Source organism: Bubalus bubalis, chromosome 16, assembly GCF_019923935.1.
Source record: "Bubalus bubalis isolate 160015118507 breed Murrah chromosome 16, NDDB_SH_1, whole genome shotgun sequence".
Lineage (NCBI taxonomy): Eukaryota > Metazoa > Chordata > Mammalia > Artiodactyla > Bovidae > Bubalus > Bubalus bubalis.
In genome coordinates, this window is record NC_059172.1 from 21813426 (window position 1) to 22101783 (window position 288358).

Below are 288358 nucleotides of genomic sequence, written 5' to 3' on the forward strand. Positions count from 1 at the left end.
TACCTATCTGTGCACAGGGAAGGTGGGCTGAAGAAAGGGGAAGGAGGAGAGAGGAAGTGGTGAGGGGACAGGGGTCTTCCTGATCTGTGAAATGAGAGAGACACATGTAGCCACTTAGAGGTCAAAACTCATGGAAGGGTTGTGAGGATTAATTAATTAAGACAGTGTCTGAACATGTCATGCCACAGCGCCCAGCGCACAGTAGGTGCTCAAACGTGGTGGCTCGTCTCATTGTCATGGGACTGGTGAAGAAACGAGCCAGCTTGTAGACACAGTGGAGGATGCTGAGAGGCGACCGGCTTCACCCAGGATCCTCGAGTGGTGGAGTCACCCCTTACCTGGACCCGATGGAGAATGGGCCCGTCCCTTTCCCCCAGGTCTGACCAGGGACAGAAGGCACAGTCAGAAAATTAACACCAGGAAGACAGTGAGGGGTTTGGGGGCCCCTGTGTGGAGGAAAAAAAAATGACTAGAAGCCAGTCAAAGGTCAGGAAATCCATTTTTTTTTTCTCCTTACAGATCTATAAGTTGAGAGGTTTGTAAAGGTCAGTGTTGTTTTTTTAAAGTACCTTCAGGATTTACATCCTGAGTAACACTTGGTTTCCTCCGTGGTAAACATGAAGATCCAATTAGTTTTCCCTATAATTCAAAGAGATCCAAGAAACAGGGACCTTTCCGGTTGGAGTCAGTTTGGCTATAAAGTTTCTTGCTACATTATTCTGAGGATGAACTTTAATCCATATCTTATCTCCTGTTTGAAAATGAACATCCCTTCTCTTCTTATCATAATGTTTCTGCTTTCTTTTTCACTTTTTTTCCCCTTTCCTTAGGAGCCTTGGCCGTATTCCTTTTTGGCAATTAGAGTGAATTCTTCATACTTAGTTATGTGTTGCACTCAGTTACCTTAAGAATTTTTCTCCCTGTCTTGACTCCAGAAGGCATTTTAAGGTCCTGTCAAAGCAGAATGTTGCTGGAAGCCGAGCTTTCTGGGCCCCAATTCTCATTCTTTTACAGCCATGTGAAATGGTGATCACTGAATATTTCTCTTTTTTATGGCATCTTTGGCCAGGGATGAAATCACTGTGCAGCCGTTCCATGAACCCTGATTACAAAGGCTGCTTCTCAGTCTCTGGGTTTCTCCCTTTCCCTCTGGGCTTACTAAAACCATCCTGGTTTTTCCCTGGGGGTCTGTGGGGTGAGGTGGGCAATCACCAAATACAGACACCTTCCAGGGTGAGACTTTCCCCCACAATGGGCTGTTGTGCTGCCCTGACCAGGGCTAGTTCTGGATTCCTGGGGTGAGACGATTGGGGTATCCTTCACCTCCTTTCATGGAGGGTGAGAGTCAGTGTTCCAGGCCCTTCTGCAAGGCAGGACTGACCTTTGAGTAAGAGATCTGTCTGTGAGCTAAGGAGTTGAAGGGCTTTGAGCTCTGCAGCCATCTTATCTTATTCTCTTTTGACCAAGAGAAGAGGCATGAGCTCTTCAACTACCAGATCGTGTCTTGTACAGACTTCATTTGGAAGATTTGATAGGAGATACGGGTCCTCTCTAGCACAATCCCTAACTGACCTAAGATCCTGATAATCATAATAATTAGCGTCTACCGAGTGTTTACTATGAACAGGCCCCGGAGAGGCACTTTATACATATTATCTCATTTAATCTTAGACCAGATACTATTATGGTTTCCATTTTGGACATATAGAAACTAAGGCACAGGCAGGTTAAGTAATTCATCCAAAGCCCAAAAGAGTAAGCGCTGGAGCATGGCACACGTGGCAGTTCAAAACATCTTTTATATATATCTATATATATGTATATATAGATATATATAGCTATATATCTTTGATGAGGGAAGAAAAGGATGGATGACCATGTGAACATCTAGCTAATATGGTTCATTTACAGAGAAGTTTTTACTTTGCCTCTAAAAAGATTGCCATTTGGTTTTCCTCTTTGCCTGTCGCCTAACAGTCGAGAGAGATAGTATATCAAATCAGAATGCATTCTGAAGTTGCAAAGAACAGAGAATCCAACTCAAACTGACTTTAATAAAGGAGATTTATGAACTCACGTAATGGCGAGTCCAAAACTACAGTGATCCAGCATCTCGATGATGGGTTAGTTTTTTTTTTTTTTTCTGTTTTTCTGTTCTGCCTTCTGAAGCGTGTACTTCCAAAGGCTGATTTTCGTCATGGTGGCAAAGTGGCTATAGCATTCTAGGCTTCATATGTGAGTAGTTGAGAAGGGAAGAGAGCATTTTTTTTTTCAGTATTCTGAGCAAGATCTGAAGGTTCACTTTTGTTGGACAACTTAAATTGCAGCTAACCCTTGAATCAATCTCCATTCAATGCCAGGGGAGTGGGATTTATTGACTGAACTTAAGCCAAACACTGATCACCCCTGTAAACAGGGGCAGAATCTATTTCTACTTCCACCATGTGGGATACACAGCGAGGCTGGATACCCACATAAAAATCTGGGTGTGGTCAAAAAGGGGAGAACATTGAATGAGCACTGGGTAAATAATTCATATCTTTGAATCATTTAAAGATAAAGCATGCCTTTGGTTGAAAGTGACAGAATGCCAAATGACTGAAATGTAGGAGATGATTAATCTCACTTTGTATGAAATGTAGAAGCAGGCCATTCCAGTGGGTGTAGTGGCTTAATGATATCTCCTGTGACTTGAGGTTTTTCTTGCTTTCATACTCAGCAATGGTCATCAATGGCTGCTGGAACTCTTGGCATTACCTTCTCAAGTGTGACTTGAACAAGAAGGAAGCAGGAAGGATGGAAATAAAAAGTCTCTCTACCTATGCATCTTGTCTGTCACCGAGCTAAGAAAACCTTTCTCCCAAATCCCCCACTCATCTCTCTCTTCATTGCTACTGATCCGATCTGGATCACATGGCCATCACTAGCTATACAGGAGGCTGGGAAAGTGAATACTTGCAATTTTCAGTCTCTATCACGGGAAGCTGGCAAGAAAAAAAGTTGGCTGAGAATGGCCTTGGGTAATCATCTAGTAATGTCTTGTTTTGGTAATTTTGAGCAAATGAAGTGAAAGTGAATGAAAGAAAGTGAAGTCGCTTAGTCGTGTCCAACTCTGTGGCCCCATGGACTGTAGCCCACCAAGCTCCTCCATCCATGGAATTTTCCAGGCAAGAGTACTGGAGTGGGTTGCCATTTCCTCTACTGTCCTAAGATTTTACTAGTATCCATTAGAGAGAATAATACTGAGATCTGGCTTAATCCATTAGAGAAAATACCAAGATCTGGCTCAGTCTCAAAGTACTTTTTAGCAAAACTCAGACTCACAGTAGTTAGCATTCATCCATACTATCTTCAAATACAAAGTTCAATGCAGCATTAGGTATTCAAGTGTTGAAATCAATGAGAGCTTTATCAGAAGCACATTTAGGCATCAGCCTACTTCACATTGTCAGCAGTCAAGGAACACCTCACACCTAATTAAAAATCAGACGTCTAAAGTAGGCCTATAAAAATTGGAAATTCCAATACAGACCGTTAATTAATCTGGTTTGCTTTTTCAAGATGGCAAAAATACTTCTCTACTAATTAATTGCCTCATCTTCAGGGCTATAAGCTCAGTCTCAAAGTACATTACAAATATCCTATCACTCAATAAATTGAAGCTAGTATCAGCAAAATATTTTTGGCTTATTTGAGGACTGGCGCAACAAGGCCAAGAAAGTGACTCAATAGATTAGAGAAACGGTAGAGTGAAAGATGCTGAGAACAATCTGATTACACGAACATACATCCATTATGTTTTCAGTTTCGAACTATTCCAACTGTGGACATTTTTTTTTTTTTTTCCTCCTGACTTCCTTTGAAAAACGACATGAACAAATTTTTCACTGCAGTTGGAAGCAGACTCTGTTAGAAGAAAGAGGCCAATACCCGGCGAAACTGTGACAAATGAATCTGCTCGGAGGAAAGAAAAACTTAAAACATTCAGAGAGCTGAGCATCCAGGAGTAATTGCAGTTTGGCTGGGCAGGGCCAATGTAGACTTACATTTTGTACTGACTCACAACCAACATTTCATGGTGCTTCAGCATTTATGAGACATTTTTACTTACTCTGCCAACTGGCCCAGGTTCTAATAAATCTCCACTAGAACATATTTGGTGTGTACAATTATACTGGATGTAATAGGTATTATTTTTGGCAGCCCAGCAGTTTATTCCCCATCTTCCCTTTTCTGGCAGCCAGCTCAGGTCTGGCCAATCACAGTGTCCATTCACCTGGACCCATTGAGGGCCAATCGGTGTCTTCCCCTGAAATTCTGATATATAGCCAATAGAGTTACTCACCCACCTCATCAGCACCCCGTGCTGCAAAGCTAGAAAGTGAGACTGGAGCTGTAGAAGAGAACAATGGGAGATGGAGAGAGCTTAGCAACTCTTTTGGAACTAGGATCAATCTTTGCCTGATCCTAGACCCCTTGGGATATCTTAGCTAGGTGAGCCAAAAAATTCCATTTCAGGCTTAGCTAGTTTGGTCTGAGTGTCTGTCATTTACATACAAAATCCTGATTGATGCCACCGTTTAAACTGTGTACAATCCATCTTTGCAGGTTCAGCTTGAATTGAGACTCTTTGATGAAGTCTCCCCTGATGACTCTCCCTGACCCTTCTTCTTTCCAGTAGCCACATCACTCACTGATTGTACCAGCTGGCACAGTGTCAGATGTAATCGCAATATTCTATGATTTTTCAAATGTCTTTTCAGCTGTGTTGTATGTAAAGTCTTATGGGAATGGATAATACAGTCCCCAGTCAACAAACAGGAGAAGTTCTGAAAGGATTTTTGGAAGTTGTTTGGTTTGAACTTGAAATACATGTCTCCAGAGAAGTAATATAAGCAATGGTTAAGTTCCCAGGCTAGCTCACTAAAGCCTATTTTATGAAAATGTGTATACAATGGCAGAGAATCACAGAGGAGTCGTACAGAAAACTACTGCTTGGAAAAAAGTAGGTTTGATTGGAGAAAACCAGGAGGTAGAAACAGACTTTTCAGGACTATCTGGAAAAGCTTTAGAGTGGTGTTGGTCTTCTTTCTTAAAAATTAGTTTTTATTTTTACCAAATTATATATCCACATTGTTATCCAAGGCTTACCACAAACAAATAGCAGTTCCCAAGCTACTCCATCTCCTCAATTTTCTGATTTATTTTTGGAGGGAACTACTTTTAATCTTATAGTTGTTTACTTTGGTATTTAACACATATGTCTAAGCCACTTCTTGAGTTTTCTTTTTTAGGCATTTTCTGTTGATTTCCATGAAGGCATGTAAGCATTTAGCGTCCATCTTCACCTGCCCACTCTGGTACACAACACTCACACCCTCATCTTCTTGATGCAGGTCTAGCATAAAACTTTGGTTAGATCAATATTTGTTCACATTGTCATGGCTAGATAACACGCAATTCACTGCTGAGCCATGTAGTATAAAATGTGTGAAGATTACTTTTCCTTTGAATCACAACTCTAAGTTGTCTTAGGAATAATGATTACGTTATTTTCTGTTTGTTTGCTGAAGTTTTTATGTAATTATTAAGGTAGCCTCACATTTTCCCCCGGTTGGCTCTGTATCTTGCCAACAAGTTTGGTAAACATGATGTCCTTTGTTGTCACCTATATCTTTTATCCCTTAGTCCTTTTTTTTCATACAGCTAATGTCCAAGAGCTCTGCTTTGTTCTCATTTCTGCTTTGTATTTTTTAAATAGGTTGTACTATTTTAAATACCTTTAACGATTTCCTCAAATTCAGTTCAGTGCTATTTTTGATAGTACTATTTTTGATAGCTCATGGATGCATATATTCTTTTATTTCTCTGAGAATTTTAATGAAGAAAAAATACTGGTTTTCTTCTCGCTCAACAGCCTTTGTCTTTTCTGTTTGTTCTTACCACCTCTTTAACATTAGAATCTTTCTTCTAACAGCAAGTGATTCTTGGTATTCAAGTGGGGCAAAAAAAAAAAAAAAAAAAAAAAAAAGAACTAATTGGGAGTTGTGAGGATGGGGCTTATCAACTATGGGCTTCACCACAGGGTGATCTTATTGGATCTGATCATAAGCCTGTCACGTCAGCATCTTTTCTCTTTGTTCTTTTATTGTGGACCATTAAAAAAAAAAAAAACTTCATTGAATTTGTTATTGTATCCCTCTGTTTTAAGTTTTGGCCACGAGGCATGTGGGATCTTAGCTCCCCGACCAGGGATCAAACCTACATGCCAAACCCACATGTCCTGCATTGGAAAGCAGATTAATCACTGGACTGCCAGGGATGTCCCTCTTTTCTTTTTGGCTGGCCAGATTCATCAGAGAGGAATTCTGCAACCTTCTCTTTAGAAGATGTACGTCAGGGTTTCAACCTACTAGAGATCAGGGCTTGGGCTGTATCTAAATTTTCATTTAATACTCTTGTTTTTAATGCACTTAGTTTCTCCGAGGAAGAAACCTCCAGTATTTTGCTGGTAAGACACAGTCGCCCAGGTGTAATGACTTGGAGAGGTCATCAATGTACTTCTTCAATAGACTTCAAACTGCAGCTCTATGTTCTGTTCCCCAGCGCTGCAGTGCAAATTAGGATTCTTTTCAGAGCTCCCTATCATCAGCTTGGGAGTCTGATTTCTTGGGTCTTCTGTTGGTTACCACTAGACTTTTTGCTTTTTTTAAACAAGAATGGAGTAATTGTTCATGTTGCACTTTTCACTTTACTCATCAAGAATATCATTCCAAACCAATAAATAGTTCCTAAACTACACTCATAGTTCTCTTGTATTCCTTCGTATAAATGTACCATCATTTATTTAACCCACTTTCTACTGCTGGATAAATTTGGGTTATTTCCAATTTCTTTATATTATAAGCAACTGAGTTTTGAGTATTTTTGTTGCAAATATTCTGTTTATGCCTTTAACTATTTCCTCAAATTCAGTTCAGTGCTACTTTTGACAGTATTATTTTTGATAGCTCATTAATCCCACAGGATGTTTCGTGAAATAGGTTCTGCAAACAAATATATTTGGAACTGCTGAGATTCTGTGTGCATCAGAATTTTAAAAGCTCCATAGATGTTTTTGTTGTGCAGTTCAGTTTGGAAACCATCTTGATCACAGATTCTGCTTCCATTTTACCCAAGAAAAGCTGTGCTAATTGAGGCTGAGTGAAGCAGTAGAAGAAAAACTAGCAGGTATCTTAGTCCCTTTGGGCTGGTAATAATACAACACCATAGACTGGGTGGCTTATAAATAACAGAAATTTCTCACAGTTCTGGGGGCTGCAAAGTCCCAGATCAAGACACAGGCAGGTTTTGTGTCTTGGGAGAGCCCAGTTCCTGGTTCATAGGCAGCCATCTAGTAGCTGTGTTCTCACACAGTGGGATGGATAAAGAAGCTTTCTGGGGCCTCTTTTACAAAGGCACCAATCCTACTGGGCTCTGCTTTGATGACCTAACCATCTCTAAAGGTCCCACCTCCAAACACCACTGCACTGGGGGTTGTTGTTATTGCTGTTAAGTCACTAAGTCATGTCCAACTCTTTTGTGAACCTATGGACTGTAGCCTGCCAGGCTCTTCTGTTCATGGGATTATCCCAGCAAGAATATTGGAGTGGCTTGCCATTTCCTCCTCCAGGGTATTGTCCGGATCAAGGGATCAAACCTGCATCTCCTGCATTGCAGGCCGATTCTTCACAGCTGAGCCACTGGGGAACCCTACACTGGGGATTCAGTTCAGTTCAGTCACTCAGTCGTGTCTGACTCTTTGCTACCCCATGGACTGCAGCACGCCAGGCTTCCCTATCCATCACCAACTCCTGGAACTTGGTCAAACCCATGTTGATTGGATCAGTGATATCATCTAACCATCTCATCCTCTGTCCTCCCCTTCTCCTGCCTTCAATCTTTTCCAGCATCAGAGTCTTTTCCAATGAGTCAGTTCTTCAAATTTGGTGGCCAAAGTATTGGAGTTTCAGCTTCAGCATCAGTCCTTCCAATGAATATTCAGGACTGATTTCCTTTAGGATGGACTGTTTGGATCTCCTTGCAGTCCAATCCGGACTCTCAAGAGTCTTCTCCAACACCATAGTTCTTTGGTGCTCAGCTTTCTTTATGGTCCAACTCTCACATCCATACATGACTACTGGAAACACCATAGCTTTGACTAAACGGACCTTTGTCAGAATGTTTCTGCTTTTTAATATGCAGTTTAGGTTTGTCATAACAAGGAGCAAGCATCTTTTAATTTCATGTCTGCAGTCACCATCTACAGTGATTTTGGAGCCCAAGAAAATAAAGTCTGTCACTGTTTCTTCCCCATCTATTTGCCATGAAGGGATGGGACCAGATGCCATGATACACTGGGGATTAGTGAATTTGGGGAGGGCAGGGGGGCAGGGGTGGTGGTGGTTAGGAGACAAATCACAAAACATTCAGTCTCCAGCAGCAGAGTAAGAATATGTGTGGTTCAGAATGATGAACAGCCCAACATTAGCTGTTGTTCACTCACTAAGTCGTGTCCAACTCTTTGCAACCCCATGGACTGCAGCATGCCAGGCCTCCCTGTCCTTCACTATCTCCCAGGGTTTGCTCAAACTCATGTCATTGAGTTGGTAATGCCATCCAACCATCTCACATAGTATCACCCATCTACTTTATTATCAGTATGTGCTCAGAGCTCTATACAGTGGGAAGTAATGCTTTTGGCATAATTTCGTTTAAAAAATTCATGAAATGAGGAAATAAAGCAGTTTGTTTGGAACACAAACTTCATAGTCTACACTTGGGGAAAAAAAGAATGCTTAATACTGTTGAGAGGGAGGGTTCCAGATGGGAAAACAAGCACCATTTTGCTGCTGCTGCTGCTAAGTCGATTCAGTCGTGTCCGACTCTGTGTGACCCCATAGACGGCAGCCCACCAGGCTCCCCCGTCCCTGGGATTCTCCAGGCAAGAACACTGGAGTGGGTTGCCATTGCCTTCTCCATTGTGTGAAAGTGAAAAGTGAAAGTGAAGTCGCTTTGGACTGGTAGCGACCTCATGGACTGCAGCCTACCAGTCTCCTCCATCCATGGGATTTTCTAGGCAAGAGTACTGGAGTGGCTTGCCATTGCCTTCTCCACAAGCCAAGTCTAGTAGTTCTCAAATTATAGTGAGCAGACATTTCACAAGGCAAGCTTGTTAAAAATGCAAATTTCTGGGCTCATCGCTCTTAATCTAACTTGTCAGCTACAGTGTAAGCTCTAAGCTCTAAATCCTGAACATACAACAAAGACTCCCCCAGGAATCTAATGGAGGTGGTCTGTGGACCAAAATTTGAGAAACTGGTGTAGGCAGTATTTTGCCAGAAATCATTAGAGTAGCTTTAATCTGGAAACTTCTCTTAAATTTACTTGTTAATTGTCACAGGATCTTGGGGCTAAGGCTGAGAACACTTTTTCCCATCCAACAGGGCACCAAGGCCAGAAGATGTGCTGGAGTGATCCACTTCGGAGTGATTTTTACAGAGCCCAGTGTGTTAGGCAAACATTTGGGATGGGTTGGGTTTTCTAACCTTGTCTGTTTGGTTGTTTGTTTCCTGAGGTCACTTAAAATGCATGCAGTCCCTCAGAAAGCAAGGCTGTCAGGCTGAAAGGCTATCAAGACCCTGGTAACTGGGCTTTAAAAAACAGCAGTTAGAGAAAATGAGAAAACAGGCCGGTTTGATGTTTGGTCCAAGGAATAGGAAATAACCACTCAGAAATCGGAAGTACATTTTTGGGGGTCTCTGTTCCTCTCTGCACCTTAACTTTTCGCGACCTGACAATGCTCCTCTTTCTCCTGAGGCCTGCCTCCTGCTCTGAACACTCTAGAGTCGGATCAAAGCGCCAGCACGCCGCTCTTTGACCCAACTAAGTAGCGAACGCCCTCTCAGAGGCTGGGCCGGATTCGAGCTTTAGGTTGCGGGGCCAAGCTCTCAGGCTAAGCCCCTTGCTGGGCTCCGTAGTCTCTCGGGTCAAGAGTCGCGGGCAGAGAACCGAACAGCGACCCCGCGCCGGGCAGCCCCGCGCCCCCGGAAGCTCGGGCTCTCCGGCGCCGGGCTGCGGCGGCCTGGGCGGACGCGCTGTGTGCTCCGCGGCCTGGGGCACCGCGTCACTCACAACCGGTCCCCACAAGGGCCGTCCCGGTCTCAGGAGACTCGAGCGACACCGGCCACCGAGGGTAAGCGCTGCGCATCCGGCGGACGCTCTGGAAGCAGGCGCGGGGCTGCGGGCGAGCCCCGGGAGGGAGAGTCGGGGTCTCCGGCGGCTCCTGCGGCGGTCTGGCCAGAGTCCGCCGCCAGCCCGGGTTTCAAGTTCAAATGCACGCGGTCGGTGCGGCTTCTCTCCGCTCTTCTTCCGCCAGGCCTGGGGGCCCGCGGTCCCCGCTCCTGCGTTGCACGGAGCGGGAATGACCCGGGCCACCGGCTGTGTACCCCCCTCCCCGCCCCCAGCCTCACTCTCTGCCCTTGTGCACCTTGCCGTTGCACAGCCAGAGCCGCGTGCCCGTCTCGACAAGGTCACCCCCGCTTGCCCGGCCAGGACCAGCTGCCTGCTTTCTCTTTGCTCAGCTCGGAGTTCCCGCTAGAAAACACACCGGAAGGGGGAGCTTTGGGCCCAGAGAAGGCTTTTCTGTCCAAAAAGGCCCGCCTCCCGCGCACCTGGTTTTAATAAGAGCCTAGGGAGAAATATGGCCGGGGGCGGGGGGGCCCTGAGGGCTCCCCAAGAAATTCTGTCTAGAGTGAGAAAGAAGGGTGCACATGGATCGTTCGTGAGCAGGCGCACTCGGTGCACAAGGGTTGGTAAAGACCTCGTGCACTTTTCAACTTTGCGGCTTGGAGCAGATGTAAGATGGTAGTGATGTTAGAAATGGAATATAAACAACAGTGAAAAACACATTTATTAACATCGAGGACAAGAAGATCGCACAGTGGTGCACAATGTATTCTTTTCTCCCCAGTTTTAACAACAACATTGAAATGTTTTAACAACAATATTGAAAACAACCCTACCCCTGTCCTATATCTCCCACTGCCTAGGTCCATGTGCACACAAACTTTTTACATAGTTGCATTTAGAAGTACAGGGCATTCTTATTTCAAATTCTAGAACAGGGAGGTTAATTACATCCTAAGAAAACAGAAGTCTTCATTAGTTCTGAGAAAAAGATCTCTCAATATATGAGAAGTTAAAGATTGTATCACACTTTCAACCTATGTTATAAAAGTTTAAAGGATAAAGGACATGAAAGGCTTTCTTTAAAGACCCTGTGAGACATGTAAATATATATTCACACACATTCTTTTTGCATCTAAAGCCAAGAACAAATTTTCCAATATAGCACTTTGATCTTTGCATTCTAAAGAACTCAATTCTACCTTGTACTAGACTTTAAAGAACATTAATTTTTCAGGAAACATTTCTTAAACCCCCAATCAGCATTAAATCAGAGACCTCACAGTTATACTGATGTTCCCTCTGCTTGGAGTGATTATTGCTTGCCTTTGCTTTGCTTGCTCGTCCTTATTCAGATCTCTGCTTTCAAAATCCATTTCTCTGCCCACCCTCACACAAGGATATTTTATTTCTTCAAAGCACATATCATGATCTGAAATTATTAATTTGATTATTGCCTGCCCCCACTGTGATAATTTAAGGAACTCTTTTACTCGCTGTTATTAATAACATCCTAGAACCATACCAGCCACCTCCCAGGGTGTACCAGGACTCATATTTAGTAAATATTAAAAAAAAAAAAGTTCAGAGTATAGGGCATTTGCCTTGGGACCGTTTGCTAAGTGAATGTGACCCGGGAAACATTTCCTGGCCCCCCTACCCACCTCCCACCTCCTTTTCCCCTGGGTAGCTTGGGTGCAGATGCTGTGTGACCCACTGGCTCTTCTAAGGGCCCCACCCATGGTGACCCTCCCAGTCTCAGGAAGTAGGCCCTGGAGGAGCTGGGGCTCAGGCAGTTTTTTGGGGGCCCAGATTTTGGACTAGAGAGCGAGTGGGATTCTCCCCCAGAGGCCTGGGACTGCTGGCCGCTCACAGCCCCTGACCCTTTTAGCACTTCCTAGCGCTTGGCTGCATGCGAGGTTCCCAAGTTCATGGTGGGAGGTGCCCGTGAGAGATGCGCTGTTATTGTTGGACTCCCAGCACAGGGAGTAATTAGGGGAGTGACATGCGCTCAAGTCGAGGCCTTTCCTTGTGGGCTGGGTCACTTACGAAGCCGCGCCTGGCCTCTTGCTGGCAAAGGCTGTGGATTCCTGAGGATTCCTACGTGGTTCACTTCTCAGAGGAAGCCTTGATGAGGAAGAGGCTGGGAGTGGGGGCAGAAAAGTTTGGAATTTCCCGTGATTCCTTGGGGATTGATTGTTGTTGAGAACCACCCTGGGCAACACCACGGTAGAGTGTCTGGGTCTGCTGGCCTTTCTTCAAGGCCACTCTGGGCTCCCAGGGTCTGTCAGGCGGCCCTGCACGTTGAGGGGTGGGGTTAGGACCGCAGCGCAGGGAGGAACTGGGGAAACTGCAGTTGAACTCAGAGAAGCAGCTTTTACTTCAGCTCTGTGGTACCCAGCGTGATGTTCGGCAGGTGGTGTATGTTTCTAATAAATGTTCATTCAAGTATGCAGCATGAGAGTGAGCTTCAAATTGTGTTTCAAGCCTGGCTGTGTCGGTGGACAGGGACTCTGGCGGCCCACTAGAAAGCAGGGATTGTGTTAGTTGCTTAGTCATGTCCAGATCTTTGTGACCCCATGGACTGTAGCCCACCGGGCTCCTCTGTCGATAGGATTCTCCAGGCAAGAATATTGGAGTGGGTTGCCATTTCCTGCTCCAGGGTATCTTCCCTACCCAGGAATCGAAAACAGGTCTCCTGCATTTCAGGCAGAGTCTTTACCACCTAACCCACCAGGAAAGCCCTTAAAACCAAGGAAACAGTGGCCCACTCTTCCTGGGTTCAAATCCTGGTTCCTCCACTTGCAGACTGCCCCTTGGCATCTCTGTGGCCCACAGTCCTCATGTTTAAGGAGGAAAATGTTATCTACTTCATGGAGTGCTTATGATGATTAAATTGGAGTAAATTTTGGAAAGTACCTAAAGCCTGGCGTATACTGCTGAGTCGCTTCAGTCGTGTCTGACTCTGTGTGACCCCATAGTTGGCAGCCCACCAGGCTCCCCTGTCCCTGGGATTCTCCAGGCAAGAACACTGGAGTGAGCTGCCATTTCCTTCTCTAATGCATGAAAGTGAAAAGTGAAAGTGAATTCGCTCAGTGGTGTCCTGATTCTTCGCGACCCCATGGACTGTAGCCTACCAGGCTCCTCCGTCCATGGGATTTTTCCAGGCAAGAGTACCGGAATGGGGTGCCATTGCCTTCTCTGCTGGCATATACTAGTGCCAGGGTAAGTGCTAAAAATGAAAAAACAAAAACCGAACAATGTGGGAAAGGTAACAGTTACCTCGTAGGGGAGAAAAGGTGTGGGAAGGGCATGCTGGACATTTCAAAAGTAACTGTCATCTTTCTCTTTCTTAACCTGGGTGGGTCTGTGGGTTTTGTGATGTTGCTATTTTTTGTACATCTTATAAATATCTTAGTAACTGCTCTATATATGATAAAACATTAAGATTGCATACTCTGATTCTCTTATATACTACGTTTTAACAGTCAGGACCATTGAAGCATTGATTTGTGTGACCCATCATCTTTTTGCACAACCTTATGAGGGAAGAATAATTTTTATTTCTGGTTTACAGATGTGGCAACTGAGGCCAGATAAGTTGCTTAAGGTCTGCGTGGATAAATAGGATATCTTGGTTTTACATCAGAGTCTGTGTTCTTAACTGCTGTGAATGGCTTTTTTAATGTGTTGCTGATATAACAAGTTGTATTTGCACTTTACAAAATGAAATTCTTTACCCTATCAATGATCCACTAGCATAGAATTGCACACTATGACTTGTCTATGTGACTTGGGATAGTCTCAATTGTGTGAAACCAAGTCAAAATACAGAAATAAGCTGGATCCAGAAATGACTGATTGCAAACTCTCTACTTCAAATTTTATGTTCATCAAAACTGCCTCAATACACTTAATAATGAGAAATGCTAAAATGCTGTCCATTTTAATTTAAAATAAATGCATATAAAATGAGATGCCACTTATATGTGTTTTATTTACTCTTTATCTAAAAACACATATGAAATCTTTCCATAAAACATATAGTGGGATTCCATCTAAGAGTTCAGCAGAAGAAAGGTCCAGGATGCAGGAAAAAGAATATTGACTATTGCTGGCTTAAGACTATAATAGAGATTTAAGAATTTGATAGTGTGAAACAGGGCATTTGACATTTATTAAATGTTTTTATGTATAAAGCCTTGTGTTAGGCACTTAGGGAAAATACAGAGATGAATAAGACAGTTTGATATTCAAAGTCATTTGTAGTCCTTCAGTGTGTAATATGTGGATATACTATTGATTGTTTTGAAACGTGACACTAATCAAAGCCGATTGTATTATGAGATTCCAACAAGTGAAGTGTTTGGGAGAATGCAAAGAAAAGATCAGTGATTTCACAGTGATTTTAGTAACTGAGCTGGACTTCAGAGTTCATTGAAGAGCGCAAATGGGGGGCTGATAAGAAATCCTGAGGCCTGTAAATAGTTGAGTTGACTAGAATGTTGGGTGGGAGATGAGACCAGGAGGACAGCTTGGAGTGAAAAGCACAGAGGACCTCACTGAGGGGTCTGGCCTTCCTTAGCCAGTTGGCACTGGGGAGCCATTGAGGATTCCTAAGTGTAGTTGTGACATGCCCAGCACTTTGACCTGACCTAGAACCATTCTTCTGATGGTGGTTGTTAAGAGGGAAGAAAATAAGATGTGGAGACCAGCGAGGAGGCTTTTGGGTTAGTCAAGTGGGATGATCATAAGGATTTCAACTAGCATGATGGCAGGAAGTATAGGAAAAAAAGGTTTTGATGGAAGAAGTGTGACTGGAGCCAAATTTCTAGTTTGAGGACTGATGGTATATGTTGGCCAAAGGAGAAACTGGAAAAAAAAAAAAAAACTCTGAATATTTGATATTGGATACCAGTGACAAATAGAGAAGAGGAAGAGCTAGGGACATTTTTAAATGATCAGTTGGGGAGAATGTGAGAAAGCTGGAGTTGAAATTTCTATTCTGCAGGACTTCTCTGAGCCTTTACAGAATGTATCATGTAGCATTTCCCCAGCTGACCCCAGAAAGCCCCTTTCCTCCAAACAGAGTTTGGAAATGCATCAGGAGGCCAGGCCTGCAAGGAAAGAGCAAACAGAGCTCTGTGGACCTTTAACACTAGTCCCACAGCACAGCCAGGTTACAGCGCCCAGACTACCTCACGCCCAGGACACGGGGTTTTGGGGCCCAGGTCACGGGGTTTTGGGGCCCAGGTTACGGGATTTTGGGGCCCAGGTGAGTGAGCACTTGCCCCTCTCTTCAGGCTGCTATTCTAGACACTACTTCATCACGCCTTGGATTTATAGCAAATGGAAAGTGCAGTATCAAACTTTGAATGGAAGATGAGTGAGAATTTCACACTTGTTCCTGACGGGCTGGGAAATTTGGGGGAGATTTTGAATTTCCTTAGGAATACTTTACTCTTCCTTCTGATGGGCTAGAAATGGTGCAAGCCCTGTTTCTATTATTCGTCCACTTATTTAGACACTGTTTTCTTTAGAACAGGGTTTTGAAACTTCATGTATGTGTTTGTTTAACACCAAGTCATCCAAATGGATGCCTCTCGGTTTGCTGCAAGCTCTCCTTGTGACAGGGATATCAGTGTGCCTGCGTGCACAGTCGTTCAGTCGTGTCCGACTCTGCCATGGACTGTAACCAGCCAGATCCCTCTGTCCTAGGGATTTTTCTGGCAAGTATACTAGACTGGGTTGCCATTTCCTCCTCTAGGGGATCTTGCTAACCTAGGGATTGAACCCTCATCTCCTGTGACTTCTGCATTGCCAGGAAGTTTCTTTACCACTGAGCCCCCTGGGAAGCCTGTGCTTAGTCACTCAGTTGTGTCTGACTCTTTGCGACCCCATGAATTGTAGCCCGCCAGACTCCCCTGTCCATGAGATTTCCCAGGCAAGAATACTGGAGTGGGTTGCCATTTCCTTCTCCAGTGGATCTTCCCAACCCAGGGACATGGTTCCAGTTAAATCAAAGGCTCCCCTTACCATAAAAATCATCGCCATGATTTTTAAAAAGCTAATTTTAAACATAAACTTATTTTAAAATGTACAATTCAGTGGCATTAAGGGCATTTACATTGTTCAACAACATCACTATTATCCAACTCCAGAACTTTTTCATCTTCCCAAACTGAAACTCCATACCCACTAAACAATAACTCCCCATTCTCACTCCCCACCCGAGCCCTTGGCAACCACCATTCCATTTTCAATGAATGTAATCTCAAGGGACATCATGTAAGTAGAACCATACAATAATTGTCCTTTTGTGTCTAGCTTATTTCACTTAGCATAATGTTTTCAAGGTCCATTCGTGTTGTAGCCTGGTCTGTACTTCCTTCCTTTTTAGACTGAATAGTACTCCATTGTATATATATGCCACATTTGTTGTTATATATGGATATTTGGGTGGTTTCCACCTACCTGTAATATTAAGTTCTTTAAGCAGTCCCTGCACAGAGCTTCCTTCCGCACAAGTGGATGAAGACTTTGGGGTTTGTTTTAATTATATTTGAGTTGATAATAGAAAATCACCAATCATCTCATTAAATCAAGATGTGAAACTGGATTCATTCAACTTTAGAGAAGAAATTCTTCTTAGTCCCCATTTCAAGTGGATTTGGATAGCAGCAGTTCTGAACTTGGTTGGAGGGCTTGGTCCCAGGAGCTAACTGGTGATTCCTGGCAGGGGAAAGTCCTTTTTGATTTGGAAGGGACCAGGGCTGGCTCATTAGAAGTTCTCCTTAGATCTTTGCAAAGCCTCAAAACAGTTGGGTAGAGAGATGGAAAAGTCAGTAGGATGTTTGGAGATCCAGGCTCAGAAAAACATGGAGAAGAATTTGGGTGTTTCCCAGGGACATGCTGCTTTGGAGGCTGTGCTTGGTACTCAGTTTTGAGTTGGAGAGAAGAGATTAGAAGAGGCTTCGGTGGAATGAAGCTTTTAAATTGTGATGTTGGAGAAGTCTCTTGAGAGTTCCTTGGACTGCAAGGAGATCAAACCAGTCAATCATAAAGGAAATCAGTCCTGCATATTCATTGGAAGGACTGATGCTGAAGCAGGAGCTCTAATACTTTGACCTGCTGATGCGAAGAACGGAATCATTGGAAGTGCTGGGCAAGAGGAGGGGGAACAACAGAGGATAAGATGGTTGGATGGGATCACCAACTCGATGGACATGAGTTTGAACAAGCTTCAGGAGTTGGTGATGGACAGGGAAGCCTGGGGTGCTGCAGTCCATGGTGTCGCAGAAAGTTGGACACAACTGAGTGACTGAACTGAACTTGGTGGAGTGGGGACAGGTGGAAACTCTGAGCCTGGAAGTCAGCTCAGCTTCCCACACCATCCTTTTCTCTTTCCCAGAAGACTTTGGTTCAGAGAAAACAAAGTAATTTTGACTGAGCTATTAGATTGGAATAGTTTCAAGGAAAATTTAATGAGGTTTCTTCCCCTTTTACCAGCCTCACAGAAAACAACCAGCTTTAACTTGTGAATCTACTGATTGCCAAATTGTGCCCTTCAGTGTTTTGAGGTGCTGCAGTGCACTTGCAGGGTGCTGTGAGATATTTTAAATTTTTAAGGAAAACAGAGCTGTGTGAGGAAAATATACTGTGTGATGCTCAAGAACCACTAGCTCGAGATGTTCATAGTTTCAGCGTTAGATCGTGCTGCATTCCTTTAATGATGTATCTGCGGAGCTGGGTTTCTGGTGGTAAAGTCGGTCATTGGGTGGAACCAGTGTGGAGTGGGAAATGAGGGGAGCAGTGTCCAATCCAATTCCAATGTTTAAGACGTTGTACAGTGTGCAGTAGGTGTACACAGTCCATGAATAAGTGATTGTGATCATTTAAGAAGGAAATTAAGTTTTTTCAGTCTATCCGTATTATTCTTTTAAATGGCTATTAAATTACTAGGACATAACTACGTGAGTCTGAGTGAACTCGGGGAGTTGGTGATGGACAGGGAGGCCTGGCGTGCTGTGATTCATGGGGTCGCAAAGAGTCGGACACGACTGAGCGACTGAACTGAACTGAACTAGTAAGTTGTTTGAACTCAACGACTTAACAAGTGTTAACTGTTAGGTATTTCTTTCATTTCAGGGGTGCCATGAAAAATTACTGAGATACCCCTGGCGAAACATATCAAGAGATTTTGAAAATCTTTGCTTTAGTACATAAGAAAATTCTCAAAGTTGTGTATTTACTTTCAAATACATCAAACATGGAGATGAGATGAAAAGAGAGAGAAACACTTTGGATATTTTTCTAAAGTAAATAGGTTTATTTTTCAGTTATAAAATTAATATGTATTGATTATTTTAAAAATCCAAAAAAGTACTAAGTAAAAATAAAATCCTCCATATTACTACCCTCTTTTCCCCCATCCCCTGCTAGAGATAACAGGTCATAACATCATGGTGCATATTCTTCCAGACTTTTACTTTTCCCATGAATGTTTAAGAATGAGCTGCATGCATGCGAAGTCGCTTCTGTCATGTCTGATTTCTTTGTGACCCCATGAATGGTAGCCTGCCAGGCTCCTCTGTCCATGGGATTCTCCAGGCAAGAATACTGGAGTGGGTTGCCATACCCTCCTCCAGGGGATCTTCCCAACCTGGGGATCGAACCCGTGTCTCTTCCATCTCCTGCACTGGCAGGCAAGTTTTTTATCATTAGCTCCACCTGGGAAGCCCAAATAGATTTTTATAAAAACCAGACCATATAAATTCTATTTTACTTATTCCTTTTTAAAATTCACTATATTGCACCTGTCTTTCCATGTCAACATGAATAGATTTGTAATCACACATAATGCATATATATTTATTTTAAACAGATTTACAAATAAACTTTCAAGGGAGAAAAACCTTTCAATTCTAAAGACAGTATTACTGATTGTAGGCTGATTCCACCGTTAAGAGTAGCTCAACCACGCCCCCTTGTGGCTTAGAGCAATACTTAACATTTTCTTCAAATCTGTGTTTAAGGCCTTGTATTCTGACACGGAGGATACAAAAATGAATGAAATCAGATCTTTTTAAGGAGCTTACAGTCTGTTAAGAGAAGATGAAATATATAGTTAAATAACTATGAAAGGGAATAACATGTTATTATGTGTATCTTAAGAGAGCCAAAATTAAAAATCCCATAAGAGGAAGGGGTTGGTTCCATCTTTGAAGATTAACGACTTCATGGCAGTAACAACAATGATAACAGATAATATTTATTGAGTGCTTAAGAACCAGGAACTGCTCTTTGCACTTTTTATAGAAAAGATGGAATTTCTCTTCTAAGCCTTTAAGCATGGATCGAATCTTGTCTTAGAGGGTTGAAGAGGAGATGTAATGAGGGCAGGGGACAGTACTCCAGGTGGGGGAACTGCAGGGAGTCTGTACTGAGAGGGGTGGGCCTTGCAGATTGCTTGGAGTGATGTAGGAAGCGACACTGGAAAGGGGCAAGCGCCTTGAATCCCAGACTAAGGAATGTGATCTTAATTCTGTTGACAGGCAATGGGAAGCAATGATTCAAGTTTTTTGATCAGGGGAGTAATTTTATCAGAGCTGGACTTTGGGAAGATTAACTTTTCAGCGGTGTGAAAAATGAGCGACTCGGGGCAGAGGGGCCAGTTTAGAGGCTACTGCAACGGTCCAGGCAAGATACAATACCACTCTGAAGAGGTGCAGCCAAAAATGCAGAGGAGGGAATGAATCTGAGCTTGGTTAGAAAGCCAGCAATGATAGAATGTCTTTCTAGAGTTTGACATTTTTACTTTTAATATAAAGCAGCACAGTAACATTTGGTGAACTTTGAATGGAGGTCTTCATACCCAGTGGGTTTATTTCTATATGAACTAAACAGATTGATTCATCAGCGTTCACATGCCGATTTCCTCCCTCTCCCCCAAGAAACTGCTTCTCTTCAGGACACCAGGTAGACCACTTGATTCAGCCTCTCCTCTGGTAATTTTGGCAGGGCTCAGGTCCTCTGGTAGGGCACACTATTCCTAGTCATTCTCTAAGTTTGCGATGTGGCATAGTATTTGGAGAATGGTGTCACAAGATATTTTTTTCCCCAAAGAATATAAAACCAGAGGGAATCTGCTGGGCCTAAGCAAACGGGATTTGGATTCGACCTGAGGAGTGGAGTCTGAGGATGGGAGCTACCTGGAATTACATGATCTAGGGGGCGGCAGCACACTATTCTGTGGCCACTTAAAAAGATGAGACAGTTAATCATGATGATGAGAATTTAGTGTGTCTTCCAGTATAATTCATTTTAATTACATTTATAAACGCTTATAAAAGAAACCCTACCTTTAATATTATTCATACCTAGAGCAGTGATTCTCAGAGTGAGGTCACTAATTCATTGGTGAGCCATCTGATTCTTCTTGATGGGTTCAAGCCCATCCCATAAATGTTGTTATCATTGTGCTAAACTGCTCAGTTGAGTCTGACTCTTTGCAACCCCATGGACTGTAGCCTGCCAGGTTCGCCTGTCCATGGAATTTTCCAGGCAAGAATACTGGAATGGGTTACCATTTCCTCCTCCAGGGGATCTTCCCAACCCAGGGATTGAACCCTCGTGACTTGTGTCTCCTGCATTGGCAGGCGGATTCTTTATCACTGCGCCACCTGGGAAGCCCCATCCCATAAATGTTTAGGGTGTTATTTTACAATAATGAGTAAGATGCATAAGCTCACATTTACCTCTTATAAAAATAATGATAAATGGATGAGACATCTTCCTTCCAGGTCTTTCTTATCACTGACTTTCCTGTGACCATGTGGGCATATCCCTATGGAGTCTGATATAGAGAGAAGTGATTCTTTTTTTGTTGTTGTTGTTTATTTATTTATTTACTTTGTTTTTGGCTGTGCTGGGTCTTTGTTGCTGTGAGGGCTTTTCTCTAGTTGCGGTACATGGGCTTCTCATTGTGGCGGCTTCTCTTGTTCCGAGAATGGGCTTAGGGCACCTGGCCTTCAATAGTTGTGGTTCCAGGGCTCTAGAGCACAGGCTCAATAGTTGTAGCAAAGGAGTTTAGTTGCTCCATGGTATGTGGGATCTTGCTGGATCAGGGATCAAACCTATGTCTCTTGCATTGGCAGGTGGATTCTTTATCACTGAGCCACCAGGGAAGCCCTGGAGAGAAGTGATTATTTTGATGCTCCTTGTGCATTTTTCCAGTAACCAGTGAACATCTCTGTACTTCATCACTTTAGTTCAGGCACTCGGTTGTGTCCGACTCTTTGTGACCCCATGGATTGCAGCAGGCCAGGCTTCTTTGTCCATCATCAACTCCCAGAGCTTGCTCAAACTCATGTTCATTGAATCAGTGATGACACCCAACCATCTCATCCTCTGTCTTCCCTTTCTCCTCCTGCCTTCAATCTTTCCCAGCATCAGGGTCTTTTCCAGTGAGTCAGTTCTTTGCATCGGGTGGCCAAAGTATTGGAGTTTCAGCTTCAGCATGAGTCCTTCCAATGAATATTCAGGACTGATTTCCTTTAGGATGGACTGGTTGGATCTCCTTGCAGTCCAAGGGACTCTCAAGAGTCTTCTCCAACACCACAGTTCAAAAGCATCATTTCTTTGGCGCTCAGCTTTCTTCACAGTCCAACTCTCACATCCATACATGACTGCTGGAAAAACCAAAGCTTTGACTAGATGGACCTTTGTTGGCAAAGTAATGTCTCTGCTTTTTAATATGCTGTCTAGATTGGACATAGCTTTTCTTCCAAGGAGCCAGTATCTTTTAATTTCATGGCTGCAGTCACAAACTGCAATGATTTTGGAGCCCAAGAAAATAAAGTTTGTAACTGTTTCCATTGTTTTCCCATCTATTTACCATGAAGTGATGGGACCAAATGCCATGATCTTAGTTTTCTGAATGTTGAGCTTTAAGCCAACTTTTTCACTCTCCTCTTTCACTTTCATCAAGAAGCTCTTTAGTTCTTCTTCGCTTTCTGCCATAAGGGTGGTGTCATCTCTGTATCTGAGGTTATTGATATTTCTCCCAGCAATCTTGATCCCAGCTTGTGCTTCATCCAGTCCAGCATTTCTCATGATGTCCTCTGCATATAAGTTAAATAAGCAGGGTGACAATATACAGCCTTGACGTACTCCTTTTCCTATTTGGAATCAGTCTGTTGTTCCATGTCCAGTTCTAACTGTTGCTTCTTGACCTGCATATAAATTTCTCAGGAGGCAGGTAAGGTGGTCTGGTATTCTCATCGCTTTAAGAATTTTCCACAGTTTGTTGTGATCCACACAGCTTTGGCATAGTCAATAAAGCAGAAGTAGATGTTTTTCTGGAACTCCCTTGCTTTTTCAGTGATCCACCGGATGTTGGCAATTTGAATTTTGAGCATTACTTTGCTAGCGTGTGAGATAAGTGCAATTGTGTGGTAGTTTGAGCATTCTTTGGCATTGCCTTTCTTTGGGATTGGAATGAAAACTGACCTTTTCCAGTCCTGTGACCACTGCTGAGTTTTCCAAATTTGCTGGCATGTTGAGTGCAGCACTTTTACTGTACTACATGGGTGCTCTTAAATATTTTCTTGAGCAACTGTCTTGAGTTATACCATGTTTTAAAGATAAGTTGAATAGAAAAAACTAAGTCAGGTTTCTAGGGCATTCAGGTCCTAGAATTTTAAAAGATTGACATGGCCCTTTTTTTGAATGTTTGAGAATGTGCTTCTGCTCATGGGCAAGTGCTCATGAGGTGTGAGTGGGTATAATATATAACATAATATAAGGCAGTTCTTGAATTTGTGGATCACTAATTATCAGGCTTGAGCTATTTCAAACTTTGCTGGAGTCATAATGCAAAACTGATTTGTCATCGGTATACAGCAGTATCATATTCCAAACCCTATCAGATTATAGTTATGTACTTTATCACTTTTTAACCATTTATATTACATTCCTGTTAATAGAATATATGTTTTAAAGTCAAGGGCGAATCGGTGGATTGCATGGTTCATGTCTAGTTGAGTTTTTATGGCTAATTGGGCACATATGTACTAAGCTAACCCCTCTATTTAGAAGTGAAGGATTTTACTAAAAATGAGCGTATTTTTATTACAGGCAGCTTAGTTTCATCTGCTTAAGTAGTTTTTAAAACATGAACCATTTTTCAGTACAACTGTATCTTAATGTGTTAACTGTATTTTTTAAATGCAGATTTTTTTTCTCACTAGCTTAATGGGAATTCAAAGAAATCATAGCCTTTTAATTAAAGCCAATATGTTTTGGTGCCAGACATTCTGAAGGATTCCAATGAACCAAAAAAGAACACATTTCTGCACTGCAAGTGTGCATATGGGACCCTTCAGAAGCTTGACAGAAATGCCTGATGGAAGGATTCGAAACAGGAAAAAGATTAATAAAAAGAACGTCAGAGTAGGTTTCAGCATAGCTTAAATAATATGTGTATTGGAATAATTTTCTACACCAAAGGATGGTTTGATTGAAAAATTGTGACTCTTGCCTAGTCTTAACATTATAAAGTCTAAATCTAACTTCAATCCATTTCAACTAAAAAAAGAGTTATATTTTTCAAACCTAAACACTGGTACAAGTGACTGTATTTTCAGAACTAGTTCAAGCGGTCTGACAAGCAAAATTTGGTAGACAAAGGAATGGAATATTTGAAACTGAAAAGATCCTTGAAAGTCTGGGCTATACATTGTAATGGCAGCTGGAAGGAAATCACAGAATACATTCGACTGCAGTTTGATCAAACAGAAAGAGCCTGGAACCAGAAGTCAGATGATTTAAATTTTAATTCCTCCGCTTCTGGTGGCAGGGTCTGGGGAAGGGGCGGCAGGCGCCATGTCGGGCCGCGAAGGTGGCAAGAAGAAGCCGCTGAAGCATCCCAAGAAGCAAGCCAAGGAGACGGACGAGGAAGATAAGGCATTCAAGCAGAAGCGGAAGGAGGAGCAGAAGAAGCTCGAGGAGCTACAAGCAAAGGCCGGGGAAAGGCCCCCTGGCCACCGGTGGAATTAAGAAATCTGGCAAAAAGCAAGATGTTCCTTGTGCCTGAGGCAAGGATGACCCTTAGTTCCATTCCTGTTTAAACACCTGGATTCCCTGCCATAATATACGTTGCCACCTATAGCTAGAATGAAGTGTTGTCTTGGAACCTATTGTACATTTAAGAATAAACTTCTGTAAAAAAAAAAAAAAAAAATTAATTTCTGCCCTGTATTCAGCTATCTGTGGGACCAGACAAGTCATTTAAGCTTGCCGTGCTTCTGATTTTTCAGGTGTCAAATAGTGATTATATCTGCCATAACCATCCTATGACTGTGAGGATCCTAATGAACTATTGTGTATAAAAGGCTTCTTGAAAAGTAATGCTAAAGTTTTACACAAATGGAATTATTTCTGTGGTTTTTGAATACCCACGGCCAGACAGAGAGCATGCTTTATTTGTCATTGCCTTGCTCAAGTGCCTGGTGTTAAGGAAAGGTTCTATAGACAGTGCTGAATGCACGCATGAGTGAATGAATGGTTTTTTTTGCTCATTTTATTTTCTCCGTCAGAGACTTGGGTCAAAAAAATAAAACTAAATGTGTGGCTTGGGATTCTTTAGAGTTCTACACATGTGCACCTTCTGGTACCCATCCAAGTTCAAGCCACATGTATAAACACAAACATAATCTGGTAGACATCCTAGTATTACATGTGTGCAGGGTGTTTGCTGGAAGTTTTTCTTCCCCCCCTATGGTATTGGACTTGGCAACTAGAGCCCTAGTTGAAAATGCAGATTTTAAATTAAGTCAGTGAGAGCTGTGGCCCCTCCCTTTCCCATCTCCATTCCTTGCCTCCCCTTTATCCCCCACTTTGGTGCAGCCTATTTGGTCCTCTACCTTCACTGGCTGACCCAGTCTCCTGTCTCATTCTCAAGGCCTTTTATGGAGGTTGTAGGGGAAGAGAGAGAGGGCGAGAGTCTTTCGGATTGCAGCCTTTTGGAAGAATAAAGTTGATTTTCTCTTTAATCATAAAATCAGAAAATCATAAAAATGATTTTCTCTTCTTTCCGAGAGGGAGAGACAGACTTCCTTCAACAAATTTAGTGAAGGGGGAAATTCCTTCTTGTTTGCAAGAAGGGAAAACTGGCTTTAGGTTTTCCTCCTGGACATCTGCTTGATCTTGCTCTGGAGCAAAGCAGAGGGCTGGAGAGGCAAGGCAGGCAGGATGCTGATGGGGGACTGAGGGGGTGAGGATGCCCCAGTTTGTCTTGGTCAAGTGCGCACTGTGTTGAGGGCTGTGGCGTTTGGCTCTCTTGCTGGTTTTCCTACCTGTGAGGATGCCCACTGGGTGAGGAAGCATTCTGAAGAGTCACGCTTCCAGCCTCAGCCTGCCCTGTAGGGGAGGGAGGTGATGAGATTCCAACTGAGTCAGTTTGACATTTCAAACTGAACTAACTAGTACTCGGTGACAGGAACGCAGAGGTGGTGGAACTTGCTTGAGATCCACTACTCCGGTTGAGAAGGGAGATTTGGCAGCAGTGATTAGAAGACAGAAAACAAAGCAAAGCCTAAACTGTTTCATGTTTGTCTGGCACTGAGCAGAGCATCTTCTATAAAGTTATTACACTAATTAGAAACGGTCCTCATGTGGTTTGATTTCAATTACTTAATCACAGAATCCAGAGTCAGAGCAGAAAAGATCTTAAAGATAAGACTCCTTGGCCAGTAGTTTCAAATGATGTTCCAGGAAGTCCTGAGTGGGAGTGGGAGCCCACGGAGGTTACCAGGACCCTCTGGGGAGGGGTGAGGATGGCTTTAGGTGGGAGGGGGTATGGAGGAGGGTAAAGATGCTGAGAAGGTACGTCCTCTGGTCTCTCTCCTAACCTCAAGGTAGAAAATGTATTGCTTTTATCTGCTTTCAAGGTCAGTTTTCGTTATAAGATTACTTTTGTCCAAAGAATTCCCCAGTTAGAGAAAGAAGGGCTTCCTTGAAATCCATTTCTGAGATAAGTAAACTGAAGCTCAGACTGTGGAAGTGACAAGCCACAGCCCACAGAGCCCTGAATGGCAGAGCCAGGACAAAGGTCGTCTAGTTTTGACACCCTGTCCCGAACTGAGGGGTAGAGTTAGCCTTGCAAATTCGAGGTGCATTTACTAAGCAGCTACTAGACAAGAGTCATGCTGCACGGTTTTCTTCTTCTTCTTCCTAAAAGATTAATGCAGTTATTGCATCCATTTGGTGCCTTTACTGCCGGAAAAATAACAGCCAGCAGGGGCTTTCTTGGGTTACCTCGGTAAGAGATCTCTGTAAGTCAAACACTATTAACTTTAATGAAGCGGCTTTGATGGTGGGGAAGAGACAGCTGACACCACATTTCCCTAACAATAAACCACTCTGACAGATAAAAACAAACAGGCTCAAGATAACATATAGCATTTCCAGAACAGGGCCAATAATGAATGCAGACGGATGTGAGTTGGGGTTTCCTCTAGGCCGTGTCCCTCCATCTGTTGTGCAAACTTCTAAAAGGCAGGGCAGGACGATCTAATCTGGCTTTTACAGAAACCACTGCCCGGGTTATTATAAGGATGGCCCTGGGAGGAAATTTTAAATAAACTGAATCTTACCCTGGGCTCTTACTGAAACCCTCTTTGCTCTGATTTAGCCATCAGGTCTGAGGGCCAGTGGTGTGTTTATCCAGTTCTAGTAACCTGGGTCATATATATACTCCTCCACCGTCCCTGCCCTGGGGTGACCCAGCCTGTTGCCATCCGCTCCCTGGGACTGAACCTGTGACTGGTGAGCACTACCCACGGGGCTGCCACGGCTCACTCCCTCTTGGGCAATCCCCATGGAGAACTCCGCCTAAAACAAAAACAGGAACAACAACAGCACCCAAAGCAATCAGGGTTAGGCAAGGTTTGGTGCTAAAGCCTGTTACAAGCAGCACAGAGGAAAATGGTATAAAATTTTGAGCTCTGACATGCTTTGGTCATTAGTCATTAAATCTAGGTTTCAGTTAGATGATGGTGAGTGACACACCAGTTTTTAAAGAATGTTTATTTCATATTTCATATTTCATAAATGAATATTTATTATATTCACCAGACTCTGTCACTTTGCAAAACACCCTAAATGGTCCTTTCACTGGGGACTGCTTTAATGTGTGCAGTGGAGGAGTGCTGTGTGCTTACTAAGCTTAGTCATGTCTGACTCTTTGCAACCTCATGGACTGTAGCCCGCCAGGCTCCTCTGTCCATGGAATTCTCCAGGCAAGACTACTGGAGTGGGTTGTCATTTCCTCCTCCACGGGATCTTCCTGACCCAGGGATTGAACTCGCGTCTCCTGGGTCTCCTGAATTGCAGGCAGATTCTTTACCGCTGAGGCATCAGGGCAATAGAGGAAGGATTGTTATAATTATACTTTTGAATTTGTAAATCATTTGCTACATGTATTTTCTCATTGGATCTTTACAACTTCTCTACTGATGGAGATTTTTGATAGTCTCACTGATTAGCTCAGGTTCATCCAGGTGCCCTTAGAGTCAGCACTGGATGGATTTCAAGTTTTGTTCCAGTCTGATGGGAAACTCTTAAGAGTTTTCTTCAGGTGTGTGTGTGTCTTGGGGGTGGGTGTGGGTATAGTGGCTAGAAAGCAGAAGAGCCTGCCTAAATTACTTATTGCAATCTGCTGGTAATTCCAGAACCCTAGTGTAGCCTTACACACGATGCCATTTTCTCTGAAGTGTCTTTCCTCTTCTAAGACAATTAACAAGTTACCCAAGTACCTGTTTTCATCACAGTGATAACTGTTACTCAGCCAGTGTCCATTTTGTTAGGTACTTATGCAAATACATAATCATATCTTTACTATTCACACCAGTTCTAGAGATGCTCTTAGTACTTGCCTGTTTTCCATGAGGAAACTTGAGAGACATTAAGTTGCCCAAGGTCGTGGGCTTCTGAACCTGTGTTTGTCCCGCTGTACCACACCATGCCTGGGCTTGGGTGTGAACATACAGTCAAAGCTGAACAACAGGAGAAAACGAGGCCCTAAATTGATGAAACTGTACATTAATAATAATAAAAGCAATAACACCAGTAGTTACCATATGCCAGCTCCTGTGTTAATGTCTCACCCACATGATCTCTTTCACCTTGACACTGCGCCTTGCAGGTGGAGATTCCTGTCATCCTTCAGTGCCCTCCACCCCTTGGTATTTAGCTTTAGATAAGTACCCCTCTTCCTTTGTGATCTGACCTTGAAAAGATATTGTTTGTTAACTGCATGTAGTTCACCCTGGACATCCCCCTCTCCCTGCAATCTAGAGATTTGACTTAAACCTGGGAGAGACTCAGACTCAACTGGAGATTCAGAGTGAGCCAAACAGGCTCAAACATGCTCTGAAACCTGCAAGAAGAATAATATACAGTTCTAAATGCAGGGCACATTTTCATTTTGAGGCAGTGGAGGCCTGCTTTAGGATTAGCCCCTGTGAAAAATGTAGGGCTCTTAAGTGTCCACAAGCTTAAGATGGGCCAGCTGTGTATAAGACATGGCTGATGAAGCAGCAGATGCAGTCCTAGGAAGAGTTTTGAACCATGGATTGTCCTGGGATCCCTAAGGAAACTAAGGTAAAATTTTGTATTATTTTACGGATGAAACCAGGCATCTATTTATGAGGTCACAAGATTAATTTGGAGTCCTTCCCAGGTGATGGGCAGAAATAGACTTGTTTAGGTTAAGGTCACCCTCCTTGACCTCACAGTTTCTGGTGGAAAAGCAGACCATCCCATGAGATGATGGGCAGACAGAGCCCTGCAATTAGAGGCTGACCAAAAAGTAAAGCGGCACTTTCGGCTTTGCAAGGATTACTGCATGACCACATTCTGGCCTCTTGGAGATCCCATGACATAGTTAATCTTATTCTTACCTTTTAATAAATTGGGAAACTGAGGCTTACAGCAGTTGGACAGAGGCTGCGGGTATGAAAATTTTAATTATACCTGGTATGGGACTCTAATGCAGAGTTTGAAAGACAAAGAAAATTCCCATTGCCCCTCCCACACCCTTAGCTGAGATCAGATTTCTCTCTGATAGATATGCTAGGAGGGCATGGGTTAATGAGGACCCTGACTGCGGGGGTGGCCAATGATCACTGGGAATTAGCTCTCACCCTGTGTTCAGGTCCCCAGGCGGCAAAGGGACTTGGAGCCCCGGGAACATATTGCCTTGTCTTGCAGCGTGAGAATGCCTTGTAGGGGCCAGAGTGACCTCTGGGTTTTATGGGACTCTGTGGGAGCCATCCGTGGCAGCCGAGGACTGATTGAGAGCTGCCCACTCAGATTTCTCCAAAAGGCACCGTTTTTCCTTCTGTATCACAGCCGCCCTCAGGATGCGGCCTCCAGCCTTGACTCTGGCGGCTCCAGGCTTACAGCCCAACAGAGGCCAGTGAGAGTTTGTGGTGAGGGCTGAAAATATGGGCGGCATTAGGCGGGGAGTGGATTTCCCTGATACCCTGGCTTTTCTCACCCAGTGTTTTTATATGCAGATGAAATGACAGTAAAATGAACAGCAAGGCCTTGCTCAAGGCGGGGAAGGGCTGCTGTGAAAAGCAGTCCCAGGCGCGTGAGTGGAGTGCTCGGTGGGGCAGCCCCTGCCCACCTGTGTTGTTCCCCAGCAGCGGAGGAAGCCGGGGAGTCTTCAGTGTCTGAGCCTCCGTGATGTATTGATCCCCTTCGGCCTGCAGCGCCCCCTTCTGGCCTGCCCTGTGTCAGGCAGTCATTGAGCTCCCGCCCACCGCCTTGGTTTCCTTCCATCAGGCTTCCCTGGTGGCTAGGAGGGTAAAGCGTCTGCCTGCAATGCGGGAGACAGGGGTTCGAACCCTGGGTCGGGAAGATCCCCTGGAGAAGGAAATGGCACCCCACTCCAGTACTCTTGCCTGGAAAATCCCATAGACTGAGAAGCCTGGTAGGCTACAGTCCATGGGGTCGCAAAGAGACGGACACGACTGAGCGACTTCACTTCCATCTCCCTGGTTTCCTTCCGCCAGGAGGGATACAGGGCCCTTCAAGGGTCTCTTGCCTGTCTTGTTTTATGTGGACTTTGGCCCAGGGGAAACAGTCACAAGCTTTCCAAAAGTGCGGTCACAGCCATTCTTGTGATTACCCCCTTCTAGTCGCCCAGAAACTGGGCTCGTTGCGCAATTAACTAATTTCAGAACCTCACAAAGCTCTGCCCTCTAGTGGGTCTTTGGGATACATTTCAATTCTCCGGAGAAACAGGAAGAAAGGCAACATTTAATGCTAACATGCTAAGGGTATTTTAGATAGAATGGCCAGAGATCGGAGCGCCTGGAACTTGACAATTGAAACCTCTTTCTGCTTCAGTCACTCTTTCCTGGCATTTAACAAGTTAGGGAACTGTCCATACCAATTTAGGCTATTTTAATAAAAAATGAAATGACACATCCCTGAAAACAAAACTTGGTTTGGATTCCTTGTTCTTGCTCAGGACAGTGCCTCTGCAGCCCGTTAACTTGTAACTGTGGTTCGTTTACATTACTGACTGATAACGCAGTTGATTTTTGGATTGCATCAACTTCCTCTCTGTTTTCTTTATGAAACATCCCATTGACATTTTTCATCCTATAACAATTTATCTATTTTCCTGTATGTAGAGCAGAAAATGCCTTTTGTAACATATGTATGTTAATATTTAATTTTTTCCCATTTTTTCAAAGTGAGGGCAGATCTTAATTTATATGGCAAGCTGAACCATGTGCTCCCTTCCTAAAGTTTTTAACTTTACCCTTAAGTTGACTCTTGCCTACTCAGTGACCTCACACCCTAATTTTTCCGTTTACTTCCTGTACTGCATTTGAAGTGCCTATAAATCACATCTTAGGTCAACCCTTTCCTTAACATGAATAATATTTGTATTCTCGCTGTGTAACACAATTTTACAGCAATGCCCGTTTATTTTTTGGCAGTCTAGACTTTTATTCTTTTTTCTTTTTCAAAACCCTATTAAATTTCAAGCCTCTCTTTTAGCACTTACAGTGATTACTGCTTTAATGCACCAACTTCTTGCCGCTCAAGGCATATCTGGAAAATGCCACATGTGAGATACTTGATGGGTTGACCTAGTTTCATAAGGGCTCAAAGCAGCGTTGGGCCCAGTCAGGCTGTGATGTGGAGGCAGAAACATAAGGGATTGGTGAGCCAGACCATGGAGAGTGGATTCTTACCTGGTACTTGGGTTGGCTGCTAACTGGGTTACTGCCCTTCCCTGCTCCATGTAGCACCCTCCTTTAATTAAAATGACATACTTTAATGATCTGTAATCATTGGTTTGTTTCCAGAAGCTATCAGGTTGCATGTGGAAAAGTCAGTGGAGCAGAAACAAGATCCACTGACCTCATCGCCCCAGCATGGAGGAGGGAAAGTTAGCATTTGGCATAGGGAGGATGCATGCAGTTAGAAATTTTATTTCAATCGTATCTTCTGAGCTTGGCTTTTTGTGATAAGCTCTGGCCAGTTCCTTTCTTACTATTCCTCCCCCTTATGAAGAATCATTCAATTGTACCCATTTTCACTTGTGTTCTTATGAGCAGTGTGTGTGTTGGATGTTCTCTGCTGAAGGTCTTTGAGTTCTAGTTATTTGTGCCCTTAGATGGTGTGAAGTCAGTTTGCACCTACCCAGCAGTTGGTCAGCAGTATTTACAGATCAGTGGGAACTCAGGACTTCAGAGTATTGTGCCTTCTATAAAGTCATGAATGTGGCCCAGTTTTTAAAAAATTGAAATATAGGGACTTCCCTGGTGGTCCAGTGGTTAAAACTCCACGTTTCCATTGCAGGGGGCACAGGTTTAATCCCTGGTTAGAGACCTAAGGTCCTGTGGCACAGCCCAAAGGAAAAGAATAGTGGATTTGCAATATTATGTTATGATTGTGGCCCAGTTTGCCATTCAGGGAGATGTAGCAGAGTGCTAAGGACTCTTCAGTCAGATGAATTTTCTCTGACCATGAGTATGTCACTTATCCTTTCTAAGCATTATTTTTTTAATCTGTAAGATGGGAAAGAACAATGTGACACTGGATGAGGATTAAATGAGGTGCATATAAAGTTCCTGGAGAAGGGAAGGGCAATCCAGTCCAGTGTTCTTGCCTGGAGAATCCCGTGGACAGAGGAGCCTGGAGGGCTATAGTCCATGGGGTCGTACAGAGTGGGACATGACTGAAGCGACCTAGCACATATAAAGCTCTTAGTACATAGTGCTCAATAAATATTAATTATTATATTTGAGGATCGAAGATCCTTTATAGGATCAGCTTGTGCGGGATGAACCTGGACTGAGGGATCTGAAAGGCCTGAATCTGGACTCCTAACTCATGCCTGTTACCTCAGTGACTCTGGACACCCCTATGGCCACCTGAGCCTTTATGTTCTCATTCTCTAGTGAGTGACCATATCCCACCACCCCAGGGGTATTGTGAGGCTTCCGTGAGCTGGAGGATGTACTAGGCTTGGCACTCAGTTCAGTTCAGCTCAGTCGTGTCCGACTCTTTGCGACCCCATGAATCGCAGCACGCCAGGCCTCCCTGTCCATCACCAACTCCCAGAGTTTACCCAAACTCACGTCCATTGAGTTGGTGATGCCATCCAGCCATCTCATCCTCTGTCCCCTCCTGCCCCCAATCCCTCCCAGCATCAGGGTCTTTTCCAATGAGTCAACTCTTCGCATGAGGTGGCCAAAGTACTGGAGTTTCAGCTTCAACATCAGTCCTTCCAGTGAACACCCAGGACTGGTCTCCTTTAGGATGGACTGGTTGGATCTCCTTGCAGTCCAAGGGACTCTCAAGAGTCTTCTCCAACACCACAGTTCAAAAGCATCAATTCTTTGGCGCTCAGCTTTCTTCACAGTCCAACTCTCACATCCATACATGACCACTGGAAAAACCGTAGCCTTGACTAAACAGACCTTTATTGGCAAAGTAATGTCTCTGCTTTTTAATATGCTGTCTAGGTTGGTCATAACTTTCCTTCCAAGCACTGCTGCTGCTAAGTCACTTCAGTTGTGTCCGACTCTGTGTAACCCCATAGATGGCAGCCCACCAGGCTCCCCCGTCCCTGGGATTCTCCAGGCAAGAACACTGGAGTGGGTTGCCATTTCCTTCTCCAATGCATGAAAGTGAAAAGTGAAAGTGAAGTTGCTCAGTCGTGTCCGACTCTTAGTGACCCCAGGGACTGCAGCCTTCCAGGCTCCTCCGTCCATGGGATTTTCCAGGCAAGAGCACTGGAGTGGGTGCCATTGCCTTCTCCGTTCCAAGCACTAGAACTTAAGAAATGTTAGCTGATCTCCACATCCCTGTCTCCTGAGGTCACGTGTATTGTCTCCAACAGACACTTCAACTTTGTTTTACTTGATATGAGTCGGAGGTAAAGAAAAGACGACCCCTTAGAATGACACCCGCTCTCCAAGTTAAAAATAATCATTTAGCACTTCGTTTAAGACACCTTCAAAAGCCCAGGAGTCTTTGGCTCCACAATTTAAAATATTAACTTAACTGAAACAAATATTGCTGTTCTGTTAAAATTCAGCGCTTGCATATCTTGTTACAAAACAGTGGATTGAAAGTTTTCCTAATCATTCTGCTGTGGAATGAAACTCCTTGATTGGGAAATGGTACACAAGTTTTTGGGGCACTGAGTGCTTTGGACATTAGCAGTCTGGCTGGAAAGATGCCATCTGCCACGTACCTGGCTCGAATGTACTAGCACAGCTCTGGGCAGAAATTTTGCTTGAGAGCAGCCCAAAAGGACTTTTTTTCTTTTGTAAATGAAGAATTCAGCTGATAATCAGTGCTTTCTGGGGATTGTAGCGGTGAGAGAAGGGGTCAATGACATGGGATCTACACGAAAGCTGTTTTCTGTCTGCTCCACGAGCAGGTCTGTGAGAAACGGACCTGCCAGAACACCCGCCCTTGGTGTGAGCGGTCTGTTTTCTGCTTACATACACAGACTTGATTTATAATCCCAGTCCGGACAGCATCTGAGTCTAATTACCTGGGTATATGAAAGTTCAGGAGATCGCAACTAAGTTAGCAATTCAGGGATGCGCTTTACCAGAAGCAGATGGAAAAAATAAAACACTTTAGTTTATGACTATTTTTCTATTTGGGGGAAGGAGAAAGAACAAAAAGAGTTGCCAAATTGATCCTTGTCAAGCACTAATTAAATATTATTCATGATTAATTTTGATGTTGATGTATTCAGCGTTTTAGCGGTGTCATAAATATCTGAAAGAATGAAATAACTCACTTGGTGTAGCTGTAATAAATCATGCATACCACAGTCCCCACGTGGCCTCCTGAGCCAGCCCCTTATTATTATTTTTTTAGATACGTACACTTATAGTGACTTTTATGGTTATTAGAGATGTGAGGAAATAATTTCCTAATTATGCCTTGCTGCCTTTACATTTAATTAAAAACAGATATTTGTTAAATTACAAAGGATGAATAGTTTCTATTGTATAGAAATAGTTACTGAAATATTTACAGATGAAATGATATAAAACTGGGGATCTTCTTTAAAAGAAAATCCAGGGTGTCTGGAAGATGAGTGAGTGGTTAGGGATATAAATGAAACAAGAGTAGCCATGAACTGATAATTTCTGATGCTCAGTCATGGGTCCATGGAAGTTCATTTTAATATCCTCTATTTTTTGTAATTTTCTATAATAAAACTCTAAATTGTATTTCTTTGGGAAGAGGCTCACATATATTCCTCAAGAGTGACCTAGTGGGTTTTCACTGTAAGCATGCATTCTTTCAGTTACAAACCATGGCTCAGAAAATGGGGTTGGTAGACTAATAATGATGCGAGTGATGAACATGCCAATGCCAGCTTCTGTTTAATTGAACATCAGCACGATGCCAGGCACCCTGCTATTTGCTTTACACATTTATTTATTATGCAGGTTAAGTATTTTTATCCTTATTTTGTAGATGAATAAACTGAGACTTAGAGACTCAACTACTTGTCAAAGACTACATACTCTGTAACAGAAATGAGGTATCCAAGTTTTCAAAGCTAATCTTACTCTCTTTCTCTTTTTTAATTTATGAAGGGACTGCTTAGTGAGGCAGTTTGGCTAGAACCATGAATTCAAGTAATCTGAACAGGAAGGGACTTTTGCTCACGAGCTCAGTCATTCAATCGTATCTAACTCTTTGCAACCCCATGGACTGTAGCCAACCAGGATCATCTGTCCATGGGATCCTCCTGGCAAGAATACTGGAGTGGGTTGCCACGCCCTCCTCCAGGCGTCTTCTCAGCCCAGGGATTGAACCTGTGTCTCTTCTGTCTCTTGCATTGGCAGGCGGGTTCTTTGCCACTAGTACCACTCTAGGGCTCCTGCATCGACAGGCGGATTCTTTATCACTGAGCCACCTGGGAAGCCCACAGAAGGGACTTTAGAGATGGCAAATAGGTACATGCCTACTCCCTGCTCCTGAGCCTGTGGTGGCAGACATTGCTAACAGATCGGGGCGTGGAATCCCTCTCTGCATTGTGTCCCAGACAGCTCAGAGCTGGCATTCGGATAGAGCTCCATTCATCCTCTTATTCTTTCACCACCAGATGAGAAAACTGGGACCCAGGGAGAGGCAGGAGTCACTCAAGATCTCATAGCTGACAGGGGGCAAGGTACTCGTCTCCTGATGTACGTCCAGGGTTCCTCCCACCATAATAGCTGAGTGCCCTTCCAGATCAAACTTTCAATGATGCTCTATCTGTTCACACCTGGAACTGTTTAGAACAGTGCTAAGTGCATGAGTGCTCAATCGTGTCTGACTCTGCGACTCCATGGACTGCAGGCTGTCAGGCTCCTCTGTCCATGGGATTTTTCAAGCAAGACTACTGGAGTTGCCATTACCGCCTCCAGGGGGATCTTCCAAACTCTGGGATTGAACCCACATCTCCTGTGCCTTCTGCCTTGGCAGGCAGATTCTTTACCACCAAGTCATCTGGGAAACATGCTAAGTACTGAATCAGTGTTAGCTGCTATTACTATAAGGAGGGAAAATGTAAAATATACTAACTCTAAGATATAAGGGCTGTAAATAAAGGCACATCCATGTTCAAAAGCATCTACTGGTGTCCTAAAAGCATAACAAAGCCCTGGACTGAAGCTGGCCTTGCAGCTGCAGGCTCAGGCCCCAGGGCTCCCAGCAACATGGGAGCTCCCTGCAACTTCAGTTCCCAGATGGTGCTCCTCAGGAATGGGCATGGAAGGCACCCTTCTCAGGGCTCTGTCCAGTCTAGATTGATGATGTAAAGCAGCCGACCTTTTAGCCTCACCTTTGTGTGGTGCCCCACCAGCCTCACCAGCACAGCCTTGGCAGACCCATCCACCACTGAGCTCCTGCTCTGATGTGGCATCCTGATTTGGGCTTCTTTCATAATCTCAGGTCTCCCTCTTCTGCTCTGAAGACTTCTGAATCCTTGGACAACTCAGACTAACAGAGAGTTTCCTGTTACCTACACCTGCGTACAGCAAAATTTTATGCAAACAGAAAATGTTCTTCCCGCAGCTTTTGTTCTTCAGTGGCTTTGTGGGTTGATTCTGGCTTCCTGAGGAGATCCAGGGATGATGCAGGTATTGTGAATGGAATTTGTTGTTGTTGTTTTTTAATCTGTGAATTAAACAGCTAATAGAAACCCATGTAATTTGTGTGACAAGTGACAGCTTGTGTGAAAATAACTTACCCAGATCCTGTTACGCATTTGCATCCATTATGCTGGGGAAAGCCGTATGTCACTGGTAGACCATTAAGTCTTAGTCACCAGTGTTTTCCTAGGTGAAAGGGTAATTATTTTTGCTGTTTGTTCGTAATTTATTAATAGTGAAGAACATTAGGGTAAAGGATTATTTCAAACAAAGTGACAGATCAGATGTGTGGAAGGCATAGTGATCCAGAGGTTGATAAGAGAAGCTATTAGTGCAAAGATAAGCTTTAGTTTGGGATCTGCTTGTGCTACCACTGATTGGCATTTCAGATAAATTAGGTGAATGCAGAAGACTGAACAGAAACTATGGAGAATATTTCCGCTTTGGATGGAATCAGCTGTGCTCTAGAGTAAAAGCACAATTTCCTATATTGTTACATGCATACTACTCGTGGTATACAGGGTGATTTTTAATGAGGCACAAAAATGTATTTTGTTTCAATAGTAATGTGTTCATCTTAAATATGCTAGGAAGACATGAAAGCCTACCAAGTCTGTGATTTCTTTGATTATTTATTATTTATTTTGCTTAAGCTTAGGTTAAGCTAGATATTTATGTTTTAAAAGTGAGTTAAATAAAAGAGAGTAAAGTAAATACATAAATAATAAAGATGGTGTTCAAATATGACAAAAATTGAGGTAATAATATGTAAAGCAATGATGTTTAAGGAACATTGAATATATGATTCAAAGCAGGTATTGGGAGAAATTTACTGGCTTTTTATTCTGAGTGTGAGATGCAAAGACTAAAGTCTTGAAGGTGTAATTGCCTTAAATGTGAGCTGACATTTTGTCTGAACGCTTCCAACTGCTTCCTAGTTGAGCTCTGGAATGACTTCGGCCTGGACCTCAGTTTCCACATCTGTAAGCTGGGGGGTTGAGATGATCTCCAAGTTAACTTCCAGCCCTGTGTTTTTGGTTCTGTCTTGTAGACTGAACCAAAGATTCTGGGAGACAAGAAGAATGTTGTCACCCTTAGTGGTATGATGTTCTGGGAAGTTTAATGTATTTCTTAGCCTTCTAAAGCTCAGCGTTCAGAAAACGAAAATCATGGCATCTGGTCCCATCACTTCATGGGAAATAGATGGGGAAACAGTGGAAACGGTGTCAGACTTTATTTTGGGGGGCTCCAAGATAACTACAGATGGTGACTGCAGCCATGAAATTAAAAGATGCTTACTCCTTGGAAGAAAAGTTATGACCAACCTAGATAGCATATTGAAAAGCAGAGACATTACTTGGCCAACAAAGGTCCGTCTAGTCAAGGCTATGGTTTTTCCAGTGGTCATGTATGGATGTGAGAGTTGGACTGTGAAGAAGGCTGAGTGCCAAAGAATTGATGCTTTTGAACTGTGGTGTTGGAGAAGACTCTTGAGAGTCCCTTGGACTGCAAGGAGATCCAACCAGTCCATTCTAAAGGAGATCAGCCTTTAGGTGTTCTTTGGAAGGAATGATGCTAAAACTGAAACTCCAGAACTTTGGCCACCTCATGTGAAGAGCTGACTCATTGGAAAAGACCCTGATTCTGGGAGGAGTTGGGGGCAGGAGGAGAAGGGGACAACAGAGGATAAGATGGCAGGATGGCATCACCGACTCAATGGACATGAGTTTGAGTGAACTCCGGGAGTTGGTGATGGACAGGGAGGCCTGGCGTGCTGCGATTCATGGGGCCTCAAAGAGTCGGACGCGACTGAGTGACTGAACTGAACTGAATACCATAAACCCAACTGAGCTCTTGAGATGGACTAATGACTTCTTTAAAGGGGACATCACTCATTTGGAATGTAAATTTATATGTGCTTATTAAAACGAAACCTGGTGCCCCTTCTTCTCCATCATACCCAGAATCTTCTTGGTAACTGGCGTAACCCACTCCAGCTCAGAGAGAGGGTCAAAAATGATTTCCCAAGTGAGAACTCTAAAGCTGATTTTTTTTTTTTTTTTTAAAGAGAAGGAGTTAGTTAGAAGAATGGGAAAGACACTTTGATCAGAGAGGATAAAAGAAGACATGCCTCATTTAGGGAGATTCAAGTGTTCACTGATACAGCAGATGATGGTTGCATTACCTCCCTGGGTAAGCACTGTGACTTAAAGTGGGGAGGTCAGGGTGGACAGTGGTTTTGTCAGGCTGCACTCCTGGTGGTGGGGAGGGAGAAGATGGGTGAACTGGGTTGGTTCATGCCATCATGAGGCCTGTCTTCATGAAGGAGCCTCACAAAGGGGCTCAGAGGCCTTGCTGAGGGTTGGGACTTGCAGCCAGCCCCTGTGCCCGTGAGGAGGCAATGGTTAGGAAAGCTCTGTGATCAGAAGAACTGTGGGGAAGATGGAGGCTTTGCGATGCACTGGCCTTTGTTTAAAGGGTGGGTGTCTAGACCTTCTCCACCAGCTCGGTGCCTGAGGGGGCCTTTCCTGTGAGGGGATCTTTTTAAGTCTGGTGACTGGCAGGCCCACTTCAGCCCCTAATGATAACATTCTTGTCCCCTTGGCGGGAAGAGCAGGGAGCAGTAATCCCGCTGCCTCCATTGTGGCCTCAGCTGCTGATTCACAAATCACTTAAAAAACAATTTTTTTTTTTTTTTTTAAAGAAAGCTGACATTTTCCTTTGAGCTTCTCTGCGTGGAGATATTTCTCTGGATTAAAAAACAAACAAACAAACAAACAGGGGTGTGTCTCCTCTTGCAAAAATACTTCAACTTCTGGTTGGTTTGCACAGACCATGTAAGGTATTGTTCTAGTGACAAGTAGCTTGTTCCTTCTGATGGTTTTAGACATAAGCAGCCTGTTCCTTCCCATCAGGCAGATCTGGATAAGCCATTGCCAGTTTGATGAAAATGCAACATGAGGGTGTAGGAGACAATTGCTGAGCAGGCTGCCAGAAGTTGGCTGGGCTTTCCAGAAAGAGTAGCTGCGTTACGGAGAGGGCATAAGAGAACCTGGGAACACAGCCTTGTCCTTGATTCACACAGCGGTTTAAAACTGCAGTACAGAGGAATGCCCCACCGCCAAGACCAAAATAAAAAGAGTTCTCCCACTATTCACTTTAAGCTTTGCATTAGATATCCGTTATTTGAAGGATTAAAACAGAAGGATGACTGCTTGTTTGATGCACTTGATGGACGCCTAAGTTCAAAATCGAGCTCTGCTGCTTACTAGCTGTGGGGTGCTGTGCAAACGCTTGAATGTTTTTTATTTCCTTTCCCCTCTGAAGATGCAATGATAATACACCTTCCTTATAGGATTTTGGGGAGGAACAAATTTTAAAGAACTTGGCAAAACCCTTGGTAGTGTTCAAGAAATGCTCTTGTTATTATCTGATGGGCTTTTTTTTTTTTTAAGTAACTATCACTCTTCTCATAACCCTACACAGTGTAGTAACAGGAACAATTTACAAGCATAGGCGACAGAGTTTAGCAATGTTCTTTTTTTTTTTTTTTTTTACAAATGTGAGCTCAGCTGAAGCTGGGAGGTAAGACATCTTAATTGTCGCTTTTGTTTTACAGAGGAGTCAGTGGGAATCAGAGCACTTAACTGATGTGATCGAGTTCCCGGGGGGGAAATAGAGGAGAATTAGCACACGGTTATCTGATGGTAACCTTGTCCCTCTATTGCACCAGCGTCACTCTTACACCATGATGTCTTCAAGTGACATTTTCGTATAGACTCCACCCAGTTCCTGTAGGTAAACTGTCCTTACTCCTGTGAATCAAAACGCTGCAACCACCTGTGTCCTGTCACAAGCACTTGCTGAGACACACGTGGCTTCCTAGTTTCAGGGTCAGTTAGGCAGGCAGAGGAGTTTCCGGGGGCACAGCCATGGGGGAACTGGCAGGAGTTGTTACTGATCATGCCTGTGACAAAAGTCAGAACTCGCAAGCCTGATATTCCACTCCATTCGAGTTCGGGGAAAAGCTCCTTGCTGTTTGCCTGATTGCCTTGGAAAGGGTGACCAGTGAGTGCAAGCTCGGAGAGGGAGAGTGATTACATCTTTGTAGGGGCAGAGACAGCTTAGCGATGCCCGATCAGTGCCTCCTGCATAATTCACAGGAGATGAGAGGCTGGGGCCTGGGGGGGTTAGTAAGTCATCTCGCTCAGAGACTCCATTCAAGCCCTGTCTTCCAGTATTGTTCTTTGTTGCTTCCTCATGGTTTATGGAATGGGTTACCTGTTCTTTGTAGATTTTTAGTCTTGCAGACTTCTTGTAGCTTCCTTCTTGTTAGAATGGGCCTCACATTCTTTAGTTTGGGGTATAGCTTAAATGCTATCCCTTTGTATCTGCAGAGATTAATGTTACTGCAACTGCAGACACAGTGTAAGCTCTTCTTGCAGAAATGTCCTAGATGTAGCAGACAGAGGCCTGGACTGTGAACACACCCTCCTGGTTCTGGTCCGGGTGGGCCCACTGGGTGAGCAAGACACTTCATCTCTGTGGCTACTTGTCTACAATGCTTCTTGTCTACAGTGAGATTGCTGAAGGAGTATCCAAGACGCTTCAGCTTTTAAATTCGATGATATTTAAACAGGGGTTTAGGAATAATTTAGAAGAATTGATTGGGATACCTGACTAAAACTGAAAATTGGTAAGTTGTAGAGACATGAATATTTTTATTCTTCTAAAAGTTAATTTTGCAGCTATACCAGGGATTACAGATACATATGTTAAGCAGTTTATGTATATTCTCTTTGCATGAAAGCTAAAGATTTTTTAAATTAAAAAAATGTTTATTCTTATTTCTTTTAAAAACTATTTTAAGAGGGCCTGTCGTTCATTTCAGAAGTTCTTGTGCCTGAGTTATAGTCAGAAACATGGAGGAAACCTCTAAAGGGTACAGGGTTCCTAACTGTCTCCCAGACCTGTGGCATCAGACTGTCTGGGTTGTGGGGCCCAATAGTCTATGTTTCAAAACCAGAAGAGAGTCCAGCGAACTCCCTGAGCAATTCTGATGATCAGAAATCACTAGGCGATTACTGCTGAGTTAGCCTGAATTGTGTGATTATGGTGGAGTCAGTTCCTGATTCCTGACTCTGCCTTTCTCACTCCAGTATTTTCCCAGTGCCTAAGCTGAGCCATGGGGAATAATTGGGTTTTGATTCGTTCATTGTAAAAATGCTTGGGTGTGTGTAGGAGAGGAAGCCAGGCCTGTGCTGAGGACCAGGGCTGACTTTTCCAGTCTGTGCAGGTTGATCCTTGAGCTGCACATCACACCCTGCCTTTGGTACCCTGAAGTCTCTTTGCCCGTGTCTTCCTCTCCAGGGACTTCTGACCCCTCACAACCCAGAGTTGCTCCCTCCTCGTACAAGTCAGCAGTGCCACCCTTCTCAGATTGCTTTATTCCCTTTGTGTGAGGGGAACAGCTTTGTTGTTTTTCAGTCACTAAGTTGTGTCCGACTCTTTGCGACCCTGTGATCTGTAGCACGCTAGGCTCCTCTGTCCTCCACTATCTCCTGGAGTTTGCTCAGATTCATGTCCATTGAGCCAGTAGTATCCAACCATCTCATCCTCTGCTGCCTCCTTCTCCTGCCCTCAATCTTTCCCAGCATCAAAGGCTTTTCCAGTGAGTATGTTGGTTCTTCGAATCAGGTGTCCAAAGTATTAGTGCTTCAGCTTCAGCAGCAGTCCTTCCAATGAATAGTCAGGGTTGATTTCCTTTAGGATTGACTGGTTTGATCTCCTTGCTGTCCACGGGACTCTCCACAGTCTTCTCCAGCACCACAATTCAAAAGCATCAGTTCTTTGGTGCTCAGCCTTCTTTATGGTCCATTTCTTATATCCATACATGACTACTGGAAAGGAACAGTTTTATTGAGGTACAATTGATATACCATATGATTCACCCATTTAAAGTGAATAATTAAGAGGTTTTTTATATGGAAGATGGTATGGAGATTCCTTAAAAAACTAGGAATAAAGCCACCATATGACCCAGCAATCCTACTCCTAGGCATATACTCTGAGGAAGCCAACGTGTAAAAAGACTCACGTACCCCAGCGTTCACTGCAGCACTATTTGCGATACCTAGAACATGGAGGCAACTGAGACGTCCAACGACAGATGAATGGATAAAGAGGTTGTGGTGCATATACTCAATGGAATAGTACTTGGCTGTAAAAAGGAATGCCTTTGAGTCAGTTCTAATGAGGTGGATGAACCTAGGGCCTATTATACAGAGTAAATAAGTCAGAAAGAGGAAGATAAATATTGTATACTAACACATATATACAGAATCTAGCAAGATGGTACTGAAGAATTTATTTGCAGGGCAGCAGTGGAGAAACAGACTTAGAGAACAGACTTATGGACACAGGGAGAGGGGAGGAGAGGGTGAGATGCATGGAAAGAGTAATGTGGAAACTTACATTACCATATGTAAAATAGAGAGCCAATGGGAATTTGCTGTATGGCCCAGGGAACTCAAACAGGGGCTCTGTATCAACCTAGAGGGGTGTGATGTGGAGGGAGATGGGCGGGAGGTTCAAGAGGGAGGGGACATATGTATACCTATGGCTGATTCATGTTGAGGTTTGACAAAAAACAACAAAATTCTGTAAAGCAATTATCCTTCAATTAAAAAATAAATAAATTTATTAAAAATATATTTTTTGGTATATTCACATACAAGCACAGTCATCTCCACAATTTGAGAACATTTTCATCACTCCACAGAGAAACCCGTACCCTTAAGCTGCCATCTCCCCATCTCCGCATCCTCCAGAATTAGGCAACCACTTGTCTATCTCTTGTGTGTCCTTATATATCTGTCTATTCTAGACATCTCATATAAATGGAATCAAATGACATTGGTTTTTGTGACTGCTTCTTTCACTTAGCATAACGTTGCCATGGTTTATACATGTAGTATGGTGTAACAGTATTTCATTGCTTTTTATGATCAAATAATATTCCACTATATAGATAGCCTACGTCTTATTGATCTGTTTGTCCATTGATGGACATGTGGCTTGTTTCTACTCTTTGGCTATTATGCTGTGTGAACGGTTGTGTACAAATTTTGTGTGGCCGTATGTTTTCATTTCTCTTAAATACGTGCCTAGATGGGGAGCTATGGGCCACATGATAGCAGTATGTCAAAGATTTTGAGAAATTGCCACTGTTTTCCTCTGGTTTACATTCCCACCAGTGGTGTAGGGGGGTTCCAGTTTCTCTGTGTCCTTGTTAACACTAGTTATGTTTCCTTAAATAAAGACAGCCATCCTAATAAATATGGAGTGATACCTCATTGTGATTTGCCTTCTTCCATTTTTTAGCTGATTCCTACCAAATATAATTTATTTAATCCTGCCAAGAAAGGTCTTTTCAAAATCAAAGTTAACTTTTAATTTTTCACTGTAAAAACGTTAGAAAATACAGATAGATAAAAGTAGAAACCCCAAATCAACCACAATCCCACCACCTATAGGAAACCAGTGTCAAACTGTGGAGCATCTCTTTAGAATCCTTTTCTATGGAATATCCACTTGTGAAAGGAGAACTTTGTAGACTCAGTGAAACCAATTGGTGGGATTATGGGGGAGCTATTTTTTGAGTAAGAATCCTGACCTTTTTCCTTCCCACTTGAGATAAGACCAGAGCTTAAACTCCTGCTCCACCCCTGCAAATGTTCTGACCCTGAGTAGTAGGTGGAAGGAATGCACTTCTCTTTGACCCCAACAGTCCAATGAAAAATATGTTTAACTTTCAGCCATGTAGCTGTTAGCTGTCACTGAATGAAGATCCCTGATGCCACTTAGACTTTGAGGATGGCCTTTGGTGGGGGAAGGATGGCTGGGTTCTGTCATACCCTGAACTGAAGAAACTTTTGACATGATGCTGTGAGAGGCATACATTAAAAAAAAAACACACAAAAAACATTGATCACACTAGACTCGTTGGATGAAGAAAAGGATGTTGCTTGTTGAAACAGCATCTTTGGTGATCAATACCACATTTTTGCATTGATTTTGAAAAGGCAATCTTTTTCTAACATAGCTAACTGATTAAAATTTGAATGGGGGCTTCCCTGATGATTCAGTGGTGAAGAATCTGACTGCCAGTGCAGGAGACATGGGTTCTGTCCCTGATTTGGGAAGATCTCACATGCCATGGGGCACCGAGGCTTGTGTACCACAACTGCTGAGCCTGTGCTTTAGAACCTGGGAGCCGCAACTACTGAGCCCATGGCCCTAGAGCCCACGCTCCACAGCAAGAGAAACCACCACAATGGGAAGCCTGCACTGCAAGCTAGACAGTAGCTACTGCTCTAGCAACTAGAGGAAACCCACATAGCCACTCAGACCCAGCACAGCCCCTACCCCCCAAAAAAGTTGAAGGTTGAATGTTAACTTCCTTTTTTTATTCCACAACAGCTCAAATTGTCAAAAGTTGGTTGTAAACCTGTGTTTTGCATCTTATTAATAGAATGTATTTTTTCTTAGCAACAGGGGCATTCTAACTGGCAGCCAGGTTCTGAGGCTAGCACAGGTCTGTTTTAGCCCTAATAATAAAAACTAGTTAATATTATGGAGGACTTACTATATGCCAAGCTTTCACATGGATGATTTCACTCAAGCTCACCACCACCTTATGAGTTACAGTTGATCACTTTCCCCTTTTAATGGATGAGAAACCTTAGGTTACACAGTGTAGTCTGGTTGGAGTCTGGAGTGCCAGCGTTCTCCAAAATGGTGCTGGTCTGAAACTTGTAACTAAACACAACAGGAAAACAACATGATTGAAGAAGAAACAAGGTTTACTTACCTGGTCTGCCTGTGCCAGTTGGCCACCCCGTGTAGATGTCACGCTCTGGCTACCTCAAGTGTGGCCTCCCTCTGATCTGTGTGTGGCTGTGCTAAGTTGCTTCAGTCGCTGACTCTGTGACCCTATGGGCCGTAGCCCACTAGACTCCTCTGTCCATGGGATTCTCCAGGCAAGAATACTGCAGGGGGTGGCCGTGCCCTCCTCCAGGGGATCATCCCAATTCAGGGATCGAACCTGCGTCACTTAACATTTCCTGCTTTGGCAGGTGGGTTTCTTAGCACTAACACCACCTGGAAAGCCCTCTGTCTTCCTGGCCTTACTATTAATATGTGGAAAGGAGGTTTAGAATTAAGTGAGGTCAGCCTCTCCTGCAGGGGACATCGCTACAGCAACAGCCTTTTGGCCAGTTAAGCACTTGTGAATGCACTTGAGGAGCAAGAGGAGAGCCAGGATGGTTTCAACTCTTTTTTCTTGATTGCCACCCCTAAGTCATGAAAGAAACGAAGAACTGGGGAGAGACAGGCATAGCAATGCGGTGGGAGGTAACTCTGGTGGTTCCCCCACCACTTGGAAGGCATTGTAGGGGGGCTGGGGGATCATGAGTGATCCAGGGCCAGGGGCAGGGACAGTTTACTGCCAGCCCATCGTGAGCCAGGCTGCATGCTGGGCTCTTGGACAGTCTCTCAAAACAAGTGCTGTTGGCATAAATAGGTAGTAAAGTCACGTTTTATTCTGACCACCTCTCAGTGACATAGGTGTTAACTTGCTTCCTTAAATCCTTTTGGAACAAAGCTGGGTGTGAGCAGTTAAGGCTGTCATTCCTGTGTGATGGACGAGTTTGCAGGCTCAGAGAGCAGAGATAACTGGTTTAGTGTCATACAATCCCCAAATGACAGAGCCAGACTGCAGTTCTGCCTGGATTCCAAAAGCGTGAGAGTATATATTTAGTTTATTTTCTGGAGCTTAGGATTCTGCATTCTGTGCTCTCTTGTGAAACCTTGGGGTGGGGTCGGAGTGAGCAGCCTGCTGGCCTAGCAGGAACGAGGCCTGGACTCCAGCCTGGTTCTTGGTCCCAGGGCCAAGTGAAGGCCGATTGCTCACTTCATGTCCCACCTTTTGCCAAAACATAATTGGAGTGAATGAAGAGTTTTACGAAATGCTTCTAATGCTTTTTTTCAAACCTTTAGTGCTTTGGGTTGAGGGTCAGACCTGGGTTGGAATTCAGATCTTAGGCTGCTTATATAAATTCCATTGCTGCTGCTGCCGTGTCCAACTCTTTGTGACCCCATGGACTATAGCCCACCAGGCTCCTCGTCCATGGGGATTCTCCAGGAAAGAATACTGGAGTGGTTGCCATGCCCTCCTCTGGGGGATCTTCCTGACCTAGGGATCGAACCCACATCTCCTTCGGCTCCTGCATTTCAGGCGGATTCTTTACCTCTGAGCCACCGGGAGAAGCCCATAAATTCCATTAGCCTTCATTTCTGAGGAGCGGATAATACTGACCATTTAGTAGGTTTGCTGGGAAGAGAATGCTTGGTACGTGGTTAATGCTCAAGAAATGTTAGCTGTTACTCTTGTTACCACCTGTCCTCCTCCCCACTTGCTTATACAGCCCTGAAAGGACCCTCTGTCACCCTTATACCATTCACTCCCATTGAGACCCCTTAGGTTCAACTATTCTATGGAAAGTTATTCACGGATGCTGCCCTTGTGTGGAGTTTACTGGTGGTTGGGGGCCTTCCCCATCTAACTGGGAGACTCATTTGCTACGTTGGGTCTCCCAGGGCTGTGTGTAGCCTCCCCATTGACACCTATCTGGGACCAGAGCTGCTTTATCAATTCTTTATTAAGACCAGTTATTTTTTATTTATGATGCTTGCAGATTCATTAAAAATGGCATTCCCTATAGGGGATACTGCAAGGCTTTTAGCCAGTTTTTATCAGGTTGTTAGAGTAGATATGAATATTTTAATAGAGAGAAAGAGCAAAGCCTTCAGCAAACTTAATTTGTTCTGGAATCTAAGTGACAGGCTTAACAGGGGTGCCAAGTAATTCGGTATAATCAGCCCCACCAGTGGCATAAGGAACACGACTGAGTGGATGGGGAGCCTTTCCAGAGGGGCCTGGGGGCACTCTCCACCTCTGAGCAGCTGTAAATCACTGTATCCCGGGATCCTTTGCATCCAGGTAAGCTCTAGCGTAACCACCAGCAGCTTCCAGGCCCAGTTAAGTTCCCCGGAAGCCAGAAGGAGTGTTTTCGCACAATGTCTTTTAAAATTTATAGAATTCTTTCCCCAAGACGCAGATCTTATTAAATTATGTACAAAATAATGGATAAGCCAGGTCACTGCTGCTTATCATTTGGGGCCTCAATGTTGATCACCATCCCAGCTACAGTGGCTGGTTTCTTGATGTAGTTTTATAAACATCCACTTGGGGGAGCTTTATGATTGGCTTTTATCATCTCTATCAGCTTTTATATGCGATGTGAGATCCAGATGACTGCCTCCCCTCACCCTCAACACACGTACGTGACAAGCTAGTGAAGCAAGCGATGGTTGCAGAAATACAATGATAAATCAACGTGAATGGTTTTACTTTATTGGCAATTCCTCCCTCTGGATTTTGAAGTTATTCCTGACTTTGTTTTAAAAGCTTCCCCTTGAAACTAAAACAGTTAAAAGATAAAATAAAGAATAAAGGTACTTTCTGCTGTTTCTTGGATGAGTGTTCTGCATATGCCCGCAGACAGCAATACGTACTTAAATAAATGCATGTCCCAGTTAATTTTAAAGAGCCAAAGCACCAGATTTAAATCAAAATCTCCTTTGAAGTTTTATGAACATGGTCACTTGCAAGGAAGATAAAATCACAAAACCGAATATCTGAGCAAGAAATGCTGTTTCCCAGTGTGTTCACCACGAAACTCTCCATCACTCTCTCTCTCTCTCAGTTAGCTGGGGCGTGGAGAGGTCTAATGAAGGACAATCCCTTGCTGCCTGGGCAGAAGTCCAGGTTCCAGATGGTCTTCGGGGTCTACCCAGATTTGGACAGTTTTGAAATAATGGAAAGCTAGTTAGGGTTCCTAATTAGGACATTTGCTAGAGAATGTTGTCACAATATGGATGTACCATTAACCCATTTTACTGTGGAATAAAATGAAACCAATTATAAACCCACGCATACAAGCATGACTGTACGTGTCCACCTGTCCCCACAGAGGGAGCTGGGTTGTTTCTTAGAGGGGATGGCTTGGTTATTGTCTGAATCTTGGCTTTATCCTGCCCCCTTCTCATCTGTCTCTTTGAGTTTTCAGAGCATTGTGAAGTCTCTTCTCATTTACTTGGCATCCAGTTATTGTACTGATAAGACTTTGCTATTTTGACAAAGCCTCATTCTTATTTTTCCTGCTCTCTCTCCAGAAGAGGAAAGAAGAGTTCCGGAGGCTCGCTTTTCAGCCTTGTGTTCCTTTGGTGAGGGGCAGTCCCTGTACCCGAGCAGCTCTGCCTCCTTCTGCATTTGCTCCCCTCAGCGCCCTTTCCTCCCCCTGCACACGGTTCCTCTCCGCTCACTCCACCTCTCTCTTACCTGACAGCCTGGCCTGTCTGCACGCAAGCATCACGCTCGGTCGATGTCACTGTCCTGTGAAGACAAGGCTCAGGTACCGGGTCCAGTGAGGCCCAGTCTTCCCCTCCCCCAGTCACTTGTTCACCATCTTCATTGGTCACATCGATATGACTGTCACTCTCTGCTCAGTGGAGGAGAAATCTCGCTTCCTCAGGAACCCTGTTGCTCCTGCCAGGAAGACTTTTCTTCAGGAGAAAAAGAAATGCTTCGCACTCCTGTGTTCAGAGTGTTTTCTGAACTATTGGCTATCATGGAGTGGTTTTCAAATGCTTCTTTTAAGCCCTGGACTTTTTTTTTTCTTAAGAAACAAACCATGTTCAGAAGCCCAGGCCCATCCACGCCTGACTTCCAAGGTCGTATGGCAGGTGGTCTCAGATCGTCCCTGTACACCCCTCGGTGAGATGACTTTGCTGCTTCTCTGGGTGGAATTGATTTCTCCTCCCCTTGTTGTCTGTGGCCTTTTGACTTGCTCTGACCAGCAGAATGTGTGGAAGTGACACTGTGCCGGCCAAGCCCAGCCCTGTCTAAACTCCTGGCAGCTCTCACTTCTTTTCCTCTTGGTTCCTTGCCCCGAGACCACCAAGACCACCAAGAGAAGAAGCTGCTGTAGTCGCCAGCGGATGGGAGGAGACACGGAGGAGATGTGGAGACCTGAGGCCACCTGGCCAGCATCCCGCCCAGAGTGCCGCGAGGCCCGTCAGAGCTTCCAGCTCAGGAGCCCTCCAGCTGACTTCAGTAGAGTGTGCAAGCCCACCAGGAACTCTCCAGCAAAGTGCAGAGTCAGGAGAGATGGGCAATTCTCGGTATTTTCAGCTACTAGTTTTGGAGTTAAAAAAGGTGCCCTTCAGGGAAATCTTATGTTAAGTCTGTTTTGTGTGTGGAAAAGCCAGCTTATTTCAAATTGTGAAGCTGGGTTCTTGGTGATGACAGTGTAAGCAGGGAAGAGACAGCTTCCAGGTGCCCCTTGTTGCTGCCTCCTCCTGCCTGCTCCCCGCCCGCCTTCTCCCTGTGCGTGGTACACATCATGGCTGAGTTTGTTTTGTATGTTTGTGCTGCGTGAACATTTTGTAGATGCTTTGTGGAAAGCGTTGCATAAAATGGGATTTATGTTTGTTAAGTCTTAACATCGCTTACATTAGCCAAGAGACGCCTGCATCTGAGGGCACAGAACGGCCCATCTGCTCCGATGACAGCAGAGGCAGAGTCTGGGCCCTCAGCAGCCCAGCTTAACCCCACTCCCTTGAACCTGAGGCACCGCAGTGAATTCCAGAACTATGGATTGGAAGTGTCTGCTGGAAAACTTACAGTCACTAAGATCCCAAATTGACTAGGTATGCCACTAGGTACATATGTTACTTTCCTACTCTTTAGATCCTAAGGAGACAGCGCATAGGGCTAATGTTGCATATTAACCTAGTCTTGAACCATAGTGTCCATTTTCCTAGTATTACATGGATGATAATAGCACATTCTCACTTCTCATCATGTGCTGGCTTCTGCGCTAAGCACTTCACATACAGGGTCTCATTAATCTTCTTATAGACCTCACGAGGCAGATATGATTGGACTCTTTTTTACAGATGGAGAAATAAGGACTCAGAGAGGTAATGGCGTTTATCCATCAGGGCTGGGGCACTGCACAACTCCAGGGGGCGCCATTCATTGTCCTTTGTGCAGATAGTGCCCTTTGGTGTCATGCAGTTCACCTGGTGGCCCTGCCAAGGTAGCTGTCTAAGGGTTGGCAGAGCTGGGATTTCAGTCTCCCAAGTCTTCATTGTATACAGCTTCAATAAAACTTTTCACTTCACTGAGTAACTGTATTTCTTCTGTCTCTGTTTATGTACTTGAATGTCAGTCTACCCAGCCTCCTGTTCATCTGTCTGTCCATCTACCCATCTGTCCATCCATTCATTCATCCCTGCCTCTGTTTGCCCGTCCTCTCACCCAGTCATCCATTTAGTGAAATCAGTGAAAATATCGAACATCTATAAAAGGTCTGAATATTCAGTTTCTTGAAATATACCTGGAAACACAAATTCTGTAATACCTATTCTTATTTATAAGTTCCCTTGGCATAACATTTTAAATTATTGAATATCTGAAACAATTAGAAAATAAAATAATTTTCTAGAAACCATGTACCCACAGTTCAGATTTCATATTTATTGTGTCATATTTACTTCAAATTTCCTTTTCCTCTCTCTCTCTCTCTCTTTTTTTTAAATAGAACACTGAAAGCCAAAACCCTGTCCCCTGTCTTTCAGCTCTTCTCTAGCCTAAAGATTCCTGCATCCGCAGCTACATGTGGCATTATCTGCTGCTGCTGCTAAGTCGCTCAGTCGTGTCTGACTCTGTGCGACCCCATAGACGGCAGCCCACCAGGCTCCCCTGTCCCTGGGATTCTCTAGCGGCGATCAAATGGTATCTCTATTTCCCTGAGAATCGTTTCCTACTTATATAGGTCATTCAGATTTCTTTTTCTGTGAAATGCTTATTCATAATTAATATCCTTTGCCTATTTTCTACTGGGTAGTCTCTGATTTTCTTATTGATTCATAATAGGGTTTTTTTTCTTTCTTCTTTTTGAAAAATCTTTTATGGAAACAGATCCTTTGTTAGTTAATTGCATTGCAAGTACCTTTTCCTGAAAGTACAAGTGTTAGTCACTCAGCTGTGTCCACCTCTTTGGGACCCCATGGACAGTAGCCCACTGGGCTCCTCTGTCTGTGGAATTCTCCAGGCAAGAATACTGGAATGGGTTGCCATTTCCTACTCCAGGGGATCTTCCCGACCCAGAGATCGAACCTGGGTCTCCTGCATTGCAGGCAGGTTCTTTACTATCTGAGCCACCAGAGAAGCCCATCTTTTATAGTACTTGTTTTACTTTTAATTTGGTTTTGCCTGTTTCTGTAGGTCTTGCCACTTAATTTTATTCTTGGACATTTTAAAAGAGATAAATCATTTAAGTGTAGTGCCCTTTCACAGTATAATGGAGGTATATATAGGAGAGACCTTTCTATGGGAGAGACTTTTAGAAGACCATTTATTGAATTCTTACTATGAGCAGTGCCTCTCATAAGACTTGCATGTATCCTGCAATCCTTTTAATAATGCAAAGAGATAGGCACAGTTGTTATGCCCATTTTAAAGATGAGCAAATTGAGGCCCAGAGAGATTAAGTTATTGCCCTAAATTATGCAGGATTAAGAGAGATAAACCTGGGGTTAGAATCCAGGGAGTCAGTTTCAGGGCTTGTATAACCACTAAAAGGAACTGCTTCTTAATGCCAAGTTTCAGCTCTCCAGAGCTCGCTGGAAGAGAGACGCACATAAACAGGTTCCATTTTGCAGTGAGACAAACTTGCTGTTCAGTCACTCAGTTGTGTCTTTGTGACCCCATGGACTGCAGCGTGCCAGGCTTCCCTGTCCTTTAACATCTCCTGGAGTTTGCTCAAACTCTTGTCCTTTGAGTCGGTGATACTATTTCATCTTCTGTCGTCCCCTTCTCCTGCCTTCAATCTTCCCAGCATCAGAGTCTTTTCTAAGGGCAGCACATATTATTATAGGAGGTGGAGGAGGGCTTCCTGGAAGGAAAGGCCTTTGAGCTCAGTGAATGAGAATGAGATGTTTGTGCCAGAAGGTGATGAAGGCAGTGGTGTGTGTCTGTGTGTATATTCCCTGTAGAGCGTGAGGAAGGGTATTCCAGCCAGAGAGGGAACAGCATGTGTTGAGGCTTGGAGAGAGCAGGGCATATTCTGAGCCTTGTGAGCAACTTGGTATATTTGGAAGGTGGAATTTCAGTTCAGCTCAGTTCATTTCAGTCGCTCAGTCATGTCCGACTCTTTGTGACCCCATGGACTGTAGCACGCCAGGCTTCCCTGTCCACCACCAACCCCCATAGCTTGCTCAAACTCATGTCCATCAAGTCGGTGATGCCATCTAACCATCTCATCCTCTGTCGTCCCCTTGTCCTCCTGCCTTTAATCTTCCCCAGCATCAGGGTCTTTTCCAATGAGTCAATTCTTTGCATCAGGTGGCCAAAGTATTGGAGTTTCAGCTTCAGCATCAGTCCTTCCAATGAATATTCAGGACTGATTTTGTTTAGGATTGACTGGTTTGATCTTGCAGTCCAAGGGATTCTCAACAGTCTTCTCCAACTCCACAGTTCAAAAGCATTAATTCTTCAGTGCTCAGCTTTCTTTATAGTCTCAACTCTCACATCCATACATGACTACTGGAAAAACCGTAGCTTTTTTTAACCATAGGTAGGCCTTTGTTGGCAAAGTAATGTCTCTGCTTTTTAATATGCTGTTTAGGTTTGTCAGAGCTTTTCTTCCAAGGAGTAAGCGTCTTTTAATTTCATGGCTGCAGTCACCATCTGCAGTGATTTTGGAGCCCCCCCAAATAAAGTCTGTCACTATTTCCATTGTTTCCCCATCTATTTGCCATGAAGTGATGGGACTGGATGCCATGATCTTCATTTTCTGAATGTTGAGTTTTAAGCCAGCTTTTTCACTCTCCTCTTTCACTTTCATCAAAAGGCTCTTTAGTTCCTCTTCGCTTTCTGCCATAAGGGTGGTGTCATCTGCATATCTGAGGTTATTGATATTTCTTCCAGCAATCTTGATTCCAGCCTGTGGTTCATCCAGCCCGGCATTTTGCATGATGTGCTCCGCATATAAGCTAAATAAGCAGGGTGACAATATGTAGCCTTGACGTACTCCTTTCCCAATTTGGAACCAGTCCATTATGGGTAATTAGAAAAGAGGCCAGGCATATTGCCTGATATTTGACTGCCATTATTATTTAATATGGGGGCTTACCTGGTTACTCAGTGGTAAAGAATCTGCCTGCAATGCAGGAGATATGGGTTTGATCCTTGGATTGGGACGATTCCCTGGAGAAGGAAATGGCAACCCTCTCCATTATTCTTGCCTGGGAAATTCCATAGACAGGGGAACTTGGCAAGCTATAATCTATGGAATCATGACGAGTCAGGCATGACTTAGCGACTAAACAACAACAAAATTATTTAATATATGAATGAGTAAAAAGTTTAGTGTTTTTGCATTAGTGTTACAAATGCAATCATGAGGCAATCTCTTAATTAACTGGAATGCTCAAGACATTGTCCTTTATAATTAGGAGGACCATTCCCTAAACCTCTTTGGTTTCAAACTTTGTTCCTGAGTATATGAGGAAATGTGTGAGTCTTTACTTCCCTCTATCAATAAATACAGTTTAGTGAGCCCAAGTCAGTCTTTTGTAACTGAGGCTTCTTCAGGTCTCCTAGTTAAACCTTCACATGTTTTGGTCATTACCAATTACTGGTCATTAACTATTATAAGGTCATTATCTATAGGTCATTATTGGAGCTGTTGATGTGACTGGTTGAGAAATTTGAGGTAAATAAATGTATTCCCTCCACAAGACACATGTGGCATATTGTGGGTTATTTATGCTTAGGATTGGTTTGTTTTCAGGTGTGAATTAATTTTTTTTCATTGATTCAACTCTTTAGTTAACACCAGGAATAGACAGGACTTTTGGCTCCTAGTGCTGACTTAGCAGTCTCTAGAGTGTAATTTTGTTAGACAGAGTTTAAAGAGAAGAGCAGTACAAGTCTGATAAATGAGGTAGTTAGCAATGCCTTAGTTCTTACCGTGGTGTGTTTTTGGCCACATCTGGTTGGGACACTGTAGTCAGGAGGTCAAGAACAAGGTTGCCACATGGATCTGCTTTAATCTGTGTCCAGGGATAACTCCACAAATGCTGCTCTTCCCCAGGGAGCATGTGATGATCATAGCTAACTCCTCAAAGCAATTCAGAGCACATTCTCTAACAGCTCTCATGGCAGTGGGGCGGTAGCTTCCTCTTTGTGTCTGAAATATTTATTGGGGCCCTTCCTGGTAGAGCCAAGGGTCTGGTTGTGGGAGATTCCTGAGCTCAGAGCACCGATGTGTCTGGTATGCTGCTGCTGTACCTTTCCACTGGACCATCTCCAGCCCTTGTGGCCACTGCAGGTCACGGATAAGGGGAGAAGGGAGGGACTAGAGATTCCCTCCTGGCTTCAGGGAAAGTTTCCTTTATTCCGAGCTAGGCATCCCTTTAGTCTTGGGTGTGGGATTGGAGGTATTCTGGGAAGCAAAAACAGATCCCATCTTGCTGCTCAGTCCATGGGAAGTGAGAAGGTGGGGAGGGAGATGTGTTTTTGCCATCTTTAATTCAGACTTTCCCACAAGATCCATGTTATAAATGATATTTAGATTTTCAGGGTAGCCCACAAAACTCTGTTTGTCTAGAATGTAACTGAAGAAGAAATGTGTTTTGGTTATGTTTTGGTTCTAGAAAAAGCATTATTTTTCAAACTTTTTCCTCCTGCATTGGAACCTTTCATTCAGATGAATACAAGGTGTATATAACAGGTAAATGCAGAACTACTCTGGTTTAAGCAGGATTCAGCCTCACAGTAGTTGAGTCTTGGTCACTTCCCTTTTGGGTTGACTTCACTAATTACTGCTGCAATCACCCGTTATTTCCTTAGGGGGCGCTGTCCACCTCTACTGCCGCATTGCAGAGGCGGAGTGGATGCACAACTCTGTGGTCAAGTCTCTAAAGCCAGAAAGGATAGCAAAAGCAAATAAACTGAGCAGCAGGAATAAATAAAAAAAAGGAAAACTAGTGGTTCTAAAAACTAGTCTGTGAATCAGTATGAGCTGGTTGCATAAGAATAACTTGAGAAATATAAAACAGATGAATTTAAAAAAAAATCTGGGACCATTCCTCAAAATTCCAATTCAGTTGCTCTTGAGTAGGTCATGGAATATGTATGTTAAAAAGCTGCTCCAGAGAAGTAGGATAGTTGGAAACCAGGCCTCCACTATGCCTTTAGCTCCTGACTTCCTCCTGGAGCAGAGAATGTCCCTCTCAAACACAGCAAAGGAGGCAGGTCCAGATATGAGAAATGGATCCCAAGGAGGGACAGGGGTTTCTTCCCTGCCTAAGGCTTGGCCCCTACAGACTGGCTTCCTACTGAAAAATCAGTCTCATTCCCATTGAGTGCCATTCGGAGTCTTTACAACCCTCTCCACACATAGGGCTGTGGCCTCACCCTCTGGCTTTAACAGGCACAGTAGAATATAATTCATTTAACCTCCCCCAAAGTGAAGCTACAGATGGGAGCCTTTGGATTGTCTTCTTATTATTAGTACTAATCTGGGCACTGTTTCCCTGATGTCTAAAAATTTTCCCCCCTGTGAAATGTGCTCTAACTCTAGCGATCCATTTAAAGGAACGATCATAGCCACAAAACCTCTCGGCAAGGACCCTTAAGACTTTGTGTGACTCTGTGTTTTGTTAACGTTGTCAAGGTGACCCTCCCAATCCTAGGTTGTTCTAGAACCAGGTGACAGGAAGCCCATGAGTGGGTCTGAAGGAGAACATGAGTGCTCTTGATGTCTAACTTCTGGAGTGATTGTGAGAACAGTGGGTAGATTGACAATTTTCTGTGCTGCCTAAGCTAAGAAAGCATTGTGTTGAAATATGTTTTTTAAAGTTTCATTTTAACAAAGTGACAGGATCATCTTAATCCTTGACTGCTGTTGTTTTTCAAGGAACACAAGAGCCTGCAAAAAGGTGGCCAGTTTTTAAGAAAAAGCACTTTAGGCCTTTCCTTCCTGTAGATCCTATTTCCAGAAGGGCTAATGGATGCCTGCACCCTTTCCGTGTTCCACTCTGACAGTCTTGTGATATGGAGCCTGTCATGGGCTGTAGAACAGACTCCTTCCTGGGGTGGCCTTAACTCTCAGCCTAAACCCATGAGTTTTGACTGCTTAATCAGTGAAGAACTGGCCCCCAGATGGATGATAATATTCTTGTTCCCTGACTTACTTGGCTTTCTTTTTGTTCTTTACCCCATTCTCTGTCTTTCACTTTGAATTCTTTCTGTAGTCATCACACTTGATGGCTGTGTGACTTTAGCTTTGTCCTTTAACCCTCAACTTTCTCATCTTTAAATTGGAATTATAATAGTGTCCATCTCATAAGGTGGAGTCAGGGCTTGTTACATAATTTGTGGGGCCCAGTGCAAAATGAAAATGTGGGGCCCCGTGTTTAAAAATTAAAATTTCAAAATAGTGATAGCAGGACAGTAAGCCAAGTACAGGACCCTTCTGAGGGCTTCCCCAGGTGGCCCAGTGGTAAATAATCTGCCTGCCGAGCAGGAGACTTGGGTTCGATCCCTTGGTTGGGAAGATTCCCTGGAGAAAGAAATGGTAACCCACTCCAGTATTCTTGCCTGGGAAATCCCATAAACAGAGGAGCCTGGTGGACTTCAGTCCATGGGGTTACAAAAAGTCAGACATGACTGAGCACACGCACACACAGGGCCCTCCTAAATACAAGATCCTGCACAGGTCACACACCCAAGATACCAAGGAATCAATGAAATAAGAAGTACTGTCATAGCTCTTATTATTCTGTGTCTTCCTATTTATACTCTAGATTTGTCAGTAACAGCCAAACATGCCGTCCTCTATGGAAAGACACACACATGTATTATTCAGTCATTCTTAGGGTCTCTTAGGTCTGTGGAATTTGCTTTTTAAAAAAAAATGTCTTGCTTGAACCTAATGAAAGAATCACTAGGTGTTAGGAAAATCATTCAGAATGCCTCCATTTATATATTCTACTTTTCCTTTGATCCTTTTCCATGTTTATACTTGGGTGTAATTATACCAGTTTATTTTGTATTCTCCTGTTTTCTACCTTGTTCCACAGTTTTCCTAATTTAGTTTTTAAAAAGAAAATCACTTTAAAAATTAATGAAATGTTAGTGCATTATTAACCATCAAAGTGTAAGTTCTAGGTCCTGAAGAAGGAAATAGGCTAGGGAGGAAGGAAACAAGAAGGAACCTGGAGAGAAAGACAGAGGAGAGATTTCAAGGGATTAAGTGTTTTTGGGAGTGACATTTGGGGTCTTAGATGAGTGAAGAGCATACTGGTTTATAATGATGGTAATAATAGCTAACATGTTGTGCTGAGTTCTTTACGGAGCTCATCTCATGATCTTCACAATAACCTAAGACAAGAGATGTGATTGGTGTCACTAGTAAACAGAAGAGGAACTCAAGGCATTGGGAAGTTAAGTAACTTGTCACATACCTAGTGAGTGTTGGATCAAAATTGGAGCTCCTCAGTCAGGCTACTGTAGAACTTGTACACTTCTGTGCTTTGTGTCTTGACATTATAGCTGTTATTGTTACTGAAGTATTTTAAAGCAAGTTCTAGTCCTTAGGTCATTTCACCCCTACATACGTTATTATTCATTTCTAGAAAATATGGATGTTTTCTAATTCAACTATAGTACCATTAGGATACCTAACAAAATTAGCAGTAATTCTTTGATATTACATAGAATTAATCATATTCAAATTTCCTTCATTATTTTAAAAATGTCTTTCTTTAACCTTGATTCGTATAGCTGAAGATGGAAATAATGATCTGTACATTGCAGTGGGTTGTTATATCTCTTAACATTATTTTAATCTATAGCAGGCTCACTGTTTTAAAAATGCCATTAACTTGTTGAAAAAACCTGGTCAACTGTCTTATAGAAGTACCCAATTTGGATGTGTCTGTCTACTTTTCTGTAATGTCATTTCAGAATGTGTAATTCTACACTGTATGTTGCCTCCTTTGGATATGTTGTTCTGGATCATCCAAAACAAATCTTTTGTTATCACTTTGAAAGATTAACTGGAAAATTTTCATTTATTTCTCAGTGCCTTTGCTTTGGATTTTTGAATTTGTTTTTAAATATCAGCCTCGTATTTCCCCTCAGGATGAACCATCATTTTACTTAACGATTTTTCTCTACTGTTTCACATTTTGTTTACAGTTTTCCCCCCTTCTTTAGATATGCTTCAGTGAACATCTTTGCAAATATAATACTTTTTATCATTTCATTAAAATAAGCATCCAGATGTGGTTTGGTGTTAAGAGTGTCAAAAGTTAGGATCATTTTAGTGGATCTTTAACTCTATGAAAACTACTTTCCACAAGAATTTTTTTTTTTTACATTAAAAAATTAAAACTTAAGGTTTCTTCAGTTCAGTTCAGTTCAGTCGTTCAGTCATGTCCGACTCTTTGCAATGTCATGAATTGCAGCACGCCAGGCCTCCCTGTCCATCACCAACTCCCGAAGTTCACCCAAACTCATGTCCATCGAGTTGGTGATGCCATCCAGCCATCTCATCCTCTGTCGTCCCCTTCTCCTCCTGCCCCCAATCCCTCCCAGCATCAGAGTCTTTTCCAGTGAGTCTACTCTTCGCATGAGGTGGCCAAAATACTGGAGTTTCAGCTTTAGCATCATTCCTTCCAAAGAACACCCAGGACTGATCTCCTTTAGAATGGACTGGTTGGATCTCCTTGCAGTCCAAGGGACTCTCAAGAGTCTTCTCCAACACCACAGTTCAAAAGCATCAATTCTTCTGCACTCAGCTTTCTTCACAGTCCAACTCTCACATCCATACATGACTACTGGAAAAACCATAGCCTTGATTAGATGGATTCAGTTTAAAGATCCCAATTGGATTCTTTAGATAACCTGAGATAGATGTATAATTGAAGATTGGCCCCTATAATATTTCCTGATATCTTTCAAAGAGATGGCAAAGGAGATTGTACTGTATGACCCAGAACAGCATTCTAAGAGAGGCAATAGGTAGTGTAGAGATGAAATTAAGATAATTGAAGTGATGTCAATATGGTGACTTAGTACGTCACCATATTGTGACTTGGGCTCATTTCAGTACACCTGTTGTAATAGGAATTTTGTTTTTTTGTATTCTGATGGATTCTAACTTGATTGTTCTAATGAATTCTGGCCCCTCCTATTCTGAGGTCCAATTCATGAGAAAGAAAAAGAGGAGGTCTGGGATCATGGGGTTCCTTTTGACTTAGAAGTTGCACATGTCGCTTCCACTCATATTCCTTTGGTAAGAACTTAGTCAAATGGCCATACCTAACTGTAAAGAAAGTATAGAAGTGTAGTTTTTGGCTAAGCAGACTCATTCCCAGGAAGAAGAGAATAGATTTCAGTAGGCAAGTAGCAGCCTGTAACATACTACCTATGAAAGAGGGCTCTAGAGTCAGAGAGAAATAAGTTCCAATCTTGGCTCTGCCACTGGCCAGCCATGTGACCTAGAACAATGGTTCTATCTTCTTTATTTTCTCATTAGAAAACTGGAAATAATAATTTCACTTTATCGGGATTGTTATGAGACTCGAATGAGTGAGTTCATGCAAAATGCTTAAGAAAAAAAGCACTTGTGTGTGGTTAAAAGCACAAAATTGGGAATCAGACTGGCAGGGTTAATATCTTGGCTCTGTGTTTGCTAGCTGTGTGATTTTAAAGAAATTACACAAAAATTCTCAGAAATCTAGTTTCTTCTTCTATAAAATGGAGAAGTTGATTCATTGGAAAAGACCCTGATGCTGGGAGGGATTGGGGGCAGGAGGAGAAGGGGATGACAGAGGATGAGATGGCTGGATGGCATCACTGACTCGATGGACATGAGTCTGAGTGAACTCCAGGAGTTGGTGATGGACAGGGAAGCCTGGTGTGCTGCGATTCATGGGGTCGCAAAGAGTCGGACACGACTGAGCGACTGATCTGATCTGATTAATGCCTACCTCTAGAAAGAATTCTATGAACTCCTCCAGTGCTTTTATTAAAGGATTTATTCATGCTCAATAAATCACGATGGTCTTTTTGTAGTTACTATGTTTGTTCATTTTATAAACTCCTGAGTTTATCTCCAAAAGAGAAGTAGTAAGTTTATAATTGTGTAGGCATGCCCCTGTCATGAGTTGCTGCATTTTCTTATACCTCTTGTTACTGCTTTGCTCTTTTGTCCTGTTAACATGTTCATGTATTCAGCTTGTATACTAGCTACTGTTTGATTTTTTGGGTAATCATCTACTGATGACTTATATTCTAAGTCACATAGACTATGCTATTTAGTGTAACATCTACAGCTTGTCCCAGAAGTTGAGTACATTTTTTTTCAAAATGTTCTCAATCTCAGGAAACCATTTTGAAAAGATTAAGCTGGCTAGAAGAAATCTCTGTGGATAGCTAAGCAGTGTAATAAAAATGGAAAACTCAGGTTTTTATGATACATGGCTGCTTTAACTTCAGAATCTCTCTCTTGTATCATTCCCATGACCCTGAATTACATTTTTCAGGTCTAATTTTGGGATTTATTTCTACATCTCTGATTTTATGCAGATCACCTGGAGCCCCATGATTGCTCCTCTTCCCTTCTAGGGACTCTTCCACGATTTCCATGTGACTACAGGGACTCTTTCCTCTTCCCTACCTTCCCACCCACTACTTACAGAGCTGACATGCTATGTTGTACCATTGTGCTGTCCTGAATACTGTGGCATTCAGCCTGGCTCCAGTGATATAAAATGAGGGGGTATGGATGCCTTTTTCAAACTTGAAACTAGCAAAAGACAAGAGCCCCTTTTGTTTGAAACCATTGGGAGCGTAGTCCTGAGTTCTTGTTCTTTAAGGGAAGCTGTGGGGTGGGATTTTCTTCTCCATACCTGCCCTTTCTGGCTGCTGTAGTTTCGCATGGAGTAATTGAGCAAATGAAATACCAAACCTATAAAAAGTAGTGTTATCAAAGTGAATGAATGAACGCTTACCTAGCAGAATGGTAAGACATGGAAAAATAGGAGGACAAGTAAATGATCTAGAAATTGTGTAGCTTTGCTGTCTTAGAATCATGGCAAATGGAACATATGGTATTCGGTCATTTTTTTGCATTCATATGAAAAGAAAATGAGTTTATTTTACAAATAAATGGAGTTTGTGTTTCTGTTTGTTATTCATGACTATAATGTTTACTTCTCTTGAAGTAGAAATATGTCACCTAAATATTAAATATAAAGATTTTTTTAACTATTAATGAATAATTTTTCTTACATGCCATGCCTTCATCCACTTCGATAAACATTTTAGGCTTTTCTCTTCATTTGCTATTACTTTGTCTGATAAAGCCATGAACAGAGGCATCTTAAGAAAAAAAAAGAGGGAATTGATGAAAAGACAGACATGTTAAAATTATTATTTGCCCGAGTATTAGAATTTTAGATTAAGGCCTAGAATCAAATTCACTTCATATTCTCATGTACTCTGGGACTTCCCTGGTGGTTCCGTGGCTGAGACTCTGCACTTCCACTGCAGGTTTGTGGGTTCAAGGCCCGGTTGGGAAACCAGGATTCCGCATGTTGCACGGTGTGAGCAGCAATAACAACAACAACAGCAAAACAAGCAAAATGGTACAATGGTGTTTCTATTTCCTATTTTGAGATTCATAAAGGGCCCACAAGTTTCCATTTAAAAAATCCACTGCATTCGTTGTGTCATTGTAGTGGGCATTTATTATTTTTATCTTCACAGCATCTGTACATCAGAAGCTTCTTTTCCTTGTGGAAACCATCTGTGCCCTGTCCTCAGTTCATGTGACCCAAGCTGGTCAATCCAAGTCCACAGTAAGTGGATAAACAACGAGCTGTGTTTGAAGTCAGGTTAGTCCAACTCAGCTATAAGACTTTTGAGTAAAAAAGAGTTCTCTGTCCATTGAAATTTCTAGGCTAGGGAATGATGTATGAAGCTGACAGAGGTGGTTTAGGCTTCTCCATGGTAAGAGTCTGCCTGAAGCCAGCTTGGAGAGAATTGATCCAAGAGGTAAAGAGTCTGATCACATTGTTTGAGTTTGAAATGAGATTTACCCCTGCCATTGAATTTCTTATTTTTACCCCTAGACTAGTCTTAGCTGGTTTCATCCACTTACAGGTGGACGAGTTCTGGCCACTACAATCATCATAATTTTCCTCAGGAAGCATTTGTCCAACGCCTGGATCATTGCATATTAACTACTTTACATGTAACAGGAAAATACAGGATTAATAGCACAATGAGAATGGAAGAGCCACCTGGGTCATTTTCCCATCCAATGCAACCTCCTTATTCTTCGCTGACAGTCGTCTTAGAATCAAAATCACTTCATTTTTTCAAGGATCTGAAGATACAACAGAGTTTTCATTTTCTATCCTGAGTTTCAGAAAAAGTCCTGAATTCCATTATGGTCCCTACTTTTAAAAAGATTCACTACCAAGTCAGATAACTCACTACCTTACAAAGAAGTGCATTACAGTTTTGGAAAATTCTAATTTTCAGAAGGTTTTTTCCTTTTATTGAGTTGAAATATGTTTTATTTCACTCATTAGTTCCAGTGCTTGAAACCATGCAGATTAAAGCAAAGTCCTCTTCCACAAGGCATCACTTCACCTATTCGAAACACCAGTCACACGTCTTTGTCTTCTTTGCTCCCAGGTACATAACCCCGGTTTCTTCTCCCATCCCTCACAAAATGGGAAGTCCAGATCACGTTGGTTGTTGTATAACCTCAGTTTACTTCTGTTTGTTAAATGTCCCTTTTAACGGGAGACCAGCACTGAGCTAGGACCTCCTTTGTTTTCCTCTAGACCCTTACATGAGGGCAGCCTTATACTGAATTATATTTTGGGGCTTCTGTCTCCCACTCATACTCTCTGATTCATAACAAGCTAGCTGTGAGCTAGTACTTCTTTCCTTCCCTCTCATCCTTTTTTTTTTTTTTTTTTTTTCTGTACAAACAGTTTCTAACTCAGGTCTGTGTTTGAGTCTTGATTATCAGAATCTGTTTCAGGATTTTACAAACAACCATAAGTTTTTGTTCCCCTAAATATGCAACACCATATGGAGGGTATCGTTTTGCCCATGGGTTTGTGCCTCATTTGGGACCTTCGTTGTGTAGAGTGATGCAAGAGTCAGTCATTGTTATTTGGGTCACTGATACAGCCCATTGGCTAGAGAAGAGTATTTGTTTTATCAGTTAGGAACTGTGTTCAGATGTGGGTAAGAAAGAATGGGTTAAATACACATAAAGTAGTGTGGAGAGAGGAGCCCAGAGCTGGTATGGTGTTTGCATAAAGCCACAAAGGATTCAGGCTCTGGTCTTTTTTTATGTTCCACCATCCCAATGCCTGACTTCCATTCTCAACATTGCCTCCTAGTCCCAGATGACTTTCTAATGTCTTGCCCACATTCTATTCAGTAGGAAGGACAAAAGGTTGCTTCTCCTAATAGAATAAGGAGTTGCCCCCAACCCCTCAATCCTTTCATTCATGTTTCATTGGACAGTAGTGAGTCATGTGGACACAACTAGCTGCGAGGGAAATATTCTGGGCAGCAGCAAAACCAGCCAAAAATTGGCATTCTGCTACTAAGAAAGAAAGGCAGGTGAATATTGGGAGATTACCAGCCCCATTCCTGGAAAGTTATTGAAATATTTTCCTTCTGGCCATGGAAGTAAAGAGCAGTAGAAACAGCTACTTAACTTGGACAATATCTTCCCTCACTTTTCTTTGACCTTTGAGTTTGGTGTGTTCTGTTTTCCTCTAGGCCTTTGTGGAAAGGTTAAAATGCAGGGTGTTTTTTTTTTCAGTCCTTCCTCCTCCCTTCTTGTTTGCTTGCACTTAGTACTAATCTTCGGACCTTGCAGTGGCAAAGATGAAAATTGTTGGAGCCAAATAGTGATTGAATTAAATTGAACTCCTTCTTTAATACAGTAAAAATGAGGTCTGCCCTTTCTCTCTTTAATAACAACTGTGGCAATAATTAAATTCAACGTCATCTTTAAAATGGTTTACTTTGCATAGTTCTATATGCACACTTTCAGTTACCACTATTTAAATAACATCAGTCTCCCAGCAACATGGTTCAAATTTCAGTTACCAAATATATTCACTGAGAAGTTGTGTAAACTACAAACATTGCCACTAATTCTTGGTCCACAAGTCACTACATAAGTGGCAGATGCACATTTACGATCAGTGACCAATCTTGTCACTTCTTGCAGTGATTGATGCTGCGCGCGTGTTACAGCTCACAAATGGACAGCAAAGTGTGTATTTGTGTTGCCTCTTTGTTTCCCAGCGATAAACTCATGTGACATTTTACAAATATGAATAGTTAAAGAATAGTCCAGCAAAAATGAAAGTTCAACAAAAGAAACAAAAGTAATAATGCTGAAAATGAAGTTTGAGTCAAACGTAAATGGAATGTAGAAGAAAGAGTTGATTGTGGAAATGTTGATACTACTGCCTTTCGAAAGACATGCATCCAGAGGAACTTAGTGAAGGCAAATTTACTGACATAAATAAGGAAAGTGGTTGTATGAAAGGATAAAAATGTCCTGGAGGCAGTGACACCAGCAAAAAAATTCACATAAAAGAAACTCTTGGAGACATTTCATGACCCTGAAAATATAAGGGATAAAATGTTGGAAGCAGATGCTAACTTAAAAAGCAGTGTGACAATTTGCCAAGGCATAGAAAAGATCCTCATTCCACATGTCAGTTATATGATGACAAGAAGGCAAACACTACCCAGGCTAATCTTGATCATTTTTTTTTTTTTGGCAAATAAATAAGATACTTTATTTTTAGTGTTTTTACTAGTTTAAATGATAGCATACTAAGCAAAAAGTTTTTTTTTTTTTTTCATTTCCTGATACATTTATAACCAACAGTGAAAGAGGTTGTAATGTTTTGACAAAAATGTTTAGAGGTCATGGAACAATTATAACGTTTTCCATTAAGCCAGTTTTGCACAGTATCAACTTGTGTGATCATTTTATGGTCCTGTCCTACAGTACAAAGTGAAGATTTCCTGTATTTCACACAGTTACTCTACTTCATATCTACCACAATATTTGCAATTCAGGCAAATCCTATCACTCCATTTCATCCATCCACCCATCCATTCATTCATATATGTAAATGAAGTCACAGAGATTATGTAGGTTTAAAATTATGTAACTAAATAGCTGGCAAGACTTGAAACATGATAATTTCACTTTAAATTCATTCTTCTTACAGTCCCACTACCATGATACCACATTATTTCCAAATAGTCTCATTACTATGTGGGATAGAAACAGGGAAAATGTCTTCAATGTTGAGGCTTCCAAATCTAATGTGTTCCATGTCCCATTACACAGATTGATGGATTAGTTATACTTCTTAGGCTACAAGCAACAGAAATGAACTCTACCATGGTAAATTCATACAGTAATTGTCCCCAATGAATCATGTCTCCCTGTATCCCCTTTACCTGGGAAGGTTTCTTTGTTACTCCTTCCATTAACAGATGAAGTCTCTTTTCCCACCCCTTAAATCTGGGCTGGTTTTAGACTATCTGATCAATAGAATGTGATGTAAGGGAAGTTGCAGCTCTGCTTTTGTTCTCTCTGAGCATTTCTCTAGTATGGCCTACTGGAGGGTGAGGTGCCACGTGGAGAACTGATGTGTTCCAGCTGATGGCTTCAGCCAGCTTCCAAATAAGTGAGTCAGTGAGGCAATCCAGGGTCAGCCCCCAGCAGATTTTTCCACTGACTGCAGATGTTGAAATGAACCCAGTTGGTACCACGTGGAGCTGAGACACACCATCCCAGCTGAGCCCTACCCAAACTGCCAGTCTGTAGAACTGTGAGCAAATAAATTATTATTATTTTAAGCCATTAAGTTTTGAAGTAGATCAGTATGCAGCAAACCACTATCTTAAATAGAAAAGAGAATTTATTGGGAGAATACTGGGTTGTTTGTAGGATTTAAGGGAAAACTTCAGAATGAAAGGATAGAAAGCCTTGTAGCAGGAGTTACTCCACAGTCTTGCCGAGGTCTCACTTCTGGAGTGAATGAACTCCAGCTGTTTCTCTTGTTCTTGTGTTGTTCTGCTAAAGATTTAGAGTCCTGCAGGAGAAAATTTGATGGTCACACATCCATCCTATGGAAGTACTGATTTATGAGAGGAGACTCTGGCAGAAGGAAATTTCCAGTTTCTTCTTAAGCTTTTATAGTGGGGAGACAAACACTTGGGCTTATCTCCCCTCAGGTGTACACAGATACTTCCCCCTAAAGCAATCCAGGTGCTGCCAAGGAGGGGGAATGTATGATGGACATCTTCAAAATGACAGCTGTCCACTATGGTCACTTCTTTTCCTTGATGAGGATTTTAAAATATTTATACTAAGTGTGTTATTTCACAGTAAATAAATTTGTTGGAAATAAAAAAAAATTATGCCCTTATAACTGGCATATAAGTCAATATATGGAGAGAAACTGAATCTTAGATTGAGAGGATTAAAAGTAAAAAGGGCTTTAGAACTCATCACGGCGAAGGTCCTCATTTTATAAATGAGGAGAGTGAATCGAAGGTGATTAAGCCAAGGGTACACAAAACGAGACCAGAGCTAGAACCTAGGTTTTTTTTTTTTTTTTTTCCTCCCTAACTATCCATAGCTTCAGATGAATTTGGGGAGGGAAAAAAAATTGACCCGAAGTATTTGAAATGTGCGTGTCAACTTCCACTCGAGTATTCTCTTAGCAAGCACTCTTTGGAAGGCCTCTCTGCCTGTTGGGGGCACCCTGCTTATCTTCCCTCCCAGCACCCATCATCTCTTCCCCACTCCCAAACACCCAGGCCAATACAGGTTTCCCATGCTATCAGAAAGAGAGTGTTCCTAGGAAACCTTTCGCGAGCCTAAGCGGCTTAAGTGAAAGTGAAGAAGCAATTAACTTAGGATACATGTTGCTATTGGATGCACGAAAAACACAGAGATAAAGCACAGACACAGTTCAAAGCTATTGCAGCTTGGTGCTGAGACACCCAGCCTATTTCCTGTGAAGGAGCTTGGCGGTGCCACTCTCCCTGCTCGGGGTTCGAGCTGCCTCGGTAACAGCTACCTACACCACAAACACTGAATGCTAGTTTCTCTTTTTGTCTTTTTCATAAAAGTGAAAATCCTCTTCGAACTTCTTTTGGTTAGCCCAAACAGATACTAATGTAGGTCTTCTATAAAAGCAAACTGGTGTAAGGCAAACTTTGTAAAAGCAGAACTGTATTGCTCTGGACCAATCTAAACCTGAAAAATCAGATGAGGTCGATGTTTCAAAATCCAAGCCAGCTGGCACTTGAATCAGGATATAAGACTGTCCTGTCGAGACTCAAACCCACTTAGAACTTTGGTTTGGTGGCTGTTCCATGTTGTATTCCCATTTGTTTTAAATCTCTTGGGTATTTTTTGAAGGGTACCTGCATAAAAATAGCATCTTTGCATTCTTGTCAGATCCTGATGCATACTGGTTTTCCAAAGTCCTAATCCTGTTAGTGAGACATGTCAATTAGACTGTATCATGGGGGATTATGACAACTGAGAAGAAACAGCCAACTGGAGAATCTCAAACTATATGAACATAGACCTACCAAGAAGAAAAGACCTTGATTATTATTAATGAAAAACTGTTGCAAGAAATAAAAACAAGGTAATAAATAGGCAAGAACATATCAAAGGAAAACTATTATAAAATAAAATATAAAAATATTTAGATTTCTGGTCTGGAAGGAAACAAGAAACAGTGATTGTCTCTGAGAAAAGGGATGGATGGCTGGAGATTAGGGTAGGAGGGAGACTTCTCAATTTTGAACCATGTTTTTGGAGCCTTATCTGTTGAAAAGTAACTTAATGAAAACCAAAAAACAAGTGTGATGTGTTGCAAGCAATTTCTCTACCAGAAGCAAGTGTTTTGAGAACTTCTGTTGTGCTTTTTAATGCTTGAAGCAAGTTTCAGGGAAAGAATTAAAAAGACATCTGTCTTGGTCTTATTCTCTTGACTTATTAAGTAATATAGGGTTTTCTTTGACTAAAAATTTGGTTGTTGCTGTCCTTAGATTTTTTTTTTTCACTCAACATAACTTATTTCACTGTTTTCTAACCTGGTATTAATTGATTTTTATCGTCCTAGAGACTTTGACTGGTACACAATATTCTATTTTCCATCTTTCTAGCCTTCTTGCACAATATTTGGTATTTTAAAAACAGCTCCCAACACTGCCTCTTGTTTTCATCACATTTCTCTTATCCCCTCAAAATGTGGTTATTATATTTAATGGATCAATTTTGCTCACCCTAAAGGTAGATTCAGGTTGCCATTTGTTGGCTGCTTCAGTGTGTAATCCACTAAATCCTGGTTTGTGACTAAAGGTTTCACACTGGCATATTCGGAGATAGCAGTTCTCAGCAGCAGCTTAATGGAGATTTTTCCATTTTGAAAGACATGATTTTTGATGTTTCTGCCGTGGTTTTGCCTCCTCTGGCAATAATACCATGGTTGCCGTTATTTGTGATAGGAGAGAGACTGTATTAGAAAGAAAGGATGTTGGCTTCAAGGTAAAGGTTTTGGCAGATCCAGCGCTATCTCATTGGTTACAAAGCCTTTCTGGAAAGCACACAATTATTCAGCTTGCACAGCACAATTAAGTAAACAATTCGTTTAGCCTCTGTATTGATACTCCATTGCAGAGGGACTGGGTGGCTCCGGAGATTGGAAATGGGAGCTGTAGCCATTTCCCTAGACGTAGGTGCTTTGGCTCTGTTTGTTAGGGTAGTGACCACACAGTGTCTCCATCTGATGGCTGTGCAGCAACCCAGGTGAGACAGATTGGTGGTTTCAGGTCCATGGAGAGATGGTCACATCTCAACATCCAGGATCCCAGCTGGCAGAAATATGTGCGGATTATACCGACATGATTCAATTTGTGCTTTAGTGAAATTCATATCCTGAAAATCCTATTTGCACTAATGTGAACTTCAGAATATCTTCCTAAAGCTCTGAGTGGAGGACGGCTAAGTCTCCATTTGCCCGATGATTAGCACATTTGGCCTGTTTACTTTGGCTTAGAGGTTTTAAGAGTCTTTAGGGTTATAAGATTTCTCCCAGCTCTCTCCTACATCTGTGAATATTGGGGATAAAAATCTACTCACAGTTAGTATAAACTGCCTGAAGAAGCACAGAACTTGGGTTCAGAATTCTGTTTTCAATTTGTACTAAATTATCACTCATCTGAGTAGTTTTAGGTGCAATGAGGCTTTTAATAAAGAAACACATGGCCTTATAAACTATAAAGATGTGCTTATAAAGTACCATTTAGGTCTAAGATATTTCTTAAAGTAGGTCTAGGGGGCTGTGTTAATTGGCCCACTAGTCTTCCGCAGCATTTTTCTTGTCCATTCCTAACATCTAACAACTTTCTCCTACACATATGTGTGCATGCACATATACACAAATTTACTAGTTCTATTACTTTTTCTATTCAGAGGGAGGAATCCAGATCTGGACCTCAAATAGATAAGTTTTTCAAAATTGAATGTAATACTTAAAAAAGGAATCTATATGTGCAAAATCCTAGGATGCCAGAGTTGTCAAAGACATCTGCATAGTCTTGTGATATTATGGAAAGTTAACCATTTGCCTAAGGATTTGTTTTGAAGACAACATGTGTTGCAGAGTTGGACATGGAAATAAACATTAATAAAAATAGATAATAAAATCCTGTTTAGCACTTGGAAGGATGGAGTGGGCCCAAGCAAGGTAAAGTTTAGCCCCTTCTTTTTCATCAGCTCATTCATTTGTAATGCTTTGCTGTGATTTGAGCATTTTCCTAAAAAATCGGGTGCCTCTTGATGTGGACGCCAACTGGGTCTCCATTTCCTGGAATTTGATTTGTCAACGTCTGGCATCATCTTTCAGGTGAGTTCCTTTATCCACGTGTGTAACAGGTGGAACTGATGGGAGAGCCCACAGGTTAATTAGTGCTGTGGCAGCTGGCAAATGCCTGAGCTACATGCCTCTGCTACATACTGTGAGTTGTGTTCTTCCGAGGAACCACTATGGAGGCGTCACTAGAGGGCGGTCCGTGATTGGCGGTGGACTACTGGTGGACTACTTTCGAAGAGCCATGTTACGAGTCGGATCAGTGCGCACCGCCTTGGGTCCCAGCAGCGGACTGGGAGATTGGGGTAGGGGGAAATGGGGCTGTAGGTAAGCGTTGGGGTAGGATTAAGGTGGGGGTGCTAGCCCTTGAGTGGAAAACCAGCCAAGTAAATAATAAATGCGTATGTGGAAGAGGCACTCACCTAGCACTAACTAGCGGTACTATTTATGTCTTTATATGAAGAAGAATCACGGACTCTTTATTTTGGGTCCCTGTAAGTAGATTACTATCATGAAAATATTTTTAAAACCCTTTTGCTTTTTTGGTATAAAACTGGAACACACAGGAGAAAGGCAAGTAGGCTTGGCCCTTTCATCCTGTCCCTTTCTCTTTTCTCCCCAGTCAGACATGATTGGAGAGCCGTGAATCCCTTGGCTGTGGATTGGTCCTGAAATAGTCTGGGTATGTGGTGGGATTGAATTGTTTATGACATAATAAAATGACAGGGGTTGCCTTGTTTCATTACTTGATTAAGGTTTATTATTTAAACTGCACGATATCACTTACATACAAAACTGAATTGGAAAAAAGCGAAGTGGGTCTTTCTGTTGACAAGAAAATTATCAATGCTCATAAATTCATCAGTGAATTACAGAAACACAGTGGGATGTTTTTTCAACTTCTTTGGCAAAGGCTGTGCTAATTCTTTTGCAAATTACTTGAGAAGAATCTTGTGGGAGGTTATAGAACTGATTCACTGACTTGCAGAAAGACTGATTTGACTTTTATCTCCTGTGGTTGGCAGTAAATGATTTTATTTAGTTTAGAGGAGAAAGGTTTTATAACCTCCTCTTTTCCATGACTCATAACTTTCTGAACAGTCACATTGTGCTTTACAATGAGGGGTGTTTGGAGGAAAGTGTTATCTAAATTGAGCCAGCCATTTTGAGTGTGAGAGCATGAAATATAAAAGAGAAGCAATTGATCTTTTCAAACTTCAAATTTGCTGTATGCCCAGACCCAGAGAATTAACTTTCCTTTTAAGAGAAAAGACGTTTGGTGCCTATCTTAAAAAAAAAAAAATAATAATTCTGGCTTTTTAAAGCTTTCAAACAGACATTTTCAACTTGCATAGGGTATCCATAATTTTAGGAAAAGTGGGTAGCTTTAGGCTAGATTGTTTTCTCTGTTGGTGGGTGTAAATGTGTATGAAAGCTATTTGTTTCTCGTGTAAAATTGGATCTGTTGACATAAGCATTTTTTTTTTTTAAAGCTTGGAGATGGTAAGTCTGCATGAAAGACTTCAAAGTTGTCTTTTCCTGAGAACTTGAATTTAGTCAAACATGTGCTTGTGAGATGAGTAACAATTTGAATTATTTTACATAGATTTTTCTCTGAATTTGTATCAGAATGGGTTTGTAAAGGAGAGTTAAAAGTAAATGTCAGTGAATTGGGGAGTGAGATGAGAAGCCTGTAGCACTGAAATATCATTTGGGAAGGGAATACTAGAGCTAAAATCATAATATCTTGCATTTATCATCTTTCTTTCCATTTGTTGCCTATTTCTGAACTGATAATCTATTCTTCTCTTCATATTGGGAAAGAACTAGAATTGGAAGACTAGAAAAATGTAAAAAAGATTATAAAATTAGATTCTTAGACTTAGGAAATTGAAATATTAAAAGTTTTCACACAAATTTCATATCATTTATAACCTAGTACAGCAAAGGAGGCATTACATTAACTTTCATATAGGGTCCAAATTTGTTCATTTTCAACAATATAATTTGAGGTTAAAATTTTTTACTTTCTCTTTCCTCCCTCTCTCCCTCTGTCCTTCCCTCCCTCCCTTCCATGCTTTCCTCATTTTCTTCAGTAACATTTAGACTGTTAGGGAAGCACACTGACTGAAACCGCCCACCCTGGCCAGGCACCATAGTAACCATTTGCATGAGTTGTTTTATGACAGGAGATCCTGATAAGAAATACGGAACTAATAAGCCACCACCAACCAGAAGAGTTCAGGAAAGGTCGAAAGGAGACACCGCCTGTCTGTCCACTTCCCGGAATCCCTCTCACTAGCATCTATCTTGGCTGAGTGATGCGTGCGCCACCAGGAAAGACTCTGAATTAGAATGATTGGCCAAAGACCACCCGGAAACTAATCCCATCACCATAAAACCCAAGACTGCGAGCCACGCGGCAGAGCAGTTCTCCTGGGTTCCCTTACCCTACTGCTCTCCACCCGGGTGCCCTTTCCCAATAAAATCTCTTGCTTTGTCAAGAGATTTATGTGTCTCCTCGGACAATTCATTTCCGAGTGTTAGACAAGAGCCCAGTTTCGGGCCCTGGAAGGGGTCCCCCTTCCTGCAACAAGACCACTACAGTTCAGTGTCCCATAGCTTATGCATATGTTTAGCAGGCTCTCTTAAAAAAAAATGCAAAATTTTACCTGCCCCCATGCCCTTGTAATTTGCATTCAAATGCCATACCTCTTCCTCCAAGGATTGGAGGATGAAAGATAGGAAATTATGAATACGTGGCTATTAAGTACATGTAATCATTGTGCCCATTTGTCATATTGCTTCATTTGTATTTGGACCAATCAGAATAACTGGATTCTAGCCTTGGTTCTTCTCTTACCTGATAGTTAACCTGGTCCTGCTCCTTAACTTCTCAGAGTCACGCTTTTCTCATCTGATAAAATGGTTGGAATATGTGGTCAATAAACACACTTTCTGGATTTTGTGTGTGCTCTTAATTTCTCAGCCCTCTTTCTGGAGGCATTTGAGTTTGTTTCCTGTCTGACTTCCCAGTGAATGGAAGATTTCACCTGTGGCTGACACGATAAACACAAGTGAGAACTGGGTTTTTCAGAATTTTTCATGAGGCAAATGGGAAGATGTTTTCTCAAAGTCGAAGAGGTAGGTCCCTTTGGAGTACACTGCTCACCCCGTTGTTAACCCAGACACATGGAAATTGTCCTCATAGAAGTCATCTTTCTTCTTTGGTCTGTCTCTCACTTTTTCATTTTCTCTCTCCACCTCTTTCTCACCCTCCTATCCAATCTCACTGGTTGTTTTTACGTCCTAAGTATTTCTGGCCTCTAACTTCTGTTTCCATTAACAATACTCCAGACTGAGCCACCATCATCTCTTACCCAAATTCCTCCAGCAGCCTCAGAACGGATCTGCCCGTTCTGCCCTGGCCATTTCCCTCACAGTAGCTGGTGTGGGCTCATTTTATTCCATTCTCTGCTTCATCCAGAGTTGGCCTTCTTTTGATTCCTGTGGCATGCCAGGCTCCTTCTCTTATCAGGAAACACGCAGTCCTCTCACTGCTGAAACCTTGGCCTCTCTGCAGTGGTGTCGAATCAAATCTTGGAGATAAGAGTTTGGGGTGAGTCAAAAAGAATAGCTTTATTGCTTTGCCAGGAAAAGGGGGACACAGCAGGCTCCTGCTCTGAAAAACTATGCTTTCCAACCTGGGAGGAGTTAATGAGGAATTTGATAGCAACGGTTCAAGAGTGGGGTTGCTGACAAGATTAGGTTGTATGCAGGGTCTCAGGTGGTTGGTCTCCCGATCTTGATGCGCTTCTCTGGTCCCTTTAATCTTGCCTCAAGTGGTTTCTTGGCTGCTTCTCCCTTGACTAGCAACTGTTCAAATCTGTCCTTTGGAACTCAGGGAAGGTCATGGAAGCTGGAGTCTTGCCTACAAGAAACAAGGGACAGAAAGGCTTCCATGCCCAGGAGCCCCACAGGGCCCTGCTTGGTTTCACTCTCTACCTGGAGAACTCCTTGTCCTACTTTTTGCATGCCTGGAATCTTCTCCTGTATTATGTCTCAGCTAAAATAACACCTCTCTAGAGAGCTCCTTCTCAACTAAGCAATTTTCTTCATCACTTACCCTCTATCATTCCCCCTCTTTTCTTCTCGGCACTTATTGCAGATTTTATTTATTTGCTTGTTTAAGAGGTCTTTTTCAAAAACGTAGGTGTGCAAAATGGAATGTTATTTCTCTATAGTTGAACCTAAGCCAGCTCATGAGTTCCTATTTTGATTGGTGATGGGGCGAGGGGAGGTGTCTTGCCAACTCAGGGTAAATTCAGGTAATTCTGTATTTTCTCACTTTATTTTAAAAACATTATTATTTTATATTGGAGTATAGTTGATTTACAATGTGTTAGTTTAAAGTGTACAGCAAAGTGACTCAGTTATACATATACATAGATCCATTCTTTTTCGTATTATTTCCTGTATAGATTATTTCTCAGTTTCTTTTTGGTAAATTTTCTTTCAATTAAGAATATGTTCCTGGCCCAGTGGTTAAGACTCCATGCTTCCACTGCAGCAGGTACAGGTTTGATCCCTGGTTGGGGAACTAAGAACCTACATGCTGTGCAGCACCGCCAAAAATAAACATATACACCTTTCTTTACCAAAAAAAAAAAAAAAAAAAAAAAAGGAATGTGTTTCATTCACCTTTCTCATTTTCTTCTCCTTGAGACACTTAAAATTCTGGAGAAGCTCAAGTGTTTTCTTAGCTTCAAGGATAAGGTGTCTGGTTTGTACCATTTACTGTTGATGGCCCCTACTTAATGTATATTGAATTATGAATGGAATCAATAAATAATACCCCTCTTCCTCTCCCAAATTCTGATCAGTTGAACTATAAGATAGAAGAGGAAGGCATATGGGGGTGGAAATAGCACTGTTCTTGTTATTAAAGCTGATGTTAGAGAATGTATTTTATATCTGTGGGCAAGTAGATTTGCTTGTCACTGCTCTAGCTTCAGAAGACATTCTTAAAATAGTCTATAACAGCAAATTCTGAGGTGGTTTTAATTAGAAAAGAACAATGCTTGTCTTAATCTTTATTCTCCTGTGTTTCTGCCTGGGGTGGGTGGTGGCAGCGGGGAGGGAGTGGTCTTGGTGAGTTTTTACAACACAGTTTTAGTTATTTCTTTTGTTCTATAACAGTGTCTGGTCATATTCAGTTCAGTTGAGTCACTCAGTCATGTCTGACTCTGTGACCCCATGGACTGTAGCACACCAGGCTTCCCTGTCCATCACCAACTCCTGGAGCTTGCTCAAACTCATGTCCATTGAGTCGGTGATGCCATCCAACCACCTCATTCTCTGTCGTCCCCTTCTCCTTTTGCCTTCAGTCTTTCCCAGCATCTTTCATATCTGGTCGTACTAGGCACATTAGCCATTCCATAAATACTTGTCAAATGACTTTTCCTAAATGTGTTCATTTAGCTTTAAAACAGAAATGCTGGGAAATAAGAGTTATTTTATAGATTTCATTTAGATGATATAGATTTCATTTCATATGGATTTTATTTATTTTATAGATTTCATGTGTGTGCCCTTTAGGGGCACAAAAATTCAACAGTGGAAGTAGGTAGGCAGCCTTTAAGATTCCCCCCAATGGTCCCTGATTCCTGGTTTTTAAACCCTATATAATCCCTTGTCCTTGAATGTAGGCTGGCCCTGCACTCATTTATAGCACATAGAATATGGCAAAGCTGGTGTGATGTCTGACTCTTTGTGACCCCGTAGACTATGCAGTCCATGGAATTCTCCAGGCCAGAACACTGGAATAGGTAGCCGTTCCCTTTTCCAGGGGATCTTCCCAACCCAGGGATCAAACCCAGGTCTCCCACATTGCAGGCTCATTCTTTACCATCTGAGCCTCAAGGAAAGCCCACTTTGGAGATTAAGTGACATAAAGAGCGTGGTTTCTATCTTGGTCTCCCTCTCTCACTCTCTCTGAGGGCAGTCAGATGCTACAATGGGAGCTGCCCTGTAAAGAGGAACCATGTAGCAAGGAACTGAGGGTGGCCTTTGGCTAACAGCCAGCAAGGAATTGATGCCTTCAATCTAACTGCTCTTGAGGAAATAGATATTGCTGACAACCATGTGAATGAGCTTCAAGGTAGATCCTTCTCCACTTGGCTTGAGCCTTCAGATGAGGTTGCATCCTACCTGACAGTTGGGCTGCAGTTTCATGAAGAGAACTTAAGCCAGAGACATCCAACTAAGCTGTGTCCAAATTCCTTACCCACAGAAACAGTGAGAGAGTAAATGTTTATTGTTTTAAGTTTTGAAGTTTGGGGGTCATTTGTTATAGTACAAATAAATAATACAGTATTTATGTGAAGTAGGGATAACACAGTGTATCCTATCGAGCACCTAGTAGTGGGGAGGGGGGCACTCAGAAGGTGCTCAAGGCATGCTTATTAATATTTATAAATGATGTGTGTGTGTGTGTGTGGTCAGTCAGTCGTGTCCAACTCTTTGCAATCCCATAGACTGCAGCCCATCAGGCTCCTCTTGTTCATGGAATTTTTCAGGCAAGGATACTGGAGTGGGGTGCCATTTCCTACTCTAGGGGATTGTCCCGATCCTGGGATCAAGCCTGCATCTCTTGCATCTCCTGTATTAGCAGGGAGATTCTTTACCACTAATGCCTCCTGGGAAGCCATTATAAGTAGTAGATAGCCAAAATATTTGTGAAATTTTTCTGAAATTGACATGTATACACTGCTATATCTAAAATAGATAACTAATAATGACCTAAAGTGTTGCACAGGGAACTCTATTCAATACTTTGTAATGGCCTATCATGAGAAACGCTGGGCTGGAGGAAGCACAAGCTGGAATCAAGATTGCTGGGAGAAATATCAATAACCTCAGATATGCAGATGACACCACCCTTATGGCAGAAAGTGAAGAACTAAAGAGCCTCTTGATGAAAGTGAAAGAGGAGGGTGAAAAAGTTGGCTTAAAGCTCAACATTCAGAAAACAAAGATCATGGCATCTGGTCCCATCTCTTCATGGGAAATAGATGGGGAAACAGTGGAAACAGTGTCAGACTTTATTTTTCTGGGCTCCAAAATCACTGCAGATGGTGGCTGCAGCCATGAAATTAAAAGATGCTTACTCCTTGGAAGGAAAGTTATGACCAACCTAGACAGCATATTAAAAAGCAGAGACATTACTTTGCCAACAAAGGTCCGTCTAGTCAAGGCTATGGTTTTTCCTGTGGTCATGTATGGATGTGAGAGTTGGACTGTGAAGAAGGCTGAGCACCAAAGAATTGATGCTTTTGAGCTGTGGTGTTGGAGAAGACTCTTGAGAGTCCCTTGGACTGCAAGGAGATCCAACCAGTCCATTCTAAAGAAGATCAGTCCTGGGTGTTCTTTGGAAGGACTGAGGTTGAAGCTGAAACTCCAATATTTTGGCCACCTGATGCGAAGAGCTGACTCATTTGAAAAGACCCTGATGCTGGGAAAGATTGAGGGCAGGAGAAGGGACGACAAAGGATGAGATGGTTGGATGGCATCACCGACTCAATGGACGTGGGTTTGTGTGAACTCCGGGAGTTGGTGATCGACAGGGAGGCCTGGCGTGCTGCAGTTCATGGGGTTGCAAAGAGTCAGACACAACTGAGTGACTGAACTGACTGACTGAATGGCTTATATGGGCAAAGAATCTAAAAGAGTGGATGTATGTGTACGTATAACTGACTCACTTTGCCTGTGTACCTGAAACTAACACACCATTGTAAGTCAACTCTACTCCAATAAACATAAAATAAATAACATGTACACACAAAGCAAAAAGTTTCATGTTGCCTTGAAGGAAAATGCGGTCTTTGAGGGAGAAGGCAAACAACTGTAGAGAGGTACTTATTTGTCTTTGTCTGTGTTTATTGTTGAATAGAGCTGTCTGTAGTAATTGCTGCTCCCAAAGTGACGAGAAGGTTGAGGAGGGAATATAAACAATTACAGTGTATCACATTAGGTAGACTATTGAAAATGACACCTGCAAGAGAAAATCACATTGAAATATAGGCTAGACAATGTGGTCGAGGAAAAGAGGGCTAAGGCAGTGCAGAGGGACCTTGGCTTTTGATGAAGTTTACAGATTTTCGTTCGGGGCTTGTCTTTATCAACATCAGTTACGACACAGTTCTGCCATTACTATATTTGGAGTATTAAGGTGAAATATTTTCATCATGTCTTTTTCCACTCTGGAGGGGCCAAGAGGATCTGATATTGTTGTATATAGTCTCTGAGAGAAGGCAAACATGCAAGAAGTAGGAACAGATAGTGGTTGGGAGCATGAGCCCTGTAATCAGATTGTCAGAGTTCAAAACTGAGCTCCTTGGCTTTACTTACTAGTCATATGATGTGCAATGTTGCTTAGGATCTTTGAGCCCCAGTTTCCTCAAGTTGAAATCATAAAACAGTACCTGTTGGCAGGAATAGATATCCATATAAAGATTTATCATAATATCTGTTACGTAACTATTAGCTCTCGTTGATTATTATTATTAAAGGTATGAACCCTCTGGCTGGCATGTAAGTAGGCATGCAATTAATATCAAGTTTCCTGCCCCTTCTTTTTTCCCCTTACTTCCTAAAATCTAGCCCAAAATATTTTCTGAATTCTCTGTGTGTGTGTGTTCAGTTGTGTCCAACTCTTTGCAGCCCCATGGATTGTAGCCTGTCAGGCTCCTAGGGCCATGGAATTTTCCAGGCAAGAATACTGGAGTAGACTGCCATTTCCTACTTCAGGGTATCTTCCTGACCCAGGGATTGAACCCTCGTCTCTTACATCTCCTGAATTGGCAGACAGATTGTTTACCACTAGCGCCACCTAATTCTACTTGTAGATTATCTATTCTTCCAATTCAAGAAACATTTTGATGCAGGAAATTTAAAAAATGCTCTGCTTATTTAAGGTTCATTTCTCCTTTTCCTCTTAAAGGTTTTAATGTTCGCAAAGCCTTCTAAGATTTCTCAACATAAAACTGCGATCATCAGCTTGAAATCACTAGGTAACAGCAGAGTTTTTTTCTGTAAGTTTAGAGATTAGTAGCCAGCTGAGTTAGAGGAGAGATTTCTGTCATCTAATTATTCTGGATATTTAAGAGCCGTGCTAGTTCTTTGTATTCTCCATGAGTATCTAATTAGCAAGAAGAGTTGTTAAGTGTCTGGAATTGTAGGAGGAAGACGGTGAACTCAGTGTTGTATCAACATGATGGAGTGTTGCAGGAAAATTACAGAAGAAAAATGAGCAATAGGGGATTGTTTTCGACAAAGTGCACGAGTGGTAACCTACATTAAAATAACTGTTTTTTTCCTACTAAATAAAACTTAAATTTCAATTTGACAAGTTTCACATTGAAATTATTAATAAACTCTCAAAATCTGCCTTTGCAAGCTTTTGCACATAAAATAATCCTCTTGAAAGGAGTAATTTTTTTATTCTTATCACCAGCTCAGTGCCTACGATTTAACTGAATTCATTACTCAGTTCCTAGGAAGAGATTAAGCATATCAAGCACAAATAAATTAGGATATTGCCAAGGAGCTGAGAAGTTTACAAAATTCAACAAGATCAGGTTTTCATGATCTAAAGGAAGAGGGGATTGTTTAGAATATTGAACAGTAGAAAGTGAAAAAGTGAAGTCGTTCAGTCGTGTCCGACTCTTTGTGACCCCATGGGCTGTAGCCTACCAGGCTCCTCTATCCATGGGATTTTCCAGGCAATAGTCTTGAAGTGGATTGCTATTTCCTTCTCCAGGGGATCTTCCCAACCCAGGGATCAAACCTGGGTCTCCCGCATTGCAGACGCTTTACCATCTGAGCCACCAGGGAAGTCAACATTGAACAGTAGAGAAGAGTTTAAATGCAGAATAAACTTAATATAAGAAAATAGCATCTTGAAATGGAATCCCTCCAAATTCAATGTTTGGTTCAAGTTCAATTCTCCCTGAGTGTTGAGGTGATTTTGTTCATTTGTTCTTTAACTCTTGTCAGTGTCAGGTTCAGGTAGCCAAGTGTTATCTCTAAGCAAAACCACTATGGATTTACTTTGCTCATTCATTCACTCATCCCTTTGATTCATTCATTCAACAAGTACTAATGAGTACCTACTATCTGCCAAGCCCTACATTAAGCCCTGGGATATAATGATGAACCAAACAGGCCTGGGTTTTGGGAAATGCTGCCTTTTATATTGAACCCCATCCTCCTCTATGGGAATATTCACAGTGCCTGTTAGCACATGAAAGGCTCTGAGAAGTCCTGCAGCAAGGAAGCCTGTTTAACCTTCTTTGACATAATGTTTCCTAGACAATTTTATCCTCAAGGGGCACACAGTCTGGGAAATCTAGGTTAAGATGAAATATGCTGCCAAGAAAGATAGGATGACATTAAATAACAAGGCAAGGGAATCACTGTTTTAATTCATACTTGTTGATGGCAGGAGCTCTGTCAACAAGAGCTTGGCACTGCCCTTAATGAAGAGAGAGTACGTTACTGCCTTGATTTGGTTCAAGACCCTTCCTATTCTCCATTCTGCAGTGACCATATTTTCCAGCTTAGGAAATCATACAAGTTCAATATGATCAAAGAAAATTTACAATTTGTTAACAATGGCTGTGTAGCTAGTTTCTTGCCAAATAGAACCTCCTTAACATTCATGACTCACCATTTTGGGGTTGAGTGATGTGGTTGAATTGGATTCTGTAAAAAACATTCCAACAAATATAACTGATCTGAAAGAAGAGGTAATCTGCCTTCTTTAAGAACTGCATACTTTGATAAAGTTAAAATATCCACCAAAGCTATTAGTGCATTGCAAAACATAGGAATACATGCAAAGAAATGTAAGCACATGGTACTTTTAATTTTTCAGTGGCCCTGGGGCACCGTTATCTGCTCTTTTCTGGGAAATCACTCATCATGTAGCTATCGGCAAAGAGAGCACTTCAGCCTCCTTTCTGGGAGAAATCCAATGCAGTATGGATATTAATTAAATTTATTAAACAAATAACACAGCGACTCAGGGAAGCAGGGGTCCATCTGCCAGTTCTGCAGACAGATCTCTGCAGAGACGCGAGCTGAATGGTAGTTAAAGCGAAGTTGCCGAGCTCAGCAGATGGGCTCTCGTCTCCAGTGGGGGAGATTTGGTGGCGGTCCAACAACTCTTTTCCCCCTCCAGGTTTTTGTTCCTTGCAACTGTGATTGAAGAAGCCCTTCTCTGTCTTTTCCCAGCCTTGTGCCTCTCTCCCCCCACCCCACCCCCTTTGTTTATGTGAGCAATGTTTAAATCTGAGTGATTTGTTAGAGAGGCAAGTCCCGGCTGATCTCATTTCGTGTGTGTGCTGTAAAGCTCAAGCAGAAAATAATTAGGAAAATGTAATCCCATTGACTTTACACCCCACTTGTGTACATTACAGCAGCTCAGCCTCATGCCCTGGAATAAAGTCTCTGAACAGATTTGAATTTAGTAAGCATCCCCATTCTCTGCATTTGGAGGTTCTCATTATTCTGAGGTTTAGATGCTTATTATTTTTGAACTTGTTCCTTAGATTACTTTTAGATCTATATGCCTTTTAAACAATGCATTTTAAGGATTCTTGTTTAGTTTTCTTCCCCCCTAATGTCTTCATATTCTGTTAGCAAGTATCTAGGTGCCTTAAATCCCAGTGTCTCCTTCACTTGCCATCTGGGATGAGCTGTCATTGACAGTGTTGGATCAGCACATTTGTGATCTGCTGTGTCTTTTAGAAACTCACTTTCCTACCTCCCAACCCATCTCTTTCATCAAAAAGATGTTGGATTTGAAACTCTTCTGTAAGGAAGGACCACTTTGCTTTCAATTGATGATCATTTCCCAGCATTTGGCATGCCTTTTTTTTTTTGACAAAAGCCCACTTGGACAGAATTTAATGCTGCAGTGTTAGATTCATGCAAATCATCTCTTATCCCCCATTCCTTATCACTACCTGAACCTTTGCAAAAATTATTTTCTAGAAGACTCTCTTTCTTGTCTCTGGCTATGTCCCCTCACCTGGTATCAGTACCTTTCACTGGGGAAGGAGTTGGGGGTGAGGGGACCACACAAGCCCTGCTCAGCAGATTGTGAGCTCTATTGTTGGCAAACTTCTGGTCTAAATAGGTGCCACCTTGGGCTGAGTCCTGAAATGCCTTTGCCTTGGAGAGATAGGTCTGGTTCCAGCCAACCTGCCAGTGGGAGATATTTGCAGAGATAAAGGCACCTCTGTGGAGTAGAAATTCCTCCCATCAGAATGTGTTCCATCCCTCCCTACTAAACCCTCAATTTTCTGCCAGTACAGATCTCGGCTGGTTATAGAAGCCAAAGAGAAGAGTAGGTGAATCTGCGATCATGATTAATCCCCAGGTGTACTGACTTTTATGGGAATGTGGAGGTGAAACTCTTTATCCAGTTTATAAGAAGAACCATTGAATGGATCCATTACCAATAGCAGAAAGAAGTCTTAGCTGGCCAAGCCCCTGTCCAACCAGGATGATCAGGTCCTTTCTGCTACACATGAAGCTGTTTGGCCAAGTCCTTCCTTGAGGTTGATATCGGTCCAAATTTGTGCTTTTGAACCCAACTTGAAAGTGGAATCTCAAGAGTTGCAATATTTTAGCTTCTGTTGTCAGCCTCTGCCCCTCACTGAGGTTCTAACTCTTCCTCAGGCCAGGGTAGTATCAATAATATGAAGGCTTCCGTTACTATGGCAAATTGTTGGAATTAGGTGGAGATTTTTGTTTTTCATTAGAGCTCTGCCAAGGGTTATTGTGAACTCCAAGAGTTACCGTTACAGCCCAGTCCTTTATGGAGTTTAAAAAGGCTCAGCTCAAAAGATGGTCATGAAATAGCTGGTGAAATATGTTTGTTTACCAGGGAATTGTAGGTGAACTGCCAATTTATTTCTCTAATTTGTTGGAAGTCAAACCTGGCTTGGGGCAGGAAGAAGGCTCTACATTTTGAATTCATAGGCTATTTACCAGTGTCTGTTCTGCCTCTTCTTCCACCCTAGTGTACCTGGGCTAATTTTGTCCTCTGATTTAAATCGCAATCTAGTTGCTCTGGCATCTCAATTTAAGGGAAAATTGGACGTTGTTTTTCATAGGGAATTGCGAGTGTTTTACTCTTGTCTGAAAACAGATTGTGGCTTCTTTCCCAAGGATAAGCTTAGAAATTACATATAAATCTCAGGGTTTCATTCTTAGCAAAATGTTTTCAATCCCCTTGTCCACACATGAGTATAAATGAATAAAACAGAGAAAAAGCCAGAAAACACCCTGACAGTGTGTGAATATTTCTGATCTGCTTCCTGAGCCTGTCAGCCTACTGAACACATTTTGTTTACTCTATGGTTTCTAACTGCTTTATTGCAGATTTTGTAGGCAGCAGGACAGTTTGGGACTAAATGCATAAAAAAGCTTTTGATTGGTAACCAAGTTAACATTCATCTGCGAGGAACTGGAAAGTAGTTTTTAAAATGACAATTTATTTTAAAATTCTGACAAGGCCAGGTATTTTTCACATTTTTAAAATTTGGATTTGATGTACTTTTCTTCCAGGATCTTGGGTACAAACTTGAAAAATACTTGGTCCAGAGGCTCCTCTGTTACTCCTTACTCTCACTCTTCTGATTTATATTTTGCAAAGGAACCATTTTGGGGGATAATAATATCACCAACCTTACAGTAACTGTCTGCAGAATTAAATGCTATGGCTCTTCAAAGCATGTGCTTCCCTGTCTAGGAGAGCAACCCCAGAGTGGTATCTTTGAGCAAATGTGAGTGAGTTCAGGCCTCAGAGGACACAGCCCAGATCCTGAGATGAAAAGCACAGGCTTATGGTCACTGTCATCCTTAAGAATATCATATTCCATTTCCAGTGCTGTGTCTGGAGCTTTTCATAATGCTAGATATGATAAATATTGATTGTTGGTGAGATTTGCATTTGGTTTCCAGGAACCAAGCAAAATAATCCAGCACTTTTTGTTTTGGCCTCTGGCCATATGAGTCTTCTCAGGCCCAGGAATCCCTTATCTTTGCAGTGCTTCAGAAAACTGCCTTCAATTCTCCTCATCTTGTCTTCTGAGGTCAAGCTAGCATGATTCTTTTGTGCTCACTCTGCAGAAGATTTAATTCAAATTCAGTGTCTTACAGTAGGAAAGAAATGTATAAGATAGCGAGCCCATCTCCCTCCCAATGACAATCATGATGGAGGGGATCATGCCATTTGTACACTTATAACAGAAGAGAGTTGACCCCCATATTGTAGCAGTTTTTTAGAAGTCTTGGTGATTACAAATCTTTTCTGTATTCTAATAAGAAAAAAATCTCTGTCTGAGAAAACCTAGAATTTGTTTCTAGAGGTGATGATAATAAAGTCACAATTCAACATATTGGTGTCATGATTTCCTTTTCTACGTAGTATGTCTTAAAATATGCTTTCATTTAATGATAGCTAGTGAACATTGCTTCGGAGAAGGCAATGGCACCCCACTCCAGTACTCTTGCCTGGAAAATCCCATGGATGGAGGAGCCTGGTAGGCTGCAGTCCATGGGGTCGCTAAGAGGCACGACTGAGCGACTTCACTTTCACTTTTCACTTTCATGCATTGGAGAAGGAAATGGCAACTGACTCCAGTGTTCTTGCCTGGAGAATCCCAGGGATGGGGGAGCCTGGTGGGCTGCCGTCTATGGGGTCGCACAGAATTGGACACGACTGAAGTGACTTAGCAGCAGCAGCAGCAGCGAACATTGCTTAGGCACTTACTATGTGCCAGTTCCTGCTGCAAGTGCTTCACGTATATCATGCTATTTAATCTTCAAGATATTTCATATTCTCATCTTAAAGATGAGGAAATTGATGGTAGGGGATGTAAAATACTTGCCCAAAGTTTAATCTTAGTTATCTAAATGAATCTAAAGTCAGTAAATACGTAGAAACGAATGAAAATGAAAATACAACAACCCAAAACCTGTGGGACACGGTAAAGGCAGTCCTAAGGGGAAAGTTCATAGCAATACAGGCACACCTCAAGGAACAAGAAAAAATTCAAATAAATAACCTAACTCTACACCTAAAGCAACTAGAAGAGGAAGAAATGAAGAACCCCAGGGTTAGTAGAAGGAAAGAAATCTTAAAACTTAGAGCAGAACTAAATGCAAAAGAAACAAAAGAGATCATAGCAAAAATCAACAAAACCAAAAGCTGGTTTTTTGAAAGGATAAATAAAATTGACAAACCATTAGCCAGACTCATCAAGAAACAAAGGGAGAAAAATCAAATCAATAAAATTAGAAATGAAAATGGAGAGATCACAAGAGACAACACAGAAATACGAAGGATCATAAGACAGTACTGTCAACAATTATATGCCAATAAAATGGACAATGTGGAAGAAATGGACAAATTCTTAGAAAAGTACAACTTTCCAAAACTGGACCAGGAAGAAATAGAAAATCTTAACAGACCCATCACAAGCACGGAAATTGAAACTGTAATCAAAAATCTTCCAGCAAACAAAAGTCCAGGTCCAGACGGCTTCACAGCTGAATTCTACCAAAAATTTAGAGAAGAGCTAACACCTATCCTGCTCAAACTCTTCCAGAAAATTGCAGAGGATGGTAAACTTCCAAACTCATTCTATGAGGCCACCATCACCCTAATACCAAAACCTGACAAAGATCCCACAAAAAAAGAAAACTACAGGCCAATATCACTGATGAACATAGATGCAAAAATCCTTAACAAAATTCTAGCAATCAGAATCCAACAACACATTAAAAAGATCATACACCATGACCAAGTGGGCTTTATCCCAGGGATGCAAGGATTCTTCAATATCTGCAAATCAATCAATGTAATACACCACATTAACAAATTGAAAAATAAAAACCATATGATTATCTCAATAGATGCAGAGAAAGCCTTTGACAAAATTCAACATCCATTTATGATCAAAACTCTCCAGAAAGCAGGAATAGAAGGAACATACCTCAACATAATAAAAGCTATATATGACAAACCCACAGCAAACATTATCCTCAATGGTGAAAAATTGAAAGCATTTCCTCTAAAGTCAGGAACAAGACAAGGGTGCCCACTTTCACCATTACTATTCAACATAGTTTTGGAAGTTTTGGCCACAGCAATCAGAGCAGAAAAAGAAATAAAAGGAATCCAAATTGGAAAAGAAGAAGTAAAGCTCTCACTATTTGCAGATGACATGATCCTCTACATAGAAAACCCTAAAGACTCCACCAGAAGATTACTAGAACTAATCAATGACTATAGTAAAGTTGCAGGATATAAAATCAACACCCAGAAATCCCTTGCATTCCTATACACTAATAATGAGAAAACAGAAAGAGAAATTAAGGAAACAATTCCATTCACCATTCCAATGGAAAGAATAAAATACTTAGGAATATATCTACCTAAAGAAACTAAAGACCTATATATAGAAAACTATAAAACACTGGTGAAAGAAATCAAAGAGGACACTAACAGATGGAGAAATATACCATGTTCATGGATTGGAAGAATCAATATAGTGAAAATGAGTATACTACCCAAAGCAATTTATAGATTCAATGCAACCCCTATCAAGCTACCAATGGTGTTCTTCACAGAGCTAGAACAAATAATTTAACAATTTGTATGGAAATACAAAAAACCTCGAATAGCCAAAGCGATCTTGAGAAAGAAGAATGGAACTAGAGGAATCAACCTACCTGACTTCAGGCTCTACTACAAAGCCACAGTTATCAAGACAGTATGGTACTGGCACAAAGACAGAAATATAGATCAATGGAACAAAATAGAAAGCCCAGAGATAAATCCACGCACATATGGACACCTTATCTTTGACAAAGAAGGCAAGAATATACAATGGATTAAAGACAATCTCTTTAACAAGTGGTGCTGGGAAAACTAGTCAACCACTTGTAAAAGAATGAAACTAGAACACTTTCTAACACCATACACAAAAATAAACTCAAAATGGATTAAAGATCTAAACGTAAGACCAGAAACTATAAAACTCCTAGAGGAGAACATAGGCAAAACACTCTCTGACATACATCACAGCAGGATCCTCTATGACCCACCTCCCAGAATATTGGAAATAAAAGCAAAAGTAAACAAATGGGATCTAATTAACCTTAAAAGCTTCTGCACATCAAAGGAAACTATTAGCAAGGTGAAAAGACAGCCTTCAGAATGGGAGAAGATAATAGCAAATGAAACAACTGACAAACAACTAATCTCGAGAATATACAAGCAACTCCTACAGCTCAACTCCAGAAAAATAAATGACCCAATCAAAAAATGGGCCAAAGAACTAAATAGACATTTCTCCAAAGAAGACATACAGATGGCTAACAAACACATGAAAAGATGCTCAACATCACTCATTATCAGAGAAATGCAAATGAAAACCACTATGAGGTACCATTTCACACCAGTCAGAATGGCTGCGATCCAAAAGTCTACAAGTAATAAATGCTGGAGAGGGTGTGGAGAAAAGGGAACCCTCTTCCACTGTTGGTGGGAATGCAAACTAGTACAGCCACTATGGAGAACAGTGTGGAGATTCCTTAAAAAACTGGAAATAGAACTGCCTTATGATCCAGCAATCCCACTGCTGGGCATACACACTGAGGAAACCAGAAGGGAAAGAGACACGAGTACCCCAATGTTCATCGCAGCACTGTTTATAATAGCCAGGACATGGAAGCAACCTAGATGTCCATCAGCAGATGAATGGATAAGAAAGCTGTGGTACATATACACAATGGAGTATTACTCAGCCATTAAAAAGAATACATTTGAATCAGTTCTAATGAGGTGGGTGAAACTGGAGCCTATTATATAGAGTGAAGTAAGCCAGAAAGAAAAACACCAATACAGTATACTAACGCATATATATGGAATTTAGAAAGATGGTAACAATAACCCTGTGTACGAGACAGCAAAAGAGACACTGATGTATAGAACAGTCTTATGGACTCGGTGGGAGAGGGAGAGGGTGGGAAGATTTGGGAGAATGGCATTGAAACATGTAAAATATCATGTATGAAATGAGTTGCCAGTCCAGGTTCGATGCACGATACTGGATGCTTGGGGCTGGTGCACTGGGACGGCCCAGAGGGATGGAATGGGGAGGGAGGAGGGAAGAGGGTTCAGGATGGGGAACACATGTATACCTGTGGCAGATTCATTTTGATATTTGGCAAATCTAATACAGTTATGTAAAGTTTAAAAATAAAATAAAATTAAAAAAAAATAAAGTCAGTAAATATATACAGAAGTAAATGAAAGAATGAACTTGCTAAGCAGTGTCCAGATGACACCAAAGTAAAAGAATAACATTTAATTGGTGTCCAGTTATGACCCCATTGAAATTAATTTTTACTGATGTGAATGCCCTTGGATGTTTTAATATTTGCTAATAATCTCTTACTAGCTGCATGGCCTTTAATACGTTGCTTAACCTGTCTGAGTCTCACTTTCTGGTTATAAGGATGTCAGTAGCTACTGTCTAGGATTGTCGGAGAATTAAGTGAAATAGTCCATGAAAGAGTTTCACATAGTTCTTGGAATTGAGTAAGCATTCATTAATGGTTGACTATTAACCTTTTATATTAATGGAGAGGAATGAGGTACTTGGATCAGACCTGGTAACTATGTAAACATTGATGGTTTCATTTGCTTTAGATGAAGTCAGAGTAACGTGAATATGGCCCATTCCATTACTTAATAAGCTGGTAAACTTTTCCTTTGTGCCAAATAGTACTAATGGAAATATAGAATAGAATTACAGAAAATATGTGGTTTTCCGGTGACCCATAATGACCAAAGGCACCATGTACTGCATTTCCCTTACATGCTGACACTTGGAAATAAAGTCTAAAAAAAAAAAAAAAAAAAAAAAAGAAATAAGCTCTAATAAAGAGAGCTGGTTACACTGAGATGATAATAACAAATTCAAGGTTGTAGGTTTGATGCCTGAAATTAACCAGTTAGTGTGATATAAGGAAATGGTCTGCATTTTGTTCCAGACAATGCTGGAACATTGAAAATGACACAGGATGAAAAGGAAGAAAGGTGACTCCTCACCCCTGGAAAGGCCCCTGAGACTCAAGTTCTACACGTTTGTCAGTGTCAGCTGAATTTTTGAATCCTGATGATGTGTTAGACCCTGTGCTAGGTGCTTTCTATCATCTTATTAAATGTAGTATCAAACAGCAATGTAGGTATTCTTTCCCCAAACATTAATCATTTATGAATCTTAGAGAAGTGAGGAATCTTGTCCAGTTTCCCTTGAAGAGCAAGTGGTGGAGTTGGAACTTGATCTTGTTTTTTCCACCCTGAATTCTTGACCTCCAAGCTATGCATTTTTGCTTCAAGGTGGTTATACAGTGTTCATAGCTTTGTTAATGAAAGCCATTTGACTTCCTTCTGAACATAAGATGTGTTTTTGCTTAGTACTCAAAACGTTTAAAGACTATGAAATGCTAGCAAAATCATGAAGGTGACTCTGACAACCATCCACTGAATGAGTTTCAGTTCAGTTCAGTTCAGTCGCTCACTCGTGTCTGACTCTTTGCGACTCCATGAATCGCAGCACGCCAGGCCTCCCTGTCCATCACCAACTCCCGGAGTTCACTCAGACTCAAGTCCATCGAGTCAGTGATGCCATCTAGCCATCTCATCCTCTGGCATTCCCTTCTCCTCCTGCCTTCAATCCCTCCTAGCATCAGAGTCTTTTCCAATGAGTCAGCTCTTCGCATGAGGTGGCCAAAGTACTGGAGTTTCAGCTTTAGCACCATTCCCTCCAAAGAAATCCCAGGGCTGATCTCCTTCAGAATGGACTGGTTGGATCTCCTTGCAGTCCAAGGGACTCTCAAGAGTCTTCTCCAACACCACAGTTCAAAAGCATCAATTCTTCAGCACTCAGCCTTCTTCACAGTCCAACTCTCACATCCATACATGACCACAGGAAAAACCATAGCCTTGACTAGATGGGCCCTTGTTGGCAAAGTAATGTCTCTGCTTTTCAATATGCTATCTAGGTTGGTCATAACTTTCCTTCCAAGGAGTAAGCATCTTTTAATTTCATGGCTGCAATCACTATCTGCAGTGATTTTGGAGCCCCCCAAAATAAAGTCTGACACTGTTTCCACTGTTTCCCCATCTATTTCCCAAGAAGTGATGGGACTGGATGCCATGATCTTCATTTTCTGAATGTTGAGCTTTAAGCCAACTTTTTCACTCTCCACTTTCGCTTTCATCAAGAGGCTTTTGAGTTCCTCTTTACTTTCTGCCATAAGGGTGGTGTCATCTGCATATCTGAGGTTATTGATATTTCTCCTGGCAATCTTGATTCCAGCTTGTGTTTCTTCCAGTCCAGCGTTTCTCATGATGTGCTCTGCGTATGAGTTTAGTGCTAGATTATTCTCTCGTTACCCTGTTTGCTTATTCAAATGAAACTTTAAAAAGTTTCATATATTCATTTAACTACTGACTTCATAGACAGGGTAAGAAGAAGTAACAAATTATGTAAGTGATTCACTTACTCCTCTTTGTGATGTTTTGCCTTGAAATTTGCATAAAATATGCATAATTCATGTGTCATAGAGTTAAAATAATTTCTAAAGTTTCTAGTTTCAGCTAAGTATACCTTATAGTAAAAAGTCAGTTTAAAAAATCAGTGAAATGATTATTTGAGTCATAACCAGATATCAGATACCTGAAGATACCCAGATTACTGTAGTTAAAATATTTCCTGGAGCAAAAATCAAACATTTTAGAAACAGGCATTAATTCTGTTAGACTCATTCAAAATAATGTTTTAGCAGAGTAATACTCGGTGGTTCAAAAAGCCCAAACATCTGATATTTCAAAAAGTCCTGGGCATAAATCTGGGCTGTAAATTGGCTTGATTCTTATATGATCACTTTCCTTCATGCTATTCCCTGGTCCTTGACAGGCTCCAACCCTGACCAGGTATTATTTACTTGTTGGATTTTGGTTTCACAGAGGATCAGATGAAATCAAATGAATTGCTTATGCAAATTTATCAGCACTTCCCAAAAAAGAGAGCACCCCCACTCCCAACACATATGCATTGATTGATAAATTTAGCAACCGTTCTTAGTAATTGACAGAAAAAATTTATATAACGGGCTAAAATGTAGCCTTTGTTTACTTAAACAGTATTCAACCTTAGTAAAAAACACTACTGGGGCCCTTTAAAATTTTTTTGGTCAGATTTTTAATTCAACTATAAAAACAATTCAAGTGAGAAACTTCAGTGCATTGATTTTGTTCTTTGAGTCATGGCACTGTAATTAGCTGAGTTGCATTTTAAATGCAGCACAAGAACATCTTTCTTGTCTGTTTATGTCAGAAAAAAACAGCTAATGAGCACTTATCAAAAAGATGAACATTTTTTCATTAGATTAAGTAAAATCAAAACAGATTTATAATGTACTATTATGTTTCAGCTTGGAATCAATTGAGTCAAATAGCTAATATCTTCACAGCTTCCTGAGAATTTCTTTGCATGGCAGGGTTCTCCTCCCCCACACATTTAGACTTGAGCAAAGTGCCCATTTGTGATAACTTTCTTTGTGGAGTCAAGGCACTTTCCCAGAGGATTTAGAATTCCATTAATATTATTTGGAAAATCTGAATATTTGTGAAGCAGTTGTCAAAATTGATTTCCTTTGGATTATGCCAGTATGCTTTGCTACTTAATGATACAGTTCTTTAAAATTGTTTTAAGAAATGATTTCCCTCTACTTCTCTTAGTGGTCAGTCAAAATGCCAACTGATACTCAGTACCATGCAGAGCACTCTTCTCTTTTCAGATTTTTGTATTGCTTAAGTGGGTGAATTTTGGCCTATGTGTTACCAAGAGGAACAGATGTTGCAGGTTGATTCCTTAAGAAAGTTTCATATAAAGATGTGCAAGTAAAGAAACTTTTCTTTTTCAGTGTTACTTGGATGGCAGTTTATTTTCAGGTCATCAAAGAGTCTAAGTAATTTCTTGCTTTCTACTGCTGCTGATACTGTTGAGTTGCTTCAGTTGTGTCTAACTGTGGGACTCCATAGACGGCAGCCCAGCAGGCTCCTCTGTCCCTGGGATTCTCCACGCAAGAACAATGGAGTGGGTTGCCATTTCCTTCTCTATGCTTTCTACTAGGTGAGAGTTAAAGTCCATTTTTATCATTGGCTGCTTGCTGCTGTGTAATTATGTGCATATCCACAAAACAATCAATATAATAAGTCATTAAATGAATAAAGAAGAATCTTGACTCCCTTAAGTTTTCTGAGTTTGCATGAAAGTGAATGGACAAGAGATAGATTCCTTGTATACATAAAAAGGAAAAATAAATTGTTTTGGACACTAGAGACTTAATTTAGAGTAATGAGGTAATTTTTGTTCATATCACACTCTTTTTTGGAACAAATTTTGAAAAGTGAAAGTGTTAGTCGCTCAGTCATGTCTGACTCTTTGTAACCCATGGACTGTAACCCACCAGGCCCCTCTGTCCATGGGATTTCCTAGGCAAGAATACTAGAGTAGATAGCCATTGGCTTCTCTGGGGGTCTTCCTGACTCACGGATTGAAGCCAGGTCTCCTGCATTGCGGGCAGATTCTTTACCGCCTGAGCCACCAGCTGCTACCATGCTGATGCCATAAGTATGACACCTTTACAGATGAAAGAAGCTTGATGAATTTCTATAAAGTCATATACCTGTGTAAGTGCCATCCCAGACCAAGGTGTAGAACATTGCTAACCCCACAGAAGCCTTCTTTATGTCCCTTCCCTCATTCCAAAGTAGCCATCATTCTGATTTCTAACACTGTAGATTATTTCTGATGTTTTGGGAATTTACATACCAGGAGTCATACAGCAGCTACTCTTTTCTGTTTGGCTCCTTTCACACAACATTATGCCTGTGAGGTTTATTAATGTGGTTTTATGTAGCAGAAAGTCATTTTTCAAGGCTGTATAGTATTCTGTTATATGGATATCTGCTTTTTGTTTATCTATTGTACTACTGATGAATACTTGTGTTGTTTTAAGTTTGGGTCTGTTATGAGGAGCACTGCTATGGATGTTCCTGTATGTGGTTTTTTGTGGGACATATGTAGGGATTTTTATGAACTATATAACAAGGAGTGGGACTGCTGGGTCATAGTATATCAAGTTATACACTTTTAGTAAATATTGTGAAATAGATTGCTAAATTCTATTAATATCTACCAGTTTGTACTTCCACCAGCAGAGTATTAAAGTTCTAGTTGCTCCACATCCTCATCAACAAAATTAAAATTTAGCCATTATGAGGGGTTTAGAAGTGAAATAACTGTGGTTTTAATTTACATTTTCTTGATGGCTCATACTCATACTCTTTCCTGGTGGCTCAGATGGTAAAGAGACCATCCTGCATTGCAGGAGACTCAGGTTTGATCTCTGGGTCAAGAAGATCCCCTGGAGAAAGAAATGGCAACCCACTCCAGTATTCTTGTCTGGAAAATCTGATGGATGGAGGAGCCTAGTGGGCTTCAGTCCATGGGGTCGCAAAGAATCGGACACGACTGAGCAACTTCACTTTCTTTTCTTCTTGATGGGTAATGATATTTAGTACCTTTAATTATATTTATTGGCCAGTTGAGTATCCTCTTTCATCATGTGCCCATTCAAGTCTTTAACTTTTTCTTTTTAAATTTGGGTTGTGTAATTCTTTTTCATTGATCTGTAGGGGTTGTCTATATATTTTGGAGAAGGAAATGGCAACCCACTCCAGTATTCTTGTAGTTCTTTTTGGATATATGTATTACATAACTCACTGGTGTCCTTTGATAAACACAAGTTCTTAATTTTAATTTAAAAGGAGTTAAATTTATTAATCATTTCTTTTATAAGTGATTTTTGTATCCTTTTGTATTAAGAGATTATTCTGCTTACCCCAATGTTAAAAATATAGTCTATAATACTTTCTAGAAACTTTGTTTTTCCTTTTACATTTAAATCTATAAATCATATAGAATTGAGTTATGTGCATGTTTTGAGATGGGATAAAGTTTCACTATAAAATACAAATTATTAAAAATATTATCCTTTCCCCATTGCATTTCAGTGGCACCTTTTTCATAAATTATTTGGTCTTATGAGGATGGCCTGTTTCCCAGACCCGCTATTCTATTTCATCAGTATGTTTGTTCATCCTGTGCCAACACCACTGTTTCAATTATGCTATATTTATAATAAGTCTTGATAATTGATAATGTAAATTCTTCAACTTTATTCTTTTTCATGTTTGTTTTGACTGTTCTGTCTTACAGTTCTGTGTAAAATTTATGATCAGTTTGTTAGTTTTCATAGAAAAGCCAGCTGGGATTTTGATTAGAATTTATTTGAACTTAAATAGATCAATTGGGGAGACCCTCCCATTACTTGGTCTTCCAAGTTATGATATAGCCCTCCATTTATGTCATTCTTAATTTCTCCTGGCAGTGTTTCATAGTTTTCAGTATATAGGTCTTGCACAGTTTTGAATACATCTGTTTCTAGGTATCTGGTATTTATCTTTTTGATGATAAATATTCTTAGGTAGCATATGTTTTACTAATAAAAATGGTATTGTTTAAAATTTTCCTTTTCCAGTTGTTTAGTGTTAATATCTAGAAACACAATTGACTTTTAAGTATAATTTAAAGGAACTTTGCTAAATTCACTTTTTAATCCTTAATAGATTATTTTGAATATTTTAGGTGTGTACACATATCATCTGTGAACAAAGGTGATTTTTTTCCTAAAAACAATCACTTAAATTTTTTTCTCTTGGACCACAGTATAATGTTTAATAAAAATGATCGCAGCCATTCTGATTTCATTTCCAATTTCAATGGTAAAGCTTTCACTATTTTACCATTAATATACTTAATGTAGATTTTAAAAAAGATATTCTTTATTAGTTAAGGCAGTTTCTTTGATTCCTGCTTTGTTAGGATTTTAATATGAATTGGCATTGAATTTTATCAAGTGCTTTTTTAATATATTAGTGACGATATAACTTTTGTTATTTATTTAGCTAATGGGAGTAAATTATATTCATGGGTTTTCAAGTTTTAAATCAGCTTAGTATTATAAATTAAGTTGATTGAGATCTATTCTTTTATATATCCCCAGCTTTGACATGCCAATATTTAATTTCATTTTGCCAAATTATTACGTCTGTGTCCATAAGAGAGATTGGCTTATACTTTTCCTTTCTTGTAGTACTTTTTCTTTATTGGTATGTTTTGGTATCAAGGCTGTATAGGCCTCATAAAATGTGTTCATAAATGAATTTATTTTATCTGTTCTTTGGAATAATTTGTATAACATTGGTATTAGTTCATGAAATAAAGAACTTACTTATGAAGCCATTTGGTCCTAAGCTTTTCTTTGTCGACAGGCTTTTAATTATAGATGCATATTTAAATGGATATAAGGCTATTTGAATTTTCTATTTCTTCTTGTGTCAGTTTTGGTAAGTTAGTATCTTAAAAAATGAATTATCCATTTCATCTAAATTACCAAATTTTTTAATCTAAAGTTATTTATAACATCTTATCTTTTTAATACCCATGAGATCTGTAGTGATGTCCCTTTTTTGTTTCTTATATTGATAATTTGTACCCTCTTTTCTCTTTATACTCTTACTGTTTTTTTTATCAATTTTGTTTGCTTTGTTTTATTTTCTCAAAGAACAAACTTTTAGCTTTATTATATTTTCTGCTGCAGGGATTGACAAAATACGGCCCATGGGTCAAATATAACCCATTACCTGTTTTGTAAATATAGTTTTGTTGAAACACAAATGTGTCCATTCATTTTGTATTGACTATGCCTGCTTTAGCATTACAATGGCAGAGATGAGTAGTTGTAACATATGGCCCACAAAATTTAAAATGTTTACCATTTGTCCCTTTACAGAAAAAGACTTCTTCTCTACTGTGGTTTTTTTTTTTTTTTTTTTTTTTTTGGTCTGTTTTCTTGCCTTTTGTTCTTATCTTCATTATTATTCTTGCACTTTCTTTGAGTTCAGTTTGCTGCTCTTTTTCAAGATTATTGAGATGGATCCTTAGATCATTCCTTTTCATCCTTAGATTTTCATTTAACTATTGTGTTTTCTCTAGCTAAAGGTTAGGTATATCCCATAAGTTTTTATATGTCATATTTGTATTTCCATTCTGTTGAAAATGTTTTCTTATTTTCCATTGTGATTTCCTCTTTAACTTTATTTATTATCTGGCCTTTGGGGATTTTATAATTGTGTTTTTGTTGTAGTTATTGTTATTGATTTTTAGATTAATTCCACTGTGGTCAGAGAATATACTCTGATTTTAATTCTTTAAAATTAGTTGAGACTTGTTTTATGGCATAGTATGTGTTTTATTTTGGTAACTTGAATATATACCTGAAAATAATGTATATTCTCCAATCAGTGGGCCCTGTGTTGTTTTTAATCATGTTCAATTTTCTATAGATTAATTTATTTTCTGCTTCTTCTTTGAGCTATTGAGAGAGGTGTGTTAGAGCTACACATTGCAAGTGGGAATTTATTAGTCCTTTCGTTTTGTTAGTTTTTACTATATTTGAGGCTATGTTATGAAATCTTCATGTTGAATTGACCTTTTTATCTTTACCAAAGTTTCTCTTTTGTGTGTATTAATACTTCTTGCCTTAAAATCTGTTTTGTCTGTCATTAGTATATCTATGTTACCCTTTTTTCTTGTTTATGTTTGTATATTTTCTGTCATTTTACTACTGACTTTTCTGTTTCCTTGTATTTAAGTTATGTCTATTATAAAAATATGTTGGGTTTTAAAAATATCCATTCTTAGAGTCTATGCCTATTATTTGGAGTACTTCATTGCAATTCATGTAATTATTGCTAATTTTTATTCTTATCTACTTACTATCTTACAGTTTGTTTTTGTTTTTTGTTTTTGGTCTCAATCTGTTTTTGGTCCTCTCACCTGACATATGGCTTTCTTTTGGCTTTGAAAAGTATATTTATTGTTCAATTTTCCCTTTGTTAATTAAATATTCTTTTTCTGATTATCCTAGAGGTTATACCATTCTTCCTTGACTTATAGTCAATCTTAAATTAGGATTACTTATATCTTCTACTAGATTCACCAATATTTTACATTTTTTCCTCATTTACTTTATCATCTTTTCCTTCATGCCTGTGTATTATCCCCCTACCTACCCAACACACACACAATATTCTTTCTGAACCATTTGGCAAGACGTTGCAGATGTCATACTTCTTTATTTCTAAATTCTTCAGTTTGTATCTACTAAAAACAAGGAATTTATCTTATGTAACTAAAGTACAACTTCAAAATTAGAAAATTTAGTATTGATACAATACTGTTATCTGATCTACAATCTAAATTAAAATTTTGTCAATTATTCCAATAATTTCCTTTATAGCAACATTCCCAGTTAAGTATGTAATCTAGGATTATGCATTGCATTTAGTTGTCATGGTTGTTAAATCTCCTTTAACTGAAACAATTCTTCTCCCTTTGTCTTTCATGATCTTGATATTTTTGAAGAGTACAAAGAAAGTACTTTGTAGAATTTTTAAATTTTGGTTTCTCTGGTGTTTCATTATGATTAGATTCAGATATTTTACAATGCAATAACATTGTAAAATAACACAAAAGTGATGTTGTGTCCTTCTCAGGCCATTGTATCAGGAGGCAGTTGATGTTCATTTGATTCCATATTAGTGATACTAACTTTGATAACTTGCGTAAGGAGATGTCTTACCAGTATGAGCCATCATAAACTTAATATTATTAATTTGTAATGAATAAGTAATTTGTGGGGAACTATTTTGAGATCATGGAAGTCATCTGCTTCTCAGCAAACTTGTACCCAGTATACTTTACATCCATCATCCATGATTGTTGACTGGATCAGTTATTACTATGGTACTTGCAAAATGATGATTTTTCTAACTCTGTTATCCTTTCTACATTTATTACTCAGAATACTTATGTAAGGGGTAACTTTCCTCCACCCACATTTATTAATTTGGTAGACTTAAGAATTGTTATTTAATTCAAGATGTTATAATCCATTGATCTCGTTTTAATTTGATACTCAGATATTTCAGTTTTGGCCCTTGGGAACCCACTCAAACAAGCTCCCATGAACTTTTGACATGCTCATCATTCTTTGTACATTTCATTACTTTCTGGCACAGTGAGATATTCCAGGATCATCTTTTACTTTATCTGCCTTAGCATTGTAATCAGTTGTATCCTTTAAGGAGCCTTGGTTCCTTTGTGTGGAGGTGGGTATTTAGAAACTTAGATCTGGGAACTTCCTTGGTGGTCCAGTGGTTAAGACTCCATGCTTCCAATGCAGGGGATAAGGGTTCAGTCCCTGGTTGGGAAACTAAGATTCCACATGCTGCGTGGCATGGCCAAAAAAGGAAAAAGAAACTTAAGTCTAGACACCAAGTGAAGTGAAGTGAAAGTCACTCAGTCATGTCTGCCTCTTTGTGACCCCATGGACTATACAGTTCACGGAATTCTCCAGGCTAGAATACTGCAGTGGGTAGCCTTTCCCTCCTTCAGGGGATCTTCCCAACCCAGGGATCAAACCCAGGTCTCCTGCATTGCAGGTGGATTCTTTACCAGCTGAGCCACAAGGGAAGCAGACACCGAGTGTGCTAATTTTCTACTGCAGTAGAAAATGTATTATATTATATCTAGTCTCAGCTGGATTAGGAAATCTCTATCTCTGCCTCTAACCATGGAGTTCATATTGATGCTCCCAGATCTAATCTAACACTAGAATGTTCAGTTTAGTCTTTTTCCTTTCTATATTTGTAAGTCCTGTTTACAAGTGACGAATCTGGCTAAGATTATTCTCAGTATATTTTACTCACTTGCCTAGGCTTAGATTCACAGAGAGTGTTTTAGATTTGCTACCCCTGCCACTATAAAAAATCATGCTGATTAACTAGTGTTCAATGCTTGTAAAAAGATTTTTGTTTCCAAACTGAGAGTATATAATTAAAACTCTGCATTCAAAAGTAATTATTTTTCCCTTCAGTGTGATTATGTTATTCATTTGAATTTTAGTTAGGCTCATTTATTTCTGTTTGTATTCCATTTTTGGTTTCTTTCCTCTCCATCACTGTTAATTTAACATCATCATCATCATCATTATTTTGTATGAGTATGTAAAGCATTAACATACTTCCAAAACTCAAAATTACACAAAAATCTATATTCAGTGGAGTATTACTTCCCCTTTCCCACCCCATGCACCTTAATGCAGTCTTGTAAATTTCTGGTTTATTCTTCCTGGATTTGTTTTTTAAATAAAAGTAAATACATTTATATTATCTTATTTCCTCTTATTTCTTGCAAAAAAGTATCATTCTATGTATGCCCTTTTGCTTTTATTGATTTGTTTTTTCTTTTTTTTTTTGGCTGTGCTGGGTTTTCATTGCAGCACGTGTACTCTGCAGTGCTCGGTTTGCCCCCTGGCATGGGGGATCTTAGTTCCCCAAGCAGACATTGAACTTATGTCCCTTGCATTGAAAGGTGGATTCTTAACCACTGGACCACCAGGTTAAAAACCACTGCTTTTATTGATTGACAACAAATATATTCTGTAAATCACTCCATATCACGTCTTATTTAGTTTTTATTTACAGTTACATAGTATAGTATTGGAGCTTCCCTTGTGGCTCAGCTGGTAAAGAATCTGCCTGCAATACGGGAGACCTGGGCTCGATCCCTGGGTTGGGAAGGTCCCCTGTAGCAGGGAAAGTCTACCCACTCCAGTATTCTGGTCTAGAGAATTCCATGGACTGTACAGTCCACGGGGTCACAAAGAGTCAGACAAGACCAAGCAACTTTCACTTTCAGTATACTACTGTGTGAATATACCATAGCTCATTCAACCAATCTCTTATGTGTGTGTTTTTTTTAATGTGTTTTTTCACAATATTTTTTTGTTACAAATAATGTCCTTTGTTCATATGTTTTCTTTCTTTCTTTTTTTTTTTACATTCTTGAAGGTGTATTTTCAAGGAAAATTATTAGATGCAATTTAAAAGGTAAGCTTACTTGTGGTTTTGTTAGATATTGTCAAATTCTCCTCCCATAAAGGTGTGGGAGACATTCCCACCAGCAATGTATAAAAGTCTCTTTCCTCATGGCTCTATCAACAGAATGTGCTATCAAGCTTTGTAATTTTTACCAAATCTAATAATTGAGAAATGGTATCTCAGCACAGGTATAATTTCTATTATAACTAAAGTTGTCCATCTTTTCAAATGTTTAAAAGTCATTTAAAATCTTTATCTGTGAATTGTCTGTGACTTTTGCTTATTTTGGTATTGGGTTTTTGACATTTCTCCCTTTCAGTTTTAGAGTTCTTTATGTGTTGGGACGGATATTAGCCTTTTATCTCTGATGTATGTTAATCATAGCTATTTTTAAATCTGTGTGAGTCTGTGGGACTGTTTCTATTTTATTAAAATTAATTCTTCTGTTCCTCTTTGCTAGTAGACTTGGTATGTCTGAGTGAAGGCCAGTCTTTGTGTATAAAATGATGATGTACAGGCTCTGGGTGGTGGTGTTTCCCTTCAGGGATGATTTCATTTTCTACTAGCTGACAGATGATATACGGGTAGATAATCTTGATCAAAGTTTGTCAATGTAAAGTTTGCCTTCATTCTAAGGGAGTAATACTTCTTGGGTCAAAACTGAAAGTCTAGAGTCTTCGCCCTCGTCCTTGCAGCCCTGAAAGCTCATTTTTGGGTCCTCAGTGTAATGAGACTGTCATCTCCTCCTGAGACTTTAGCCGCATACAGTTGCTTTAGCCGGTTTCTCTCTTTTCTCTGAGCATGTGCAGCTTGAGAGTCAGCAAAGACCTTGAGGGGAATTTGCTCACTTTCTCCAGGATGCTGGCCTTTCAATTTTTGTCAGCTCTTCCACCACAGCAAGACTACTTACTGCAAGCTCTGCTGCTGCTGCTGCTAAGTCGCTTCAGTCGTGTCCGACTCTGTGCAACCCCGTAGGTTGCTGTTATTTCTTCAGCCTTTATTCCCCATGTGGGAGATTGACAAATGCCCTGATGAGAAACAGCAGTGGCAAGAGTGTTACCCTGTCCTCGGGGGTGCCGCCTGGAGAGCCCTGCTGCCTTGATTTTTCTCTTCAAGCCTCCACACAGCTTTCCTTGTACGTTTCATCTTGTTCCTGTAGTTGTTCTCAGAGGGGTTATTCTGATACTGGTTATTCCATCATAGATGGTAGCAGCAGTCATCTTTCCACTGCGCACATCTCTCTAAATTTGTATGGAAATGAGAGAACACAGTCAAATTGATAAAACATTTTAAAATTGACAAGAAAATTGGCCTGCTTGTACACTGCTATGGAGGATATAAATTGGTACCACCTTTCTGGAGGGCATTAACTTATATAAAAATCCTTAACAATTTACTCTTTGACCCAGCAATTCTGCTTCTAAGTATATATCCTAAGAAGATAATCACAGATGTGTGTGAAGGTTTATTTACAAAGATTCCAATCCCAATTAACAAACTTGGAATCAAAATCCTCAGTATGCAACAAAAGAATATTTGATAAATTGTGGTGCTTTTATACAATGGAATATAACAGAATCTAGCATTGCAAGTGACATAAGAGAATGTTTAAGGGTATTTATTACTCTCTCCTAGAGGAGGGCATGGCAACCCACTCTTCTTGCCTGGAGAATCCCCATGGACAGAGGAGCCAGGTGGGCTACAGTCTATGGAGCTGCAAAGAGTCGTACATGACTGAGCAACTAAGTACAGCACAGCATAGACACTCTCTATTTAACATTAGCGAGTATTGTTAAGCACAGGAGATTACAAAGCAACATGAGCAGTATGATCCTGTTGAAGAATGTGTATGCAGATATATAAGACTGGAATAATGCACATGGAAGTGTTAATAGCTGGTATTGTTGGATTTTTTCCTCCTTTTTGCATCATCTAAACATTTCCCATAGGATGTTACTTTTGTTCTAAAAGAAAATTAATGCCCTCAAAAGAAAAAACCTTACAGTTGATAGGCCCAATTGATAATATTTTCTAGTAAACATTTTATTTTATGCTGGTTGCCTAAGCCCTGTCTTGATGCCTGTAGTGATGGTACAGATTTTTTCAGAAACGGTGCCCTCCTTGAAATACTTTGTGGAGCAGAGCACCTCTGTAGAAACGTACTTTAAACTCTTACTGGTCAAATTCAAACAAAGGCTTCACCTGTTTCTGTCAGTGTGTGTCAAAACCTTTTAAATAAGGAATCCTTTTTAAAAAGTCAGTAGGTTTGTGGTAAGGACCTGGATTTTATTTCCTAGCCAAAAAAAGTCTCATTTCCTTTTGAAACCAATGGTCAAGATTTAATGCAATTGCCTTTGTAAAACTAAAATCAAGATTTCTGAAGACCATTCTCATCCTCTGTTGCTCTTTCTCTTGAAGGTACTGTCCAAGGCAGCAGCCCCACTATGACCTCTTGGGTTTCGAGGCTGCTTCCCAGGAATGGCCGTTCCTTGGCTACAGCATCAGAGAACCAGCGAGCTGAGGATCGCCATCGGCACCAGGAGGCCTACGGGTACTTCTTGCCCATCCAGACGAGGTGGCAGGACAATGACCAGTACGGCCACGTGAACAATGTTGTGTACTACAGCTACTTCGACACGATTATCAACCAGTATTTGATCAGGTAGGTGCGGGCTCTGCATCTCCCATCCTCATGTCTCATTTCTGGCATGCTCTGGTGGGGGCAAGTGCGGGGCATTCTGGGAGGAGATGCCCATTTTCCTCTAGTGTTTTTGCTGGTACGGCTCCTCTGTTGAGCCAGCTTAAAGTCAGGTTACTCTGGAGAACAGCCGGACTGATAGGTGAGTGAGGAGGATACTGTTGCCCTGCTGCTCCTGCTGTCGCAGGTGTTTGTCTGTCTTGGTCCTTTGCACTAAATTGTCAGCAAATGTGCAGGCTTTGAATCTCAATTAAGCAGCTACACAACAGCCATGTAATACCCAAACCCTGAAACTTGAGCAGACAGTAACATCAGCCCTCAAGGCCTTTTTGTCAGAAAAGCAGCTGCTTCCCTCACCGAGGGCACATAAAGGGGAGGAGAGAGAGACTAAAGAGTAAAGATGCGTATTGTAGCCTCTGAACACCGTGATGACAGGATTGCTGCCTGAAGTGTGTTTGCAAGATTGGTTAGTGTACGTTTGTTAATATCATTCTCTATATGAAAGACTGGGCGGCACAGGGTGCTGTGTAAATCCCAGCTCCAACTTGTATTGACTGTGTAGTTTGGATCAAATTATTTAACCTTACTGAGTCTTTTGTAAAAATAACTCACATATATTGAGAGTTTTCTCTGTGTCTAGCACTGTGAAGTGTTTTGCACAGCCTTTCTTGTTTAATCCTAAAACAACGTGATTAGAGAGTAGCAGATTGTCGGTCCACTGCCTGAACCCCCTTGCCTGTACCTTTCAGGGCATGCTGGCCCGACTGTCAGCTATCAACACTAACATTTCTTTGCCTAAGGACTTTCTCTGGCCACCAGAACCCCTTTTGCAGGCACCCCAGAAGTGCAAGGAATCAGTGCTCCCTAAAAGCAACCTTCAATCACTGACTGATGGGAGTTAGTATATAATATGAATACCCCAACTTCCTTACTCCTCGGATAAGTTACCTGAGCTGCACGCTGTACACAGGCTCCCAAGCTTGCCTAGTGGGATTAGGCTCCATTTCCCAGAATGGTAGCTTGAAAAACACTGAGATAAAATTTACATACCATAAAACGTGAAAGTGAAAGTCGCTCAGTCGTGTCGGACTCTTTGCAACTCCATGGACTACACAGTCCATGAATTCTCCAGGCAAGAATACTGGAATGGGTAGCCTTTCCCTTCTCCAGGGGATTTTCCCAACCCAGAGAGCAAACCCAGGTCTCCTGCATCACTGGCGGATTCTTTCCCAGCTGAGCCACAAGGGAAGCCTGCCATAAAACGTGCTGTTTTAAAACCATTTATGCAAACTATTTGGTGGTTTTAGTATATTCACAATGTTGTCTAGCCATCACCACCATCTAATTCCAGAACGCCATCACCCCCCCTTAAAAGAAACCCCATATCTGTTAGTAGGCGTTCTCAGTTTCTCTCTCCTCCCATCCTCTGTCTGCATAGATTTGCCAATTCTGGACATTTCATATAAATGGAATCATACTATATGTGATCTTTTGTCTGGTTTCTTTCACTTAGCATCACGTTTTCAAGGTTGGTCAATATTGCAGCTTTTATTAGTACTTTCTTTTTATGGCCGAATAATAATCCATTGTATTGTTGTACTGTATTTTGTTTGTTCCTTTGTCATTGGATGGACATTTGGGTTGTTTCCACTTTTTGGCTATCATGAATAATGCTGCTATGCATATTTGTGTACAAGTTTTTGTGTGGACATGTTTTCAGTTCTTTTGGGTATGTACCTAGAATGGAATTGCTTGAATCATATGGTAACTTATATATTTAACTTTTGAGTTGCCATCAAACTGTTTTCCATGATGACTATATTATTTATATTCCCACCAAAATGATGAGGATTTCAATTTCTGTGCATCCTTGCCAATACTTGTTACTATCTGTCTTTTTTGCTTGTCGTCATCCTGGTGGATATGAAGCGGTATCTCATTTTGATTTGCATTCCCCTGATAACTAATGATGTTCAGGATATTATCATGTGCTGGTTGGTCTTTGGTATATCTTCTTTGTAAACATACCTATTTAGATCCTTTCCCCATTTTTCAACTGGGGTATTTGGATTTCTATTGTTGGGATGTGAGAGTTCTTTATATATTCAGAATATTACACCCTTATTATATATGATTCACAAATACCTTCTCCCGGAGATCAAGATGTTGGAGTAGAGGGATGTGGAGCTCACACACTTCCACAAATACATCAAAATATATCTACATGTGGAATAATTCTCAAGAATATCTACTGAAAGCGTGCAGAAGATCTCATGCAACCAAAGCTGTAAGAAAGATCCCCACCTGCTTGGGTAGGACTATGGGAAAAAGGGAAAAGACAAATACTTTCTCCCATTCTGTGTGTTTTGTTTTTTTTTTTTACTTTCTTGGTAGTGTCCATTGACATGCATGAGCTTTTAATTTTGATGATAGTGGTAACTTGTTAAATAGCAAATGCTTTATTGGCTACTTTCTCCTCTTGTCCCTTCCTCACTTCTGCAGGATGATTTAATCTATAAGATGTACCTTATAGTTTGTGCTCATTGTGCAAATTTGCTATGTATAGAGAAACTAAACGTCTTCTTTCTCCAAAAGAATAGAACAACTTGAGACTGCCTGGTTCTCTCACATGTTCTGTGGTCCTGAATTGTCTCACTAATTTTACTTCGTGTGCACCTGTCAGTGGTTCCTCTAGAATTGGCTTACACTTGCTTACTTATGAATAATAAATGTTTTTTTCAGCACTCGTGTTAGCTTTTAGGAGAATGTGTGCTTTAGACTTTGAAATCCACAGCAGGAGGTAAAAACAGTATTTGAGGCTTTTTGTAATTTCACATCATTTGTCACATAGGGAAGCTTGACAATGAATTTTCCCAACTCGCTCCAGGGCTACTTACTCTTTTTAAAGGAAGGATCAGCCTTGTAATTTCTTTGGGTTAACTCTTAATTTTATTGCAGTTGAGAGCTAGTGGTGTGTCTTAGTTTAGGTTGCTAGGTGTGTGTGTGTGTGTGTGTGTGTGTGCAAGTTGCTTCATTCGTGTCTGACTCTGTGATCCCATGAACTGTAGCCTGCTGGGTTCCTCTGTCTGTGGAATTCTGCAGGCAAGAATACTGGAGTGGGTAGCCATTTCCTCCTCCAGGAGATCTTCCCAACCCAGGGATCAAACCTGCATCTCTTATGTCTCCTGCATTGGCAGACAGGTTCTTTACCACTAGTGAGTGCCACCTGGGAAGCCCTGGGTTGCTCCAGTAGAAATACAAATTACTGGCTTGAATAACAAGTTTCTTTCTCCAGTTCTGGATGCTGGGAAGCCCAGATCAGGGTGCCAGCATGGGTGAGTTCTGGGAAGGGCCCTCTTCTTGGTTTACAGACACCCGCCTTCTCGCTGTATCCTTTCATGACCAAGAAATGAGAGACAGAGCCACCCTCATGACCTCATCTCAACCTGATTACCTCCCAGAGACTCCACCTCCTTCCTAATACATTCCAGCAAAGGGTAGGGTTTCAATATTTGAGTTCGAGGGGCAACGCAGACATGCAGTCTACAACATCGCTTTTGTGACTTTTGAAGTCTTCCGTTTGTAAATGGGCCTTCTAGAAAGGCTGTGTGCAGAGAGCGGTTGAGTCCTTCACCCAGTGGAGATTGTGTCTGTGTGGTCTCAATCTGATATCAACCGTTTCATCCAGGTTCTGCTTCTGCCAGTCTTGGGGGGTAGGGAAGGGGGTTGGCAGCACGTGAGGAAGAATTTCTGCCATGGTAGTGTCCTGTTTCATGTAGAAATCCCCAGATATTACGCATTGACTCCAAAACTGTGAAAATACCCTGACCATTGTGACCAGAGACTTCCTGATCATGACAAAAAATGGATTCACCTTCATACGTTTTCTAAGAGATCCGAGGGTTGTTTAATAGGCTGCTCACTTGACTGTCAGAAGCCAAGCCAGCACCACAGAGAGGTGTGAGGACCCTGGGAAGACCAGCCAGGGAGAGGTAGGCTCATTTTGTCAGTGCGAGGAAGGCAGCTGCTCAGGTGGAAGTGGTGCCTCCCAGCCTGGCCTGCTCGCTGGCCCTCTTCCACCTGGCTTTTCTGAGGATGGGTGGCTCTGCACATGTGCCAAACACCGTGGGGTAATCAATGAACCACACCCGTGTCTAGAAGATTCCCTCTTTGAGGAGGGTTTTCTCCAGGAGAGAGAACCAGGGTGTAATGGAGGGTGTGGAGGGGGAAGGAGAGAAAGACAGCAGAAGAGGCCACGCAGACTGCCCAAAGTTCCCATCACTTTGACACGCAGAAGGGGTTAAATCATTCTTGAACAGTTTATCGCTCATCAATTGTAATTAAATATGTTTATATTAAATTATGTTCTGTAATTAATGTAAAATCCTTTAGCCTATGCTGTTATTAGAACCAGATGCTGAAGTACCAACAGTATTTCAACATGACTGTGCTGCCTCGCCAGCTGTCTAACTGTAATTACTTTAATCTCAGCTTGTTATCTAATTATCACCTTTGTAAAGGGAAAAGTACTCTCTAATGCTTACTGATTGTTTCAGATGATGATGAAGAGCGGGGAACAGCTGTCAGAGATCGTGGGCCCTGCTTATCACCAAGAAGGAACTTATCCTGAAACCTAGTCTGGGCCAAACCGCTGAAAAAAGATGTCCCAGGCAGGAACTGGGGACTGGCCAGTAAGGGGAGACAGTTGGTGTGCTGGTTAAGGGTGTGGCCCCTGTGGATAGACTGTCAGGTGACATCTGCCTCCTCCAGTGATGGCTGGGGGACAGGTTAGTTAATCTGCTTAAGACTCAGTTGTCCCATCTGTAACATGGAGACAGTAATAATACTAGAATCTACCTGGAGGATTGCTGTGGAGACCAAATGAGATACAGCATATGAAGCCGTTAGCGCAGTGTCTGATAAAATATACATACTTATATATATGGAATTTAGAAAGATGGTAACAATAACCCTGTGTACGAGACAGCAAAAGAGACACTGATGTATAGAACAGTCTTATGGACTCTGTGGGAGAGGGAGAGGGTGGGAAGATTTGGGAGAATGGCATTGAAACATGTAAAATATCATGTATGAAATGAGTTGCCGCCAGGTTCGATGCACGATACTGGATGCTTGGGGCTGGTACACTGGGACGACCCAGAGGGATGGAATGGGGAGGGAGGAGGGAGGAGGGTTCAGGATGGGGAACACATGTAAACCTGTGGCGGATTCATTTTGATATTTGGCAAATCTAATACAGTTATGTAAAGTTTAAAAATAAAATAAAATTAAAAAAAAAAATATACATACTTAGTAAATGTTAACTATTTTTTCTTTTTGATAAAAATCAGCGTTGGTGTTAATATTTCCATCTTGGTCTTTGAAACAATTGAAATGGGTGTCTAAATGCTAGCAGCTTGACATGACCAGTGTGTTTTCCAAGTAATGCTGAAGTCTGTCCTTTTGGGACTGACAGTTACCTTTGCATTGCTTATTAAAAAATGGTTCACCCAACCAATGTAAATAAGTATTGTCAGGGAAATCTTGAAGCTCTTGAGGGGAAATAAACTGTTTTGGAGTATCCTTCAGTACTTTATGCATGTGCTTGCATTTCAGCAATTGACTTGGTAACTGTATTTCATTCCAGAATAATCATTAAAACAGATAGTCTTAGGATGTTTATTAAGCCTTTACTATCCTCTAGGCTTTGCCTCTCAGGGCTGCACTCCCATCAGAGGGGAGCTGACAATCTCTTTCTGCTGTGAAATAGAACCTCTGTCTGTCCAGTTGACTGTGAGGTCCTTGAGGGCAGGATAGGACCTTCATCATTCTTCTGTATCCTGAGTAGATTGCCCTGCCTGGCAGGTATTTTGTTCTCCCTCAGTAAGTATTCCTGAAAGAACTAAACAAAAGAACTCAGCCTCAGACCATGCTGATCACCCAGGGTTTTTCCTTTCACAGTGGCAGGAAGAAACACTGCCTCCCGGGGCTGCAGGGCAGGTCTCAGTCTCCCACGCTTGTTTTTGCCACCTATTACTGGGCTCCTGTGGTGGCTTAGATGGTAAAAGAATCCACCTGCAATGCAGGAGACCTAGGCTCAATCCCTGGTTGAGAGGATCGACTGGAGAAGGGGATGGCAACCCACTCCAGTTTCCAGGTGGCTGTAGTCATAAAGAATTCGCTTGCCAGTGCAGGAGACATAAGAGACGCAGGTTCAATCCCTGCAACCTTCTCAGGGTCAGGAAGATCCCCTGGAGGAGTGCATGGCAACCCACCCCTGTATTCTTGCTTGGAGAACCCCATGGACAGAGGAGCCTGGTGGGCTACGGTCCATAGGGTTGCAAAGAGTCAGACATGACCAAAGTGACTTAGCATGCACACACTGCATCCTCAGGCCAGGAAACCACAAAGCAGGCCAGCAGGGAGAAAGATCAGAGCGTGCAGTGGGGTCTGACTTTCATGGTGACACATCAGCCATGTGTGGTTCAGCGGCGAGAGGAGCAGGAGACCTGAACTGACCCATCCCAAGGCAGGCCACCTGAGAAGGGCAGAGTAGCGGGTCTTTAGTGTCAGGAATGGCCAGGTGCAAAGAGGGCTGCTTTGCGAGAAGGCTCCTACTAGTCATCAGAACAGAAATATTATAAACTCCCTTCAGTAGAAGGCACACACCCAACTCTGGAGTTATTCTTGGTTACAGTATACTTGGCGCTTCCCTGGTGACCCCGTGGTAAAGAATATGCCTGCAGTGCCGGAGGGGCAAGAGACATGAGTTTGATTTCTGGGTCAGGAAGATTCCCTGGAGGAGGGCATGGCAACCCACTCCAGTATTCTTGACTGCAGAATCCTATGGATAGAGGAGCCTGGTGGGCTACAGTCCATGGGGTTGCAAAGAGCTGGACACGACTGAAGTGACTTAGCACACATGCACACACAGTATATTTGGGTATTGAAGGAAATAGCCTAAAATGAGAGAATCAACCCAGCAGCAGACACCTTAAGTCTCTGTCTGAGCCTCATCTCCCATCACTCCTCTCATGGTTTCTTTGTCTTCTGCGATGGTAAAATCCACTGTGGTTGCTCACCAGCCGCGTGCTGATTCTCAGCTCTATGCATTTGGTTCAGCTGTTGCCTCTACCTGGAATGCCCCTGCTCCTATTCTTCAACAGTCCACCCTCCCAACCGCCTGTCACAGATGTTAATAGGACCCGTGGCCATTTTCTGTATCCCCGTAGGATCCTGGCTTTTCTGTACCAGAGACCCAGAAACTTTCAGTTAACAGCCAGATGTGAAGTATTTTAGTCTTGGTGGCGGGCTGTGTAGCAGCGCTGAGATTCTGGGCTGTGTAGCAGCGCTGAGATTCTGCTGCTGTGGTGGGAAGGCAGCCGTAGACGGCATGTGGTTGAATCAAGGAAACCTTAGTGGAGTTCCCTGCTTGTTCCACTTCTCCATGCTCTTGTGGTCTCACAGTCCAAGTGACTCTTCTGGCTGCTTCGTCATGATCGTTAATGCAGTGTCACTGAGTTTTTCCTCTCCTGATGACGTGTCACCCAAATTTGAGCTCCTCAGACTAGGGACTGCAGTGTCTTAGCCTTGCTTTCCTCACAGAGCAGAGCTGAGACAAGCTTGTGCATACAGGTGGTTTGTTTTAGAAATGGATCCCCAAGGAGAAGGAGGGAGGCCCAGGAGGAGTGAACTCGAAAGAAGGCCAACCCAGTATTACTGAGCTGATCAGTAGAGTGGGCAACAGCAGCGAATCCCACTGGGCATCCCCCTCCCCCTCCAGGAGCTGTATAGAATGGGCCTCGGAGTTCTCTGCCCACAGGACAGAAACAGAAGCATTTATCCGCTGGCACCGTCCCTCCTTGGTCAAGGTTTGCCCCATGGAGTGTTAGCTCCTTTTTCCTCCAGGTGTGTACATGTGTTAGATTCACTGAGCAGATTTCTGCAACCCTAGGTCAGAAAGTGGGAGACTCTCCACGCTGACCAGGCAAGGGGCTGCCCGGTCATGCCTGAGCACCAGCAGGGTCGGTTGCTGCAGCAATGGCTGGAATTCAAAAGGGGGAACTAAAGGAGGTGAGGCCACCCGGCAGAGGTGTCCGAACGTGTACTGTGCCTGCTCCGATGCCCAGCATAGTAAGTTGCATGTCCAGCAGCAGTGGTTAAGAGGGCAGCTGTGGGTGCCAGACTGCTCAGGTTTTGCTCCTGGTGCTTCTTCTTACTGATTGTGTCATCTCAGGCAGCCTCCTTAGCCCCCACTTCTTCATTCATCTCTAGAGTGGGGATTATAGTCCTTACTTCAAAGGCTTTTGTGAGTAACAGGATGCTTAGAAAGGGCCCATGTTACGTGCTCAGCCAATGATAGGTACTTAGTAAATACTGAAGGGTTTTTGACAGTGGGCTTTTGTAAGCCAATACTTCTTTGTTTATTTTTAAATGTTTGAATAAATACATTTAATACTCCTTTCAAAAGAGTATTGAAATACTAAAATACCTTACCAAATAAAAAGCGTGAAATAAATCTTTTTCATTAGAAATGGAAAAATAGAAAATCAGAAAGAAAAAGACACAAAATATCAACCTACTGATGAGATTGAGTATGATATTAACCTCTGAGCTTCCTAGCACCCAAGAAAACAAGGGAAACAAGCTATATAGTTCTTATTATCTGATAAGAGAAAACATATTATTTCTTCCAGAAAAAACAAACTTTTTTCTCTCAAATTAAATTCTAAAGGGAATTTAAAGGAATTTACTAAGGAGGCTTGAGAAACTAAATCAAAAGGATGTGACTAGTGTGGAAAGAGAGATTTTTATCTGTTGCACGTCTGACTGGTACTTGCCCTGTGTGGGTGCTCACTGAACAAATGAAAAATGGAAAGTGTTTTCAGTGGCAGATTTCTTTAGAAAGAGCTGGTATCCTACCTCTGATAATGGGTATAAAAATGTGACTCTTAAAGAATTTGCCTGCAATGTGGAAGACCTGGGGTCGATCCCTGAGTTGGGAGGGCGTGGAGGAGAAGAGTACCTACTCCAATATCCTTGCCTGGAGAGTCCCATGGACAGAGGAGCCTGGCAGGCTACAGTCCATGGGGTTGAAAAGAGTCGGACATGACTGAGCAACTAAGCACAGCACAGCGTAAGATTTGGAGACTGTGTGGAGGACAGAGGTGAGTGGGTCTGCCCCTGGGGATGTGTGTGGGCGACTGGGGGGTAGGCGGCAGGCTTTTCAGCTGCCTGCTTGCTCAGAAAGCTGGCCTGACCCTGCTGACCTCTGCTGCTTCCTCCTTCCAGGTCTCCTTCCTTGGTCCTCCACCCCAGGCTTACTGAGCAGACTCTTTCTGCATCTTCCTGAGGACAGTCTTGCCCGTCCTCCCAGCGCGAGGCTTCCCCAGCTGGGGTGGCCCTGGGTGTCCCAGTCAGCCAGACACCGCACAGGGCTCTGCTTTTCTTCTTCTGAGTCTCATCTCTGAGACCCTGTATGGACCGTGTGCCCTCTTGAGTACATTTGTATCTCGGGGTCTCTGTTTCCATATAGTTTCTCCATCAATCTGAAGTTCTCAGTTCAAATATTATGATCTACCTCCCCAAGTCCACAGAAATCTCATTATACGTAAGATAATCTCATTTGCCGGTGTGTGCTGTAACCCACAGGCTTGGAAGCGTCCAGATCCAGGATGCCTGGGAAGTCAGGCTGTCAGATTAATATACTGTGTGAAAATTGGGGCCGGAGGTCACCAGTCTCCTGATACACAAATCTCCCTCTGAGAATCTCATTTCATTCAGACTATCAGTTAGATTAGAAATACCCTAATTATCCCACTGAAATTAAATTACTTTATGTTAGGGTGATATAATGAACAACCATAAAGAGTAGATATACAACCAGTCATCTTATTAGTCACAGCAAGACCAGACCATACACTAAGTGGACCTTGCTATTGTCAGCTAGTCCCTGTCTTCATTAAAAAAAGGGCAAGGGAAAGAGGAAGATGAGCGAGTTCTTGTGATTTTGTTTGGTGGGCTCCTGCTGCATTTCTCCACTGAGCTGCTAAGAGTTTCTCCCTAGAGGCACTGCTTCTGGTCATTAGTGGGGGGAAAGAGCTATAAAGCAGCCACTGTGCTCCTGACTTATTCATGCCCATGGCATTGGGAGGTCTCATGACTTACACGACAGGACCAGGCATCCACAGTCCTTCACTTCCCTTTTAAAATTTTTTTACTTTTTTTTTTAAATTTTATTTTTAAACTTTACATAATTGTATTAGTTTTGCCAAATATCAAAATGAATCCACCACAGCTATACATGTGTTCCCTATCCTGAACCCTCCTCCCTCCTCCCTCCCCATTCCATCCCTCTGGGTCGTCCCAGTGCACTAGCCCCAAGCATCCAGTATCGTGCATCGAACCTGGACTGGCAACTCGTTTCATATATGATTTTTTACATGTTTCAATGCCATTCTCCCAAATCTTCCCACCCTCTCCCTCTCCCACCGAGTCCATAAGACTGTTCTATACATCAATGTCTCTTTTGCTGTCTCGTACACAGGGTTACTGTTACCATCTTTCTAAATTCCATATATATGCGTTAGTATACTGTATTGGTGTTTTTCTTTCTGGCTTACTTCACTCTGTATAATAGGCTCCAGTTTCATCCACCTCATTAGAACTGATTCAAATGTATTCTTTTTAATGGCTGAATAATACTCCATTGTGCATATGTACCATAGCTTTCTTATCCAAACTCAAAATGGATTAAAGATCTAAACGTAAGACCAGAAACTATAAAACTCCTAGAGGAGAACATAGGCAAAACACTCTCTGACATACATCACAGCAGGATCCTCTATGACCCGCCTCCCAGAATATTGGAAATAAAAGCAAAAATAAACAAATGGGACCTAATTAACCTTAAAAGCTTCTGCACATCAAAGGAAACTATTAGCAAGGTGAAAAGACAGCCTTCAGAATGGGAGAAGATAATAGCAAATGAAGCAACTGACAAACAACTAATCTCAAAAATATACAAGCAACTCCTACAGCTCAACTCCAGAAAAATAAATGACCCAATCAAAAAATGGGCCAAAGAACTAAATAGACATTTCTCCAAAGTAATAAGTAATACATTTTTTTACTTTTAATTTTTATCAGAATATAGTTGCTTTACAATGCTGTTAGTTTCTACTGTACAGCAAAGTGAATCAGCTATGCATATACATATATTCCCTCTTTTTTAGATTTCCTTCCCGTTTAGGTCACCACAGAACAGTGAGTAGGGTTCCCTGAGCTATACAGCAGGTTCTCATTAGTTATCTGTTTTATACATAGTGTCAATAGTGTATTAATATATATGCCAATTCCAAACTCCAATTCATCCCATCCTCCTTTTCCCTCTTTGGTGTCTATGTGTTTGTTTTCTACATCTGTGTCTCTTTCTGTTTTGCAAATAAGATCATCTATACCATTTTCTAGATTCCATGTATATGTGTTAATATACAATATTTGTTCTTCTTTTTCTAACTTACTTCACTCTATATAACACTTTCTAGTTCCATCTGTGTCTCTACAAATGACCGAATTTCATTCCTTTTAATGGCTGAGTAATATTCCATTATATATATGCACCACATCTTCTTTATCCATTTCTCTGTTGATGGACATTTAGGTTGATTCCATGTCCTGGCTATTGTAAATAGTGCTGCGATGAACACTGGGGTGCGTGTGTCATTTTGAGTCATGGTTTTCTCTGGGTATATGCCCAGTGGTGGGATTGCTGGGTCATGGGGTAGTTCTGTTCTTAGTTTTTAAAGGAACTTCCATACCGTTCACTTCTTAATTCCAGAAGCCTTCCCAGTACCTGTCAAGTGATATGACTCTGTTGCCAGGGTGCACCTGTCCTCCTAGAAGGACTAACCTCTATCAGTTGTATCTGCTAAAGTAAATAATGCTAGCAACTATAATGAATTACCTCCAAATCTCAATGACTTAACACAACAAAAGTTTATTTCTTGTTTAAATCACTGTCAAATGGAGGGGTGCGCATGTGTGTGTGTAATGTTTTGTCCATTCAGTTACTCAAGAACTCACCTTGTGGTTTTGAGCTCCCGTAGATCAGATTTCTCAAGAGCAGGACTACTGATATTTTGGGGATAGATAATTCTTTGTTGTGGAGGACTGTCCTGTGCATTGTAGGATGCTTACCTGCATCTCTGGCCTCTACCTGTTAGATGCCAACTGGACATCCTCCCAGTGTGACAGCCAAATATGCCTTCACGTATTATCAGATGTCCTTGGGGGAGGGGGACAAAATTGTCCTGAGAACTACCACATAGCCAGTTCTATCATTTTAAAGTGCATATCCCTTTGAACTTCTCTCTCAGGCAGAGGATATATAGATACATTTGGGAAGAGAGCATTGTGTGTGCTGATGACCCATCATTGGACCTGGTACCTTAATGCTTATTATTATCCGTGTTGTTGTCTGTGTCCTATGGGTCATTTCCCAGAGAGGTGAAGGGATGTACTGTCTGGTTTACTAACTTATTGCCCAGGTGATAACATCACACCTTAAAATTGTGCTACTAGGTAATTCTGTAGCAGAAAGAGTTTTGGGGCTGGACACTCTTGTCCTGAATTACTGAGTTGGCTGTGCCATTGCCCTTGTGATTATGGGTGAGTCAGGTCACTGCCAGAGTAAGTGAGACTCTGAACACCTACTTTCCTTGATGGGTTTTGGCAAACAACTCCCCCTCCCACATCCCTTCTAATCTGGCTGCCATGCTGCAGCCAGAGAGACGTTTTCTTTATTTTTTTTTTCCAGAGAGACATCTTCCAATGGCCCTCATCCCCTTTACAACTTTTCCATGGCATCCAATTTGCATTTCAAATAAAGGCAAAGCTCCTACACAGGTCCTGCAGAGCCCTGCAGGGTCTCCCCCTTTTCAGGCTCCTTTGGTGTCTCATTCCCCTGATTTACCAAGCTGAATGTATCCTAGCCTTCCCCCTCCCCCACCCAGCTTTCACCAAGCCCCTGACCTTGTTGGGCTTTGCCTATGCTGTGCCCTCTGCCTCAAGGGTTTCCCTTCTCTCTTCTCTTGGCTCTTTCTGATCTTTTAGTTCTCAGCTGTATGGTCACTTTCTTGGGGATGTCTTCTGGATGCCCTGACCAGCTCTAATCCCCCTCTCCTGGGCTTTCTCTCAGCATCGACCACAGGATCATGTTGTCAGAGTCGCAGTTTTACGTTCATTGAAACAGCCATTCGAATGAAACAGCCATTCGAATGCATCCTGTCTCTGTCATTTGTAATCACCACAAGAGCTGTGAGTCAGGTCATATCCCAGGGCCTGGCAGAGTGCCTGGCACATAGTAGGTGCTAATACTTTTCTTGCGTGAATGAATTAGAGATTTGGTCTGTCTGGAAATATTAGTCAATCAGGCCTGACACTGAAATGCAACCTGTTTGAGTCACTGTAAAACTGCTGACAATTAAGAAATATGATTCCTATATTAAGCTCAAGAAAGCTAAGGTGGTCAGTGAATATGGTGTAGCATTCAGTATATTAGTTAGCCTGACTTAATCATTTCTACTGGAAATCTCATTAGAACTCAGAAACCCCACAGCCTTCCAGAACCTTTTATGTATAAATGCTTATACGTGGGCAATCTGTAGGCAGCTAGCAACGCCTAGGATCCAGACTGTGGTAGAAAGCACAGTTTGCAGATCAGCAGCCTGGTTTGGAGGAGGGGAAGACTACTAACCATGTGGCCGTGACTCCAGGGCTCTTAGTCCACTCATTCCCTCCCCAGGTTAAGGGATGGGGTGAGTAGTCCCTGAGTGTCTAGATACCAAAGTCAGTCGGAGGAAGGATATGCAGTCTCACAAGAGCCTCAGTCTCTTACAATTCACAGCATGTGGCCACCTCTCAGCTCTGAACGGAGTGAGGTATGAAGTCATTTGCAAGGGGGCGTCTATGAAATTCCATTACACCATGCTTTTCAATTTAAAGGGAAAGACCTTTGCGGAAACTAATTTGCAGTTGCTTTTAATCATGGAGCTTGGAGATGGCAGGCTTTCCTGTGGCTGCAGCCACAAAGGCTCACACTGGTTTGCAGATTTGGTCCTCCTTTGCCCACCCCAGCTCAGCTCCTGGGTTCCATCTGTGGTTGTTGTATGTCCTCTAATTTTTTGCAATTTTTGAGACAAAAATGAAGCCATTATGTTTAGTGTTCCTGGTGAATGTAAATGTTTTGCAATCAGAAGCCACTTGAAAAGAGAGTCAAATCAAAGTAAATAGGATGCACTCTTGAAAGGGGGACATCCTGGGGCTGTTTCTTCTCCCCTGTCAATCTCTCCTGCCTCCCAGAGGACTGTCTCTCAGGTTCCTTTGGTCCTTTATTCACTCCAGCCCTGGGGTTGTTCCAGATCCAGAGAACGGCAGCCAGGAGTTCTGGAAAGTGAAAAACACCTTGGTAAGAGTCAAGAAATCTGGGTCCAGTCTCAGCTATCCTGTTTACCAGGTTGAGTGCCTTGGGAAATTCATTAAACCTTTATGGGTACCTCATTTATCAAATGAAGATAATTATACTTACCCTTGGAGATCACATGAGGTTTGGAGGGAAGGTTGGGTTAGATCAAATGTAAGCATGTGGGTCTGCTCATGGATCCGGGGTTGTTAGGGAGTTGATGATAACCGATTTACCCCAGGTTACTTACTGAAGAGCGGTTGCTTCAGTCGAAAAACTGTGCTGACCAGAACCTCTCCAAGATAAATTTCACAGCTGCTTTAAATCCCTTTGGGTTGAACCTATGCGGCCCCTGGAATCTCCTGGGGAAAGTAGGAAGATTCTGGAAAGAATCAGGCACTAATTAACCCATTTTCAGTCATCATCATTTAGCACAGATCTGTTTGTCAGATAGGCATTCCCTGATAGCTCAGTTGGTAAAGAATCTGCCTGCAATGCAGGAGCCCCTGGTTCGATTCTGAGTCTGGAAGATCCCCTGGAGAAGAGAAAGTCTACCTACTCCAGTATTCTGGCCTGGAGAATTTCATGAACTACAGTCCATGGGGTTGCAAAGAGTCGGACATGGCTGAGTGACTTTCACTTTCACTTTCTGGGGGAGAAGAATAAAGAGTGGGATGTGGAGATAGGTGAGTGTTACAGATGAGAAGTTTTATGGGGTGTTGGGGGCACCTGGGTGAGGTTGTGAATGTCTTTACAACACAGCATTCTGTCACTGTGCTCAACCCAGACTTGGTAGATAAGGTATAAGAGTGACAGATAACACGTCAGGTACTGGATTATTTCACTTGTCAGTGAATATTAATCATTCTTTTTGGCTGTCAGTAACTGAACACATTTCCTGTAACTGTAGGAAAATCCTCTTCCCCAACACACACATGTAGAAGCTGAAAATGCCAGGTACTTGTTTTCCCAGCCTCCTTTGCAGCTACAAGGCTGGCACAGGACCTGGGCTTTGTCAATTCACCTGCCTCAGGCTGTGAATTGGCAGCTACCAATGCGTCGATGTAGAGACTGTGCAGAATCCATCCCGGCCAAGGTGGAGGACCAGTGGCATCCCACGTAAGGTGGCAGCCATGACAGTGACCCTGTGCAGAGTGTTTCTGTGGATAAAGGCTGTGGCAGAGGTTTCTTCAGGGGATTCGCTGACTGAACAAGCTCAGCCTATGATGGGCAAAAGTGCCCGTGCGAAAGAGTGTGCTACTTACTTACATGCTAACTGTCACTTTGTAGAGAGAGAAAGAATCAATATTTTCCTAATCAGCAGGCTTCAAGCTGTTTGAGTTGAGAAAACTATGTCACATGGAGGTTCAGGGCACTGATTCTGGTGTCAGGGATCTGAGTTCCTATCCCAGATCGTCCAATTAGCCGTGCCACTTTGGGAAATGTATTTACCATTTCTAGGTTTCCGCTTCTTTATCTCAAGAATGGGAACAGGAATAGTCCTACCTCATAGATTCATTCTGAGAATTAGATGTGATAGGGATCATGAGACCAATGGGAACAAAGTCAGGAGAGAGAGGGGTCGTGAGGACAGTTTCAAGGAGGGAAGGAGAACGGGGTGAACACTGCTGTGAGGCCAAGAAGGATGAAGATTGGACTTCTTGATCCAACATCGCTGGAGAGATTAACTAGGACTTCTAGTGCAGTGTTGGGACATATGAGGTTGGTGGGGAGTGTGGTTTGAAGAGGAGATACCAACTGAAGAAATAGAGACAGAAAGCACAGACAGCTCTCTTTAAGGGTTTGAGAGTACGGGGTGGTGTGTGATCAAGAGAAGTCTTAGTATTTTTTTTGTAATATTAAGATGAGAAAATCATGAACCTACTGTGGACGGAGTTGAGAAGGGGAGGTTGAATTATAAAAAAAGAGAGAAGACTGAAAATGAGAATTCTCTGAGGAACAGAGAGGATGGGACTCAAAGCCCTGATAAAAATCCTGGCCAGGACAGGAGGAGGGACATTGCCATGGAGTCAGAGCAGAGAAGGGAGGAGTGGGCAGGGTGCAGGGGTCACCTAAAGCGGTAGTGAAAGCTGAGAGAGCGTGCTGACTTCCTTTCTTTCTGAAATAGTAGATCAAGTCATCTGCTGTGACTGTGGGGTTGTGGGTCAGAGCAGGTCAGAGATTCGAGGAGAATGGAGAAAGTTAAAATATCAAGGTCAGAGAGATCATGAATATGAGTCAGATACTGGCTAGGCGGCTGGAGCAGGAGATCGCCCCAAATGCTGGGCTTAAACAAGAGAGAGGTTTATTTATCTCTTATCAGCAGTGCAGGTGGAGTGTTTGGGGCTGACGGCGGGGCTCAGCAGTATTGGCGGGGGGCAGTCAGCCAGATCACACAAAGCTTTGTTGGCCAACGAAGAACTTTTTATGCTGTTAGTAAAGACACTGAAGGGGTGCAGGCAATGGGTAGAGGTCATGGAGGGTGTTGGAGAGGGCATCAGGGAACCCATGCCTGACTAGGGTCTAGAAAGCTGAGACATCCTGGCAGAGTGGAAGGGGCAGGAGTTCCTTCCACCTTTGCCCTCTGAGCACAGAGGAGCTGTGGGCACTTGCCTGCATATCCCCAGTTGTATGGACCTGTTAGTGGAGAGAGGAGAAGGTTTAAGATTTTCTCATCTTAATAGTACAAAAAAAAACAAACAAACCCACTAAGACTTCTCTTGATCACATACCACCCCATATTCTCAAACCCTTAAAGAGAGCTGTCTGTACTTCACTCTGTCCTGAAGTCCTTCTTGCTTCTTGGACGTTTCTAACTGCCCAGCGTGCTTTGCATTTTATGTTATCTACTCACAAACACACACACTCACACCACTCAGATGCACATACACTCATGCACTTCCATGCCCACATGCTGATGGGACGCTAGCTCTGGAATCAGACTTGGATTTAAACCCCAGCGATTGCACTTAATAGCTGTGTGTCCTTTTAGCAGTGAATTAACTTTTTGGAGACTCCATTTCCTCCTCTTTAAGATGGTAATATGAATAGAATACTCTTCATACAGTTGTTGTGAAGAGCAAGTTAGAGAAAGCATGTAAAGCATAGTTACGACATTTAGGAAGTGAAGTGCATGTGTACTCAGTTGTGATTAACTCTTTGCGACCCCATGGACTATAGCATGCCATGCTCCTCTGTCCATGGAATTATCCCAGGAAGAATACTGCAGTGGGTTGTTATTTCCTTCTTCAGGGGATCTTCCCAACCCAGGGATCAAACCCACATCTCCTGCAGCTCCTGCATTGGCAGGTGGATTCTTTACCACTGAGCCACCTAGGAAGCCCTCCTAGTATGTATAGTAAATGCTCAATAAATTGCAGCTACCATTATTAAGCTTAATAAGTGGTAGCTGACATCATCATCATTATCATTTACTTTTTTCCAAGAAATTTCCTTTATCTATTAAAATAAAATGTCTAACAACTCCAAAAGTACATTTGCCTTTCAAAAAATCCCTGTATTTTGAGCCAGCATTTCTCTTCCTCTCGGGGTCTGACCAGGCCGCCTGGAGTCTGGAGAGGAAGTTATGGGTGATGCTCTTCAATGGGAAGCCACCTGTCCACGCTTTGTGTTCCCCTCAGAGAAATCTGTTGTCCTGGGAAGTCTTTTCTTTGGATGGCAATCTGGCTGCTAAAATGAAGCTGGGCTTTTTTGTATCCGAGCGCACACCGGTTCCAGGGCTCTGCTGGGGGTGGAACAGCTTGTCATTAGCAGGTGATGCTGGAGCTTCCTGCTGGCCGCCCCGTCTCCTCACAGAGTTACGTGAAGCCCTGCCGTCTGTTGGTGAGCACTTCCGTGGGTGCGCGTCTGCAAGTGGCGTTCCTGACAGATTCTCTCAAGGATCTGATCTTAGAGTCTCGTCTCCCACCTTGAGAAGCTGTGTGACTGTGTGTCGTGGATACAGACAGAATCACTCCCATCTGAACCACCCTGCAAGAGGTCAGGACGTTCCCCATCTCCCTGAGAAGGATGTGAGATGCCCCAGATGAGCTGTTCCAGAGACTCAGGGACTCCCCTGCAGGGCATGGGGACCCTGGTCTGGGAGGCCATCTAGTGCAGAGAATAAGTGTTTGAGTTTCTGAACCAGACATCATCGGGCTTGAATCTCAGGTCTCACCCTTAGTAGTTGTGTAAGTTTGAACAGCTCACTTCTTTGAGTCCCAGTTTCTTGCTCTGTAAAATAAATTTCTGGCCCATAGTAAGTGCTCAACACATAGTAAGTCATTGATAAGATCTGGGTCCCAGTCTGGCTGTGCCATTAAGTAGCGCAGTAGCCTTGCCTGTCGTGTCACCTTGAAGTTCTGATGGGTAGAACGTGTGGGGAACTCAGAAGTCTCTTCTAGCTCTAAGGTTCTATGATTTTACCAGTGGCTCCTATTCTATAGATCTTGGTACCTTTGGCCATTACCCGTCCCTCCTGAATTACTCTTCTCTCCCTCTCCAAGGGATCATTCCTGCCAGTGTAGATGCTTGATCCACTATCTCCCATTTTTAGTATATTTTCCCATCATCCTTTATCAATTATGTATCTTTCGCAGTAAGCATCCTGGATGCTTTATTTCCTCAATTTCATCAGGGTAGGGATTCTGGGGAAGCCAGAAAAGTGATGTGAAGGATAAAAGCTGCTCAGCAGTCTTACTTCCTCCAGGTCTTGGCCCAGGAGATGCTCTGAGATGATACCAGCTTTGTCACTCCTCCCTGCTAATGATTTAATTTTATGTGTCATCATGGCTGGGCCACAGTGCCCAGATATCTGGTCAAACATTAATCTGACTGTTTCTGTGAGGGTGTTTGGATGAGATGTACATTTAAATTGTTGGATTTGAGTAAAGCAGATTACCCTCCATAAGGTGGGTGGGCATCATCTAATCAGAAAGTTTGAGTAAATCAAAAAACTGACTTCCCCTAAGTAAGAGGGGAATGCTGCTGCAGATGGCCTTCAGACTTGAACTACATCATCAGCTCTTCCTGAATCTCCAGCCTGACTACCTTTGAATTTGAACTGCAGTTCTTTCCTGAATCTCCAGCCAGAGTTTGGACTCACCAAGCATCTACAATTGATTGAGCCAGTATCTTATAATAAATTTCTTTTTCTGTCTTTCTATCTACATCTGTAGATCTGTTGGTTCTGTTTCTCAAGAAAACTCTGACCAATATACTGTTCAACCCCAGCCTGTTCATGTATGTCCTTCTCCCTGATTCTGGGTTTCTTCTCTTTTCATAGAACTTATTTCCTGACAGTCTCATAATTCAGGAGAAAAGTGACCCAGTAAATTCAGCAATACCACGGCAATAGAGACAGTTGTACATCCCCTCCCATGTGGGGCTCACCTGTAGAAGGGAAAGAGGGCAATGCTCAACACAGACATCATCAAGAATGGACACTCAGGCATCAGTAGGGATGTCACTTCACTTGTTTAGAAAACCAGATCTGGTACCAGTGTAACACTAAAGAAAAGTCATCTGCAATGAAAGAAAGATGAAAATCTCATTCATCTGGTCTAGCTGAATGATGTCAAGGAAAAGGGAAGGAGTTTAGGGTCTTAAGCCTTTGGTTTAAATCTTGCTTGCGTGTCTTTAGGCAAATCCCTTAATGTCTCCAAGCCTTCGTTTCCTCATCTGTGATAGGGCAGAGGATAAATTTGCTATGAAAATCAAGCTAATAAAAACATGTAACCTGCCTGGCACATGGTCGGAGCTAAATCAACACTAGCTTCTTTATCCTCTTAAGAGAGAGATTTGTGGGTGTGCATGCTAATGCGTGTGTGCATGGTTAATTGTGTTTGACTCTTTGTGACTCCATGGACTGTAGCCCACTAGGCTCCTCTGCCTATGGAATTTTCCAGGCAAGAATACTGAAATGGGTTGCCATTTCCTTCTCTAGGGGTCTTCCCAACCCAGGGATTGAACTCAAGTCTCTTGTGTCTCGTGCATTGGCAGGCAGGTTCTTTACCACTAGCACCGCCTGGGAAACCGGGAAGGCAGGAACAGTGCGAGTTAAACCTGTAAGAGAAGTGCAGCAACTGTGGTACAGAGAGCATCTTCCCATGACCACTTCCCTGGGCTCTGGTTTTGCAGACGTGGATTTAACTGCAGGAGCAGCGGGCCTATAATAAGAGTCGCTCATGTTTGCAAAGTGGCCTGGGAGAGCTTACCCTTGCACTCTCCCTCTGCCCTTTTTTCAGGGCATGGATAGGAGCAGGATTGCCTTTCCTCATAGTCTTTGAAGGAGACTCTTTTTTCTTTTGCTCTGCCATGGACCTCTGAGCCCAACTGGGTCATCCCCACGATCAGAGTAAGTCTGGATCCAAGGTGCTCTTCCTTCTGTGGTGCCCTTGGGGAAATAGCATAGACATTTTGAGAATGGATATGCAACAAAAGCCTCAAGAACAAAGAAAAGAAGTGACACACTTTGCCAATTTATATCTGTTGTCCTGATGAGTAGCTCTTGAGAAATTTCATTTTGCTCTGGGCTAATCTTTCTCTCTTAATTCAGAACAGTCCATACTTTCAAAAGGAAAATCCCTTTTCTGCAAGTATCTGGGAAAGTGTAAAGATTTCCAGCCATGTATTCTACCTCATTTGTCACTCTTCAGAAAGCCTACCTCGATTTGGGAATGAAGAAACTAACCTTCTCTCAGATCTGTTTTTTTTATATGGGATTGACAAAGTAATTTATGTGCATTTAGTGAGAGGCTGCCATGTTCCCTGATGGTTCTGGGTACCATGGGAAGGAAAGAAAAGAAGAATAAGTCATGGCGAGCAGCTCTTAAGGAGTGGGGAGAGCTTATAACTTTGAGAAAGCTTGTAATCTTACCATATCTACCTTTCACCCCATGGTACCCCACCCACCAGGTGGTCATATAAGTTATCAATTGTGGGATACTTTCAAAGTGAAAGTAGATGCTGTTAGTGTATCAGGACAACAGCTGTAACACACTCTCTGCTATGCTATGCTAAGTCACTTCAGTCGTGTCCGACTCTGTGTGACCCCAGAGACGCCGGCCCACCAGGCTCCCCCGTCCCTGGTATTCTCCAGGCAAGAACACTGGAGTGGGTTGCCATTTCCTTCTCCAATGCAGGAAAGTGAAAAGTGAAAGTGAAGTTACTCAGTCGTGTCCGACTCTTAGCGACCCCATGGACTGCAGCCTACCAGGCTCCTCCGTCCATGGGATTTTCCAGGCAAGAGTACTGGAGTGGGGTGCCATTGCCTTCTCCGAGTAACACACTCTACTTAGTATTAAGAGCTATCTAGATGCTTAAGAAGTCTGAGTAGGGTGAGTGGAGACCTGATTTCTCTTTTTAAAATTTAAGTATAGTTGATTTCCAAAGTTGTACTAATCCCTGCTATAGAGCAAAGCAATTCAGTTATACATATATATACATTCTTTTCCATTATAGTTTATCTTAGGATATTGAATATAGTTTCTGTGCTACACAGTAGGACCTTGTTGTTAAGACCTGGTTTATTTATCTCTTTTTCTCTTAAGTATTTTGATTTTGCTTTAATTTTACCAATTAGAGAAGTGGGGATGGAGTTGGGTGTTCAGAACTTGATCTAAACACTGGGCAAACTGGAATCACAGATGGACAGACTCTCGTCAACACCTGTCATAACACGATACATCTGGGGCTGAGTCAGCCAGATAGCAGCATAAATGGAATAAAAGGCTTCCCCATTGCTCTGAAAGTCTCTCAGTCCTGTCCAGCTCTTTTCGACCCCATGGACTGTAGTCCATGGAGTTCTCCAGGCCAGAATACTGGAGTGGGTAGTTTTTCCCCTTCTCCAGCAGATCTGACCCAGGAATCGAACTGGGGTTCTCCACTGGAGAAGGGATAGGCTACCCACTCCAGTATTCTTGGGCTTTCCTGGTGGCTCAGCTGGTAAAGAATTCGCCTACAATGCGGGAGACCTGGGTTCGATCCCTGGGTTGGGAAGATCTCCTGGAGAAGGAAAAGGCTACACACTCCAGTATTCTGGCCTGAGAATTCTATGGACTGTATAGTCCATGAGGTCACAAAGAGTCGGACACAACTGAGAGACTTTCACCATTGCTCTGGCCTTAGAACACTGGGCTCAGGAGGAGGATGACTGAAAAAAGCCGTGAACTTTTGTTGAGCTAAATAAGAAACTCTTTGCGCCCATGAATTCTAGAAGCATTGGTCCTGAGGACCCCACTCTAAAGTCAACCAGCCAAAAAGCTCGGAGAAGTTCAATGGTACTGTAAGCGCAAGACAAGTGTAGCGAGTGGCTGAGCGCTTTCCCCTGGTTTTGGATGACACTTTTTGTAAGTGACATTTTGTTGCAAAGTCTTGTCCATCCATCAATCCTTGTCCATCCTTCTGTTGCCTTCCCAAGTCAGCAGTGCCTCTTCCCAGCCCACCTGGCACCAGATGTTCTGCAGCCACCACTGTGTGTCCCGCGTCCTCCAAGTGGCAGAATGCGAAATCTCCGGCGACGTTCACCTGGAAGCGCTTAGCCCTCAACAGCTGCAGCCCCTTGATTACCTTGCCCGCCTCTGCAGCTTGGTGCCTCCACCGTATCAATTGCTTGTCAATTTGGTTTAGCCATGACTTTGACTGACTGGATTGAGGGGAGTGGAAGTGGGGTGTAGGCGAATGGTTAAAATTAATTGCTACATAAGAAAAAATTGAAAGATAATTATTCCTGCTTTCCTGTCAGTGCTCGAGGGTAGATGACCTCATTAACTTGCAGCTTGTACACAATTCAATTACTAGGAGATGGAAAATACATTTTTAATTACCTCGGTGGCCTGCGTACCATTTATCTCCATTTGCATGGCCTTTTTTTTTTTTTTCAAAGTGTTGTGCTGTGAAAAAGTAGCACCATCTTAGGAAGGTTGTCATGAAAGCCAATTCCTGGTTTCTATTATTCCTGTTTAAGGTGGGGTATTAAATGTGTGAGATTAACCCCTCGATGCCGGGTGAGTTGCAAGGCAAGCAACCCCTGTGGTAGTAATGTATTTTAATTAGCTTCTTAAGTCAGAAAATTCCCAACTTCTAGTGAGAGAGAATTAAGAAGGATAAAATTCTGTATTTGGTTTCCAATCATTGAAAGGAAAAATTAAAAGCCATGGAAAGCATGGAATTCAGGACGGTGGCCAGCATCAATATCCATATGGATCCCAAAGGAGAATTCCAGTCCTATTTTGATATCTGTTATTTTGTTGATTGAATTAAATGATGACTTAATTACCTTAAATGTGTTGCTTGGCATTCTTCTTTTCATTTTTTATTTTAATTTTTAAAATTTCAATTCATTTATTTTTAGCTGCACTGGGTCTTTAATGCTGTGTGCAGGTTTTCTGTCGTTGCAGCAAGCAGGAATTAATCTCTAGTTGCAGTGCGCAGGCTTTTCATTGAGGTGGCTTCTCTTGTTGCAGAGCATGGACTCGAGGCACATTAGCTTCAGTCATTGCAGTGTATGGGCTCAGCAGTTATGACTTGCAGGCTCTAGAGCACAGGCTCAGTGGTGGTGGTGCATGGGCTGTGTTGTTCTGCAGCATGTGGGATCTTCCCAGACCAGGGATCAAACCCATGTGCCCTGCATTGGCAGGCAGATTCTTAACCACTAGGCCATCAGGGAAGTCCCTTCTTTTTTAAAAAAACAGTTCCATACACAACTTAGAAAACTGTCTAAGCTACGGATGTTTTTGCAGCAGTCCCTGTGTAGGTATTGCCTACTGTTGCTGTCAGGATCAGTAGTGTTCTGGAGAATAGCTTTCACCTCTCAACATCTCAGTCTTCTGTCCCCAAAATGCCCTAGACATGAGTTCCTATATACTCTGAAACAGGTAGACAAGACATACCCTGGATAAAGTTGTACACATGGGACCTGCTTCCCCCATACTCACAGTCACACACCATGGGTTATTGTTCCCCCTGCTCGACAAATACAAAACTTCAAGAGGCAAGTCTGCATTGTACTTGAACAGCGTCTTTAGTACATACGTTTGTAAATTTGGGAGTTATATTTGCAAAGGCAGCTTATTTGTTTCTATGAATTCCATGGATATTGTTCATTAATCACAATCACTATGGATCTTATACAGTAGGAACAATGAGTAAATATGTAGTATATTTTGAAAAAGTTGGATGACTTTTGAATTGACTTGCTTTTGCATCTATTTGGATGTAGCATCACAATCAGAACATTGCTCTTGAACCATGCAGGAAATACCTAAAAAACACAGACAGATGTTAATTCTGCCAATGCCAAGTTTGTAAAGGAAATCCTTCCCCCCCTCTCAGCCTTCCTCTCTTTAGGCCTTCATGCATGAGCTGTAGAACATTGACTGAACTCTAGCTGAGCATGCGATGAATAATAAACACCCCAGTTTTCGTGGAGGTCATGGTCTAACAGGGGAGATTGACATGTAGATCAGTAACTATATCACATGATAAATGTGACAATGAAATATTCTCATGTAACCAAGAAGAGGCTGTGATTAAGTTTTCCCAAGGTATCCAGGATGGCTTTTTGTTCCAAACCAGCTTATTTGTTTCCAGCTTATGATCCAGGTGGCTCATATGGTAGAAAAGTATAAGTCACTCAGTCATGTCCTACTCTTTACAACTCCATGGACTGTACAGTCCGTGGAATTCTCCAGGATAGAATACTGAAGTGGGTAGCTTTTCCCTTCTCCAGGGGATCTTCCCAACCCAGGGATTTTGTTACCCACTCCAGTATTCCTGCCTGGAGAATTCCATGAGCCTGGCAGGCTTAGTCCATGGGATCACAAAGAGTCAGACATGACCGAGGGACTTTCACTTTCACTTTATGATCCAGGGGAGACTTTCGAGCTCTATTAAGAGATCTGTGGTTAGCTCTTTGAGAGATGGGCCCCCAGATCAAGTGACCTTAAAAAAGTGTGTGCCGGGACATCATTTCTGAGAAGGGGCCAGGTCTGAAATGTCACTTCCCTAGGGTTTCCTTGGGATCCCCGAAGACCTTGTCTGTACAACTATGAGAATTTATTGCTGGAGGAGCTATGTATGTTGCCCATAGTTATACCCAGGGGTGTGCTTTAAATGTTTAACATAAAAGTTATAACTTATTGACATAAAAGATGTATAGCTCATATCTTACAAATACTATTAAAATATAACATTTATTGTAAATCTCATAGAGTCAGCTGATTAGCACAGAAGGCTTTTGTTGATTTTTGCTGAACTCTTATATCTGTAGCCAACCTATAGTTAGCAATCCAACCATAGTGACAAAATTGGACTGCAAATGAATGTCTGATTACAGTCTGATTCAGCAAAGAAGTTGCTCTTGTCATTCATGAATGAGTACAGTTCCAACATGAATGACTCAACAAAGACATATATCAGTACTTTATTCATTTGTCAATGATGTGAGATAGTTCTGCACTGAGCAGATATTAGATATTGGAAGAATGTTTTTTTTTCATCTTTTTTTGTACTACTCGTGGTGTGACAGCCAGACATAGCACAGTTTAAGTTTATTTTCTTCATTGCCTTCTTAAGTCTAGACAGTGAACAAAACAATAAATCAAGCCTTGATTCATAGCATTTGTTAATTTCCATGGTGTAAGTACTCCACGATAACCAATTTCAGGCTACCAACAAGGTATCATGGAATGCAGAATTGGGAAGAGATATGCAACAGGACATCTTTTTATAGTATTTCTACTACACACATAAGAGTATACTTAGTAGGAAAATGTAGTAAATTAATGAGGAGGTGATGAGGTTTGAGTAGTACATTTAATACCTTTGTTTTAAATATAATTTATTGTTGCATTTGCCACCTATTACCCCATATTTGACAACTTCCTGGATGAAGGTTTTCATTCCAGTCCTAGGATATTTGGAAGACCTCTTTCAACACATATGTATTCTCTATAAAGATTAATAAATGAATTCCTTTCAAGGACAGAATCACATAAAGATGGAAGAAAGTTTTGGATTCAGACAGACCAGAGTTTAAACCTGACTCTGTCACTTACTGGTCATTAGGAACTGAGCTAGTAACTTACATCTCTGGGCCTCTTTTTCCTTGGCTGTAGAATGAAAATAATGGTACCTAAGTTTCACAGTTGTTGAAGGGTTTAATGAGGTAATTTGAAGGTATGTAACACATACTGCATGGAAGCAACACATAATTAATGACAGCTCTTACTATTAAATATAACCTATGCACATTAGGAATGCACTATGTATTAAGTCGCTTCAGTCATGTCTGACTCTTTGCAACCCTATGGACTATAGCCCACCAGGCTCCTCTGTCCATGGGATTCTCTAGGCAAGAATACTGGAGTGGGTGGGTTGCCATTTCCTTCTCCAAAGGTTTTTCCCGACCCAGGAGCCGAACCCGAGTCTCTTACATCCTTGCATTGGCAGGCAAGTTCTTTAGCACTAGGACCGCCTGGGAAGCCCCACCCCCCCAGCCCCCAACGCACACTAGGAATGAATGGACTCAAATACTTTTTCTTCAATTAAATAACACAGTGGTGATTGAATGGAGAGGTTGAGAAGCATATGCTCCCGTGGACAGGGGCCGTGTGAGGATTCAGTCTTTACCTTCAGATACTCAGCCTTGAATTCTGTGCCTGGGAAGAAGCCAAGTCATAGAAATAAGAGCCAGGAGCCACAGCCAGCACTGCGCTTGTTCTGGGTCTTTTTCCTGGCTGGGAGGAACATTTAAAATTGACTTCTTGATTTCTATCTTATTTCAGAAACAATAAATGTTTATTGTAGAAGCTTTAGAAAATATAGGTAAGTCAAAATCACCAGTAAGTCCATACTCATCAATAATCATATAACCTCTATGAACACTTTGGTGTTTTTCTCCATACATTAATTTTTCTTTTCTTTTGCAAGAACTTAATAATACTCTATTTCATACTTCAATTTCTTTGACTTACCAAATAGCATGGACATCTTTCAATGTTAGTAAGTATTCTTTCCCAGCATTAATTTTCATAGCCGTATAGTGTGTGATTATAGGAAGGTACCTTCATATGTGTACCAAGCACACTAGTGCTGGACATATATATTATTTATAATAACATTAATATTTTCCATAATCAGATCTCTCCTTCAGAAGGAGAATTTTCTAGGTCAAAAGGAATGCACATTTTACATTTAATATTAAAAACAAATCTCTCTTCATTTTGAGGCTCTTCTGACCTCATCTTCTGGAAGGTGTTGTTCACATGTGGTTCATGAGAATGAATTTCAGACTCAGCAAGACTGGCAGGTACAAACCTTCTTCTAGCTTCCACTCATCTTCCTCACTGTGACAAGGGGAACAAAGGCTACTAGAGGTTTGACTAGAGCTGGTCTTGGGATTCCTTGTCTCTGAAATGTCCCCTCTGCATTCAAGAGTTCCTCTCGGTGCTCATGACATAAGGACAACTTTCTATCCCCTGAACACTTACCTTACACTATACTCTCTTCTGCCTTTGCTTTCTTTTAGCCTCTTGCTTAAAAATAAATCCCAGAACCCTCTCTAACGTGTCTTCAGCAAAACTTCAGAAAATGTTGCCTTATTTACTTCCCTCTCTCCTTCACCCTTCCTTTCCCTGACTTTGCTCAGCTTCTTAGTCTAGATTTCTACTTGGAACGGGTCCAGCCAGTGAGGGTACTGGTGCTCCCTGACTTCTCCTGCCATTGTATGCCAGGAATCTCCCCGCCCCCATGCCGCCCTTCCCTCCCTCCTATATCCCCTCTCCCCGCCTCTTCCCACAACCCAGTCCAGCCCTGGGCCATTTCAGGGATTCTCCTGTGTCTGACGGAAGAGGGGTTGAACTGCTGGATGGAAGCATGAGGGTTTCCAATGACCTGGTATGTCTCTAACTCGTACTGTTTTTATTTTAAAGGTGTAAGTGTCCCTTCTGACTTAGAGATGAGTCCTGTGAGCCAGCATTTCTGTCTGGGGACATTAAGGGTACCTAACAGGGGCTTCTATGACTAGTGGTTCAGTGTAGTGGTTAAGGATAGAGGCTTTGGAATCAGAAAACCTGGGTTCAAACTGTGACTGTGTGTCTTAGACCTGTATTCTTTCAGAATTCACCCAAGTCCCCCTGCACCAGTTCCTTCATCTGCAAAGTGAGAATTGTAATGGTGCCAGCTGTGTGAGGTTGTTGGGAGAATGAGAAAAAGTGTGTTTAACAAATATTACCATTCTTTCAAAAAGTAATCATATTTCAAAAATACTACACCACTATTCAAACTAAATGACAACCTTCACCTCAGTTAGTTCCGTTCAGTCGCTCAGTCATGTCCGACTCTTTGCAACCCCATGGACTGCAGCACGCCAGGCCTCCCTGTCTGTTACCAACTCCCAGAGTTTACTCAAACTCAAGTCCATTGAGTCGGTGATGCCATCCAACTATCTCATCCTCTGTCCTCCCCCTCTCCTCCCGCCTTCAATCTTTCCCAGCATTAGGGACTTTTCAAATGAGTCAGCTCTTTGCATCAGGTGGCCAAAGTATTTGAGTTTCAGCTTCAACATCAGCCCTTCCAATGAATATTCAGGACTGATTTCCTTTAGGATGGGCTTATTGGATCTCCTTGCACTCCAGGGGACTCTCAAGAGTTTTCTCCAATACCATAGTTCAAAAGCATCAATTCTTCACTGCTCAGCTTCCTTTATAATCCAACTCTCTCATCCATACATGACTACTAGAAAAACCATAACTTTGACTAGATGGACGTTTGTTGGCAAAGTAATGTCTGCTTTTTAATATGCTGTCTAGGTTAGTCATAGCTCTTCTTCCAAGGAGCAAGCATCTTTGAATTTCACCTAGTCAATGATAAATGCACCCAGATGACTCAGAGGAGGTAACCACTTAGAGATATCCTTGGAACAGGGGCTTGCATATAACCAGTGTTAGCTATTGTTATTCTGTAAATATTTATTAGGAGCTTAATAATGATGCATTATAATGCAATACAGTGGATAAATGACACTGTACAATAAACAACTGCACTGTATTGAAATACATTTACGATAATATAAATAGTTGTATTGTGCAATAAACAATTGTATAACTGAATTAACCAAAAAGATGCTCAAACACATGAGTATAAAAATGGGGATTAAAACAGTGAAATGTTACTTTTTATGTTTTTCATTTTGGCCAGGATTAAAAACAGTGGTAGTTCTAATGTTGGTGAGGACCTAGGAAAACAGGCATTGTTTTTGGCACTCTTGCCAGGAGTGACTAAAACTGACATTAAGTATACCTTTTTGAACTGTCACACTACTTTTCAGAATTTATCCTAAGAAAATGATCATTTTTCTAAGCTGTAATCTCAGGGCTTGTCTTTGTAGCATTTCACGTGATTATAAAAAAATGTAGAACAACTTGAAGGTCCATCAGTATGAGAATGATTAAGTATATTTTGATATTCTAATACTATGCTGCCTTTAACAATTATGATATGAATTTGTATTTTTTTTTACATAGAAAGAGTGCATAATTTATTAAGTGATAAGATCAAGTTACAAAACGTGTTATGGCATGATTGTGTATCTCTTTAAAATGTACCTCAATGTATATGCGTGTGTATGTACATGTATGAGTAAGTATGTGCTATGTGTACATAATAAAAATTCTGAAAGTAAATAACATGAAAAATTTAACAGTGGAGGAGTTTTAGGAGGTGGACTTTATTCTTGAAACATCTCTGTGAAATTTGAAGTTTTTAAAATGAATATGTAATAATTTTACAATCAGAAGAAAAGAATACAGTTTTTTTCTCTTAATCATTAAAGAAAAAGGAACCTATTATTTGCAAAGCAAGGTGCTGCCAGTGGGTAATTAAAATAAGCACCCTGTGTGCAGGCTAAAGAAAACAATCGGAGATGGACCATGGTGTGCAGTGGGAGCTAAGTGATGAGAGAATTATTCCAACTACCGGGGAGAGGGGCTTCAGAGAGGAAGGGACATTTGTTTTTTTGTTTTGTTTTTTTTTTTTTTTTTTTTTTTTCTTTTTTTTTTTTTTAATTTTATTTTATTTTTAAACTTTACATAACTGTATTAGATTTGCCAAATATCAAAATGAATCCGCCACAGGTATACATGTGTTCCCCATCCTGAACCCTCCTCCCTCCTCCCTCCCCATTCCATCCCTCTGGGTCGTCCCAGTGCACCAGCCCCAAGCATCCAGCATCGTGCATCGAACCTGGACTGGCAACTCATCTCATACATGATATTTTACATGTTTCAATGCCATTCTCCCAAATCTTCCCACCCTCTCCCTCTCCCACAGAGTCCATAAGACTGTTCTATACATCAGTGTCTCTTTTGCTGTCTCGTACACAGGGTTATTGTTACCATCTTTCTAAATTCCATATATATGCGTTAGTATACTGTATTGGTGTTTTTCTTTCTGGCTTACTTCACTCTGTATAATAGGCTCCAGTTTCATCCACCTCATTAGAACTGATTCAAATGTATTCTTTTTAATGGCTGAATAATACTCCATTGTGTATATGTACCACAGCTTTCTTATCCATTCATCTGCTGATGGACATCTAGGTTGCTTCCATGTCCTGGCTATTATAAACAGTGCTGCGATGAACATTGGGGTACTCGTGTCTCTTTCCCTTCTGGTTTTCTCAGTGTGTATGCCCAGCAGTGGGATTGCTGGATCATAAGGCATGTCTATTTCCAGTTTTTTAAGGAATCTCCACACTGTTCTCCATAGTGGCTGTACTAGCTTGCATTCCCACCAACAGTGTAAGAGGGTTCCCTTTTCTCCACACCCTCTCCAGCATTTATTACTTGTAGACTTTTGGATCGCAGCCATTCTGACTGGTGTGAAATGGTACCTCATAGTGGTTTTGATTTGCATTTCTCTGATACAAGCAACTCCTACAACTCAACTCCAGAAAAATAAATGACCCAATCAAAAAATGGGCCAAAGAACTAAATAGACATTTCTCCAAAGAAGACATACAGATGGCTAACAAACACATGAAAAGGAAGGGACATTTGAACTTGCCTTTGAAGGATGAGAATCAGGGGGACACAGGAAAAAGCTTTGGGACTGATAAAATTATGCATAAGCTGTTTATAGTCTGAACTAAAGTGCTGGGTTTTCTCAGCCATAAAAAGGAATGCAAGTGGGTCATTTGTAGAGACATGGATGGACCTAGAGACTGTCATACAGAGTGAAGTAAGTCAGGAAGAGAAACACACATTATATATTAGTGCACATTGTGGGATCTAGACAATGGTATAGATCTTATTTGCAAAGCAGAAATAGAGACAGATACAGAGAACAAACATGGATACCAAGGGGAGAAACAGGGTGTGTGGGATGAATTGGATGATTGGGATCAACATATATACACTATTGATACTATGTATAAAACAGATAACTAATGAGAACCTACTGTGAAGCTCAGGGAACCCTACTCTGTGCTCTGTGGTGACCTAAATAGGAAATAAATCCAAAAAAGAGGGGATTTTATATATACACACACACACACACACAGACACACACACAGACACACACATATAGCTGATTCACTTTGCAGAAACTAACACAACAGTGTAAAGCATCTGTGTGTGTGTGTGTGTGTGTGTGTGAGTGCTCAGTCACATCCAACTCCTTGTGACCCCATGCACTGTAGCCCACCAGGCTTCTCTGTCCATGGAATTTTCTAGGCAAGAATACTGGAGTGGATTGCCATTTCCTCCTCCAAGGGATCTTCCCGACCCAGGGATCAAACTCATGTCCCTTGCATCTCCTGCATGGGCAGGTGAATTCTTTACCACTGTGCCAAGGCAACTATACTCCAAAAAATCTTTTAAAAAGATGTGTTGACTTTCCGCCCAGAGTTGCTCCTCAGAAAATAAGTTGAGGTCTTTCAAGTTCTCTCATGTTATGGGATTCTCTTTCAATTGTTTTACTTTGAAAAATCACATTAGCCAGAATTGACCTAAATCAACATTAGTTTTCAGTGCTTAGGGAGGCTCCCAGCACTGATTTAGGAGTTACTCCTTTGGGTATGATTTCACAGTGGCAAGAATTAGAATATATCATGGGGCTTCCCCAGTGGCTCAGTGGTAAAGAATCTGCCTGCCAATGCAGGAGATGCAAGAGACACAGATTTGATCCCTAGGTCAGGAAGATCCCTTGGAGGAAGAAATGGCAACCCACTCTAATATTTTTGCCTGGAAAACTCCATGGACAGAGGAGTCTGGTGGGCTACAGTCCTTGGGGTTTCAAAGAGTTGGACGTGACTGAGCAACCAAACATGCACACACAGAATTTATCATAAATGCGCCTTTTAGAAATCACTTTACAGAGCAATGTGATTATGTTGTGAAAGTCATGAATATACATATAAGTACAAATAATTGGAAAAATCCACAACAGTTAAAATGGTATGTGAAAATAGTACTGTGGTTTAGAATAAACTTTTCATATTAGCATCATACACAGACTCAAAATTGCTCCATCTCAAATAACTTAGATGGAAATGAAAATGAAGTTCTCTTGAAAATGGACTCCAAAAAGTCCTAGGTGATGAAAACTGATGTTAGAATAAAATTATTTCATGAAATATGGAAATGAGAAAAGCACTATTTCTAAGTCATGGGGTCACAAGGAGTTGGAGGTGACTGAGCACTCATGTGATTTTTAATATATGTGATTTTGCATGTGTGTATATGTCACTCAGTTACACTACATATTATAAGAAGGCATTTGGCTAGTTTGTCTCTATTCCCTCAAAGTTATTTCCCTGGTTTTTTCATTGAAAGAAAATGGGAAATTGGTATTTAGGGAGTTGACTTATATTCAGACAGTAGCATATTTCTTGTGTTCAGCATACAGGTGTGTCTGATATCTATGTTATTTCAACTTGAGATATTCTAATAAGCAGTAGTAACAACTGTCAGCTTTGCCGCCTCTTATAAGCTGTGGAATGTCTTTTATAACTTCATTTTGATTTCTTGGGATAAGCTTATAATGCAGATGTATTGGTTTGCTGTCGTAACAAGGTACTACAAACAGTGTCCTGAACAACAGAAATTTGCCCCAGTTCTGTTGGAGGCCAGATGCCCAGCATCAAGCTGTCTGCAGTCTTGGTTCCTTCTTAGGTCTGGGACGGAGGACCTGTCTACTCCCCACCCTAGCTTCTGGTGGTTTGCTGGCAATCTGGTGTGTCTTGGCCTGTAGAAATGTCACCCCGATCTCTGACTTCATCTTCACCTGACGTTTTCCCTGTGTGCCTGTCTGTCTCCAAAGTCCCCTTTCTGTAAGGACAAAAAGGAGTCCTGGAGTAGGGCCCACCTCAATGACCTCATTTAAACTGGCTTACCTCTGTAAAAAGCTCATACGGTTATGTTCTGAGGTAATGGGAATTAGGATGTCAACATATGGATTTGGGGCAGGGAGTGTAATTCAGCTCAAAGCCAGCAGGTATACCATTGCCCTTCTACAGATGAGAAAATCGAGACCTGGAGTTGCACAGTTAGAAAGTGGTGGAACTGAGACTGGAACCCAGCTTGGTCTGGAGCCAGCCCTCTCACCTGCTCTGCTCTGCCATCCTGTCTTCCTGGTCTGACTTCGGACGGATGCTGCCTAATGGAAATTCTCTCAGCACCTGCAGGGTCTGCAAGGTTTTATCTGAAGCGTTGACACTACAGTGAAACTCTTTCATCCTGATAGCTTTATGTTCAGTTGTGAACCAAAGTACAAATAGATAAGCTTTCATGTTTGTATAATTAGTCTTCACCCTTAGGGAATCTGGTAGCTAAAACCTGAGGTTATGGTCCTTTCCTCTGTTCATTAAATATTGATTAGGTACCTGCTGTAGGTAGGTAATGCTGAGGAAATATAAAAAGACAGGACCCTGGCCTCATCCATTCCTCTTGCTAGTCTGAAATGCGCATAATCAAATTAAAATTTAAAGTGGGAAGCCCACATGTGAGAATAAATTTGGCTTAGAAATCATGGCAGAACTTTTGATTTTTGATTAGTTTCAGAAAAATAAACCTACCCCAGCCTCAGTGCTTTAGAACTTCCTCTGGCTTGACAGTGCTCCTTTGAAGAACAGAGGGTTCGGGGAGGAACTCATGATACCTTTCAGGATTCTGAGAGAACTAACAGATGGTTACTAGTTTTCGGATGGAGGGATAGCAGCCTTCACTGAACTGTGTCCAACCCTGCACGGGGAGCTTGATCTACATGGTCTCACTTCACTGCATTCTTGAAACAACTGCTGTCGCTGGTGCTATTTTCTCCATCTTAGAGATGAAGAAAGTGAGTCTGAATGAGGTCAGAGAGCAAGGGAGTGTAGTCGTTCCTTCCACAGACGTGTCCCGGGTTCCCTCACTTTTCAGGCACTGAATATACAGTGGTGGCACAGTCCAGTCCCTGCCCTTGGGGCGCACAGACGCGGACCACTGGCAGAACAGAGTGCCCTCCGGCTTCACCCATCTCAAAGCCTATGCATTTAACCAGCATGAAAGGACGAATGCCATTCAGGTTAAAAAGAAGGGTGAATAGGACCAATCCCAACAAAGCCCCATAGGTTGGATAAAAAATAAAAAACATCTGACTGGCAGAATGGCACTAGCTTGGTCCTGATCTCTACCAGCACCGTGGAACTACAGTCTAACCCCACCGAACACAGTAAGTGGAGTCTCAAACTCCATCCCATAAAATGTGGGGTCACATTATTGCTCATCGAGAGGTGAATGCAAAGGCTGGGTGAGTTTTCTGCCAATTGTTGATTACCATATCTCCAAATTAGCATTATCCTGTGGTTCAGGAACACAGGGATTCACAGTTCTCTTTCTAAAGTCATGAATAACCTTCAGAGGAATATAAGCTAGCTGAACCTTCCATTTCTAACTATGTGTTATTGTGGTAAGTGTGTTCCTCAAATCTTATTTCTTTTTATTTTTCTTATGGCTCTAACCCAAAGTCTGATAATTCTTTATTGTGGGGAGGTTGTTGTGCATTGTAGGAAATTTAGCACATCCTTGGCCTAGACCCTCTAGATGCCAGTAACACGTCCCTCCAGTTGTGACAAGCAGAAATGTCTCTGGACATTGCCAAATGTTCCATTTGGGCAAAATAGCCCCTGGGCCTGCAGGTGAGAATTACTTCTCTAGCCCTATGGTACTTTGCATGATCAAAAGGCTAGTCAACCAGCAAATATTATTGGGTTTCATTGTGTTGTGCATGGGGCTCTGTGTGGGAAGGTACTAGGCCCACAGCATGACTGGAGTTGTGCTGGGCAGACAAGACTGTGTTTGAAGGCAAAGAAGGAAACAGCAGATCGGAGAGGTCACAGGTGGTGAGCAGCACCTGCTGAGGGAGGCATCAGGCAGTAGGTGAGTGGGCATGGAGCATGGAAGAATGTGAGCAGGAATGCTCGAGGCCTGTTTGGGTCCCAGGAGCACTGTGTGTAGAGCAGAATAGAACAGAAGGGAGGGCAGGTATGTTGGGATCAGAGAGCTTTGAATGGCTGCACACAGCTAGGGGGAGAAGTCTCATGAGCTCTCTCTGTTAAGAGAGGCTTCTGGTTGGGATGGGGGTTTGGAGGGAAATAGGAAATTCCATGGAATTCACCATCGTTCTGAATCCAACGCCTCTTCCTCACCGCCTGGAGTTTGAGATCTCCACCCCTGCCTCTGCCAATAAGTGAGAAGTTGCCCCTCTCTTCTCTGCATCTCTTTGGCTGTTTTCTTATTTTTGCCCATCATTCCCATTGGTTTGGTTGTCTCCAGTTTTCTAGAGGGAGACTCTCAATCTAATTGGCTTAACTAGCTGCCATAACCCTCACTGGGCATAGTTTTTGTGCTGGCCACATCACAGGTCATGGTCAGCCTGTAGCTGGACTGCTTTTGAGTCAAGTGCCTAGCTGTTTTCCAATGAGTGGCTCTAGTCTTACTTGTGGATCATCCCTAAGCTGCTTCCCACAGAAAGGGATATGAAGATGGTACCATGGTTGACATGTTTGGGGTAACACCCTAAGGAGTCCAAATTCTAACTTGGAATAATCAGAAGACAGAGACCCAGGTCTCTAGGGTTATGAAGGAGTAAAAACTGAGCCCTGAGGGCTCCATGTTTATGGGGCATGGTGGCCTGGTGAAGTCTTAGCTGGGTTCATACCACAGTCTGTTCACTTACTCATAAGGAATTTCAGGCAGATTTAATCTCCCTCAGTCTCAGTTTCAAGATTGAGGATGATGATAATAGATCACACATCTCCGAAGTGTGGGGACTTTGTCTTCTTTGCTGCTGGATCGCCAGCAACTAGTAGAGTGCCTGGCACACAGTAGGTGCTCAGTTCAGTTCAGTTGCTCAGTCATGTCTGACTCTTTGCAACCCCATGGACTGCAGCACGCCAGGCCTCCCTGTCCATCACCAACTCCTGGAGTTTATTCAAACTCATGTCCATTGAGTGAGTGATGCCATCCAACCATCTCATTCTCTGTCATCCACTTCTCCTTCCGCCTTCAATCTTTCCCAATATCAGGGTCTTTTCAAATGAGTCAGCTCTTCACATCAGATGGCCAAAGTATTGGAGTTTCAGCTTCAACATCAGTCCTTCCAATGAACACTCAGGACTGATCTCCTTTAGGATGGACTTGTTGGATCTCCTTGTAGTCCAAGGGACTCTCAAGAGTCTTCTCCAACACCACAGCTCAAAAGCATCGATTCTTCGGTGCTCAGCTTTCTTTATAGTCCAACTCTCACATCCATACATGACCACTGGAAAAACCATAGCCTTGACTAGACGGACCTTTGTTGGCAAAGTAATGTCTCTGCTTTTTAACACACTGTCTAGGTTGGTCATAACTTTCCTTCCAAGGAGTAAGCGTCTTTTAATTTCATGGCTGCAGTCACCACCTGAAGTGATTTTGGAGCCCCCAAAAATAATCAGCCACTGTTTCCACTGTTTCCCCATCTATCTGCCATGAAGTGATGGGACCGGATGCCATGATCTTAGTTTTCTGAATGTTGAGTTTTAAGCCCGCTTTTTCACTTTCCTCTTTCACTTTCATCAAGAGGCTCTTTAGTTCTTCTTCACTTTCTGCCATAAGGGTGGTGTCATCTGCATATCTGAAATTATTGGTATTTCTCCTGTCAATCTTGATTCCAGCTTGTGCTTCTTCCAGCCCAGCATTTCTCATGATGTACTCTGCATAAAAGTTAAATAATCAGGGTGACAATATACAGCCTTAATGTACTCCTTTTCCTATTTGGAACCAGTCTGTTGTTCCATGTACAGTTCTAACTGTTGCTTCCTGACCTGCATACAGATTTCTCAAGAGGCAGATCAGGTGGTCTGGTATTCCCATCTCTTGAAGAATTTTCCACAGTTTATTGTGATCCACACAGTCAAAGGCTTTGGCATAGTCAATAAAGCAGAAATAGATGTTTTTCTGGAACTCTCTTGCTTTTTCCATGATCCAGTGGATGTTGGCAATTTGATCTCTGGTTCCTCTGCCTTTTCTAAAACCAGCTTGAACATCTGGAAGTTCATGGTTCACGTATTGCTGAAGTGTGGCTTGGAGAATTTTGAGCATTACTTTACTAGTGTGTGAGATGAGTGCAATTGTGCGGTAGTTTGAGCATTCTTTGGCATTGCCTTTCTTTGGGATTGGAATGAAAACTGACCTTTTCCAGTCCTGTGGTCATTGCTGAGTGAGTTTTCCAAATTTGTTGGCATATCAAGTGCAGCACTTTCACAGCATCATCTTTTAGGATTTGGAATAGCTCAACTAGAATTCCATCAACTCCACTAGCTTTGTTCATAGTGATGCTTCCAAAGGCCTACTTGACTTCACATTCCAGGATGTCTGGCTCTAGGTGAGTGATCACACCATTGTGATTATCTGGGTTGTGAAGATCTTTTTTGTACGGTTCTTCTGTGTATTCTTGCCACCTCTTCTTAATATCTTCTGCTTCTGTTAGGTCCATACCATTTCTGTCCTTTATCGAGCCCATCTTTGCATGAAATGTTCTCTTGGTATCTCTAATTTTCTTGAAGAGATCTCCAGTATTTCCCTTCTATTGTTTTCCTCTACTTCTTTGCACTGATCACTGAGGAAGACTTTCTTATCTCTCCTTGCTATTATTTGGAACTCTGCATTCAAATGGGTATATCTTTCCTTTTCCCCTTTGCTTTTCACAGCTATTTGTAAGGCCTCCTCAGACAGCCATTTTGCTTTTTTGCATTTCTTTTTCTTGGGGATGGTCTTGATCCCTGTCTCCTGTACAGTAAGTAGGTGCTCAGTACTTGTTAATTGATTAAGAAAATAAATAACATTTATTGAGTGTTAACAACATCCCAAGGGCTATTCTAAGCCTCTTCTGTGTCCAACTCATTAATCCTCACAAGGGTGGCAAGAAGTAGATATTGTTACTACTCCCTTTTTGCAAACCAGGAAACTGAGAACCAGAAAGGCTAAGTCACATAGTGGAGATACCTACAAATAATACAGGAGGCCTGGCTATATGAGTGTAAGCTCTTAGCTACTTTACTGTGGTCCTTTTGAATACATGATTAATTTATATACATACTCTATGAAAAGAGGAAACCCTTAATGGATGGTAACCACTTAAAAAAACAACAGCAGCAACAATAAAAACTTTCCATTAAAAGTTAGGCCCTAAAAACAATGAAAAGGAATGAAAAGTACCTGAGTGCTATCTCGTGTGTGCATGCTCAGTCGTGTCTGACTCTTTGTGACCCCATGGACTGTAGCCCACCAGGCTCCTTTGTCCATGGGATTTTCTTGGCAAGAACACTGGAGTGGGTTGCCATTTCCTCCTCCAGGGGATCTTCCTGACCCAGGGATCTAACCTGCATCTCTTGTGTCTCCTGCATTGAGCAGACAGATTCTTTACCAACTGCGCCACTTGGGAAGCCACCTCAATTCTAGGTATTACACAAATGCTTGTAAGCGGCACAATCTCTCTGTCTGTCTCTGAAAAGTTGGTGTATTTGAAAATAATAGTCAATGTTTGCCATATGGTTTACTGTGTTCTAAGAACTTTATGTATTAACTCAATTAGTTCTCCCCCAAATCCAGTGAGGTAGGTATTCATTATGCCTGCCGTTTACAGGGGACTTCCCAGGTGGCTCAAAAATTGAAGAATCTGCCTGCAGTGCAGGAGACCAGGGTTTGATCCCTGAGTCAGGAAGATCCTGTAGAGAAGGGAATGGCAACCCACTCCAGTATTCTTACCTGGAGAATCCCAAGGACGGAAGAGTTTGGCAGGCTACAGTCCAAGGGGTCGCAGAGTCAGACATGACCAAGCAACCAAGCACGAGAGCAAGCCCTGTTTACAGAAGGAAAAACAAGAGGCATAGAGAGCTTAGGTCACTGCCCAACATCACACAGCTAGCAAGTGTTGAAGCTGGAATTTTAATTCAGGTGATCTGGCTCTTCATCACGAGGCTACACTTTAAGAGAAGAGTACCTTGTTTGGACAGATCACGGTGACACAATCTAAGTAACGATACTAAGACTTTTCAGAGAGTCTTCATTTCCCCAAACAAAGTCGGTAGTACTTTAAATCCTAGATGTGATTCAGTCTGATTCTTTCATGGCATGAAAATACCTCCACAGACTCTATAAGTTGTGTGCAGTCTCTCCTTCATTTTGCATGCATGCTTGAAGAACATTGTTTTTCTTTACATTACTTTGTGGCTTTTATTGTCTGGACATTCTCCCATATTATCTCAAATATACTATGAGCTCCTTGAGAGCCATTTTCTCTTCCAGAGCTACTTCACACCATGATCCTGATCACAGGGTCTTTCAAATGCATATGAACCTATTTAAACACCACTCACTTCTTTTATTCATTTATTTCATTTGCAGTTAATGGAAATACACTGATCATCTGTTGTGCTCAAGGCAATGGTGGAGGATTACAGAGGTGGATGAGGCAGGATCCTTATACCCAGGAGCTTGCAGTCTAGCGGGGCCAGTGTGCAATGCAAGGAGCCAAGTGTAATAAAAGGCAGAATGAAGGAGTGCTCATCTAAGATAGGAAGTGGGTGTTGTGCAAATGCTGGGAATGGAGGGATTGATTTTGCCCAGAGAGAAGGGGATATTGTACCTGGATCAAGAGAAACAGTGATAATTCTATTGGGAAGGAGGGCAAGGTCCTTGTAGGTAGATGCTCAGAGATGAAGCAACAGAAGGTGGGGACTAAATCATTAGAGAATCTTGAAGGGCAGGTGAAGACATTTGAACTTCATTCTGTAGGCAGTGGGGAGCCATGAAAGAATTTTGAGCAGGAGAGGGACATCATCACCATATATTTTAGGAAGATAAGTGTCTCCAATGTGAAGATAGACAGGGAGGAAGGGATTGGATGTTGGGAGCTCAACTGATAGGTCACGTCAGTTGCCCAGGTGAAGGACGACAAGATCCCACTTACAGCAGGGGAAGCAGGGCGGGGAAGGGGAGATGACTATATGTGCCTGTGGATGTGAGACTGATACAACCCAGCTGTCAGAGGTAATGGAGTTGGAGGAAATGAAGATAAGGAGTTCAGTTTCATTAAGATGAGTTTGTAGTAAGAGAGGACAACCCAGTGGACCAGATCGGATTCTCCTTTCCCGTAACCCAGGAGCACATCACAGTAACAGCCTGATGCCACGTGACCTGCATCGAGGCATTCGTCTTGTCCTTTGAAGAATACTAGTAGAGGAAGACATCAGTCCTTTCCCACGGAAGCTGAGTTACTCAGAGGCAGGGCGCAGGCCAAGGTCAGTTCTACCAGCACCAGATCCACAGCCAGAAAGCAACTGGGGGCAGGGGTCGTGTGAGCGGTCAGATGAGGAAGATGTTTAAAGAAGCAAGTTCAGAAAGGGAAGAGGTGTGACTCGGGAACGTGAGTCATCTGCCCAGGGCAAGTGCGAAATCTCCAAAGTTCAAGCTCACCAGTGAGGGCTGGATAATCCCCCAAAGACCTGTCTCTGAAGGGCTCACATGCTGAGGAGTGTGAGGGTCTTTCTTGGTATCTCAGGCGAGTTTTCCTCCTTCCCTGGAGCCTGGCTTCTAGGTTGGTATCTGTGCACATAGTCTGCTCTTCCCTTTTACTGTCATTCATGCCTCAAAACTGCTGGCCCGTACATGGTTGACATGCCTTATCAGTGCTGGAGACGCAAAGATGAATTCACACCAGGCTGTAGACTCGGAGAGCTCACAGTCCCTCGGGGGAGGCAAAAAAGGAAGGAAGGAGTTACCGAACGCAAAGGAGGGAGTCATTCATTCAGCCTGGAGCAGGCAGTGTGTCGCTTGGTGGTCTCCATCCCAGAGTGGGTGATGTGAACTGAATTTTGAAGACTGAGGAGCCCAGGAAACCAGAGAGTGGGGAACGGACTCCAGGGGCAACACCTCACAAACAGATGTGCAAGTGTCCTTAGGGTGGGACTCAAGAGCACGGTGGGAAAGGGGAATCGCCAAAGAGGAGGAGGAGGGTGGTGAAGTGTGTCTGGGCCAGCTTGTGGAACTGAGAAGTTGGCAGTGGGGGAGATATGATCACACTGTGCTGTAGTGGAGGGAGATGAGAAAGGGAGGAGAGATGGCAGCCATTAGAACAGCCCAGGCAAAAGACCTTGGAGGCTGGGGTTTCTGGTGCCAGGCATAGAGAAGAGGCTGTGATATAGCTGTTGGAGATGTGGCATTCATGGAGCTTGGTGACTGTGGATGCATGGGAAGAAGGAAGACCTGGGAGATGGTGGGTTTCCCTGTCCCCAGCCTGTCCCGTTCCTCTCCAGGATGCTGAGGTCTCATGTGGTCGCTGATAAGACCCAACGACAATCCTGCTCCATGTCTGTGGCAGAGCTAATAGCTGCCGCGGACACACAGCCTTAACCACAGCAGCCTTGCTATAGACTGCCAGAGGAGAAGGCATTTCATTTTCATTCCACAAATCAAACTTGCAGTTTCAAGAATGCTAGATTTTAGCCTGCGGTTGGCTCAGGAGTCAGAGATAGCTTCCTTGGTAAACGGAGGACTAGCCTTCAGGTACCAACCCCGTCCGGCCCCTCACAGAGCAACAAGGGGTGGCTTTTGAGAGGACGCTTTTTGGAGGAAGAAAAAAAAAATGAAGTGGGGGTGGGGTGGGGGGAGATGTCAAAAATCAGAAACAAAAAAACTCAGGCACGACTCCAAGCCTGGCTGTGATGTTGCCAGGAGGCCAGGTGCTGCTGCTGGAAGCCGTGCTTCCACTTGGCAGGGCCCCCGTCGTGGCGCCCGTTTCCTGAGCCTGCCCTCTGGGGCCTGGGCTTCCCCCGCCGAGGGCACCGTAGCCAGAGGCACAGAGGGGCTCGCTGAGGGGGGTAGTCCAAAGGCCCAGTGGAGTAACTCTGTCTGGAGGCTCACAGGAGGGGAGGCCACAGACCTCATCTCTCTTCTCCTGAAGCTTCAACTTCCTGGTCTCTAAGAGTCTCCTGAGCAGAAATAAAGCTCTTCTCCTGCCCAACTCTGCACATCCTCCCAGGGCAGAAACTCGGGCCTGGTGTGGGCTGGGGACACAACAGGGGGCAGCGTTGGCCCTGAACAGGAGTGTAGGCTAGCGCTGGGTGCTGCGGGAACACCAGGACCAGCCCTGCTGCGGGGCCAGAGAAGAGCCTTGCTGGTCGGGGGTCTCCAGCCCCAGCCTCTGCCGGATCTCGCCGTGAGGCTCTGGAGCCTTCTTGAGGACACCCTCTGGATCCTGTTCTGAGTTTGGAGCCACTGTCTCCTGGAAGCAGAGCACAGGCCTGGGCCGCCTCTAGGGTGCTCTCCTTGTGCGTTTCGGAGCTGCTCTTGGTTGTTATCTTCTTTCCGTGTAGAATCGTGAGGAAGTGTGGACTCTTCCCATCCTTCAGCAGTACAAGGACGCATCTTGAAATGAGCTTCCATCCTCCATCGTGGGTTGCACTTCCCATAAAGGGGCTTCTCAGGTGGCTCAGGGGGTAAAGAACCCAATCCAGGAGACATAAGAGATGTAGGTTCAATTCCTGGGTGAGGAAGATCCCCTGGAGGAGAAAATGACAACCCACTCCAGTATTCTTGCCTGGGAAATCCCAGGGACAGAGACTGCTTACTGCAGGCATGGAGACTAATTCTGTTTCATCTGGTAATTTTTAACCCGAGTCTGTGTAGTTGGATAGGAATGAACGGTCACTGGAGCAATCAGTTATTCTGCTGACACTTATTGAGTACTTCCAGAATGCTGAGCAGCCCAGGGATGGGAAGTACTCAAGTGTAGTGAGAGGCTGCTTCTGGTTTATAAGACAGTATGACTTGGCCTCTGGAGCCTGATGAATTGTTTGGATCCTTACTTCCTAATCTTGGGATCATAACTGCAAAGTCTCTGGCGAGTTGCTAGCTTCTCTAAGCCTCGTATCCTCATTTATAAAATGCCCGTGCACCTACCTCACAGGACTGTTATGCGGCTTAAATGTGGTAGTCCACCTGGAGCACCAATTAACACAGCACCTGGTGCCTAATAAGGACCAATAGGTGGCCCCTGTTATGAATGGTGAGCAGTAGGTGTTACGGGAACACTGAGGACAAGCCCTAATTGAGCTCTGCTTGGAGGAGGGGATACCAGACGAGAATCTTAAAAGACAAGAAGTCAGTCAGGTGAGAGGGAGGTACCTGAAAGCTTCACTTAGGGGAAAGAAAGAAGGAAAGAAGGAAGGAAGGAAGGAAGGAAAGAAGGAAGGAAGGAAGGAAAGAAGGAAGGAAGGAAAGAAGGAAGGAAGGAAAGAAAGGAAAGAGGGAAAGAAAGAGAAGTCGCTCAGTCATGTCTGACTCTTTGCGACCCCTTGGACTATAGCCCACCAGGCTCCTCCATCCACGGAATTTTCCAGGCAAGAGTACTGGAGTGGGACGCCGTTCCCTTAGGGGAAAGCTGTGGTTAAAAAACTCTTCTTGGAACTTGGCCCAACAGCAGTGCTGACCCGTTCCGTGACAGACAGACAAAATTACACATCCTTCACAGGGTCTTTCTTGGGAGGTAAGCTTTGCCTTTGGGGGGCTGCAGCTCTTGTAAACTAATGGAAGGACTGAACCGTCACAAAGGCGGTAAGCTTTGTGGTGGTTTTCTGGCTTGTAATTTGCATTAGATGTAATTACATTTCCTAAACATAAAAGGAAATATTTGTGATCTGCAGAGAGGAGGCCCTAACACACAAAGGCAGGTCTCTCTTGGTTCCCTGACCCATTAACTGACAATTATGGTACCTGTGTTAAACATTTTCTAAGTGGAATAACTTGCCATAGCTCTGTGCTGTTAATGCTTGAAATAATGGCACTTCCTCCCTCAGTTGCATAAATGTCAACATTTATGATTTTAAATAATAGCACATAAAAGCCCAACTCTGAAATATTTGCTGGCTTTCTTTGCCATCCTAATTTAGCATTTCAAGTCCTTTTACTTCTTTTATTTTTCCTCTTAGTAACTGTTGACTCACTCTAGCAGTGGGGAGGAGGAAGGGCTATGTATGGTGGAAATAAAATAATGGGGGCGTAAACCAGAATGCAAAGTTTTTCATATGAAAGAAGTCCAGAGATGTGCAGACATGGCTGGTAGGACAGGGACCCAGACATCTTCTACCTTTCTGCTCCACCGTTCTATCATGAGGCCTCCAACTTGAAGCCATCCATGATTTAGGAAAGCTGTTGGAGCGTCAGCCACCCTGGCAACAAAAAGAAAGGAAGGAGAAGAATAGATGGATAAAACTTCCCATGGATTCAGCTTCCTTGAACAGTTTTCCTGGGAGCTCCACACAGCACTTCTGCAAACATCTCCTCGGGCAGCACTTATGCTCAGGGCCATGCCATCCATACTGGAGGCTGGAAAAAGTACCCATTTACCTGAGTGATTATTACCCAGCATAACATTCAGGTTTCCTTACCGAAGAAGGGGAGAATGGGTGCTGGGTGGCAATCAGAGTCTTAGCCAAGCAAGATAACAGTTTCCTAAAATCTGAGGATCATATTGCAATGAAGAGTGAGAATAGCTTACAGCTGCACATTCAGGTTTCTCAAAAATAATTTAAAATAACTCCTCTTTTTTTTTCTTTTACAAAAGCAGCACAGTTTTATTGTTAGAAAATGAAAGATTGTGGATTCACAGAAAGATTACAATGAAAAAGTACCATGACTCCACGACATAGTGATAGCTACTGAGAACATCTTGGTAACCATCCTCAGAACTCCTCTGTGCATTCACATATTTTTAAGTAAAATGGGATTACTCTGTAGAAACTGGTTTTTTTTTTTTCTGTGCCTTTTTGATTTAGTAAGATAGGAGGAACATTTATTCCTCTGTCTGTAATTATTAATGTACTTTAGACTTCTGGTATTCCATTGACTGGACACCATAATTTCATTAAGGAATCTAATCTCTTGTTGAGCATGTTTCCAGCTTTCCCGAAGTAATACTGTAATGAATGTCCATACAGCTGAATCTCTGAACACACCTGCAATTATTTATTTGGCATAAGTTCCTAAGTAAATTGAGAATCCTAAAGATGCAGTTTTGTGACTTCAGGTGAGTGTGCCAAACCTCCTGAGGAAGTCCCTCCCCAGCAGTGTGGAGGCTGCCCTTTGGGGTGGGCAGTTCAGACACCCAGAGAGCTGTCCTGCCTCCGTGCCTCGGATGAAGAGCTGAACCTGTATAGCTGTGTGACTGTCTTAGCCCCAAACACTCACTCCATCCAATGGCAATGAAGCGTGCCTACGTTTATTCTGTAATAAAATAGCATGGTACGGGGAGGGGGAGGGAAGGAGGGGTCAAGAGTGTGAACTCCAAACCCAGTGACAGGACCGGCCTCTTCTGTTGGATGGTCCGGGAATCAACATGCCGAACAAAAGAGGCCCAACAGAAAGACTAAAGCCAGAGGATTTGGTGTGTGCCTCTGAGCAGCGTTTGCTCCACTGACCTCAGGCAGGGCTTCCCGGGTGGCTCAGCGGTAAAGAATCCGCCTGCCAATGCAGGAGACACAGGAGATGCAGGGTCAATCCCTGGGTGGGGAAGATCCCCTGGAGAAGGAAATGGCAACCCACTCCAGTAGTCTTGCCTGGAGAATCCCACGGACAGGAGAGCCTGGCGGGCTACAGTCCAGGGGGTCTCAAAGAGTAGGACACGATTGAGTGACTGAGCATGCACCCATGCCCTCAGTCAGTATTGGAAAAACTTCCTCATGAACATAACTTGGCTGAAAATGTTTGCATTCTCTGAGCCCTGTGAAGAAACAGAGTGAACACCAAGTGGTTAATGGAGAAAACAGGAGGAGTGGAAGCAGGCCAGGGTCACTGGGACGTTAAGACGCCATCTCCTCTCTGATGGGGACCAGCGGCCAGCCTTACCCAGCCTGTGAGCCCTGTAGCTTCCCCAGGGAGCCTGACACATGCGAGGTTCCCAGACCCCAGCTCTCCTGCTCAGAAGTCTCAGTCCGGTCTCCATCACTCTGACCCCAGCCTGTCAGAGTGACCTGACTGGTGGTCTGCTCACTTTGCTGAAGGTCTGGGCTTTAGTATCCTTTGACCTTGGGCCTCTTCCAGCTCCAGGAATCAAGGCCAACTGGGTCCAAGTAAGTCTGTGTTCTTTGGGTCTTCTCATCCATCATCTTTTTTCTCTGTCTGGTTTCATGTACCTGTCGTCTATGCCAGGCTTCTTTGCTGAAGAAAAGCCTATGAGAGAAGAGAGAAAAGGGAGAGGAGGAGGCAGGCAGCCAGCCAGACAGACAGTCAGACCTTTCATTGTCTCCACAAATGGAGATTGTGACCACTTTCCCCTGACATGGGGACCAGCACGAGGGACACCAAGAAGCAAATCCCTGAGACCCTGTCACCTGGGAGATGTGGGTGAGGACCATTGAGTGATTTAGTTCAACTAGCATATTCTGAGCCCTACTAAGTGCCAGGCACCATTAGACACAGGAAAGAAGGAAGGAAGGGAGAATGGGAGGAAGGAAGGAAGGAGACGGGAAGGGAGGGGAAGTGGAGGGAAAGAAAGGAAAAAAAGCGAACTTAAACCACACTCCTTACCATCAGGGAGCTCCCAGTGTGGCAGGGGAGAAGAAGCTGACCTAGATATTCGCAGTCAACCTTGCTGAGTTCTCAAAGAGATGGGGGCAGGTGCCTTGGGAGCAGAGGGCAAAGGAGACTAACTCTGCCTGGAGGGTTGGAGCAGCTCCACAAAAGGGGTTTCAGATGGTCTTGAAGGAGGAGCGTGCCAGATTGAAAGAGGAGAGACAGCAGGGCAGAAGGATGGTATGAGCAAAGATGCAGAGATTTGAACGCGGTGGTAAGCTTGGGGAAAAGCAGGAGTTCCGTAGCCTGATGCTTGAGGCATGCAGAAGGTAGCGGAGGGAGCAGGGCTGGGGTCAGACAGTGAAGGGTCTTGATTTTTTTATCTTGCAGAAAATTAGCCTTTGAGGAGAGTAAGGAAAGGTTTGGTGGAGAAAGAAGGATTTGAAGAAGTGGAAAAGGCAGAGGAAAGGCAGCCCAGGGCGGGATCAGGGGACAGCTTGTGCAGGGCCCAGAGGCCTGGTTGGAGGTTGGCTGGAGGATTCATGTGGGGCAGTGTTGAGAGATGAGGCTGAAAACAGACCTGCGTGGGGAGCAAAGAGGCAGTGAGGGTTTTGAGCAAAGATGGTATATTAAAGTAAATGTTTTAGGAAGACTCATTTCTTGGCCCTGTAGAGATGATGTGAAGAGGGAAAGAGACTAAAGGCTACCAGGTCACTTATGAGGTTCTTATAAAACCCTATAAATTCTGTGTGAGAAAAGGTGCTTTTTCCTTCCTGCTTGTCTGGGTCCTAAAGCCACTGTTATCATAGGAACTCAAGAAAGATTATCAGAAAGCATATACCTGGACTGTATTATTTTAGTTCTCTACAGAAATGTCTTTGCCAATTTCAGCTCGAGGCTTTGTGCTCTCCTTTTATGGAGGGATAACACAAGAAGCACTTTCTGAAGAACATCTCCGAATCTCTTGCTAGTCAGTAATTAAGCACATTGATGATCTCCTTTTTTTTTTAATTAAAGATTTACGTATTTGCTTATTTTTATTTTTGGCTCTGCTGGGTCTTTGCTGCTGTGCACGAGGGCTGTCTCTAGTTGCAGTACGTGGGCTTCTCATTATGGTGGCTTCTCTTGTCGCAGAGCACAGGCTCTAGGGCATGTGGGGGTTTCAGGGGTTGCAATGGGCAGGCTCCGGAGCGCTGGCTTAGTCATTGTGACTCACGGGCATAGTTTCCTTGTAGCAGGAGGAATCTTCCTAGACCCGGGATCGAACCCGTGTCCCCTGCATTGGCAGGGAGAGTCTTAACCACTGGGCCACCAGTAAAGCCACTGATCATCTTCTTATACAGTGACTTTCTGAAAGTAACCACACAGTTTCTCTCAGATTCAACGTGAAGAGGGACACATGTCTGTCCAGAAAAATATACTACCATAATGACATCAGATAATGAGAAGTATATACCCCAGTATACTTAGCATTGTTTCCTTGGCCGCCAGGAAGCTCAGAACTAAATATGCTTTGTGAATTGGATAATTACCTTTTCTATTACTCTCTGCTCTCTTTTCTCATGGACTGCATATCTTTTTTTTTTAACAAAATTATATGCTTTTTATTTATTCTTTTAAAATGTGTTTGAGTAATGTGAATGCCTCAGATGCTTCTGGAAATAGGCTGGGCACAATTAAATCTAAAATGAAACAGTTTCCTCCTCCCTGGGAAGGTAGCTCGTACTGTGTTTTGCCATGCAGCCAAGAGCCGTCTCCCTGCTCCTGCCATCACCCCGGCTGCTGCCTGGTCGTGGCGCCCGGCTCATCCTGGCCAAGCTCCTTGGTAAGATGCACTCACTCCAAGCCCATCCGCCTCTGTTCGCCGGCCCTTTTGGCTTGAAATGTTTTCTATCTTTACTATATTTCAAAGCTTTGTGGTAAATAATCAATTCAAACCAGCACCGAGTCTCTCTTTCTGTAATTCTAAAAACCCATTAAATTATATTGTTGGGAGAAAACAATAGCTGTGCTAATCATGCCCTGTGCATGCGCATCTTAATTTCCCCAGAGGCCTGAATATGAATTTTTACTAACATGTTAATTTTGTGTGTTAATCAGTAGCTGTAGGCCGAATGAATGGATTGACTATGTAAAACTGTTTGATATTGAAACAACTCCTTTTGACCCCCTCAAATTGGCTTCATTCCCCTAAAGACGGTTAAAGTTAATTAAGCACTCAATAGGTTTATGGTGTTTAAATTAAAATATATTACTCCTCATTGTGTAGTCATCAAGTGAGAAAGACATCCTCCTCCTGGCTGCCTGGCTGGCTAATGGGCTTATCAAAATTCATGATGTAATAAGAAGGCCGACAAGTGCATAAGAGACTCTGGCTGTCACTCAAGGAAAAACACTGACCACCTCTGCCCACTAGAGGGCACAAGAGAGCCATGAATGCCCATGGCTTGGTAGGTTGGCGTGAGAATGGAAGAAGGCAAGGCCCCTTGTAGGCTTGATTCTCTTATTTGTAAGGAAGGCAGTTTATTATACCTTTTTCCCATAAGTGCTGAGCTCTCTCAATTTCTCTGACTCCCCTCTTTTTCTTTGCTTCTCTGTTCGTATTTTACACCCCTCTTTTACCTTCTTGGACTTATTTATGACTCTGTTTCCAGCACCAGCATGTGGAGAAAGCAGACCAGATAGATGCCTCTCAGAAACAAAAATATTGCTTTCCTTAGTCTGGATAAGTTTTCCATGAAATTTTCATTGTGGGGGAGAAAAAGCCCGAGGCTTGTGCTTCCCAAGAAAATCACTGACATGGTGCAGAGAAAATATATAAAATAACACTTAAGTCTTCTCTCCAGAAAGACACATGAAAGCTATAATTGCGCCTGCTGACTTTCCCTCTGGGCTTCTCGGTGGTTGGGGGTAGGGAATGCGGCTTTGCAGCCTGCCATGACAGTTAGCATTTAGATCTAAGAGAACTGCTTAATGAAATTGGCAGAGTGCAAAAAAGGGGAGGCAATGGTAACTCCTGCAGGAATACTTTGAATTAAAACCAGGCCTAGGCAGAGCTGAGCCAAGGATCTCTGCTAACATACCTGCCCACCCCTCCTCTGTCCAGCAAACTCCATTCTTGTACACAGGGACCTTAGTCAGCCATGGGCAATTATTGGTGGTCACTTGGCTTCCCTTGTGGCTCAGACGGTAAAGCGTCTGCCTAAAATGTGGGAGACCCGGGTTCGAGCCCTGGGTTGGGAAGTTCCTCTGGAGAAGGAAATGGCAACCCACTCCAGTATTCTTGCCTGGAAAATCCCATGGATGGAGGGGCCCAGTAGGCTACAGTCCATGGGGTCACAAAGAGTCGGACACAACTGAGCGACTTCACTTCAGACTTCTTTGGAAACATGTCTGGTGGTGGGGGACCATTAGGGGTTCCGAAGGACTCTTATTAATGAATCTGTAGCTCATTTTTCTTAGACTGGTTTTAAGAAACTTAAACTTGGCTATTAAGAGCGAGAGAGAGAGAGAGTGTGTGTGTGTGTGTGTACAAGTGAGTCATAAAATGGGCAGAAGTTACCTCCTAAAGGATAAACAGCTTTGAGTGTAAGACATGAAGGGAGCAGGGTGATACAGTGATGTGGTGAATGGAACAGTAGACTCCATGAGGAAGCTTAAACCACCCCAGGTTGTTGTAATAAGTTTATACCGAAATAGGTGGGAGTCAGCCCCGTCCTGAACTGATAACTGTCAAGGTGAGTAAACGTTTGAAGGGCACTGTTTGTCCATCTTCCATTCTGGTTGTTAATAGCATGGAATTGTATTTTCAAAATGCCTATGCTTAGTGATTTAGTGGCTGTGACCTGAGGGCTGCTGCTGCTGCTAAGTCGCTTCAGTCGTGTCCGACTCTGTGTGACCCCATAGATGGCAGCCCACCAGGCTCCCCCGTCCCTGCGATTCTCCAGGCAAGAACACTGGAGTGGGTTGCCATTTCCTTCTCCAACGCGTGAAAGTGAAAAGTGAAAGTGAAGTCGCTCAGTCGTGTCCAACTCTTAGCGAGCCCATGGACTGCAGCCTACCAGGCTCCTCCACCCATGGGGTTTTCCAGGCAAGAGTACTGGAGTGGGTTGCCATCACCTTCTCTGGACCTGAGGGCAGTGGTTTTCAAACTTTTGAGTCAGGGAGCACATCCTGGAGAAGGTGGCCAAGGCGGTGGGGGCTCTGCCCCGACCCCCGGACCTCTCCGCTTTTCTTCTGTGTGCAGTTAGGATGTCATTTGGAAAAGAGGCTGCCTCTGCTAAAAGAGAAAAACCGGATTTTTAAAATTTCTAGTTTATTGTCTTCTAGTTTATAGAGTTTCCATTGTTTCACTTGAACCTCATAACAGATTATTTTTTCCTCTGTGATCTATTTTCAGAAAAGGAAGCCAAGTTCAGAGAGGTCAAGAAGTGCACTTATTGTCACGCAGTGAATGGCAGAACCAGGACTGGAGCCTGGCTTTTCAGATTCCAAACTTAGGATCCTGCCTTACAGCAGGGCAGGGTAGGGGCCTAAGATCCAACGGTGCCTCTAAGAGAAGTCCTGAGCGGGGAGGGAGGTGGTGATGAGCTAGAGGGAGGGAGAAACCTGAGACTTGGGAGTTGATGGGCGGGACAGCGTGAGACAGGCAGCCCAGGAAGGGAAGGAGGGACTGGGAGCCAGCCTCAGGGGCCAGACGGCTGGCCAAACCCATTCCCACGCCCGGCTCCATCTGCCTCTGGGTGTCTCCCCTCACCATCGTTCCAGTCCTTTGGCAGGTGGGGAAACTGAGTCACAGAGCACTGGAGCCTGTCAGGAATCAGCTCTGCAAATCTCAGGGCCCAGTCACCAGAGATTGCTTGTCTTTCTGCGGGAAATGATCGACTCTGGGGTGGTTGTTGTTCAGTCGCTCAGTCATGTCTGACTCTTTGTGACTCCTTGGACTGCAGAGGACCAGGCCTCCCTGTCCTTCATCATCTCCCAGAGTTTGCTCAAAACCATGTCCATCGAGTCAGTGATGCCATCCAACCATCTCATCTTCTGTTGCCCTCTTCTCCTCCTTGCCTCAATCTTTCCCAGCATCGGGATCTTTTCCAATCAGTCGGCTCGTCCACTCAGGGGATGTGAATGTGATGGTTTCCTATCAGCTCCCCGTGCTCAGGGATTGCCCCTTCAGGGATTGCCCCTCCCGACGGCCTCGTTTCCAGAACTAACTCCTACCACCAGCCCTTTGACAGACCTGTTGATGGGGCCATTTCATTCACTGTATTAAGACGCTGGCCTTGCCCCAGTGTGTCCGGCTCTTTCTGAAAGTTAACCAGTAACTGGTCTTTTTGTTGTCCCATTGCTATGTGAGGGACCCTTCCAGCAGTTCTCACTGAGGGAGCACTTGTGGTTTTTGTTTCCTTTTTCTTTTGGGTCTGCATAAAAGCTTTCATGTCCCTTTGTGTCCAGCGAACTTCACATCCCCCCAACCCCCACACCACCACCTCTCCCCCCGCCACCCCATCTCCAGTGAGCTAAGCTGCCTCGCTCTTCTCAGCATCGCTGATGCTGGTCTCAGCTGGTCCCTTAACATCCTGACTCTGGCAATAAAATGGGCCCAGAGAGTCAGGGCTTCTCCACAAGATGTCCTTTTAGGAGACTCTCTTGGGAACAGCAGTAGGCAGAGAGCAGAGATAACTACATTTAAAGTTTGTTATTCATTTGTGTACTTTTCTTCCTTTGTGTGGAGTTTTTCCCCCCAGAAGATGGGCCTGATAAACAGCAGAAAGCCTACAGAACCAATCAGCTGGAAAAGAAACGACAATAAAAGTCACACAGAATAAAGTCGTCTGTCAGCACCCACTTAAGTAAAACAGGTTTACAAGTTGCAGCAGAGAATTAACCGTTTGATTTGCCATAAGCCAAGAGGATTTTCAACGCTTAGAATGAGAAAGTTTTTTTATTTTACACTTAGTTCATATCTTAAACCACCCTCCCCGACCCCAAAGCAAGACCTAATTGCAGTATTTTCCCCATCAGGTCAAAGGTCTTCATGGGGTGGTCTGAATACGTGGTCCTCAGGCTTTCTGGAAGGGTCTGTGGTTTGCAGCCTGAGAGTATGCTCTGTTGTACAAACCTCTCCATGTCATCTCTTCTAATTTGTGCACTTAATTGACAGCTTGTTAACAGTTCATTAGGAACACTGAAAAGCGTGTGGCAAAAGCAGATCTATCTAGTGGAGAGGATGTGGCCGCTTCTACTGAACCAATGTTTATTGAATTTCACCAGAAACAAAATAGTATGGCAAAAACAACCCACCGCCTCCTGTCTAAGCAAGGACTTTCTGTCCCTCCCTGCTAGACTCCTCAGGATGCCGTGTCATCTCCTAGCTGGGGCTTTGTTCTGGCAGACTGGGAACCTGTGGGCCCGTGATGGGGACATACACAAAGCTTTCTGCGGGCCTAAGAGGGAGGCCTCGCCCATCTGTGAAGACAAATTGGCTGCTTTTAAAGGCTCCAAGGATAGCAGGGCACCTCTGATCTTCCTACCTCCCACTCACCATTCCTCTGGGTCTCGGCAGACTTTAAATATTGTCTTTGTGGAAGCTTCTGGCAGGGCCAGTTATAATCCCAAATTCTTCCCTGTAATCCTCCTTGATCGTCCTAGGGGAAATTAATTGTCCTTTCATCTTCTTGCCTCTATCACTTTACGTTGCCTCTTGTTAGATATTGTCACATTGAGCTGCTGCTACTTCTGTGTCCCCTCTTGCCCTGGACATCTATGCACTTATGTTTTCTCCATCTCTGGACCCCCAGCACTGGGCCAGCCAGGGTTGACCTGTTGGAAAGATTGCTTTTAGGTTATATTTAAGTACTTCTACGTTCTCAACCCCTCTCCCTCACCACCACCACCGTCACCACCTGCTGCACCTCAGCCCAACCACCTAGAGTAATTACGTTAGAATACATGGAACAGACTTCAGACTGAATCTCTGTGTTAAAACAGGCGGGCTTCTACAAAATAAATTCAATCTAATTTCACTGCATCAAATATTTACTGAGTGCCTACTGTGTTCCAGGACTTGGGTACACGGTGGAGAACAGAACAGACACAGTTCCTGCCCATATGGATGTCACCAATTATTAATTACAGTAATTGCTATAGATTATAAACATAGGTGGAACGTTCTATCTTTCAAATGGATGTGATATTTTAAAGACCTCCAGAGCAGAAATATACCAAGGGATGTTCCAGTGTCAAGAATTATTCTTTTTTGAAGTGCATCCCTTGCTTCCTTATCCCTAAAGACCCTCTCCAAGTTCCACCACTTATGCACATGTGGCCCTCTTTGTCACCAGAAGGAGTTGGCACAGTAAGCTATGAGTTTAAGAAAAAAATTGAAGAGCCCTTTACATAAAGTTGACATCACACACTTCTTTCTCTTTTACTACACGTTGAAAGATGTGCTACCCTCATGCTTGACTAGATTTTATTTGTGTAATCTTAGGGTAATATTAATAGCTGATAGTACTTGAGCTTTGTTCATAAAATCTTTCTGTACTGTTTAATTCTTATGAAGCCTCTTTGTCTTAATATCCCTGGATTGCATTCAGGATTTCAATAGAGCAGTCTCAGGGATACTTCCCTCATCCAGGAAGGGGGACTTTGTTTTCTTAAAAACATTGTGCTGGAGAGATTTTTCTCCAGCCAGAGGAGTGCAGTGGTTATGGCAGTTCTCTGGAGGGATCGAAATTAATTTTGTGTGACATGGTTGAAGCTACCAGAAAATTCACAATTCCCCAGTTGAATCGCCACACATCAGGCACGATAAAGTAACAGCCTTGGGCACGTCATGTTGATTGTGGTGGGCATGTGTTGGGGACTCTCCCATATTTACCCCCAGCTTCTCACACTGAGGGACTTGGATTTTTCCTTAAGGGACTGTACCATCCCTCCATTCTCTGCCATACAGTTTGGGTGGAATGAACCCTCTTCCTGCTCCTGGAATGGGCCCTGACTGGCCTAAGCCAGTTAGGAAAGCCAGCAATCACTTGCAGTGATTGGGTCCAGAATGGACATGTGACCTAGTTCTGGCCAATGGCAGAGGATGATTCTCACATCTGTGGAAGCTGGAGAAGAGGCTCTTTTTTTCTTCCACTGGATGGGAGATGAGCTACTGTTGAAGTCACTCTGAGACTTCAGGGTGGTTTCCTGGAGCTGCTAGAGACCACTGTGTCACACCTGAAGCTTATGTCCACATGGAGGAATGCAGAATGGAGAGAGTGTGAAGTCAAGTCCTTGGTGAAACTGATGAAGCCTCACCTGAAGCTTACCTTCTCTGGGTCTTCTAGTTAGGTGGGCTGATAATATCCTTTGCTCATTGTTTACTTGAGTTAATTTGAGTTGGTTAGTCTGTCACTTGGAGCTGCAGAGTTTCTAACTGATAACTTTACCAATATCCAAAGTGTCTTATATACTAGAATCAACTGTACAGAGATCAATAATGGAATGGAATTTAGTCAGAGTCAAGAGTTGTGAAAGCCTTTGGGTAGGGTAGTTCAGCTCCCTATGTTTCAACATGCTCTTTTTACACCTTGTTAAAAGTAGCTGTAGCAGGAACCCCAAGGAGGTGCTGTCTGGGATCAGGCAGTCTGGGTGCTGTCTGTGCCAAGCAAGGGCACAGATACTTTGGCCACCTGATGTGAACAGCTGACTCATTGGAACAGACCCTGAAGCTGGGAAAAACTGAAGGCAAAATGAGGAGAAGGCAGCAGAGGATAAGATGGTTGGAGGTCATCACCGATCCAATGGACATGAACTTGGGCAAACTCTGGGAGATGATGAGGGACAGGGAAGTCTGGTGTGCTGCAGTTCATGGGGTCACAAAGAGTCAGACACAACTTAGCAACTGAGCAACAGCCACAAGGACATTCATCCAGAAAATCCCTGGGCCACTATCCTCAGGGTAAGGGAGAGGATGGATTCTGAGTCTGAACATCACTTTACACGGAGAGGTGGTTAGAGAGAATGGGAACATCTTCCAGCTCCACTGGACTATGAGCTTCTGCAGCTGCACTGTCCAGTACAGGGGCCAGTAGCTACCAGTGGCCATCAAGGAGTGTGGTTAGTCTGAATTGAGATGTGCTATAAGTGTTGACTCTACACATGGACATCACCAGATGGTCAATACTGAAATCAGATTGATTAAATTCTTTGTAGCTAAAGATGGAGAAGCTCTATAAAGTCAGCAAAAACAAGACCCAGAGCTGACTGTGGCTCAGATCATGAACTCCTTATTGCCAAATTCAGACTTAAATTGAAGAAAGTAGGGAAAACCACTAGACCATTCAGGTATAACCTAAATCAAATCCATTACGGTTATACAGTAGAAGTGACAAATAGATTCAAGGGATTAGATCTGATAGACACAGTGCCTGAAGAACCATGGACAGAGGTTCGTCCAACACTGTACAAGTGGCTGTGATCAAAACCATCCCCAAGAAAAAGAAATGCAAAAGGGCAAAATGGTTGTCTGAACTGGCCTTACAAATAGCTGAGAAAATAAGGCAAGCAAAAGGCAAAGGAGAAAAGGAAATATATTATTTGGAACTCTGAATGCAGAGTTCCAAAAAATAGCAAGAGGAGATAAGAAAGCATTCCTAAGTGATCAATGCAAAGAAATAGAGGAAAACAATAGAATGGCAGAGACTAGATATCTCTTCAAGAAAATTAGAGATACCAAGGAATATTTCATGGAAAGATGGGCTCAATAAAGGACAGAAGCAGGATGGACCTAACAGAAGCAGAAGATATTAAGAAGAGGTGACAAGAATGCATAGAAGCACTATATAAGAAAGAGCTTAATGACCCAGATAACCACAATGGTGTGATCACTCACCTAGAGTCAGACATCTTGGAGTGCAAAGTCAAATATGCCTTAGAAAGCATCACTACGAACAAAGCTAGTGGAAGTGATAGAATTCCAGCTGAACTATTTCAAATCCTAAAAGATGATGCTGTTAAAGTGCTGTACTCAATATGCCAACAAATTTGGAAAATTCAGCAGTGGCCACAGGACTGGAAAAGGGCAGTTTTCATTCCAATTCCAAAGAAAGGCAATGCCAAAGAACATTCAAACTACTGCACAATTGCACTCATCTCACATGTTAGCAAAGTAATGCTCAAAATTCTCCAAGTCAGGCTTCAACAGTACGTGAACCGAGAACTTTCAGATGTTCAAGCTGGATTTAGAAACAGCAGAGGAACCAGAGATCAAATTGCCATCATCTGTTGGATCATAGAAAAAGCAAGAGAGTTCCAGAAAAACATTTACTTCTGCTTCACTGACTATGCTAAAGCCTTTGACTGTGTGGATCACAACAAAATGTGGAAAACTCTTAAAGAGATGAGAATGCCGGGCCATCTTACCTGCCTCCTGAGAAATCTATATGCAGGTCAAGAAGCAACAGTTAGAACCAAACTTTGATCAATGGACTGGTTCCAAATTGGGAAAGGAGTACATCAAGGCTATATATTGTCATCCTGCTTATTTAACTTCTATGCAGAGTACATTATGCAAAATGCTGGCTGGCTGAAGTACAAGCTAGAATCAAGATTGCTGGGAGAAATATCAATAACCTCAGATATGCAGATGACACAACCCTTATGGCAGAAAGTGAAGAGGAACTAAAAAGCCTCTTGATGAAAGTGAGAGAGGAGAGTGAAAAAGTTGGCTTAAAACTCAACATTCAGAAAACTAAGATCATGGCATCCAGTCTGATCGCTTCATGGCAAATAGATGGGGAAACAATGGAGATAGTGACAAACTATTTTTTGGGGCTCCAAAATCACTGCAGATGGTGACTGCAGTCATTAAACTAAAAGACGCTTGCTCCTTGGAAGAAAAGCTACGACCAACCTAGACAGCATATTGAAAAGCAGAGACATTACTTTGCCAACAAAGGTCCATCTAGTCAAGGCTATGGTTTTTCCTGTAGTCATGTATGGATGTGAGAGCTGGACTATAAAAAAAGCTGAGTACCAAAGAATTGATGCTTTTGAACCATGGTGTTGGAGAAGACTTGTGCAAGTCCTTTGGACTGCAAGGAGATCAAACCAGTCAATTCTAGAGGAAATCAGACCTGAATATTCATTAGAAGGATTGATGCTAAAGCTGAAACTTCAATACTTTGGCCACTAACCCTAACCCTAATTTTTTTTTTTTTTTTTTTTTTTTTTGGCCACTGGATGCGAAGAACTGACTCATTGGAAAAGACCCTGATGCTGGGAAAGATTGAAGGCAGGAGGAAAAAGGGACAACAGAGGGTGAGATGGTTGGATGGTATCATAGACTTAATGGACATGAGTTTGAGCAAGCTCTGGGTGTTGATGATAGACATGGAAATCTGGTGTGCTGCAGTCCATGGGGTTGCAAAGAGTCAGACAGGGCTGGGTGACTGAACTGACTGAACTGATAAATGTCAAATACATGTGGAATTTTCAGGAGGTAGTACCAAAAAAATGTTAAGTATTTCATTCATAATTGTTGATATTAATTACTCGTTGAAATTTATAATATTTTTATATATTGGCTTATAAAAAGTATACTATTCACTTTAATTTCACCTGTTTCTTTGTATTTGTGGCTACTAATATGGAAAATTTAACCTTATCTACGTGGCTCATAGTATATTTCTTTTAGTGCATTTTTCCAGGAGAAACAACATTCCATTTTGTGTGTGTCAGTGTTTGGCCCAGAGAGAGTTCTTCGTGCTGTTTTTAAGCGACTGACTCATGACTGCAATCTGCCGCTGAGCCCCATCAGCGGACAGCCACACTCTGCGTTCCACTGTGTCTCTGGCCTTTGTGTAGGTATCATATTCTAACCTGGTGGGGCCCTGAATAAAGCCCAGGCTGGGAGTCAAAGGCTAAGTCACCCCTGTGAAGCAGATGACCACTCTAGAGCTCAGGAGAGGGGGCTGCAGACTGCGAAGGGGTCTTGGAAGCTGGAGGAGGGAGTCCTGTCTGTCCCTGACCTCCCCTTTTGGAGCTAGACAAAGTGGGTTCCAGGTATGCCTGAGGACATTGATGGAGTGGGAACAGGGAATGTGGCTTTGGCCACATGGAGCTGGATGGATGCAGGTGGGGAAGGGGTCTTCAGGGACCCAGCGGGTGATGAAAGAGCTCAGCTGCACAGTCCACATCATCTATATGTGTTACTCTGTCCTTTAAGCAAAGCCTGATTGTGTCACTGTCTGGACTTTGTTGAGTGGGGCCCACTGGTCCGGGGTGGGTTGAGTCCTGGTTATAGTAACAGAGCTGAGTGAGATGTCCCAGGAGAAGGAGAAGCCTGAGACCCGCTGCCCCTCCACATGCAGAGGAACAATCCTGGTTGAGATCAAAATGGCAGTTGAGCAATGGTAGGTGCTTTGCTTTTGGGTTTTCCGAACCTGCCTACCTTTTAAAGTTGGTGTAGATAGATGAGTGACCCAAGTCATTGCGTGATCCTGGGAGCCATGAAGCCAAGGAGTTCCCCATTTTGAACTCCCTGAAGAAGGATCAGATTTTAATCCTTTCCCTGGCTTCTCCATTAACCCCGAAAGAGTGCAAGTGGCTTGATGACACAGGAGTTATCCTTCAGGGAAAAATGATTTGGATGGTGTTACTGATTTTTATCAAGGTCTTATATTTTTTTCAGATTGCCAACATGGCCATTCTTACCATTTTTCACAGTGCAGGGCTGGGGAATGATAGGTTTTATTTGTTGTGGGCTCTAGGGAAATTAGTACCAGCTATTTATTTTAAAAATATTTTGCAAGATTAGATGTTTGCTGAAAATTATTCATCAAGTAAACAATTCAGCAGAGCTTGTTAGGAACATCAGTATGATGGCTGCCCTGAATGGCACCAGAAACTCTGGAAATTCTGGGTAAGAGCCTGATGTTTGCTCTGCGAGGAGAGCTGTTGAAACTTGCAGCTTTCAGGTTCACTGGTGCATTCACTGAATCAAGATCTTTAAGGGTAACACTAAGAAAGATTGACAGTTTAATAAGGAGTTGGCATTGATTCTCGAGATCAAATCAAGCGCTGCCGTCATTTTTTTATCCATGCCAAAAGACCTAAAATCAGCCCTGCGTCCCAAATTCACCTTAGAGGTCTACTCTTCTCTTGCCAAAGATTGTTCATCTTCCTTGATTTGGTGTTTTAGCCTTTGTCCTTTTCTCATTCAGCCTGTCAGGTTTTTGGGGGGGGGGGGGGTTTGCTTTAAAACTGGGTGAACACACTTCCATTTCCACTGAATCCCATTGAGACATCTCAACGACATCACTTTCTGGAATAAATGACCTTGTTTCCTGATCTTTGACTTGCAGCCTCAGAATCTCAACTTACTTCTAAATTGATATTGTCTTGATCCCATCCTAACACTCTCTTCTCCTTGGAGTATATGGTCTGGTGCTAAGCCTAGCACCTCTAAAAGAAATTCCCTTGCTTTCTAGTCTTGGTTGCTTATTAGTGTTTGTTTATTTCTTAAATAGGAAGTGTCACGCATACTGTTCAGAATGAAGAAATTGGTAACCTTGATCAGTTTTTAGCTGCAGCCCAAGAATTTCAGCACTCAAAAAAATTATTGCGTTATCTTCTGTCTATAACTCTTCATAGTTTCTATTTGTCAGCACTAATAACATGTGGCTAGAATTGGAAAATGTTTACTCTGTGAAGAGTCTCAATTTTTTACTCATATTTGTCCATGATGTTATTCCCATCTTCCCTAAACCTCGCTTAAATTGTTTAGGCATTATCCAACGACATGTATTAATTTTTGAGAACTATGGTTGGGAATGAATCCTGGGCTTTTCTTAGTGAGTCTTTTCATGTATGCTCTTAAGTGAGAATGGTATGGGCATATTCAAATACTTAGCTGTCTGGTATAATGGAATTGACCAGACTCCACATCTACTCAGTTATTAGTTACATGACCGAACTTAAAACTGGTTTCTTTGTCTCTCTGAGCCCGTTTCCACAGCTACTAAATAAAGATAATAGTATTTAGCTTATAGAATTATTCTGAGGTTTATGTTAGCTTTGTACTAACATGTGGGAAAAGTGAGGTCAGCAAAATTAGATCTTTTCACCCAGTTTCTTAACATGGTATTCATAGGAAACTCTAAGATAAAATTTATTTACATAGTGATAAAAAAGAAAGACTCCAGATAGCCTTTAGAGAAATAATTTGTGAAATCTGCAAACTTTTGATTACTGAGTTGAGAAAAAGTGAAAAAGAGGCAGAAATTTTAGATATTTTTATGGAGTTTGCAGAACATTTTGGATTGAGCTGTGCATAAATTAAAATTTTAAATCAGAGTAAAATTAGAAATGGAAATTTTAGGAAATTTTCAAATGTTTAGGCAGAAGCCAAACTATATACCATTTGGCAAGTTTGAAAATTTTAAAAGACCTATGCTTACTCAAAAGTGGTCAGAATCACTGCTTTGGAATGCCAAGGTTCATTTCAAATTTTCATTGCATATAAAACAAGGACTAACAAAGTGTTTATAACACGTGCTTATTTTAACACAAGAAAGACTATATCAAACCATCTTTTACTGTAGTATCTGCCTAGATCGTACAAGGAGCATCATCCACCGACCCTGTTACCTGTGGTACCAGCTGCTCTCCACGTGGTATCTGTCTGTAGTATGATAAGGTCAAGGCTACCAAGCCCTGGTTGTGAAGGGATTAGGAAGAACTGGCATTTTGTGATCCTTGGTGTGGGACTTGGATGCTTAAGGAAGTTTTATCCATTTTACCCAGGGGCAGTTTTTGTGGGGCTTGAAGTTTATGCATTTGGGAGAACTCATTTATAAGAAAGGATCAGAAAATTAAGTCCATGGTCTTGAAAGAGGCCCCAGTGAGTGAAGGGCCCTGAAGCTCAGGCTTCAGTAACCCCACATCAGTTCGCCCCTTCTCCAGATCAGCATGAAACGTGCAGGGAGCTGAAATCCTAGAGATTGTTGAAAAGTTGAGTTTAAAGCTGGGAATGGTTGATTGTCCTCATCTCCAGTCACTGAGCAGTTGTCAGGAAACTAGGAATTGCAAAAGATGATTTCGAGAATGAACACCAAAGGTGTTTTCTAATTATAATTTGTGTTTCATTATACTGCAAAATGTCAGTGCTAAAATCATTTTTAAGGTGATAGACTTGCCAAGATTTACCACATAATTTGTTTTCTATGCTTAATTTATCACACTACTATAGATGCATTTGAGTGTCATATGTTGTCTTTCAAAATAATTTGCAAACTATGTGTGACATAGTAGAGTATTTCACTAGAGCTTGTGATTTCAGGGCTCATTGTGATTTCTAAACTACTGGCAATGTTTTTTGTAAAAGGTGGAACATAATTGTTCCTGTGAGTTCTGATAAACATCAGAAGGATGCTTTTTTAAATTTCTATTCAGACTCAGAGTTAGGGGTTTAATATTTGCCTATTCTAAACCTCATGCTTAGATTGGTGTGTCAACTATCCTTGTGGTCTTTGAACTATTTTAACAATTTAAATGGTGTATTTCCCTTTTCAAACATCCTTTGAATATAATCATACATGAATTCTGGAGTTTGATGATTCAGGTTTATCTTGAACACCCACATGGGATTTTAGAAATAACATACACTTTCTTCTTCTTAATGTTTTCTTGTTGGAACACTTGCTAAATGCCCTGAAACAGTTAATTTGGCCCTCAGGGCAGCACCAGGCAGTGGTTTCAGAACTACAAACTAGGTTGCCCCCTTGTTCTTTTCCTTTGGCATCTTTCCCTTTGGTCCTTGTCTGGATTCCATGGAACGGTGGCTTGCTCTGAATACCACCCCCCTCCCCGACTCCTGTTTGCCTCACAGGCTGCCTGCATACAACCATTGTAATGTACAATTAGCACTGAAGCACATGCAGATAATAAGAGAATCATCATAAAAGCACTAAACAGAGCAAATAACATTTCAGGCTGGATTTAATCCCAAATACCTGGCACTCTGAATCAGTGAGGTACAGAAACCCAGAAGCCAAGGAAGATAACACTCTGGTTAGCCATGGAGAATTGGAATTGTATATAAGATACATACACACACACACACACACAACCACCATGGTTGAATTTGGACATTAATCAGGACTGCATGCAGAGTGAGTAAATATTGTAAATTTAAAGCTAAAATGGGCTGGGATAAAAAGGTAAGCCTTTTAGGTTAAATGTAGCATTAAAATGGTTCTTCTGGCCTAAGGATACAAGAGAGACATTGAGATTATCTGGGAAGAATGAAACCTTCATGTGGTTAGGACCCTGGGTTCTTGGATAGGACTTTAAACCAGGGTCCTGAGATACCATCTTGACCTTAGTCTGGCTGTTTACATCTCTGCACATCCATTTCCTCTGTAGGAAATGCAAATAAAGATACTGGCTTGCCTTGCTGTGCAACTTCTGTTAATACTCAGCATCCTGGGATGATAGTTCTTGAAGAATCAGAACCCCCCAGGAGGTGTTTCTTGGGGGAGCGACTATTGCTGCTCTGCTAACCAATGAGTTCCTTTTAATTATCGTAATAGCTAATAATTAAGTCCTTACTTGGAAGTGGGACAGAAAAGGTAAGAAAGTTCCCCAGTTCACAGGGCAACACAGAGACTGGACCTGAACCTGTTTGTTCTGATTTGAGGGTGCTCTGTTCCTGGAGCTCCCCAGCCAGGCCTGCTCCTTCCCTTTGGTCACAGGAAGGTGTCTTTGATCAGACCCTGGAGCCCCCTTAAAGAGTTCTGTTTTTCAGCCGCTCCCTCCCTTGTTCAGGCTAAGAGTTGGAGATGTGTGATAAGCCTGGGCTTGGGGATCCGATGGTTGGAAAGAGCAGGGACAATTCTATGTGCCTACAGGAAAGAGCCGCGTTTCTTCAAGTAAACCCAAGCACCTTGTTTTCCTGGAGATCCAGGGACACTTAAGAATGTGCAAGGTGGCACTTGGGGCCAATACATAATAAATAGATCTTAGCCTTTCTCATTTTTTGGGTACACTTTCTAAGGCAGCGTGCAGAGCTGAGAGCTGATGATTTATTAATTACATTTTCCAGATGGAATAGCAGCCTAAGGGATGACGCTCTACCTAAAATAGACACCGAAAATGCAGAGATGCTCAAGACCCAGTAACCGACCTGAATATGTTCATCTTTGCAGCTAAACTGGAAAAGGCTGTTCCTTTTCCAAAAGGCTGGTGTCATACTATGGAGAACATAGTTCTTTACTGAACAATCGCCAGCCTCAGGACTTTAATTTTTACAGAATTCATTTACAAAGCTGGATGATATGAATGACCTACTACTGCATTTATATGAGTTAATTTTTAACAGAGCTCATTAAGAGTGAAATGAGGATGGAGTCCTTTATTTTGGTAGAGAAACTGTTTGAAATTGTGCATGATATTGATACCTTACATGCACAGAGAGGCATTTTTGCCCATTAACAATTTCTAACCTATAGCTGGACCTGACTTTAGCGCACGATGTTTTTACACCCAAAGTAAATGGAGCAATTTTGCAAAGCTTAAGTGTGTGTGTGTTTGTGTTTGCATCCTTTCTAATCTCCTAATAAAGCTTCGGAACTTCAGAAAACAAATCACTGGCTTCCAAAGGTTTCTGGAAGTTATTATTTTTGTTTTAGCAACATGAAGATTGCTAATCCTCCAACACATCACATTGTGTGTGTTTTTGTTCCCTCGTGACATTAGGGTATTCGTCTTCAGTATAATATATACTTAATACCTCTTTTTCCAGTTTTCTTGGTGTGTATTTTAATAGCAGAAGCGGATTTGCCAATGATTAAGAAGGAAAATAGAGGGAGAAAAGTTCTTATTACATAAAATGATGCTCTGCTTGCATAAAGAGGATTCTCTGGCGCTTAATCAGGAAAAAAACAAACAGGAGGTAAATGTCCTAGATGTTTATAGGTTAAACATCCCATAAGTGTCTCAAAAATCAGCCCTTCCTGGCAGTCTCGAGGTGGCTAATTGCTGAAGCATCGAAACCGTTTGAGCAACTCCATTTTCCCCAGGGATTGACACTCACAACGGGATAATGCTTACCCTGATACAAGTGTCACAGTGGGGACTCAGGGTAATTTGCTGATACGATATCAAAAATAGCATTAAGGTAATTACATTTTTCACTTGTAATATTTCACAGGTAATAATACAGTTGAAAATTGCACCCTTCTTTTTTTTTTTTTTTTTTTGGTACCCTGGTCATTTAAAACTTTTTGTTTTAATGGAGCTACAGTGAAGCTCATATATTTGATGGGTTGTTTCTTAAATGTGCACTCAATTTATAATTGCATAAATGCCGTCATTAGTTCAACCATTTGACCAGGGTTAAAAGATTGAGTAGTAAACGGGAATTGTTTCAAAAGGTGTCTTTTTAATTGTAGCAGCAGAGAAATGATAAGAACTTCCTTTGCCAAGGGCAGCTGGTTATAGTAGAAACCCTGCCCTAAGAGGTCAAAGACAGGAGGTCCAGGCTCCCTTCCCGTACTCGTGCTGTGTGACCTCATGCAAATTATTGAACCTCTCTGAGCAACTCCTTCAAAGAGCAGTGCTGGATGGACTGATCTTTTGCAGACCACCGCAGTGTTAATATGTATGAATCCAGAAAGAAATTTAAAATTTGTAATATTTATTTATTTAGGAAAACATTTTCCGGGTTATTTTTTTAAATCCTGGATTTTATTTCACCACAGGGATAAATTTTCTTTTTGTCTAGGGAACATCATAGTCCTTTGAAAATCAGGATTCACGCAATTTTCTTTGGACTATTGAAAATTTGGCAGTGATTTCCAGTAAAAAAAAAACATTACTGATTTAACCTCATGGAAGAAACCCTCATCCTTCTGTTATTCTAGGTGGGCCTGATGAGGAGGCTCAAAGGCTGCCACTTGCTCAAATCATGCATGTCACAACTTTCTCATCATTCATTCATTTGGCAAATCTTCATTGGGCAAATCTTCATTGACCAACTCTTATTCATGGCCAACACTGTGTTAGGCTCTGAGCATGTAACAGTGAACAAGATCCAGCCCCTGCCCTCCTGCAGCTTAATCACAACAGGATATTTTTAATTACAAGAAACCTACTCAATAAAACCAATGAAGGGAGTTTATTAGAAGGACACTACAATACCTACTACTAGCCTAGGGCAGGAAGTAGAGCTGGGTGTTGTAGAAACTGGAAGAAAGTGTTTGATAGTGTTCAGGACCCAGGCAGCTTCTCTGTCCATCTCTTTCTTTCTCTCTGGGGCTGAATATCTCTCATCACTATAGCCATTACCTCTGTTCTTATCATTGCCAGCCGTCTTCTCTACACACTCATCTATTTACACACCAGACACACTGCTAGCCTATGTGACAATTGTGCTGATTAGGAGAAGGAGCCCCTTCCAGGGCACAGCATGGCATGCTGGGTTTCAGTGCTCACTTGCCTCTCAGTTGGGTGCCCTTGTACATGATGACCCTGCTTGCACAGAGCCTTATCCTGGCAAAACCCCAATAGTGTCTTCAGCTCCCAATTCTGTGTGACCTTATAGCCAAGCTCCCCACCAGTAAATGATCATGTCTCTCTGGCCCCAATCCAGTTTCTCATAAAGAAGTTAGTGGGGCCAAGCATCCATTCATCATCCAATCGAATGTGTCTTGGGTGGGTGAGGAGCAGACCCGTGATGAACCGGGCTGTGGGAGGAGATGCTGCAAATCTGTAGGAGACATGCCTCTGCCTGGGCTGGGGCATTCCATAGAGGATGCTTGGCATCTGAGTCAGATGGAACTGTGTGGGATGTTACATGTAGCAGTCCTGGTCTTAACACCTAAGACCTTATGCTTACACCTTACACCTACACCTTACACTTACCCAGACCCAGTACTTTTGGGAGAACAAGATGTTGGCTGATGAAGACAGTTGTGCTCCATCTCATGTCAGAGAACTTTAGGATGTGATGTGAGAAGAGGGAAAAAAAGATCATTATACAATGATGAAGAGGCCAGTCCTTTTCATGTGCCACTCCTATAATCTCATTTGAGACGGAGACGTATACCTTGGGCATTTTGTAGCTGTCTTCTTGCTGTATATTGTAGTTCTCACTGGGTCACTGAGACACATGGAAGCAAGAATATAAGTCACAGGGGAAGGAACCTATGTTTGTTGAAAGGCAACTCCCAGAAATCTCTACCAGAACCCCCAGTGTCCTGTGTAGGAGAGGCTCCTATGAAAGGCACAGGCATTCATTGAGGTTTTTAGATGATGATCTTTTTAAAGGCCTATTTTAGCTGCTGAAAAGTAACTGAGAAGATTCCATCTAGGAAGTGTTATCTCATTATACTGTGGGTTGTGTCAGAGCATATCACAAGATATCTGACATTTTTGTTGAAAAAAGAAACTTTTAAAAGGACCAAGAAACGGTGGATTCATATAGACTTGCTCCACCAGAAAGTTGGCCTGGATTAAGATAGCTCAGTGAGTTCATTCTTTGGGCCAGTATCTCTGTTTCAAATGTGTAGTAATGAGAGACTAAATATTAAAGTAGAAAGCTGAAAAGATATAAAAGGCCTGGCTCAGAAATGAGCTAAATGGGCAAGAAATGCAAAATGAATGGGGATAAATTCTGGGGCCTGTTGACTCTGGGTCTGGAAGTCAACCAAGATGAGTTGAAGGTCTACTTCTGAGGGGTAAAAAAAGTTACCAGCACTCACTCAGCCATACTGACTGCTGCTTAAAGCTGGGGGCTGATACTATTAACACTACCAATCTGATAATTCTTTGCAGCGGGGTTGTTCTCTCTATTGTGGGATGTTTAGCAATGTCACTGGCCTTTGCCCACTCGCTGTTCAGTCACTAAGTCATGTCTGACTCTTGCAACCCCATGGACTGTGGCCTGCCAGGCTCCTCTGTCCATGGGATTTTCCAAGCAAGAATACTGGAGTGGGTTGCCATTTCCTTCTGCAGGAGATGTTCCTGATCCAGGAATCGAACCCGGGTCTCCTGCATTGCAGGCAAATTCTTTACCAACTGAATTATGAGGAAAGCCCCTTTACCCACTAGATGTCAGTCATAGTAACCACCTCCCTCTAGCTGTGACAGCCAAACATGTCTCCAGACATTCCCGAGTGTCCCCTAGGGGAAAAAGTAGGTAAGCCCTCATTGAGAACCACGAGGTTATAAAAATGATAGAAATTGAAGAACAAAACCCCTCCAGAGTTCGGAATTTAACCAAGTTGCCTATTGTCTCATGACTGGATCTCTGTTTTCCCAGTAATACATGGAAATGGGTGCCCTGAAACGCCTTTAAAAGATCTGACTTGGGGTAACCTGCATGGAGGTAATTGTAAGCTCTTAGACAAGAGAAACTGAACGAGCAATGAGAGGCAAAACAAACCAATAAGTGAGAGAAAAACTAATTACAAATCTTGGAAATAAAAAATACACTCACTGAACCAAAAAAAAAAAAAGGTATAAGATAAACTCTAGATTATACACAATTGAATAAAGAATTAGTGAATTGAAAGATAGCACTGAGAAAATGATTCAGAATATGGTACTGATGGGAAGGATATTTTAATAAAACAATAAAATATTTAAAAAGTTAAGAGACATAGAGGATAGATCAAGGACTATAGCACTGAAAATGGCAGAAATCAGAAAAAGAGAGGAAATAAGCCAAGAAAAACAGATTAGCCATCAGAAAAAAACAAAATATGAAGGCAGAAACAATTCATAAATGTAACTATCCCACTAAATAAGAGACTATCAGATTGGATAAAAATGAAATTAAAAATAAAACACCTCAAAATCCAGCTAGATTTTGGTCCCTAGTTTTAAAGAACCATCATAAACTACATTGGGAGGGAAGGACTTTCAGATTATTCTTCTGCTCTAGTTAATGTCCAGTTCTGCAAAAGATTTAATATCTTGTGGTTAGATAAATTCATCTAATCCCTTCCCTAAACTGATAGCTCGAAAGTGAAAGAACTGGATTAGTAAACACCTAGATAGCATATTCAAAAGCAGAGACATTACTTTGCCAACAAAGGTTTGTCTAGTCCAGGCTATGGTTTTTCCTGTGGTCATGTATGGATGTGAGAGTTGGACTGTGAAGAAAGCTGAGCGCCAAAGAATTGATGCTTTTGAACTGTGGTGTTGAAGACTCTTGAGAGTCCCTTGGACTGCAAGGAGATCCAACCAGTCCATTCTGAAGGAGATCAGCCTTGGGATTTCTTTGGAAGGAATGATGCTGAAGCTGAAACTCCAGTACTTTGGCCACCTCATGCGAAGAGTTGACTCATTGGAAAAGACTCTGATGCTGGGAATGATTGGGGGCAGGAGGAGAAGGGGACAACAGAGAATGAGATGGCTGGATGGCATCACTGACTCGATGGACGTGAGTCTAGGTGAACTCCAAGAGTTGGTGATGGACAGGGAGGCCTGGTGTGCTGCGATTCATGGGGTCGCAATGAGTCGGACATGACTGAGCGACTGAACTGAACTGAACTGAAGCTCTTTTCAGCTCTAAAGTTCCAAGACTTGAGGCTTTTCCTGATATGACATCTTTGTGGGCAGAGCTTTGTGCTGGCATTCTGGAGAATCAAGGAAACTGGATACTACTGTCCACTTGACGGAGGCTGGTCTTGTCACTTGGCCATTTAACATTTCGTTTGCAGGCTCAGTTTTCACATTGTCACTGCCCTATGTTAAGGAGCCTTTTGCAGATGGACAGATGCTTGTTATTAGCATACGCTTATAGGCAGCTTGGAGATTGACCTGTGAGAAGCAGGAGAGGGCTTTTTATTCCTAATATGTTATGAAAGTTTGATCACAGTGGGAATTTTCTGTCATGGGTGATTAGTATCAGCTCAGATTAATACTCACTTTCCCTAATTCAGTATGAAAAGTGCCACGATAAGAACACTTTGCTAGGAGATAGAGAGAGAATGCAGAATGATGGCACTCACACGGTCCATGGTCTCCTTTTTGAAAGACGAGCAGCTTCTCCAAACCCTTGGTTTTTCTTTTCCATAATGGCTTATCCTCCATTTTTTATTACTAGATATTCCCTTTAGCTTTGTTGAGATATATTTGGCATATAACATTGTGTAACTTTAAGGTGTACAACACAATTATTTGATATATGTATGTGCTAACAAAAAGGTTAGTTAACACATCCGTCACCTCACTTAGTTACAATTATATCTGTGATGAGAACTTTCAAGATCTACACTCTTAGCAACTTTTAAATATATATTGAGAGCACTGTAAACGGTAGTCACCATGCTGTATATTCCATCCCAGAATGTATTCATCTTGTAACTGGAGGTTTGTACCCTTTGACCACTCCCACAAACTCCTGCTTCCTGCTCTCTCCTTGCAACCATCAGGTTAGTCTCAGTTTACATGAGTTCAGTTTTTTCATATTCACATATAAGTGAGATCATATAGTATCCATTTTTCTCTGACTTATTTCACTTAGCATAATGCCCTGAAGGTCCATCCATGTTGTCAAAATGGCAAGATTTCCTCATTTTCATGGCTGAATAATATTCTATTTCATAATACACCACAACTTCTTTATCCGTTCATCTGTTGATAGACACAAATTGTTTCCATATCTTGACTATTGTAAGTAGTGCTGAAATGAACATGGGGGTACATATATCTTTTCAAGTGAGTGTTTTCATTTCCTTTGGATAAATACCCAGAAGTGGAATTTCTGGATCACAGACTAGTTCTATTTAAAAAAATTTTAAGGAAACGTCATAAAGTTTTCCATAACTGATGCACCAGTTTTCATTCCCACTAATAGTTCCCTTTTCCCACATCCTCACAGCACTTGTTATTTCTTGCCTTTTTTATAATAGCCATTCTAACAAGTGTGATGCGGTGTCTCACTGTGGTTTTGATTTTCATTTTGCTGGTGATGAGTGATGCTGAGAACCTTTTCATATAGACCATCTGTATGTCTTCTCTGAAAAAATGTCTATTCAGATTCTCTGCCTTTTTTAATTGATTTTAATTTTTTTTTGGCTATTGAGTTAATCTTTGATATTAACCTTTTATTAGATATTTGGGTTGCAAATATTTTCTCCTATTCCCTAGATCACCTTTTCATTTTGTCAATGATTTCCTTTGCTGCACAGAAGCTTTTTAGTTTGGTGTAGTCCCCATGTTTATTTTTATTTTGTTGCTTGCATTTTTGATGTCATATCTGTGAAATGATTGCCAAGATCAATGCCAAGAAGCTTTATTCATAATTTTCTTCTATGTTTTATTGTTTTATTGTTTCAGGTCTTACATGTAAATCTTTAATCCATTTTGTATTAGTTTTTGTGAGTGGTGTGAGGGAGGAATCCAGTGTTTCATTATTTTGCATGTAAACATCCCATTTTCCCAGCACTATTTATTGAAGAGAATATCTTTTCTCCATTGAGTATTCTTGGTACCCTTGTCAAATATTAGCTGGCTGTATGTGCATAGGTATATTTTTGTCTACTTGATTCTGTTCCATTGGTCTCATGTTTGTTTTTATGCCAGTATTATACTGTTTTAATTATTAGAATTTTGTAATATAGTTTGAAATTAGTAAGTGAGATGCCTTCAGATCTGTTCTTTCTCAAGATTGTTTTGGCTGTTCAGAGTCTTTTGTGGGTCTATACAAATTTTAGGATTGTTTGCATTATTACTGTGAAAATGCCATTGAAATTTTGATAAGGATTGCATTGAATCTGTATGTGGCTTTGTGTAGTATGGATTTTGTAACAATATTAACTCTTTCAGTCCATGAACACAGGATATTTTCCCATTTATTTGTGTCTTTTTCAGTTTCTTTCATCAGTGTTTTATAGTTTTTAGTGCATAGATCTTTCACCTCCTTAATTAAATTTATCCAAGGTATTTTGCTATTGTTGATGCTATAGTAAATGAGATCACTTTCCTTATTTCTTTTGCAGAGCACTGTTACTGCATAGAAACACAACTGATTTTGAACATTGATTTTTCTATCTTGCAACCTTACTGGATTCCTTTATTAGTTCTAATTTATGTTGTTACTCTTTCCTGTTTTTTTCCTTCTTTTCTACTAATATTTCATTTATTTTTACTCTAATCTTCATTTTTTCCTTCTTTTTGATAACATTGAGCTTAGTTTGTTCTTATTCTTCTAGTTCCTGAAGATATAAATTTAGGTTGTTTATTTGAGATCTCTTTTTATTCAAACTTTCCTCTTAGAACTATTTTGCTGTATCTCATAAATTTTGATGTATTATGTTTGTATTTCATTTGTCTCAAGATATTTTAAAGTTTTCCTTTCAATTTCTGTTTTGATTCATTGGTTGTTGGAGAGTATGTTTTTAAAATCCATGTATTTGTGAATTTTCTTGATTTCTAGTTTCATAACATTGTGGTCAGAAAAGATAACTTGATATAGTTTCTGCCTTCTTGAATTTTTTGAAACTTGTTTTGTGGCCTATCACATGACCTATTCTAGAAAATGTTTCATGTATGCTTGAAAAAAATGTGTTTTCTGCTGCTGTTGGATAGAATGTTTGTTCGGTCCGTTTGGTCTACAGTACTGTTCAAATACAAATTGTTTGTCTGGAATAGCTACCCTGCTTTCTTCAGGTTACTATTTGCCTGAAATATCTTTTTGCATTCTTTCACTCAGTCCATCTGTTTCCTTAAAGCTAAAGTGAGTAATTTGTGGGAAGCATGTCATTGGATCTTTTTTGAACCCGTTAAGCCATCCTGTGTCTTTTGATTGTATACTTTAATACATTTACTTCAAAGTAATTATTTATAGGCAAGAATGTACTGTTGCCATTTTGTTCATTGTTTTCTGACTGTTTTGTAGCTCATTTGTTCCTTGCTTTCTCTCTTGCTGTCTTCCTTTGTGATGTGAGGATTTTTTTGGTGGTGGTGGTGGTATGCTTTAACCTTTACATCATAAACTTTTGTGTTTCTACTAAAGGTTTTTCCTTTGTGGTTGGTCATCTTGGGGCTTACATAAATTATATTTAAAAGTAATATTTTAAGCTGATAACTTTGATAACATATAGAAACTTTTGGAGAAGGAAATGCCAACCCACTCCAGTGTTCATGCCTGGAGAATCCCAGGGACCGGGAAGCCTGGTGGGCTGCCGTCTATGGGGTCGCACAGAGTCGGACATGACTGAGGCGACTTAGCGGCAGCAGCAGAAACTTTTAGCTTTTATTCCCCCAACCCTATATTTTAAGTTACTGATGTTACATTTATCTCTTTTTTGTGTTGTGAACCCAATAACAAATTATTATAGTTATGGTTGTTTTTTAACATGCTTAATATGGTTTTTAAAATATGTTTGTCTTTAAACTTTTAAACAATAGTTGCAAGCAAATTATATACCACCATTACAATATCACAGAATTGAACTTTTACCATATATTTTCTATTACCAATGGGTTTTATACATTCATAAGTATTATGATGGTAATTAGCATCCTTTTATTTCAGCTTGAAGAACATTCTTTAACATTTCTTGTGAGGTAGGTCTAAGTGATGATAAACTCCCTCAGCTTTTATTTGTCTAAGAAAGTCCTTATCTCTTCTTAAGGACAGTTTTGCCAGGTTGACAATATTCTTTTTTTAGTATTTTGAATAGATCATCTCTCTTTCTCCTGGCCTGCAAAGAAATCTGCTGATAGTACTACTGGAGTAGAGAAAGGGGAAGCTCTCTTATGCATGACTAGTGGCTTTTTACTTGCTGTTTTCAAAATTCTGTCTTTATCTTTTGACAGTTTTATTATAATGTGTCTCAGTGTAACTCTTTTCAAGTTCAACCTATTTGGTGTGCTTTCAGATCAGATCAGATCAGTTGCTGAGTTGTGTCCGACTCTTTGCGACCCCATGAATCGCAGCACGCCAGGCCTCCCTGTCCATCACCAACTCCTGGAGTTCACTGAGACTCACGTCCATCAAGTCAGTGATGCCATCCAGCCATCTCATCCTCTGTCGTCCCCTTCTCCTCCTGCCCCCAGTCCCTCCCAGCATCAGAGTCTTCTCCAATGAGTCAACTCTTCCCATGAGGTGGCCAAAGTACTGGAGTTTCAGCTTCAGCATCATTCCTTCCAAAGAAATCCCAAGGCTGATCTCCTTCAGAATGGACTGGTTGGATCTCCTTGCAGTCCAAGGGACTCTCAAGAGTCTTCTCCAACACCACAATTCAAAAGCATCAATTCTTCGGCGCTCAGCCTTCTTCACAGTCCAACTCTCACATCCATACATGACCACAGGAAAAACCATAGCCTTGACTAGATGAACCTTTGTTGGCAAAGTAATGTCTCTGCTTTTGAATATGCTATCTAGGTTGGTCATAACTTTCCTTCCATGGAGTAAGCGTCTTTTAATTTCATGGCTGCAGTCACCATCTGCAGTGATTTTGGAGCCCAGAAAATTAAAGTCTGTCACTGTTTCCACTGTTTCCCCATCTATTTCCCGTGAAGTGATGGGACTGGATGCCATGATCTTAGTTTTCTGAATGTTGAGCTTTAAGCCAACTTTTTCACTCTCCTCTTTCACTTTCATCAAGAGGCTCTTTAGTTCCTCTTCACTTTCTGCCATACGCGTGGTGTCATCTGCATATCTGAGGTTGTTGATATTTCTCCTGGCAATCTTGATTCCAGCTTGTGTTTCTTCCAGCCCAGCATTTCTCATGATGTACTCTGCAGAGAAGTTAAATAAACAGGGTGACAATATCCAGCCTTGACGTACTCCTTTTCCTATCTGGAGCCAGTCTGTTGTTCCATGTCCAGTTCTAACTGTTGCTTCCTGACCTGCATACAAATTTCTCAAGAGGCAGGTCAGGTGGTCTGGTATTCCCATCTCTTGAAGAATTTTCCACAGTTTATTGTGATCCACACAGTCAAAGGCTTTGGCATAGTCAATAAAGCAGAAATAGATGTTTTTCTGGAACTCTCTTGCTTTTTCCATGATCCAGCGGATGTTGGCAATTTGATCTGTGGTTCCTCTGCCTTTTCTAAAACCAGCTTGAATATCAGGAAGTTCACGGTTCACATATTGCTGAAGCCTGGCTTGGAGAATTTTGAGCATTACTTTACTAGCGTGTGAGATGAGTGCAATTGTGCGATAGTTTGAGCATTCTTTGGCATTGCCTTTCTTTGGGATTGGAATGAAAACTGACCTTTTCCAGTCCTGTGGCCATTGCTGAGTTTTCCAAATTTGCTGGCATATTGAGTGCAGCACTTTCACAGCATCATCTTTCAGGATTTGGAATTCTATCACCTCCACTAGCTTTGTTCGTAGTGATGCTTTCTAAGGCCCACTTGACTTCACATTCCAGGATGTCTGGCTCTAGGTGAGTGATCACACCATCGTGATTATCTGGGTCGTGAAGATCTTTTTTGTACAGTTCTTCTGTGTATTCTTGCCATCTCTTCTTAATATCTTCTGCTTCTGTTAGGTCCATACCATTTCTGTCCTTTATCGAGCCCATTTTTGCATGAAATGTTCCCTTGGTATCTCTGATTTTCTTGAAGAGATCTCTAGTCTTTCCCATTCTGTTGTTTTCCTCTATTTCTTTGCATTGATCACTGAAGAAGGCTTTCTCATCTCTTCTTGCTATTCTTTGGAACTTTGCATTCAGATGTTTATATCTTTCCTCTTCTCCTTTGCTTTTCATTTCTCTTCTTTTCACAGCTATTTGTAAGGCCTCCCCAGACAGCCATTTTGCTTTTTTGCATTTCTTTTCTATGGGGATGGTCTTGATCCCTGTCTCCTGTACAATGTCACGAACCTCATTCCATAGTTCATCAGGCACTCTATCTATCAGATCTAGGCCCTTAAATCTATTTCTCACTTCCACTGTATAATCATAAGGGATTTGATTTAGGTCATACCTGAATGGTCTAGTGGTTTTCCCTACTTTCTTCAATTTAAGTCTGAATTTGGCAATAAGGAGTTCATGATCCGAGCCACAGTCAGCTCCTGGTCTTGTTTTTGCTGACTGTATAGAGTTCTCCATCTTTGACTGCAAAGAATATAATCAATCTGATTTCGGTGTTGACCATCTGGTGATGTCCATGTATAGAGTCTTCTGTTGTGTTGTTGGAAGAGGGTGTTTGTTATGACCAGTGCATTTTCTTGGCAAAACTCTATTAGTCTTTGCCCTGCTTCATTCTGTATTCCAAGGCCAAATTTGCCTGTTACTCCAGGTGTTTCTTGACTTCCTACTTTTGCATTCCAGTCCCCTATAATGAAAAGGACATCTTTTTTGGGTGTTAGTTCTAAAAGGTCTTGTATTCTTTATAGAACCATTCAACTTCAGCTTCTTCAACGTTACTGGTTGGGGCATAGACTTGGATTACTGTGATACTGCATGGTTTGCCTTGGAAATGAACAGAGATCATTCTGTGGTTTTTAGACCTCATGTATTTGGGTGTCCATTTATCTCCCCAAGTTTAGGATATTGTCAGCCTTTATTGTTTTATACAGACGTTGTCTCTTTTTCTTTTTCTCTTCTTCTTCTGGGATTCTTGTGTTTTTTTCTCTTGAAATCCCATCAGTCCCATAGGTTTCCTTCATTCTTTTTTTCTTTTTTCTCCTCTGACTGAATAATTTCAAATGACCTATGTTCTAGTTTACTGATTCTTTCTTCTGTTTAGTCAAGTTTAATGCTAAGTTCTCCATCAAATTCTTTAGTCATTGTTTTATTGGCTCTAGAATTTCCATTTGTTTCATCAAGAGCCTCTTGATGAAAGTGAGAGAGGAGAGTGAAAAAGTCGGCTTAAAACTCAACATTCAGAAAACTAAGATCATGGCATCTGGTCCCATCACTTCATGGCAAATAGATAGGGAAACAATGGAAATAGTGAGAGAATTTATTTTGGGGGACTCCAAAATAACCGCAGATGGTGATTGCAGCTATGAAATTAAAAGACGCTTACTCCTTGGAAGGAAAGCTATGACCAACCTAGACAGCATATTAAAAAGCAGAGACATTACTTTGTCAACAAAGGTCCATCTAGTCAAGGCTATGGTTTTTCCAGTAGTCATGTATGGATGTGAGAGTTGGACTGTGAAGAAGGCTGAGCGCCGAAGAATTGATGCTTTTGAACTGTGGTGTTGGAGAAGACTCTTGAGAGTCATGTGGACTGCAAGGAGATCCAACCAGTTCATTCTAAAGGAAATCAGTCCTAAATATTCATTGGAAGGACTGATGTTGAAACTGAAACTCCAATACTTTGGCCATCTGATATGAAGAACTGACTCATTTGAAAAGACCCTGATGCTGGCAAAGATTGAAGGTGGAAGGAGAAGGGGATGACAGAGTGTGAGATGGTTGGATGGCATCACGGACTCAATGGACATGAGTAAGCTCTGGGAGTTGGTGATGGATAGGGAGGCCTGGCATGCTGCAGCCCATGGGATCATGAAGAGTCAGACATGACTGAGCGACTGAACTGAACTGAGGCTCTACCTGAGGATTTCTCAACCTCAGCACTATTGACATTTCAGGCCAGATAATTCAGTGTTATGGGAGCTGTCCTGTGTGTTGTAGGATGTGTAGCAGCATCTCTGCCCTTTACCCGTTAGCTGCTAGAAGCAGCTCTCCCTGACGCAAGTTGTGAAAACCAAAAGTATCTCCAGAAATTGCTTTGTCATTGGGTGGCAAATCTTCCCCAGTTAAGAACCAGTACTCTAGACCCTCTCCCACCGTCTGCTGGAGTTTCTCACACAGTCTCATAAAAGTCCACTTCCTTCTTGCAGCTATACATTTAATAGGGCCTGTTGTTTGCAGAGATGAGTGTGACACTAAGTTGTGTTTCCATTGAGGGTGGGCTTCCTGAGTCCTGATATTTGCTGTGATAAAGGCATCCAGGCTTCAACTAGTATAATAAAAAAATTAAAGACTCCCTATGTCTTGTGGCAGCCACACAGAATCGTCTGCCAGATCCTCTTCCCTGGGACCTGTGATATGCCCATCATCAGCCATGTGCCTAGCCATAGCTGAGGGCTGATATCCAACTGGCCCATGCAGTCCTGTGTCCCAGGAAGTGGGCAGTAGGACCAGGCTAAGTCTCTCCTGATGGCTAGAGCTGTGACTTTCAAATGTAGCAACTCTGGGGGCCGTTTTCCCGCTCTGTACACTAACTGGCGTAGTGCAGTGGTTCTCAAAGTGTGTGGACCAGCAGTGTGAGCTGGTGTGAGCACCATCTCCTGGGAACTGATGAAAAACACAAATTCTCAGGTCCCTCTTCCAACCTTCTGATTTAGCATCTCTGGAGAGGAGCCCAGCAATGTACATTTTAACAGGTCCTCCCAGTGATTCTGACACACACCAAATTGGTATCAAGGGGAAAAGAGACCTAGGGAATATGACTGATGGGAAAGAAAGAGGAAACTTCTATGGATCAGGTAACTTGCCAGCTCTCAATTCCTGATACCCAGCCATGTTCCTGTCCTTGGCTTTGGTGAGATACTTATAGGTCCTAATAACAAAATACACCCTGACTTACTGTTTTTGCCTTAAGTTGATTAAAGTTGGTTTTTTTTTTTTTGCTTGCAACTGAAAAAGTCCTTACTCGTTCACTTCATAATATGAGTAAATACAGTTCACATACAGAAGAAATTAAGTGGCGTGATATCACCCCAGCTGCTCTGGAAAAGACTGTACTTTACCAAGGCTCTTGGAAATACTTAGAAGCTCCAGAGAAAACACCTCATGGCTTTTTCTTATTGTCGAGAGCAAGTATATATGTATGTGTGTTTGTGTACTTTAGAAAACTTACCTATTGAAAACAATAGATCTATTTTTATAATTCCCTGCATCTCTCTTTGTAGTTTTTATTCTTCAATGCTTTAGTATTTTCTTGACTTTTCTCTCATTTTTATCCTGGTGGCTCAGATGGCTCGGAATTTCCTGCAATGCAGGAGACCCAGGTTTGATCCCTGGATCAAGAGGATCCCCTGGAGAAGGCAATGGCTATCCATTCCAGTATTCTCACCTAGAGAATTTCATGGACAGAGTAGTCTGGTGGGCTACAGCCCACAGGGTCGCAAACAGTCAGACACAACTGAGTGACTAAGACTTTCACGTTTTATGTGTTCAGCCTAGAAATAAGGTAAAACTCAGAAACCTGACAAATACTTATTAATGGCCACAAAGTGCCAGGTATTTGGAGGGTCCATCAGTCATGGTTCCCAAATAGTCTCCCATCAAAGAACCTACAGTTTTGGAGGAGAGAATGCAATGATTTTACTACTGTACATTACAATACAGTGTGATAAATCCCAGAAGTTCCACCTGAATTAAACTTGGAAATATAATTATATACCCACCAGGTAGAAAAGGCAATTGAGGCAGAGTCTTCAGTTTGTAGTGTGAAAGCATCCCAAGGGAGGAATTTGATGTTTTATTTCTCACCCCATTTTTGATTCTGAATGACTTGGAGGACTGCCGTATTGTATAAACATAGAAAACAAGGTAAAGACTTTTCTAATTTCTTAAAGCCTCTGGAAACTGTCTCTGTTATAGCACTGGCAATTCTTCATCCTGAACATAATTTATTAACTGGACTTTCCACATGATGTGGCTGAACATAACTAGCCTTTTAAATTCATCCTTATAAGGGGAATAGACTGTGTGTTGGTTTATCTTGACTAGGAGAAAAAAAGTATCAAGGGGAAAAAATTCCCTATTAAATTTTATAATTATAATATGAAAATTCAGTTAATTTCTTTTATCATGGTGAGTCATTAAAGACTGAAGTAGGTTCTCAGTCTTTTGTTTCCAGAACAATCCCCTAGAGGCTTAGCGCTCTGTCATCCGAATGGGCCTGATTAAAGCGGGAAACCTCTATCTTCAGATTACTGCCCTCCGTCATTAGCATTACGTTATCTTGCTCTTCAGACTGATTTTTAATTTTTATGCTTGCAATTATAAATGATTTACAGGGACATTCATCGCCCGACCTGTCCTGAGTCATTAAATTCACCTAGGTTGAATGGCCTGATGTGCACCTGAAATTAACCAAATCAGTGACATTATCTTGCTGGATTTTTGAGAGGCTTTCAAAATAGAGAAGAGACTCTCCTCTCTCTCTCTCTCGCAACTTCTTGGCTTAATGGGAAAATATTTTTAATTGATAAAAGAGGTAATTAGCCAAGGCTAAGAGGTGCACACTAATTGTGCAGTATATCTTGCAGAGTCAGTTTGACCACCGTTTCTGGAATAGAAGGGAAGACAATCCAAATATAGATCTGGCTATAGGCACATGGGGCTAATTTGAAAGAGTTTAGTCTCCCTCAATCAAGTCCAGGGAAAGAACTGTTCTAGTGCTTATTGAGTGCCTACTATGTGTCAGGAACAGGAATGCTCACAGCGGTCCTTTTGTTCCTCTTGAGGTACTGTTTTGTATTGTTTTGATACAAGGAGTGGACAGTTCCTCAAGCTGGCTCAGATAACATAGACGGTCTAGAAGCCATGTTACTATTCCCATCCCACTTCTCTCCTTCTTATAGCATCTGTTTAACTCCCAAAGCTCTCTCTCTCCTCAAATAGCATCCTCTGCTCATCTATTTTATGCCTGGGCCCAAACAGCTGTTCCAGTTCCAATCACCAGAGCCTTTCATCTCAAGTACCCACCACTGGAAAAGGGACAGAAGTAATGGGCACAATAAGAAGAATGGGGATAATAGTAACTTTTTGGTGCATCTTGAAAACCGATGTGGGACTTCTCAGGTGGTGCAGAGGTTAAGACTATGTTCCCAATGCAGGGGGCCTGGGTTTGATCCCTGGTCAGGGAAATAGATCCTGCATGCTGCAACGAAGAGCCCACATACTGAAACAAAGATCCCAGCTGAGGAAACTGAGGCTGCGAGATGTTGTTATTTGTGAGAGTTCATTCAGCCAGCAAGTGTCAGAGGCAGGAATTAGGAACAAGTTGGGACTCACTCTGGGGCTTCCTAGAGTGCTAGTGGTAAAGAACCCACCCATCCGCCAATACAGGAGAAACAAGAGGCTCAGATTCGGTCCCTGGGGGACTTCCTTTTTGACTCAGACAGTAAAGAATCCTCCTGCAATGCAAGAGACAAGGGTTCAATCCCTGGGTTGGGAAAGGCCCTTGGAGAAGGAAATGGCTACCCCCTCCAGTATTCTTGCCTGGAAAATCCCATGGACAGAGGAGCCTGGTGGGCTACAGTTCACGTAGTTGCAGAGTCAGAAAAAACTGAGCTACCAACACTCAATGGAACTGACCCTACCCCCTGCTGACTCTGCAATACCCATGTTATTTGTTTCACAAGGTATAAGAAGAGGGAAGCTCCACAGCCAGGCTGAGTGCTGGTTAATTTTGTCAGGGGCCCAGCGACCCCCTGTGCAGTGAAAACAACATCATCTTACCCCCCCCCCACCTTTTTTTTTTTTTTTTTTTTTACTTCTTTCTATTCTGTTCAGGGACATTGGCATAGAACATCCCATCCTCCCCAAATCAGATATGAAAGAGGAGACATCTTGCTACATCTTGAACTTTGGCAATAGCCCAGAGAAAATGTGCTTGAAGGGACATAAAATATATCTGTAGGGCTTTGACAGTGAGGTCTGATAAGAGAGGGGACCAGGTATCAGCACTTTCCTCACGAAAGCCTGGGCCTCCATCTGTTGGTTCTGATGCTTATTAGCTGTATGACTTTAGGCAACTACTTAACCTTCCAGTCCTGTTTCCTCATCTGTAAAGTGAGGATGACGTAAAAACAAAAATTAGATACAGCAAGTGTACTGACGAGTCCATTCCCTCACACAGAGGCCACCCAATTATTGTTAACCCCTCCCTCCCAACCTTCCTCCTGTCTTGTCAAGATACTGAGTCCCTTGCCACTTAATAATTGCAGCCTTGATATTAGCAGCTGTTCTGTGTCTGAGAACCCCCTGCAGAGTTCTGCTAATCAGAGGACTTCAGCTGTTATTTATCTAGCTTCCCTTTCCTCCTTTTACTGTGGTAGCAGTGCAGTATCCGGAGAAGGCGATGGCGCCCACTCCAGTGCTCTCGCCTGGAGAATCCCAGGGACCGGGGAGCCTGGTGGGCTGCAGTCCATGGGGTCGCTGAGAGTCGAACACGACTGAGCGACTTCACTTTCACTTTTCACTTTCATGCATTGGAGAAGGAAATGGCAACCCACTCCAGTGTTCTTGCCTGGAGAATCCCAGGGACGGGGGAGCCTGGTGGGCTGTAGTCCATGGGGTCGCTAAGAGTCGGACACGACTGAGCGACTTCACTTTCATGCACTGGAGAAGGAAATGGCAACCCACTCCAGTGCTCTCGCCTGGAGAATCCCAGGGACGGGGGAGCCTGGTAGGCTGCAGTCCATGGGGTCGCTGAGAGTCGGACACGACTGCGCGACTTCACTTTCACGCACTGGAGAAGGAAATGGCAACCCACTCCAGTGTTCTTGCCTGGAGACTCCCAGGGACGGGGGAGCCTGGTGGGCTGCCGTCTATGGGGTCGCACAGAGTCGGACACGACTGAAGCGACTTAGCAGCAGCAGCAGCGCTGCAGTATCAGAAGAGATTGAAAAGACAGTCATAAGACAGACTATAAGGGCTGTATAGTCCATTCATGGAAATTTGTTCTTGACATTATCATTTGGGGGCTTTTAAACAAGGGACTAAAGTGATTTGATTACTTTTTTAAAACATCATTTTGGGCTTCCCTGATGGCTCAGATGAGAATCTGAGCTGAAAGAATCTACCTGTAATGTAGAAGACCTGGGTTTGATCCCTGGGTCAGGAAGATCCCCAGGAGAAGGGAATGGCTACCCACTTGGTGGGCAGGCCCCTTCCTTCCACGTTGTTCTGGTGAGGCCACCAATTCAGCATCACACCAGCCTGGGGAGTGATCATATCCCTTTACCTGGCCTCACTGATGAACCAGAGAAGCGCAAATGGCTGAAGGTGGACCAGTGAGAATTTGTATTCGGGTGTTGGCAGGCTAGAGCTCTTTCCCTTTGGGGTGAGTGTTAAGCTGAGGTGATGTGGCCTTGACTTGTTTCAATCATGCCTCCTGCCTGCTGCAGGAGAAAGTGTCTGCAGGAGCAAAGAGAAGCAGAGTCAGAGCGAAAGTGTGACAGAGCTAATTTATAATTGGCTCAGTCCTTAGTGCCCTGGGGGCTTCCCTTGTGGCTCAGATGGTAAAGCATCTGCCTGCAACGGGGAGACCCTGGTTTGATCCCTGGGTTGGGAAGATCCCTTGGAGAAGGGAATGGCAACCCACTCCAGTATTCTTTCCTGGAGAATTCCATGGACAGAAGAGCCTGGCGGGCTGTAGTCCATGGGGTCACAGAGAGTCGGACACGACTGAGAGACTAACACTTAATGTCCTGAGGCCACAGTTAAACTTCCCAATGACACAAGCCAATAAGTTCCCCTTTTCTACTTAAGCCATCAAGCTGACTTTTCATCTCTTGCTGCTGGAAGAACCTTGAGGAAACAGGGACTCAGTGTCCCCTTGTCAGGGGCTTGGGTGAGGCATGATTTAGGTCCTAGCAATGACCTCTCCCAGCCAGGGTCATTAGACCGTTGGAGGTGCTGCCACAGAAGATGCTGTTTTCTCTGGCTCAAGTTCTGCCAGAAAGTAGACATGAGTTCTAAGGCCCACTCACACGCTCTTACTTCCTTACCTCCCAAGCTGCAACGTCAGCACAAATGCGCTGTACCTTACAACCCCTTAGCACTACTCCCAGCCATGGCCCGGCACCTCCTATTAATCTTTGACTGCATACCACTTAAAAAGCACGCTCCATTTCCTATCACAAAACTATTTAATTGGATTATAGATGCTTGCACTCACAATTTCTTCATCAGTACAAACCACTGCTGATGAGGGGAAATGTGCTTACTGTTGCAGCCTGACACTGGAGAGCCTTATTCCTCATCTTTGTGTCCAAATATTTGCTCTCGTCACATTTAAAATCTGTACCCATGCATGTGGCCCCATCATAGCCACTCTTCCTTTCCCGTAGGCCTGCCTGGCCTTCACCTGGATATCGACTCATCTGGAATTTCTCCATGCCTCCTCTAGGTCATTTCCAAACTGATCCTCACAACTTCCCTGTGTTCTTCTGAGGGCTTCCCATGTGGCTCTCGTGGTAAAGAACCTGTCTGCCAGTGCAGGAGATATAAGAGATGCAGGTTTGATTCCTGGGTCGGGAAGATCCCCTGAAGAGGGAATGGCGATCCACTCCAGTACTCTTGCCTGGAGAATCCCATGGACAGAGAAGCCTGGCAGACTACAGTCCAGAGGGTCTCAAAGTGTTGAACATGACTGAAGTGACTTAGCACATGTGCATATGTTCTTCTGAACCAAATGAAGTGAAGTGAAGTCACTCAGTCATGTCCAACTCTTTGCTACCCCATGGACTGTAACCTACCAGGCTCCTCCATCCATGGAATTTTCCAGGCAAGAGTACTAGAGTGGGTTGCCATTTCCTTCTCCAGGAGATCTTCCTGACCCAGGGATCGAACCTAGGTCTCCTGAGTTGCAGGCAGATGCTTTACCATCTGAGCCACCAGGGAAGCCCTCTGAACCAAATACGTGGCTTTTAATGAAGCAGTCTCCAGGCGTAGGCTGTGGAGTCAAATGGACTTATGTCTGGATTTCAGTGCTGTCCATCACTAGTTATGTGACTCTGGACAAACCTGGGTTTTCTCGTCTGTGAAATGGAGATGCGCTGGGGGCCCCAGACAGACCTGAGAGAAGGTGCAGGTGTGGCTGCTTTGTGATACACGGCAACAGTTCCCTCCTCCTGGATCTGGTTACATCTACTGTTTCTCATCAGGACTGGGAGCCTTGTAAACAGTGTGCTGGTAAATGTTTTAAGTTCATTATAAACTGTACTGATAAAAAAAGATGCTAGCCACACAATTTACAAATTGCAATAAAATATACAGTCCTCTTTATGGTAAATTCCATAGAGTCAGTTGGTTCTCACAGAATGTTTTCATCGTTCTTTAGCTGGATTCTTCTATCCTTAGCTAACCTTTAGTTGCATTGATAAGTATAGTTTCTGGCATGAATGTTGGTTGATATTTTTGTTCATGTTAACGAGTAAGAAGTATGTTGTGAGCTGAGAGAGAAAATAGTTTTTGAATACTGCAAGAATATTTCTTCAGTTTTTGCACGATTCACACTACAGACATTATGCACTTAAAAATTTTATCTGTATTATTAACATGATCTTAAGTCTTTAGTCTAGCCCAGGGATCAACAAACCACACCCCTTGGGCTAAATCTGGCTTGCTGCCTATGTTTGCAAATATAGTTTATAGCAGCACTGCCATGCCCTTTCATTTAGGTATTGTCCATGATGCCAAGAACTGATTCATTGGAAAAGACCCTGATGCTGGAGAAGATTGAAGGTGGGAGGAGAAGGGGATGACAGAAGATGAGATGGTTGGATGACATCACTGACATAATGGACATGAGTAAGCTCCAGGAGTTGGTGATGGACAGGAAAGCCTGGCATGCTGTAGTCCATGGGGTTGCAAAGAGTCGGACATGACTGAGCGATTGAACTGAACTGATGGCTACTTTCAGGATGCAAGAGTGGAGTTGAGTGGTTGTGACAGGGACCAGAAGGCCCATAAAGCCTAAAAGGTCCACCCAGCTGACTACCTTCCCTGTCATGACAATCAATAAAACAATAGATCAATGAGTAAATCAAAACAATAAAGTTCTTTGCTGATTTCCATGGTGTAGGTACTCTCACTGTGGCCAATATGTTCAAGTAATAGCTTGGTGTTACTAAAGACAGAGCTAGGAAGAGATGTGAAGCATCCCATTATATAGCAGCCTCACAGTACAGTGACCATAGTTATAAGTAGTCTCAAGGGCATAGATAATAGTAATTGAGTAATTGAGTTCTGAGTATTTATTACTTTAATAGGAGAGGAAGAGAACAGCCCCTTGAAAGAGAATTCTCCCTGAGAAGAAAGTGTCAGACTCAGTCCCAGAGCCTGAGAAGCAAAGGAGAGAAGTGGGAGTGGTCTTCAGGCAGTGTTACTTTAGTCCATTCCAGTCCAATCCAACTACTCTGGCAGAAGGTGCATTTCCAACTGGCGCCAACTTCAACCTGAGAGAAAGGCCCCAGAAGGAGTTTCAGTGGGATGACCCTGGCATATCTGGAAACAGCGAGTGCTGAGCAGATATGGGCGGCCCACTGAGGGTATCTGCCACGGCCCCTTACATGCAGGCTTTGCCCTCTGCTGACTTCTCTGCTTACACTCAACGTGCTCCATGTGCCATCTCATATGCTTTGTGACTTCGGCACCAGGAATTCCCAAATTCCTATCCCCAACTGCACTCCCCTTCAGAACTCTATCTCCCACTGTCCACTGAGCTTTTCCACCTCCAGGTTCCATTGGCATCTTGAAGGAAACCCTTTGGAAGCTAAACTCATCACCCTATTGATACCACTCCACCCCAAACCAGACATTGCTTTTATAGTCTCATTCATGGTGGATGACATCGCCATATTTTCATTCTCCGAAGCTAGAAATTTCAGCATCATCTTTCTGCAGTAGCCGTATGATTAGTCTTCCTGCCATCAAATTTTCCTGCTCCAACATATCCTATGTTTAGCTGCCAGTACTATTTTCATACAATCTGTTTACATCAGTTTCCTGTAAAAAAAAAAAAAAAAAAGTCTATTATTTGTTGTAAAAGATGTATTTTGAAGTATCAGTCTTGCTTTTATTGATTCTTGTAATTTACCCTGATGCTCACAAAAGTGGCCCTGTAGCAGCCATATTATCTCTAAGACTATTCCCACCCCCACCATAAGTTAGACAAATTGCATTAATCAGATGCTCTTAGAGATTTTGAATTTGGCACCAAAAAGTTCTTGAATAGAAAAAGTATAACCTAAGCTGAGGGTGGCAATATTTCTCTTCCCATACTGATTGGAAAGACAGAAAACTGCTCTGCAGAGAAAGAAGGAACATGTGATGGACATGTTTTGACTGCCCAGTATCTTCTTGGGAAATCTTCCTTCTTTCATTCTACATATTCAAGTGGAACTTTTGCCAAAAGACTCTGCTCCCCTCACTACAGTGATTGGTTCAAGGTTGGACACATGACCCTGGCTTAGCTAATCAGAGTACTCTACTCCCTGGCTACAGTGATTGATACAGGAATGGTTCTGTGATGCAACACCAGGCCAGTCAGTCATCCCCTGAAGTTCAGCTGGAACTTTCAGGGAAGAAGCTCTTTTTTGACTGTGGTCCTTAGTTCAATGGGCTTTCCTGGTGGTTCAGTGGTGAAGAACCCATTTGCAATGCAGGAGATGCAGGAAACACAGGTTGGATCCCTGAGTCAGGAAGATCCCCTGGAGAAGGGCGTGGTAACCCAATGGTAACCGTGGTAACCCATGGTATTCTTCCCTGGAAAAATAACATGGATGGAGAAGTCTAGCGAGCTATAGTCCATGAGATTGCAAAGAGCTGGACACAACACGAGCACATGCTTAGTTCTATAGGTGATTTAAGATGAGAGTGGCCTTTTTCACCTCCACTAAACTTTCTTAAAAATGAAGCTAACACAGAAAAAAGTGGAGCAAAATAGAGAATGGCAGAATTTCAGTGGTGTCCCTTGACTCCTGAATCTCACAGTGCCTGAAGTTCTATTTACTCCTAGGTTTCCGACTTAAAAAAAAAAATTGTTAACATATACATAAGAAAAAAAGGTAAGCACTTTTAAGTGTGTGGCCCCGTGGCATTAAGTGTCTACACTGTTGCCCAACTGTCAGCACCGTCCATCTCCAGAGCTTTTTAATCTTCCCAAACTGAAACTATTAAAACAGTTACTCCTTATTTCTCTTTCCAGCCCCTGATTATTACCATTCTATTTTCTGTCTCTACTAATTGACAACTCTAGGCACCTTGTGTAATATTTTTCATTTGTGAGTAGCTTATTTGACATAGCAAAATGTCTTCAAGCTGGTAAGAGCTGGTTCATTGAATAGATAAAATTAATAAACCTTTTAGCTAGACTTATCAGTAAAAAAGAGGACTCAAATAAAACCAGAAATGAAAGAGGAGTTATTACAATTGATACTACAGAAATACTATATGAACAGTTATATGCCAACAAATTAGACCGCCTAGAAGATATGGATAAATTTCAAGAAACATACACTCTACCAAGACTGAATCAGGAAAAAAATAGAAAAGTAATCTATAGATTCAGTGCAATCCTTATCAAAATTTCCAGTGGCATTTTCCTAGAAATATTACAAACAACCCTAAAATTTGTATGAACTGCTGCTGCTGCTGCTGCTAAGTCGCTTCAGTTGTGTCCGACTCTGTGCGACCCCACAGATGGCAGTCCACCAGGCTCCCCCATCCCTGGGATTCTCCAGGCAAGAACACTGGAGTGGGCTGCCATTTCTTCTCCAATGCAAGAAAGTGAAAAGTCAAAGTGAAAGTGAAAAGTGAAAGTGAAGTCGCTCAGTCATGTCCGACTCAGCGCAGAAGACTCTAAATAGCCAAAGAAACCTTGAGAAAGAGCAACAAAGCTGGAGACATCAAACTTTTTTATTTCAAACTCTATTACGAAGCTGTAGTAATCTTTAAAATAGTATGATTCTGGCAGTGAAACAGAATAGAGCCCAGAAATAAAGCCATGCATATATGATCAATTCATTTGTGACAGAAGAGTCAAGAATATACAATGGGGGAAAAAAAAAAAGAATATACAATGGGGAAAGGACAGTTTCTTCAGTAAATAGTGTAAGGAAAATTGGACAGCCACATTTGAAAGGATGAAACAGGATCACAATCTTATACTAAACAAACAAAAATCAACTCAAAAGAGATTAAGGGCTTGAACATAAGATCTGAAACCATAAAACTCCTTAAAGAAAACTTAAGTGATAAGTTCCTTGAAATAGGTCTTTGCGATGATTTTTAAAATATGACACCAAAAGTAAAATCAACAAAAGCAAAAATTAATAAATGAGATGACATCAAACTAAAAAGCTTCTGCACAGCAAGGAAACCATCAACAAAATGAAAAATCAGCCGACTGAATGGGAGAAAATATTTGCAAATCATGTACCTGGTAAGGAGTTATATAATATCCAAGATATATAAAGAACTCATATAACTCAGTAGAAAGAAAATCTGATTATAAAATGGACATAGGATCTGAATAGACAATTTTCCAAAGAGGATATGCAGATGACCAACAGGTACATGAAAAGGTGCTCAACATCATTAATCATCAGGGAAATGCAAATCAAAACCACAATGTGATATCACCTCAGACCTGTTAGAACAGCCATTATCAAAAAGGTAAGAAATAACAAGTGTTGGTTAGGATGTGGAGAAAAAGGAACCCTTGTGCCTTGTTGGTGGGAATGTAAATTGGTGTAGCCACTTTGGAAAATAGTACAGAGACCCCTCAAAAAATTAAAAATATAACTACCATATGACTCAGCAATTCCACATCCAGGTATCTATCTGAAAACAGAAACACTAGTTTGAAAAAATATAATATGTGCATCCCATGTTCATTGCAGCACTATTTACAATAGCCAAGACATGGAAACAAACGAAGTGTCTGTCAATGGATGAATAAAGAGGTTGTGAGATATATATTCTATACATTCAGCCATAAAAAAAGAGGGAAATCTTGCCGCTTGTGACAACAGGGATGAACCTCGAGGGCATTTTGCTAAGATAAATGAATCAAACAGAGAAATGCAAGTCCTATATGATTTCTCCTATATGTGAATCCAAACGAACAGCAACAAAAAGCCCAAGCTCTCTTAGATACAGTTAACAGATTGGTGGTTGCCAGAGGCAGGAGGTAGGGGTGTGGTGGGGGCACGGGTGTGCGAGAAGTGCATGAAAGGGATAAAAGGTTAAAAAAAAAGTTTCATATATGTTGTAACGTGCCTAGACTTCTCATTTTAAAGAGTAAAAAAGTTCCCTTTTTGGCTTGAACTGCTTTATTTTTGTCACTTGTGACCAAAAGAATCCTGGCTAATATAGATTTAGAGAAAAAAAAAAAGAAAGCCAAAAGGTAGAAGAGAGTTCCTCCAGCTTTCCTGTTCTCAGTTCCAGCCCTTTCCTGGGCCTGACTGCTTGAAGTCTTTGAGGGCTCTACAGACAGAGAAACAGCGCTTGCAGTCTCCCTCTCTCTCTTTCTCAATCTCTCTCTCATTTCTTGAACAAATTCATTTCTTCTAATATGAAAGAGTTGTGACCAGCACAGTTCCTCATTCCCTCTAACATGGAGTAAAACACTTCCATCTTCAGGTCTTCTCCCCTCCAGATGAATCCTATTCTTAATCCTCACTGAACTCTGGCCATTTACCCAACAATCCAGCTTTCTCCTGCCTCTCTGTTTCATACCATCCTCTGCCTAGAAAGTCCCTTTTTTCCTAAGCAGAAAACTCCTACATAGCCTTCAAAGCCTTCCTCAAGTGTTACCTCCTTCCTGTAGGCTTCTCTTTTTTGCCATTCTCCCAAGCGTGGACACTGTATTGCAACTGTTTACAGATTTCTTATTCCTAAGGCTAAGAGCTCTAAGAGTGCATGGGTTGTCTTTGTTTCTTTATAATCTAGGGTCTAGAACAGTTGCTGAAGATGACTTTTGTTGAATAAATGAACATAATTGCTTCATAAGCCTCAGTTCTTGATATCCAAATAATTAATGCACTGCAGGCTTTAAAAATTATTTACCATCTAATTAGATTAAATATGTTCCCTGAAAGCTTTTTAAAATTATTATTTTCATTATTAGTAAAAATTCAGAGTGAATCCTCAACCCAGTACAGACAGATGTAGCAAACATTTCCAAGAGTGGAAACCCAGAGTAATGATTCTCAACCATATTTGGTCAGATGTGGAATAGCATTCTCCATGGCTTAACTTGTCCTTTGCAGTATGTACTCTTTTTAAGTATATGCAATGCAGGTTACATGCTAATTATGTTGGATTTTTCTTTAATCTTTATACTTCTGGGTGAACTCAAGAAATAAAGGGTCATGACATCATGTAAAAATTCACCTTTTTTGCTGTCGGGCATTGTCTCTTCCTTTTCCCAGTTCCCTGCATCAACCTCCCACTGATGTATTTGAAAGACATTTGAGCTGAATAGTCCAGCTAAATGATGCATTTTGTTAATATGGCACCTTTTCCATAGAGGGCTTTAAACTTGGATATTTTTATTATTGTGAAACATATAAAACCTTCTCACAGCCCCCTGTGGTCTACCATAACTTCTGAAAGAATAGAGGCTCTTTTGTCATTTGAAAAGTGCCATGTCTTTGATTTTTTTCACCCAGCAGTCTTAAAGTTCATAAGTACAGACTTTTTTCTCCAGATTTCTTTGTGTATCTAACTCTTTTTCTGCAAAAGTAGCTTTTCTTTTGATTTAGATAGTGTAGCCTACTCATTTTGGACAATTTGGAAAATTCAGAAAAGGATGAGAAGAAAAGAGTCCTTGTTAATAATTCCACCATCCTATAATCAGAGACTGATTTTGTTTAGATATTAGCATATTTGCTATTGCTAAGATATTGGCATATTTCTTTTCATTGTATTTTTTCAAACAGCTTTAACAAAATAAGCTGCACATATTTAAAGTGCACAATTTGAGGGGTTTTGGCATATTTGTACACTCATGAAATCCTCACTTCAGTTAAGAAAAGGAACACCACCCAAAGTTCCCTGGTGCTATCTTGGTAATCCCTCCTCCTGGTCCTCCCCACCCCCATCCCCAGGTAACCATTTATTTGCTTTCTTTCACTAGAGATTAGTTTGCATTTTCTAGAAATTTATGTAAGTGGAATCATACAGTATGTACTTTTGTTTTCGTCTGACTTCTTTCACTCAGCATAATTACTCTGAGTTTAGTCCTTGTTGTATGTTCTTTTTGTTAATGAATAGTATTCTATAGTATGAATGTACCACACTTGTGGTCCAACATTTGGGCTTTCAGCTATTACAAATAAAGCTGCTGTGAATATTCATGTATGAGCCTTTGTGTAGAAATGCTTTCATTTCTCTTGGATAATTACCTAAGAACCGAGAAGCTTTGTCATATGGTAGGTGTATTTTTGCCTTTTCTTCAGGAAACTGGCAAAGTATTTTTCCAAGCAGCTGTACATTTTACCATTCCCATCATCAGTATATGAGGACTCCAATCCATCCTCCACATCATTGTCAACACCTGATATAGTGTTTTTAGCCATTCTAGTGGGTGTTCAATGGATAGCTCATTGTGGTTTTAATTATCTTTTCCCTAATGGCTAATGATATTGGACATCTTTTCTTATTCTTATTGCCACTCATGTATCTTCTTTGGTGAAATATCTATTCAAATCTTGCACATTTTTAAATTGTCTTGTGTGTCTTATTATTAACTTGTAAGTGTATTTTATATATTCTAGATCCAAGTCCTTTGTTGGATAGGTTTGTCCAGTGTTTTCTCCCAGTCTGTGGCTTGCCTTTTTGTTTTTATAACAGCGTGTTTCCGTTGCGCTCTGGGCCACCTCCATGCCCAGAGTGCCCACATTGCACTGTAGGTACCATTTGGTGTCTCCCATCAAAATGCAAGCAGCTCAAGAGAAGGCACTGTTGCTTTATCCATTTTTATTTCTTGACATCCAGCATAAATCCTGGCCCAGAGTAGAACCAAGAGTTGTTTGAAGAACTGAACATGATACCAGGAAAGGCTTGACTATTTTTGTAAAGAATTATAGCAGTTTCGTGCAGAAATGGCTGTTGGAAATCAGCCAGGTCAGCATTTCTCTCTCCAGATCCAGAGCCAGCGACTAGAAAAACGTTGCACCCTTGTCTGTGGAATGAGGGGAAGGCAAGGGGGAAAGGTCTGGGGTTAATGTCAGGACTTGGTCTTTAGTCTCAGCATGAATCATCAGTGAGCCCTAGGTCGAGAAGTAGGAGGTAGGAGGAAAGGTTATTAAGGACAGTATCTGAGCATGAGACTAACATCATCTTCATGTCTTTCCACAGATTACTTGTTAAAAGGAAAAATAAATACTATAGAGCAGATGCATAAAGATATAAATGTATCAATACTTACTGCCACTGAACTGTACACTTTAAAAATGTCTAAAATGATAAATTTTGTGTTTACCACAATTTAAAAAATAGACAAAAGGGAAACTATACAATAGAAAAAGTAAGCAATAAATATTTTAATGAAGTGATCAAATTTACATCACCAATAAGGACAAATGGACATCTTGTGGCTCTGGATATGAAGCCTGAGAGGGGCCCACTGACATGTGTATAGTGTTCCAACCCCAATCCAGCCATGAGGGGTCATCATACAGACCCACATAATGGGTCATACTATACAATAACTAGCTTGGATTCATCAGAAAAACATCAATGTCATAAAAGATAAAGACAGACCGAAGGACTGTTCCAGATTAAAAGATGATTGAAAAGCTATGACCACTAAATATAACGCATGATCTGGGATTAGATCTTGCACCAGGAAAAAGAAGTTTCTTCTTTTAAAAACATTATTTATTTATTTGGCTACATTGGGTCTTATTCGCTACATGTGGGATCTTTTCTGCCTCGGGTGGGATCTTTCTTTGTGGTTCATGAACTCTCTAGTTGTGGCACAAGGGCTCAGTTGCTCTATAGCACGTGGGGTCTTAGTGTCCCCACTGGGGATCAAACCTGCGTCTTCTGCATTGCAAGGCAGATTCTTAATCCCTGGACCACCATAGAAGTTCCTCTTCTTTTTTTAAAAAAGTAAAACACCTATTGAAACAATTGGTAAACTTGGAATATAAACTGTAGATTACTAGAAGGATTAGACCATTGTTAAATTTCCTGAATTTGATAATTGTTCTGTAGTTATAGAAGAGACTATCCTTGTGTTTAGGAAACACACATTGAAATATTTAGGGAAGTGGAATGACGTATACAACCTACTCTCAGGTAATTTAGAAGTAATAAATGTTAATGCTAAAGCCCTTGTGACAAAATGTTAAGAATGGACGACTCTGTGCAATAGTTATGCAGGAGTCTTGTACTGTTTTTGCAAACTTTTCTATAAGTTAAAAAGCACTTCAAAACAAGTTTTTAATTGCTTTGGGGTTGATTTACTAAATGTTACAGCCATATAAGGGCATACTTAGCAGTCATTAAAAATACATTTATTGGCATAGAAACAAGTTCATAATATATAATTGACTGAGGCAGGCAAATTGCAGTATGATCTGTTTTATTCAGAACAAAACAAAAATCTCCTTTTCTGAAAAAGAGTCTGAAAAGATGTGTACCAAAATGTTAGTTCTGGGGATCTCTGAGTTGTGGAATAACTCAGCAATAACTCTCTGAGGGCTTTCCATCTAGAGAAAACAAAAGTTGGAGAAGACTTAGAATGGAAGATAAGGAATTTTTCTTTTCTTAATTCCAGAGTGTGATGTAGAAAGTTGAAAGAACTTTGAGCTTTGGCTGCAGAAAGAGATTACTGAAGAATGCATGTACCCAGCTCAGAGGATTCCCAATCAGTCCATGCACTTGGGTGCCCATAACTTATTGGAAGAAGTTGGATTTTAGGGACCTCATGGAATGCATAAACACCTTTCTTAACTTCTGTTCTCCTTTTTTCCCAGTGGGCCCAGGAACTATCACCATATCCCTGGTCTGCTTAATTTTGAGGACCTGGAAGATCTAATAGTCACTTTTCAAAGATGCTGTCTTTGAACTCTCTCACTCAGACGACAACTCTAACAAAGACAAAAAGCACAGCAGGAGTAGTATCGTTAGTGTGTGGAGTCAAAGTTGACCCTAATCTACTTTCTCTCGGCCTTCGCTCATGGTTGACTCTGCTTCTGGACCTCTAACCAAATTATCTGATCATCATCTATCACGTTTACCCTTTGAGACTGTGTTTTCCTGTGAATTGAGCATCATGTCACAGTCTTCTAATTTTTATTCAAAATGTTTTAATGAATTTGTTTCACATCCTTCATTTCTGAGTCTTGAATTCTTCATCGGATCCTTTAGTGTTGTTTCCGAGCACGGCTTTGAGGACTTTTGCTTGTTAGAGATTGTGCCTCTTGAGATATGTTGGACTTTCTTGTCATCTTGACACTGATTTACCAGAATGAACTTCTTGGGAGAACACGGTTGCGAAGAAATTGTTCTGCTCTAACAGCAGATGATTTTCATTAGTTTTGCTGACTTTGGGGACCCAGTGCATGCACTTTGAAAACGGCAATGATCTGCAGGCAGCTGGGTCTGGGCATTTTCCTAATGTGAGCTACTGCCAACTCATTATATCAGCCTTTCATATTCAGAGAAGGCAACCCAGTTTATTTAGATATATTTCATTTTTTAAAAAAATATTGCCAAATGGTAAAGGCTTGTTTATTTATTCAATCTCACATCTTCCTTGACTTTAAAAGTCTAAGAAATCTTTCTTGTTACTTATTATATCATTTGTCCTTTTTAAAAATCATTTGTCCTTTGAAGCCAAAGCGTGCTTAAAAGCAACATGAAACTAACCAAAGGAAAACTCAGTATTCTTCAGGTCATGGTTATTCAAACTGTGAGGCTGTCAGAAAATATTTCTTCCTATTTTTATCTTAACTGCCTCCCTCTCCCTTTCAGGAGCAAAATAGCTGAAAAGTTTGCAAATACATTCATTTGTCTATGTAGTCATTTCCCCTTGGGTTTGGAATAATATTCCTCAATGACTTGAAAAACCTAAAAAACCTAGACCTAAAACTATACTCAGAGAGTGAGACAAGACCACAGTATCGCCATGCCAAGCAACAGTTAACCGAGGCAGAAATCAACCTGGGGAGGGTGGTGGCGTTATAGTGAGGAACCTGAGGTCTCGTCATAGTCTCAAAGTTATCAGAATGGTGGAGACCCCTGTTTCTGCTGTCAGTGCTCTTAGTGTGAGCAGTAACCTTTGTGAGAGGTGGAAGCCAGACAGCCAGGGAGGCCCAGCAGTGGGTCCTTTGAGCCCCATCTTGAATATATCTTGAATATCTTTGGAGCCACAAGCCCAGTACTGCCCCCAATCCCAGCTCTCAGTTGTCTCCTGTACCTCTACCTCACTTTTGCCTTCCCCGTCCATTCCCTAAAGGGTTAATCTTGGAATGCTAACATGATCATGACTCTCCCTCCTCTTTAAACCTCAACAGTGGCTTCCCATTCTGTTAGGCTAAAATCCGATCTGTACAGGATCAGGCCCAGTCTTTCTCTCATACCTCACCCACTTCCATTCTCCCCTCCTGTCCTGTGGTCCAGCCACAGGACCTCATTGGCCTTCCTTCAGTTCCTCAGGAGCTCTGCACTCCCATCTGCCTCCACCTGGTTCAGGCTCCCTTGTTACAGCATCTCATACAGCCATGTCCATCTCCTGCAGAGCACTTCCCCTCAGCTTATATTTTTTATGGCCTTTCTTTAACTGTAAGCTCTGCCAGGGAAGAGGACCCGATGCTGCTGTATCACCAGCACCAAACCCAGTGATGTGGTTAGGTCAGTAGGACTTAAGATGAAGTCAAGGTTGGTTTACCATTTTCTGCTGAGAAGGATTCAGTTCATTTCAGTTCAGTCGCTCAGTTGTGTCCAACTCTTTGCGACCCCATGAACTGCAGCACGCCAGGCCTCCCTGTCTGTCACCAACTCCTGGAGTCCACCCAAACCCATGTCCATTGAGTTGGTGATGCCATCCAACCATCTCATCTTCAGTCGTCCCCTTCTCCTCCTGCCCTCAATCTTTCCCAGCATCAGGGTCTTTTCAAATGAGTCAACTCTTCACATTAGGTGGCCAAAGTATTGGAGTTTTAGCTTCAACATCAGTCCTTCCAATAACACCCAGGACTGAACTCCTTTAGGATGGACTGGTTGTATCTCCTTGCAGTCCAAGGGACTCTCAAGTCTTCTCCAAAACCACAGTTCAAAAGCATCCATTCTTCGGCACTCAGCTTTCTTTATAGTCCAGCTCTCACATCCATACATGACCACTGGAAAAACCATAGCCTTGACTAGACAGAACTTTGTTGGCAAAGTAATGTCTCTGCTTTTTAATATGCTATCTAGGTTGGTCATAACTTTCCTTCCAAGGAGTAAGCGTCTTTTAATTTCATGGCTGCAGTCACCATTTGGAGTGATTTTGGAGCCCAGAAAAATAAAGTCAGCCACTGTTTCCACTGTTTCCCCATCTATTTCCCATGAAGTGGTGGGACCAGATGCCATGATCTTAGTTTTCTGAATGTTGAGCTTTAAGCCAACTTTTTCACTCTCCTCTTTCACTTTCATCAAGAGGCTCTTTAGTTCTTCTTCACTTTCTGCCATGAGGGTGGTGTCATCTGCATATCTCAGGTTATCGATATTTCTTCCGGCAATCTTGATTCCAGCTTGTGCTTCTTCCAGTCCAGCATGTCTCATAATGTACTCTGGATATAAGTTAAATAAGCGGGGTAACAATATACAGCCTTGACCTACTCATTTTCCTATTTGGAACCAGTCTGTTGTTCCATGTCCAGTTCTAACTGTTGCTTCTTGGCCTGCATACAGGTTTCTCAAGAGGCAGGTCAGGTGGTCAGATATTCCCATCTCTTTCAGAATTTTTCACAGTTTATTGTGATCCACACAGTCAAAGGCTGTGGCATAGTCAATAAAGCAGAAGTAGATGTTTTTCTGGAACTCTCTTGCTTTTTCGATGATCCAGCAGATGATGGCAATTTGATCTCTGGTTCCTCTGCCTTTTCTAAAACCAGCTTGAACATCTGAAAGTTCATGGTTCACGTATTGCTGAAGCCTGGCTTGGAGAATTTTAAGCATTACTTTACTAGCGTGAGAAAGATTAGCTCCACAAATTGGTATGATTGCATCATTACTACAAAGGGACTAAACAGCTTCCATTTACCTCTTGAGTAAATTCTTGTTTGTTACGACATTGCAGCAATCATTAAATTCTGTAAGTTTTCTATGCAAAGTAAACTGGCTCAAACTTACTTGGTTCAGTTGCTGAACCCGTCCTACCTCCCCTTCAAAGCATTTCTCAGCCTTTTCTGGAAGTTCCTAAAGTGCAATAGTTGCCATGTCTCATCCATCCTGTCCTTGCCCTCTTGCTCTGCTCGCCTGATTCTCCCCTCCACTGCTCTTAAACCCACTTGAAGAAATAATACACTGGCCCTTTTGATAGTTCTCCTGTGAGAACACCATGTCCACACCCAGGTTGGCTGCCAGGGTTTTGATACAAGGGGTCTTCTCTAAATAAAGGAAACATTTGACCCAGTCAGATGTAAATTTCCACCCCTAGAGGCCAAAATTGTTTAAAAAGTTTAAAAAATAAACAAAAATAACAACAAAAATCTTTAAGTTGCAGTAATCAGCCAAGACATATATGCATTGCCTTATATAATTGTCACAAAAAATCCTGTGTTACTGTCTTCATTTTAGAAATGAGAAAAATTGAGCCTCTGGGATGTTGAGTGACTCTTTGAAGTCACACAGCAGCGGAGCTGTAATTCAAACTCAGGTTTAATAACTTGAGCTCTTAACCAGTATTTTACACTGCAGGCCAAGGTCAATAGAAATGGATGACATAGGGACTTGCATACAATTAATTTCAATTAGCCCCTGTAGACCAAAATTATTCTGTAAAGGCAATATCCAAAGAGGCTTGACTGAAGATAAATTATTTATATAAAGACATTCAGAGTATATTCCTAAGTGTGAGTTTCATCATCTTAATCTTTTAGCTCTATACGTGTTCACATTTAAGGTATTTTCTCCCCAGGTCTACATTTCTAAATATGTGTTTCTCCTTGTAACCACATAACCTCCTGACACCACCCAAGCTGGGGCCTCTCTGTGCAGATTCCCTTGGCCTGAGTCTCTCTTCAGCAGCTCACGTGACGCTCCCTCAGATCTTGGTACAGTCATGGGGTCACGCTGCCCAGCTTGTGCTTATTCTTAGTTTCAGGGAGTGTGGGGATGGACTTCCTGCCAGAATCCTGCCTTGACATGCCAGGTAACTGACCACAAGCCATGGCCCATCCTATGCTATTTATAGCAAGTGACAAAAAATAGCCTCACCTCTCTGAAAGGTGTTATTTGTGCCATATGCCCACTGGCCTCCTACCATCTGACAGGCATTTCTCTCCAGACCTCAGGAGGTGACAAGACTGTGTGGTCACACAGACCCAGAAGCACCATGTCCCTCAAGTGTGCAGAGCTCCTGCCCCGGAGGCAACCAGGGGAGGCGAGGCACCAAGGCAGGGCCTCAGCACTAGGGTCAAGGCAGAACATAGGAGCAGACTCAAGGAAGGAGACAGGAGCTTGGGGAGGAGGAGTACGAGACGACCAAGCCCAGCTGGTGGAGTTGGGTGCAGTGTCAGGGTGAGATCATGGACACAGTTGATCTGATTCTGAGCCACAAATGCCCCAGAGACACGCTGGTCTCCAAGCCTGGGCTGGGGCTGTGTCTGGGGCTGAGGAGGTTAATGGAAAGGGCTGGAGTGACCACAGAATGTAGACAGACCCTGTCCCTTTCTAGCTGCGTGCAGATGAGCAACTTACTTCATCTCTCTGGGCAGTTTCCTTATCTGAGAGGGTAGCCCTAGAGGAACAACTCCACGCTAGGTGTGCATCAGAATCACCTGGGACTTTGTTAGAATCGGGATGCCCTGTATATTGATTCAGGAGGTCTGAGAGGACGCTGGGGATCTGGATGTTGTGCAGGTTCCCCAGGAGATTCTGAGCCCCACACTAGTGTTGGGGAGCCCCTGTACCAAGTGAGTCCCAAGGGGTCTTCCAAGTCAAACATCCCTTTATGCTCAAGTTTACTTTATAAAGCAAGTATAAGAAAGCATAGAAGATGGGCATTCACCTCACTCAGTTATTAGGCAGCGTCACAATCACTTTATCAGTTGTTTGTTGTATCCCAAGAAATATCTATTGAGAGCTTATTCAAAGACAGTTTTTTTGTGTGTCAGGCTGAATCTGGGCTTGATTTCAGTGCCCCCCTGCCCCCACTCCCCACCCCCACCCATCCCCCACATCCTCTTCTAGGCCCTCCCTCTCGCCTGATTTAGTCTCTCCCATGGATCACAAACCAGGAACCAGAAAGACAAATCCATACAGTACACACATGAATTTTACTTAGTCTGCCCAGTGTTAAAAAAACAAAATTCAACTGAGTAAATTTGAAGATCGAATTGGCTTTATTCACCCCATCTAGTTAAATAGAAAGAGGCTCTGAGGAGTTGTATAAAATGAAAGATGTTTATAGGAAAAGGAGAATGGGTCAAGAAGCTATCAGCCGAAGAAGAAAGGATTGTTTCTGGCCACAGTGTCTTCTTTTGGGGGCAGGGAGCAGTGGGGGTCTTTATCATGCAGATAAACCTCACTCCGGTAGATTGGACTTTTCAGATTGACTGTTTCAAAGGTCACATTTCTAGGAGGGATTGAAATTGCAGTGAGTCTTGGTTTGCTGTCTGAAGGAGCCATGACTCCATTTGAGGCTGAGTATTTCTTTGCGTGAGGTCAGACTGGGCATTTGCTTTCCAGCTCACCACAGGCCCGCCACAATGAGTGTGTTATGCCAGTGGCGTCCACTCTTCACCCTCCCTGCCTAGACCCTGATGTTAGATCTGAGCTCAACTCCTGTCTGCAGCCCAAACCTCTTTCTGAGCATCAGACCCATAGATTCAGATGCCTCCTGGATATATAATCCATGGAAGGCCTCATGTGTCGTGCAGGGCTAAATAAATTGTAGCTAGGGCTTCCTTGGTGGCTCATCTGCCTGCAATGTGGGAGACCTGGATTCAATCCCTGGGTTGGGAAGATCCCCTGGAGAAGGGAATGGCTACCCACCCCAGTATTTTTGCCTGGAAAATCCCATGGACAGAGGAACCTGGCAGGCTACAGTCTATGCGTTTGCAAAGATTTGGACACGACTGAGCAACTTCTACTCACTCACTCAGAGGTATTGTTATCCCTATTGTGCATATCATCTTAGGATCTCACAGCCATCTCAGCTCAACCTGTTCAAAGCACTAAGTCACCTAGACTGGGAGCAACTCTGGGCTCTTCTCTCTCCTTCATTTCAATTTATCATCACACCTTATGCAAAATCTCTCTTGATTCCATCTAGTTTTCTCCATCTCTGCTGTCATCATCCTAGTCCCAGGCACCATCATTCTTTGCCAGAACTGTGTAGTTATCTAATTATTCTTCTGCACACATCACTGTTTCCATCTAATCCATTGTTCAATTTGAAGCCACAGTTTTACTAAATCAATCTGATCTTGCCTCTCCCTGCCTGCCTCTTGAGAGGAGTCCTTTGGACAGCAAGGAGATCAAATCAATCAATCCTAAAAGAAATCAACCCTGAATATTCATTGAAAGGACTGATGAAGCTGAAGCTCCAATCCTTTGGCCACCTGATTCGAAGAGCTGACTCATTGGAAAAGACCCTGATGCTGGGAAAGATTGAAGGCAGGAGAAGGGGATGGATGATAGAGGATGAGATGGTTGGATGGCATCACTAACTCAATGCACATGAGTTTGAGCAAACTCAGGGAGATAGTTGAGGACAAGGAAGCCTGGCTTGCTGCAGTTCATGGCGTCACAAAGAGTCAGACTTGACTGAGCAAATGAAAAACTCCCTGCCTTCAGTGGCTTCCCAGTGCCCCAGGATAAAATCCAAATTCCTTACCAAGACCCTCCACCGTCTGCCTCCTGCCTACTCCCCAGCTGCCTCTGGCAGTCTGTGTTGCAGCCATCTGGGACTTGTGTTGTCTCTGGGACGTGCCCCCAGAGGTCTCTGGCCTCTGGGCTATCACATAGGCCATTCTTCTTTCTGGAAAGCTGTTCCCCCAACTGTTCACTTGAAAAGTTTGTACATTTTCTCCTTAGCTTACTGGCTTAGCTGTCACTTTCTCAGAGGGTCTTCCCTGATGCCAAGCAAGGAGCCAGCCCCCCTGCTACGAGCTCCCAGAGCCCCTGTGCTTCCCCTGCCTAGTGCTCGTCACCCTGAGTTCTGAACGTACCCCCTTCCAGACCATGGCCATGTGAAGGCATGGACTGTCGCCTGCTAACTGTTCATGGCTTTCTCTTCCGTGCTTGGAACACAGAAGTGCACAGTAACTGTTTTCTGAGGAAAGGAAGAAAGGGAGAGAAGAAGAAAGTGGAAGGGGAACCAGAAAGGAGCAACAAGCACCTTCTGGCCAAACGGAGGACAAGAATGGACACGTCCTGCCCCACCACTGCCCTGAAGTTGAGAGCTCCTGAGGACAGGAATCCTCTCTTATTCAGTGTTGTAGCCTCAGCATCTAACAAAGAGCAAGTGAACTGTGGAGGCTGTGGAATGAATGAATTTACTATGAGTCCCTGACCTAGACTGTAAACAACGGTATAACCAGCCAGAAAACCACTGGTTTTGTAATAAGCCTCAAGAAACAGTTTGACTTTTTAATGTTCATGTGTATAAACTCTGATAAAGATTAAAACCTAAAAAAGATGGAACAGTGGAAAAATTCTTACTGAGTACCCTATGGTCATTGATACTCAGTCGTGTCCAACTCTTTGCAGCCCCATAAACTGCAGCCCACCAGGCTTCTCTGGCCATAGAATTTTCCAGGCAAGAATACTGGAGTGGGTTGCCATGCCCTCTTCCAAGGGATCTTCTGGACCCACAGATCAAACCCATGTCTCCTCTGTCTACTGCATTGGCAGGTGGATTCTTTACCAGTGAAGCAACTGGGAAGCCCAAATACCCTATGTTCACCACCAGTCAAATTAAATTGGTTATGAACTTACAAACAGGAAGTCTGTTATCCAAATGTAATGAAGCCATCACTCAACTCTTAAAGAAAATATCATTCTTAAAGTCAAAGGAACACGTAAAGAAAATGCAATTCATTCACGGGACTAAAATGTAGATTTTGGCTTCACCTACTTTATCTACTAAGCCAGAATGAAGGACCAATGTGTGCTTTGGCTCTCCAGAGCCTGAACTTTGGGCCTGGACCACCACTTAACTGTACAAACACATGCCTTTGAGAAATTGATCCAGCTTCCCTGCTCTACTTTCTTTCCTATACAATGGGGAAATGAGATCTACCTTGCAGGATGGTTTTGAAGATCAATAACAAAATGTAAAACACTCAGTGCGGCCCTGGTGACCAGGTGCTCATCAGTTTCATTGTTTGAAAGTACTCCTGCATTTTAATTATTTAAAGGTTTGGTGGCCTGGCTCAGAGTTGCAGGGAGCTCAGGAAATGCTGTACTCCCAGTGGGAGGAGGCACTATTTCTTTGCTGTCAGTGCCTTACAAGAATGAGGGAAAGGTTGCAGGGAACTAGGAAAGCAATTGCAGGAAAGAAGCAGGGGAAATAAAAATGGGAGAATTTGGTTCTCACTGGACCTGTCACCCTGAAGAGCTGGGCTTTCTTCTCCTCTTCCCTTTTCCTTCTCTCTTGTTCAGGAGGGAGGCTCCTCAGGCAGTGCAGCCAGGGGCAGGATCCCAGTGGGAAGAAGAAGGAGCCTTACTTCTCCCGCCTGCTTGTCTCTCCAATGCTTCTTTGGAGAAATGAAATTCATATTCAGACATTTGAACAAAATAGCACTTTTTAAAAAAATTATTTCAAAGGCAAATCATGTTCATTCTGGAAAATTTATACAAACCAAAAGAAGAAAAAAATTATCCAAAATTCCACTGCTAGATCACTAGTGAAACTATTTGGGAGTCTATCCTTTCAGAGTTTTTTTCTAGGCAATAAGGACATAAGCCAGTATGTTGCTATAAAAACAAATGGGATCGAATGCTACATACTGTTCTGTAATATGATCTTTTTCACTAACGACTTTCCATGTCAATAAACGAATGTATCTAATGTCGTGATGGGTGACACCAGTGGATGCTCGGGTGGCTGGCCCCTGGCACCTGCGGCGCCCTCCCTGGAAGGAGACACGTAGCTTGCTTCTGTGAAACATGTGAGCGGAAGTGAGCAGCTTTGTAGGCAAACCTTTATGCAATCCGTAATTGTTTTCTTACAGATAATTCTCACATTCAGTCTTAATTTTCTAAAAAAAAAAAAAAAAAAAAGACGATATGATTAATCTGTTTAAATCATAAGTAGACTTCTATGGAGAAGAAGGAAGAGACTATAACTAAGCATGATGCTATTTATTTCTGACTTTGTTCAACCTCTACATTTATCTCAGTAGTGCTCAGTCTGGAGAAGGCAATGGCACCCCACTCCAGTACTCTTGCCTGGAAAATCCCATGGATGGAGGAGCCTGGAAGGCTGCAGTCCATGGGGTCGCTAAGAGTCAGACACGACTGAGCGACTTCACTTTCACTTTTCACTTTCATGCATTGGAGAAGGAAATGGCAACCCAGTGTTCTTGCCTGGAGAATCCCAGGGACAGGGGAGCCTGGTGGGCTGCCATCTATGGGGTCGCACAGAGTCGGGCACAACTGAAGCGACTTAGCAGCAGCAGCAGCAGCAGCAGTGCTCAGTCGCTCAGTTGTGTCTGATTGTTTGTGACTCTATGGACTGTCACCCTCCAGGCTCCTCTGTCCATGGGATTTTTAAGGCAAGAATACTGGAGTGGGCTGCCATTTCCTACTCCAGGGGATCTTCCCGACTCAGGAATTGAACCCCTGTGTCTCCTGCATTGTCAAGCAGATTCTTTACCCAGTGAGACATCTTTTATCTCAAATATAGCCTTATTTCTAGTCAACAAACTTAAGAAACAAGACACAGTCACTGTCCTTAAAGAGATTACAAGTTCATAGCAGATGTAAGAGACACAGTAATTCTCTCATTTGCACAAAAATACCTGATTTTTTACCAGGAGAAGTGAAGACAAGATGGACACAATATTAATAATAATAGCCAGTGTTTAATGAGAACTTACTATATCTGTGAACTGTTAGCATCTTACATGTTATACTGTATTAGATGACTTATGATTTAATTCTCAGTCAGCCTATGAAGTAGGTACCAGTGTTGTGAACATTACATTATTGTGGGAACTGGGGTACAGAGAAGTTAAGTAACTTGCCTAAGGTACCCAGCTAGTGAGGGGCAGAGCTGGGATTTGATTCTAGGCCCACTGAAGCTGGGTCCCACTAGGCTGAAACTCAGTGGTTGGGCTGGGAGACAGCACTGTGGTGACCCAGAGTAAGCACTGTAATATAATTTCCCAGGTACTGCGGTCTGAAAACGGGCTTGCTGACGGCCCCCATGGTGGGCTTCATGGTGACCAATCAGTGCACCTTCCACACACCGGTCAGCTTTCCTCAGATCCCTGTGGCCGCATTGGCCGTGGAGAAAGTGGGGCGCTCCAGCGTGCACTACCGCCTTGCTCTGTTCCCTCCTAAGCCCACCAAGGAGACGCCTTCTGTCAGCCACTGGGACCTCAGCGATGGCTTCTTCTTCGGCCACCCCACGCTGGCTCACTTTGCCTCTTTGGCCTGCACCACAGGGTCTTCAGTCCATGTCTTTGTCAATCCAGCCACCAGCAAGCCGCTGGGCCTTCCTGAAGACTTCCGGAGGGGCCTCCTGCGGCTGATGAGCCCGGCTCCAGGGTGAACGTCTGTATGGGAGTCACACCTGCCAGAAAATAAAGTGTAGATGATCCTCGTAACAGTTTCTTCTGTTTAATTGAACTACATTTGATTTATTTATGTTTGGTTTCAGGTGTACAGCAGAATGATTCAGTTTTATATATATATATATAAATATATATGTATGTATGTGCTTCATATTATTTTCCATTATAGGTTATTACAAGATGTTGAATATAATTCCCTGTACTATACAGTAAATCTCGTTGCTTATCTTTTTGGGGCATGGGGAGGGCTGTGCCATGCAGCTTGTAGGAGGGATCTTAGTTCCCCGACCAGGGACTGAACCCAGGCCGGGTCAGGGCAGTGAAAGCCCGGAGTCCTAACCACTACACCACTAGGGGACATCCCATGTTGCCTATCTAGTTAATCCTCAATAGTTTGTATCTGTTATTCTTATACTCCTAATTTATCCCTCTCTATGCCTTTTCTTCTTTTGTAACTAAAAGTTTGTTTTCTCTGTCTGTGAGTCTGTTTCTATTGTGTATATTTGTATTATTTTTTAGACTCCAGTTATAAGTGATATCATATAATATTTGTCTTTGTCTTGCTTGGCTATGTTCTCTATGTCCATCCATGTTGCTGCAAATGGAGATATTTCCTTCTCTAGATGATTTCTTTTTATTCCTTAGCATGTTTTTTTCCACCCCAAGGAGAGGGTATTTTTTATCCTTTATGAGTGTCTCCTTGCTTCACCACTCAAGCATCCCTGTGCATCAGGCCCGGGGCAAAGTGCTTCACACCCAGGGTCTCACTGAGCCCCCACACCACCCAGCCAGGTTGGTGCTGCTCTTCCCTCCTTTTTCAAAGAGGAAAATGGGGTTTGAAGGGTGCAAGTATCGATAACTGGCCTAAAGTCATTCAGCTAGTGAATGAGTTTGTCTCTCAACTCACCTGGGCATGCTGGCTACAGGCATCTTTATCTCCAGCAGCATGGAGCATACTTGCTGTGATTTAAAACCACTAATCTGATATGAGTCTTTAAATGTCTTCAGCTTCTTACAGTTAATAAAACCACATGAACTTTTTTTTTTGGCAAGATGTGAACTTTAAAAAAAAAGGAAAAAACAACATTCTTTTCTGTATTTAAAACAACAAACACACTTTTGACAATTTTCTGATAAATTCACGACCTCCATCAGTCACTAATGGCATGTGTTGCAATCTAAAAGTAAACCTTTGATGCTGAAATATGTAAGAACCCTGCTTTGGTATAATAACGAAAATGGTTACCATTTCCTGTGCACTGGCCACACAAAATGCTTTATGGTCGTTACCTTAATTCATCCTTATTTCTCTTCTATAAAGTAGGAGTTATTGTTGCCATTTTTCAGATGAGAACATTGAGGTTTTAAAAAGAACAACTGGAGTTGGGGAAGGTGTTCTAGTCCAACCTCTGTCTCAGTTCTGAGAGAGGGAAACGCACAAGCTTAATCTGTCTGGGCCTCAGTTTCTTCCTCTGAAAATATAACCTTTCCTGAATGTTTTTGATTGTACTAAGACTCTGACCTGCTTTTGAAATGAGTTTCTAATTGCCACCACATACAACTAGCTTTGGAATACCCTGACCATGATACAAACAACATTAAAAGCTATTCCTTTGTCATTTAATTCATTCAATTTCACCTAGTGATAGACTGATTTTTAGGTTTTAAAACACTTCGCACAAGAATTCTAAATCTTGGCAAGACCATTAAGCAGCAGCCTGGTTGGTAGGCATAGATTTATCTGACCTCTGGCATTTGACCTCCTCAGGAAGGTCATCGGGGAAAACCCCCTTTTTGTGAGTCTCACTTCTCTGCTCTTGAGTTCTTGCGTGTACATTGCTCACCTTGTCTCTTGGCTGTGGACACCTCAGTTCAGGAGGAGGAGGAAGAAGATCCCAGCCAGAGGAGGAACAGAGAGGGTCTGTAAATCCCAGCGTGGTCAGTGCAGGTTGCTCAGGATTTAGGGAGGTGTTGATTAAAACTTCCTCCTTTCATTGGCAAAGGTATTCTGATCTGGCCAATCAATCATATAGTCACCTAACTTATGAACTGTGTTATTTTGGATATTAATTCCCCTTACAGTTCACTCACTTATAAAATGGAAAAAATCATACTATTACCACTGGTTACCCAGGAGTGCCAGTCACCAATGTTTTTAACACCCTGACCCCTCACCCAGAGCAATAGTAGGATTGCCCTTCCTACTCCCCTGAAGTTAGATGTGGTCACCCATGACCTGTTTTGACCAATGAATGGGAGACATGTGCCCACATGACTTGTTTTGACCAATGAATGGGAGACATGGGTCACCTTCAGGAGTGACCATGTTCATTTGCCTGTGCTCCACTCCTCAGTGGACATGGGTGGATATGGAGATGCCCTGCTGAATCCCACACCACAGCTGCCATGGACAATTGCTCAGAACCGAAGAGTTTGAGAAAGGAAAAATTGTCTGTTGCTGTAAACCACTGAGATGGTATGATTTTTACTGCAGCTTAACCCAGCATATCCTCTTTCTTACAAGTACCAACCTCAGAGGGCTGTTGTGAGGGTTCAACAGTTAGTGTATATAAGTCCTTGGCATCGTGCCTGGTACAGGTATTATTAGTATTTACGTAGAAGAAAAGAAATACTGTGTGCTCCCACTACACAAATACCTCCAAGGTAGGAAAGTAACCAATCCTCACATTCATTTTCTTTCATGAGTCTCTGTGGGAAATTGAGCACTATTTTATAGGAGAAGAATCAGAGAGGTACTTAAAGCACACGGGATGATGGGATGCATTATACCTAGGGTGTGTTTCCCTAGTCCCGGACCCTGGCAATGACCATATTTGAGAGTGCAGATGGATACTTGGAAATGGCTCCAAGTTCATGTAAATCTTATGAGTTTGAGTCCTGATGGCACAATCTTTCCACTGCTCAAAATTTTAATGCTTCAACATGAGCCACAGTGTTAGATGTTATGGTACACATTGGTTTTTTGGTGGGAAATGCTAGCATTATGAACTTGCTTTAAGAATACAGAGAGAATTAAAAAAAAAAAAATACAGAAAGAGCCAAATCTTAGTTGCATGTAGTTGGAGGAAGCTGACTTTTACTATAAAGGTGGCAAAATAAATCTAGAAAGACTCTAAAATGCAGTCAGCCATTCACTACTCTGCAAGATGTTTTTGCTGAGCTACTAACAAGTGGCCATGTATCTATTGTTTGCTGGGCACTTCTGAGCAGTTATGACTCCTGCATTTGCTAACAAGGAACAAGTACAGTGATCCAAGCAGGTGAAGAAAGCCTTCAGGTGTGCAGATTTTCTAACTACATCTTTGTTACACTCGAATTCATTCGAAAATCTACAGTAAGAGACAAGAGATACAAAATACATGTTCATGTTTTGCTTGGACAGATTTTGGCTCCTAGCAATTAATGCTTTCAGTCACATTAAGCATATAGATAATGCTTTGTGACATAACAGTATTTCCCATTACAGATCAATTTTGTAGCATTTGTTCATAATCAGACTTGAAATGTTACCTAGAAACAAAATATGTTTTCCTTGAAACAGTCAGACCCTATTAGAAATCTAAGGCTTTACAAATCACCATGTTAACAGCTATGTCCCCTAGCTAAGGTTTTCTTTCCTTAAATAGTGTTAAATTCAGCCCCAGAAGCACTAGTCTCTTTGAGGGCTCTCGTCTATGTGCACTGACTTGAAAGGGAAAAACTTAGTGTTCAAAATACATTTAACATCTGACTATGTACAACTTAATAAACCAGCCGGTATTCCCTTTTGGGGGAAAAATAATGTTAGCACCTTTTAGAAGTGTTATGCTTATAATTAGGTTACATTATATTATTTTCTCATTTTTTTAAAGACAGGTTCTCATTGCTTAAAAAAAAGTGTCAGCCTATTTCTAGGTAAGTGAGTTATTCTCATTTCCTGACCACATAATCATATACTGCGAGTGAGCAAAGAAATAAAGGGGACATATGTCAGATTCAGAGATTTGGAGCAATAAAATTTAGTATTAAACAACAGAGATTTTGGAGCAAGGAACACTTGGATTTGCATTCTGGTCCTGCCATTTGATAACTCTGGCATCTTGGCAAATTACTTTTCATTCAGCAACTTTTAGCTGTTTAAAAAATTTTTTTATAGAATTCTGCTGCCCGCCCCCCTGACCCCAGTATTCTCTTTGATTAAAGCTAACAATCTCTCATTCATTCAGCAAATAATTACAGAGTATTTATCATAGGCTAGGCTTTACTGCTCTACTGTTCTAGGTCCTGGGAACCAGCAGTTGGTTAAACAAATCAGGGTGTTGTCATAGAGCTTGTGTTCTAGCTCAAGGAAGATGGGACAGTTTACAAACAAGATATCAGGCAGTTTAGTTGGTTGATAGGTGCCCCCTGCAAAAGATATGTCTCCCTCCTAACTCCTGGAACCTGTGAATATGAGCTTACTTGGAAAAATGGCCTTTTGCAGATATAATTAAGGATCTAGAGATCAGATCACCTTGGATTATCTAGGTGGGCCCTAAAGCCAATTCCAAGTGTCCTTGTAAGAGACACACAAAAGAGAGACTCACTCAGAGAGAGGGAAAAAGGCCGTAAGACGGATGCAGGGTGGAGTGAAGCAGCCACAGCGAGCACACCTGGAACTACCAGAAGCAGAAGCAAGAAACATTGTAGGATTCTCCCCTAGAGCATTCAGGAACACAGCCCTGCTGAGGATGCCATGGTTTGATGACATCACTGGCTCAACAGACATGAGTTTGAGCAAACTCCAGGTGACAGCGAAGGACAGGGAAGCCTGGTGTACTGCAGTCCATGGGCTGCAAAGAGTAAGACACGACTTAGCTACTGAACAACAGTCCTGCCAACGACTTGATTTCAGACTCCAGCCTGCACTGTGAGTTTCTGTTGTTGAAAGGCACACTCTTCTATGGTAATTTATATAGCAGTCCTAGGAAACAAATATAAATGGCAATATGTACATACCAAGCAGAAAATAAAACAGGGAAATGTGGACTCAAATGTTGTCATTGTTTAGTTGCTAAGTTGTATCCAACTCTTTTGTGACCCCATGGACTGTAGCCAGGGGGTCGTGGTTCCTCTGTCCATGGATTCTCCAGGCAAGAATACTGGAGTGGGTTGCCATGCCTTCCTCCAGGGGATCTTTCTGACCCAGGGATCAAACCTGCAGCTCCTACATTGGCAGGCAGATTCTTTACCACTGAGTCATCAGGGAAGCCTGAGGGACTACTACAAATAATGGAGTTGGGAAGGTCCCCTTTGAGGAATCATGTGAGTTACCCCAGGATGTGTGAAGTGGGGGTTCCCAATGAGAAAGGACAGCAAGTGCAAAGGGCCCAACTTGGAAATGAATTTGGTGTGTTTGAGGACCAGAAAGTCAGTGAGGCTGATGTGGGAGGTGAAACCTAGTGATGCTGATGAGGTGGGAAAGGACCAGATGCTATAGGGCCTGGTAGGCCTTGGGAGTCCCTTGGATACCAAGGAGATCAAACCAGTTAATTCTAAAGAAAACCAACCCTGAATATTCATTGGAAGGACTGATGCTGAAGCTGAAGTACCAATACTTTGGCCACCTGATGCAAAGAGGAGACTCACTGGAGAAGACCCTGATGCTAGGAAGGCAGAGGGGACAACAGAGAATGAGGTGGTTGGATGGCATCACCAGTACAATGAACTTGGGCAAACTCTGGGAGATAGTGAAGGACAGGGAAGCCTGGCGTGCTGCAGTTTATGGGGTGGTAAAGAGTCATCAGGCACGACTTGGCGACTGAACAACAGGCCTTTGCAAGAAGCCTAGATTTCCTTCCAGCTGAAACTTGTCTCTGAAAGGTCTTACAGGTAAGACGACCTGCAGTTTCTCTAATTATCATAGAGAAGTACATGTTAAATAGGTAAATATGAGTATGTCCTGAACATTCTAGTAGTTGGACTTTTAAAATGTAGAACTTCTTTAACCTTACTCATGTCATCTCATCCCTCTGTTAAATTCTCTATCAGCAGAGAATAATGTCACAAATGGTATGTGTGAAGTCAAACACCACAGGACACAGTAGAAAATCCTCAGAGGGATCCTTTATTCATTCACTTTCTACTTAAAAGGTGGAATTTCAACCTGTAAAAGTTCTTTCCAGTTTAGCCAGTGGCTTGGAACACTACTTTGTCAACTCCATGGTGTAAGTGGTCCCAGGGCAGGTTGGAAGGCTGTGGATTCACCAGACTGGAAGAGATGGGTTCCGGAGCTCCACTAGGCAGGTTTCCCTAGGACCCCACTCTCTATTCCTGTCCGAGGTCAGCAAGGAAATGGATTGGATTTCTAGTCACTTTTTCAAAGATCAGATCTACTTCATTTACATGTCAAGAAGAATTTCTCAAGTATAATAAAGTGTTAACCATTTTCCTATAGTTCTTCAAATGCCTGACATTCATCTTTTCTCCCTACATTTAAAATTCCTTTCTTTTTCATATTACCTTTCTTAATTGCTTCTTATTGTAAAAAAAAAAAAAAACAAAGACAAAAAAGATGGGTGGATCTGTTGTGCACATTAGCAGGTTCATACAGAAAAATGCACAGAGGTTTATATGCCATTTACAGTAACAGCTCAGAGTACAGTCAAGAAGGAAGAATTTGAAATAATCAGCCTTGCTCTGAAAGAAGCCTGTGTAGGAAGAGATACCACTGAAGCTTAATCAGAATTTTCCTTTACCAACTATGAACAGTGGCAAATGTAAAAAAATCTGCAGTTAAAATGCACAGCAGTCACTCCATTATACTGTCCTCTCCCCACCTACCCAACTTCTGAATAATAGGGCTTTTCAAATTTCATTCTTCTTTAGTTCGAATTTCATGGAAAAAAGCTAAAAAGTCATGTTTTAGTAAGGTATCCCCATAGAGCACTGCAATTTACCAAGATTTTAATGTGCTTGAAGAGAAATGTTACTCAAAGAAGAGTGGTATTTTCCAGCAAATATTGAGTAAAAAACAATTTTAACCCCAATCTGAGGTGATAAATTTGCTTTCTGTGGAGACATCACTGCTGTAAGTGAGACAATTGTAGCAACCATCCAGGACAATAAAAGAAAGGCTATGACAGTCTGTCATGTTATGGTGAGTGTGCATCAGAGCTCATCGTGGTTTTTGGTGAGGTCTTCCCCATAATTGGTAGCTTGGCTTCCAACAAACATGTTCCAGTTGTCTAAGATCTCCTCTTTAGTGAGCTTTTCATCCTAGAGGAGAGAAGAAAGCACTTTGTCACAGAAACTCTGAGTAAATAGCTCAGCCTGACACTCATTATTCATTAATCTGCAACATTTAAAATATTACAATTCACAATTAAGAAAGTGCTGGGTACCTCTTTCATCTACCATCACTGCTCTGCAAAACCCTAAATGGAACAGCCTCCTGCTATAAACACTGTGCTAAAATATATGGGAAAAGTCCTCAAGGAATTCAGAAGCCAGAGTCTGGTTATGTCTACATGCAGAGCTGGCATTCCCAAAACAGGCTCTGAAGAATTCCACTTCCCTTTTATGGCCTGACTGCAGAACCTGACTCTCTCCCGAGAACTCGGAGCAGTGATCAAAATGGGAGGAGGCAGGACCTCTTTCACGTCTTGTGTATTTGCATATTGACCAGTGGATGTTGGCATCGGAGCCAGCACAGTAAGCTGGCCTGATGCCTGGGCCTTCATGTGATGGGATCCCTTCTGCCTCACATGCTGCAGATGTCTGATGCGAGTCTGCTGAAGGAATGAATGGATGAAAAGCTGGTCCTAGGGTGATGCAGGGCATACCTCTTAAATCCTTGCCTGCCTACAGCCAACAAAGTGACCGGCACTGCGATCCTAGATGTCAGTGAACCTAAGTGCAACCCACAACAGGCTCTCTAGGAATAGGAACATCTGGCCTAATGAGCTCACTGCGGGTTATCGCGATGTCGGCCAAGTTCACAGGTCTCAGATGTAGGGCAGGAGTGAGAGAGGTCAATAAGGGCACGGCCACACAGGCCAAGGCAAACACCAAAGAAGCAAACAGAAGCAATCTTATGTAAGCTGTCTCCCTTCAAGGAACGGTTCCAGAACACTGCGAAATACCTTGTTTTTGTCTGACTCGTACACCAGGTGCCTGGCCTCGGCCTGCGCGTGGTCGTAGTCTTGGGGGAGGATCCAGTGACGAATCTCATCTTTGTCCAGCTTCCCATCCTTGTTCAGATCCCGGAATTCATTAAACTGCTCCCGTTCTGACAGTACCCAGTCTGGCTCAGGGCCACTCTCCTCGTGGGAAAACATATCAGCTAGAAGGGAAGGCTGTTCTTGGTTATGAAGACCAGTGGGAAGGTAAATCTAAGAAAACCTGACCTCCAGCAGTCGAGACCTAACCAGATACCTGAGGGGGAGTCTACTCTTGGGTAAAGAATACAATGATTTATCTTCTCTAAAGGCCACTGAGCGGAAGAGAAAGAACTGTGCTTGGAAGCCAGAAGGTGAATTCTGCCTTTGACTTAGTCCAGTGCCTTGTCTAAAGTGGAGACAGTAATTTATTATTCAAAAGGTTATTATCAAGGTCAAATGGGACATTTCTGTGAAAGCCCTCTACAACCCAGCCTGGAACTATACAGGTGAAAACTAATAATAATGACCAATACCAGCACTTTCTATGGTCCAGATGCTGTATGGAATGCATACTTTTTTAAATTTGAGTTTTCATTATAATCCTATGAAGTAGGTGTTGTTATTCCCACTTTATAGATGAGAACACTGAGGCACAGCCTTAACCCAAGGAGGACCCACAGCTAGCATGAGACTGTAGTTGACTATACAGGAACACGAGCACTCTGCTTCCAACCCATAGTCTTACCCACTGTGTTTATTACTATTGCTGTTTATATCATTTCCAGAGGGCTTTCACATATATTTTACTTCACCCTTAAAGCAATTTTATAAGACAGATCAATAACCTTGTTTTACAAAATGGCAGGGAAAAGGAAAAAGGCAAAGCTTATCCACTGTTTGCTAAGCCACTAGATTTTCTAGGAAAAGAAAGATACCTTGTGGGCAATTTCTCTTTGAAGGAAACAGCTTGGAAATGTCAGGTGGCAGAGAGAGTAGACAGATAGTGAATGAAGGAAAAAGAGAGGCAAGACTCTGGCTGGGTTCAGCTACAAGTAGACTCACACCGTCCTGGAAACATGGTGCTGTGCCTTCCCGTTTTACAGATGAGGAGACTGAGGCTTATAGGCTTATACGGAGTGATTACATGACTCCCACAGGGTCACAGAGTTAGTAAGTGGAGAAGCCAGGAGTCTTAATTCCCGCGTTCTCCCCACTGTATCATGTCACCGCTTGTCCCTGCCTGTAGAGAAGGCTCCTCCCTAAAGGAAGTAGCTTGCTAGACCAGACACCTGGTCTCTAACAGCAAGTCGCTCAGAATTCAGTTTTCAAGAACAATGCCCCCATCAGCCTCTCTGCCAGTGTCCAGCGCAAAAAAAATGTTTCTTTTGGCAGTCACTCAAGAGTTTTGCCCCCCGCCCCCCATGCACCTTTTCAATGCAGATCAGGAAGAGAGTGAGGCAGAGCACACACTTGAAATCAGAAGAGCTACACCGTCTTAATCACCCTGCCTTCCCTTCAAGTCTAATTCCCTCACCACTGGGTGTGCGGGGCTCTGAAACTGCCCTCACACGCGTGTGCACCAGGCGTGAGACAGGCTGCAGTGTGCACGCTGACGATGGGGCTGTCAGCACTGATTGTGCTACAGAGGGAAAGCCACCGAGACGGCTTCAGTTACTGAGGCGAGAGCTGCTGTCACCAGACACAGGAGGACAGCGTCTGCTGCTTCACACCAAATACAATTCCGAGTGGCTGGCAGAAACTCTGCTCTCCTTTACAGCAGGTACTTGTTCCTGTGTTTGGGGGGCAGAGTTAAACAAGCACGAACCGGAGACTGACGGCAACGTGGGAGCTGCTTTTATTCAAGGTAACTGACTGCGTCTACTCAATATCTGCACAAAAGTTATATCCATCCCACCCCTCAAACGATTTTCCAGCTTTTACTTTACTGACACTTGGGAAGAGAAGAGCTATCCTGAGAAGGTGGCCTGCAGCTGGGGCCATGTGCCAAACCTCCCAAGCAGCAACTGCTGAGGATCAAATGGAAATATCCATGCTGCCTCCTTTAGTCCCTCAGGCTGGAAGGGCTCCTGGGCGGCTGGGAAGGGCTCTAACTAGGAGCAGTGGTTTCTGACCTGGGGGCTTAACTGGAGCCTCCTTCGACCAGGGCTCAGTTACCTGCAAACGCACTTCTGGATGTTGCTCAAGTGGAGGCCTTCAGAACAAAAATCTGGGAACAGTACTCCCAATGAAAGACCAAAAACCAGAGGCATAAAACAGCCATATGTGGTGAGACTATGCATTCTGTAAAAGGGTTTACCTAAGGAGGAACGCCTTTCTGCAGACAGCTTGGGCCTGTAAACAGTTCTGCTGACCACAGCTCTGTCTACTCCATTTCTAGGCCCCGCTGGCGAACAGTCTGCTGTAGAATCTGTCCCGAGACTGTCCGCTCTAGCCCCCCCTCCCCAGCTCTGGGATCTCTAGTCCCGTCTCGCAAAGGGAGAAACTCCACAGTGTGATGAAGAGCGCCTCTTAGAGCCGTGGGGTTAATGCTGGCCTGGGCTCTTCTCCACCAGGAATGCCTCCCTGAGGCACTGTATTGCCTGCAAGGCAGTGCGCTGACCCTGCACCCCGAGGACTGGTGTGACAAGTCCCTCTCACTGGGAAGTCACAGGAGTGACACCAACAGACTTGCAGCTGCTGCTAAAGGAGACGTCTGAGGAAAAGTAGCCAGACATGTGGGTGGAGAACTGGTGCCCAGTTGGGACAGAGGAGCAAGACTCCAGGCAGCACTCACCAATATACTCATCCTGATCCACAAAGCCATCCCCATTCTTGTCGATGTCCTCCAGAGTTTCCTAGGAAGCAAAGGAGAAGAGATGCAAGATAGCTCCGCGCTCTCAATAAATCTAACTACTGTCCTCCTCTGTCTGGCTTTTATGGCTTGAGGACTTCTGGCTCGTCTCCTGACCTCCCTGGGCATTAGTTTGTGATCTGTAAAAGAGAGGCAATGCTTTCTGTCCCTCCTCCCCCAGCCTACGATTTTAAAAGCAGAACACTCTCTGCAAATGAAAATGTACCTATAAGCCCAGACGTTCTCTTATTATGAAGCTCTGCCAGGCTAACCACCTCCACTGTCCTGTCTAATCGTCTCTGTGTACTGTGACGAGTCCAGTTTGAAACCCACTGGACTAAAATGATCACCAAGATAGATTCCATTGCTAACTGGACCATGAACACCAAGGTGATGTCAGGAAAATATGAACTGTGAACAACTGGAAAATAAAAGTATATCTGACTTGAATACATTTGGGTGGCCAATAAGTAACAGCGTATAGAAAATCCCGAACAAACGTTTTGGCCACCCAATATTATGTTGTGTATTTAGTACATTTGGCCTCTAAACTAGGGTTTTTGTTTTTGTTTTGCTAGGGTAAGTAATTAAATGAGTCTACTGTCCACTGTCACAGAAACTCAAAGGCGTCCTGAAGAAAACAGCCAACCTGAGAACTGAGTCAATCCAGAAGCACATAATCCACTTCCCCATCTTCACTGTCTTCTGGCAAATTAGCCATCACTAAGTGGATGTTGGGTGTTAAAGGAATGATTCTTAGAGCCATTGCCCAGTCCTCAGGGTCACTGTGGTCATAAGGATGAAGCATCCATAAGTGAACCCATCCAAGACTGGAAAACGGAAATAGTCCAGGGCTGGTTGTTTCCCAGCAGCAAAACAATTGGAACTGCCTCAGGATGCCTGCCCTGAAACAGGGGATCGGCATTTGCTTTAATGTCAAGGAAAATGAAGACACTTGGGACCCGACAAGACACTATGGAAAGCAAATACACTCCAAGGGGAGCACCCTTTCTAGACATGGTCTGACTTTACATTTCCATATGATTTAACAGTCCAGTGCATTCCATTTCTGAGTCTTATTCTAGTTTCCTCAAAGCTGGCAAATGAGGCTAGCTAGTTGCTCACTAAACCCATCTGCTCTTTCTCGGCACACATCTAAACTGTCAGCGTAGGAGCCCATGTCAAATGTCGGAGCTCATGGAATGTAAAAGGAAGGGAGGTGTCATTTCCTGGCCAGTACAGTAAAGGCATACTGTGCCTTCTCCTCAGTCCTTCTCTTCTTCGGTCTATCAGATGAATACAGGGGATTGGCCAGGATGACCCCAAAGCCACAGGACGGTGGAGGACAAGATGGAAATGGCCTGGGCCAGCACTTGAGAACCACCCAGAAGGGGACCATCTGCCCTGGACTCGGTATAAGCAAGAACTAATTTTCGGTTATTGTGTTGAATAGCTGGGATTGGGGGCTACTTGTTACAGCAGCTCCCCTCCCCTGACTCATCTCCTGAGTACACAGGCATTCCAGTGTATTCCACTTCAGAGTCCTTGTCCAGTTCCCCTTGGGCTGAAGAACATTCTCACTTTGCAAGAAAGGATAAGGTTTTGGTGCTGCTTTCGATTCGGTCTTTTCCCAGTCCAGGCTCTTTGGATATCTTACCAAAACCACAATTTCCTTCATATGCTCAAACTCCTCAGGATGCAGAAAGGCGGTGAACTCCTCCCGGGTGGCTGTCTGATCACTATCGAGGTCTGCAGCCTTGAACCTTCTCTCGTCCCGTGGCAGCATCTTTTTAAAGGTGTGATGATCTGAGGTATCCTGAAACTCTGTGGGGTTTCCTGCAGGATGTGCACAGAAACATGAACACTGAGCTACCAAGGAAAGTGTTTCCCTCCAGATCACGCCCCGTGGTATTTAATATGAAGGGCAGAAGGTCCTGATGTGTCGGGTTTCTGAAACATTTGATTTCAGAATGCCTCCAGTGTCTGTCCCTCCAGGCCACCCTACAGCCAGGCCCTAAAGGCTTGTTAGGGACATTATAGCAAGTGGTGGAAAACATAGGCTAGAGACCATATTAATATCCTACTTCACTTTGTAGTACCCTACTTTCATCATACTCTTTGACACAGAACATACAAAGGCTCCCTAATACCTGGAACATCTGTTCTAAGTTCCTGCAAATCTTTCAAGACCTCTCTTAATCTAGCTGGGAGTGTGTGTCTTTGGTTCTCCTCAGGCCTGTCCTGTTACATATGGCCTCTACGAGGCAGCCATCTAGCATGTCTGCACCCCATGCTGGGCACACACCACTCCATCATTCCTCCCAAACAAGCATGTCTTATGTCCAAACCTTGCCCACTGCTGAAGGCATCGTTGCACCTTTGACCCTCCAGCTGACCCACCTTTCCCACTCGTCTCCATCTCTCCAGATACAAATCCATTCTTTAAGGCCAAGTTCCCAAACCACCCTCCACCAGGAAGCCTTCCGAGACTGTTCTAGTTTACCCAGTCCTTGCTATCTGAAATTCAGCACACATGCTTCCTCTCTGCTTTGTTCTCTGGGTATGCCTCTGAGATCATAAGCTCAGGTTGGAGAGCAGCTTATTTTTTAGTAGACCCTCACCCCCTTCCACCTACAAGTTCACTCAAAGTAAGCAGCCCAGTGTGTTGTTAGTAAGCAAAACAGGATGTTACACTGTTCTACTTAAGCAGGTTCTACTTAGCAGACTGTGACATCTTCCCGAAGTGGGTAGATATGATGAGAGAGTAATTTCCCACAAGAAGCTTGTTACTCGGGCCCCAGCTGTGTAATCGCTCCTGCAGCACCTCTTACCTAGGTAGTAACCATAGGTGGCTTGCTTGTATTCTTCCCAGGAAATTTTATCGTCTTTGTCCCGATCATAATCCTTCCAGACTTTGGCGACATTATCATAGATGTACCTTTTCTGCACCCGTTTGATCCAGGTTTTCAGCTCCTCGGTGGTGACAAAGCCGTCTCCATCACTGTCAATTCGATCAACAATTTTCCTGTAGTTAAAAAAAAAACAAACAAACAACCCATGAGGCTATTATCAAGGCTTGTGTGATCCTGATCCAGAAAGAGATCAAATACCTGCAGAATCTAAAATGCTTAAGTGCTAAAATAAAATCAATGACCCAGTGATGCTTGAAAGGACCTTAAAGTTTAAGTTTTCCAAGAATGATATGTCTCTCTCCACCCACCCAGTGCCAATAGCAGATGCTAGTGGATCAGGCCGTTCTGTCCTCATAAACCTTGATGTGACCTCAGAATCCTTCTCAACACAGTGCTCTGCAGATAGACACTACCAATTGAGTGAGCTGATTTGTAAGATGAAACCTAGCAGTTTTCCCTGATGTAGTTTAACTCCTTTATTTTTAAAGTAATAAGGGAATAATTGGTACCACTGGAGTCAGAATCCATGTCCTCTGGCTCTAAACCCAATTCAAAAGATGCAAGAGTCTAGCTTGCTAACTAACCCAACAAAAAATAAGTTAGATTTTTATTTTCCTTTATCTCATCACTTTGGATTCAAAGACGAGGAGACCAGATCGCTGACAGAGCAAAAAATGTCAGGGATGAAAGGGCCTTGACATCGTGGAAACTAATCAAGAAACCTGAGCAGCTGCAGGAACCTCAACCTCCTGCTCTTAGGGTGAAGGCCACTATGTCCACTGGCATGTCCTGCTCCACAGCTGGCCCGGGTTCCAGCAACTCCCCATTGGACTTTGCTGCTGCTGCTGCTAAGTCGCTTCAGTCATGTCCGACTCTGTGCGACCCCAGAGACGGCAGCCCACCAGGCTCCCCTGTCCCTGGGATTCTCCAGGCAAGAACACTGGAGTGGGTTGCCATTTCCTTCTCCAGTGCATGAAAGTGAAGTCGCTCAGTCGTGTCCGACTCCTAGCGACCCCATGGACTGCAGCCTACCAGGCTCCTCCGTCCATGGGATTTGCCAGGCAAGAGTACTGGAGTGGGGTGCCATTGCCTTCTCCTAGGGCACCGCATACCCCTGTGCAGAGCAAATGTCAAGCTGGGAACCTCAACAGTGTCCATCTCTTAGGCCAGAGGGCCCACGCTGGGGATGCCAGCCCTGAGAGGAACTTCAAAAACTCCTGAAAGCTACTTCCAGTGTTTAAGAAAGTTTTACCATAGTAGTTCATTTACCTGAAAAGAGGTCATACAGGCTAATTAGGGATTTGTTTGCTTTGGGGTGGAATTTCATCAACTCCAACTTTCTTACCATGAACACAAGTTCAAATTGGCAGTTACTCTTTGATCAGAAATGGAAATGAGTTCATTAGTACTTAAGTCTCCATCCCCTACCTGAACCTGGGTAGCCCAAGTCCTCTTTCTCAGGAACTTGGCCCTTCCTTGCAATTCTGACAGGTCTCAAGATTGAAAGACTGAACCTCAAGTATCTTGCTTCCAGGAAATGACAGCCAAACACAGCAGAATTCTTTCAATACCGTCAAGTGTTTAGCCTACCTACTATGTGCCAGGCGCTGCTCCTGGCAGTGGTGACATGCCCATCAGTTATCCAAAGCCAACTGAGAAGCAGAATCTCAAACCAGCAAAGACCAAATGACGTCAGACAGTATACAACCTGCTTTTTGGAAAGGACAGTATCTAACGTATGCCAAAGAAACATCCAGAACATAGCTCAGCCTGACACATAGTAGGAGCTCAATAAATATTTGCTGGAAGCATAAATCATCCTAACTTCTCTCTTTAAAAATCTCAAACATGAGCTACAGGAAAAGGTAGCTATGATGTAGATAAACCAAATGCTAAATTCAGAACACCAGGATCCTAGTCCTGAGTGATCTCGGGCATGTAACTTGAGTCTCTGTTTCTCCATCTGTAAACTGGACACCTACTTTACAAGGAATGTTGGGAGGGTTAGAGGAGACGGTGTGCACCTTTCCTCACTAAGGACGATAATCCCCAACACAGGTGGATGGAGAACTCAACAAACAGGTAACAGAAGTAAGCAAAGCAGGATGCCCCAGGTGGTCCAGTGACTAAGACTCTGATGAGCTTCCAAAGCAGGGACCCTCAGTTTGATCCCTGATCTGGGAACTAAGATCCCACAGGCCACAACGAAGACCCAGTGCAGCCAAATAAATAAAATTAAAATGTAAAAAAAGAAGCCAGCAAAGCATCGGGGGATCACCCACCAGCTGCCAAAGAAGGCTGCCCAGCTCTGCTCTAGGCAATGACCTCCACGTGGAATAACAGGCCATGGGTGTCAACAGAAACCAAAAATCGGGGTCTGTATGTGAAGTCACTCCAATGCTAAATGTTGGCAAGTAATTTATATTTTTTTCTAAGACTGCACCACATTTGCAACTTCCCCGAAGCCTATGGGTCCCTACTTTTTTGTCTTTGGGGGCCTTAGATCTGCCACGTTTTCAGAATCTATGCGCAAGACGGTGGTGACGAAGCTGCCTGGATCCAGCCACGCTCCCCCCTCTGCAGCCCAGACTTGGAGCTGTGGACAGAAAGATGGCTTCTCACACTCAGCCCGTCCCATACCGCGCCCATCCTTCATCTCCAACCTTCCAACCTGCACTCCCCCCGCCCACCTCTAGCCCAGATTTACTTTGTAGGTGAGCAGTGCGTCTACTGTCCCTGCAGCGGCTCAGGCCAGAGCCCAGAGGCCACTCTAGACTGCTCCCTCCTCTCCCGCCCCACCGAGCCAAGAGCAAGCACTGCCAGTTCCACCCCCACGTGGCTCAGGGTTCAGCCTCTCCCACCGTGCCTGACTCAGGCACTCACGGCCACCCCATGCCCCAGTCCCCCGCTCTGTGCCTCGGTTATGTTCTCTGCCCTGCTGCCGGTCCAACTTTCCTAATGCATTTTGGGATAATAACGTTTCTACCATGTACAGGATAATGTCTAATCTCCACCTCACAAAGGTCCCTCTGTCCTGCCTTGGCCTCCTCGCCACTCCCACCTCCCACTTCCCTGTCCCTTTACTGTCCCAACACCTGGAATCCAAAGGAACAGATTTTAAAACTGTCTATAAGCAGGCTGTTCTTTCTTCAGGAATGCCTTCCCCTGTTCATAAGCCTGGTGACCTCTGAGTCATGCCACAAGCCCTGGTCAGATGGCATCCCAAACCCCCAAGCCCCCGTCCCCAGCCTGAACTTTAGGGGGCTCCTCCTAGATGGGTCACTGGGGCTTTTACATGCCACCATCGCAGCCATTATGCGTAGCATCTGCTCCAACCTCTCTTCTCTGCATATGATTACAAGTACTTTATGGCCTAGAGCATACGGTTTTATTTTTGTAGTTGTCAGGTATCTAACACCCTGCTGAACACACAGCAGTCTTTCAATTTTTTTTTTTTTTCATTAGTAAATGAATGCAGCAAAAGTCTTCATCCAAGGGTCAAATGCATCACCACTAGGCTTACTTGTCCTGCTCTAACCACTAGGCTTACTGGTCCTGATGAAGGCATTACTGGAAGCTTTAGGATGGAAAACTAGAATTCCCTTCTCCAGTTCCTCAAACCTCTCCTCCTCCTCACTGGTGACAAATGGCTGCTACCCAGGGCCCTTGAATAAATCAGCCTCCAAGTGCCTCAAAGCAATACAATGGACTGAACTCATCAATGGCCCCCATTGTTAAGGCTCAAACTAGAAGAGAAAGTACTTCTCTGCAGAATAAAACGTGATTGTTAGGAGGTGACTTTGAAGCTCAAAGATCCTTTCTATCAGCGCAGGCAGATGGTGCACCTACACAATAGGTGTAATTTAGCCTCACAGTCTGTCCAATCACACTGGCCTTTGGTGGCCCCATCCGCACAGGGACGGCTGTGTTCTTTTTCCTTGTAGCAGAGCAGAAAGACCCTCCACCCCTGGGAAGCAGATTCCTGGAGGCCTGGTGCCCAGTAGGCAGGGCTCTTGGGACCCTCCCCAGCCAGGTCTCCATCAGGGCTCAGGCTGGCTGTAGACTCCTCTGTGGAAGGGTTTCCAGAGAACCTCTGACAGCGCTCAAGTGTCTTTCCAGGGCCTGTGCAGAGGGTGCACTGAGATGTACCCACGTTTTGTTTCCGAGGCTTGGTTCCTGACTCAGCTGCCTTCAAGGGTGAAATTCACAACCTGCCATCACACCACCCTCCAGCCTTTTGCCCTCGGCTGCCAACAGAAGATGCTGGAGACAGAAACGAAGGGACCAGTTTCCATTCCCACCCCTCCATCCCTATCTCCTAATGCCCCTCCCTTCTTAATAGCAGGATTCTTATACTCCCTACTTCAGCTATGGGGGCGACTGAGCAGAAGACAAGAACACCTCAGTCCCAGCCCTGGGACACGGTCCAAGAATCAAGCCTCCGCCTGCCCCTTCCTCTTTTATCCATTAACGATCATCCTTGAGACCTTAGCAGTGTCTCCTGCCTCCCCTATTGGAATGGGAGAAGAGAGAAACCAGGAGGGTGGGGGAAGAACTCCTATCATTAAAAGGCCACCGTGGACAAATTCTTCTTTTGTACGCTCCCTCCCCTCTCTTCTGATGCAACCCGGGGGAGGGGGCGGGCCCTGGCCGTCCTGGCTCCGGAGACCGCTGCCACGTTCTCGCCTCCCCGCGGGAAGCCACCCCGGCCCTGGGCGGCGATCTCCATGCAAGGTCCCGGCGCCCGCGGGCAAACTTTGCTTCAGCCCCGCCGCCCGGCCCGCCCGGCCCACGCCCTCGGGTCCCGGCGCCCGATTTCGCTTTCGCTTTGCGGCCGGTGGCCAGCGCGGCTCCGGCCCCAGGGGCCCCGCCGGCACCTGCGGCGTCCCCGAGTGCGGCCTCACCCCAGCCTCTCCTTGCTCTCCTCCGAGGTGAGCTGGTCGAAGGTCTTGGAGTCCTCCTTGCCCAGGAAGGCCTCGTGGTCGTACTGGAAGCTCTGGTTGTCCTCGGCCGGCCGCTCGCCCAGGTCCGAGTCGGGCCGCACCACGCGCTCCTTGCGCACGGTGGGCTTGGCCCACAGCGCCGGAGGCGCCAGCAGCAGCGCCAGCAGCAGCCCCAGGGCCAGCCCCAGCTGGCGACCGCGGCCGCCGCGCGCCATCGTCCAGAGGAGAGCGCGGCCCGCGGGAAGGCTCCGAGCGAGCGACGAGCGGCGGCTCGGGAATGGGGGCTTAGAGCGCGCGCGGCGGCGACGGCGGCGGCGACGGGGCCAGGGCCGGCGCCGGGAGGGAGGGGACTGGCCGACCTCTCGGCCAGCGCCCGCCCCGTGCCAGAGCTGAGGGGCGCGCCCCGGGCGGCGGGCAGGAGAGCGCCGGACGGCCCCGCTCACGAGCCCATTGGCCGCCGGGCTGCGGGGGGAGGCCGGAGCCGCGGAGCCACGTCGCCCGCCCGGGTGGTGGGCGCGGGGCTCGGGTTTCGCCTGGCCCCTCCCCGCGATCTCGTAGCGAGGGGCGGGCCCAGGCGGACTGGGCCGGAGACTGGAGGGCTCCTTAGAAGACCGGGAAGTTCTTTGTCGAGCAACAGATGTTCGGGGGTAAAACTCCCTCTCTCTTTTTCCAGTTCCGGAGAACGGAGAGGAGGAAGGCGCTGCCCCCAGCCCTCGTCCCAACTTCCGACTCAGCTCTAGACCCCGCCTCAAGATGTGCATTTAAAACAAACTCAACCCCACTTAACCAAACTTGGGGTTCCCTGGTGGCTCAGACGGTAAAGAATCCGCCTGCAATGCAGGAGACCTGGGTTCGATCCCTGGGTTGGGAAGATCCCCTGGAGAAGGGAATGGCAACCCACTCCAGTATTCTGGCCTGGAGAATTCCATGGACTGTATAGTCCATGGGGTCGCAAAGAGTCGGACAGGACTGAGCAACTTTCACTCTCTTAACCAAACTTGGGAGTCTGGTTACAAATTCCAGAGACTGGAAGGAGACCCGGGTGGGCGAGGTCTTCTGGAAACCAGGGTCGCAAACCTGGTGCTGGAGGAGGGCCAGACAGATGACTTCAACATGATGCGGGACCATCTACCTTGAGCAGCCCTGTGCACTCCCGCTGCCAGCCGAAGTGCAGGCCCCAAGCAGATCTCAAAAGCTCTCAAAAGAATCAGGATCTTGGATGTCTGCTTTCATTGCTAAAGGATGGCAACTCACTTTACAAAAGTACCGCTTGTCTTGAACAAATCTTATCTGTATCTTTTCATCACTATGTGTAGTGATGAAAACGTTCTGTATCTGGGCTGCCCAATAGGGAGTGGCTAGTGATGACTCAGTAAAGAATCCGCCTACAATGCGGGAGGCCTGGATTCGATCCCTGGGTTGGGAAGTTCCCCTAGACAAGTGTTGTTACCTGGAGAATCCCATGGACAGAGGAGCCTGGCAGGCTACAGTCCATGGGGTCGCAAAGAGGTGGACACGACTGAGGGACTTACAGTTACTTCCTTTAGTGAGCACACCAGACAGATAGCTAGTGTAACTGAGGCATTGATAGTTGAACTTAAATTGAAATTTAAATAGCCACACGTGGCTAGTGGCTATCATACTGGACAGTTCAGGTGGACCACTAATTCTTCGTGTGTCACAGCCTTTTGAAACTCATTGGAAACTGTGGACCTTCTTACAGAAAAATGTACCCAGAGCTGCTGGCTTGAATGTTTGATTGAAGTGACAGAGGATGCATGGCTCTTTGGAAGCCCCACTCGTGTGCCTCAGGTTAAGAATCCCTAGGAAACTAAACTTACTTGTGGTTGAAGAGGACCCCCACCCTCCATTCCCACCTCCCCCTGCCCGGGACAGCTGTACTCCCAGAGCTTTTCCACCATCTTGCTCTGTCCTCCATCCCTGATTCTCTAGAATCCACTGGGCTGTGTTTTTTGCTCTTACAATAAGGATGTCAGGGCATTATCAACAGCAGTATAGATCCAAGTACCCATCTTTTGAAGGCTTCTTTCAATCGGTTAGTGCATAATGATCCATGACCTAAGCACTGGACTAGCTGCTGAGGATACAAAAGGGGAACATGACAGTCATGGTTTCTGTAGAGCTGTAGTGTATGTGAACAAATATTCATTCACTCACTTATTCATTCAATATACTGAGCAGTCAGGGCTAGGCTGGGTACTAATTTACTGAGTAGCCGCAGATTGCAAATCAGCATGACAAGTTAGGAAGGACTCAGTATCATGGACTATCGTGGAGGGGATGGATTAGGGAAGGTCTTCTGGAAGAAGGGACATTTAAACAGAGACAGAAGGTGAGGGGGATAAGCCTGACAGCAGGGGTCTGAATATATGAGAGGATAAGGTCTTGTGTGAATTGACAGCAGCAGAACTTGAGGAGATGTCCCTGTGATCCTGTACCTCCCATCAGCTGGAAGAGAGACCTGGCAGTGGGACATATTCTTTGGTGCCTCACCCCACCAGCGCTGCCTTTGCATGAGACAGAAAGTGCTGTGCTTGAGTAGTGAGTCTCCCACTGCCTGTCCAGAGGTTAGGATTTCAAACAATAGAGAAGCATTACTTTGGGTTTGTAAGAGTTCCCAAAGAAAAGGCATGGCCCCTGAGGCAGGTAATTTAGTACCTTCTGTGCTCTTGGGACAGGCAAGATGAGATTTGTTGAGTGGGGAGAGGGGGGAGGGGGTGGAGGCGGGCCAAGAGGAGGAGTGGGAGGAAGCACAGAAAAAGATCAGAGCTAGAGAAAGAGGATAGTTCAGTTGAGTTCAGTCACTCAGTCATGTCCAACTCTTTGCAACCCGGTGGACTGCAGCACGCCAGGCCTCCTTGTCCATCATCAACTCCCAGAGAGTTGGTGATGCCATCCAACCATCTCATCCTCTGTCATCCCCTTCTCCTCACGCCTTCAATCTTTCCCAGCATCAGGGGCTTTTCAAATGAGTCAGTTCTTCGCATCCAGTGGCCAAAGTATTGGAGTTTCAGTTTCAACATCAGTCCTTCCAATGAATATTCAGGACAAATCTCCTTTAGAATGGACTGGTTGGATCTCCTTGCTGTCCAAGGGACTCTCAAGAGTCTTCTCCAACACTACAGTAAGGATGGAGGAAATGAGAAAGTGGGTGGAGACTAGAGACAGTCTTTACTTTTTGCAGCATTGCCAGCGGCAGGCCCTGACCCCAGGGATTGAGAATTGCACATCCTTTGCCCCAATTCTAGTTGGTTTTCTGCCAGACATTAGTAGTTTTCAACAGTTAGATTGTTCCAGAGGTAGTCTTGGGTCCCGTGGGAATTACAAGAGACTTCCAGCACTGCTGTGCAGGGGGAAGTTTACATCATTTCCCCTGAGCTTGCCTACATTCTCTGTTTGGTATCCATTTATTATTTATTTATTTGGCTGCATAGGGTCTTATTTGCATCATGGGGGATTTTTCGCTCCATTGCACAGACTTTCTATTTGTGGCATATTGGTTCAGTATTTGGGGCACATAGGCTTGGTTACTTCACGGCTTGTGGGATCTTAGTTCCCCAACCAGGGATTGAACCCACGGTCGCCTGCATTGCAAGACAGATTCTTAACAACTGGACCACCAGGGAAGTCCCCTACATTCTCTTCTTTTATATTTTCATCCCTCTACTATCCTATAAGAGTTAAGTCCTCTCAACCAGAGGGTCAGGAGTAAGTGCTGATATTAAACAGTCAAGGTGTTTCCCTGTGTAATTGCTTTCGTTCATCTCAAAAATTGCCTTCTATTTCTTCCTATGTGCATGTATAGCTAAGTATGCTGTCATTTTTAATCTTTATTTTTGATGAGGCAAAGGAACCAGAAGCAAAAGGAGTGACATTTAACAGCAGGTTGTACCAGTGGAAAGGAAAAGCAAATTTCAAAAAGGTGAGCTAGTATGCTAATCTGCTATTTCTGGCTGCAAATAATGTCATCAAAACAAAATCCAGCCAGAAGTTACTAAAACAATAGGAAAACCTTGTCATCTATGGAACAAAAAGTCTCATGTTAGATCAGTTTCAGAGTGTTTCATTCAAGTGGTTTGATGACATCAGTAAGGAACCAGGTTTTCTGTTTCGTTTTTTTCTCTGAGAGGCATGGGGGAAAAAGTGTTTTCTCTCTATATTGGGAAGAAGATTTTTCCAGCAGACATCCCTTCACATCTCATTGGCCAGAAGTGTGTCACAGGCCTATGCCAGATCCAGTAACAGGCAAGGGGACTGGAATTTCCAGGGCTGATTTAGGCAAATCACGATTCACTTCCTGGGGATGGAAGATATGTAGCTTCCTGTGAACCACGTGGTTAGAGTTCTGTTGGCAGGGAAGAGCAAGTTGATGGCTGTGTCTACTAGGAGCAATCATGATTAACTGCTTTCAGGTTTAAAAGCACCTTGAGCATTCTACCTTTTTCTACTTCTCCGCTCAAAATTGCACACATTCTTCAAGGCTCAAGTCAAATGTCACCTTTCCCTTGAGATTTCCCCTTATACCTCCAGTCAGAACTTATTACTTCTTCCTGAATATGCCCAGAACCTTTGTCTCTCACACATAACCCTTTTTACAGTCTGCATTGGGTTAAGAAATTTGCCTTCTTTGTTTTCCCTAATTCTGAATTCCTTGAGAGGAAGGACCACATCTGATTCATGTTTATGTGCTAAGTCCAGGGACCAGCACAGTTATTGCCTTTCGCCACAAGTAGATCCCCATAAGACAGATTCACCTTGAGTCTGGGGACCATTATTGTTGGTTCATTGTATACCCAGCACCTAGGGCAGTACCTGGTGCATGCCCAAAAGGTATTCTGAATAAATAGTAGAATAATAATAACTACCAATCTCTACTTCTGGTCAAGGTGGATGAGAAAAGGCACTGGATTTACACTTCCACTTCAAACAGATAAACAAAAAAACAGACAAAATATATGAAACAACAGTTTCAATGGCACTGGTCACCAACAATGAAGGACACTAGAAATAAGTAAGGTGACTCCTACCATGGTCCCAGTTTGCTTTTCTTCACATATTTTCCAGGGTACAATTCAGAGAGGAGAAACTAAGATGAAGCATGGCAGATGCCCTGAGTTGAAAAGAGAAAGGTGACCAAAAAGATTTGGTCCAGGGACCAAATCAGCCACATTTCTTAAGAGACAGAACCAGACAACAGACAGCTGCACAGAGACCCCAAAGATCAGCAGGGGGTCCCCTTGAGTATTCGGTAGAGTACTGATCAGTGCATCCATGAGCCTGAGGAGTGAACCATCTGAAAAGGTGAGAAGGAATAGTGAGAGTCAGGAATGATGCCTGTTCCCAACAGCTGGACTGGAAAGCCAGCTCCTGGGGCACTGGTAGAGTGTGTACTCAGGAAGGTCTTGATTCAGTGGTAGGGAATAATTAGCCGCAGTCAGAGCACTACTCCAGAAAATGCGTGATGAGCACAAAAGCAAGACTTGAAAAAAAACCCAAGAAAACGTTTCCAAGTAACTGAACTTCATCCCAGGTAAAAAGCTCAAGAAAAACCTTAGAGGAATGCAAAAAATATCCAGCACCCAACAAGATAAAACACAGTTACTAGCATCTAGTCAGATACAAGAAGGCATGGAAACATGACCTGTAATCAAGAGAATAATCAATCAAATAAAACTGGCCCAGGACAGACACGGGTGTTAGAGTGAACAGGGAAGACCATTGAAAGTTATTATAATTGTATTCAGTATGTCTAAAAGATTCAGAAGAGACAATGAAGATATAAAAATGAATCAAATTGAAACTCCAGAGGTTAAAAATTATACCTAAGATGAAAAATACACTGCATGGTTATAAAGAAAAACCATTGCTTTCATTTACGTTACATACTGAATACTCTGAATACCACTATATTTTGCCGCCTTTGACGCTTCTCACCACCAAATGTGTCTGGGGTTTTCCCAAGCAATTCTGCAGCACCACCAGGGTCCTAGTTTTACTCAGTTCTGACATATCTACCCAGAGATGTCAGATCCCACAGGTTAAATGTTCAATCTTACATGACTGTCTCCCCACCAACTTCAGATGTTGGTTAGAAGTCCAGGTTGTTACATGTGCTTCTGACTGATTGTCTATAGATTGAATCCCCTCCTTGGTCCAATTAATTTCCTAGAATTTTTCACAGAACTCAGGAAAACATTTTATGTATTTGATTATTAAAGGGTATAACTCAAGGATGGCCAGATGGAGGAGATGCATAGAGCAAGGTATGTGGGAATGGACATGGAGTTTCCATGTGTCCTCTGGACTTACCATTCTCTGAGGACTTCTGTGTCTTTCTTGTTGTTCAGTCACTGGGTGTGTCTGACTCTTTGCAACCTCATGCACTGCAGCACGCCAGGCTTCCCTGTCCATCACCAACTTCCAGAGCTTGCTCAAACTCATGTCCATTGAGTCGGTGATGCCATCCAACCGTCTCATCCTCTATCGTCCCTGTCTCCTCCCGCCTTCAATCTTTCCCAGCCTCAGGGTCTTTTCCACTGAGTTCTTCGCATCAGGTGGCCAAAGTGTTGGATTTTCAGCGTCAGCATCAGTCCTTCCAATGAATACCCAGGACTGATTTCCTTTACAATTGACTGGTTGGATCTCCTTGCATTTCAAGGGACTCTCATGAGTCTTCTCCAATACCACACTTCGAAAGCATCAATTCTTCAGCACTCAGCCTCCTTTATAGTCCAACTCTCACATCCATACATGACTATTGGAAAATCCATAGCTTTGACATGCAGACCTTTGTCGGCAAAGTGATGTCTCTGCTTTTTAACATGTTGCCTAGGTTTGTCATAGATTTTCTTCCAAGGACCAAGCGTCTTTTAATTTTCGTGGCTGCAGTCACACTCCGCAGTGATTTTGGAGCCCAAGAAAATAAAAATCTGTCACTGTTTCTACTTTTTCCCCATCTATTTGCCATGAAGTGATGGGACCAGATGCCATGATCTTAGTTTTTTGAATGTTAAGGCTTAAGCCAGCTTTTCCACTCTCCTCTTTCACTTTCTTCAAGAGGCTCTTGATGGTCTAGTTCCTTTTTGCTTTCTGCCATTAGAGTGTTATCATCTGCATATCTGAGGTTCTTGATATGTCTCCTGGCAATCTTGATTCCAGCTTGTGACTCATCCAACCTGCTATTTCTCATGATGTACTCTGCATATAAGTTAAATAAGCAGGGTGACAATATATAGCCTGATATACTTTTTTTCCAATTTTGAACCAGTCCATTGTTCCATGTCTAGTTCTAACTGTTGCTCCTTGACCTGCATACAGGTTTCTCAGGAGGCAGATAAGGTGATCTGGTATTCCCATCTCTTTAAGAATTTTCCAGTTTGTTGTGATCCACACTGTCAAAGGCTTTAGCATAGTCAGTGAAGCGGAAGTAGATGTTTTTCTGGAATTCCCTTGCTTTCTCTATGATTCAGCAGATGTTGGCAATTTGATGTCTGGTTCCTCCACCTTTTCTAAATCCAGCTTGTACATCTGGAAGTTCTCAGTTCATGTACTATTGAAACCTAGCTGGAAGGATTTTGAACATTACCTTGCTAGCATGTGAAATGAATGTTCAAAAGTAGTTTGAACATCCTTTGGCATTGCCTTCCTTTGGGACTGGAATGAAAACTGGCCTTTTCCAGTTCTGTGGCCACTGCTGAGTTTTCCAAATTTGCTGGCATATGGAGTGAAGCACTTTCACAGCATCATCTTATAGGATTTTAAGTAGCTCAACTAGAATTCTATCATCTCCACTAGCTTTGTTTTAGTAATGCTTCCTAAGGCCCACTTGACTTCGGATGCCTGGCTTTCTGTGAGTGACCATATCATTGTGGTTATCTGGGTCATCAAGACTTTTTTTGTATAGTTCTTCTGTGTATTCTTGCCACCTCTTCTTAATCTCTTCTGTTTCTGTTAGGTCCTTGTAGCTCACCAAACCCTTTCCTTTTGGGGCTTATGGAGGTTTCATTACATAGGCATGGTTGATTAAATCATTGGCCATTAGTGATTCACTCATGTACCAGCCCCTTTCACCTCCTTGGAGTCTGGAAGTTGGGGGATATGGCTGAGAGTTCCAATCCTATAATCACACGGCTAGTTCCCCCATCCTTCGGCACTTTACAAAATCATCTTATTAAACTCAGAGGTAGGTGAAAGGGACTTGTTACAAATAACAAAGGACACCTTTATTACTCTTATCATTTAGGAAAATCCAATCTGTGTCAAGAAGGAGACAAAGACTGAATATATATTTAATAAAACAAATCACATTGTCACAAAGGCATTAGAAAATATTAATGCACTTGAAGGCAGAGCAATAGAAACTGTCCTAAAGGAAACACACAGAGAAACATGAATTAAAAAAATAGAAAATCAGTGATACCTGGGACAATTTCAAGTGGCCTATTATATGACTCTGGTTTTGCTAAATTTTCAGCATATGACTGACTCCTAGTGAAGGCCTGGTGGCTCAGATGGTAAAGAATCTGCCTGCAATGCAGGAGACCTGTTTTGATCCCTGGGTCGGGAGGATCCCCTGGAGAAGAGAATAGCTACCCACTCCAGTATTCTTGCCTAGAGAATTCCAGAGGAGCCTCGAAGGCTATAGTGCATGGGGCCACAAACAGTTGACATGACTGAGCGACTAACACTTGTACTTTTCACTGAGGAACTAACCTGAGCAGTTTTGCTAAATATTCAGCATAGCACTGACTGCTAGTGAAGGCATGAAACATACCCAGTCATCACGTTATCTTGAAACTCAGTGTCTGAGGAATTTGGAGGGGAATTTTTACAGCTTGTCAGCATTGTTTTTGAGATTTCTGGAGGACTTTGCTCTTATGGATCAAGAATACACTTACATGACCAGGCAGGTGCTCTTTGGGGCTCCTTCGTTCTGAGGTATTCTGTACCTACAACAGTGGTTCCTCACCCAATAGATTAATTGAATTTTATTATGACTTTTACAGAAAGGGGGACAATAGGCGATTCTTTCTGACTTTTCCAGACCCATTCCTGTGAGATAGCCTTTGGTTGTTGATGCATGTCTTTAATGTCGTATATTGCATCCTTTTCCTCTTCAGTTCAGTTCAGTTGCTCAGTCGTGTCCGACTCTTTGTGACCTCATGAATAGCAGCATGCCAGGCCTCCCTGTCCATCACCAACTCCCGGAGTTCACTCAGACTCACGTCCATTGAGTCAGTGATGCCATCCAGCCATCTCATCCTCTGTCGTCCCCTTCTCCTCCTGTCCCCAATCCCTCCCAGCATCTGGGTCTTTTCCAATGAGTCAACTCTTCGCATGAGGTGGCCAAAGTATTGGAGTTTCAGCTTTAACATCAGTCCTTCCAATGAACACCCAGGACTGATCTCCTTTAGGATGGACTGGTTGGATCTCCTTGCAGTCCAAGGGACTCTCAAGAGTCTTCTCCAACACCACAGTTCCTGTAGGTTTTTATAAACATTGTCATCTGGGGTCCTGTGAGTGTTCTTTAGCAATCAGCTCTGTAAACTTCCATTGATAGTGTGAAAAAGTGTGCTTTCAACCCTAAAGCAATGCAAAATTATGAAAGCAAAGTTAGAGCTAATGAGCCAACATTGGTCACAGAATGGAATTATAAAAAGTACTCAATTAACCCTAAAGCAGAAGAGAGAGATTTGATTTGTTGCCATTTCCTTCTCCAGGGAATCTTCCCAACCCAGGGATCAAACCTGGAGCTCCTGCATTGCAGGCAGATTCTTTACCAACTGAGCCACCAGGGAAGCCCATGTGTGTGTGTGTGTGTGTGTGTGTAGGATATATACATATATGTGTGTGTATAAAATGCAAGCAACATTAAAAAAAAAAAATCCCAAAGCAGGTAGACAAAGAGAAAAGGCGGGGTGGGGTGGGGGGGGTTGGGGGGGGAGCAGAACCTAGAACAGATGAGACAAATAGAAAACAAATAGCAAGATGATAGAATCAAATCTAGCCATGTTAATGATCACATTAAAGGTGATCATATAAACACCCCAGTTTAAAAGGCAGAGATTGTCAAATTGTGTAACATAGTGATTACAGCTACATGCTACTACAGAAAATACACCCTAAATATTGAAAAGACCCTGATGCTGGGAAAGATTGAGGGGCAGGAGGAGAGGGGATGACAGAGGATGAGACGGTTGGATGGCGTCACCGACTCAATGGACATGAGTTTGGGTCAACTCCGGGAGTTGGTGATGGACAGGGAAGCCTGGAGTGCTGCAGTCCAAGGGGTCACAAAGAGTCGGACACGACTGAGCAACTGAACTGAACTGAACTGATAAGGACACAAATGGGCTAAACAGTAGAAAGATGGGAAAAAAGAACATACTGACACTAATCAAAGGAAAGTTGGAGTGTCAGAACAAAGAACTTTGCCAAGAAAAAGTGGCGGATTCATGTTGATGTATGGCAAACCAATACAATATTATAAAGTAATTAGCCTCCAATTAAAATAAATAAATTTATATTAAAAGAAAAAAAAAGAAAAAGGAAGTCTTATTATAATCACATAAGGGTCAATTAATCAAGAGAACATAACAATCCTAAATGTCTATGTACCTAATGGCAAAACTGCAAAATAAATGAAGCAAAAAAAAAAAAAAAAAAGAGAGAGAAACAGACAAATACACAGTTACAGAAATTTTTAAAAATGCTCTCTTAATAACTAATGGAACAAATAGGCAGAAAATCAGCAAATAGTAGACTTGAATAGCACTAACTATGCTTGAGCTGATCGACATTTCAGAAAATTCTACCCAACAAGAGTAGAATATACATTATTCTCAAATTCACAAAATTTGCCAAGATAGAACATCTTCTGGCCCATAAAATGTCTCAATCAATTTAAATGAATTCAAGTAACATAAAGTATGTTCTTGGAGTGGATGGGCTGGTTAACTACCAACTGTTGGGTTTCATAATCAAAGCAAAACTCACTAAAGAAAAGACTAACTTCAGGCAATCAAAAAATTAGCTTGGCCTTGGGACTCTCAGTTTCAGATCCAACAATAAAAGATCTTGGAAGTTGTCATTCCTGACTTTACAACAAGAAAAAAGCTGAAAAGCAGGGACTTTTCTTGGACTCACCAGAAAAGTGAGGTTTCAGGGCAAACCACCACCATGAATCTGGAGAGAGAAGTGGCTGCAGATACTCAAGGTCAAAATCAGCTTACCTGAGCAGAAGCTGCCAGAACCAGAACCTGGTAGGAACAGTAGAATAATCATGTTGATAAATGGCTGAGGCTGTGTGTGGACTAACAGGAGAGACGGACTCCCCTGGGGGCTGTTATCTTGAGAGCAGGGGGCAGATGTTTTGTGGTTTTACCTCCAAAAACCTCACCAGGTGGTGAAGTGCCAGGAAAAAAATCATTTTATGTCCCAGCATGTAGACAAGGAAAGTAACCATTTTGAAATATGCCCAGAATTTTCTCCATTACACAGGACTGACTACTCCCCAGTGAAAAAAACTTTTCAGAGCCTCATCTCATCTTGGGAAAGAGCACTTAATAAAAATTACTGGAATATATTTGATTTAAAATGTGTTAGTTTCTGCTATGCAGCAAAATGAATCAGTTATACATATACATATACATATATCCTCTCTTTTTTAGATTCTTGGGGAAAGAGCATTTTCCTGTCTCCAGCCCCTCTAGCTTTTCTGTATCACCTAAGAGGGAAGGGATAGCAAAGAAACATTTGTTAAAGGTTGCAAGCCCACAGGAAGACTGAAATTTAATCATAAGTTTATAGAATGCTTCCCTTCCCCCACTCTTTGCCACCACATTAACAGGGCTCCTGTATAAATGAATTACTGCTGAAAGAACTGAAGAAGGAGTTCTTAGGGAAACCCAAAGACAACAGAGGAGATTTTAAAAAAAGAACTTGAGAAATTTGAAGCCCCTGGTTTCCTCATAGATTATAGCAAACGTGAAACACAACCCAACTGCTGGCCGGATTTACATGAAACTTCCCTAAAAGGTTATTTGCCTTAGTTCCTATTACCTAATAGGTCATGTCTGCTTTTCAATGGAAAATTACAAGACATGATAAAAGGGAAGAACAAACACAGTCTGAAGAGGCACGGCAAAGATCAGAACTGGGTATAGATATGATGCAGATTGTGAAATGATTGATAGGCCATTTAAAACAACTATGACAAAAATGTAAAGGCTCTAGTTGAAAAAGTAGACAACATGCAAGAACAGTAGGTACAATGGCAGAGAGAAGGAAACCTTGAGAAGGAACCAAAAGGAAATGCTAACACACCAGGGAGTCCCTCTAAGACTGCATACACAGGATCAGAGAAGAAAGAATGCTCTGTGTGGGCAGCCCATTCCCAAGAAGCAGAGGAGAGGAAGGTCCTGGATCACTGATGTGGGGCTCTTTGTGGGGCAGCAGAGAGTGGAGGTTCGGAGGTTACCTAGTGGCTGCTTCTCCATATAGCAAAATGCACCAGAAGTGAAGAAATTTCTCCCAATATGGTGATTATGCAAGGTGTGGGTGGCTACAGAGTGCGTTCAGTTCAGTTCAGTCGCTCAGTCGTGGCCAACTCTTTGTAACCCCATGAATCACAGTACGCCAGGCCTCCCTGTCCATCACCAACTCCCAGAGTTCACTCAAACTCACGTCCATCGAGTCAGTGATGCCATCCAGCCATCTCATCCTCTGCCGTCCCCTTCTCCTCCTGCCCCCAATCCCTCCCAGCATCAGAGTCTTTTCCAATGAGTCAACTCTTCGCATGAGGTGGCCAAAGTACTGGAGTTTCAGCTTCAGCATCATTCCTTCCAATGAACACCCAGGGCTGATTTCCTTTAGGATGGACTGGCTAGATCTCCTTGCAGTCCAAGGGACTCTCAAGAGTCTTCTCTAACACCACAGTTCAAAAGCATCAATTCTTTGGCGCTCAGCTTTCTTCACAGTCCAATTCTTGCATCCATACATGATCATTGGAAAAACCATAGCCTTGATTAGACAGATCTTTGTTGGCAAAGTAATGTCTCTGCTTTTCAATATGCTATCTAGGTTGGTCATAACTTTCCTTCCAAGGAGTAAGCGCCTTTTAATTTCATGGCTGCAGTCACCATCTGCAGTGATTTTGGAGCCCAGAAAAATAAAGTCAGCCACGGTTTCCACTGTTTCCCCATCTATTTCCCATGAAGTGATGGGACCAGATGCCATGATCTTAGTTTTCTGAATGTTGAGCTTTAAGCCAACTTTTTCACTCTCCTCTTTCACTTTCATCAAGAGGCTTTTGAGTTCCTCTTCACTTTCTGCCATAAGGGTGGTGTCATCTGCATATCTAAGGTTATTGATATTTCTCCCGGCAATCTTGATTCCAGCTTGTGCTTTTTCCAGTCCAGCGTTTCTCATGATGTGCTCTGCATATAAGTTAAATAAGCAGGGTGACATTATACAGCCTTGACATACTCCTTTTCCTATTTGCAACTAGTCTGTTGTTCCATGTCCAGTTCTAACTGTTGCCTCCTGACCTGCTTATAGGTTTCTCAAGAGGCAGGTCAAGTGGTCTGGTATCCCCATCTCTTTCAGAATTTTCCACAGTTTATTGTGATCCACACAGTCAAAGGCTTTGGCATAGTCAATAAAGCAGAAATAGATGTTTTCCTGGAACTCTCTTGCTTTTTCCATGATCCAGCGGATGTTGGCAATTTGATCTCTGGTTCCTCTGCCTTTTCTAAAACCAGCTTGAACATCAGGAAGTTCATGGTTCATGTATTGCTGAAGCCTGGCTTGGAGAATTTTGAGCATTACTTTACTAGCATGTGAGATGAGTGCAATTGTGCAGTAGTTTGAGCATTCTTTGGCATTGGAATGAAAACTGACCTTTTCCAGTCCTGTGGCCACTGCTGAGTTTTCCAAATTTGCTGGCATATTGAGTGCAGCACTTTCACAGCATCATCTTTCAGGATTTGAAAGAGCTCAACTGGAATTCCATCACCTCCACTAGCTTTGTTCATAGTGATGCTTTCTAAAGCCCACTTGACTTCACATTCCAGAGCATGAAGGGCAGGTTAGAAAGCAGAAAGATAAGTTAGAAAGCAATTTTGCCAGTGTAACACAGATAACAACTTTGGTGTCTTAAATCAAGTTATTTTTATCCTTGGTGCTATGGGCTGAACCATGTACCATCCCCCCAACACCCTGTAAATCATATGTTGACGTCCTAACTTCCAATATGACTATATTTGAAGACAGGATCTTTAGGAGGTCATTAAGATTAAATGAGGTTTGAAGGGTGGGGCCTTATTTCAATAGGACTGGTAGCATAATAATAAAAAGAAAAGAGAACTTCCCTTTCCCCACCCCTGTATGCCCACCCCTTGAAAAGGCCATTCTAGGATATAGTGAGAGAGTGGCCATCTGCAAGCCAGGAAGAGAGTTCTCACCAGAAACTAACCACCCTGGCACTCTGATCCTGGACTTCTTGCATCCAGAACCATGAGAAAATTAATTTCTGTCATTGCGGCCACCCAGCCTGTGGTCGTCTGCTGTGGCAGCCAGAGCACACTAATACACCTGGTAATTCTGTTTCATGGTACAGCCAAGTTGTATGTAGACAAAGAGGACACCAGTCAAAAAGGCGAGAGCCTAAAAATGCAAGAAAGAGGAAGTGAGTTATGAAGAAAAGTCCTAGGTCGGCAGAGTCCTATGGAAAGTAGATGAAATCTAGAGATTCTCAACTAAAAACTGACTTAAAGACAAAATTCTACATTCATTTCAAAAGATTCATGAATCACCTGGAGTGCCTTTGTGGACTCTACATGATCTTCTGAACCCTCACTTACAGAACCTCTGTCTTGGAGACTAACCGGGTGGGCTGAGACCACCCTTCAAAGAGCTTTGAAGGGAGCTGCTGGAGCTGGGTGGGGGTTGGGGGGATGTTGATAAGAGGAAATAAAATGATAACATTTGGAGGAGGAGGACGGGCAGTTGTTGGACCTCACGTGTTAGGAGTCAGGGTCTCTGGAGTGTGAGGTGCTGGGGCATGACAAGAATGGAAAAGGCTAAGATTAAACTCACATTAGGGAACAAGAAATACGTAGGAATGAGGAAAGGAAAATTCAGTGTATAAGCACAGTCAGCTGAAGCCAGATTATACATGATTGCTGTAGAGTTCATCAGCCTGATGTGCAATTTTCACCAGCTCTAGCTGGACGGTTTTAGCAACAGAAATAGTGGCAGGAAAAAAAAAAAAAAATGGATTGGGGGTTTACTGCAAATTAAGGATTGTCCAGGAAAGTACAGGGATAGATTTGCTATAAATTAGGAATTATTTTAAATGAAGGCCTAACTCCCAAATATTAGATAAGGAAAGAAAGAAAATAGAGAGGGAGGGAGGGAGGGAGGGAACTCCTTGAATGATTGGGAGGGAGAGGAAATGGGGCAAGGAAGGAAGGAAGCTTAAAGAAAGAAAAGAAAGAAAGTCCTTTCAGCCTTAGGAAGGATTAGCACCTTAGGTATTCTTGGCCTGCCCCGGGGCATTGAATTTCTTATTCTGAATGTATGACATTTGACACCCTGTTAGTAAGAACTTAGAGGAAGATTTCTTTTGTTTGTCCAAGGCATATAACTAAGCCCCACAGGCAGGAAGTTTCTAGAGGTGTCCTGCTCTGCTCCCAGTTTTCCCATCCTCTGTCTCCAAGGCAGGGATTTCTAAGGCTTCCCAGGCTCTAATGGTGGGCTGGGAAGACCACTGGTGTGAACTTCTCTTTTCAGGTTTGCCAGTAGGAATTAGACAGGTGTGTTCTTATACCTGCAATCTTTAGTGAGTCCTGGAAGAGGTGCAGTGTCTGCATTGCCTGCACAGGATGCTGCAGGAATAACTCCTGTGCCCGCCTCTGCAAAACGTAATCAAAGAATATTCAGGATTTTTACCAACAAGCCAAAGGATAGCCAAACCAAATGTACTATACAGCAAAGATTTTTTTTCTCCCTTTTGAACAATTATGTGAGTGACATAAAATGAAAATTACGAAAAGTCTTACCACTCAGAGATAACCATGTCAGTTGGCATCTTGTATATTAGACCTGACATTTTCATATGCAAATATAGAAATGCATGTTGTATGAAAATGATGTCATATTATACACATTGTTTTTCAATCTTCTCCTCCTTCTGCAGTTTATCGGTTTGTTGTGAACACTTCAAGTCTGTTTATAGTCAGCCCTTCCAATCTGTAGGTTCTGTGTCCACAGAGTCAACCAATAGATGGAAAAATACTTAGAAAACATTTTTTTTCCAAAAAGTTCCAAAACGCAAAAGTTGAATTTGCCATGTGCCAGCAACTAGCTACATAACATTTTCATTGTATTACTTATTAAAAGTAACCTAGAGAGGATACGCATAGATTATATGCAAATACTACTCCATTTTATGGGGCTTCCTTGGTGGCTCAGTGGTAAAGAATCTGCCTGTCAATGCAAGAGACACGGGTTCTAACCCTGGGTTGGGAAGATCCTCTGGAGAAAGAAATGGTAACCCATTCCAGTATTCTTGCCTGGGAAATCCCATGGACAGAAGGAACCTGGAGGGCTACAGTCCATGAGGGCACAAAGGAGTCAGACACAACTAAGCAACTAAACAACAACAACAACACTCTGTTTTATACAAAGGACTTGAGTATTCTCTGATTATTATATCCCCGGGGATTTGTGAACCAATCACCTCACTGATGCTGAGGGATGACTGTATGTCTACACAGCATTCTTAAAGCTTGCATGACATTGCACCTTTCTTCAATTGTTGAATGTTTGAGCTGTAGTGTATCAGATATCCATTGACAAAATAATGCTATGTAGTGTGAAAACCACAAAATCTCAGTGGCATACAAAAATAAACATTTGTTTATTGTACCAGTTCACAGGAGTTTAGCTAGTCTGGGCTGGCTTGGCTGCTCTCCGCTGGTCTCGCTTCTGCCTCTTCGGCCAGCTGTGGCTGGCTGAGCGTCCTCCTCATTTTGACTTGCTCATGTGTCTGGGACTGGCTGGTTATCAATCCCTTTAGGATGGTCACAACTGAAACAACTAGGGCAGCTCCACTGTGTGCCAGGTGAGCTACCCTCCAGGAAGCTGGAGAATTCTGGAAGATGCCCTGTTTGAGGGCAGTGGTCCATTCTAAGTTCATATTGCTGCTGCTGCTAAGTCACTTCAGTTGTGTCCGACTCTGTGTGACCCTGTAGATGGCAGCCCACCAGGCTCCCCCGTCCCTGGGATTCTCCAGGCAAGAACACTGGAGTGGCTTGCCATTTCCTTCTCCAATGCATGAAAGTGAAAAGTGAAAGTGAAGTCGCTCAGTCATGTCTGACTCTTAGCGACCCCACGGACTGCAGCCTACCAGGCTCCTCCACCCATGGGATTTTCCAGGCAAGAGTACTGTAGTGGGGTGCCATTGCCTTCTCTGAAGTTCAGATTAGACATTCTAAATTGGATACCTTTGGGATCTTCAAGGGGAGGTTTTGAGAGGTGGAGTATACTATTCAGAGGACAAGTTTGGGCTGGAATGATTAATATTTTCGTCTTATGTATTTTAGGAATTAATTGAAATAGTAGATCTGGATTAAATGACTTAATTTAATTTGAGAAGAGATTAAAGAGATATAGGAGAGAAGGGATATAGGAGAGAGGAAACTTAGAGCCAGACCTGGAGGACTGGAGCAGAGGAGACCTACAAACCCCTCTCTCTTCAGAGAAGTAGAAACAGAACAGAAAAATGGTTTGTTATGGGAGCAAGGAGACAGTGTTTCAAAAAGTGGATGGCTCACAAGGGCTTTGCTAATTTTAAAAATGTACTTATTTGGCTGTGCCAGGCATTAGTTGTTACAAACATGACCTTCAGTCTTTAATGCAGCATGCGGAGTCTTTAGTTGTGCCATGTGGGATCTAGTTCCCTGACCAGGAATCGAACCCAGACCCCCTGCATTAGGAGTACAGAGTCTTAGCCACTGGACCACCAGGGAAGTCCCTCTGATAGTTGTTGGAAAGTCAAGTAGGACTGTTAGTCTCCAAAGATGGCCCTCAAATGAATTATGCCTCCTGAAATTCACACTTCATGTAGTACCCTCCCACACTGAATGAGGCCTGGGTTTGTTCAACTAATAGAATTTGTAACTTTGGAGGATAGGTCATATGAAGCTTGCAGTGTCAACCTTGGTCTCTTGAAATGCTTGCTCAGAGGGATGCCAGCCACCATGTAAAAAGTCTTAGACCATCATGCTGTGAAGAAGGCTAAACTGACTATGCAGATGCCGTGGAGAGAGAGAGATGATGCCTGGCTGCCTCCCGGTTGTGGCAGCTGTTCCAACCTGGGTACCAAACATGCAAGGCGTGAGTCACCTTAGTGTCAAGATGACACGAGCCCTTTGAGACAACCCAAGTAAGACCTGCCCAGCTTATCCCAGTCAATCAATAGAATCACAAGAAAGAAAAAAGGAATTCTTGTTTCAAGCCACTAAATTTTATACTAGAATAAGATGGAATTGAAATAAAATGTCTGCTTGAGTTGGTCGTATGGAGGCCATTATTATTTCTAGGAGCTACAGTGCAGAAGCGAGACCAGACCTAAATGGGTTAAGAGTGGGTAGAAACTGAAGAAATTAAGAAGGCATAGAGGACTGCTTTCTGGAGAACTTTGGCTATGGGTGGGGAAGAGATAGAAAGGATGGTAGTTGGAAGAGGAAATGAGACAAGGCAGAGTTTTTCTGATAGTCTTTAACATACACACACACACACACACACACACACACACACACAATGGGATGCTCAGTTCAGTTCAGTTCAGTTGCTAAGTTGTATCTGACTCTTTGAGACCCCATGAACCGCAGCACACCAGGCCTCCCTGTCCATCACCAACTCTCGGAGTCCACCCAAACCCATGTCCATTGTGTCGGTGATGCCATCCAACCATCTCATCCTTGGTCATCCCCTTCTCCTGCCCTCAATGGGATGGTCAGTTCAGTTCAGTTCAGTCGCTCAGTTGTATCTGACTCTTTGCGACCCCATGAATCACAACACACCAGGCCTCCCTGTCCATCACCATCTCCCGGAGTTTACTCAAACTCACGTCCATTGAGTCGGTGATGCCATCCAGCCATCTCATCCTCTGTTGTCCCCTTCTCCTCCTGCCCCCAATCCCTCCCAGCATCAGAGTCTTTTCCAATGAGTCAACTCTTCGCTTAGCCATAAAAAAGAATGAAATCCTGCCATTTGCAACAGTATGGATGGACCTTGAAGGTATTATACTAAGTGAAATAAATCAGACAAAGACAAATACCCTATGTTTTCACTCAGATGTGGGATCTAAAAAAATGAATGAGCAAAATGAAAATAAAAACAAACTTGGACACAGAGAACAGATTAGTGGATACAAGAGGGGAAGTTGGTTGGGTGGGGGGGGAGTCTGTGAAATGGGTGAGGTGGGCCCATTGTATGGTGACAGATGGCAGCTAGACTTGTCATGGTGATCACTCTGTAGTGCATACAGATGTCAAATCATAATGCTGTACACCTGAAATAAATAAATAAATAAATATATATATATATATATATATATATATATATATATAGAAGTTGCCCTTGCATGCTGGCTCAGTCATTTCTGACTCGTGACCCTGTATAGCTTCTCTGTTTCTTAATATATTTGAAATTTTCTATGATCAAAAGTTTTAAAAACTGTTCTGAAATATATTCTTCATTCTACTAAGTATTTATAGATAACAAGTTAACATTCAGTGGTGGTAACTGAGTTTAAAATATGTCCTACTGATGCATACTTCTCCTAGGATACTGGAGAGAATTCCCCATTCCAGTGATACTCTACAATGGAAGGAAAAAAGAGCCAGAGGGAAGGACTGGGTGGAGAGCACAAGACTGAACATATAGGAGAGAGGAGGCGTATGGCACTGCAAAAGTTCTGAGGAGGAAGGTGAGGTGGGATCCCGGATCCAGGTCAAGGTGAGGGATGGGTCCAGTGGAGAGAAGTATGTGAGGGTGGGTGGGGCAGAGGAGGTTGAAGCCTAGAGGAGGAAGGAATTCTCATTGTTGTTGTTCAGTCACTCAGTCGTGAGTGACCCCAATTCTTTGTGACCCCATAGACTGCAGCACACCAGGCTTCCCTGTCCTTCAGTATCTTCTGGAGTTTGCTCAAATTTAAGTCCATTGAGTCAGTGATTTCATCCAACCACCTCATCCTCTGTCACCCCCTTCTCCTGCCATCAATCTTTCCCAGCATCAGGGTCTTTTCTAATGAGTTGGCTTTTCGCATCAGGTAGCCAAAGTATTGTAACTTCAGCTTCAGCATCAGTCCTTCCAATGACTATTCAGGATGGATTTCCTTTAGGATTGACTGGTTGGATCTCCTTGCAGTCCCAAGGGACTCTCAAGAGTTTTCTCCAGCACCACAGTTTGATGACATCAATTCTTCAGCACTCAGCCTTCTTTATGGTCCAACTCTCGCATCTGTACATGACCATTGGAAAAACCATAGCTTTGACCATATGGACTTTGGTCAGAAAAGTGATGTTTCTGATTTTTAACATGCTGTCCAGGTTTGAAATAGCTTTTCCTCCAAGGAGAAAGGAATTCTCAATGGACAGCCTCTAAATTTTCAGAGATTAGGAGAAAATTCAAATGCTACAAGGTGATGGGATTGGTAATCAGGAAGTTGTAGTTGGAAGAGAATAGAAGAGATATGTGGAGAAAGAAATGGCAACCCACTCCAGTAGTCTTGCCTGGAGAATCCCATGGACGGAGGAGCCTGGTAGGCTACAGTCCATGGGGTTGCTAAGAGTCAGACATGACTGAGTGACTTCATTTTCACTATTCACTTTTATGCATTGGAGAAGGAAATGGCAACCCACTCCAGTATTCTTGCCTAGAGAATCCCAGGGATGGAGGAGCCTGGTGGGCTGCCGTCTATGGGGTTGCACAGAGTGGACACGACTGAAGCAACTTAGCAGCAGCAGCAGAAGAAGAAATATGATAAAGTTATTCAGGTGGGTAGGCAGTGAATTTACTAGGGCAACAGAATGGAATTGCAGGAAAGTTTAGAACTGAACAATAGACCAGGGACTTTTAGCAGGCTAAGGAAAACAATGAAAGGAAAATGTTAATGGACTGGGGGGGAAGAGAAGCCTTGCTAATCTGGCTGTACTGGTGGTGTTGATGAATGAACCCACTTTGAGGGATGTGGTCTCAGGAAGAGGGTCTAGGGAGCAGCCACCTGCATGTTTTAAGAGTCCAGGTGATTTGGATGCAACTGCAGGTGGTTCTTGGACCACTGTTTGAGAAACACTGCCCTGGGGGCTGGAAGGGAGTGAGGCTGGATTGGGGCAGGAGGGCTGTCACGTCCCAGTGGGGAAGCCCGATGGACAGACAACAGGACCTGAGTCTCTGTTGTTCCAGGTGGCCCTGTAGCTTCCTTGGCCCCTGGGAGGGGCTCAGACCCAAACGTGGGTGGCCTTCAAAGTAACCCTGCCTGTGCTTGCCCCAGGGACTTCTCACCCATGGACTGTCACAACTGGAATTTTTGTTGTTTGTTGTTTGTTTTTGCAACTTTTGATTCCAGAAATAAAAATGGGCTTTCAAAATCAACCAACCGACCAATCAACACTGTTGAAGTTGGCACGTTTGGGCTAATTGTTTTCCTTTTCATCTAGGCTTATTTCCGACCGAGTGTGAGGTAGCACTTTCAAGTAAATCTTTGGTAATTCCTAAGCATCAAGCAATTGCCTTCATTTCCCAGCAGGACATCCTAAAGTGGGCTCATTTGGAGAGAGAACAAGAAGAGCAGTTTTTATAGCTTAAGGCCTGAAAGAAAACAGCTTTTTTTTTTCCTTGACAATCATAATCCACTCATGCTTTAAAAATGCATTTCAAAATCAAAATCAAAAGGAGAGTTTGGAATGTGCTAGAAGGATGTAACAAGACATTTTATGAGCCAGTTTATCTATAATCTAGATAAATTTACATCTTGTGTCTCTTCTCTTGAAACTTCCTCAGCCATAGACTCTCTGTGTTGCCTAGATGTCAAAGAATTAAGCCTGTGTTGAATTAACAGAAGTAACAGGGGTACAGAGGGAATTGCTTTCTTTTATCACGGTCTCTACTGTGACTCTCTGATTTTAATTTCCAGTGGCAGGATGAAGGAAAGGCCAGTACTGCGGGAGCAGAGCATGGCCTGAATAAAGGCCTGGAGGCCGGCAGGTCATGGGGCTGCTGCCTGCGAGGCCGGACTGAGGCAGAGAGGAAACAGGGCTGGCTTGATAGGGGAGCTGGATTAGGGAGGTTGAGCGGGGGGGCGGGGGTGGGGGGGGCTTTGAGTGGTGCCTGGGGAAATCCTGAGCCATTTAAATGAGCCATTTAAATCTGACAGGCAAATTGGTGTTTTAAGAAGATTTACCAGGCAGTGATGTGCAGGATGAGCTACAGTGGGTGGGGGCAGTGTGTGTATGTGTGTATGCATTGGGGGGTGGGTTGACAGAAGAGGGGAGAATGAAGCTAGGAGAATAAAGTTTCTGCTTTGAGACGCACTTACTGAGCACCTACCCTTTATCTTGCCTTGTGCCGAGCACCAGCTTCACATGCGCTCTCTCTCAGTGAATACAACCAGCATCCACTCTTTTGTCAAAGCTGGAACCTCCAAGTCCTCCCTGACATTTTCCTTCCCTTTTCTCCGCAGTCTATCAAGCTGTCCCATCAACTTTGAAACACATTGAATCAGGCCATGTCCCTCAACAGAAACCCTGCAGTGGGTTCCCCACCGCCTTCAAGGGAAAAGTCCAAATCCTCAGCAAAGCTGGGAGGTCCTTGGAACATGGGTTTTGCTTAGTTTTCTCCCTGCTTCCCAGGGCTCTTGGCTCTCCCGCCTTAAAGCCTGGGGTGTGGCCATGCGAAACCATCCTGAGAAGTCTCTTCTCCCTTGTGATGACATCCTCCATTGTACCCCTCCCCTCTGACTCATTCTTCAGAATACATTTAGCCATCCCATCCTCTTGGCTCTTTCTGGCCGCTGGTACCTCCTGGGTGAGTGCTTTCAAAGAACTGTTGCTACTGCTGTCCTAGAGCTTGCCCCAACACATTGTCCCTGGTAGCTCTTTCCTCGGTATGTGAGCTTCAAGAGGCACCTTCCAGGGACCGCATCTTCCTCTTCACCCAGCACCCTCCTGACACATAAAAGGTGCTTAGTAAATATTCAACAAATGGGAATGGATGAAGGTACAAGAATCTGGGTGGTGGGGGTAGGGAAGGAGTGTTGGTCTCATTTTACAGATAAAGAAACTGAGGATCAGGGAGTGATTTAATAATCTGTCCAAGTCTTCTCAGCTTCGCAGCTCGAAATCCACTTCAGGGTCGCTAATTTATTGTCTCTTTCTTGCAGTCACAAAATAGAAATCATCAAGAAAAAGAGCTCTGTGTACAGCACCTTCGATTTTGGCTGATGGTTCAGAAAGCTAGCAGTAGGGCCACTTCAGGAGTGAGTGTAACAATAAATGAAAAGGTGTTGCTATATTAGTAGGGGATTTCATAAACTGGAGTATTATTAGGTTTGGGGATTGCAAAAGGCTAAGAGACCAAATGAACCATTTCCAACATAAATTGAATATTTATTTCAGTGGAAATTATTCAAATCACAAATCCTCCCTGTTTCTGAAAGCTGAAGGAGGATCTGGTTGCATGTGTTCATTGCCATTTTTTGTTTCTCCAATAAATGTTCGTTGCCTACCTTTTTTTTTTTTTTTTTGATTGACTGGAAAAATCACATTGCAAAATGATAGATATTGTTCATTTAACTCCAGAATTTACTTTTCCCCTAAAGCAGAGTTCTGTTCATGACAGATCAGACTTCTCCCCCATTTAGCACCCATGTAAAACATTGCAAAAGATTGGGCCTGCGGCTCGAATAACATGTTTGCAGCAATCTGTTCAAGCCGCAGCGGGCATGGAAGCTCTTAATGAAACGTTGGCGGATATTAGGGTTTTATGGACTGGAAAACAGTACAAATCAAAGCACTTTGCTTACTGTTTATCTGTTTAGAACATTTTTATTTTCTAAACCTAGCAATGTTCATCTTTTTCATCCGGCATTTCGGTTTGGTTCTTTACATATTGATTTTCCCGTTCACTGGCATTCTCTGATGAAGTCGGAGCACCCAGATGTGCTGTCTGAGTGAGCAGTGGCTAGGGGTGCAGAACGGGGGGCATTCTCTGCCCTGAGACCCTTCAGCTCAAGGGCTGGGAGAGAGCAGGGTTCACTGTATAAAGAGATCCCTATAGGGACTTTGCTAGTGCTCCCAGTGCAGGGGGCCTGGGTGCCATCCCTGGTCAGGGAACTGGATCGCTGCAACTAAAAGCCTGCACAACCAAGTAAGTTTTTTTAAAAAGGATCACTACACCTTTCTATCCCCTGTGTGGTTTCCCCTTGAACCAGCAGGGTTGATCTTCTATATTAGTTTCTTCTCAAAAGTTATGTACAAATCTTACAGTAAAAGTAGCATTCTTTTCTTAAATTTTATGAGGAGATAAAATAGAAAGGGTCCCAGCAGGAAGCAAAAGCCATCAGAGCTGGTTTATCCAGGGGTCAGCAATTTTTTTCTGTGACGGGCCAGAAAGTAAGTATTTTGGGCTTTTCAGGCCGCCTACAGTCTCTGTCACAACTGGCCACAGACAGCACCTAAAGGATGGGCAGTGGGTGTGACTGTGGGCCAGTAAAACTGTCTTTACAAAAAGCGAGGGGGTGGTTATTGGCTTGTGAGCCAAAGTTCACTGACTCCTAGTTTAGATTAAAAGAGTTTAAGGGACAATGTGCATATAAGTGGGCAGCATCAGTGGAACAGACAGGGGCATTGAGGTATCAAGATCACAGCAGCAGGAAGCTGTTACTGCCTCAAAGGCTGGAGGGCAGGGAGAGAGGAGGTGGTGTGAGCCGTGAGAATGGGGCCTTAGGAGGTACCAGAGCAGGGAGGGGGCAGGGAGAAAACACCCACTTCTTTCTCCTCCTCCTCCTCAGATCTGCTGTGCTTCTGCTTTGTCTGATCCAATCAATGGCCAGAGACAAGGGGCCTGGGAGGAAGCCTTGCAGAGATAACATCTCAGAACACAGAGCGTGGATCAAATAGAGCAAGGGTAGTGGGGAGAATAGATGCGGGCGTGAGGTGAGGCAAAAGGAGAATAAGCAGCCCAGGTGATGTCTCTCTTGCCACTAACTTCTTGGATCCCTCTCCTTTGGGGAGAGAAAATAAGTTTGGCTGGCTGCATCCCTTGACCCCGACTTTGTTCTAGAGCAGCAGCCTGCAGCCATCTTGGCATCAGGGACTGGTTTCATGGAAGGTGATTTTTCCACAGACTAGAGGGTGAGGATCGTTTGGGAATGATTCAAGCACATCACATGTATTGTGTACTTTATTTCTAATCTAATGCCGCTGCTGAGCTGACAAGAGGTACTGGTCCGTGGCCAGGAGGTTGGGGATCCCGGTTCTAGAGAATGTATGCTTCCCCACGGTGCTGCTCCAGCTTTGGGCATGTCCCCAGTCACAGTGATAGGTGCAGAGATCGGCTTATGTTATGATCTAAGGCAGGCTGAGACCAAGGTGCAGACCTTTTGTTTGTTTGAACTGTGGAGGAGATAAGCTCTCTTTTTTTTCCTGGTCAATCCAAGGCTCGAAATTTGGCAGCGAGCTGACCACGTGGTGAGGCCTTCCCAGGGGAACTCACAAGAGCAAGCAGATTGCCTGGGGGTGGTGCTCTATTTGCTCCATGACTCAGTCATGTCCAACTCTTTTGCAACCCCACGAACTGTAGGCCACCAGGCTTCTCTGTCCATGGGATTTTCCAGGCAAGAATACTGGAGTGGATTGCTACTTCCTCCTCTAGGGGATCTTCTCAACCCAGTGATCAAACCCTCGTCTCCTGTGTCTCCTGCATTGGCAGGTGGATTCTTTACCACTGAACCACCTGGCAAATCCTGATCCTGAGTCCCTGGATCAAGCTGTACCTGACACAAAGACTCATTTCTCAGTGAGGTGAGCCAATACACTCTAGTTTAATTGAGACCACCAGTTTTTTGTTTGGAGCCCGAGAATCCTGGCTAAGAGAGAAAGCCCAGATTTATCACTGGAGCCAAGATCTGCTTTCCTATAACTGTGTGAACCTCATGTGAAGTCCACAGATCTAACCACCAAAGCATGCAAGAGACGATGATTCTCCTGTGTTTATGAGTATTTTCACGTGTGTGTGTGTGTGCGGCTGTGTTCGAGCAATGCCATTTATTGTCAGCATGTATACTTCTCAGACACAAAAACCTTTCTTTTTTGAATATCTGTATGGTATACTTCTCAGACACAAAAACCTTTCTTTTTTGAATATCTGTATGGCACGGACCTTATAAGTCTCAAAGATAGCAACTTCCAAGGTAATTACAGAGATCTGGTGATAACCATAGCAACCCAGCAGTTCTGAAATGCAATGGCATGCAGACTGCTGAAGCTCAGAGACCCTGATGGCAACAGAGTACCTGCCCAGGTCTGTGGGGTCTTGCAGGGGCTTTTCTTTTGCTTGAACAGAAGGGCTTCTCACCACACAGCACCTCCCACAATAATTCCCAAAGTTTTGAATTTCACAGGCCAGAAAAATGTCCAAAACAGAAGTACTGACATAAAGTTGTCAACTTTATTTTGTTAAGAACAGTTCACAAAAGAGATAAACAACTGCCATCTACTATTAGCGTCATTTCATAAAAGAAATAATATTTTCCCATGTCTAAAAGAGAATAAAAGAGAAGCCCTTCAACAGAGCATATTTATCTTTAAGAGAAATGCATGACTTTGGGGATGCTGTGCCTGGTGGGGCACATATGCTTGGCGAGGCTGCCCAGATGAGGGAGGTCCTCAGGGCCTAAAGCCACTCACTCTGCCTGCCAAGGCATGAGCCCAGCATGGGCTGTGTCCACTCGAATGAAGGGGCACTCTTTTTGTTGACACAAAGAGTCTTCTCACTTGCCAAACTGTGTGCTGATGGGGCTGTACCTGCCAGAAAGGGCAACCTTTTCTAATCTGCACAAAGCACTTTTGGGGCTGGCAGTGGCTGTGCTTTAACCAGCACCTGGCACATAGTAGGTGCTTAGTAAATATGCACTCACTGGATGTTGCAGGGCTGACAGAAGCTCCATCAAGGGCCGTTCCCAGTCTGCTCGCTGACACCAGGGGCCAGGCAGTCCTTGGCTGCACAGCTACAGGACGTGCGTTTCATGTCTTTTCTCTCACAGTGTCTAAATGGACGTCAGTGGAGAGGAAGATTACAGCAGCCTCTCCTGCTTCTTGGTTCTTTTAGAGGACCAGAAAGAAGCCAGCCTTGGTTTTTGTTTTGTTTGTTTAAATTCAAATCTTTATTGAATTTGTTACAATATTTCTTCCTTTCCCCCCACCCCAATGTTTTGGTGTTTTGGCTATGAGGCATGTGAGTTCTCAGCTCCCTGACTAGGGATCAAACCATACCTGCTGCGTTGGAAGGTGAAGTCTTAACCACTGGACTGCCAAGGAAGTCCCCGAAACCAGCCTTGTTTAAGTGCCTGCTCTGTGCCAGGTAGGACTTCGTCCTGTTAACCTCTTCAGCATGTTTTGAAGCTCAGGTGTGGAGCCTTTGAAGGGTTAAATAATATGCTCCAGGTCATCCAGTGGCCCACTGAGATTCTGACTGCAACATCTGTATTGCTAGGATTTGTGGAGGTTTGCCCTCCACACTGGGGTTTTGCCCTCAAGAAGGGCTCGGTGAATACGTGGAAGTCTGTCCTGTGTTCCTTGGAAACTGCCCAGTCATGGGGTTCACGGTCAGCTTCCCATCTCACTTCTCTGTGTATCTGTCACTGCCGCTCCTCCTCTATATCAGCTCCCTGCCCCCATCCACCCTGGGTCACCATGCTAAGTCTCATCAGTCATGTCCGACTCTGTGTGACCCCATGGACTATAGCTTGTAAGCCTCCTCTGTCCATGGGATTCTCCAGGCAAGAATACTGGAGTGGGTTGCCATGCCCTCCTCCAGGGGATCTTCCTGACACAGGAATTAAACCTGGCTCTCCTGCATTGCAGGCAGATTATTTACCGTGTGAGCCATCAGGGAAGCTCTCTAGGCAGCAAATGTGGGAGTCAAATCCAGGTAGATTCTCTCCAGACCACATCTGACCACACAGCTCTCCTGCTGAAGGACCAGCAAGCCCAAACCAGTATTTCCATCCAAGAAGGCCAGGACTTGCAATACAGACACGGCAATTCACATGAAGCTGTTAGATTGCCTGCAGTATTGTTGGCGGTGACACCAGAGGGAAGAGAGTTCCTCTTTTTGTAAAAGTGAATTTAACCAGCTCAGCCCTCTTTGTGGCCATGCCACATCTCTGTCATTTTATGTAGAATGTCCTTATGTAGAGGAAATATCGGTTTGCTTTACCATGTATAGCTCATCGTTGGACTTGGGACCTATTAATAAATTTGAAATATCTGATGAAGGGCTAAAGAGGGGAAGGAAAGGAAGGCTGTTAAGGAGGAGTAACAATAAATACCCAGGGAACTGCATTTTCTTCTCAGCCACATCTTGACTCTCAGTTGAGGTCAGTGGACTCTGGTCTCATGGGGGCCTTCGTGCTCCTGGGTACCTGTGCTGCACAGAGGTATCTGTGGTCTATTTACTGCTAGGCCAGCCTGGAAACTCCTTTATCAGATACTTTTCTTACCTTTCTCTGTGTTTGCAAGCCAGAGAACAGAGTAAAGAGTGAACAGACGGGGTGCAGTCTGATTGATATAAAGATTCTGATTTTAGAGGAAGAGAGAACAGGAGAACAATTCACACCTAACACCGATTGCAAGTCTACAGTTGTCAGACATGTTATATATTAATCTTCCTTATTCCATCTCACAGCTGAGGGAACTAAGGCCCAGAAACGTGAAGTAACTTGTTTAAAATACAACCTCTAGTAAGCAGGAAAGCAAGAACTTGAACCCAAGTCTGTCTGGCTCAAGGCATGCCCTATGTGCTTGATTTCAGAAGGCCCTAGTTCGCCTCTTCTTGTCCCATCTGTTCTTTAGTGTAGAGGTCAGGTGCCTGGGCTCTGGAGGCAGAGTACAGGGGTTCAAGCCCTGGTTCTACCACCTCCAGTTCTGTTACCTGAGCTCCCAGTTGTGTAGACAGAGTATCACTACGGGTCACCATCACCATAGGTCAGTGTGGGAATGTGTCTAGGGGAGGTAGGGCCTCAGTTTGATTGACACGGGAAGACTTGTTGGGATTTGGATAAAGAAAGAGCTCAAATGAAAGATACTGCAGTGGAGGGGGAGGAGAATCGGCAAAGATGCTGAAGGTGGGAAACGCACACTGAAATTCACATGGAAGTGCCTATTGTACCGGGCATTCGATGGTGTCTCTTCATTCATCCACTTGCTCAGTGAGTGTTTCCAGTTGCCACCAGAAACCCCTGGCGGCAAGTCACAGACAGACTTTTCTCAGACTGAACTAAGCATTGCGTTTTCCTGTTAGTAACTCAAGGGTTGGATTATTGGCTCAGGTAGCCAGGCATCCAGCAGTAGAGTGGGATTCAGAGTTCTTTTAGGAGGAGGATGAAGCAGTCTAGAATGACAGGGAAGCAAACCGAGACGAAGGTGGGGAACTTGAAGAAGAGAGCTCAAGAGTGAACCAAGAACTTAAAACTGCAGAAGACAATGAGTAAGTGGAAGGCCTATTTTGCAAAAGTCCTGTTCTGGTTTGTTTTTGCTGGTCGCTTCTCACCTGACTGGAGAGCTAAGGAGTTTATCCCCGATTGTCCACTCTCTTTGGCTCCATCTGTCTGTAGAGAGCATATTGTGGCTTTGCTCTTAGGGTAGACGTGGCAATGCGACAAAGCCCGTGGCTTCTCCAGTGATGCCTGCTCTAGGAGAACACCTCTCTCTAGCTCTGGGGCTCAGGGTTGGGGGCCCATGGTAATGGAGCTCACATGAGGCCAGTGAAGCGTGAGCAGAGGTGATGTGGTCACCTCTGAGTGGAGCTCTGAGAGCTAGTGTGGGGCTTGCCATACTAGCATTTCCCTCTCTACCACCAGGATTGGCAGTTTTCCAACTGCTGTGTTCCTGAGTGAAGCTGACATGGGGCAGAGCTTCAGCTGGCCCAAAGTGGACATGTGATGTGGACCAGAAATAACTCTGTTTTTATCTGCCACTCCTGGGTTGTCACTGCAGCATAAGCTACCAGTCCTAATACAAGTCATATTTGTTACTGCGCATCTAAGCCACACTCTCCAGCAGTCATATCAGAGATGGATGGATATCTCCACCTGCCCCACTTTTATCCCCTTTCCTCAAACTCTGATGGGATAGAAGCTCTTATTTCACCTCCCTTACACTCTGATAATGTCCAGTTTGCAGATCTCCAGGTGATAATGAATCCTGTACCTCGGTCTACAAAAAGGAAGGTTGGAAGCATCAGTAGAAAATGTATTGGTGAGTTCTGATGTTGTGAAGTGAGTGGAAGATTATTTAGATAAACGGATTAATCTGATTGAAATGGTTCCCAGAAGTAAATGTCAATGAACCAGACGTGGTAATTTCTTGCTCATGAAGTAGTGTTAGTATGCATGTGATTTGAAGTTTATGTTAAAACACAAGCACAAGATTGCCTCTTGGGCTATGGATGGTAAAAATGGGATGGGGCCACCATGAATGAGAACTGTTTGTGTCAGATATGGTTAGCTCAAGCAGGGTGAAGAGTGAGAGTGGAGGTTCCTAGAATGTGGTGGTGAATCACAAACAATACGCCAAGGCCAGAAATATATATCTTTTGTATAGAAATTAACACGAAGCTATCTGTAAACATCTAAGCAGATTCCGAATGTGCTGGAGGTTTTGCTTCAGTGCTTCAGAATAACAAGTGTTGCCTTCAGAGGGAACAGTTGTCCTCTTAAAATGTGGGTATGGGATCTAAGGAGAGAGAGAGTTATGCAGTCATGCACACGTTTCCCAGATTGGATTGCTGTTAAAATGTCTGCTCAAAGAAGGGTTCTGTGCTTCAAAAGCAAAACAAACAAACAAGCAAAAATCAAGGAAATACGGAGTTAAAGAAGTTTCTTTACTGCAGAACTTCTCAAAGGCTCTAATACATTAATGTTGGTTGTGATTCTCCAAAAGTAGGCAGTAATCACGGCTTCTGAACTTTTCTGACTGTGGAACTCACAGCTAGATTAAGAGATGGACAGAGGGGTGGAAGGATAGAAGGATGAAGGGATGAATATGGGTATAGGTATAAAAACATATTTCTCATTTCACACTGCTATTTGTAAATAAAGAAGAATACTAAATGAACCTGTAAGTATACCTTTGACTGGATAAAGAGACCTCCTTTGATATGAGTTCTTAACAATGAAAATAAAATCAGCTAATTCAATTAGGATGCTTTTGAGTACAGGAAACAGACTTTTCTTTAAAGAGGACTTAATATCGGTTTTTTGCTTCCCCGATGGCTCAGTGTAAAGAATCACCCGGCATTCCAGGAAACACAGGAGACAGGAGATGCATGTTTAGTCCCTGGGTTGGGAAGATTCCCCCAGAGTAGTAAGTGGCAACTCACTTCAGCATTCTTGCCTGAAAACTCCCATGGACAGAGGAGGCTGGCAGGCTACATTCCAAAGGGTTACAAAGAGCCAGACATGACTGAGCGACTAAGCACTTACCCAAACAATAAGAATGTCTGTTATGTCACATAAGAAATCTGGAGGCAGGGTGATTTCTGGATGGTTAATTCAGCAGCCCTACAGTATTCTCATGAATTCTGAATTCTTGTGTTTTGTTTCTTTCTGCTCTGCTTTGCTCAGCACAAAGCCCATGTCTCCCTCCTGATGGCTAGACGTTACCGAAGTTTCTGGCACTGGGCAAGTGCAACTCTACCCAGAGCTGGAGGAAAACACTTCCCCTTGGGTGGCTCCTTTTCTAGAAAAGAAATGTTTCCTTGTAGCCCCTGGTAAACTCTCCTTTAGGTTCACATGGCAGGGTCTGCGTTGCTCACCTGTGCTCTGAATGTACTGGGAGCTGGTAAGGTGAGGGTTTGGCATTTTGAGTCTCCACTGGGAGAGGTGGGTCCTCCTAGCAAGGGAACATGAAGCGGGGGTCTCTTTGCTGAGATGTGGAGGGAGGGATCTCAGCAAACTTGGTAGACAGGCAACCAGGAGTGTTTATCATACAATTGTGTGATCTAAGTTCTTAGTCTGGGTTCTTCAGAGAAACAAAATGATGATACTGTACACACACATGGGCACACACATACCTGGGCACACACACATACACAGCTACACATACACATACGTGTGTGTGTGTGTGTATATATATATACACACACATTTTGGGCTTTGTGTGTGTATATATATATATATATATATACACACACACACATATATATATACACATATGTGTGTGTGTGTATATATATACACACACATTTTGGGCTTTGTGTGTGTATATATATATACACACACATATATATACACACACGTGTGTGTGTATGTATATATATATATATATATATACATACACACACACACACATTTTGGGCTTCCCTGTAACTCAGCTGGTAAAGAATCTGCCTGCAATGCGGGAGACCTGGGTTTGATCCCTGGGTTGGGAAGATCCCCTGGAGAAGGGAAAGGCTACCCACTCCAGTATTCTGGCCTGGAGAACTCCATGGACTGTATAGTCCATGGGGTCACAAAGAGTTGGACACGACTGAGCAACTTTCACATATATACGTTTGAAATGTGTATGTAAACACATGGGAGAATCCCATGGACAGAGCAGCCTGGCAGGTTACAGTCCTCAGTTTCACAATACTGAGTTCAAGTTGTATATGCAAAGAGATTTAGTATAAGGAATTGGCTCACGTGATTACAGAGGCTAGAAGTCTGAAGCCCTACAGTTGGCAGTTTCATTGACTCTCTCTTATATGCTGCCAGAGCCTCTGTTTCCTACAAATGTTGAGTCAAGGACTCCCAGGAGGTATTACACATAGACTCAGAAATTTGTCGTCTTTAAATTGCCGCACAGCCACGGTCATTCTCTCCTATCCTGGCCCCTTGCAGATGTCAGTTACGTGCACATTCACTTGAGGTAAGAATATTGATATCCATGCCAGGAGTATGTCTCTACTGCTCCCAGGATGGCATCCTCAAGGATTAAAGAGCTGGGTTGTAAGCAGAAGTGAGCAACAATCCCTTTAAGTTACATAGAATCTTCCATGAAAACCACTCCTCCAGCTTCTTCTGCAGCCCTTCTCTCCATAGCCCACTCATTGATTTAACAAACATTTAATGAGCATCTACTATATTCTAGCTGAACAGTGGCTCACAGATGGTTGGCAGCTGGGCTGAACCAAAGGTGCCTATTGTGTTGGCATTGGGATGCTGGAGAGCCGGGCAGATTCTTCCTCTTCCTCAGACCCAAGTGCCCAGAGGCCACAGTGCTTGCTCTCCTGAAGCCTTGGCAGCTAAAAGGATGAGGGCAGGAGGACACATAAGGATTATGCAATGATGACCTTTGACAGTAAGAACCATTGGATCTTCATTGGATCCTCTGCTGGCTTCTGGCTAGTATGTTATTTTGAAACAGAAATAGATTAAAACAAATAGAGCTTCTCCCTCTTTTATTATCTGCCCTCTTCTGAGATTTTCTATCCATGCCTGAGCCTAAAAACACCAGAGTATGGGGAGCTGATAAGCTCTTTGTACCCAAACAGGACTATGTATTTTAAAGGAAAACAAGGTCCCCGTAATGGTCAACATAGCCAGGGATGGCACAACTTAAGTTAGTTGGGTTCTAAATTTAGTGAGCAGAGTAAAGATCACTGGCCATTAAACTAACCCTAACAAAGGCCCGTCTAGTCAAGGCTATGGTTTTTCCTGTGGTCATGTATGGATGTGAGAGTTGGACTGTGAAGAAAGCTGAGTGCCAAAGAATTGATGCTTTTGAACTGTGGTGTTGGAGAAGACTCTTGAGAGTCCCTTGGACTGCAAGGAGATCCAACCTGTCCATTCTAAAGGGGATCGGTCCTGGGTGTTCTTTGGGAGGAATGATGCTAAAGCTGAAACTCCAGTACTTTGGCCACCTCATGTGAAGAGTTGACTCATTGGAAAAGACCCTGATGCTGGGAAGGATTGGGGGCAGGAAGAGAAGGGAACGACAGAGGATGAGATGGTTGGATGGCATCACTGACTCGATGGATGTGAGTCTGAGTGAACTCCAGGAGTTGGTGATGGACAGGGTGGCCTGGCGTGCTACAATTCATGGGGTCGCAAAGAGTTGGACATGACTGAGCAACTGAACTGAACTGAACTGAGCTGAGAATTCAAAATCCCATAGGTATGGTTTTGTGGATCCCAAGCTATAACTTAATATGTCCAACACAACAGTTTTTCTGTGAACATCGGAACAGTTTGCTATTTCTATCCTTGCACACCAGACGAGATACTTGGCTTCTGTTTAGGAATCATAATAAATGCAAAGTAGCTCTGCTTTTTGTTCTTTGTTTTATTTTAGCTAAGTGTGAGCAGTTTGCATATATTTAAATAAGTGTGTCAATGATGTGAACTCACTGTAATGTCTACTGATGAATAAGATGTCAGTTATTTTGTCATGTAACATTTAAAAAATAATTCAAAATAATTCCTATTTTCCACCCCCCCCAAGTTTTTACTTTCAAAAATTTCAAACCTAGAGAACAGAAAGCAATATAATGATAATGCATACTCACAGATCCTTCACCTAGATTCATCAGTTGGTGGTATTTTACCACATTAATGTTATCTCTCTCCCTAATACACATACATGCACACACACGCACAGAGTGGACTCACTACAATAGGCTTTCATAGAGGGAATAAACTCTTGTAACAGGCACTGAGGTAAGAAATTGAACATCATCAGCATCCTGGAATTCTTTCTTGGGTGCCCTTCCTGACATCACTCCCTGAGGGAAATCACTGTCCTGGCTCCTAATACTTAAATGGGTTTTGTCTTCCAACTTTATGGAAATAGAATCATGTTTTACATACCCTTCTTGAACTTAGCTTCTCTTATTCAACACTGTGAGATTCATCCGAGTTGTGTGCGGTAGTCTTTTCTGTTTAGCCCCTCCTTGTGGCTGCTGCTGTTCAGGGCACTAACTTTTTTGAAGAGTGCCCTGTGATCTGGACTTACCTGGTCCTTTTCTCTGAATTAGACTCAGCTTAAACATTTTGGCGGCTTCCCTTGTGGCTCAGCTGGTAAAGAATCCACCTGCAGTGTGGGAGACCTGGGTTCAATCCCTAGGTTGGGAAGATCCCCTGGAGATGGGAAAGGCTACCCACTCCAGTATTCTGCCCTGGAGAATACTGTATAGTCCATGGGGTCACAAAGAGTTGGACACAACTGAGCAACTTTCACTTTCTTAAACATTTTGGAGCACACAACAAAGGTGAGATTGTGTGCTTCCCATTGCATCTCACAAGAAGGCATTTAGTGTCATTGTGTCCCTTGATCGCTGAGTGATGCTAAGCTTGATGGCTTTGTTAAGCAGCTCTCTGGCAGGTCTCTCCACTGTGAAGATACCTTCCCTTTGGTAATTAACGAGAAGTCTTTGGGAAGATACCCTGAGATCATGTAAACGTCCTGATGACCAACCAACATTTTGTTGTTGTTGTTGTTTAGTCACTAAGTCCTGTCCGACTCTTTTGCAACCCCGTGGACTATAGCCCGCCAGGCTTCTCTGCCCATGGGACTCTCCAGAGAAGAATATTGGAGCGGGTTGCCATTTCTTCTCCACGGGATCTTCCCGATCCAGGGATTGAACAGTGCATCTCCTGCATTGGCAGGGGGATTCTCTACCACTGAACTACCAGGGAAGCCCAATCAGTATTTTATTTAATGGTTTTAGCATTTGTGGATGATCCCTGCTTGAGCCAATTATTTCATTGAAGTTGAAATTCTTAGGAAATTCTCTTATAAAATTAAAACACTCAAGTATGTTCACTCTTCCAATCCCCCAACTCTTGCAGACATACAAGATGAGCATGCAGGTTATTCTCTTTCTCCTCTGAGTTTCACTTTCTGCCGTAACTGTCCTATTTTGTCACCCTGGGAGGCTGACCCTGCACCCTGCACCACTTCAATTCCCTTGCAACTGGGTTTCTGGTTGGGTGTGCCCATGGGAGCATGTTACTGGTAAGTCATCCAAGGGCAGGAGAAGAGAGGTCAGGGTGCCCCAACTCCCCTGCTTCAGCCCCCATGGCTGGCAGTAGCTGTGTCCCTGATCACTAGAGGCCCCACCCTGCGCTCTCCACAGTGCAGCTAGCTTCCTCCTCTTTGGGTCTGGGTGTTTCAGTATTTCTTGTTTGTATACAGTGAACACTGTCCATGAGTCCTTTTGTTAAAAATCTCCTTAATTAAACCATCTGAGAAATCCTGCTTCCTGCCAGGACTCTGATTCAGTGAATTTCACTTCAGATCCCCAGTTCTGATCTGAATGATAGAGTTTTAATTTTGTTTCTGTCAATCGGCATCACTTGACAAGGCTGCATCTGTCAGAGGAGTAAAGACAAACTTCAGGGAAAAACAAAGAAAAAAAAGGGAGAGCCGACAGTTCCAGCAGTGGAGGTCTTGGATCCTGACTTTCCTGAGCTTGGATCCATGCATTTTTTTTCCCAAAGTTGGAGCCCATGAACCAATAAGTTCACTTTTTTGATTTACGTCCATTTAAATTGAGTTTGTGTCATTGCATCCCAAGAGCCCTGATATTTGGGGACAGCACAAGGAGTCAGCAGTTTGCAGGAGCAGAGAGATGGGAGGTTCTAGAAACATGGCATGTTCTCCTATTTGTTTGAAGAGTGTAACACTATAGCTCTTTACTCCTGTCTTGATTGCCTCTAGGTGCTTAGATAAAATATTAAATGACTTCCTATCTTCCATCTTTCTTGTGTCCATTTCCTTGAAAGCAACCTTTGCCTGGTTGAACTGGGGCAGGTCTTTTCTGCATTGTTCATTGCTCACAGGGAGGATGGGCTGCAGGGAAACTGCCAGAAAGGACAGGCAGTGCCCCAGGGCTGGTAATAGTGGGCACCATGACCACCCTGAGCCTGAAGGGGCAAGGAGAGGGGCATCAGTAAAGCCTGGACACAGAGACGGCAGTGTAGCCACTTGACGGGAGCTGTGAGCTCCAGGTGAAGGGCACAGCCAGCTTCTGACAGCTCTGAAGCGAGGAAAGTGAAATGAAAGTTGCTCAGTCGTGTCCGACTCTTTGCAACCCCATGGATTATCCAGCCCATGGAATTCTCCAGGCCAGCATACTGAAGTGGGTAGCCTTTCCCTTCTCCAGAGGATCTTCCCAACCCAGGAAGTAAACCAGGGTCTCCTGCACTGCAGGCAGATTCTTTACCAACTGAGCTATCAGGGAAGCCCAAAATGAGGAAACTAGAAGAATAACCACTCCAGCCCCACGTGCCTCTCTCCCTCCAATTTCCTGCCACTGGAGCAAATTTCCTCCCAAAATATCTTGAGGTTGAAAGAATACTGGCTTTTAAACTGGAACACTGGGTTTAAATCCTCCACCGTAAATGCTCTTCTTTTCCGCGACCTTACTTCTTCTGAGTATCAGTTTCTTCACTATACGATGGAGCACAAATACCCACTTATAGACTTAGATGAAGACCGATGCGTATGAGATAAACGTACAAGAAATTGTTTTCTAATGCACAGCCGCATTCTGCTAATGTAAGGAATTATAATGATGAACCCAGCAAAGAGTGTTCTGTGGCAAACACTTTTCTGGTGATCTTCTTTTCTGCTCTCTTGTTGACTCAGTACTCATCAACAGATGACTCCATTTTAACCTAAGTGTCCTTTGCCCAAGCTAATTGCTAATTTAGACTTAAATTGTGCCCAACTCACGATTAGAATTCAAACCTTGGAACTCCATTAGGGATGCATAATGCTACATTTTCCTTCACTGAAATTAATCAGCTGCAAATGATTAAATTACTATATATAGTGTGAAACACAACAAAGCTGTAATTTTTATATAAATTCCAGAATGTTACATTATTTCCCTTCAGCACTGACATCAGAATAATTCCTCCACAATCATTGCTTTGTCTTCTATAAAAATAAAACTGTAAAAACCCATTGCTCTTCAAGCGTACCAGAGTCTGCATTCAATATTTAATATGATTAATGTTTACTGTATTTGTTGTGGGGTTGTCTGCTAATTGTGGCGTTAAGCCGCACCCCCTTCATCATCTTTGGGGGCTGAGGGATGTTGGTTCAGAACCACTGTTAGGAAAAGTATCAATTAAAATTCAGCTTCGTTGAGCACATGAATCTTTTTTGTTGTTTGTTGTGGTGCCCGGCCTATCTGGGGGCAACACTCTGCTTCTCTCCCCCTCCCCTCGCTGCAGGAAGAGATTGAGATTCTAGGCAACTTCTCAGTGAGGATATAGCCTGTGGAAAAGCCCCAGGCTTGCTCAGCAGGCATGTGGGTACCGGGCTATCTAGCGTGAAATCCCAACTGAGTGCTTCCCCAGCAAAACCCTCCACCACTGGAATGAGACCAGTGATTAAGGAAGGTGTGGATGTAGGTGAGTCAAGCGAGGCATATCCAGGGGCTAAAGCTGAGACGGCCACCATCGTGCATACATGACCATGTGGGGAGCCACTTCACAGCCACCTCCCGCTTAAGGACCTCACCTCCTTACATACTGCTCCCCAGGAACTTCACTCGCATCCCACTCTGATTAAGAGGACCCACTTGAGAGTCAGGAAACCTGAATGGCGACCCCATGTGCCCCGGATGGCTTATCGCCGTCATAGACCTCAGATTCATCTCTTAACCTCTCTGGGTCTTTGCTTTTTTATCTAGAAAGTAGCAGTGATCGTCTCTGCTAGAAAGATTTAGGACTGAGGCAGCGCTTTGTCAACTGAAGGATGCCCTCCAGACGAGGGGATCATGGTTAGAGTAGCCAGTCATTCTCTGGCTATCTTCCCCATCAGAGCAGGTCCACTGGTTCCCATCTCCAAACCCCTACAGCGTTTTTGAGGGGCAGCCCTGGACAAAGTCTTAAAAAGCAGCTGGCCAACAACTCTCAGCCCCTAGATGACCTCAAAGCACAGGGAAGGGGTCTCCCATGGCTGCTGCCACCCACAGCACCTTCCGGATAGTGAGGCTCCATCCTTCTCTGGCTCTGAGGACCAGCTGTGCCAACCTGGGGCCATGGCAGAGGTGCAGTGATCTCTTCTCTCACCCTCCCCCATTCCTGTCAATTCCAAGGGACAACTGCCTTGCTCTCCCAGGCTATCTCAAAGAATATGTGGACAAATTTCTCTTGGTAGCCTTGCTTACTCTGGAGCCCATGCACACGACCAGGAAGGCTGACTTCAAAGTCTTCTCTCTCATGAGCTTGGTCCTTCCTCTCGTCTCCCTTACCTCTGTTGAAACTTGCCCCCAGATACACGATCGCTCCTTTCCACCCAGCACTTGAGTTCCACATTTGGTCTCACTGAGTACTGACTGGGTGACTCTCTGATTTGGGGGTACACAGAACCAGTCATGCTTCTCACCCCAAGAGCTCACCACGCACAGAGTAGTCCCTCATGATCCCTGTGACTCACCAAGCCCACCTCAGAAGCTCCTCTCTGCATTCGTGGGCTTTCCTTTGATCCTTCCTCCTGGACTGTCAGCATCTAGAAGATAGGGCTCTGGAATATTTTAGCCTCCATCAGCTGTAGAAGAGTAAGAACCAACCCTCTGCCTTTTTGTCATTGATTTGTCCTTTCAGAATTGGGGAGAGATTTCTTCTGAATCAATTCATTTATTCTCCACTGATCTATTTTGCCAAAGAAAACATCTTTGTAAACAGGCTGTTCAGTCTGGCCAATGAACTGATGCACGTTTTGTTGCCCAGTCATGTCCGACTCTTTGCAACCCCATGGACTGTAGCCCATTGGGCTCCTCTGTCCATGGGATTTTTCAGGCAAGAATACTGGAGTGGGTTGCCATTTCCTCCTCCAAGGGGATCTTCCTCATCCAGGGATTGAACATGCATCTCTTGTGTCTCCTGAATTGCAGGCGGATTCTGTACCCACTGAGCCAGCAGGGAAGCCTAATGGACAGATGGATGCCACATGAAAGCCAGCCAGGTTAGGGTGTGACTGAACTTTACTCTTTGACCTAGAACGGAGACTCAGTCAGGGTGCCCCAGCCTGTCCACATAGGTTAACATGCTGAAATACTTCTGCAGTTGATCAATAGCCACTGCCAAGCATCTGCATCTATTCTGCCTAGCATCCACTGGGTCCCCTGGGTTTCCCACAGTCCAACGGAAGGGGCCTGGTCCCCCAGAGGTTATCTCGGCCTCTGCCCCAGCACTGCGGCCTGTGTTTTTTCCCCATGGGCTGGTACTCCTGCCATGTGGGTTGTTAATTAGTCTGAAGATCATCTGAAACCCTCCCAGCTAACTTATCACACAGCTGTCCCCTAGACATCCACTTGGAAACTTGTGACAAGAAAAGCATTGAGTTCTACTTTGAAGCATACTAAATGTCTTAAATTATTTCAGTGACAAAAAGTATTGTCCCTGGACCCAGCTGCCTCTGATGAACTTTCCCCTTGGTGAAGGAGCTCCAGTTTAGCAATTTCAAACTGCCCCTTTATTCTGACGCTTTCAGAAGATAATAATAGTCAACATGTACATGGTACCACTCAGTGCTTGGCACGGCGCTAAGTGCTCCACAGGCAGAATCTCTCTGAATCCCCTCTGCAACACTGTGATGTGTGGGTAGCTTTATTATCATTTAACAGGTGGAGCCTAAGATTCACAGAACTTAAGTAATTTGTTCAAAGTATCACACAAGAAAGTGGCAGGGCTGGGGCTCAAACCCAGGCTGAGTGACTTCAAACTCTTAAACCTGACACTAAATTATTTGGTATATAGTCTCATTAGTTATCTAAGTTAGTTATCTTCTTCTTGTTATATGATCTTCTCTATTCTAGTACCCTTAGGAATGCCTCTGTGTGTGTGTGTGTGTAAGAAAGAGAGAGAGAGAAAGAACAAGAGAGAAGAGGAATGGACATCTGTGTGGTGATCTTGTATAAGAAGGAAACTGAAAGCGTATGTTAGTCTCTCAGTCACGTCTGACTCTTCCACAACCCCACAGACTGTAGCCCACCAGGCTCCTCTGTCCGTGGGATTTCCCAGGCAAGAGTACTGGAGTGGGTTGCCATGCCGTTTTCCAGGGAATCTTCCTAACCCAGGGATCAAACCTGGGTGTCCCACATTGCGGGCAGATTCTTTACCATCTGAGCTGCCAGGGAAGCCCCTGTTACATATATACAGACAGTTATTACCACGTCCCTGTTCCTCATCATTTTATGCGGTTCCTTCCAATTGCCTGGGTTGTCTGAGATTGAAAGCAACTCTATGCCAAGGGCTTTGATTCACTCATTCAGAACCCAGATGGTGCCACAGGAAAGCCAGTTGTCTGTGAAGGCATCTGGACCACAATAGGGCTGAAGACTCAGTAAGTGAAAACTTCTGGGTCCAGGCTGGAGAAACCCACTTAGCTTCTCTCTGCAAAGATGAGCTGAGATGGTCTTTTCCCTCCCTTCCTTCTTTTTTTCCAGGTCAACACCAAGAAGAAGGACACTGAAGGCTTATTGAAGAGTTATGAGAAACAGCAGCGAGGACCCAGAACATTCCATATCTCCAGACAGTGTGCTCTTTGTGGGTCTGGGTGGAATGGGGACCACCTTGGTGGACTTTGATGGCTTTTATTGACATCCTGAATTCCCTTCAGAGTAGTTTTCTTGGGGGCAGTCAATCTAAGATGTAAAACCAAAGTGGAAAAGATGAAGTGGAGCTGGTTCTTCTGAGGGCTCTTTCCCTTTTGGACCAGGCAAAGGTCATGCCTCAGCTGTGACCCATTTATTCCCTGGGGGTGTCCAGGCCCGGAGGGACTCTGTCTCATTCAGTCCCTGGGAGCTGGTTAGCCAGGCTGCCAGGCTCCCTGCCTTCCCTCCCCCATGACTGACATTGGTCCAGAATGTCCATTATCTTTGTGAACAAGGTTTGCTGTTCATTAAAAATTGCCTTTCCTGTGAACAAGAAAATTACTTGCTTTTTTTAATTTCCACCCTTTAGCTGACAGGCTCACTTATCATTAGGATTGGATGAGCTGCAAACCCAATCTAATCCAGAAATGCCCAATAAGACTAATTTGAATTTTGTCCCAGGCCAAATGATGGGGAGGATGTAAGTGGAGAGAGGAACAGAAACCGCATCTCATTGCATTTCTAATTATGTTGTTTCTCCTAGTGCGGGAAGAACGGAACCCTGGGCCAGGCAGCCCCTGGATCTGGGTGGTTTCATCCAGAGATTGAGTTCATCTGGAGTGAAACTCAGATGGAGGCTCGCATTGCCATTGCGCCACCTGCTGGAAATTTGGAAAAAGAATCTGAAACTCAGGGTTTGGTTGTAACTGGTAACTTCACAGTCCTAACGATTGTACTACTTCTCATTTTGTCTTATTACACAAGTTACACAGATTTTTTTGGAAGACAATTTAGGAAGTTCATATAATTAAAACAAAACAAGTCACAATCCTGTCACCTAAAGATTACCAGTGTTTATATTTTGTTAGCTTTCCTTCCATCCTTCCAGTCTTTTTTCTATTCAGGTAATAATATGTAATATGTAATAATATGTAAATTCATATACACTGTCTCTTTCAATACACGTTATTTTGTAGCCTAATTTACAAGCTTAACATTATGTATTAAATCTTTTTGCATGTCATTAATTATAATGTGCAACCTGACTTTTGCTGAGCGGTTTTTAAATATCTCTTTACCATAATTCTATTAATTACAGTTGTCTATGCTTTGAGTTTTTACTAAATCTTTTCCCCCTCCGTTCTTTCTTTCTCCTTCATCCTTTCTTTCCTTCCTTCCAGCTTTTCATCTTTACTTTTGTTTTCCCTCTAGTAGAAAACTTTTTCCAGAGCAGATGTTGTTTGGGGCAATTCCTAGCAGTATCTCTAGCCTCCCTCACCCCTTCATATGAGGGGCTCTAGAGTGTATGGATCACAATAAACTGTGGAAAATTCTGAAAGAGATGGGAATACCAGACCACCTGACCTGCCTCTTGAGAAACCTGTATGCAGGTCAGGAAGCAACAGTTAGAACTGGACATGGAACAAAAGACTGGTTCCAAATAGGCAAAGGAGTACATTAAGGCTGTATATTGTCACCCTGCTTAAATAACTTATCTGCAGAGTACATCATGAGAAACGCTGGGCTGGAGGAAGCACAAGCTAGAATCAAGATTGCCGGGAGAAACATCAATAACTTCAGATATGCAGATGACACTACCCTTATGGCAGAAAGTGAAGAATTAAAGAGCCTTTTGATGAAAGTGAAGAGGAGAGTGAAAAAGTTGGCTTAAAGCTAAACATTCAGAAAACTAAGATCATGGCATCTGGTTCCATCACTTCATGGGAAATAGATGGGGAAACAGTGGAAACAGCGGCTGACTTTATCTTTCTGGGCTCCAAAATCACTGCAGATGGAGATTGAAGCCATGAAATTAAAAGACGCTTACTCCTTGGAGGAAAGTTATGACCAACCTAGATAGCATATCAAAAAGCAGAGACATTACTTTGTCAACAAAGGTCCATCTAGTCAAGGCTATGGTTTTTCCAGTAGTCATGTATAGATGTGAGAGTTGGATTATAAAGAAAGCTGAGCAGCGAAGAATTGATGCTTTTGAGCTGTGGTGTTGGAGAAGACTCTTGAGAGTCCCTTGGACTGCAAGGAGATCCAACCAGTCCATCCTAAAGGAGATCAGTCCTGGGTGTTCATTGGACGGACTGATGTTGAAGCTGAAACTCCAGTACTTTGGCCACCTGATGCAAAGAGCTGACTCATTGGAAAAGACCCTGATGCTGGGAAAGATTGAGGGCAGGAGGAGAAGGGGATGACATAGGATGGGATGGTTGGATGGCATCACTGACTCAATGGACATGAGTTTGAGTGAACTCTGGGAGTTGGTGATGGACAGGGAGGCCTGGCGTGCTGCAGTTTATGGGGTTGCACAGAGTCGGACACGACTGAGTGATTGAACTGAACTGAACTGAACTGAGAGACTTTCTACTGAACCTTGGCTCTCTTCTGAGTGGGCTCTGCTGTCATGCCTTAGTAGACAAAGCCTTTAAACTCTTGAGGTGGGCAAGAAAGATGGGATCCTAACTTAGTGCCTCCTCCAGTGTCTAAAAAAATCCCCAAAGCTAAGCATTACTGATCACTTACTCTGTGCCAGCCAGGTTCCATCCTAAGAACATTACATGAATTATCCAGGTAATCATCATAAAACCCTTATGAGATAGAGTACCTCTCCTTTTTTGTTTCCATCTGCTGAACAGTTGAGGACCCCAAGCCAGAGAAAAGCAAAGGAACTTGCCCAAGGTCACCAGTTATTAGTCCCAAACCTCAATGTGCAGTGATTGTCTATTAAAAGGAAGCAAACCAAAAAAGGTTTCCAGATTCTCTTTGAAAAATTAGAACATCTAGTCATGTGGATTTGGTTTTCCCCCTCCCCCAGCAATAATAAGCTCAAGCAGAGTCGTGGTGCCCACTTCAGACTAGTGTAGGCTGTCCACTTGGACTATCTCCACCTTTCACATGTTCTCCCCACAACAGAGGAGGGAGGTCTACTGCCCGCTACACTGTGAGATGGGCTGGCTTCACCAAACAGAACAAGGGAGCTTACAAAAGGCAATCCCGGGCTCAGGGTTTTACAATTCCTGGCTTCTCAGTCTGAGAACCAGGGTGTGTCTATGATTTTCCTAAAACAGCCTCTTAACTCTCTCATCCATGAGTGTGGGGATGGATTCTGAGGATGCTAGACCAGGAAAGGAGGAATATAATTATAGATAAGAGTGGTTGCTATGGGTATTATTACCAGAGCCACTGGAATAAATGTGCCACAGACACAAGTGATTGCCTTAGCATGGTTTGGTTGACTGGAACCAGAAAACATCTAAGGAGAACCTATTATGTAGCCCAGAGAACTCTACTCCGTGCTCTGTGGTGACCTAAATGGGAAGGAAATACAAAAAAGAAGGGATCTATCTATCTATCTATCTATCTGATTCACTTTGCTGTACAAGAGAAACTAACATAACATAGTAAAGCAAGTAGACTCTAATAAAAATTAATTAAAAAATAGAAGATGGAAATGGAAACAAAAATAGTTACCAGTACTAAATAAAGTTGGTATAATGTAGCACATTGGTAAATGTTTTCTCTAAAGGGACAGGCAAGTAAAACCTTTAGACTTTGCAAACCATACTGCCCTTGTTGCAATCACTCAGCTCTGCTGTGGCATCTGTAGATGATATGTAAATGAACAGGCATTGGCTGTGTTCCAATAAAACTTTATTTACAAAAACAAATGGTGGCTTTCTTTACAAAAGCAGACCATAGTTTGCTGTGCCCAATAAAGAAGAAGGGATATATAGACCTAGGAACAGGAGTGTCGGAAGGGGTTTATCCTGTGAAAGCCATGCTCTAGTTAAACTAGGTGGATTCTATTTCCCAGGGTAGATTCAATTTTCTTCAACTGAACCTTCGCCCGTACATCGTTTCTCTATTTTTCAGTGACTTTTGAAAACGGTCAAAATAACACGACTCCCTGGAAACGATTTGGGATTGGGGATGGGAAAGCAGATATGGATTCTCTATACCTGAGTTATTTTCTAAGCTGTGTTAGTGATTGGATTCCCAGAAGATCAGAATCCTCCTGGGGGCTACACAAGTTATTAGACTGATTGAGCCAGATGAGGCAGAATCACCCTCACAGGACTGTGCCTGTTAGCTACCAATGTCCTTCAAATGCTTCCAGCAAGGACCTGGCTGAACCATGTCATCTTAACATGGCAATTCCTAAGCACTGAGTCAGGTGAGAGGGAAGTTGAACAATGACTCAGAAGCCTGAGAAGCCTAGGTGTCTCTCATAAGTCAAGAGATTCCGGACTTGAGGGTGAGGCTCAGAAGAAGATGAGAAAGTGGGTGAGGAGAAGACCAGTCAGAGAGAGATATCAGGCGAGGACCCTGTGTTCTACTTGATAAAACACTCGATATGTCAAGAGGTGTGTGTGGTATAGAACAGACAGGGGGAAAGACTCTTATATGCTAACTTAGGATAGGTAGGCAAAATTCTGTAAAGTTAGAAGGGAAGAGGACTTAGGAATCCAGCAATCCCCGCCATTACAGGGAACTCCCCCTCCTGTGCCTGTGGAAGACGTAGATGATTATGGCCTTCATTTCCAGTGAGCACTGATGTGGTCTCACATCCTTGTCAACACAGCACTCCAGGCAGCCTCCTGCAATCTGTCAGGGTCAAAACTTAATAACAATAACAATAATTACAGCTAATAGTTATAGAGCATCTGTTCAGTCTCAGGCACTGGGCTAAGTGTAGTTTGTGCATTATCTCTTCTAATCCTCACCACCCTACAAAGCAGCTGTTGTTATTTTCCCTATTTTACTCAAGGTGAATTCCATTTTTATGCATCCCACGTTCAGTCCAAATGCCTTATCTTCCACAAGAGGAAATTGAAACCTAAGGTCACACTGTAGCAAGTTATAGAACTAATGAAAACCCAGCTCTGTAAATAGCCAGTCTACTGGCTCACAATGATTCCTTGGTGGATACATGGTATGTTAGCATACAGGCTAACCTGCTATAATAAAGAAACCCAAGAACACAATGGCTTAAATAAAAGTGTTTCATTTACCTTAACACATGGCCCGAAGATGAGTCATTCAAGACTGATGGGGTATCTCTGCTCCATCAGATAATTCAGGGACCCAGAATCTTTCCATCTTTTTGGTCCACCATCTCCTGGGCATAGTCTTAGGAGGACTGAGGCTGGTTCAATTCCACATCTGCCTTCCAGTCTAGGAGAAGACAGAAAAGTCCAGGGCATGTAGTGTCAACTTTAAGGAGAAAACCAAAAAGTTGCACAAGATACCTTCCCACAGCCACTAACCTGACGTTAACATGTGACTTCCTACACCACACCCCTTCCAGCCACAAGACAAGCTGAGAAACAGAGCGTCTTGCCAGGAGGCCATGGGTCCAGCTAAAACTCATGTGTTTTATTACTAAGAAAAAGAGTCAGACAGGTAGAGAGTAGCCCAAAATTGCAGCCTGTCTAATGAACTTCGTAGAAGTCAGAATGTTAGCTTTTGACTAGCTTTCCAAGTCGCTCAGTCATGTCCAACCCTTTGCAACCCCAGGGAGTGTAGCCTGCCAGACTCCTCTGTCCACGGGATTCTCCAGGCAAGAATACTGGAGTGGGTTGCCATTCCCTTCTTTTCCAGAGTCTAAAGCTGCAGTGTCCAAGATAGTAGCCATGGGGACATGCAACTGTTAAAATGAAAATTAAAGTTAACTAAAATGAACAGTTTAGTTCCTCACTCACAATAACCACATTCCAAGTGCTAATTAGCCATATACAGGTAAAGAATACTTACATCACAGCAGAAAGTCCTATTGCAGAGCACTGGTCTACAGACTGTGGATCCAAATGTAAAACACTTGAAGCCACTGGAGTTTTATTTAATGGAGAGCATTGTAAAAGGAGATGGAACTTGTTGGGGGATGAGGCTTAAAGATTCTCTGCTGGAGACTTCCTGGTGGTTCAGAGGCTGGGACTCCATGGGGACTTGGAATTCTACATGCCGTGTGGCACAGCTAAAACATTAAAAGCAAAAATGCTCTGGATAAATTCCTGAGACTGGAGAAGCTGAGTCAAACTTGATATGTGGTCAGGCCAATGTTTTTAGCTGCTGTGTTCCAGGTCCACCCACCCCCTTCCCACCACCCCCGCCCACCCACCACAATCCCACACACTTTTTGAGATCAGTCACTGTTGTCACAGATAATTCTGCAGGATATGGTGAAATGGAAACCTTGGCAGGAGTTTGTGGCTAACATAATCCTAGTCTTCCCAGGGGCAGCATATTAAGCCCTCTTGTAAACATCTGTTGTTTTCACCTGACCACCGTCAACCCACCCTTCTTTTGGTAACAGTAGTCCTATTTTCTTCTAGGGAATTTTGCTCCCCTTCTCAGTGAGTGTGGGTATGATGGACTCCAGGGTTGGTCATGTAACCTAGGCCTGGCCAATCAGAGTCATGCTCATCAGCCCAAGGGTGGACATGTGTCCCAAGAAGGAGCAAGGAGAGTCAGCCTTGAATTTCTGTGGGAACCAGGCACTCTCCTTACAATGGAGCTGCTAAACAGATAAAATATGGGCCTAGAGTGAGTCTGTCCATTTCTACCATCACACCAGGAAACCCGGAGAGTAATAAAAACAACAGGGAAAACTAGAGTCCAGAAAACAGGACAAACAGAATCCCAATGATTTGAGCCCAAGAATCTAGCTTATGAATGAAGGCAATCTACTCCTGGACTTCTAAATTTTGTAAGCCAATAAATTTACACTTCTGTTTAATAATTTACTTATTTGTTTTTAATTTTCGATTGTGTTGGGTCTTCATTGCTGTGTGGACTTTCTCTAGTCGCGTTGAGCGGGCACTACTCTTCCTTGTGGTGTATGGGCTTCTCATTATGATGGCTTCTCATTATGGTGGCTTCTCGTTATGGTGGTTTCTCTTGCTGCAGAGCACTGGCTCTAGGCACATCGGTTTCGGCAGTTGCAGCATGCCAGTTCAGTAGTTGAGACTCACAGGCTCTAGAGTTCAGTCTCAATAGTGTGGCATAGCGGCTTAGTTGCTCTGAGGCATGTGGAATCTTCCCGTACCAGGGATCAAACCTGTGTCCCCAGCATTGACAGGCAGATTCGCATCCACTGTGCTACCAAGGAAGTCCTGCATTTTTGTTTAAAATTGTTTATGATGAGTTTCTCTTACTTGCAACCAAAAGAGTCCTAATAAATATTGGGTCATTTCCTCACTCTTCCTGGCATAGCTCAGTCACGAATCACAGCACTGATTCTGGAGAAGAAAGAAATTCCACTGAACGAAAAAAAGTCCTGATGTTCCTAAGCATGTCTTCAGCATCCCCTTCCCTTCCAGGCATCTCCTTAGCACTGCTCATACCTCTTTTCCCAAACTGTTGGGAAAGGCTACTCTTATATGACTCTTTTAACTAATTGCATCAGGATATGCGTGTGAGTGTGTGTGTGCGTATGTGCGTGCACATACACACATATGACAGTGATTCTCAAGCCTGAATGTTCATCAGAACAACCCAGAAGCCTTGGTAAACATGGATTTCTAGGCTCTACCCCTAGATTTTCTGATTCAGTAGGTCTGGGTGGGGCCTAAGTGTTTGAATTTCTAACAAGTTCCCAGTGGTGCTGCTGCTGCTGTGCAGGGTCTATACTTTGTCAACTGTTGGCATGTGAGATCAGGGTAGAGTGGGGAGTAACACCTGCCATTTCTAGAATGTCTTACAATTTGTAAAGACCTTTGCAGTTTAATTGAGCCTCATGGTGATCAAATAAGATAGATAAGCAACTATTATTAGCATACCTATTATTCCGACAAAGAAACTAAGGCTCAGAAGGATAAGCTGATTTACCAAGTTCACACAGCTAGGACTTGCAAAAGCTGAAACCATAACTCAGATCTCCTGACTGTAGTATTTATTGCATTATTTAACATGCCATCTTGCATGAAAGTGAAGTCAATACTGAAGAAAGGAGGAAAGCGGCGGGGGGTGGGGGGTGGGGGTGGTGGGGGTGGAATAAAAGAGGGATCTGGGACAGACAGGACAGGAAAGGAGAGGGAAGGAGAGAAGAATCTGCAACTGAAACCCTGGGGGTGTGAGGCTACCAAAACCATCATGCGTTTGTCAGACCTGGATTTGTTCCACTTACATCACTTTGAGCCTTAACATTTCTTAATCTCCTTGATCTCCAATTACAAAACAGACATGATGAAACCTACCTTGAAATTATTGTTTTTATTATTTAATGAAATCATGTATATAAGCATGGGGCCCTGTACACAGTCATGAAAGTGAAAGTGTTCGTTGCTCAGTTGTGTGTGACTCTTCGTGACCCCATGTAACCCCATGGATTACGTAGCCCACCAGGCTCCTCTGTCCATGGAATTCTCCAGGCAAGAATACTGGAGTGAGTTGCCATTCCCTTCTCCAGGGGATCTTCTTGACCTAGGGACCAAATCCAGGTCTTTTGCATTGCAGGCAGATTCTTCACCATCTGAGTCACCAGGCAAGGCAGTAGCTCTGCATAAATGTTAACCTTTGGAATTGTACTTAATCCTCATAATCCTCTGAGTTAGATGTTGTACTAGTGAAAGGTAAGCTAGGTCACGCTAACAAATTAACTCTCTAGATGGCTTACAGAATAAAAAGTTTATCTTTTTTTTCACATGACTTTTTAAGGTTAAGTGTTCTAAGCTGATGGGCATCTCTGCTGCACCCAGTCATTCAGGGACTCAGGCTGATGGCAGTCTAACTCCTTCAATACTTGGCTTCTGAGATCTCTATTAACATCGCCATTCCAATCACTGGCCAATAGGAAGGGGAATCAGGGAGTAGATGAGAAGTGGCCTGGTCTTTAGGTGTCACCCTAGAAGGCACACACATCTTCCCCTTTTATATTCTATTTCAGAGAACTAAGTCACACAGTCACATCTAATCTCAAAAGAGCTGTTAGGAATACCGTTTGGGTCTCTTGTGTTCTTATACATCTTGCTGGGTGCGTCAAGACTTAAAGGCCCTTGCTGCTCTTTTTCCAGGTCATTTTTCAGGCCATATTTTTATGCAGACAATAAACTGAAGAAATGAAAAAGTATCTACCCATTCCACACACACAAACACATACACTGCTAGCGACAGTGTCATGCTTGCTCATTCCCACCATAGAAACGGTGGCTTTCCCGAGCTCAGTGTTCCTCAGTTGTCACACAAACCCGCTGGGTGCATAACATCCATCCGGTCAATCTCAACATCCTCATGAGACCCGGGAGCAAGAGAAACTGATGCAAATATACTAGTGAACTTGCCATACCATGAGTGAAAAAATCCTTTGTCTCTGACCTAGGAGTCTCATGTCTTCTATCAGCATCAATTAAACAGTATCAAGTTAATGTATTCATTCGTAAGAGAGTAAGATCAAATTCCACAGGAAGCAGTTGGTTAGCAAAACTACAGAAGAAAGGCAAAGGGGACTTTGGTGGTTAGCTAGCAGTCTCTTCCACAGATGATCTTATCCCCAATAGGAAATAGAAACTCAAAGAGGTGAAGTAACTTGCCTAAGGTCTGGCAAGCAGTAGAGCTGGGATTTTAACACATGTCTGATAAATTCCTTCTACTAAGAATGAAACGACACAGTCTTTTACTGCAGCCATGCAAATGCCTACGAGGCCTGTTTGCTTGAAGCTAATAATAATCCTGCGACTGCTGCTGCTAAGTCACTTCAGTCGTGTCTGACTCTTTGTGACCCCATGGACCATAGCCTGCCAGGCTTCTCTGTCCATGGGATTCTCTAGGCAAGAATACTGGAGTGGTTGCCATGCCCTCCTCCAGTGGACCTTCCTGACCCAGGGATCAAACCTGTGTCTCTTATGTCTCCTGCATTGGCAGGCAGGTTCTTTACCACTAGCACCACTTGGAAGCCCTTGTGTCCACCTTAATCCTTACGCTAACCCTTCCAAGGCTCTGGCAGAGGCCCTAGCAAGGTGGTCACATGACACGGGATGCTGTACTAAGGAGGCCAAACTTTATCATACAGGTAGTAGGAAGATACAAAGTTCTTAGGCAGGAATACAACACTGTGACTGAAATATGGGAGATGAAGTGGATGGAGGGAGACCCTGGAACAGGAAACTGTTGTTATTGGTGCCTGGCACCACAATAGGTACTCAGGGTGTGCTGAATGAAAGCTCTGGTTAAAAGTGATAATGGCATGATCCAGTAGAAGGACAGAATGTGTGGGCTTAGTGGCAGATTATCCCTTCATGTGACATCCCATGCTTGAGAACGGTACGCCACATTATATTCGAGATGGTAGTTACTTCTAGGGGCCAGGAATCAGTTGTGATTAGAGAAGAGATCAAAGGGGCCTCCACTCCACTGGTAATATTTTATATATTAAGATGGATGATGGGTGATTATTTGCCTTTTGTAAATCTGAAATAGTTTATAATTGTTGTTCAGTCGTGTCCAACTCTTTGCGACCCCACAAACTGCAGCACGCCAGGCTTCCTGGTCCTTTACCATCTCTGGGAGTTTGCAGGTGGGGCTATTTTATAATAAAATTTGTAAAAGAGGGATTTTTCACTAGACCAGCCACAGGGTGGTCCCGTGGCTCCATGCTCCCAGTGTAGGAGGCCTGGGTTCAATCCCTGGTTGAGGAGCTAGATCCCACTTGCCACAGCTAAAAAAGATCCCACATGCTGCAATTAAGACCTGGCGCAGCCAAATTTTTTTTTAAATTGTGAAAGACATTTCAGAGGCAGAATAGAAAGTTTGAATGTTTTGGAACAACATGTGTGTGCAATCCCTTCCAGAGATCTGTGCATATTCAGGAGATAATACGTTAATATAAAGGAGAGAATGTTTAATGGAGGAATGTCTATTTTCAGCAACCTGTAGATGGGAAAGATATTTTAGGGCAAAGAAGAGTCTTTGGAGCCTGCCTGCAGTCACAAATGCATGACCCGCCCCGAGGGTTCTTCCCAGTGGCATACAAGGCTGGACGTGAGGAGCCTCTAGCGGGAAAGACTGTGCCTACCCTCTGGAGGGGATCTTCTTGGCAGGCTGGCTGGTGTTTGCTCTGAGGCTCACCCGAGGATCATGTTAGTAGCAGTCATTTTAATAGTCACACCTCTCACTCCCAAATGCCTGAGTTCTCTCTGTGAATTTTTCTGAATTTTTTTAAAGTCAAGATGAACGTGCTAATCTTTCTCCTCTCTGTGCTTCACATCAAGCCGTGGTGCACAGCCTTGCATTATTCATGAAGCTTTACATTAATCAAATGCTTCAAAGTTTCATAAAGTTTCTATTTTGGAGCACACATTCTTTGTAGAGTTGGCACTTACTGGACAATGGGATCATATTTTGGAGACTCTCCAGCATTCTTAATTCCCATCTGCTTTATTTGCTGCAGCTGTTTTACTTCTTCCCCAGAGACCGAATCTCGGCGTTCTGCAGCACGTAGACTATTTTCAAATAAACGCAAGCACTAGGGAACGCTTTCTAGGTTGAATGAATGTAAAAAATGTTGAAAAAATTACACTTGATTTATGTTCTCTGCTTAATGGTATCCTGTGATGTCCACATGTATGGCATTTTGGGGGGAGTGGGCTTCCCAGGTGGTGCTACCTGGGAATCCACCTGCCAAAGCAGGAGACCTCGATCCCTGGGTCAGGAAGATTCCCTGGAGTAGGAAATGGCAACCCACTCCAGTATTCTTGCCTGGAAAAGCCCATGAACAGAAGAGCCTGACAGGCTACAGTCCATGGGGTCACAGAGTTGGACGTGACTGAGCACTCACGCACTATTACTCCAGTACCCATTTTCTGTTTTTTCTTTAAAAATCAACCCCTAACATGTAGTTTAGCCAAGTAGAATAAAGACCATTTCTCAGATTCCCATAACCTCCCCTGCGGTGGCTGTGTGCCCAAGTTCTGCCAACTCAGTGCAACAGGAGTCTTGCCCATGATTTTTAGAGTAGGAGCGTCTCCACCCCATTTCCTCTTCTGCTTTCCTACTCCCTGGAATGTTCTGTCATGGCTGGAGCTTAGACTAAAAGGCGGAATCAATGTACGGAGGATAGTATAGCCAAGACAGATGTCACTGAAAACCCTAACCTTCAGAATGGTTTACCCTCCCTGGACTGCCTAAAAGTGAGAAAGTGACCATTGGGTATTCTGGGGGAGGGTGGGGGCTGAGAGGTAGGGAAGAATTGTGATTCTTCACAGGCTGAGCTAATCCTTACCAATACACTCGTTAAAAAGACAAGGTCTTCTGAAAGTTTTGTAAGAAGCACTTTAAATTAATATTTTACTTGTTTATATTGAAGGTCATAGCTGGAAAGGAATACATTAAGTTGCCAAGTCCTGGAAGCATAAAGAACTTCCTGTGAGATATCAGACCAACTTCCTCCGTGTCTCCTTTAGCTGATACCCACATCACTAGCATTAATGCACACAGTCACCCAGGGGTGTTACCTACTGTACTTGAAGGAAACAGGACCTGATCCAGAGAAGCAAGGATAATGATGCCTCCAACATGGAAAGGGGAAAGAAAGTGGAGTCACTCAGTCGTGTCTGACTCTTTGTGACCCCATGGACTGTAGCCTACCAGGCTCCTCTGTCCATGGGATTTTCTAGGCAATAGTACTGGAGTGGGCTGCCATTTCCTTCTCCAGGGGATCTTCCCAATCCAGGGACTGAACCCAGGTCTCCCGCATTGTAGGCAGACGCTTTACTGTCTGAACCACCAGTGACTGAGTTACAAATGATTGAATAATACTGGATTACTGGTGCTTTTCCCTTTGGGCTTCCCTGGTGGCTCAGATGATAAAGAATCTGCCTGCAATACAAGAGACCTGGGTTTGATCCCTGGGTCAGGAAGATCCTCTGGAGAAGGGAATGGCAACCCACACCAGTACTCTTGCCTGGAAAATTCCACAGACGGAGGAGCCTGGTAGGCTACAGTCCATGGCGTTGCAAAGAGTTGGACACGACTGAGCGACTTCACTTTCTTTCTTTATAGATGTTTATCTTTTCATAAATGCTGTTGTAAGATACATATTCTTTGTAGCTTCCCTTTACATCTTTTTATATAGTGGACATCTTCACAAGTCATTATGAATTCTTCTTTCAATAACAGTTTTAATCATCTGTGCTCCAGAGTATCATATGCACTCTAATGTATAGTTTTATATACATTTTCCTTCCTTCCTTTCTTCCCATTATAAATAACAATGGGATGAACACCCCTGTAAATAAATATTTGCACACATCCTGATTTTTTACTAGGGTAAATTTCTAGAATTGAAATTCAGGAGGATATAGCCACAGTCTCTACTTCTCTACTACCCTCTTTTGAAGACCCATTTTGATGTCACTGTCTCATCTGATTTCCAGAACAATAACCCATTGTCTGATTCATGTTAAATAATAAGAGAACATGAACATTTCTTGTTCTGAAATATTCATAGGTTTTTGTTTTCATCTTCTACCATTGCAAGCAGTTAAAAACACAGCCTGGAGAAGTGGCATTTCTCTTTCAGAAAGTGAATTGGTAATTTATTCAAATGAGTCTGGGTAGTTGTTTTAAATTATTACCTTATACAAACCTCTAATGAAAAGAAGTCAGTTTACATCTTGAAATAACCTTTAATATTTGTACAAGTAAGTATCTCCATTTGACGATAATGGAAATTGTCAGAAATGTTCATTTTCTCACAGTTTAGCTCACTCACAAAGGCTGTCAGACAGCCAATTGATGTGATGCAGAGCATCACTCGTCATTTCAGCCCAAGACAGTATTTCAAAGGTAAGGGAAAGGAGGTGCAGACACTAATGAAGTTTTATTATCAGAACATAGAATTAGGATTGTGACAAGAGACAATGGTGCCAATGACATATAGTCAGAATGTTCAAGCTTGTGAAGCCTCTAGCTGAATCTCAGGGACCAAGATGTTGCAAAGGGTAGACTGATGAATTCCACGGAATGGAAACAGACCAGGTCTCAGGATAACTAGCTTAGAAAGAAGCAAAACCAAAAAATCCAGGAAGCAAAAAAAAAATACAGATCCAAGCCAATCCACGATTTGTAAAATAAGCAGGGTGCAGGGTTGTGTAATAGCTGAAGGATATTCATATCCAAAGGATGAAGTTACTGTATTTGAATGTGCTTGTTAAAATGCAGTAGTGAAGCCTGGCTCCAGTGGATCCAAGACTGTCTTAGCAGGGTCTTGTAACTATTTTGTACGAAGGGAGGGAGGGAGGTGAAAAGGAGAGAGTAGAAAACGAGAAAAGGGACCATCTCCATCCAAAATGAAGCCCAGAAATGTCAATCTTGATGAGATGTCTACTTCAGAATAGCCCTTAGCATTCATCTTTCATTCATTTGCTCATTCGATATGTATTTATTGTCTACTAAGTGCTGGGCTTCCCTGGTGGCTCAGACAGTAAAGAATCTGCATGTAGTGTAAGAGACCTGGGTTTGATCCCTGGATTGGGAAGATTCCCTGGAGAAGGGAATGGCAACCCACTCCAGTGTTCTTGCCTGGGAAATCCCATGGACAGAGGAGCCTGGTGGGCTGTGGTCCGTGGGTTAACAGTCTGACTTGACTGAGTGACTAACACTTTCAGTTTTTCTTTCAGGTGCCAGGCACTGCTCCACTCAACAAAGCGGTTACAGTGATGAATAAGACACGAGAGGCCCCTATTCCCGCAATTTGCATTCTTCTGTGGGTTAGAGAAATAACAAACCAATAGGAAAAGATATCAGCTAGCACTGCATACTATGCTAAGAATTTTAAGAGCGTGAGCTGATGGAGGGCCTGGGAGGCTATTTCATCTATGGTATGAGGCAATTTTAAAACAAGCCAACAAATTCTTTGACACCCCTCCCATTATGAGGGGGCTTCTAGGTCCCTTCCCCTTGTACCTTGGTGGCTTCTGTGAAGGCCTGGAAGGACCAAGGGTTCAGGAGGGGCACTCCACGCAGCTTCTGCTGGGTTTTCTCGGAACACGCACCCTGGGCATCTTCAGCTGAATGTGAGAAGTCAAGCTTCCACGGGGCCACCACATGGAGAGAATCCACAGAGGGACCACACAGAGAAGGAGCAGCCAGCAATGCTGACTCCTGGCTTGTTGAGTCTTTTGGCCCCGCACCAGAGGCAGAAGGAGAATGCTTTCAAGGTGCCCATTGGACAGTGACCATCTGAGAGACCGGTGTGAGAACTACCAAGCCAAGCCCCAGCCCCTCAGATCCTAAGCCAAATAAATGATTATATTACTGTTCTAAGCCACTCTTTGGGGGTGGCCTGTTATGTGGTCTAGAAGGCTCCTTTGGGGAGGTGACATTTGAGCTGAAGACCTGTGTTATGGAGGAGCCAGGGGAGGAAGAAGAATGTTTAGGGCAAAGATTCTAGGGCAGAGATGGATTCAACAGCTCAAGGGAAGGAAGCCATTAGGACTTCCTTGGTGGTCCAGTGGCTAAGTCTCTGTACTCACATGCCAGAGGCCTGGGTTCGATCCCTGGTTAGGAAACTAGATCTGACATCCACAGCTAAGGATGCCACATGCCTAAACGAAAACTTGGTGCAGCCAAATAAATAAATACTTAGAAAATAAGGATATAGGGAGTTCGGGATGGACATGTTCACACTGCCATATTTAAAATGGATAACCAACAAGGACATACAGTATAGCACATGGAACTCTGTTCAAGATTACATGGCAGCTTGGATAGGAGGCGATTTGAGGGGAGAATGCACACTGAGTCCCTTTACTGTTCACTGTTGATCTGAAACAATCAGAACATTGTTAACTGGCTATACCTCAATACAAAATAAAGTTTTTAAAAAATAAAAATATTAGCCATCATTAATATTATTGAGTGCCTTCTAATGCCAGGTTCTCTCCTCAGAATTGAGCTGTATGAATACAGGTTTCTGACCTTAAAGGAACTTTGCAGGCTGGTGCAGACTCACCCAAATAATGCAGAATGATGTGGAGTGTGGCTATAGTCACCTTCCAAGTTCAGTGGAGACCCTGGGATAGCTTGAACCCATTTCCTATCCTGTTCCAGTGGCATAGGCATGGTTGGTGTTAAAGAAACTTGCCCAGGCCTTATCTCATGCCACTGAAATTCAGGGGGGAAAAAAAGTGGATGTTTAGGTTCTGCACTTTTCCTTAAAAACTAGAGGATTTAGCACCTTCTTGTTAAAAAATAAATAATTCCTTAGATTAAGGAGTTTGGGCATAAAAAAGTTCAGAACAATACTCTGTGGATAGATGTTTCAAAAGACTACAGACATGCCTGTGAATGGCTTTGAGCTGTCAAATCACCTGGTCTTCGAAAGTCATTTTGCTATCTTTGCCTTCTTTAAACTAATAGTCTAATTTGTGGTTAATGTATAATAACACAACAGGCAAATATTGAAGGACATTGTCAGAAAGTCGAGAGAAGCAGTCTGAATCTATATTTTGTGGCACTTAGAAATTCCCTCAAACTTGTAGACAAAGGAGTCTCTGATCAAGGTGCATGGCCAATGAATTATGCATGGAAGACCTGTCCCAGTACAACCAGGCCCAGGTTGCAAAGATGGAAGATAGGAAATCATTCAATATTTTATTTAAACACCCAGAGAAAGTCAAGACAGGAGCAAAGAGCTGTAGTAACACCCTCCAAGCAAACAGAAGAGAACACAGTGTGTCTCCGGAACCTCGGACTCCTTCGCATGTGCAGACTGCTGACTCCTTGTGCCATCCCCAAGTATCAGGGCTCTTTGGATGCAAGTGACATGAAAGCAAAAGTGTTTGTTGCTCAGTGGTGTCTGACGCTTTGTAACCCCGGGATTATTTAGCCTGCCAGGCTTCTCTGTCCATGGGATTCTCCAGTCAATAATACTGGAGTGGGTTGCCATTCCCTTCTCCAGGGGATCTTACTGACCCAGGGATTGAATCTGGGTCTCTCACATTGTGGGCAGACTCTTTACCGTCTGAGACACTGCAGTTTGGGATTGGCTTAAGCAAAGAAGTGAACGGCATTAGTTCACAGAGCCAACCTATGAAAGAAGCAGAGTGGATCTGAGCTCAGGGAAGCCTGGATCCAGGACCTCCACTGCCCAGAGCCTGAGCTGTCTTTGCTTTTTTGTCTCTCTCTAGACGCTGCCTTTACTCTCCAGGTCAGATTCTCCAAATGACAGGACACGTGACCTTGCGCTGCTCCAGGCTAGCATTCTGACAGCTTGCTACCAGAGATGAAAAGCTGTTTCTTCCCAGCTTATATTTGAGAAAAATTCCCACAAATTCACTCTCATTGGCCTCGAGTCACTTGGCCACTTCTTCTGGTCAGTCACTACATCACTAGAAGGGTTTACACA

General features: G+C 43.0%; 2 protein-coding genes, 2 long non-coding RNA genes, 1 other non-coding gene and 1 pseudogene across 9 annotated transcripts; 3 read left to right on the forward strand and 3 right to left on the reverse strand.

The window, feature by feature from the left end:
• The first annotated feature begins 9891 nt into the window (after positions 1–9891).
• LOC102401999 lies at positions 9892–210290 on the forward strand. Of its 4 annotated transcripts, none has more exons than XM_025266280.3 (4): positions 9892–10234; positions 36733–36920; positions 103750–103993; positions 209851–210290. In XM_025266280.3, the coding sequence occupies exons 3-4, from the start codon at positions 103776–103778 to the stop codon at positions 210233–210235; spliced, it is 603 nt and encodes a 200-aa protein (XP_025122065.2). In that variant the 5' UTR covers positions 9892–10234; positions 36733–36920; positions 103750–103775; the 3' UTR covers positions 210236–210290. The 4 variants fall into 4 exon arrangements, with proteins under 4 accessions (XP_025122065.2, XP_025122064.2, XP_025122066.2 ...); XM_025266281.3 differs by lacking the exons at positions 9892–10234; positions 36733–36920 and adding exons at positions 70764–71410; positions 71728–71787; XM_025266279.3 differs by lacking the exon at positions 36733–36920 and having other exon boundaries at positions 9896–10234.
• On the forward strand, positions 22735–25242 carry LOC123465002 (annotated as a pseudogene).
• A 6045-nt stretch (positions 210291–216335) lies between the features above and the next one.
• On the reverse strand, positions 216336–229516 carry RCN1 (reticulocalbin 1). The gene is made up of 6 exons (XM_006048342.4): positions 229066–229516; positions 224081–224274; positions 222907–223085; positions 221193–221253; positions 218381–218580; positions 216336–217514 (listed from the first exon to the last, which is right to left on the reverse strand). The coding sequence occupies exons 1-6, from the start codon at positions 229317–229319 to the stop codon at positions 217407–217409; spliced, it is 996 nt and encodes a 331-aa protein (XP_006048404.1). The 5' UTR covers positions 229320–229516; the 3' UTR covers positions 216336–217406.
• A 17568-nt stretch (positions 229517–247084) lies between these two features.
• TRNAR-CCU lies at positions 247085–247157 on the reverse strand. The gene has a single exon. It is a non-coding gene; the product is annotated as a tRNA-Arg (tRNA).
• A 7604-nt stretch (positions 247158–254761) lies between these two features.
• Positions 254762–272429, forward strand: LOC112579585. Of its 2 annotated transcripts, none has more exons than XR_006545277.2 (3): positions 254762–255215; positions 269305–269375; positions 270859–272429. It is a non-coding gene; the product is annotated as an uncharacterized LOC112579585 (long non-coding RNA). The 2 variants fall into 2 exon arrangements; XR_003103910.3 differs by lacking the exon at positions 254762–255215 and adding an exon at positions 257928–259670.
• A 2222-nt stretch (positions 272430–274651) lies between these two features.
• Positions 274652–277529, reverse strand: LOC123329734. The gene is made up of 4 exons (XR_006545278.2): positions 277151–277529; positions 276772–276991; positions 276030–276192; positions 274652–275622 (listed from the first exon to the last, which is right to left on the reverse strand). It is a non-coding gene; the product is annotated as an uncharacterized LOC123329734 (long non-coding RNA).
• Between the last annotated feature and the right edge of the window lie 10829 nt (positions 277530–288358).

Bases quoted from the DNA above. Each gene is read 5' to 3' on its own strand.
- RCN1 (XM_006048342.4), bottom strand. From the start codon at position 229,319: ATGGCGCGCGGCGGCCGCGGTCGCCAGCTGGGGCTGGCCCTGGGGCTG. The intron at 218,581-221,192 runs GTGAGTGCTGCC...CTTCCCTTCTAG, and splicing joins GGATCAGGATGAGTATATTG to CTGATATGTTTTCCCACGAG. The intron at 217,515-218,380 runs GTATTTCGCAGT...TCTCTCCTCTAG, and splicing joins ACGAGTCAGACAAAAACAAG to GATGAAAAGCTCACTAAAGA.
- LOC102401999 (XM_025266280.3), top strand. From the start codon at position 103,776: ATGACCTCTTGGGTTTCGAGGCTGCTTCCCAGGAATGGCCGTTCCTTG. The intron at 103,994-209,850 runs GTAGGTGCGGGC...ATAATTTCCCAG, and splicing joins ATCAACCAGTATTTGATCAG to GTACTGCGGTCTGAAAACGG.